The sequence below is a fragment of the Talpa occidentalis genome, unplaced genomic scaffold (assembly GCF_014898055.3).
Source record: "Talpa occidentalis isolate TD23 unplaced genomic scaffold, MPIMG_talOcc4v2.1 talOcc4.2, whole genome shotgun sequence".
Taxonomy (NCBI): Eukaryota; Metazoa; Chordata; class Mammalia; order Eulipotyphla; family Talpidae; genus Talpa; species Talpa occidentalis.
Window position 1 is genome coordinate 57,840,777 of NW_023602073.1, and position 280,776 is coordinate 58,121,552.

The following is a 280,776-nucleotide window of genomic DNA, read 5'->3' on the forward strand; positions in this document are numbered from 1 at the left end:
TGAAGCAATCCGCAGCCTCTGCAGCATGAGTTCGATCCCCGGCTGGCCAGAGAGCTACCCACATGGTGCAGCAGACCTCTCCTGCCTCGCCCGCTGCTCCCCTCAGCAGTGTGTTTCAGTCAGTCTGCCTGTTCTGTTCCCTACTCTGTCTCTGGTGAATCCTTTAACCACCCCCATCTCTGGCCTGTACCCCAGCTATTGTGTGCATAAATAAATAAATCTTTTTTTTTTAAAAAAGAGATGGGTGACCTAATAAAACCTTGATCTATGAGGCAGAAACAGGGCAGTCCTGCTGGCCAGAACCCTGACTTAGTCCCTGCCATGCTGGTCATGCTTTCCCACCCAGTTTCTGGACCTACAACAAAACTTCCTGATGGAATTGAGGTCAGCTCCCCTTGACATAGACCCTGAAAGACCCATAAACACACAATATCAATCTGCTCCAGACTCTCCTCAAAGGGTCATGCAGCCCATTTGCCCTAGGAACTGTGCCCTGAGGAAAAGGACTCTTTGGAGATTACTAGAAACTGACCGAATTGTCATTGGTTCCTGGGAACCAAGAAAGCCAGTCAGGGCTTGTAATGGTTTGGTGATAAGTGGGACAAAGGCCTTCCTGTGGTGAACCCTAGTTTTTTTTTTTTTTTTTAAGTATCAGGAATTTTTAAAAAAATATTTTATTACACATAATTCTTACATCATTTTTCATTTTTGCACAATGTATGCATTCTGAACGAGGACTTGGAGGATGGCAGAACCCTCACTTTGGCTCTAGCAGCCTTTGAATAACGATTGCGTGAAGGACCCAATAATGATATGATGGGCCATAAAGAAGGACCCCAGGACTTCCCTTCTCTATCTGGATAGGCATTCTGGGGTCCTGGGTTTCATTCCCTCCAGCCAAGAAAAGGAACAGAGTTTTGAGGAGAAGGAAAGTAGGTTTACTAATTTGTTGACAAACAAGGAGGGTAACAGACTAGACTCTGAAAGATTCCCAGAGTGTAGGGGTGTTTACCTGTTAGGGGGAAAGGATGTCCTGAGCTAATTCCATGCAGGCTTCATGGACTCCACCCCCACCCCAGACCAAAGCCATCAGGACATTGGGAAAGACAAATCCCGTCACCACCAAAGGGAGGGTGGCTGGGACCTGAGGGTGGGGTTAAGCAGCCAGGTTGGGTATAAAACCAGACACGTAGGCCTTGGGGTCTTTCTCTGGCTCTCGCCTCTTGGCTTCATGGCTCTTAGCTCGCGGCCAGCTCTCCGAGTGCCATTTGGGATCCAGGTCGGCGGATCGGGTAGGACGCATTTAAGACTTTATCTCCCACTTTTCTCCCTGAGCTGTACATTTCCTCATTTGCCCTCCCTTGTGAATAAATCTTTATTAACCTTCTGTGTGTGCCTGCAGAGTATTAAGTCCTGTATTAAGTCCTCCGGAGTATTAAGTCCCTTTGATGCGCGTGGGTGAGGACCCACAGTCAGGCAACCCGTTTTATATCGGGACTGCCCTGTAACAGAACTAGTTACAAGGACATGCAAGAGGGGGGTGGGTTAGGGTCCACACGCCCCATTTGCTACGGCAAGTGTCTGCCCACTTGGTTGATATCGGTTTATTTCGGTCACCACCTGCTGGTCAGCCATTCTGACACTGTCCTTGCAAGATTCTGTCCTTGGCTTTGTTTTTTTTTAATTTTATAGAGGCATGTTTTATTTATTTATTTTATTTGTTTGTTTTGTTTATACATGCACTGGGTACAGTCAGAAGCGCGGGAGGGTGAGAGAATTCACCAGAGCCAGAGCGGGGAGCAGAGCAGGCAGAGGGTCCAAGGTACACTGCTGAGGGGAGCAGCGGCGGCAGGAGAGGTCTGCGCGCCATGTGGGACCCTCCTCCGGTGGCCGGGGAGCAGCTGGGGATCGAACCGGCGCCGCAGAGGCTGCGGGCAGCTTCGCAACCCAGCGCTCAACCGCTGCGCCACCGGGGAGGCCCTGTCCTTGGCTTTGTTTTGAAGTTTCTTTGCAGCAAGGACCTTCGTCCTTGGGATACAAGGGAAAAACAAGATGTTAGTTAAACTTGGAAACCAAGGCCTGTTATATTTACAGGGAAGGGAGCATTTCTCTCCAAGGCAGAGAGGGCTGTGTGTTTCATTGTGTCAACAGTAAACTGAAGGCAGAGCTGCTTGCGTGGGGAGATTGCACGATGCTAGTTCCACCCCAAGTATCTCACTTATCTGGCTGATGCAGAAGGCAGATGTCTTTTAGAGAATTTCTGTAATTCATCATAATCTCAATCAGATAGTGACTCCAATTGCATCTGCAATTCCAGATGAGATGTCTTTACTGGAGCAAATTAGTATACCACCCCCCACCCCCGACACTCCCCATCCCAAACTCGGCCTCCCACCACTGATCTGGCAAATGCTTTTTCCCTTTCTTTCTTTCCCCGCCCCAAATGCTTTTTTCTCTGTAACAATTTGTAAGTATTTCCAAAAGCAAGCGAATATCACTTACTAAACTCCACACCGTACTGGCACAGTCTTGCTCGAGGCTATGTCGGCGTTCCTATTCTTTCATAAGCCTGTCTGCAGAGATTTTAATCATTTTACTATCTCACAGTACATCGTGGCAAGGATGATGTTATTCTAATTGGACCAGATGAGCAGGTCATAGCAAGGACTCTAGATTCTTCACTGAGGCCCATGCAAGCTGGAGGGTGGGAGCTCCAGCCCATAAAAACTGTAGGGGCCCTGTCTACGCTACCCAGAGAAGGGTCCTTTCTGGGTTCCTGTTGCAACTTAAAGGGAAATTTTTTTTTTTTTTGGTGGGACCCTCGCAGGTGGCGGGGGAACGAACCAGCGCTCAACTGCTGCGCCAACAGGGGAGGCCCGAAATTTTTTTTTTTTAAAGATTTATTTATTTATTTATGCAAGCACTGGGTACAGTCAGAAGCACGGGAGGGTGAGAGGATTCACCAGAGACAGAGCGGGGAACAGAACAGGCCGACTGATGAAACACACTGCTGAGGGGAGCAGCGGGCGCAGCAGAAGAGGTCTCCCTGCCATGTGGGACCCTCGCCGGCAGCCGGGGATTGAACCGGCGCTGCAGAGGCTGCAGGCAGCTTCGCAGCCCAGCACTGAACTGCTGCGCCACTGGGGAGGCCCGAAATTTTCACACTATCCAGAGTCCTCGGTGTCCTGCAAATGAAGGTGACGGATGTCCTCAAATTCCTTGCAGCAGGAACCCACTTAGGTGGTACCAACCTTGACTCCCAAATGGAACAGTAGCTCTACCCAAGGAAAGGGGATGGCATCTACCTCATAGATTTGAAAAGAACCTGGGAGAAGCTTCTGCTGGCAGCTCGGGCATTGTTGCCAATGAAACCCAGCTGACGTCAGTGTCACATGCTCCAGTAACACCATCTGCGAGCTGTGCTGAGGTTTGCTGCGGCCATGCTGGCCGCTCCCTTCTGCAACCAGCCAGATCCAGGCTGCTTTTGTGGCTCCTGACCCCAGGGTTGACCGCAACCTCTCACAGCGGCGTCCTGTGTTAACCTGCTGACCCACCACGGCTCTGAGAACAGACGGTCCTGGGCTGTGTAGACACTGTCATCCCCTGCAACAATAAGGGGCTCCCTCAGTGGACCTCAGGTGGATGCAGGCCTGGGAAGCCTGTGCACGTGACTCACCTCCTCCTGTGAACACCTGTGGGACCTCACGCCTGAGCTCTCCTGCTACAGGGATCCTGTAGAAAGGAAGAGCAGGCCACCGCTTCAAAGACTGTGGCCAAGGAGGGTGAATGGATGGCTCCATATCCCCGGTTTACTACTACTCAGCCTGAGGTGGCAGACAGGTCTGAAGGTATTCAAAGCCCCAGTGTCCATCCAGCAGTTCCCTGCTGAAGACTGAGGTGCCCAGTCTGCTGCTGAAGACAGTGCTGCAGCTCTCACGGCTCAGGCTGCTGGGCGGGGAGGAACCACCACTGAGTGGCCTGAGGCTGCTATTCCAGAGACTTGAACAGAAAATGGAAATAAGGCTGGCAGAAAATAAACAGGGTTTTTTTTTTTTTTAATGTAGGACTTTGCTATCTCAGCAACATTTCTGGGGGTCCAGTGTTTTGGGGCAAATTAGGTTATTTTCTCTTTTTCAAAGATTTATTTATTTATGCATAGAAGAATGGGGTACAGGCCAGAGGTATGGGGGGTGAGAGGATTCACCAGAGACAGAGTGGGGAACAGAACAGGCAGAATGACTGAAATACACTGCTGAGGGGAGCAGCGGGCGAGACAGGAGAGGTCTGCTGCGCCATGTGGGTTGCTCCCTGGCCATCTGGGAGATCGAACTCGTGCTGCAGTGGCTATGGGTAGCTTCATAGGTTGCATCTTAACCCCTTGTGCCACCAGGGAGGCCCAAATTGGGTTATTATCTTAAAGGTGAATCTTGTTCTTCCTGTGACTAAGGAGGAGGCCCAATGTTTTATGGGTCTTTTTCCTTTTGTGGGGGAGGGGCTATATGTTCACATTGTTTCCCAAAATGACACATTGGCATCTTTTTAAAAAAGCTTTATTTATTTATGCATTCAAGAATTGGGGTACAGGCCAGAGGTGTGGGGGTGAGAGGATTCACCAAAGACAGAGCGGGGAGCAGAATAGGTAGCTTGACTGAAATGCTCTGCTGAGGGGAACAACGGGTGAGTCAGGAGAGGTCTGCTGTGCCATGTGTCAGCTGATCCCCAGTCAGGGTCAGCTCCCTGACTGGGGATCGAACTGGTGCTGCAGTGACTGTGGATAGCTTCATAGTGCTAAGACTTAACCCCTTGAGCCACCAGGGAGGCCTGGACACATTCACATCTTTACCCCCAGTACTCCGTTCCAAATGAGACCTCAATTAGAAATAGAGTCTTTGCAGAAGTAATCAAGTTGAGAGGAAGTCATTAGAATGCCCTTGTCTAATATGGCTGGTGTCCTTATAGGAGGAGGAAATAATGTCCTGTGAAGACATTGGCAGAAGGCCACGTGCACAGGTTAGAGTGATGTGCCTACCAGCCAGGACACAGCAAGGATTGCTGGGAACTCCCAGAAACCAGGCCCAGGGAATGGAGCCACAACATACTGATTTTAGTCTTCCCATCTCCATAGGAGAAAATTAATTTCTGTTATTTTAAGCCTTCCCTGTATGTGGTCATTTGTGGCAGCCCCGGGAACGGAATCCAGGGGGTGTGTGTACCACGCGGGGGCATGCAGCTCTGACCTGTGTGCTGAGTTTTGGGGGCTGGAGTAGAGGAAGGAGCAGGCTCAGCAGCAGCTTGGGCTGCAGTGCAAGTGGCTGTACCACTTGGGCCTTTCGACCCAAAGATCAAATGAGGGTGGACGTTATTAGTGACAAATGGGTCATGGGGCAGCTGCAATGAAGAGGCAGAGCTCACACATCTAAGCTTTGGAACAATCCCACGCCCTCTGCTGCAGGCAACTACTTTCCTTTTGACTTTGCTAGAAGGCCCAGTAGAGACGGAATGTTTTGCCATGGACATCAAATACTGTGCACCTGAGGCGTCCATATACCGTATGGGGTGCTATCTGCCTCCCCCAGTCATAAGGGAGAGAACGTCTTAAAAGGTTAAGGTTCATCTTACAGGGTGAACCTACAGGTTCTTTGAAGAAGCACCCAGAACATGCAGATTTGGGAATCAAAGGATGGAAATGTTAAGTAGTTCCTCTCTCAATCACACCTAATAATCTATTCAGAGAATTTTTGCTTCCTTTTCCTGTAATGCTCGGCTCTGCTGATGAAGGGCATCGTTCCCAGCAGAAGAGGGCGTCTGCCATGGGGGTTCACGCTGACACGTCAATCTGAATCCTCCACCTGGCGATCAGGGGTCCTCAGGTCAGTGAGCCAAAAGGCAAAGGAAGGGGTTTCTCTAATTTCTGGAATGATCGAACCTGATAATCAAGGAAAAGTAAGACTGCTTATTATACACCGAGTCGAGAACTATGGCTAGAACCTGAGATACTCTCTGAGATGTCTCTTAGGACTTTGACATTCCAAAGGAAAAGCTAATAGAAATGATGGTAACCAACAAAAGAAAGCACCACTGAGAATTCACATTTTTCAAGAATTAAACAAAAAGCTACAGCCCATCAAACAAAGAACTCAGCCAGGTGAGCAGGCGAGGGCCTAGTTGAAGGCGCAGGGAACAGAATAAGGGATGGAAGAAAGACGTTGTTAACATCAACTATGATCTTGTAGTGAGTTACAAAAATAAGAATAGACCCTTATATTTGCTTTCTTGCTCTTTATGTACACACACATGCACACACACGCACACATATGCATACGCGCACACACACACATTCACAATTAGTTTCCTAGGACTGCCATAACAAAGCTAGGTGGCTTTAAACAACAGCAGACATTTATTTTCTTGCAGTTCAGGGCATGGAAGCCTGAAATCAAAGCATCCTCAGAATCATGTTCTCTCCAAAGCCTCTAGGGAAGAATCCTTTCTTGCCTCTCAACTTTTTTTTTTTTTTTAAAGATTTATTTACTTATTTATACAAGCACTGGGTACAGTCAGAAGCGCGGGAGGGTGAGAGAATTCACCAGAGCCAGAGCGGGGAGCAGAACAGGCAGAAGGACCGAAGTACACTGCTGAGGGGAGCAGCGGGCGGCAGGAGGGGTCCGCGTGCCATGTGGGACCCTCGCTGGCGGCCGGGGATCGAATCGGTGTTGCAGAGGCTGCAGGCAGCTTCGCAGCCCAGCCCTCAACCACTGCGCCACCAGGGGAGGCCCTCTTGCCTCTCAACTTCTGTGGGCTCCTGGCAGTCCTTGGCTGCCCGGTGTTCCTTGGCTTATAGACCCATCACACCATCACTTCTTCCACCATGGTGCTCTCCCCGTGTCTTTAGTCACATGAGGCTAAGGGCCCTTCCTAATGTTCTCATATTAACCCTATGACATTTGCAAAGGCCCTGTTCCTAAATGAAGTCAACTTCTCCTTGGTGGGGACACAACTCTACCTATAACACACACACCGCACACATAGAGACACACAGGAATTTCTTCCCCGCCTCCTGTCCTCAATTACTCCTTTTATTTTTTTAAATTTTTTTTTTTACAAGAAGACAATTTATTTTAGCAGAAAATAATTTGAAGAGTCCTGTTCACAGACGGCAACCACAGCGACCCCCCTTCCTGCGGGTGCTATCAGAGGGGATGGGGGTGACATCCTCAATCCTCCCAATTTTCATTCCTGAGCGGGCAAGGGCTCTGAGGGCTGACTGTGCCCCAGGTACAGGAGTCTTTTATTTTTAATCCTTTATATATGTATATATATATATATATATATATATATATTTAAGATTTATTTATACAAGCACTGGGTACAGTCAGAAGTGCGGGAGGGTGAGAGAATTCATCGAGCCAGAGCAGGGAACAGAACAGGCAGACTGATGAAGTACACTGCTGAGGGGAGCAGCGGGCGTGGCAGGAGAGGTCTGTGCGCCATGTGGGACCCTCGCCGGTGGCCGGGGATCGAACTGGTGCTGCAGAGGCTGCGGGCAGCTTCGTAGCCCAGCGCTCAACCGCTGCGCCACCAGGGAGGCCCAACCCAGGAGTCTTGGTCCGGTTTCCTCCTGTAGCCTGGAGTTTGATGTGGAGGGCAGTGATGCCCAGTTCCTTGCACCTCTGGGCCACATCCTGGGCTGCCAACATAGCAGCATATGGCGAGGATTCATCTCGGTCAGCCTTCACCTTCATCCCACCAGTTACACGGCAGATGGTTTCCTCGCCAGAGAGATCAGTGACACAGACGAAAGTGCATTGAAGGATGCAAAGATGTGGCAGACACCAAATGCATTTTCTCCTTCAGCCACCTGCGGTCCGAGGCTGATGACCTGTTCTTGCTTCTTTTCCTTCCCCTTGTGAGGTGCCATTTCTGCGCGTCTTCTCCAGACTCCACCACCGGAAAGAGCGACTCCTTTTATTTTATGGAAGGATTTTTATTGGGGGTCAACATTACAATTTAGTCTCTAGGTTACAGAATATAACTTAGTCTCTAGGTTGTGATTCAGTCAAGTTGTAAGCAACAGCATTTAGAGTTGGCTACAGGGACTTGGAGCTGCCCATTTTAGGGAAAGAAGGGGAATGTTTTCATGCCTGAAGAGCTGTGCCCTGGAATGGAAGTCAAAATGTAGTTAGAGGGTTTGGTGTGAATGTTGGGTAGCTAAAGGGGCAACTGTGCCTGTTCCTGTTTTTCAGTTCCAATATTACATTCTTTTTTTTTAGATTTATTTATTTATTTATACAAGCACTGGGTACAGTCAGATGTGCGGGAGGGTGAGAGGATTCACCAGAGCCAGAGCGGGGAACAGAACAGGCAGACTGACGAAATACACTGCTGAGGGGAGCAGCAGGCATGGCAGGAGAGGTCTGCGCGCCATGGGGGACTCTCGCCAGCGGCCGGGGATCGAACCGGCGCTGCAGAGGCTGCGGGCATCTTCGCAGCCCAGCGCTCAACCGTTGCGCCACCAGGGAGGCCCTACATTCATTTTTAAAAAAATTATTTATTTATGCATACAAGAGCTGGGGAACAGGCCAGAGGTTTGAGGGGTGAGAGGATTCACTGGAGACAGAGTGGGGAACAGAACAGGCAGACTAACGAAACACACTGCTGAGGGGAGCAGCGGGTGAGACAGGAGAGGTCTGCTGCACCAGGTAGGCTGGGGATTAAACTTGTGCTGCAGAGGTTGTGGGCAGCTTTATGGTGCTGTGCTTAACCCCGTACAAGGGGTTAAGGCCCCTAATTCTACATTCTTATATTCTACTCTGAAATGTCAGAGCAGAAATTCTACCACATTTCTCTTCAGTTGGCTCACTGTACTCTTCTGCCAGCAGGGGGCACTAGAGGGAGACTGGAAGGCCTACTTAACTGCGGGGCTGCCTCCCCAGGCCTCCTGTGGCTGTGTGAAACCTAGCAGATCAGCGAATCTTATATGTGCTGTTTTTCCCTATACATACAGACCTAGATAATCAATAACAATCATAAAATAGAACAATTATAGCAATTTACTTTGTTAAAATTTATGTTGATACGGCCTCTCAAAGTATCTTATTGTATGCAATTTTCAAAAAAGATATATCTATTTTTTTTTTAATTTTATAGAGGCATGTTTATTTATTTATTTATTTATTTATTTGTTTGTTTGTTTTGTTTATACATGCACTGGGTACAGTCAGAAGCGCGGGAGGGTGAGAGAATTCACCAGAGCCAGAGCGGGGAGCAGAGCAGGCAGAAGGACCAAAGTACACTGCTGAGGGGAGCAGCGGGCAGCAGGAGAGGTCTGTGCGCCATGTGGGACCCTCCTCTGGTGGCCGGGGAGCAGCCGGGGATCGAACTGGCGCCGCAGAGGTTGCGGGCAGGTTCGCAACCCAGCGCTCAACCGCTGCGCCACCGGGGAGACCCAAAAGATATATCTATTTATGCATAGAAGAACTGGGGTGTAGGCAAGAGGTGCAAGGGGGGAGGTGAGAGGATTCACCAGAGACAGAGTGGGGAGCAGAACAGGTGGATCTACTGAAATACACTGCTGAGGGGAGCAGTGGGCAAGACAGGAGAGGTCTGCTGCACCATGTGGGTAGCTCCCTGGCTGGGGATTGAACTCAGACCACAGCAGTGACAGCTTAATAAGTCTGAGACTTAACACCTGCACCACAAGGGAGACCTGTATGTAATATTTTGGGACCATGGTTGATTGTTGGTTGACTGTGGGTAACTGAAACTTAAGAAAGCAAAAATTCAGGAAGACTGGTGTACTTACCTGACTTACCCCACCCCCACCCCCACCGGCCAGGGAGCAAGCATGACCCCCCGCCCCAGGCAGAACAGTTGGTTCCAGTTTCTGACTAATTTGGGGAGCCCAACTCCAGCCTCTCCACAGCCACATGATGTACTAATATCAGTGACACAGTATCTTCTCAAGGTCCCCTCAAGGCAGGTCTGAGCCCCAATTCTAGCAGGCCACTTCTTGGAGCTATTGGGGTAGTAGCAGTCATTGGACCCCCACAGAAGTCCAATACTCACTCCCAAACCTTTAGGATCTTCCTTTTGTTCCTGCCTCTCCTAGCTCTTCCATGGGAACTGGTTTCTCAAGTAGCACGGATCTCTGTGTTTCCTCAGTGTCCTGTTTTTAGTCCTCCAGGCCCTATTTAACCAATACTCCATCTTACAGTCTCTTTGTTAAAATAACTAGTATGGTATTTACTTTTTTATTTTACATTTTTTTAAAGATTTATTTATTTATGCATACAAGAGCTGGGGTGCAGGCCAGAAGTGTGGGGGTTGAGAGGCTTCACCAGAGACAGAGTGGGGAGCAGAACAGGCAGATTGATTGAAATACACTGCTGAGGGGAGCAGCGGGTGGTAGGAGAGGTCTGCGTGCCATGTGGGACCCTCACCAGGGGCCGGGGATCGAAGTGACACTGCAGAGGCTGCGGGCAGCTTCACAGCCCAGCGCTCAACCGCTGTGCCACCAGGGGAGGCCCGAACAACATGTGATTTTAAGATCTTGCCCTAGAACATTGGAGGGATGTAGCTATTAACCAAGACTGCTTGTCCCCACTGGCAACTGAAAGAGACAAGGAACAGTTTCTTCCCCGAAGCCTCTGGAAGACTGCAGTCCCACAAGCATCTTGATTTCAGACTGGTGATATGATTTTAGAATTCTTTTGTGTGTGGACCTGTAGGGGAGCAAAAAGTACCACCTCAAAATATATCTCTTTGGCATAAGGTTATTTTAGGCTGGTTATTTTTAAGAAGCAGCAGACATAGGAAAAGTTCTGAAAACAGAGTAGAAAGTCTCTTTTGTAAGAAATATTTACATGCATAAAGGGAAATCTTCATTTGTGAGGGTGTCTGGGGGGTATTTAAGTGAGGGCGACCAACTCTCTTTATCTCTTAGCTAAAGAGAAAGCAGCAACTTACATCTGCATAGCAACCATGCCCTTGTTCACAGTGACTTTCCTGGTAACCTCCAGTAATTGATCTGCGACACATCAACGACAGTCTTTGTCTTTAGCTGAAGATGCTATTTAAGGAGCGGGCTTAGGCCTTTTCCGTGTGTTGTTCTGCTATCCTGGGCCTCCTCCATGTATATAGGAGGTAGACATTATTAAACTCTTTCTTTTAAAAAGATTTTGTTATTTATTTATGCATACAAGAACTGGGGTGTAGGCCAGAGGTGCAGGGGGTGAGAGGATTCACCAGAGACAAAGTGGGGAGCAGAACAGGTGGCAGGTGGATCTACTGAAAGACAGGAGAGGTATGCTGCGTCATATGGGTTTGCTCCCAACTTATTCCATAGAGGCTGGCAATAGCTTGATAGCGCTGAGTCTTTAACAGCTGAGCCACCAGGGAGGTTCTAAACTTTTTTTCCCTAATTTGTGTGTTAGCCAATAATCTAGAAGAGCAGAGGGGAAGTTATTTTTCTCCCTTTACAAGTCTTATGTATTTGGGGGGTTTATTTGTTGTGGCTACTGGCTTTTTCTAATTAATACAACATTCTAGGGCAATAGATTCATTATTTAATGGGGATAGAGTGCACTGACGATTTCAGTGGTGCCCCATAAGAGGCTGTGATACTGTGATTTATAAGAAATACAGATTCAGTCTTCCACCCATTTATGGCACAGAGCTCCTTAAAACCCGTGAGATTTCATAAGCAAGAAGCGCGATGGAAGCATCATCTGTTATAATACTTGGTCTTTTGTCCCAGTTCCTGAAACAGCTCCAGAAGCATGAAGGTGACAGCAAGCCCCTTGACCCCACCCAAGTTTATGTTAACTGCGTGACTTTTGGAAAGCTGCCTAGAATGGGGGCTTGTGGCTGGGGAAGGAGGTACCCGATAAATGTTTGGAACTTGCCCCTCCAGGGCAAATCATAAAAGATTTCCCTTTATGCAAGGGGCAGGAAATTTAGTTCAATCACAGATTTGATCGAAGTGGCCACAGAGTTACACTCGATCTAATCAAAAAACAGAGAAGCGATTGGCCACAGAATTAATCGCTTGTACTGACACAATGAAATCTCTATAAAACCCCAAAAGGATGGGGTTTGGAACAAATTCTAGGTTGGTAAACACACGGGCATGCCTGGAGAGTGGCGTGCTTCGGGATCACGGGCGCTCTGGGCCACTGCCACGTACTTCGTCCTAGGTATCTCTTCCATATGGCAGTTCCTGAATTACATCTTTTTCTAATTGATAGTTTATTAGCATATTAGAACCCACACAATGGAGACCACCCCAGTGGCGTGACCCAGCTCACAAATCTAAACATAAGTCAGGCTGCACTGATAGGAAATGTCTCACTGTCAAGGAAAACTGACACACACCAATCATAGTCCTCCAGGTCAGCTTTGGCTAGCTCACCTGACCCTGGAAAATAGGACCGGCCAGACTTACAAGGAAATCCCTGGCCTTCGAGACAATCGTGCATGCTCCATCTTCTTATGCTCTAAGAAAGCCACTCCTGCCCAGCCCCCTCAGGAGAGCGCTCCACGAGGCACTGCACTCCCCCACTTTACCAACTGTTTTCCCTTGAATAAAGAACGTCAAACTCATTTACTAAATTGCGTTATTTTTGTCATTTGACATAATACACTGGTAATGTATTAAGTAAATATTTTGCTGAGTTCTGGGAGCTGCTCTAACTAATTGCATTTGAGGAGAGGTGATCAGAACTTCCAATTTAGCCCATTGTTCAGAAGCACGGGTGACAAGCTGAATTTGCAATTACCATCTGAAATGTGTATGGGGGGGGCAGTTTTGTAGACTGAGCGCTTAACCTGTGTGATTCGACATGACGTCCAGGTAGAAAGTATCAGAATGGAGGTCAACTGTTGGACAGCAGCTGCTATAACAGGATTGCCTGATCTGTGGAGCACACCACACATCTGGCGTCAGAAGTAAAGGCGTGCAGACTCATGTGAGTGTAAAAGGAGACCCAGGAGAGAGAGGATTTTCCCTTTACATGGAGTCAATCTGACGTGGAGTTAGTGAGACAAATGAGAGCCCTGTGCCAGAACTGACCTGCCATCTGCTTTTGTTTCTTTTAAATTAAATTGTATTTCAAAATACATGTAATAAGCACATGGTAGAATGTTCAAAAGCTAAAAATAAATGAACATTGAATGTAATTCCTCTCTTCCCATCCTTCAACTATGCTATTTTCCTCCAAAAGTGCAGCTACTATTACCATGGATTCCTATAATCTCCTAGAGATGTTGAGATTCTGTATATATATGTGTGTTTATTCCCTAATCCAAGGTCACGAAGGCTTACCTCTTGTTTTCGTCTAATAGTTACACAGTTTTTGCTCTCCCATTTAGTTTTTGATGCATTTTGAGTTATTATAGTTTTTGGATATGGAGAGATGTAGGGGCCCCGATTCATTCTTTTTTATTTTCTTCTGATTTATTCTTTTGGATATGGAAATCCACTTGTCCAAATATCTTTTTTTAAAGAGTTATTTATTTATGCATACAAGAACTGGGGTATAGACCAGATGTGCTGAGGGTGAGAGGATGCACCAGAGACAGAGCGGGGAGCAGAACAGGCAGACTGACTGAAACACACTGCTGAGGGGAGCAGCAGGAGAGACAGGAGAGGTCTGCCGTGCCATATGGGTTGCTCCCTGGCCAGCCGGGGGATTGAACTCGTGCTGCAGAGGCTGCGGATTGCTTCATAGTGCAGTGCTTAACCCCTTGTGCCACCAGGGTAGCCCCAAACATCATCTGTTGAAAAGACTTTTTTTCCTTAGTGAATGGTCTTGACACCTGTGTAAATTAATATACAGACTATATTTAATTAAGATCTCAAGTGAAAGGAAGAATTTCCTCTTTGCTCAGCAACAGCTCCATCAGTCAGAGAATGCTGTATACCAAACCATGATCAGCCACCAAAGCTCAAATTCCCAGCTTCCTCAAATGAGCTTTTTGGTTACAGCACTAAAATCTACATAGAGGGTCCTCACTTTGTTTTGACGGAAGGGTAGGCCTGTCGCTCCATGAGTTAGCACTTTCCAAGTTGCCTTCTGTGGTTGTTTCCAAATAAATCCATTTGGTTGGTAAAACAACTGGTTGGTTTTTTTGTCTGCGGTCAACATACTCTCGTCAAAAATCAATTGATCATAGATGCGTGGGTTTATTTCTGGACTCCCAGTTCTATTTGGTCTCCTTGACTATCCTTCTGTTACCACCACATGTCTCGATTACTGTAGCACTGTAGTAAGTTTTGAAAGTAGAAATGTGAATTCTCCAACTTTGTCCATTTTCATGATTGTTTTGACAGCTTAGGGTTCCTTGAATCGCCATTTGAATTTTAGTATCAGCTTGTCCATTTCCACAAAAAAAGGCAGTTGAAATTTTAACAGAAATCGCATTGAGTTATAGACTAATTTGGGGAGTCTTGCCCTCTTGACAATATTATGTCTTCTAGTCCAAACAAAACACAGGATGTCTTCCCATTTATTTAGGTTTTTCAGTGATATTTTCTAGTTTTCTTTTTTTTTCAAAGATTTATTTATTATGCATACAAGAGCTGGGGGTACAGGCCAGAGGTTCAGGGGAGTGAGAGGATTCACCAGAGACAGATGGGGAACAGAATAGGCAGATCTACCAAGGTACACTGCTGAGGGGAGCAGCGGGCGAGTCAGGAGAGGTCTGCTGTGCCATGTGGGTTGCTCCCTGGCCGGCCAGGGATTGAACTCATGCTGCAGAGGCTGTGGATTGCTTCATAGTGCAGTGCTTAACCCCTTGCGCCACCAGGGAGGCCCTATTTTCTAGTTTTCAATGTACAAGTCTTGCCCTCCTTTTGTTAAATTTACTCTTTATTATTATTTTATCCTTGGTGCGTATATGAATGGAATTATTTTGGGATTGTTCAGAGTATAGACCACATTTTCAGCGCCGCATGCACCTTGATGTGGCGAGGATTAAAATCTGGCTCCTCAATATAAATAAAAGTGATGTGTGCACCTCCAAGTTGGTTGGCCTTTCTCCTTTCCTGCTCCCCTTTGATTGCAATGGAGTCAGCCATCTTGACCGTCAGCTGTTTTGCAAGCATTTGCCTTTTGTTTTTGTAGAACAGAGCCACACTTATATATATGGTCTGTGGCTGCTTTCCTGCTGTGATGTCAGTGTTGAGTATTAGTCACTGAGACCCTAATGGACTAAAATATTATCTGGCCCTTTACAGAAAAAGTTTGCTGATCCTGGCTTCGCAGACCTCTCTATAGTAGGATTTTATGATCTTTCTAGATCATAAATATTTGAAGCATTACTGTCTTTGGTTTTGCTTAGAAAATTTCCATCAGGCTGGCAGCTTGCTGCTTCTCTCCAGCAGTGGATTGTCAGGGACGGTCTCATCAAGAAGAACAATCTGAGTTTTATTAGACTGATCTATCTCTCCCTCTTGTAACTTGCCTTCCTCTTCTTAGAAGTTTTTTGCTTCCTCTGCAGCTCAGAGCTTCTGACCTCCTGCCATTCATTCATTTTTTTTTGAAAAGATTTATTTATTCATTAAAGAGCTGGTGTACAAGCCAGAGGTATGGGATGGGGAGGGGTTTGAGAGGACTCACCAGAGACATAGTGGATACCAGAGCAGGTGGAGTGACTGAAATACACTGCTGAGGGGAGCAGCGGGTGAGACAGGAGAGGTCTGCTGTGCCATGTGGGTAGCTCACTGGCTGGGGATTGAACTCATGCTGCAGTAGTTGCAGATAGCTTCATAGGTTGCTTCTTAACCCCTTGCACCAACAGTAAGTCCCATTCATTTTTTTTTTAAAGATTTTATTTATGCATACAAGAGCTGGGGTACAGGCCAGAGGTGTGGGGGGGTGAGAGGATTCGCCAGAGACAGAGTGGGGAACAGAACAGGCAGATTCACCAAAGTACACTGCTGAGGGGAGCAGCGGGCGAGACAGGAGAGGTCTGCTGCGCCATGTGGGTTTCTCCCTGGCCGGCCCGGGATCAAACTCGTGCTGCAGAGGCTGAGGACAGTTTCATAGGTTGTGTCTTAACCCATTGCGCCACCAGGGAGGCCCATTCATTCTTTCTTGATTAGCTGCTTCTGCAGAGCCCCCTTCTCTGCTGATGTGGGAGACGAGGGTCTCTGCTGTGCGGCCGCGTGCATGTGTGCCGGGCCATCACCGTGGTGTACATCGCATCTCTCAGCTGGGATTAGAAGTGGTCTCCTTTTCAAGTTCGATATTCTTTTTAAAAATGTATATAATTTAAAGGTAAGAAGATACTCTGACACTAAGCGTTCAGTTTGATGAATTTTGACAACTGTATGCACCTGTGTAACCACCAGTCAAAACATTGCATCAATCGTTTGAAATCAATTGTAAGAGATCCATCTGTGGCTCTTTCCAGTCAATTACCAATTCTACTCCCCAGAGGCCATCACTGTTCTGGTTTTTGTCACCATAGATTGTTTTTGTCTGTTCACGCACGTCACACTGCTGCAGTCATATAAATGTCCTCTTTTGTCTCTGATTTTTTTTTCACTCAGCAGAGCATAATGTTTTTGAGATTTATTCCTGGTGCTTGTATCTAAGCCCCTTTTTATCCCTGAGTTATGGTACCCTCATGTGTGGATACACCCTTGCTGGGTTTTCCATCCTACTGTTGATGGATATTGTATTTTTCCAGTTCAAGTACAGGATTTTTTAAAAAACACCTTTTTTAAAAAAATTTTATTTTTATTTATTCATGAATACAAGAGCTGGGCTACAGGCCAGAGGTGTGGGGGGTGAGAGGATTCACCAGAGACAGAGTGGGGAATAGAACAGGCGCATCTACTAAAATATTCTACTGAGGGGAACAGCAGACAAGACAGGAGAGGTCTGCTCTGCTATGTGGGTAGCTCCTTGCCTGGGGGCCGACCTTGTGCTGCAGTGGCTGTAGATAGCTTGATAGAGCTGAGACCTTAACCCATGTCACCAGGGAGGTCCCTCAAGTACACACTTTTTAACCATAATTTTGTTTATGGCCTTTTCCAGCTTTAAAATATTCTCTCTCTTGCCAGGTCTTACAACCAATCTAAACAAAATATTATTTCTGGTTTACATTTTATTGTCTAAGAAATATTGAGAAGCTGATACTATCCATGACTTATGAAACTTTTCCTTCCTTCACATTTCCTTTAACATACCCAAACAAGTCTTTTTTTTTCCTTTTATCTTTTGGTTTATATAACACATACTGTGCAAACCAGTCAACACACTGAAATGCCATGCATTTCTTTCTCTTTTCTAATTCTTTTTTTTCTTTTAAGATTTATTTATTTATTTATACAAGCACTAGGTACAGTCAGAAGCGCGGGAGGGTGAGAGAATTCACCAGAGCCAGAGCGGGGAGCAGAGCAGGCAGAAGGACCGAAGTACACTGCTGAGGGGAGCAGCGGGCGGCAGGAGAGGTCTGCGCGCCATGTGGGACCCTCCTCCGGTGGCCAGGGAATGAACTGGGGCTGCAGAGGCTGCGGGCAGCTTCGCAGCCCAGCGCTCAACCACTGCGCCACCAGGGGAGGCCCTCTTTTCTAATTTTTTTTTTTTTTTAATAGAGGCATGTTATTTATTTATTTATTTATTTGTTTGTTTGGTTTTTTGTTTATACATGCACTGGGTACAGTCAGAAGCGCGGGAGGGTGAGAGAATTCACCAGAGCCAGAGCGGGGAGCAGAGCAGGCAGAAGGACCGAAGCACACTGCTGAGGGGAGCAGCGGGTGGCAGGAGGGGTCTGCGCGCCATGTGGGACCCTCCTCCGGTGGCCGGGGAGCAGCCGGGGATCGAACCAGGGCCGCAGAGGCCGCGGGCAGCTTCTCAACCCAGCGCTCAACCGCTGCACCACCGGGGAGGCCCGCTCTTTTCTAATTTTTTAAGAAAAAATATGAAAGACTATTATATAAAAAAATAAAAATATTTTCACTCTGGTTGTTGTCAGCTGCATAATGCAATTATCTAAAACTTGAATTTCTTTTTCTTTTTTTAAGGTCAAGTATTCTGGCTATTGATCCTGACTGACCAGGAAAATCACCTGGGGAACTTTAAAATCCAATGAGTCAAGTGTAGGGTAAAGGGAAGTTAACAGGTTTGTTCCCCCCTCCTGCCACTAGCATCTATGAGGGGCACCTGAGGTCTTGTACGCATGCTTGATGGCGGGCACTTGGGCCATGGTGTGGGCATGCGTAAGTGGGCTCACCTGATCCGAGGAAGTCAGGTATGTAAGGGTGGCAGAGGACAGTGCAGCAGAGGGCAGCAGGCACCTACGGACCTGCCACAAAAGGAGGGGACCATGACAGAATGCCCGAGGCTAATGAGTGCAGCTCTGGAGATGGGTCAGGCTCAAAGCCCCCAGGCCAGCGCAGCGTGTGGCCAGTGGGAGACCTTGGAGGCTCTGAAATGTCTCTCACGCATCTCTCACTTCCTGTCGTAACTACTTTGTGCTCTTCTTAAGTCTGGTAATTTTTCTTATCTTGAATTTGATGCTAGTCAGTCTTTATCTTCTCTCTACTTGGTTTTGCTTCTTTTTAAAAAAAATTATTTATTTATTTATACAAGCACAGAGTACAGTCAGAAGTGTGGGAGGGTGAGAGGATTCACCAGAGCCAGAGCAGGGAACAGAACAGGCAGACTGACGAAATACACTGCTAAGGGGAGCAGCGGGCACAGCAGGAGAGGTCTGCAAGCCATGGGGGACCCTCGCCAGCGGCGGCTGGGGATCGAACTGGCGCTGCAGAGGCTGCAGGCAGCTTCGCAGCCCAGCGCTCAACCACTGCGCCACCAGGGGAGGCCCTGGTTTTGCTTCTTTAAGGGTTTTCTTTTCCTAAAGTTTTATTAAATTTCTGGCTACCAACTTTCCAAAGTTCCTTCACACCCTCTATTCCCTCAGCTCCCAAATAACAAGCAGACTCCCCCCTTGCATTCCATCCAGATCCTCAAGTCTTCTAGAAGATTGAATTTTAAAGTCCAGGCTTCTCTACAGGTAGGTTTTCCTTTTGTTCTTTGGTTTCCTCAAAATATAGATGCTTTGCTCTTTTAATAATAAATTGACATTTTATTTATTTTTAAAAGATTTATTTATTTATGCATACGAGAGCTGGGGTGCAGGCCAGAGGTGCTGGGGGGGGATGAGAGGATCCACCCGAGACAGAGCGGGGAACAGAACAGGCAGACTGACTGAAATACACTGCTGAGGGGAGCAGCAGGCAAGTCAGGAGAGGTCGGCTGGGCCATAGGTTGCTCCCTGGCTGGGGATAGCTTCATAGGTTGCATCTTAACCCCTTGTGCCACCAGGGAGCCCCGTAAATTGACATTTTAAAATAACTTAATATTTCAGGGGCCTCCCCGGTGGCGCAGCAGTTGAGCACTGGGTTGCGAAGCTGCCCGCAGCCTCTGCAGCGCCGGTTCGATCCCCGGCTGCTCCCCGGCCACCGGAGGAGGGTCCCACATGGCGCGCAGACCCCTCCTGCCGCCCGCTGCTCCCCTCAGCAGTGTCCTTCGGTCCTTCTGCCTGCTCTGCTCCCCGCTCTGGCTCTGGTGAATTCTCACCCTCCCGTGCTTCTGACTGTACCCAGTGCATGTATAAACCAACCAACCAACAAACCAAACAAACAAACAAATAAATAAAACATGCCTTTAGAAAAATTAAAAAAAAAAAGACCCATCTTAAAATAACTTAATATTTCAAAAAGGATTTCTGCAGAGCCTGTTGTCCAGTCACATGACATCTTTTCTTCTTTATGGAAAGTCCCCCAGATGAAAGTGGCAACAGTACTGATTCTCATTAAGGCAAAATAATTATAGGCTCCTGAGGTACCCAGTGAAACCCAGGGGATCTGGATTCAAAACAACTGCAGTCTCCTTGGCTGCCAGGTGAGGTAGCTCTTCTGTGTTGTTTCTTGGCAAATTCTGAAGTATTGATGTCCTTCAGCTGACACTGTCACCATTCATATATATATATATGTACAGTTTTTGGGGTTCTCTCAGAACGCAAAGATAACCTACCAAATCATACCAAATAGGTATGGTCTACTTTTGGAGAGCAGGGGGAAACCTGTATTTCCAGCTGTGAGAACTCTCCCACCTCACCTCTCTGCCTCCCAGCTGCCACTCTGGATTCCAGGATCAGATAACTCAGGCTGGAGGCTGAGGAGACTGGGAGATTCCAGTGCTGGATTGGGGCAGGGCTGTGGGCATGTCACTGCTGGCAGTAAGGGGGTGCACATGTGTGCAGATTCTTACTGTGAATTTACCTCATGTAGATTTAGGTTGTTTAACTTGAATATATAATATAGACTGTTGTTCCTGTATAATGAGTTTCCACTTTTACTCTTTTTTTTTTTGTAAAGATTTATTTATGCATGCATGCAAGAACTGGGGTACAGGCCAGAGGTGTGAGGGTGAGAGGATTCACCAGAGACAGAGTGAGAAACAGAACAGGCAGAATGAAATACACTGCTGAGGGGAGCAGCGGGTGAGTCAGGAGAGGTCTGCTGCACCATGTGGGTAGCTCCCTGGCCAGGGATTGAACTCACGCTACAGTGGCTGCAGATAGCGTCATAGGTTGTGTCTTAACCCCTTGCACCACCAGGGAGGTCCCCCACTTTTACTCTTCTGCCTGTGGCTTTCTTAGATCATCACAAGGTTGCTCAATGTAAAACTGATGAGACAGATGGAGAGAATTTAAAAACAATAATAAATCTCATTAGTTCGTCTGCTTTTTATTGTAAAACCCTGCACTGGTAATCCTAAACAATGTCAGCAATTAAATACTCCTATCCACCCCCATAAATCTTTTGTTAAAATTGCTTTGGTCACTGTTGAATTCCACTTTTAAAAAACAAGGCTAACTGCTTGCTTCAAATGAGCATATTTTTCGTATTTACCCTTATGGCCTAACATGGAAGCTAATTTGGAGACTCCCAGTTTATACAGTAGAAACCATCCCCACCCAACACACATAAACTCAACTACATGGGTTCGTTTGGAAAATAGATCCTTAAAAATCCATCAGGCTCACTTCAGGAGTCACTGGGGTCACCAACCCCAGCTGCACAGCAAATTCCTGCATCTAATTAATAGCTATGAAACCCTGAGAAAATGATGAACAAGAACTGGAATCATTTTAATCCTGTCTATATGAACACTTAAAGTTTCCATTTTGTGTTTAAAATTTAAAACAGCATGCAAACCACAAGATAGCTCTATATTTGTCTGCACATTTTAATTCACTCATGAAATATTTTCCTCCCTCATGAAAAATTTTTAAATTTTGAATTTATTCTTTTTCACTAATGGTTTTAAACTAAAGTACATCTCGGGCCTCCCCGGTGGCGCAGCGGTTGAGCGCTGGGTTGCGAAGCTGCCCGCGGCCTCTGCGGCACCGGTTCGATCCCCGGCTGCTCCCCGGCCACTGGAGGAGGATCCCACATGGTGCGCAGACCTCTCCTGCCACCCGCTGCTCCCCTCAGCAGTGTACTTCAGCCCTTCTGCCTGCTCTGCTCCCCGCTCTGGCTCTGGTGAATTCTCTCACCCTCCCGTGCTTCTGACTGTACCCAGTGCATGTATAAACAAAACAAATATAATAAATAAATAAATAAAAAAAAACATGCCTCTATAAAAAAAAAAAAAAAAAAAAAAAAAAAAAAACTAAAAAAAAACTAAACTAAAGTACATCTCAAGAAAATGATTATTACTGATTAGAACATCATTATTAATGAAAATAATTTTGTTTACAGGGAAGGGGGTGTTAAGGTCATCCACCTGGTGTAGCAAATGGGCTAGGTGTGTCCTCAGCACAGATGCGGGCATCCTGAGTTGGGTCATCCCAGGAGATCGCTGAGGCCAGACCGCCTATTGTGACTTTGGATGGCTCTTGGCTGAATCTCACCTTTGGGTATTTTCCTCAGGAAGGGCTCATAAAACAATATACTTTGGGCCTTCCCGGTGGCATAGTGGTTGAGCGCCGCGCTGCCAAGCTGTGCGCAGCCTCTGCAGCGCCGGTTCAATTCCCCGCCAGCCAGGGAGCCACCCACATGGCGCAGCAGACCTCTCCTGACTCGCCCGCTGCTCCCCTCAGCAGTGTATTTCAGTCAGTCTGCCTGTTCTGTTCCCCGCTCTGTCTCTGGTGAATCCTCTCACCCTCCTGCCCTTCTGACCTATACCCCAGCTCTTGTATAAACAAATCAAAAAACCAGAAAACAATAGACCTTGAGTTTTGATATTAAAAAATGTCTAAATAAATGTCTTGTGGTACATTTGCGTCTTTCGGGATACCCTCCTTTCCACCCCCCACCCCCTTGTTCACTCCACTGTCCTGTGACAACGAATCCAGCTGCGTTGTAGGACCACGCGAGCCCAGCCACATCCTGTTCTTTTGAGCTGCTTGCCCGTCTGTTCAAAGGACTCTTTCTGTTTCTGGGAAGTCCGGTGTTGACCACTTGTATCTGCGTTTTCTGGGACCGGCGCTATTGACGTGTCCCGGTGTGTTCTCCTTGCTGGAAGTCACTTCAGAGCTTTTAAATCCGCTTTGATTCTGCTTCCTTAGGGATCCGGTTCACATATATGCATAATGTATATATTGGCTCTCCTGCCCAGTTATTTGCCAAGTACGCCATTTCCTTTGAAGTGTGTTTAACTATTTCCTTTTCATTGGCTCACTCTTCATATTCCAGACCTCTAAGCCCCCCGACTCCGTTTTCTTGGCATCTCTTTCCTCGAGATCCTTTCAATTCAGTGATCCTCTCTTCTATGCGGCTTGGCTTTCTTCCTTTCACACATTTTGCACCCTGTGTTGCTATTCTCACATATCTTTTTTTTTTTTTTTAAAAAGATTTATTTATTTATGCATACAAGAGCTGGGGTACAGACCAGAGGTGTGGGGGATGAGAGGATTCACCAGAGACAGAGTAGGGAACAGAACAGGCAGACTGGCTGAAATACACTGCTGAGGGGAGCAGCGGGCGAGTCAGGAGAGGTCTGCTGCGCCATGTGGGTATCTCCCTGGTCAGGGATCGAACTCATGCTGCAGTGGCTGTGGAGAGATTCATAGGTTGCACCTTAACCCTTGCGCCACCAGGGAGGCCCACTCACATATCTTTTTAGTTTTGTCCTTTGTGCTCTGCCTTCATGGAAGAGTTTTGTTTTTAATTGAAGGTGAAATAGCTGCTCAAAGTATTCACCTCAGTGGCAATCCCTTTTCTGGTAACTGTTTTTCTGGTTCCTGGCTTCTCTGTTGCTGTTTTCTCCGGATCTTCGGTTGGTTCCTCTCTGGACAGAGTGAACTTTACAGGTGGAGTTGGAGCTGGAACTCTTCTCTAGGACAGCAGGAATTTTCTGAATAGTTTGGGGTTATTATAGTCTTTGCTTTTCCCCAGTCAGAGGGAGCAGGCAGCTGCTGGGAATATTAAAAATGCAAAGCCATTGGTATTGGCAAAAACAGCAGAGTAAAGATCTCCAAAAATTCTCTTTCAAAAAAGCAATGACAAAACAGACAAAAATGGTCAGAATCCACTTTCTCCAAACTCTGGAAATTAACCAAAGTCTTGCAGCAATTCAGGAAGTTCTTATGAAAGAAAAACAGCTGAATCTCAGTGTGATCAGTGAGCTTTTTTGTGTTTTTGTCTTTACTGTGGTGAAATACACCTAACATAAAACTTGCCATCTGAAAATGTATAGTTCAGTGGTGTGTGGTACATTCACATTGCTGTGCAAACATCCTCACCTTCCAGCCCCCCAAAGATTTGTATTTTGCAAAACTGAAACTCTATACCTTTTAAACAATAACTCTCCATTCTTCTCTCAGTCCCTAGCAAAACTCATTCTACTCTGTCTTTATGATTTTGATTTCTCTAAATACCTCAGACAAGAGGAATCATATAATATGTTGTCTTTTAGTAACTTGTTTATTGAACTTGGCATCTTGTACCCAATACTCATCCATGTTATTGAAGAATTCCCTTCCTTTTTTTTTTTTTAAAGATTTATTTGCCTAGAAGAACTGGGGTGTAGGGCAGAGGTGGGGGGTGCTGTGAGAGAATTCACCAGAGACAGTGGGGAGCAGAACAGGCATAATTACTGAAATACACTACTAAGTTGAGCAGCGGGTGAGACAGGAGAGGTCTGTGGTGCTATGTGTGTTAGCCCCTGGCTGGGGATTGAACTCAGGCTGCAGCACTGAGAGTTCACCCCTAGGCCACTAGAGAGGCCTAATTCCCTTCCCTTTTACGGCTGAATAATAACCCACTGTAGGTATAGAGCACGTTTTGCTTATTCACAGATAACATTTGGGTTACTTCCACCTTTTGGCGATTGTGATTAATGCTGCCATGAACATAGTTGCACAAGTATTTCTTCACAACGCTGATCTCAATTCTTTGGGGTCCATGCCCAGAAGTAGGATGTCTGGGTCATATGGTATTTGTATTTTTAACTTTCTGAGCAACTGCCATGCTGCTTTTCACAATGACTGGACCATTTTCATTCCTACCATAGCACACAAGGGTTCTAACTTCTCCGCAGCCATGTGGAGACTTTTTTTTTTTAATTTTAAAGATTTATTTATGCATCCAAGAGCTGGGGTACAGGCCAGAGATGCGGGGAGTGAGAGGTTTCACCAGAGACAGAGTGGGGAACAGAACAGGCAGATCTAGTGAAATACACTGCTGAGGGGAACAGCGGGTGAGTCAGGAGAGGTCTGCTGTGCCATGTGGGTAGCTCCCTGGCCGGCCAGAGATTGAACTTGTGCTGCAGAGTCTGCAGATTGCTTTATAGTGTGGTGCTTAACCCCTTGCGCCACCAGAGAGGCCCCAAGACTTCTGTTCTTTTCATAGTAGCCATCCTAATGAGTGTGAGGTGGCATCTCATTGTGGTTTTGATTTGCATTTCCTGAATGATTAGTGTGCTTATTGGCCATTTGTATATCTTCTTTGGAGAAATGTCTATTTAAGTCCTTCATCCATTTTTGAATTGGGCTGTTTGATTTTTTTTTATTAAGTTTTAGAAGTTCTCTATATGTTCTTGGTATTAATCTCATATCAGCTGTATGATTTTCAAACTTTTTCTCCTATTGGGTGAGCTGCCTTTTGCTCTGTGGATAGTCTTCTGATACACAAAATAAGAATTTTCATAAAGTCCAATTTGTTTTTTCTCTTGTTGCCTGTGTCTTTTATAGTATAATTTATTCTGGCACAGAACTCCCAAAACCGCTGCCTTTCCTGGGTGGTAGGAATGTCTTATTCTAAAGAGGTGACTCTGGGTTGGCTCCCAGATGAAGCTGGTCACCAGGAAGACCAAACCATGATTAGAACCCTGGGAGTTTTTAGCCTACTTCCATTGTCTTGGGAAGGGAAAAGGACTAACATTAGATAATGATTGGCTTACGTGATGAAGTCTTCATAAAAATGCCAAGGTGCAGGGTTCAGAGAGTTTTTGGGTTGACAAACGGGGAGTTGGGAAAGACTGGCACACCTGGAGAGGACTGGGAAGGGACACACCCCTTCCTGCATACCTTGCCCTGCTCATATCTTCATCTGGATGCTTATTGTATCCTTGATCATACCCTTTTATTATGAACTAGTAAATGTAAGTAAATGTTTTTGAGTCCTGTGAGCTGCCTTAACAAATTAACCCACTCCGGGGAAGGGTTGTTGGAACCTCTAATCTATCTAGATGGTTGATCAGAAACATAGGTGATAACCTGGGCTTGCAACTGACCCCTGAAATGCGTGTGTGGAGGGGACAGGCTTGTGGGACTGACACGATCTTAACCTGTGGGATCTGACACGATCTCCCTAAAGATAAGTCAGAATTCAGGACACCCACCCAGCTGGAGTTGCAGAGAATTGCTTGGTGTGGGGAAAAAAATCTCCAAACATTTGGTGACCAGAAGTGTTTTGTATGAGTAATAAAGACTCATAGGAAGAAACACATAATAGGGAAGAACTAGCTTTTTCCCTAGACAAGAGAAAAATGTTTTTTTCCATTTTACAGTATCATGTCCAAGAACTCATTGCCAAAGCCAATGTTGTGAAACTTTTGTCCTTTGCTTCCCTCTAAGTTTTTTTTTTAATCTATTGTTTTAGGTTTTACATTTAAGTCCTTAATCCATTCATTTTGTGTTAGGTAAGGGACCAGCTTCATTCTTTTGTATGTGGATATGTTTTCCCAGAATCACTTTTGAAAAGATCACCCTTTCCTATTGAATGATCTTGGCACCTTTGTCAAAAGTCATTTGACCATAGATGTGAAGTTTTATTTCTGGATTCTCTATCCAACTGATATTCCAGTAATTCACTGTTTTGATAACTAGCTTTGTAGTAAGTTTTGAAACCAGGAAGTGTGAGTCCTCCAGTTTTGTTATTTTCCATGATTATTTTGGCTATTTGGGGTCCCTTGTGATTCCACATGAATTTTAGGATTGGCTTTTCAACTACTGCAAAAAAATTCAGTGGGATTTTGGTAAGGAATGCACTGAAACTATCGATCACTTTGGGTAGTATTGACATTTTAGCAATATAAAATCTTCCAATCCATGAGTGTGGGATGTGTTTTTATTTACATCTTTAATTTTCTTCAGCAATATTTTTTAGTTTTCATTGTACTTATTCTTCATCTCTTTGGTTGATTAATATTAGCTATTTTTTTTAAAAGATTTATTTGTTTATGCTTACAAGAACATGTGTACAGGCCAGAGGTGCGGCGGGGGTGGGGTCAGTGGGGTGGTAAGAGGATTCACCAGAGACAGAGTGGGGAATAGAACAGGCAGACTGACTGAAATACACTGCTGAGGGGAGCAGTGGGTGAGACAGGAGAGGTCTGCTGTGCCATGTAGGTAGCTCTCTGGCTGGCTGGGGATTGAACTCATGCTGCAGAGACTGAGGATAGCTTCACAGTGCTGTGCTTAAGCCCCTGTGCCACCAGGGAGGCCTTTTTTTTTTTTTTTAAGATTTAGTTATTTATGCATATATAAGAAATGGGGTACAGGCTAGAGGTGTGGGGGGGGTGAGAGGATTCACCAGAGACAGAGTGGGGAGCAGAACAGGTGGATATGGTGAAATACACTGCTGAGGGGAGAAGCGGGCGAGATAGGAGAGGTCTGTTGCGTCATATGGGCTGTTCCCTGGCCAGCAGGGGATCAAACTCGTGCTGCAGAGGCTGTGGATTGCTTCATAGAGTGGTGCTTAACCCCTTGCACCACCAGGAAGGTCCCAGGGAGGACTTTTGCTATTATTTTTGATGCTATTGTAAATAGAAATGTTTTTGAAAATTCCTTTTCAGATAGTTCATTGTTTGGGTACAGAGTTGCAATTGACTTTTTATTTGTTAACCTGGTATCCTGCTTCTTTGCTAATTCATTTATTAGTTCTAACAGCTTTTATGTTGAGTCTTTTGGGTGTTCTGCACATCAGATAATTTATGTGAGGATTTATTTGTAGATTCTCCATTTCTATTCCTGACATAATTAATTATGGAAATAATTTTTATTTCTTTCTAATTTGGATGCCTCTTATTATTTCTTGTCTAATTGCTCTGACTAAATTTTCAGTACCATGTTGAATAGAAGTGATGAAAGTTAGCATCCTTGCCTTGTTCCTGATCAGGAAAAACTTTTAAACAATTGAGTATGATTTTTGATATGGATTTTGATATATGACTTTTATTTTGTGAAGGCATATTTCCTTCTATTCCTATTTTTCCTAGTATTTTTTTTTTAATCATGAAGGGATATTGATTTTGTGAAATGCTTTTTCTGCATCGATTGAGATGATGAGATTGTTTTCTGTTACTTGGTGATATGGCATATTGTGTTGACTTTTTTTTTATGTCAAGCTACCCTTATATTCCAGGAATAAATCCCAGCTGTCATGATGTATAATTATTTTTAAATGTTGCTCAATTCTGTTTGATATTTTTTGGAGAAATTTTGCATTAGTGGCTGAAAGGAATATTGGAATGTGGTTTTCTCTTGTAGGATCTTTGTCTTTGATATCAGAGTTATGGTGAGCTTGTAGATTAGCTCAGAAGTATTCTATTCTTTTCAATTTTTTAGAAATGTTTGAGAAGGATTAGTGTTAGTTCTTCTAAATATTTGGCGGAATTTACTGGTGACTCTGATAGACTTGGAACTTTTCTTTGTTGGAAGAATTTTTTTTAAAGATTTATTTATTTATGCATATAAGAGCTGGGGTACATAGGCCAGAGGTGTGGGGGGTGAGAGGATTCACCAGAGACAGAGTGGGGAACAGAACAGGCAGACTGACTGAAATACACTGCTGAGGCGAGACAGGAGAGGTCTGCTTTGCCATGTGGGTTGCTCTCTGGCCGGCCGGGGATTGAACTCGTGCTGCAGAGGCTGCAGATTGCTTCATAGTGTAGTGTTTAACCCCTTGTGCCACCAGGGAGGCCCTGGGAGATTTTTTTTTTAAGATTTATTTATTTATGCATACCCTGTGGGGTACTGGCCACAGGGGCCAGGGGGTGAGAGGATCCACCAGAGACAGCGTGGGGAACAAACAGGCAAATATACTGAAATACCCTGCCGAGGGGAGCAGCGGGTGAGTCAGGAGAGGTCTACTGTGCCATGTGGGTAGCTCCCTGCCCAAGGATCCAATTCATGATGCAGTGGCTGTGGATAGCTTCATAGGTTGCATCTCAACTCCTTGTGCCACCAGGGAGGCCCCTATTGGGAGATTGTTGATTGCATATTTAAGCTTTGCTAATTACAGGTGTACTCAGATTCTGTTTCTTCATGATTTAGACTTGGTAGGTGTTGCGTGTCCAGGAATTTGTTGTTTTTGCCTAGGTCATTCATTTTTTGTGGTATAATTGTACATAGCACTTTCTTATATTTTTTTATATTTCTGTAGAATTGGTAGTTATATCCTCAGTTTCACTTTTGAGTTTGGTAATTTGAATATTCTCTTTTTTAGTACATCTAGTTGAAAGTTTGTAAATTTTGTTTTGGGAAGAATCAACCTTTGACTTCATTTATTTTCTGTATTGTTTTCTATCTCTCTTTTTTTTTTTTAAATCTCCACTCTAATCTTTATAGTTTTCTCTAGTCTTTACAAAATTATACAGAAAAATTTATATATAATTTCTTTGGTATAACTCTTTTTTTTTAAGATTTATTTATTTATGCATACAAGAGCTGGGGTACAGGCCAGAAATATGGGGGGGTGAGAGGATTCACCAGAGACAGAGCAGGCAACAGAACAGGCAGATTGACTGAAGTACACTGCTGAGGGGAGCAGCAGGCGAGTCAGAAGAGGTCTGCTCCACCATGTGGGTTGCTCCCTGTCCAGCTGGGGAATTTGTGCTGCAGAGGCTGCGGATTGCTTCACAGTGCGGTGCTTAACCCCTTGAGCCACCAGGGAGGGCCCACGTTGGTATAACTCTTTATAATTTTCTACCTTTGGGTTTAGTTTTCTCTAAGAAACAAAACAAACTAATCTAAATTAAACATTGTTGCAATTTAAGTGATAAACTTTAGTTTTTAATTGTCTGAGAAGCTTGTAATCTCAATTCTGAATGATAATCTTCTAGCCTTTTGAGTATGTCTTGTCACTCTTGCTGGTCTGCAAAGTTTCTGCTAAAAAAATCTGCTGATGGATTTATTTTCCTTTGTACATTATAAACTGTTCTTTCTCTTGCTATTTTTAAGGTCATGCTGCAGTGGTTGTGGATAGCTTCATAGTACTGTGACTTAACCCCTTGAGCCACTAGGGAGGCCCTGATCTCCGTTTCTTTAAGATCTTTTTCATTTGAATGTGTCTTCTGCCTGCCCATTTTGCTTGATTCTGTGTTTGCTTCTATGTATTAGGCAACTCTATTACCTCTCCTAGTCTTGAAGGATTAGCCTTTGCAGGTGATGTCCTATGGAGCCAGGAGTGCAGTACCCCCATCCACCTGCACTAGTCACTCAGGGCACATCGCTGTGTGGGCTGTACATGTCTGTTTGCTATTTTAGGTTGGCACTGTGGACAGGACTCTTAGACCAGTCTGGCTGTGTTGCATTGGTTGGGCACAACTATGACGTATGTGGCTGTGGTATACTCAGTTGATGGTGCTATGGGTTCAGTTCACTGGCCACAGCATACAGCTGCCTGAAGTGGGAGTGTGAGGCTGTCCACCTGACCTGACCTGTGGTGCACAGTGGGTGTATGGCAGGTGTGTGGAGCTGTCAGTCATGATGCACTGCTATGGGCTGGGATTGTGATGCGTGCAGCTACATAGCAGGGGTGAATGGAGTTCTCAGCACGATTCACCCAAAGCCTCTAGTAGGCTGGAGAGAGGGTTCCAATATGGTATCTGCTGGCACTAGCATCAGCAAGGGTTTGTAAGAGTCCCAAAACATTACCTGTCAGTGTTTCTGATCCAGGAATCATCCTGAAACTTTCCTGCTTCTCAGAAAGACGCTGTGAGAATGGCAAGTGAGTCTCTCACCTATGGCCCAGGTGATTTTTATATTGGTGTTACTGTGCTAGGTCCCAAGATGAGTGAATCAGCATGTGGACATGAGTGTGTGTTCTTCATTCCCTATGGTTCTTTGATTTTCATGGGCATATGCCTCATAGGCTCTCAATGCTGGGATCATCTCCCTACTGTGTGGGGTTGAAGGATTGGGAAACCGAGTATAGGGCCTAATCCTCCCCTAACCCCCAGAGAAAATTTCCACACTTTGGAGATTCCTCCTGACTATGAATCACTGGGCTAGAGGTGGGCTCTTCCTTGGTGAGTGTATCTCTCCTACCTGTCTAGGTGCTACCCTTTTATCCTTTGGTGTGAGAACTCTATTCATCCAATTCTCAGCTCTTTTTTCTGAGTAAATCTACATGTGGTTGTATACTTGTTGTGTCTGTGGGAGGAGGTGAGTTCAAGTTCTTCCATACTGCTATTCTTGAATTGGCACTCCATTGTAATTTTTTTGAGGAAACTAAATACTGTTTTGCATAATGGTTGGAGCAAATTTGCATTCCTTAAAACAGTGAACAAGGGTTCACTTTTCTCTGCATCCTGACCAACACTTGTTTCTTGTTTTCTTTTTTGATAGTAGTCATTCTCATAGGAATGAGGTGATACCTCATTGTGGTTTTGGTTTGCATTTCTTGATGATTAGTGTGCAGAAGGATTAGCTGTTGGCCAATTGTGTGTATTCTTTGGAAAAATGTCTATTCAGTTCCTCTCCCATTGTTAATTGGATTTTTTTGTGTATTTGCGTGAGTTCTTTGTATATTTTGCATACTAATCTTTAATCAGATAGAGATTCGTGGATAACTTCTTTCATTCAGTAGTCCCCTTTTTATTTTATCGTTTCATTCTGCAGAGGCTTTTTAATTTGATGTAGTCCTGTTTATTTTTGCTCTTGTTTCTCTTGTCTTTTGGGTCAAGTCCAAAAAAAAAAAAAAAAATCACCAAGACCAATGTCAAGGTGCTTACCACCTAGAAACTTCTTTTAGAAATTTTATGGTTTCAAGTGTTATGTCCAAGAATTTAATCCATTGAGAGTTAATTTTTGTGTGTGGTGCATGACTAGAAACAAAGCCACACATATATAGGTCAACTAATCTATGATAAAGGAACAATGAATATACGCTGAAACAAGGAAAGTCTCTTCAATAAATAAAGGGTCCTGGGAAAACTGGACTGCAACATGCAAAAAACTAGACTGCTCTCTCAAACCATATACACTAATCAACTCAAAATTGATAAAAGATTTGAATGTAAGACATGACCTTGTGAAATATATAGAAGAAAACATAGGCAAAACATTCCATGACAGAAACCTCAGAAATACCTTTGAGGATTCTTCTCCAGAAGCAAGGAAAACAAGGGGGAAGATAAACAGATGGGACTACATCAAACTAAAAATCTCTGTACAGCAAAAGAGACAATAATCAAAACAAAGAGACATGCTACTGAATGGGAGAAAATATTTGCACACCATATAACAGGTAAGGGAATGATATCAAAGATCTATGAAGAAATTCCATGGTTCAACAAAAACAAAGCAAACTACCCAGTCAAAAAATGGGGGCAAAATAACTAAAAGGACACTTCTCCAAAGAAGAAATGCAAATAGCCAGCGGGCATATGAAAAAATGTTCACCATCACTAGTTATCAGGGAAATGCAAATCAAAACCACAATGAGATACCACCTTACCTCAGTGAGAATAGCCCACATTAAAAAAACCGGAAACAATAAATGGTGGCAAGGATGTGGAGACTTACACTTCTGGTGGGAATGTAAACCAATCCAGCCACTATGGAAAGCTGTGTGGAGATTCCTCAGAACACTAAAAATTGATCTACCATATGATCCAGCAATTCCATTCCTAGGAATCTTCCGAAAGGACAAAAAACATTAATTCGTAAAGAAATCTGTACTCCTATGTTTACTGCAGCACTATTTACAATAGGCGAGATATGCAAACAACATAAATGCCCTAAAATAGATGAATGGATCAAAAAGTTGTGGTATGTTTCTACAATAGAATATTACTCAGCGATCAAAAAAGACAAACTCATGCCATTGGCAGCAACATGGATGGAGCTGGAAGGGAATATGCTAGCCAAAAATTAGTTAGGAGGAAAAAGATAAATACTGGATGGTCTCACTTATATGTGGAATATAGAGAAACCAAACAAAAGGTCAAGAAGAAGTCAAAACTAGCAAGCTGACCATAGAACTGAGGCATGCGTATAGCAAAGGAGGGGGAGGGACAGATTGGGGACTAAACAAGGGAAGTGGCCTCCCTGGTGGTGCAAGGGGTGAAGCACCACACTATGAAGCAATCCGCAGCCTCTGCAGCATGAGTTCAATCCCCGGCCAGGGAGCCACACACATGGCACAGCAGACCTCTCCTGACCCGCCCGCTGCTCCCCTTAGCAGTGTATTTCAGTCAGTCTGTCTGTTCTGTTCCCCACTCTGTCTCTGGTGAATCCTCTCACCCCGCCCCCATACCTCTGGCCTGTACCCCAGCTCTTGTATGCATAAATAAATAAGTCTTCAAAAAAAAAAAAAATAAGGGAAGGGTGAACACAAAGGAATATGGTGATGGCTTACAGGTGATACGGTGGTGGGAGAACTATGGGGACTACAACAATGTAAGAAAAATAATAATAATAAAAAGATAGTGGCACATGACTGTCCAGTTTCCCCAACTCACACAACCAGAGAGCTCCCCCTCCTGCTGCAAGCAGTAAAAAGGACTGGATTTTTCTTTGGCGAGCTTCTGCCATACATGCTCTGGACTCATGACCTGGGCAACTTCAGGCCCAGTTGAGGCTGGAGGACAGTAACAGACGGGGATTTAGTGAGGGCTGACAGCAGAGCTATCCCCACTCCGCTCTGAGAACAGGAACAGCTGGGCTGGGCTCCCCAGGCAGGAAATGGAGAAATTCATTTTGGGGTAAACAGGCCAGCTCAAGAGGAAAGAGCCACAGAAACTTCCATTTAGGGGTTCCCAACAATCTTTCCTATGAAAAGATGTTCAACCTCACCTGTAACCGGGAAAACAGATCAAATGAGATACAATGTCCTGCAAGCTTGGCAAAATTAAGATTTGCTAAGACCAGAGATTGGGAAGTATTAAGGGGAACTTGAACTCTTACACACAATGGTAGGTGGGTTAACCAGGTCAACTTCTTGAGAGAAACAGGCTGTCAGTAAGCAAAGCTCCAAATGCTTGTCTCTGCGTCAGCTCTCACAGGTGGCTGGGAGGAGGCAGAGATACAGGAATATGTTCTGTGATGCAGTGGCAGGAAAAGAATGAAAAGATACATAGTTTACGCTATGAGAAAGTATGAGCAGTTGAAATAAATGAGCTACCTCTGCTCCTTTGAATGGAAAAATACAATGTTGAGCGAAGAAAGAGAGCATGGTGCAAAAATATCACTTTCAGTCAGGTTTTTAACTGAAAGCCATAGAAAATGCTTCTGACATAAGCAGAAAAGGGATCCATTGCAAGGCTATCGTATCATTCACAGGGTTATCAGGAGAGATGAAGACGGAGATCCAGGGCGGAAACTGGCAACCCCAAGGGAGGGTGGGCAGCTCAGTGGCCATGGGAATAACAAGCGGCCATATAGTTGTCATTTAGGTGAAACTTGCAAATAGCCAAAGCAATAGGCAAGTTTGTTTACAGATAAAACACAGTAAAAGTACAAAATCAGGGCCTCCCTGGTGGCGCAGGGGTTAAAGTCTCAGCACTATCAAGCTATCCCCAGCCACTGCAGCACGAGTCTGATCCCAGACCTGGGAGCTGACCCACATGGCACAGAGACCTCTCCTTTCTCGCCCGCTGCTCCCCTCAGCAGTGTATTTCAGTCAGTCTGTCTGTTCTGCTCCCCACTCTGTCTCTGGTGACTCCTCTCACACTCCCATGCATCTGGCCTGTACTCCAGTTCTTGTATGCATAAATAAAAATAAATCTTTAAAAAAAAAGTACAAAATCACTCAAAAGAAATGAGATATGCAGACCCCATATATCGTAGGTACCCCTGAGGAGAGGGGGAGAGAAAAATGGGGCTTCAGCTATACCTGCCACATTTTATTTCTTAAAAATGAAAGCTCTGAAGCCAAGGTAGCAAAAAAATGTTCACATCCGTTTATGCTTGGTGGTAGGTACATGGGTATCATTTTCTACTTTATCTGTAGGTGGCAGATATTTCCTAACAAACATAAATCAAAGGTATGTGTCAGGCCGTGCAGGTCTCTGCAGATGTCTCTAAATGCAAACTGATCTTGTACCTGCAGGAGCATTGGAAAGCTCTGTCTGCTGCCCCCACCTACCTTTCTAGTGTTTTCAACACTCATGCACAGTCCTTGTCTCCACGAGTGAAAGTTGGCAGGGGCATTTGGCTGGAATTGTGAGGTTGAGTAATGCTGGGCCTGGTGCTGTTTACTGGGAAGGAGTGACTCATGTCATTATTGAAATTCTAAGTTCTTTCATATGCCTCCCGAGACGTTATCTGGTATGGAAGACCAGAGAGAAAAACTGAAGAGAGGATAAGAATTTCAGGAAAGTGGAAAGGACTTTGTAAAAAAAAAAAAAACAAAAAACCAGAAAAACAAAAACCCTTTTGTTCAATCATTGGCTCTACTATGGGAAATGGAAAAGTATTCTTTAGTCTCTTCCTAAGGAGAGTTTCTTAGCTGAGAAATACTGACAGACAGCAGTGTAAGATGTACAATGAGTTGATTTGATACATTTATCTATTGCACTACGAGTATGTCCATTGCATCAGCTAATGCCTTGACTAGGCCACATCGTTGTCATTTTGGCATATTTCAGAGGTAGTCTCTTAGCAACTTTGAAGTATGTAATACAGAACCATAGACTATAATCACTCTGTTGTGCTCTTTGAAGCTTATTCATCGTCTATTGCGAATTTATGCCCTTTAATAACATCTGCCCCTTCCCACATCCTCAGGGTTTGGTAACCACCAGTCTACTCTTTGTTCCTATAAATCAGCTTTTTCAGAGTCCACATACAAAAAATATAATAGTTGTTTTTGTCTGACTTATCTCAGCATAATGCCCTTAAGGTCCATCTGTGTTGTTGTAAATGGCACGATAACCTTCTCATTGTTGAATAATATTCCATTATAATTCTCATACACACATCCATCATAAAATGGAATATTATGCAGCCATAAAAAGTAAACCATGACATTTGTGACAACAATGAGTTGTCTTAAGGGTATTATGCTATGTAAAATAATTCAAAAGTATGTATATGTCAGCATCTCTGCAGATGTCTCTTTACATAACTGTCAAAATTGATCCTGTACCTACAGGAGGAGTAGAAATACAAATACTGTGTGTTATCACTTTATATGTGGAATTCTAAACAATCACAACTCATGGATACAGAGAACAGATTGGAGGCAGGGTTGGGGGGGTGGGTTCAGTGAATGGGTGAATGGGGGTTAAAGTGTACAAAATCCCAGCTATACAATAAGTCATGGGGCTGTAATGTATAGCATAGAACCATAATGAAAGTTTTTGTATATCTGAAAATTGCTGAGAGTAAATTCTAGAAGTTTTCATCATAAGAAAAATATTTTGGGGCCTCCCTGGTGGGCAGGCAGTTGAGCGCCGTTTTGTGAAGCTGTCCACAGCCTCTGCAGTGTGGGTTTGATCCTGGCTGGCCGGCGAGAATCCCACATGGCGCAGCAGACCTCTCCTGTCTCGCCCACTGCTCCCCTCAGCTGTGTATTTCATCAGTCTGCCTGTTCTGTTCCCCACTCTGTCTCTGGTGAACCCTCTCACCCTCCTCACCTCTGGCCCTTACCCCAGTTCTTGTATAAATAAATAAATCTTTAAAAAAATATTTTTGTAGTTATACTCATATATTAACTAGATTTATTGTGGTGATCATTACATACACACACAGAGAAATATCAAACCATTATATCATACACATGAAATTAATGTCTCAAATGTGCCTAAATTAAAAAAAAGTTACCCACCACGTGAGATATTACCTCACATCCATTTGGATGGTTGCTTACTAGAGTGAAACCAGAAAACAAGAAGTGTTGATAAAGATGTATAGAAACTGGAAACCTGGCTTTCTATTGGAGGGAATGTAAACTGGTATAACCGTCGTGGAAAATAGCATGGCGGTTGCTCAAATTTTAAATAGAATCACCGTATGATGTGCCATCCCATTTCTAGGTATATATATCCAGAGGAATTAAGAGCAGGATCTTGAAGAGATATATGTACACCCATGATCATAACAACATTATTTACTTAGCCAAAAGGCAGAAGAAACCCAAGTGTCCATGGATGGATGAATGGATGGACAAAATATGGTATGTGTGTCAACAATGGAATATTATTCAGCTGAAAAAAGGAAGGAAATTCTGACACATGCTGCTACATGGATGAATCTTGAGAACATTGCAGTCAGTGAAATATCTGTCACAAAAGACAAATACTGTATGAGTATGTGTGGTATCTAGAGTTTTCAAATTTGTAGAAACAAAGTAGAAATGCATTTGCTAGGAACTGGGAGGAGGAGAGAATGTGGAGTCAGCTCATGTGAGGAGTTTGTTTTGCACCACGCAAAAGTTCTGCAGATTGATTGCAATACAGTGTGAGTGTATGTAACAATTTTGAACTGTACACGTAAAACCATTGATGGTAAATTTCATGTCTTTAAAATCAGAATTAAATGTAAATGTTAAATAATATTAGCTATTATTTTACAGGTATGGAAATTGAGGTTCTGAGAGGAAGGGAGTAAACCGACCCAAATCACAGACTCTCAGCTAGGCAGAGTTACACAGAACCCAATGCTTTTGCCACTTGGCCTTGGGGTTCTTGGGTTGATGCAGGCCTGAGAGGACCTTCTGAGGGAGCATCGTTTCAGGAGTCAGGACAATGAAATGTCACGGAGTTGGTAGCACTGTCTGTCTGCAGGAACGGTGGCCTCAGCTCTCAAAACAGCCCACTCAGGTAGCCCGACACGCCTTAATCCTGAGCTCCCGATCGCAGCCTGAAGGTGGCGCTGTGCGTTTACTTACAGTCCTGGTGGCTACGAGCCCTCGCTGTGCGCTCAGGACCACAAGCCTCAGCCAGACACCAGTGGGTGCAGAGAAAGCTTGAAACCCATACAGAAACCATTCCGTGACTGTGTGTGTGTGTGTGTGTGTGTGTGTGACTCGACAACACTCAGAGCAGCTTTCTCTTCAGAGAAGTGTGTTAGCAGCGCAGAGGTGGAGCTCCCCTGAATATCAAGCAATGACACCCCTCTCAGCGATTAATTAAAGCATATGAAAAACACGTCTCCTTGAAACTTAATGCTTCTGATGGCCGTGCAGTAAGCAAAGTTAGGCATGGTTTATCGGTCCAGGAAGCTTCTGGGAGTTTTGTAGTCCAATGGGTGGAAAACTGAAAAATAGAAGGTCAGTTATTTCCCTCGCCCCAAACTTGGGCTCAGAGTTCCTTTTAAGAGGTAGGCACTGCTCCAAGGAAGAGATTAAGAATCTACCACCTGCAAGAACCACCCAGACTAGGTATAGAGCGAGAAAGCTGGTGCAGCCCAGGATGGGACTGGGGCGGCCGTGGGGTGTGTATATTGTACATCAGAGCCCTTTCTGTGGCCCAGATGCCAGGAAAGGAACAAGGAGGATGCCTGGGCGCGGCGGCTGGCCCGGGCAGCACTGCAGAGCGCATGTGCCTTAGACCGGGTCTGGACACCAGCTGTCGGTGGACCCTGGCTGGGCTCCGCCTCCAGCAAGGCTCTGAGAGGAGCTGGAGGGGTAGACTAAACTTGGCTGCTGTGTTCCCCCAGTTTAGTAGGTATCAGTGGCTGATAGTGGATGCCCTGAACATGTAGCCACGTGTGTGCTTTATTTCCCTCTTCTCTGTGAGGTGCCCAAGCACAGGGGCCCTGTGTTGCCCTCAGTATCCCCTGGATGTGTGACAGAACTTGATGGGCCATAAGTAATTGGGAGCTGGTTGGTGGCTGACAAGGGCACCAGGACCAGGAAGGTGCCTAGAATACTTTTAAGGAAAACACTTCATAGTTTTTTTCCTTTTTAAAAGTTGTGTTAAAATATACATAAAAGAAAATATACCATCTTAATCGTTGTTGTGCAGCTTCACCAACATCCACCACCCTCTAAATTTTTCATCCTGTAAATCCAAAACTCACTACTCACTAACCAATAACTCCTCATTCTAACCACTGCCAGTCATTTTCTGTCTATGATTTCACTACTCTTAAGTACCTCATATAAGTGAAATCATACAGTGTTTGTTTTGTCGTTGTATTTAATTTGTGTGATATCCTCAAGATTCATATATGTAGTACAGTAGTATGTACCACAATTTCCTTTTTTAAAAAAGATTTATTTATTTATGCATATGAGAGCTGGGGTACAGGCCAGAGGTGTGGGGGTGAGAGGATTCACCAGAGACAGAGTGGGGAGCAGAACAGGCAGATTGACCTAAGTACACTGCCTAGGGGAGCAGAGGGTGAATCAGGAGAAGTCTGCTGTGCCATGTGGGTTGCTACTTGGCCGGCTGGGGATCGAACTTGTGCTGCAGAGTCTGCGGACAGCTTCATAGGTTGTGTCTTAACCCCATGCACCACCAGGGAGGCCCCCAGAATTTCCTTTTTTAAGGCTGAATAATATTCCATTATATCACACTGTGCTTATTCATTCATAGGTGAATGGATACTTAGTTGATTCCATGTTGTAGCTGTGGTGAATAATTCCATTATGGACTGCACAAATACTTCTTTGAGACCCTGCTTTCAATTCTTTTGTATATATACCTGCACAGTGGAACTACTGGCTCATAGGATAGTTCTAGTTTTAATTTTTTGAGGAACGGCCACACTGTTTCCCACAGTGGATGCACCATTTTACATTCCAACCAGTAGTGTACAAGGGTTCTAATTTATGTCGTCACCAAGATTTTAAAAAAATTTATTTTCATTGCTTTTTTAAATTTATTTTTGTGTAGAAGAACTGGGTATAGGCCACAGGTCTGGGAGGTGAAAGAATTCACCAGAGACAGAGTGGGGAACAGAGTGGGGATCTACTGAAATATACTGCTGAGGGGAGCAGTGGGCCAGACAGGAGAGGTCTGCTGTATCATATGTAGGTTAACTTCCTGGCAGGGGGTTGAACTCAGGCCACATCGGTGATAGTGCTGAGACTTAATCCCTAGGCCACCAGGGAAGCTCAAGACTTTTTTTTATAGTAGCCTTCATAATGGGTGTGAGGTGGTATGTTGTTAGAATCGTGTTTGCTTTTCCCTGATAATTTGTGATGTGGGTCAACCTTTTCATGTACTGCTTAGCCATTCATACATCTTTGGAAAAATTGTTTTTACTATTGATTTGTATGAGTTCTTCCAGTGTTTTGAATATTAACCCCTTATCAGATATATGCTTTGCAAATATTTTCTCCCATTTGACAGGTTGCTATTCATTTTGTTGATGGTTTCCTTTCCCCGTTTTTAGTTTCCTGTAGTCCCACTTGTTCATTTTTGACTTTGTGCTTGTACTGTAGATGTCCAATCTGAACAATCATTGCCACATCAGTGTTGTTTATCCGGTAATGTATTGGTTGACTTTTTTTTCTTTGAGTACTTTGAATATATTGGCCCACAATCTTCTAGCATTAAAAATTTCTGATCAACTATATATATTGACTATATATTCATTCAGATGCCTGTTTTTATGCCAGTGCATAGTGTTTTGATTGCTATATTTTAATAATATAATTTGAAACCAGGAAGTGTGATGGCTCCTGTTTTGTTCTTCTCAGCATTATTTTTGACTGTTTGGACTGTTTTGTGGTTTCATATGAATTTTAGGATTGCTTTTTCTACTTCTATAAAATATACCATTGAGGGCCTCCCTGGTGGTGCAAGGGGTTAAGCAGAGCACTGTGAAGCTATTCACAGCAACTGCAGCACGGATTCGATCCCCAGCCAGGGAGCTACCCACATGGCACAGCAGACCTCTCCTGACTCGCCTGCTGCTCCCCTCAGCAGTGTATTTCAGTCAATCTGCCTGTTCTGTTCCCCGCTCTGTCTCTGGTGAATCCTCTCACCTCCACACCTCTGGCCTGTATCCCAATTCTTGCATGCATAGATAAATATTAAAAAAAAAAAAAAGATAGCCATTTTAAAAAATGCCATTGGAATCTTGATAGGATTGCATTGACTCTATAGATGGCTTCGGGTAGTCAGGACATTTTAGCAATTTAAAATTGATAAGATTTAATTTGTGGTGGAACATATGATCTGCTTTAGAAAATGTCCCAGATGCATGGGAGAAGGATGTGTATGCTGCTATTTTTGGGTAGTGTTGTGTATATGTCTCAGATCTCATTGGTTTATTACATTAAATCTTCTATTTCCTTACCTATCTTTTGTCTGGTTTTTTTCCCATTATTGTTAGTGGGATATTGAAGACTCCATTATTACTAAGAATACATACTTTCATTTTCAACTTGTTTGTGTCTTTAGGTTCCAAGTGATTCTACTGTAGACAGCATGTAGTTAGATCACATTTTCAGCCATTCTACTAATCTGTCTTGATTGGAGACTGTAACCCAGTTTAAAATAAACTAATGAGGGACTTTTCTCTCATTGTGCTACTTGTTTTTTATACGCAGTATAGCTTTTTGTTTCCTCACTTTCTGTATTATTGTCTTTTGTGTTTAGTTGATTTTTGTAGTGAAAATTTTAAATTCCAGATTTCCTTTTTTGTATATTCTGGAGCTATTTTCATTGTGGTTACCATGGGGATAACATTTAACATCCTAAAGTTACTCTAATTTGAATTTATAGCAGTTTAACTTTAATAATATACAAAACTACTCCTCTACAGTTCCACAGCCACTCTTTTTCATTGTCGATGTCACAAAATTATGTTTTTATACCTTGTGTGTCCAAATATATGACAAGTAATTTTTCTAAAAAATGCACTAGTTTCCTAAATTATGCAGAAAAGGAGTTTCAAAGTTACAACAGTACAGACTTTTACATTACTACTTTTTCTCTTACTATATTTGGTCTTAAATAATATGGTAAACAAGCACAGTTACAAAGCATTGTTTCAAAAATACTTTTATTAGAAAAAGAAAAATACCGGATGGTCTCACTCATAGCAGGAATCTAGAAAACTTAAATAAGGGACCAGGAAAATGAATATAAGAAAGTGAAAATCAAAATCAACAAAAAACTATGAACCAGAGACACTTTTTGGGGGGTGGGGGGCGGGAGGGGAAGGATTAGGGTCAGAATGGGGCATTTGCTATTGTATGGGGGAATATAAAAATAAAATTTAATATTTAAAAAAAAATACTTTTATTATTGACTGGGTATTTACCTTTGTTGAGATGTTTATTTCTTTATATAGTTTTTTTAAAGAGATTTATTTATTTATGCATACAAGAACTGGGGAGTAGGCCAGAGGTGCTGGGGGTGACAGGATTCACCAGAGACAGAGTGGGGAGCACAACAGGTGGATTGACTGAAATACACTGCTGAGGGGAGCAGCGGGTGAGACAGGAGAGGTCTGCTGCCATATGGGTCACCTCCCTGGCTGGGGATCGAACTCTTGCCACAGAGGCTGGTGCTAGCTTGATAGCGCTGACACTTTAACCCCTGTGACACCAGGGAGGCCTCCATCCAAAATTTCTGATGAGAAATATGCTCATAATCTTATTGAGGGTCCCTTCTATGCGATTTCCTTCTCTCTTGTTTTCTTTTAAGATTTGTCTTTTGAAAGTTTATGTGTGTCAATGTGGATCTCTTCGGGCTCATCTTAGAGTTCACTGACTTTCTTGGAAATTTATAGTCTTGTCTTTCACCAAATTTAGGAAAATATTCAATGACTATTCCTTCAAATATATTTTCTTCCCCTTTCTCATCTCCTGGGGCTCCCATAATGCATGTCGGCACCTTACAGGTCCTTTAGACTCTGTTCACTTAATTTTTTCCTGTTCTTCAGCCTCAGTAATTTTCATTGTCCTATCTTCAAGTTCACTTGATTTTTTTTTTTTTTGGCATGTTCCATCTGTCTTTGCATCTGTGTAGTGAATTTATTTCAATTACAATTTCCAGCTCCAGAATTGTTTTTTAGGACACAGTTAAAAGTTTGCTTTAAATATTTTTTCGTGGAGTGGACACCACGCTTCTACTTGAATGGGGCCAAACCTGCGTGTTTCTTTGTATGCCCGTAGTTTTTGTTGCTGAAAACTGGACACTTGAACTTAGTAATGTGGTAACTTTGGAAATCAGATTCTCCTGCTCCGTTAGGGCTTGCTGTTTTTTATTTTTTGCAGGCTGTCTCTACGCGGAGGACCAGCTTAGGGTGTAAACTTAGTACCTTTGGATATCATTTCTGAGCCTTCACTCAGGCATTTGCAGTCACACTCTAATTTTACCCATGTACACACTTGTTTTTGAATATCGTCGTGACTGTCTGGCTTCTGAAAAGGGAGCGGTGAAAAATAAAGGAGAAAAAAAGGTACAAGTTATTGAAATCTTCTGTGTCCAGACCCGCGGGATTCGGAGGCACGAAAAGAGAAGGGCTGAGGATTGAAACGAGGGGCTTGACAACTTGACGCTAGCGTTTGCTTCTTTATTTTTCCTTTTCCTTTCCCCTGTCTTTCTACCTTCCCTGGCCTTCTCTCTGCTCCTCTCGCAGCGCTCTCCTCTCTCGTGGTTCTCCTCTTAAATCTCTTTTCTTCTTCCCCTCTCTCTCCCGCGTTCTCCTCTTATACCCCCGTAGCTCCTCCCCCCGTACCTCCCAGTCTCATGTGCTTTACAGGAAAAACCTGTGGTTCTCCGAAGGCGAAACGGTAAAGCGAACTCATGGCACGCATATGCAACACGGCACATACTCCGGACGGCTCCGGACACTTCTGGAAGTCTCTTGAGCTGGAGAGTGAGGGGCTTGCAATAATGGGGGGGAGGGTATAAGTAACAGTGGCTGCCTGTCTCTGCACCTGTTATCAGGAGCAGCAATCAGCAATCAGAGCACTGGTCCCTAATATTTGGCAGACAGAATCCTTGCCCTCCCGAGCTCTCACAAGTTGTGTGCAAGCTGCCTGCAGTGTGGCTGGTTGTGAGGGATGGATGGCTGCTATTAGACTAAGAGATGAAATTGACCTTCCAAGCCTTCCCCTGGAAATTACAAGCTTCAACAGACTCCAGAGATTGCAAAGAATTACATCAGACAGATTCTGCAAGGCAGTTGTTGTCTGGGTGGGGAGACATTCTTGAACTTCCTATTTACTATCTTCCCGGAATCCTTCTCTGCTTCACATTCAATTTGTTTAGGCTGATGAAATGGTGAGCTTTGAGCTATCAGTTGTAAGTGGAAATAGATTTAGGATCACTGTGGTCTGACCCATAGAAACATTTTGCAGTTATGGCCCTCCAAGTCAAGTTGTGACTGGCTCACGAGCTCAAGGATCAAGATACAAAAGCAGGTTGCAGGGACTGCTAGAAATCCATGTAACTCTGGCCTCCCCATGTCAAGAAAAATAACAGGAATGAAGGGCCACTGAGATAGAGATAAGAAGCTGCCTTGTAAGAAAGGACAGAAAATCAGTTTGTTGAGTGTCTACTTTGTACTATGCTGGTGATGGAGCACTCAGTGCTGTCGGTGGTGATGGGCTCCTGGACCCCTCAGTGGGTGTCTTGTGAATTTGCTCACTGTAGGTGCAGGCTGGTGTCATCTTTAGGAAGACTTGGGGATCTACAGAGGATGGGAACATGCGTGTGGCTTTATGTTTTTAGACTCGAAAGTTTGAGTCCTCAGTGTGAAAACCTGACTGTGAGCAGACTTCAAATCACTTAATAGAGGGCCTCCCCTGGCGGTGCAGCGGTTGAGCGCTGTTCTGCGAAGCTGCCTGTAGCCTCTGCAGTGCCAGTTTGATCCCCGGCCGCCGATGAGGGTCCCACATGGCGTGCAGACATCTCCTGGCGCCCGCTGCTCCCCTCAGCAGTGTACTTCATCAGTCTGCCTGTTCTGTTCCCGGCTCTGGCTCTGGTGAATTCTCTCACCCTCTCGCGCTTCGGACTGTACCCAGTGCTTGTATAAATAAATAAATAAATCTTAAAAAAAAAAAATCACTTAATAGAATAACTAGACTTATTGTATCCCAAAACACAAGTCATTAGCTACTTGTTCTTTCTGGCTTATCTCCTTAGCAACTTTTAGGAGGGGAAATTTTTAAAAATTTTTATTATTATTTTTAAAGATTTATTTATTTATGCATACAAGAACTGGGGTACAGGCCAGAGGTGTGTGTAGGGGGTGGTGGTGGTGAGAAGATTCACTAGAGACAGAGTAGGGAACAGAACAGGCAGACTGACTGAAATACACTGCTGAGGGGAGCAGTGGATGAGGCAGGAGAGGTCTGCTGCACTGTGTGGGTAGCTCCCTGCCTGGGGATTGAACTTGTGCTGCAGTGGCTGTGGATAGCTTCATAGGTTGCGTCTTAACCCCTTGCACCACCAGGGAGGCCTGGGGAACTTTTTTGTTTCAATAAAATACCATTGTTTTACATCCTTTAGTATAGGATTGCCCCCCGTAGGTGTAGCCATCATAGCTCTCCTCCCACCAAAGCACCCAGAGTCCTCTGCGTTAGTCCACTGTGCTCTCTCTTCACTACCCTTGTCCACCATTCTATGGGGGAAACTAGGCCAAGTCAAATGCCAACGGCAAGGAGTTATCTAATGAAAATACATTATCCAAAGCAGACCCAGTCCAGAAATGGTTACTATCTGTAGAAAGCCTTAGACACTTGGTGTATTTGTAAAGGTCAATTAAACCAAGTTTGAAATATATATCCCAGAATTCCTTGCCTGCATAGTTCTCGATAAGGACCACACAATCTTTTGATTCAGATGGTGGAAACGAAGCAGTAGCCACATTCTTTTTCTATTTGGAAGGTCAGTGAAGAGAGTTTAAGTGACTGGCATGTAGTAAATGCTTAATAGTTATAACCAGCGGCTGCAGGGTAGTGCTTGCTACGTGCTGATCTTAGCAGCTGGTGTCTACCCTGTCCTGTCAGTGCCTAGCAAGTCACTGAAGATTTTGCTGCTCGCCCTTGAGTATGTTAAAAAAGTGAGGTCAGGGCCTCCCTGGTGGTGCAGGGGTTAAAGACAGCGCTATCAAGCTACTGCCAGCCACTGCAGCATGAATTCGATCCCCGCGCTGGCCAGGGAGCTGACCCACATGGCTCAGCAGACCTCTCCTGTCTTGCCCACTGCTCCCCTCAGCAGTGTATTTCAGTCAGTCTGCCTGTTCTGCTCCCCACTCTCTCTCATGAATCCTCTCACCAACCACAGCTCTGGCTTACCCCCCAGTTCTTGTATGCATAAATAAATCAATCTTTTTTAAAAATGAGGTCATTCTAAGCCTGGCTTTAAGTGTCTTCTCAAAATGAGCAGAGTACAAAGGAAAATCTTGCAATTTTTTTTTTTTTGCCTCTCATTAGATTTCAAAGTAGTGAGTGGTGAGAATCTAACATGGAAAGAAAAGGACCTAAAAAACCTTAATTCAAACATTGAAATTCCTTAAACTCAACTCAGCGTAGCTTTAAGGAAGAGGTGCCTATCCTTTACAGACTGATGAACTGTCTTTGCTCCACAGTAGAATATGAGGCACAGGGCTCTGCTGCTATTTCATTTCTACCAAATGCTTGGGGATTTTAAGGAACTGCTAACACCTCATTTCATATGACCCCTGCACCACCAGGGAGGCCCTGACCTCACTTTTTTAACATACTCAAGGGCGAGCAGCAAAATCTTCAGTGACTTGCTAGGCACTGACAGGACAGGGTAGACACCAGCTGCTAAGATCAGCACGCAGAAGCACTACCCTGCAGCCACTGGTTATAACTTTTTTTTTTAAGTTTTATTTATTTATTTATTTATTTATTTATTTATTTATTTATTTATACATGCACTGGGTACAGTCAGAAGCGCGGGAGAGCGAGAGAATCCACCAGAGCCAGAGCGGGGAGCAGAGCAGGCAGAAGGACCGAAGTACACTGCTGAGGGGAGCAGCGGGCTGCAGGAGAGGTCTGCGCGCCATGCAGGACCCTCACCCGGCAGCCGGGGATTGAACCGGCGCCGCAGAGGCTGCGGGCAGCTTCGCAACCCAGCGCTCAACCGCTGCACCACTGGGAAGGCCCTGGTTATAACTCTTAAGCATTTACTACATGCCAGTTACTTACACTCAGTGTGTAAGGGCATTAGGTGACCAGATGACCACGAGCCATTCTGGGTCCTACTCATTTTTTTTTTTTTTAAGATTTATTTATTCATAAAAGAACTGGGGTATGGGCCAGAGGTGCAGGGGGTAAGAGGGTTCATCAGAGACAGAGTGGGGAACAGAACAGGCAGATTGTGAAATACACTGCTGACAGAAGCAGTAGGTGAGACAGGAGAGGTCTACTGCGCCATGTGAGTAGCTCCCTGGCTGGCTGAGCACCGAACTCGTGCTGCAGAGGCTTCAGACAGCTTCACTGCGCTGTGCTTATTAACGCTTTGTACCACCAGAGAGGCCCACTACCCATTGTTGATTCTTCAAGGATCCAGGGAACCCCTCTGGACCTTGGTCATCTATAAACTGCACTTGAGCTGTGCCATTGATAGGTAGCAGTTAGCTGCAGCAGGATACTCTCAAAGGTTGCCTTGGGAGTTAACATTCAGCGATATTCCTTTATGACATATATATATCATAAAGGACATGCATGCAGATTATATGCCATTATATATCAAGACATAATTAGGCAAATAGAATGCTAAAATTACTGTGGTTTGTGTTTGCCCTTCCCCTGCCACCCAAAGAGATTTGTCAGATATGTCAGCGAGAAAAACAGGAAGGGAAGCACTGAGGGTACCCAGAAACTTTCAAGCCATGAGGAAGTATTCTTATATGGAAAACTTGTCATTCACCACTATTCAATTCTGTAGTACCCAGTTAATGAAAAATATATACAGCTGGGTAGAGTATCTGAGTTTTCAGATTGACTAGCTCAAACTTAACCTATTTCGTCACCCATGTTGGTGACAGTCTCTAGGGTGGCTAGTCTCAGAGAATACCAACTAAGGGGAGTTCAAAATCCTGCTAAAAAGGTTATTAAGTTGGGCCTCCCTGGTGGTACAGCGGTTGAGCGCTGGGTTGCGAAGCTGCCCGCAGCCTCTGCAGCGCCGGTTCGATCCCCGGCTGCTCCCCGGCCACCGGCGCACAGACCTCTCCTGCCACCTGCTGCTCCCCTCAGCAGTGTACTTCGTCAGTCTGCCTGTTCTGTTCCCCACTCTGGCTCTGGTGAATTCTCTCTCTCTCCCGCGCTTCTGACTGTACCCAGTGCTTGCATAAATAAACTTAAAAAAAAAATAAGGTTATTAAGTTTGAATAAAGGGCTTCCCGATACTTCCTGTGCTGTGAAGCATGTGCGGGATGCTTCGAATTACTGCCTCGAATTACTCAGCTCACTTACAGCCAGGAAACTTTCTCTGGCTCATCCTCAAGATCCCTAGTGTAATCATTATTTGCTTAGGAAAACATGCAAAAAAAGGGCATTATTTGATTTCACTCCCAAATAATTTAACAGCAAAGGACAAAGTATAAATGAGAACCAGAGAGGAAGGAATTCAGAGGGAATAAAGGTGGCTGGGGCCTGCATTGACCTGTTTGTACACCACCGCCCGCCCCTCACCCCTTTCTCTTCCAGCGTGAATCAGGATTCAAGGTGTAGTGACGTCAACTCTTTACACCTTCAGAATCTGAAACCATGAATATCGGGTGAGATATGTTACATGAGAAAGAGGAAATGTATACTTAAGACAAACATCACCTGAGATGCTTACTTCTATTTTGCATGTTTATTAAAGGGCACAATTAAATCTCTTCACTTCCCAAATTAGACCCCCCTCACAATCAATTAAAATGGTGGACAGTTCATTGGTTAATGAAAAACAAAATCCTCTTGTTTTTCGGATTATGTGGTTCACTTGAACAAAGGTGGCTTGTCCACTACCTTCAGCCCAATGCTGATTTCTCAGGGTACATGAGTCATGAGTGGATAAAAGTGTCTCTTGCCAATTTTCTGGTGTCTCATTTCTTCAACTTGATCTCCACCATAGTCTTCCAATGAAAATAACCTTAAATAGCCCTGAAGACTATTAAGCAAAGCCAAGAACAATGGAAAATCATGTTTTTGTTTTTTTTTAAATTTATTTAAGGAACACAAGAAAAGTGCATCTGGAATTAAAAAATAAGACTTTGTTTTTAATTCATCATATGCTGCCTCACCACTCGTGCAGTCTCTAAGATGGTTCACAAGACATCTGATTTCTAGACAAATTGTTGAGGAGTACTGAATTTGATGTATGAGCACATGAAGTTTTTTCTTTGAGTGGTGATGGGGACCTCACGATCCTTTGCTCAGAGCCACTCACACATCCTCCCCCTCCACACATTCTTGCCTGTCCCCCCCCACCGTGACCCATAACACACATATGGGACACAGTTTTGGGGATAATCTAATTTTTGGAATAGTTTTGTTTGTTACCTACAAAAAGCTAAGTAGCCTTTTTAGGATCAAATCTCAGTCTTGGTCTCAATGGAATCACGTGCCAGTCAACTGAGCCACAAATACTAAACACTTAAACAAAGACGCAAAATCAGCTTTTGCTTTTCATATCTCTGAGGCAAGATTGGGGCCTTTAGAAATCTCATGAACAAAGACAAAAGTGTAAGTAAGGAAATTAAAAGGAGTTTAGTTATCATAAAAGGAGAAGCATACAACTTAATTCCACTTGTTTCATGGAAGAGAAAACTGCTATAAAAGGAAATGACTATATTTTCAGGTTTTAATGCAGGTCCTAACCTAACAATGAAAGTGTTATGTTAAAACCACCATAAAAATAAAGACTAATCTAAAATATAATTGCCAGTGTTCTTTAGGATTTAAAAAAGTGAGATGTTTCAGGATGAAGCAAATGTTTCCTTGGGCTGCCAAAGGCAGCCCCATGAGTATTTCTTAGGCGGTGGAACTAGAGAGTCAGGCTTAATCTCGTTTACCCGTAAGAAACTAGACTTCAACTAAATCTACGTATTTAAGACTTTCCCGAATTCAATGCCCAAGTACTGGAGATCTTAGGTGAGCTGTACCTGCATGGGAAGATGTTTCAATTCTTTTTTCATAACTCACACCAGAACGAAGAAGCTATGAGTGCAGGGAAAGAAAACTACGGTGTGTCAAACCTGCCAGTGAAACCCTTAAGGTAAATATGAACTACTTATTTTTTTCAACCTCAAAGATTTTGTTTTTTAAAATTAAGCTACCTAGTAGTTAAAAATTCTGCTTTTGTTTTGCATGATAGGAGTGTAAATAAAGTTCCATAAACCACTTTATATGCCATGGGCCAGTACTTTTAAAAAGATGACCAAATTTTTTCAAAAGCTGCATTGATTCTAAATGGATGTGTAAATAAACCCACTCCAGGTTAGAGATAGCCTAACAGGGCTAAGTTCTTATTAGCAAGGGTTAGAGTGGGACATGATACTGACGAGTAGCAGTGCCAGCAGGCAGGACTGTGCTCAACTCATGAGAGGAGAGGAAAAAAGCATAATTCTGACTGCTTTTTTCACATCATTCCAGCATCTCAGAACTTCATCCAGAACAGGGCAAGTTAATCCAGGACCCCCTGCTGCTCATGCTCACCGCTGGAGTGTTTCAGGAATGACAGAATTCCTCCCCCAGGGACAGGCTGGGTGTGAGCAAAACGCACTCAACAAGGAGGCGGCTAAGTCAGCAAGTAAGTGGCCTCTGAGGTTCTGGCTTTCAAGTCTGTGACGCTGCTGTGGCCTGATGGGATACCACACCTCTCTACTGTGGGTTCTGTTGGTTAAAAATGCAATAGGTTGCATTCATAGCACTCCAGGCATTTAAAAAAACACAACATCCCCTTTCCTCAGGCCAAGCGTAAGGAAGGAGAAACTCATTAAGCATTTATTGTTAGGTTTCTATCGTGCTATGCAATCAGGGTTCAATCAAATGTAAAACCCGCACAATGGCCTCAAATTGTTAGGATATCTCAAGGGACCCTGAATTAGTTATCGAGAGTTGACAGGAACTTGAATGAGCAGGACCTACGCTGTTGGTTCAATCTCCCACGTCACAGCCATGTGGGTTCTCTCTCTCTGGAGTGGCCCCATGCCACCCTCTCCGGAGGGCACTGGGCAGCAGCAGGGTGGTGGGGTTTTTTTTTTTTTTGGAAGCTACTCATTTTACCATTTGCTTCCAGAATCACATAGACTATAACAAACTTGACATTAAACACCATTTAGTCCTGAGTTGGGTGAAAGCCCAAGGAGGAGGGGCCGAGTTAGGACTCTTCCCTCCTTGGCGTGGTGTCATACTCGGCCTCCAGCTTTCTCTTCTTCCATTGCTTGACTTCCTGTTTCTTTTTCATTGGCGATCCCTTCTACAGCCTTCTTGCCCATTGCTTTACTGGCCTCTTCCTGAGGAAGAAATGAGAGATCAAGCGGATTAGCGAAAAAAGAAGTGACGTGTTCGATTAGTTCCTGGCGCCTCGAGACGGCTCAGGTCTAAAGCGAGAGTGCGCTGCAAGGGCTGGGTGAGTCAGAACTGTGCTGCCAATAGCTGGAGCGGGAGCTAGCACTTTGGTTAAAATGATGAGCTGGCTACAGGGGAAGGCTGTTTAATCATCAAGTCCATGTGACAAGAGGGTTGGCGTGAAGAAAGCGCTCGGGACCAGAGGAGGCAGACTTCCTTCCAGACAGCTCTCTCCTGCACATTGTGAGGCTGGTTCCTGAATCTCTAAGTAAAGGGCGTGATGGTGGAGCTGCCTCCTTATAGTCCATTTTCTGGGGAAATCAAAGTCTCAGCAGGGACGTATTATCTGAAAAACACCTGGTGTGTTTGTAATTTTCAAAAAAAAAAAAAATGATAAAAGCTTCTGTACACTCACAGGGAATTACCTTCCTTACAACTCTTGCATGGACGTGCTGGGGCCTCCTGAGGATGTGTCTGCATGCATGGAGCAGCCCGGTGCTACCTCTAGAACCAAACCAGCCTCAGGCCAGATAGGAAGTCATTTCCCCTTTCCTCGGGTTTCTCACATTGTCTGCCCGCCCAACATCCCAGGCTTAACCATCTTTGATCAAAAATCAAAGAGGACAGGAGAGTTCTTGATCTGATGCTCGTACCTTTGCATCCTGCTCTGCAAACTTCTTGAACATGTTGGCGTATATCCTGCGGTCCCGCTCATTGTGTTCCTTGGCCTTTTTCTGGCACATGGAGATCTGCAGTCTCGCCGCCTTGTTCTGTGGATTTACTTCCAACACCTTCTCAAAGTCGCCCTTGGCTGACTCAAACTCATTCATGAGCAGCTGGGCTTCTCCCCTCCGGTACAGGCCCTTCTCGTTGGCGCTGTCCAGTCCAAGGGCCTGCAAATAGAGGGTCTATATTTTAAAAAGACAAACACAACCTGTGGGAATTTTAAAGAAATTCAGTCATTTAATTAACTTACTGAAGTTCTCTAGCCTAGGGATTAGGAAAAGGTATACTGAATAGATACGGGGCTTAAGGTAATTACAGGCTACTGATCAAAACACAAATTAATTTCACTATTAATAATTTTCTGAAAAGATCCCAAGGGGATTTGGGAGGGGATTCTTGAGAAGTTCATTTTAAAGTTAAGTAGAAGAAGTAAATGCCCAAGAATGGCTAAGAAAATTAAAAATAACGTGAGGGGACTAGCCTTATCAGAGGGGAAAAAAAAACATTGCAGTTAAAAGTTTGTTTACTATTCTGTGGACAAATAGGTCAGTGAAACAGAACAAGATTCATGTGTATGTATATTATAAGATTTAGCAATAATGAAGGTGATGAGGGAAATAATTAACTTTGTAATAAATGGGGTTGAGATACCGGCTATCCACGTAGCAAATAAGAGTTAAATTCTTACTCATATCAAGCACAAAAATAAACTCCAGCCCACACAAATTTACATGCCAAAAAAAAAAAAAAAAAAAAAAAAACACACCCCAGAATATGAAAAAGTTATTATTATTTTTTAAAAGCAAACCTAGTTGGAGTAAATTTTGTAGGTGCCAAACAGGGTTATTTTTATAATCTTAGAGTGGGAAGAATCTTTCTAATTAGAAAGGAAAAGACAGATTTGGCTATGTAAATATTAATTTTTTTTAACAGAAAAAGATGCTGCGAACAAAATTAAAAGACAAGTGAGACCTGGCTCCCTTGTCAACGTGGAAGCACTGAGAATGCACATCTCAGCCAACAGACCATTAATCTGCTTGGAGGACGTGACCAGGCAATTCACAGAATAAACACAAATGGTAAACAATAAAAATGAAAATAGGGCCTCCCCGGCGGCGCAGCGGTTGAGCGCTGGGTTGAGAAGCTGCCCGCAGCCTCTGCAGCGCCGGTTCGATCCCCGGCCTCCAGGGGAGGGTCCCACCTGGTGTGACAGACCTCTCCTGCCGCCTGCTGCTCCCCTCAGCAGTGTACTTCATCAGTCTGCCTGCTCTGCTCCCCGCTCTGGCTCTGGTGAATTCTCTCACCCTCCCATGCTTCTGACTGTACCCAGTGCTTGTATAAATAAATAAATAAATCTTAAAAAAAAAAAAGAAAATAATTCTTTGTGGCCAATAAAATGAGAGGAAAAAAATCTGGTAATATAAAAATGTGTTAAGATTTAAAACTTTAGGGCCTCCTTGGTGGCACAAGGGATTAAGCGTCAGCACTGTGAAGCTGTCTGTAGCTACTGCAGCATGAGTTCGATCCCTGGGCAGGGAGCTACCCACATGGTGCAGCAGACCTCTCCTGTCTCACTTGCTGCTCCCGTCAGCAGTGTAATTTCAGTCAGTCTGTCTGTTCTGTTCCCTACTCTGTATCTGGTGAATCCTCTCACCCCCTCAGGCACCTTTGGCCTACACCTCAGTTCTTATATGCATAAATAAAATATCTTAAAAAAAAAGATTTAAAACTTTAATGTATTAAAATAGTCCTGTCTTTGACTATTGTATTGACTTAGTATTTATACTTCGGCAAATTTATGTAAAGAGAGATGTCACATGATTTGTAACATCAAAACCCTGAAAGTCTAGCAGAGAGGATCAGTTAAGACGTATGTGATAGCTCCATGAGAATTTCAAAGAGAATGAAGGTGCATTAGATGATGGACTGAAAAGATGCAGAGAGATGTCACTGTTTTATACAACAATTTATCCAAATCTCTACACTCTCATTTAAGAAATAAATACACATGTTACTCTATGTAGAAAAAAGGTGGAAGGAAGCTGTGAAATGTATATCTGTGGTCTTGGGACAGTGGGTCAGAGGGGATTTTATGAATAGACAATGTTTGAATTTTGAATGACTTCATGCTACTTTTATCTTAAAAAAGCACAAAGTTGGGTCTCCCTGGTAGCACAGGGGTTAAGTCTCACTCTATCAAGCTATCACCAGCCACTGTGGCATGAATTTGATCCCCAGCCACGGAGGTAACCTACATGGAGGTGACCCACATGGCGCAGCAGACCTCTCCTGTCTCTCCCGCTGCGCCCCTCAGCAGTGTATTTCAGTCAGTCTGCTTGTTTTGCTCCCCACTGTCTCTGGTGAATCCTGTCACCCCTGGCACACCCCTGGCCTACACCCCAATTCTTATATGCATAAGTGAATAAAAATAAATTTTTAAAAAAGGCACAAAGTTGGGCCTCCCTGTGGCACAGCGGTTTAGTGCTGGGCTGCGAAGCTGCCCACATCCTCTGCAGCGTCAGTTCAATCCCCGGCTGCCAGGCGAGGGCCCCACATGGCGCACAGACCTCTCCTGCTGCCCGCTGCTCCCCTCAGCAGTGTACTTCATCAATCTGCCTGCTCTGCTCTCCGCTCTGTCTCTGGTGAATTCTCTCAACCCTCCCGCACTTCTGACTATACCCAATGCTTGTATAAATAAATAAATAAAAGGCACAAAGTTTTATAAATGCAATTAACAATGCCATCCCTTTCTCAGTTTAGCATAACATGGTCTCACAAGTTTAGCATAACATGGCAGGGAACATACTAATATACATAAATCAATCTTAAAACTCAAATCTTTTCAACAATTTATAAAATAGTTGTTTTTATGTGGTCCCTTTAAGATATATCTAATTATTAGCTTCCCTCTCAAGGTGTAATATACTCTTGTTCACTCTGAGACCAGGTACTTTACATGATAGTTACCTTGGCTTGTGCATGAATATGAGGGTCATACAACCCACTATCACTGAGCACCAGTGTCAGTACCACCCAGCAATAGTACCGACAACACAATGTAAAAAAGGGAGAGGGCGGCTGATAATCTGTGGGTCCTCTAAATTATGTGTATCGTCAATCAGTGAATAAAGATAATTATAAGAAAAATTGACTTTTATATCCCCTCGTGGGCAGCTGTAGTCTGCACCCAGAAAGGTCTAAGTTAAATCTGCTCTTATTAAATTGAGGAATCAGATGTCTAATCTGATATAAAATGGCTTTAAGAAAGGTCATGGATGAAAATTGTTTGATTTTATTAAAACCTTAATTCCTATTGTATTATTATTGATAGTCTAGGCATCAGAAAGTCTGACTGTAATCAAAATCTTACTGAATTTCCCAATTCATACTGAGAAACAACCCCGAACAAGTAAAATAAAGCAACACGAACAACCCTTTCACCATTAGCTGAGAGGAAACGAAAGAAGGCCAAGTATGAGAAGGAGAAAAAACCTAGAATATTGCAAATACTCAAGTTCATCTCACAGGCAGACACTTTACCTTATCACAGCATTCGACAGCTTTGGTGTATTCTCGAAGCTTCAGGTAGCACATGGCCAGGTTCAGGAAGGCAGCGAGCAGAAATGACTCAGAAGCTTTCGATTCCTTTTCTGATAGGCCATATTCCATCTCCAACCAGGATACTATCTTTCCATACTGAATCACTGCCTGCAGGTACTTGCCTCCCTAGGAGAAAGATGATGGTTTAAGTTAGTTGTTGCGTGAGCACCTGCCGTGGGTATAGGAGAAGTATATGTAATCACAGCCGTCCCTTGGAAAACCAAATCCTCAAAATGACCATCCTCTTCACACTAGCCAGGATATTTGATCATTTCTTTCTGTTGTCAGGAGGTGGCTATGCAGGCATCTCACCCATTCTTTCACATCCCAGCGACCTCTGGGCTGGTGCAGGAAGTGCTCTATAGACCATGCTGTTCCCCAGCATTTGCCATCTCATCTCATCCTTTTCAGGGGAGGGCGTCAGGGCTTTTGGGTTACGGGTTACGTTCCATGATGCTAGTATTGATGACTTTCTAAAGGTTGGCGAGTAATTTCGGACCACGCCCCTCGTGTACTTGAAGGGAAATTACTGTTCCCTTGTCTCCTGACTATCACTCATGCACTAGTAGACACCATACTCTGGCAAGCACCAGTTCCAAACACAGCAAATCTTAGTTATCTAAACCAGAGCTTGGCAAACCTTTTCTGTAAAGGGGCAGATAATGAATATTTTAGGCTTCGCAGGCTAAAGCAATACTTGTTGCAAAGTGTCATCGGCAGTGCCAGAACAGCTACAGACAATCTTTAAGTAAACGGATTCTTGGCTATGTCCTAGTAGAACCTCATTTACAAAAATAGCCTGCAGTTTGCTGACCTCTGATCTACAGACAATGGAAACAGACTTAGCTGAATAGCAGCATCCCACATTAACAGCATAAAACACACAGGGGTCAGTCACCTAACTACATGAGACAAATCTGCCTCTTAATCTTATACTTACTCTCTTCCTTGGTTAGAATTCTGCCAATTGTTAATAACAATTGTGTAAGTAATTCACATGAATTAATTATATACATGCTCTATAAAAGAAATTTTGTGACTGAGACAATGTGTTCAGTGCCATTTTAGATTGAATGAAAGAAAAAATCATAATTGATAAATACACAAATAAAAGGGGAGTCCCGGTAAGGAATCTTGTACAGATGGTGAATGTAAGTTGGAAAACAAATGACAGACACATCCTACTACACGCTAGACTTGTAGCCAGACCCATAAGGACATAAATCTAATGTTTGACGAACGACCACGGTTAGATCACGTTACTACACTGACCCATCAGGACAGTGCACACATCTCAATGTTGAGTTTTGCCTCCCACCTACACTCCGACCCTCAACCAATGACTGAGTAAGAAGAAAAAAAAAAATCAGGGCAGGTCTAGGTCTAAGAGAATATTTCTATCAAAGGAGTTCAATGGTTGGCATACAAATGAGCTCCACAATTAGAGATGTAGACTTTTGGTGACCAGGATGGCACAGAGGGCAAAGCTTTATCCTACACCTGCCTGAACATCCCTCTTCACAAGTGACTTGTTTAGGAAAGGGAAGACTTAAAGGTAGTTCGATAGGATTCTGAGGTGTTATGAAGGGAACCAAAGTCAAAGTCTGTTACCCTCTTTGCCTCAGAAATTTGTGATTATCTGAAGGATATGCAAACAGGTATTTGATACTTTTTGATGTGATAGTAAAGGGAATCATTTTCTTGATTTCTTTCTCCTTTAGTTTTTTTTGCATATAGGAATGCAACTGATTTTTTTATAGACTGATTTTGTAAGCTGCCACTTTACTGATTTATTGTTTTATAGTGGAGTCAGTTTCCTACGTATATTATCATGTCTTCTACAAGAAGTAGTCACTTCTTTTCCAATTTGGATTCTTTCACCTATCGTACATGATAGGTGAACCACCTGTACAGTGAAAACTGTAAGACACTGTTAAAATAAATAGGGGACACAAGGGAATGGGAAGATATTCCCTATTCATGGATTGAAAGAATTAGCACTGTCAAAATGTTCATTTTACCCAAAGTAGTGTACAGATTCAATGCAAATCCTGTCCAAGCTTCAATGGCATTGTCAAAGAAACAGAACAAACATTACCAAAATTTATATGGAATCACAAAAGACCCTGAGTTGCCACGGTAATCATTACAAAAACAGGAAGAGTAGAGATGTCACACTCCCAGATGTCAAACTTATAGTAATCCAAACAGAATGATATTGGAATAAAAACAGACACACAGACCAACGGAATAGATTTGAGAGTCCAGAAATAAACTCACAGCTATACGGATAGCTAACGTATGACAAAGGAGCTACGAGTAGACACTCAAGAAAGGAAAGTCTTTTCAGCAGATGGTATGGGGAAAATGGACAGCCACATGCAAAAGAAAAACTAGATCACTATCTCACACTATATACAAAAATGAACTCAAAATGGATTAAAGACCTGGATGTTAAGACCTGAAAGCATAATACATAGAAAACATAGGTAAAACATTCCATGACATGGATCTTGATGTATTTGGGGACTTGACTTGAATGGCAAGAAACAGAAGCAAAGATAAACTGGGACTACATCAAACTAAAAAGTTGCTGCAAAGCAAAAGAAGCTATTATTAAAATAAAAAGACATCCTACTTAATGGAAGAAAATATTTGCACATACCTCTCTGACAAGGGGCTAAAGTTCCAAGATTTAAAAAAAACAAAACAGGGCCTCCCTGGTGGCGCAAGGGGTTAAGCACCATACTATGAAGCAATCCACAGCCTCTGCAGCATGAGTTCGATCCCCGGCCGGCCAGGGAGCAACCCACATGGCGCAGCAGACCTCTCCTGACTCACCCGCTGCTCACCTCAGCAGTGTACTTCAGTCAATCTGCCTGTTCTATTCCCCACTGTCTCTGGTGAATCCTCTCACCCCCTGTATCTCTGGCCTGTACCCCAGCTCTTGTATGCATAAATAAATAAATCTTAAAAAAAATAAAAGCAACTCATACAGTTCAACAAAAAGAAATAACTCAATCAAAAAAATGGGAGAGGACTTAAATACACTTGTCTGAAGACATGGCAGATGGCAGCCTACAGCTACATGAAAAACTGCTTATCACCATTTATCATCAGGGAAATGCAAATCAGACCCATCTTACACCTGTGAGAACAGCCCATATCAAAAACTCCATAAATAACAAGTTAGTAAGGATAAGGATAAAAAAAGAAGCCCTCAACCAATGTTGGCGGGAATGTAGACTGGTCTAGTCTCTATGGAAAACAGTATGGAGATTTCTTAAAATATTTAAAATAGTTCTACCGTATGACCCAGTAATTCCACTCCTAGGCATCTACCTGAAGAATGTAAAAACACTAATTCAAAGGGCTATATGCACTCTTGGACATATATGTTCACTGTAGCCCTGTTAACAATAACCATGTTATGGAAACAACCTAAGTGCCCAAGGACAGATGGGTGGATTAAGAAAATGTGGTATAGATACATAATGGAACACAATACAGCTATTTAAAAAAGGTGAAATCTTCCATTTACAACAAATGGGTAGAACTGGAGGGGATTGTGCTAAGCAAAATAAACGGGACAGAGAAAGACAGCTACTGGTTGGTTTCTGCTCATAGGTGGAATACAGAGAAACAAAACAGGGTCAGACAAAGCCAAATGAAAACAAATCCCTGGAAATCTGACTGTAAAACTGAGGCTATCAATATTACCTTAAATAAAAAAAAATTATGAAAAAATTAACACAATATGAAACCAGCCCCTTTCATAATAAATCCTGAGATTCTTCTTATACTTGCTATGGATTGAACTGTGTCTCCCTTCCTTCCCAACTCCTATGTTGAAACCCTACCTTCAGTGTGATGACAATGGATGGGGCTCTTGGGAGGTGACTAGCTTTAGATGAGCGCTCATAAGACACTGATTCTAGTGTACCTTAAAAGGCACATATTATTTGGTTGAGATAAGAAGGACATTTTCTCTGGTATGTTTAGTTTCTTCTTCCTTTTTCCCCTCCTCCTTCTCCTCCTTAATGTACCTGTTAACCATTATGACTCCTAATACGTTGTCATAGGGAAAGAAAAGAGAGCCAGGGAAGACAAAGATCCAGACTTTATCATTTCGCTAAATTCTGAATAATCAGAATGGTAGAAGACTATGGGTTCTTAAAAAAAAGTCCACAATACAGGCATACCTTGTTTTATTGCATATTGCATATATTGTGGGTTCTTCATTTTGCTTTTTACAAATTGAAGGTTTGCAGCAAGCCTCTCAGCAACATTTCTTCCAACAGCATGTGCTTATTTGTTCTCTCCATGTCAATTTTGCAATATTTAAAACTAACAAATTTTGATTAATTTTGGTAATTCTTGCAATATTTGAAACTTACAAATTATTACTGTGTTATGGTGATCTGTGTTCAGTGGTCTTTGATGTTACTATTGTAGGTGTTTTGGGGTGCCATATATTGCACTCATATAAAATGGCAACTTAATTGATGACTGTTGCATGTGTTCTAACTGCTCCATCAACCCATTTCCCTGTCTCTCTCCACCACCTTGAGCCTCCCTGGTCTCTGAGACACAACAATATTGAAGTCAGGCCAATAAATAACACTACAAATGAAGAGCTGCACTTTTTTCCACTTTAATGTTATAGCTAGAAATGATTACGTTTAGTGTGGAAGGCATGTCAGAAGTTGAGGTATGCTGAAAGCCAGGCTACTTGTGCCAAAGTTGGCCAAGCTGTGAATGCAAAGGAGAAGTTTGTGAAGGAAATTGAAAGTGCTACTCCAGCTAACACATGAATGATAAGAAAAAGAAAGACCTTACTGATAATATGGTGAAAGTTTTAGTGCTCTGGATAGAAGATCAAACCAGCCACAACAGTCCCTCAAGCCAAACGAGAGAGCTGCAGAAGCTGCAGAAGCAAAGTTTGAATGAAACAGTCTCCATAACATGAAAGTGCAAGCTGAAGGAGCAAGTACTGATGTAGAAGCTGCAGCAAGTTATCCAGATCTAGCCAAGAGCACTGATGAAAGAGGCTACCCTACACAGATTTTCAAGGTAGAGAAAACAGCCCTCTATTGAAGAAGATGCCACTGGGATTTTCATAGCTAGAGAGGAGAAGGCAATGCCTGACTTCAAAGCTTCAAGGACAGGCTGACTCTCTAGCTAGGGGCTGATGCAGCTGATGACTTGAAATTGATGCTAAAGCTCATGTGCCATTACAAAAAACTTAGGGCCCTTAAGAATTTGCTAATCCCGGGCCTCCCCGGTGGCACAGCAGTTGAGCGCTGGGTTGCGAAGCTGCCCGCAGTCTCTGCGGCGCCGGTTCGATCCCCGGCTGCTCCCCACCACCGGAGGAGGGTCCCACATGGCGCGCAGACCTCTCCTGCTGCCCGCTGCTCCCCTCAGCAGTGTATTTTGTCGGTCTGCCTGCTCTGCTCCCTGCTCTGGCTCTGGTGAATTCTCTCACCCTCCCGCGCTTCTGACTGTACACAGTGCATGTATAAACAAAACAAACAAACAAATAAATAAATAAAACATGCCTCTATTAAAAAAAAAAGAATTTGCTAATCCCACTCTGCCTGTGCTCCACAAATGTAAGAACAAAGGCTGAATGACAGCACATCTGTTTACAATATGGTTTAGTGAGTATTTTATGCCCACTGCTGAGTGTTGCCTCGCAGGATGGCAGTGTTGGGAGGACAGAGGAAAAACAACTCAAAGTCCAAGTAGTGAGTGAGAGAGAGAGAGACTGACCTAGAGGGGCTCACATGTCTGGAGAGATGCAGCGCCTTCCCCATGGCCAATCTCACATTTATTTGATATCAGATTCATGGAAGGTAGGCAAGTTCATGGAGGAATGTGCGTGGTGGGGGTGTGTACTGTGGGTGCACACTAGCCTGGCACAAGGTAGGGGGGAGTGAATAGGGGCTGTTGCTTGGGGGGCTCCATTGTTGCTGCTGTTCAAAACATCCTATCCTCTAGTCCCTGTTTACACTTGACTTCCTGTCAAGGTGGTCTAGCTGGTTATGCTAATCTGGCCATAATGTCTGCGTGCTGTTTTCAGCAGATATCCTCATACCAAGACTTTTGTCCTGGTGAGAGGCCCCCTGCCTGCCTCTACATTTTAGCTTGACCAACAGAGCAGCAACACTGGGCACCAAGCAAAATCTGGAGAACAAGGGTTGCTGGGGAATCCACAGCTGAGGTCTACTCTGAGAAAAAAAAAAATTCCTTTGAAAGTATTACTGCTCATTGACAATGCACCTGGTCACCCAAGAGCTCTGATGGAGATGTGTGAGGGCATTAAGTTGTTTCCTTACCTGCTATCACAACATCCATCCAGGAGCCCATGGATCAAGGAGTAATTTCCTCTTTCAAGTCTTACTATTTTAGAAATACATTTTGCTATTGGCTGCAATAGGGATTCCTGTGATAGCCTGAGTAAAGTAAATTATAAATCTGGAAAGGATCCAACCTTTTAAATGCCATTAATAATGTGTCACTCATGAGTCAAAATGTCAGTATTAATAGAAATTTGAAAGAAGTTGAGTCTAACCCTCATGAATGACTGAGGGGTTCAAGAATTCAGTGGGGGAGGAAAATGCAAGAGAACTAGATTTAGAGATGGAGCCTCAAGATGTGGCTAATTGCTGCCATTTTGTGATACATCTTGAAGGGATGAGGAGTTTCTTCTTATGTATCGGCAAAGAAAATGGTTTATTGAGATGGAGTCTACTTCTGGTGATGATTCTGTGAATACTGTTGAAATGACAGTAAAAGATTTAGAATAGTACGTAAACTTTAGTTGATAAAGCAGTAGCAGCATTTGAGAAGATCTACTCCAGTTTTGAAAGAAATTCTGCTATGTGTAAAATGCTATCACACCATGTTGCATGATAATAGAGAATCTTTCAAGAAAGGAAGAGTTAATCAACGGAGCATACTTCATTGTCTTATTTTGAAGAAATTGCCAGTCACCCTGACCTTTTGCCACCTCCACCCTGATCAGTCAGACCCTCCGCCAGCAAAATGACTGCAACTTGCTGAAGGCACAGAAAATGACTAGTATTTTTAGCAATATTTTAAAATTAAGGTATATACGTTGTTTTGTTTTCAGATAAAATGGCATTACACACTTACTAGACTGTAGTGTAAATGTAACTTTCATATGCATTGAGAAACCAAAAAATTTGTGTAGCTGCTTTATGTGGTATTTGCTGTATTATGGTGCCCTGGAACTGAATCCATAAAACTCTAAACTGTTCTTAGTTCCTTTACACTGTATTTAAATTTCTTTTTGAAATTTAAATGAACCTGAAAGTTCTTACATAGATATCATATATAACTTTAGATTTTTAAAAAGATTTATTTATTTATGCATACAAGAACTGGGGTGTAGGCCAGAGGTTGGGAGAGTGGTTGTGAGAGGAGTCACCAGAGACAGAGCGGGGAGCAGAACAGGCGGAATGACTGAAATACACTGCTGAGGGGAGCAGTGGGTGAGTCAGGAGAGGTCTGCTGCGCCATGTGGGTCACCTCCCTGGCTGGGGATGGAACTCATGCTGCAGTGGCTGCAAATAGCTTCGTAGTGCTGAGACTTACCCCTTGCACCACCAGGGAGGCCAACTTTATTTAGATTTTAACTTTAATGAACAAAGGTCTTTGTTTTGTGGTGCCCCTCTGCTGATATACTAAAAGGAGTTCTTAATGGTAGGTGGAGGTGGGGGGGTGGGGGTGTGATTTTGCACTCACTACCCTCCTGGGAATACCTGGCAATGTTTAGAGTCATTTTTAGTTGTCATGGCTAGAGGGAATGTATGTGCTACTGGCAGAGGCTAGAGATGTTGCTAAATATACAATACACAGGACAGCCCCCCAGAGCAAACAATTAGACAGCCCCAAATGTCTAAAGTGCCAATACTGAGAAGACCCGTAACTAAAAGGATGAAGGAAGGAGAAAAAAGGCAGAGTGGATTCTTATGAGTTTTTTTTTTTTAACCTAAAATCCTAAAATTACAGGTGATTTGTTTCTAAATCACATCATTTTTTTTTTTGGTTAAACAAGGTGGTCAAAACACAGCAAAGCCTAGTTTGTTGATTCAGCAGTTGAGAGATGTCTCTTAAATAAAAGCCTTAAAAAAGCCTTTTTCATAAGGAGCACAAGGGGGCGCAGGAGCCCCACATCACTGCAGTTCCCCGCAGACTTACCATTCTGTCTCCAAGTCAGAAAAGAAAAACAGTAACCAGGTGTGTGAGTGCTCTTGTTCTGCTGAAAATTTGTGCTTAATAATTATTTATTTTGGGGGGTGGGGTGGAAAAAACAATTATTTTCAGAGTCAAATGAAGAGCCTCTTCTACCTTTCTTCTTTCTAGTATTTAGAAGCTGACATGTGTTTACAGTCTAAATAGCAAAATCATTTCCATTTAAAAGCTGAGCACAGGGTCTCCCTGGTGGCACAAGGGGTTAAGTCTCAGCACTACCAAGCTATGAAGCTATGGGCAACCAGGGAGCAACCCACATGGCACAGCAGACCTCCTCTGTCTTGCCCCTGCTCCCCTCGGCAGTGTATTTCAGTAGATCCGCCTGTTCTGCTCTCCATTCTGTCTCTGGTGACTCCTCTCACCACCACTCCCCCAACCTCTGGCCTGTACCCCAGTTCTTATATGCATAAGGAAATAAATCTCTTAAAAAAACCCAAAAAACCTGAGCACAATTCCACCCTACAAAGGGGATTTACCCGCTTAGATATAAACCAAACCTACAAGTTAATAAAAATGGAGCGCCCGTGTATAGTTGGCACGAGGTGTAGATTTTTATTTCTCCCCATCTCTGCTCTCACCTACACATCTGGACTCTTACGCGCACAATATGCCAAGTCAAACACCTTGAGAAGATGGGGCCCAGGAGGGCAGTGCTGCAGACTGAAACCTTCCCTGAAATCTGAAAAGAAAACGTGTGCAGGAAGCTCTCTACAAAATAGGGAACTATTTTGAAGTCTTATAGCTAAAACTAGGATCACAACTGGGATCTCTTACCTATAATTATGAAGGTGCCTCCAGGGAAGTTTTTAGTAGTACAAAATGTTCAGAGACATTCTGGGAGAAAAGTCTTAGGTCAGTGGTTTTGAACCTTTCATTAATTTTCCCTCAATGGACTAATGTTTTGAAAGATTTTGTCTCTCAAAGTGCATGTTAAAAAAATAATATGTTCCATATGTGCAAATGCTGATTCAGATTTTATCCAAAGATCAGTTAACTTTAAGAGGTTTCCTAATTTATGATACACACAAATCACTGTTGCAGTTGTGATGCTAACAAGCAACAAGGGTAAGTATTTGTACACTTAACACTGCTTTCTGCTACTGAGCACGAATTCTGGTCATCCCTCCTTCTCTCTACATATATATTCGAGACCTGGTCATCTGTACCCCTCTATATAGTCAAGATGCAGCTATAGGACCTGTGGATTTGCGACATTATTTCATTACCAATAATGTTCCCCGAAGTTCTGAGTCATCAGCAACAAATTAAGAGCTTCTGAAAAGCCGGTCTGTTTTCTTCTACTGAGTGGATATAATGTTAGTCAAGTGCCAAAAAGCCTCAACCTCCCCCCAACTATTTAAATTCTATTTAGAAGTTTTAGGGAAATATAAAAAAATACATTTAGAAACTGATGGATCCCCAGAGTAAAGGGAATAGTCTACAGGACCTATGGTCTTACGGTATTTTACGGAAACTTTTTTTTATTCTAGTGTACAAATAACCCAGAACCTACTTAACTGGTTCAGAAGTATTCACCATACTTAAATTAGAATTTAAAAAAGAATCAAACTTAGGCTTGAGAGTTTAGAAACTCACAGAATTTTAGAGCTGGGAAGAAAATTGGAGATTACTAACTCCCTCACACTTTTACATGAAAAATAACCTCTTTGGACCCTTAAATGACTTAAATCATTTGAGCCATAATTTAGTCCAGCCTTTCCAATTCCCAACTCGAAGCTTATTCCACTATACCCCAATGCTTTCTGGTGAACCATAAATTCTTTTAAAAACCATCATAATTATAAAAATATAGATATAGCTATATATTATTTATTTATATTAAAATTTTATTTTATTTATTTATATAAGCACTAGGTACAGTCAGAAACGAGGGAGGGTGAGAGAATTCACCAGAGTCAGAGTGGAGAGCAGAGCAGAACAGGCAGACTGACGAAGTACACTGCTGAGAGGAGCAGCGGGCATGGCAGGAGAGGTCTGTGCGCCATGTGGGACCCTCGCCCGGTGGCCGGGGATTGAACCTGTGTTGCAGAGGCTGCAGGCAGCTTCACAACCCAGCGCTCAACCGCTGCGCCACCGGGGAGGCCCTAGCTATATATTATTTAAATCAATAGATTTCAAATTTGTTTAGCTTTAATCCATGGTAAGAAATCTGATACCCGTTCATATACAACTGAACAAAAGTTATATGAAATGAAATTTATCCTCACTTCATAATGTAATATCCTTCCAATAAATTGATTTCACATCCCAATAATGGGTCTTCTCTCAAAGTTTGAAAAACAATAACCATACATGTTGCCCTCTGGTTGTGATAACTGTATGTTAATTATACAGTCTTATTTAATTCTCCAGTTGTTTTGCATGGGTTAAACATTTCCTCTCCTCCCTCCAGAAAAGATGTCAACACAATAGCATGTCTAACAGCAGATGCACCATAAAGACTTGCCCCATTGCTTTAGACCATAAAACGTCATGTAACTTTAGTTCATGGACTGCAATGGTAAGAAGGAAAAAGGAAAAACAAAATCTTGAGACCTCCCATTCTTTCTTCTTCATTAAGCCTTTTCTGCTTGAGTTGGAGATGGTACACATCAGGCTCAGGGAAACAATGGGTAGAGCATTCTGATTAGAACTGAACAAAATGCTGTTTCTGGGCCTCCCTGGTGGTGCAGCAGTTGAGCGCTGGGTTGCGAAGCTGCCCGCAGCCTCTGCAGTGCCGGTTCGATCCCCGGCTGTTCCCCGGCCACCAGAGGAGGGTCCCACATGGCGCGCAGACCTCTCCTGCCGCCGCTGCTCCCCTCAGCAGTGTACTTCGGTCCTTCTGCCTGCTCTGCTCCCCGCTCTGGCTCTGGTGAATTCTCTCACCCTCCCACGCTTCTGACTGTACCCAGTGCTTATATAAATAAATAAATAAATCTTTAAAAAAAAATGCTGTTTCTTTTTTCTTATATGTGGGGGTTTATGATTTAAGTGAGGGTATAATACATTCCTCCATGTTATAAGAAAGGGCTTTGAGAAGCAATCAATGATAAATTTCATTCAGGAATTTCTGAAGATGCCTCACCAGAGCAAGTGTGTCAGGGATCATCTTGGCCATTAGAAGAAATTAATCCTCTCTTCCTGTCAGTTTCTTTTGAAATCTGTGCGTGTTCCCTTTCCTTCTGTCATGTGCCTTAGTGGCTTCATCAAGACAGTGGAAGGGAAAATGATGTGAAACTAACTCCTATGAATTCTATTACTTGCTAACAATTATTCTATTCATTCTTTGTTTCATTCCGCAAATACTTGTTGAGTGCCAACCATGTACCAAGTAAGATGTTCTAGGCCTTGAGTGATACAGTGGTGGGTGGACAAGCCAGACCTGGTCTGCTGCTGTGGAGGTCTGCAATCCAGAGAAAAGCGTGGAAAGAAAGTATTTGTATTCTTTTGTCATATTAATTCGTTCTTTCTCACCACTTGTTATACCACAAATGACAAACTTGCAAAAATTCTGGCTTTTTCTTACCCAGAGGGTGTTGACAGAAATCAGAATAAGGAATATCAGCATAATTCATTGACACTTGAGTAAATTCTCTGAGACAGAAAGGATTGTACAAGGACTCACACACCTTAAAGTACACAGTTCCCTTCTCTTTGACAATGGCAGCCTGCTCCAATTTTTCTTTGGTATCCATCTCCCAGGATTCTTTGGCCTGCGTACAAATTTGTGACAATGATTAGATAAACAGAGAAGGAAAAAGCATCACCTGATGCCCATAAGAACGACAAAGAGCTACTTCTACCCACACTTCAAATGCATGTGTCACTACCAATTCCCCCACCAGGCTGCCACTCCCTTTCCATGAAACTGACAAAGCTTTGGCTTGACCCCTGTTACCCAAGGAGAAGCAGCAGGCAAAAAACACCATGAGGAACAGAAACCACTGAACTCTGTTCAAGAATGTGCCTTTAGAATTTGAGGTGAGGCCACACAATGAAAGCTAGGGTCCCTTCACACCTTTTGCAAATTTCTCCACTAAACTATTAATATAATTTCAGCAACTTGTTTTTCCTCAAGCCTCGGTTGTTCAACTCTAAAATGGGAACACTACTGTAGTCAAGTCACAGCTGCATGTTCATATAGTACTTTAAAAATTCCAGATCATGTGTTTGTCTCTCCACTCTAAAACAACCAGACAGACTAAAGAAGCCACACTATGTCAACTTGCAGATGTATGCTCGGGTAATTTCCAAGGAAAACATAATTGGGAGGGTAAAGCTGATGCACAAATATCATTTCAGAGCCATCCAGAAAAGACTTTCTGATCATCTGCTAATTTGTATTATGTGTGTCATGGCTCCAGCATTATAGAGAAGATGACAGAGACAACTGTTCTTTCCATGGGAACTGTGGGATTTAGAAGAATCACAGTCAACAGGACAATCAGGGTCCTGCAGGGAAAGTGACAAAAACAGTTGTCAGTGTTATTATTTTCTACCAGGAATTATGAAGCTTAAGTGAGTCACTAGAATTTACTCTATTCACAAAACAATTAGTGGTGCCTTCCTGGTGTCACAGCCCATCCCCCTTCTTTTTTTTAAGTGAAAATGAGGGAGTTACTAGTTTTTCTGGCAATTTTATGCTGATTCCTAACAATTTAGTCCATTACTTCAAAATCTAGTAACAAGGCTTTTTGCTTTTTTGTTTATATTGGATTCAGTCTTTCAGGAATATAAATATATTCTCAACACTGTGGGACAGAGAACTATATCATGTTGCCCCTGACACCACACCCCTTCACGTGGTTTTAGACACACCAAGCAGTATTGCATGGAACACGCTTCTGGACGACAACAGGTGCCTCGTGGCATCCACAGCAGGAATGCTCTTAAATGAGCAATGGCTACTGGTCTGTGGAAGGAAAATGGAAGTAGGGAAGCCAAAGGTGGAGATAACCATATGCTGCAGATTATTTTCTCCTCCTTCACAATAAAAGACACTCTGATTTGCGCACAGAATTGGAGGATCAGTTCTGTACTAACAAGCCTTCAGAAGAAGTTACCTGCCAACAAGCGGTGGTCACGACAAGAGCAAATGTTTGGGGAATGTGAAGCGGGGAGAGTAACAATCAGGAAGGTCACTGTTGGGGGAGAATCCTAAAGCAATCTTTCCCCTCACTTTCTTAGTTCAAAGTTACAGGCCTATGGGACAAGGATTTCCTTCCTGAGTCTAATAAAACAAATGGCCATGTTTCCAGTCCAAAATTAGTGCACAGGACACAGAGACAGCACTGTGGACACAAAAAAGGCATGTGAAATGCAGTCCTGGGGCTGCTCGGGGAAGAGTGGGGTTTTGACGCACAGGAGGCTTGGCTAGACATGGCAGCATACCTAATGAGGCACATGCTTTGTGTTTGTTCAGGGAACCTGCTGCCAGGAGCCTCCAGAGGTGGCCTGGGGTAGAAATATGCTCAAGGAAGCCTGCCGCTTCTGGACCCTAAGACAACTGTCAAACTCTCTTTGTTTTCTACTTGGACAAGTATGAAAAGAAAAGGTCTAGGGTTAGATCTGTCTCTTGTGTCCCTTGTCACAGAGCCTGGTGGCCCACAAAGCCTCATGTTTTGGATAATAACTTGGAACCACAGTACAGGCCTCTTCACTACTCCAGAGAAGGTACAATCCGTTCAGCAAAACTGCGCCCCACGCCCCCAAGGAGCTGCTTGGCAGAATGTGAACTTTTTTGTCTTCAACCCAGGAAAAAAAGTACAAAAAGAACAAGTCTAGGAACAAATAAGGGAACAAGTCTTGGATTCTTCCCAAAAAAAGTTGAAAAAAAAAAAAGCAAGGCTGACACAGAGGAACAAATAAGAACACTGAGCTCCCTCTGGTACATCAGCTGTGCTCTATCAGTGGCCCCGTGCTCCAGAGGCAGTGTCAGAGACGAGAGACAAACTTGGTCATGAAAAGCACAACACACAAGTAAGTGCCCTCCAGCTACACCACCTTATGTAATATAAGGGACGGATTTAGAGGACGCGATGGAGAAGGAATCTACCGTGATTTCAGAGAAGTTGGTATTTTCTCACCTTTTCGAAGCTCTTAAGTGTAACTTCATATATAAGCTCAGCATTAGGTTCAATGCCAAATTTAGGCTTCCCTGCCTCTCCAAAACCATATCTGAAATGGAGAGTAAAAACATAAAGCTTTAAAAGAATTGGTGTATTTCCAGGCACTTTCTTCTGTATTTTGAGGCGTCACAGCAGCATAGGGCCATCATACGCAAACTACACACGTCAGAGACCCTGCACACAAACCAGATGTCAACCAGAAGAGAGAGTGCCAAGGACCACTGCTGTGGGTTTTTAGGAAACCAGGTTAGATTGTTTTCTTTTCTCCTTCACATTCACATGTAAGGCAACACCTGTACTCCTCGAAGAGCCTCCTTAATGTGATTTTAAATGTCACTGCCTTTTTCTCTGCTGGATTTTATAGCTAAGTTCTTTTTATAAAACAGCCATTAGTTGGCTATTAGAACTTCCCCTTAAGCTTTATCAGCAAGACAGAAAAGATGGCACTGTTCACTGAGGATGTTTTAAGAAGCTTTTAGTTTTAAAATGCTGTCATTCCAGGAGAACCGTTTCCAGTCAGATAAATGGGAGGGGAAGGCTCACACACCAGGAAGGAAATACATTCTCACAATATTTCTTCAAGCTTGAAAAAAGTACACTAGGAAACACAAATGATATAGCAAAAATATGATTAAAAAAATAACCTTAGCAAGCCCTAAACCCTTGGCAAGAGAAATGTAGTCAGCTCTATAGTGAGCACACTGTAAAACACTATACCTTTTAGCCAAACTTAGTAGATAAAATAACGATATATATATAAATTTATTTTTACAGATTGTTTAAGATCTTCATCAAATCCAAGACATGTAAGAAGCACACATCTACTAGAAAGGGAGTTCTGGTGGAGCTTTGTCTGTCTGGTTCAATGGCTTTCCCAGTGTATGAAACAATGTCCCAGCATATTAGGAAAGTGTTCACTGGAATATATTCTGATCCTGTTAGGGGGAAAAGGATGTCCTAAAGCTAATTCCATACAGGCTTTGTGGACTTCCCCCCCCCCCCCCCCCCCAGGCCAAAGCCAGAGACACTGGGAACTCCAAATCCCATCACCACCAAAGGGAAGGTTGCTGGGACCTGAGGGTGGGGTTAAGCAGCCAGGTTGGTATAAAGCCAGACACGTGGGCTTTGGAGGGGTCCCCTATTTTGGTTCTCCGCCAGCTCGCAGCATCCTGCCAGCTCTGAGAGTGCTTTTTGGGTTTCCAGGTCGTCGGATCGGGTAGGACGCATTAAAGACTTTATTTCCCTATTTTCTCCCTGAGTTGTACATTTTCCTTATTTCCTTTTCCCTTGTAAATAAACCTTTTATTAAACTTTTGTGTGTGCCTGTAGTGGAGTATTAATAAGTCCCTTTTAAGCGCGCGGGTGAGGACCCACAGCCAGGCAACCCGTTCAATATCGGGGCTTTCCTATAACATTCCTATCTTTTTCAAGCCAAACTATCCTTTAATAAATAAAATGACATTGCACAAATTTATTGAACACAAACATTTAAGTTGTAGGTTGAAAGATGCCAAAACCAGGTCAATGCTGATACCTCCAGTTGTCTCTGGGGTCAAAGAACTAGAGTGGGAACGTGCACATTTTGTTGCTTGCATCACCTTCATTACTCCTTGCCTGAATTTTCCAGGAAGAAAGTGCTTACTCACTCACCTCTACTGTTACACAAGAAAATGGCAGCTGAAGCGAGAGGGAGGCATAGAGATACAATGAGAGTTAGTAGGAATGGGGTGTGGTAGTTTTAATAGCAGGGCAAAGGGTATCTTCAGCAAAGAAATAAAAGAGGACATAATTACCAGTGGCCAATTTTAGGAAGTGGTGACTAGTTTTCTACTTTGAGCTCTATTTTGTTTCTGTCATCTGGTAAGTAAAGAGCATTTCTTAAATGCTGGGAACCAGGTAAGTGAGCCCTGCTACCCATGAATTTGCAGATAGCTTGTTATACTTGGAACCCTAAGCCAACCAAGTACCAGTCCAACAGATGAACAGGCACTTGCCTTAGACCAGGGGTGATTTTAATACAGCAATTCCTTCTCCCCCCACCCCACCGATACGTAGCATTGTTTATAGACTTTGCGTTTGTCATAACTTGAAGAACCTATTGGGATCTAGTGGGCAGAGATCGGGGACACTGCTGAACATTCTACACCATGCACAGCAGAATCCCCACAATGAAGAATCACTCAATCCCAAATGTCACTAATTATTAGTGCTGAGGATGAGAAAAGCAGCCTTAGAGAAACTCACAAACAGGGATCCCATGGTGAAGGGTGTGGGGGTTGGGTGAAGGGAGGCACTGGTATTCATCAATGGAATTACGGAAGACTGAAGGATATTACTTCTACAGCTTCTCCAAGGTTAAAATGAAGAGATGCCGAGAAGATGTACATGAAGGCCATCATCCTGGGAGGCATAACTACACACCTAACTGTTCTGGGAGCATCTAACCTGACCATGTTAGGCAGAAAGTTGGCTGACTTGTGCCAGAGCTGCCTGGCAGTAAGGACAGTCATCCAATTGAAAGATTAGAATATCCCAAAACCTAACCAAATGACAAGCTGGGCTATTAAGAGCTATCTGCAGAGACTGGATATACAAATAATGTCTATTAATGTGCATACATGAAGCACTTATACCTTAAGTTCTTACCAACTGCTCCCTTTTTACAGATAAAGAAACTGAGGCTCAGAGAAAAGTGCTTCCTGAGAATCATACAAAGATGCAGTGGCAGAGCCAGGATTTAAAGTCAGACCCTGTGTGCTCTCAGATTATTTATTTTTGACCCATAACCACCTCTTAATTAGACACTATGGTTCTTGGCGGCCTGTGTTTTTGTTTGGAGTTGTAGGAAAGAAATGTAAGAAAAGGAAGGAAAGAGAGGGTATACCCTGGAAATCTTTTGGAGAATGATACAAAGAGTAAAGCAGAGCTTATATTTGCAACAGTCATAATCACAGCAACACTCAGATGCAATCTACTGTGGTAAATGGGAATCTGTATAAGTCAACTCACTGCCAGCACTCAACACTGTAGGGATTTTTTTTCATACACAAAACATTACACTGTGCGTGCACATGTGGATAGTCTCATCTTGCAGAATATGCACTTTACATAATTCCTATATACACTAACCTACATCCTGAAGAGAAAATATCATGTTCCTTTCTAAATATGCTAAATTATTTCCACAAAACACATGAAAAACTTATACGCAGAAATGCATAAAAACTTGTTGATTACTTTTATGACTAAAACGATCTAAAAACTTTACCATATGTTAAAACAGGATTTCCTTTTTCTTGTGGTATGAGGGCAAAATGGAAGAGAAAGATAGCTATTGCAATGGTGATAACAGCTAATGTACTGAGGGCTTAAATGTATCAGGCACTTTGCAAACTTTTTCATGTGCATTGTCTTATTTAATCCTCCACAACTCTATAACATAGATGCTGTTGTTCCCACTGTACAGAAGGGGAAACTAAGGCATAAGAGAGTTAACTGACTTGCCCAAGTGCACGCAACTGGTAAGCTGCATAGCAGGGTCTATTACACTTTAAACTCGCAAGAAAAAAATTATATTACAAATACACAAGGACAATACCTGTCTCTCTTTGCCATTAAATTTGAGGGACATGCCTTGTCAGCTAGGTTAAAATGCAATGAACTGGGCCTCCCTAGTGGCACAGGGGTTAAAGATTCAGCACTATCAAGCTGTTCCCAGCCACTGCAGCACTAATTCAAACCTGGCTGACCAGGGAGCTGACCCACATAGCACAGCAGACCTCTTCTGTCTTGCCTGCTGTTCCCCTCAGCAGGGTATTTCAGTGGATCTGACTGTTCTGTTCCCCACTCTGTTTCTGGTGAATCCTCTCACCCCCTGCACCTCTGGCTTACATCCCAGTTCTTGTATGCACAAATAAATAAATCTTTTAAAAAATGCAGTGAAATGATTCGTATAGTATTGTATGCTCACAGTGGGTACAGAACTTATCCTCAAGGAGCTGAAATCTGGAAACACAAATTGGACATAAATACCACTCTCTTTATATGTGCTTAAAATAACTATAATTTTATAATGTTGGATTAAGAGTAACTAGATATTATTTGGGTATGGAAGAGACAGACTTATCTATACTTGATTTAAAATAAGTTCCTGATAGAGAGAAATCTGTTCACTTAAGCACAAATTACAAGTATGCAGTACATGTAAATAAAACTTACTGAAGTGGGAATACAGCAGTGGAAAAAAGGAATATGACAGAGAAAAAAAGTAACATGTGCTTCAGTGAAGGTTCTAAAGAGTTCAAGGTGTAGAGCATTCTGGAAGGATTTTCAAGTGGGTAGTGGCATGGCTGAAACATCACTTGAGAAATATGATAATGGCGCAAGTGTCGGGGCAAAGGTAACTATGCCACTGGATCACCACGGAGGCTACACAAAGGCAAATGACTGCACAAAAGGCACGATACTGCCTCCTAGTAAGTGCAGGCCATCAAGTCTCTCAATAACTCAAATCCTGCTGACTGAAACACAAGTTGCCAGAGAGGGAGGAGACACCAGATAAGCAGATGCGCTTTCATGCAAGCAAAATCAAAACACCCCGGTTTCTCTCAAGAGTCCATTTCTCAAGATAGAAGGGTTGGATTCATGGTATAATTTTAGATCTAAAAATAATACCAAACATGTTTTCACAAGAGAGACTGTTAGTGTCTGATAATTCTAAGCTTGGAAGTGCTAATGGATATCCTTATGATGGGAAAAATTTAGGCAAAAATGAGTCATCTCCGCTGCCTTTAGATCCAGGAAGAACACTCTTTTTTCAGGGACTCTGTATAAGAACAGGTGGCACAAATTCAAGTGGGTAATAAATCATCCTAATGCATCCTCCACTCCCAGCCCCCCACGTTTTACTGCCTCCTGCCTGATTTAGAGAAAAGGGAAGAGGGGAGCAAGAGAAGGGCCAATAGCACCCTGTGGCAAGTAAAGCCACTAAACATAAAAGCAAAACTTACCTGTCAGTCCTATCCTTAATGCACATCAATCAAGCAAACAGGTTCACAAACCTTTGTGATATTGTAAGGCCCATTAATTCCCTCCACCCCTAACTGCAGCCTGATTTAATTAATTGTTTCCACTGTTAGCATTGACCTCACTGAAAATACCAAAATGTTGACTGAAAAAGCGAGTCTATTCCTGTTCTCTGGATAGCTTCACTGTATACTCAACTACTATGCTGCTTACCGTGGTCCAAGATATAAAACACAGTGTTCTTCCCGTTGCATTTTTTCCAGGGCTTTGTCAATTCCAATTGGAATGTCATGGTCTTCTCCTTCGCCAACAATGAACACCACATCTCTGCAATCAAACATCTTCCCACCACAGCAGCCTTCCAGGTGGACTGGGGGGCAAGGAGACAGGACATTAACAAAGTGGCTTCTTAGCACTGGCTAAGTTAGGGAGGGAACTTCTCTCTTCTCATTTCATCTAGAGCCGTATGTGGCACGTCCTGTTAAAGCTTAGGTTACTCAGTCTGAAAATGTAAGAGCAATCATATTCTTCCTGTTTGAAGTTTAAATTGACAATTACTGATAGCTGATATAATTACTGATCAAGAAAATAGCTGATATAATTACTGATCAATAAGACAGGTAGGTAAGAAAGTGGAAACACTGATTTGATTCAAGCCTACTATAATGATACTGGTTTCTTCACCTATAACACAGCATCAAAAGATACTCGATTATGTAATAATTATCAAAATTTCAAAAATTAATGTCAAGTATTTACCGATTTAAACAATTATAACTGCATCTTGGCTTCAGATGCTTGGATGAAAAATAACTGGCTATTTCCTTGATATACAAAGATTAACTGAATATTAGAAGCTCTTTTTTTTAAGTCTTAATCCCATTCAGAAATACACTTGAACGAAAACAGAAAATTCAAAAGCAACATCAATAACTAACTTAGCTGTATCCCTTAATGGAGTAATAAACTTAAAGTGAAAAGGACTCAGTAGTCTATAAATTCACAAATCAAATTACTTTAGGCACTTTCTATGAACCGAGGAGGTGAGGAGGTCAGTTTCTTGGGGTTGTTAATTTCCCACTCCACTCAAAGTCACTCAGCTCATTCCCACTGTAATTACACAGCAGACAAGGGACTTTCATGTTTTCTCAAGACAAAATAGGAAAAACCCATACAAATAAATGTATTTTTCTTGATTGGTCAGATGCTCTGGAACTTTCCAACTACTTTTAACACATAACAAATTCTTTCCTTTCTATTTAGCTGTTTGACTCAGTAAGAGAAATGGATGGCTTGCGTGACAGCACAATAGTCATCAAGCAATATAGTAATTTGTCTTTCATAAGAAAACTCTTTACTCCTACTTCTGTAATGGCCGAGATTCAATTATAATGATTTCCTAAAATTGGAAAATTCTTTTCCAAGATGGCTGCTCTACTTTAGATTAATAACTTGCCTTAGAGATTAAAAAATCATTCACAATTATTATCTTCCAATACAAATTCAATTCCAACTTACTTTACTTTTGAACTACATAATCTCAAAGGTCTTTTGAAGATCTGAAACTCTACAAGCCAGTAATACAATTCTTGATATAGGCCAGAAACCAGCTTCAAAGATAATTCCTTTAGTTAATCATTTGATTGGGTTACCTTTGGCCCAGGCCTGAGAAATGAAAGCAGCCCTAAAGAGTAAACAGCCATGATGTAGATATGAGGGGACAAAGTGTCACCTGGATACTTATGTGTTGAACTTCTCTTCCCTTTTCTCATTCACCAGGATTATTACTAGCTGGATTTGTTCCCACTGCAGACATAAGATAGAGTCTAAGAAGCTTGGGTCAAACTAGAGAAGGCCTAACTCTTGAGGCAGACCCTTCAAACAAGGGCAAAGGCTAGGCTGGAGCTGCATATAGGAATTTTGCTATGTCTCATACTATACTCTCTCTTTTTTAAAGAATTTATTTATTTATGCATATAAGAGCTGGGGTATAGGCCAGAGGTGTGGTGCGGGGGGCACAGGCCAGAGACAGAGTGGGGAACAGAACTGGTAGACTGAGTGAAATACACTCCTGAGGGGAGCAGTGGGCGAGTCAGGAGAGGTCTGCTGCACCACGTGGGTAAGCTCCCTGCCCGGGGATCAAACTCATGCTGCAGAGGCTGCGGATAGCTTCATAGGTTGTGTCTTAACCCCTTGCGCCACCAGGGAGGCCCCTGTCCCATACTCTTGAATGCAGCTGATGCTCTCTATTATGCTCTATTACACCCACTTTTGGGTGCTCTCCAAAAAAGGTAATCAACTTTCAGCACATTGAAAATTCTTTTGAATTGGAAGCCATCTTCAAAATAAATTCAACTTCTTTATTTTCAAGTACACACATACTAGAGAGGTCCTAGACGTCTAAAAGCCTTAAGGTATTTTTACTAGAGTCAAAGTCGCTGCTTCTAAAGGAGTTGAGAGTTCTGGAAAGTCTGTGTTTTTAAATATTTTTAAATCTGACTATGAAGTTTAAGACTAATGTGATGACACTTTTCATGAAAAAAGATTTGCTGAGCAAAGTGAATTTCAGCTCCTGCATTGTGGAATAGCTCAAGTATTGAGATTTATTATTCTAGCAGCTCACAACTTAGTTGACAGATCTTTTTGTTTGAGGTTTATTGTTAGAAGTATCATCTTCCTCCCTAAAGGAGAGTACATTTAGTGGGGGAGGAAACTATCAGTACATTCGTTGTGGTTTTTTGGTTGATCAACTTTGAATGTGTTTTCAAAACAGGAAATCCAAAGTCTCTGCAAAGGATTCCTGCCTGTGTGTCAGCTTCCTAAACTTTAGCTTAATGCATGTACTTGACATTAAGCCTCTATGTTTATAATTTTAGATGTGATAACCCATCATTTTAAGAGATTAAAAATTATTGGCCACTAATAAGCAAGTTTGGAAAGGTGAATGTGGCAAGCATGCAAACAAATAAAAGGTCTAAATCAAACTATGAAACTTAATGAAAGCATAACGAAGAAAGCAAAGCAAAAAATTCATTGTTTCTAATCTAAGAGGCAATAAATGATAGAACTAATGTTTGTGACCTTCTAATAGGAGGTCACAAAAACTACCTTATATGTAATCTTTTTTTCCTAAATTAGAACTGAACAAGTCCTGCCACTACAGTACCATAGTACCATAAAGTTTTAAACTGAAATAAAATGACATGTATGCATGTGTGTACGCGTGCACACGTGCGCACACAAACACACATATACACATACACACAGAGTTTATGTGTATTTATAAAACCACCACTTTAATACTGATGTTATCTGGAATGTCAGAGCAAGAAGAGGTACCACAGCCTCAGGCAGTCTACAGCTCATTGATTCTGTACATCTACAAATAGTGAAGGATATAGCTCTGTTAACTGGTTTCCAAACTTGGAATACTGGTGTGACCAGTTCTACAAGGCTTCTGACAAGAACTCGCACACTCCCTTGGAGCCACAGTGCCTGCCCCTTCATGGTGACAGACATATCTACCTCCTATAGATAATGTTTTTAATATGCTGCTTTAACAATTGCTACCAAAGAAAACCATGGCAGCTCTGGCTATGGAAGACCTGTGGCTGCTTTTGACCTTGCATCTCTTAGTACAAATACTCACTTAATAAATATTTAATAATAACCATCATGACTCATTGGGAGCTCGGCCTCTGGGGCTCAGGAGATCTGTTGCTAATTCCACCCAGCATGATTTACGGGAAGTAAATGATCTATGACGTGCCCAAAGAGAATAAAAGTACATACAGGATGCTTCTACTTAGGACTTTTTTTGGTAGAGAAAGAAATGCACAAGCTAAAAAGGGACAACATTTTCTTCTGACTTGAAGTCTATGTAACTTAAAAGGGGGAGGTCCGTCAATCCCCACAAAGTCAAACCAAACCAAATTACCGGAGTTTAGCTGCGCAATCCCAGTGTAACCACATCAAGTAAGCCTGGTCTGCTGCAAAACATCACTTAAACTGGAGCTCTGACTTATTGTTCTCTTACTGCCCTACAGCAATTTTGTTTTGAAGAGCACAGAACACCCTGTTCTGAATGTGGCTGGCACATGAACTCGATGTGCTGACAGCAATTTGTACTCCAATTAAAATGGGGGGAAAAGGAAAGAGAGTGCACTGCAGTAACAAAAACTGGAATGCAAGAACCCAAAAACTGTATAATTTGCATTTTAGGAAGGAAAACTGAGAAAGAGACTCCATAACCTAAAAAAAAACAGGCGCTGTAAATGCTCCAGCCTAACTACGTTAGCTCTGGTAAGTGTTTCTCCCTTTTCTAATTATAGTAGTTGGTATCTGATAGCTTTGCACTCATTCCCAAAACAATTACTGGGTCATGGGGCTCTGAATGGGAATAGTGTAATGGCATTACTACTAGTCAAGACTGGTCATTTGGCAGAGAAAACCAGGTTGTGACAGGTTACTCCCCCTCGGCAAGGGTTTTCTCTGCTGCATAATTCATGCCAAATGAGTTTCTCTCCGCCTGTGTCTCCTGCCTAATAGAGCAGAGCATCCAAGAGACAGTGGGATCTTAATGACCCCCTGAAAAGGCAAATGAGGAAGCAGACATGGATTTCTAAAAGCAGGACAGGCATATTAATCACTGATTAGAAGAAGAGAAACGGTTTCCACCAGGCATGGCGGTTCAATTTCCCTCAAACTGCCTTCTTGCTCTTTACCATTTTGTATTATTCAGGATGAGCAAATAACACTATAAGATTGCTTATGGAACTGAGGCCCAGATGCTGATTGCGAGTAGGCATGGAACTGGCTACTTGAATGTAATAATATTATGTCTTAGTCTAAACAGGAAGGGTATATATAGCAATAAATTCCACACTCACACAAATCCTCACCACTCCTCTTTTCTTTACACCAGTATAGCTCTCTAGTCAGACCTGGATTCCAGTCTGTTCTGCCTACTTAACAGTTGTGTCTTTGGGGGAAGTTGTTTAAATTATCTGAAGTGCAATTTCCTCCCCTATATGATATGTCCCCCTCTAAATAAAACTAGCTAACTCATAATTGACAGAATTAAACTGGATACTGAATTAAAACTTTTAACTTAGTATCTGGCATTCATTCATTTGTTGGAGTGTCTACCATATGAAAACACTTTGTTATGTGGATACACAGAGATGATCTCAACGCATGTTAGCTACAACTGTTTTCCAACAATTAGTAAACTATATCAGCTTAAACATGCTTTAGAACGTGGTTAAAAAAAAGCAACACTACTAAATGGCTCCAACGAGAGCTGTCAAAATATGAATAAAACTCAATAGGCAATGTCTTATTCTGCATTTGTACCTTGCAGTGCCCAATACTCAGTTTAGGGTCAGAAACGAAGTATTTATTTAATGATTAATGTGAAAACAGGGCATTAAGAAATGGTCGTAATTTCACTTATTTATAGGAACTTTCTCTTTTGATTAGTCAGTACTCTTATTTTTAATAAATTATAAGAGCTATTTAAATTCTTTACTGATACAGAATTTTCTTTTTGATAGCATTCCAAAATAAACAACCCATAGGCTAATTATTTAAAAAAAATAAAACTATCTTCTATTAAGTGTTTACGTTACCTGAAGGCATGCAGATACCTTTTTGGAAGGAGCTAGCTAAATCCAAAATATTTGGTTCACTTTAGACCCAGTGCCACACTACACATATACTATATATAATTAAATGGTTTCAAGGATTTGCTTTATCTTCCTGGACTAACTTGCCAGGACATTCATAAATAACTTAGAAAGCATGTGAACCGCATGTGAACCACAAACAAACAAACAAACAAACAAACAAACAAACAAACAAACATCCCTCCCAACAAACTCACAGCTCTATCATATCTCAACATGGGTATACAAGAAATCTTCCCTCCAATTTCAGTTTTTGGTGTTTTATTTATAAAGAGCTAAAATATAGATTTTTGTTTTCATTTTAACCTTCTAAGAATTTTGCCTTATCAAGATGGGAGGGAGTGGCAGAGGGGTAAGAACAAAGAGGGAAGGAAGTACAGTGCTCTATGGTGGCGGAATATGGGTGAGTTGATGATGGCTATACCCTGATGGGGGTATCCTGATATTATCTCATTAAAAACAAATTAATTATATAAAAAAATTTTTGCCTTTAATAGATGACTTTATTGTTGAATTATTGTCTAATAATTAATTGTCAAATTATTAATTTGATGAATTATTGTCTAATTTAAAAACTTACAATTTTGCTAATTATACCTCAGTAAAGCTGGAAAAAAATGAGAAAGTTAATCTCTAGTGCAGTGTATGAGAACTGCTAGGAATTGTACAGCTAAATTCACATATAGTACATTGAGGTACATTAAAGTTACATTCTTTCATATTTGTTTGGTCATTCCCTCCCGCCCATAATATTGTTTTTTTATTTTTCCTTTTGCTTTTACTGGATTGATCAAGTGTTCCTTATTCTTCTACTTCCCCACTCCACACTGAATGGTTTGGAAGTTCAATATGCTATTCTTATTAGTATTTCCATTACATTTAAATAAATTACTTGAAGGTAGGGATACACACATTTTTATCAATGTTAAGAGATAATCAGCATAATGTCCCCTGGGATAAAAATATAATTTTAGACAATTTTGTCTCCCTTTTCCATTTCCCATGCTTACCACATTTTGTTAAAATGACCCAGATCCTAGCTCTATACTATTAAGCTATTATTTTTAACATTATAGTTCTATCATTTCAGAGGTTTTTTCAAGATAAATATATTCAATTTCACTGTTATGTTAATAGAAATTACTTTTTTGTTCACTAATATTTCTTATACTTGAGTCTTCGCTTCTTGACATTATTTTTTGAGTCTGTATATCCCAAAAAGTTAATTTTGTTGTTATACTTAAATGACAGTTTAGAATTCTAAATTCAAAATCCTTATAGGCAATGCTCAAAGCCATTATCTTTTAGCATTTTGTGTCACAAATAGGAAGTGTGTTATTCTGATCGTCATTTCTTTGCATATAGCTTGTTCCTCTCTGAAGAAGTTAGGGAATTAAGAGATTTCATCAGAAATTATCTAGGTGAAAAAGCATTCCTTATTCCTGTATGTCACTATCAATCAGCCCTTTCAATTTCAAGATTCTGTCATTGTCTTTAGGAAATTCTCTTTTACATGTTTGATTACATGCATATTATCTATCCTTGTGTATTGCCTCTACCTTTTAATTTTTCTTTCACTTTTCATCTTTGTTTTTTGGGTTTGGTTTTGTTTTTGTGCTATGTTCTGAGGGTTATGTTTCAGGTCACCAATTGAGAATTCAGGAATGTCTGTTTCTCAACCCTTCCTGAGTTGTATTTTTGAAAATCATATTCTTAATTTTCAAAAACTTTCTTATTCTCCCTTTCATTTTTCAGGGAATTTTTGGAGTTAGGAATTTAATATCCCAATAAATATCTGAAGACAGTAAATTAGTATCTTAAAAGTTTTCTTCTATTTCTCTAGTCCACCTTGGTGCTTCTTTTTCATGGTACTTGCTGATGATTCTTTGTTGTATGGCCATGTTGTCAGGCAAGGATTCAGAATGATCAGATGTGTATAGTTACCTAGCGCAGTTTTTCTCAGCAACAGGAAAAGGCAGGCCTCTTCCTGAAAAAAGTGGGCTGACCATGGGGATCTATGTACTTAGCACGTGCAGAGGAAGACTGAGGACACTGGCTTAGGACACTCTTCCCAACTGGTGATGCATGAAAAAGTTTTATTTGAGGGGGGAAACAATTTATCATATTTACTGTTGTGCAGAGCTAACTCTTCCCTTTTTTGAATTTCAAATCAACTTCATAAGATCCAAGATGTATTATGCTCTCGTTCTCTAGTCCTGGCCCTAACACGTGGCATTTTCCAAGGCAGCCTTATGGCTTTTACCTGGGGAATTTAAAGAAAAGAACTTGTGCTTGGTGCTCTACCCTTTGAGATTTTATTTTTATTTATTTATTTTTTAAAAGATTTATTTATTTATACAAGAACCAGGGTACAGGCCAGATGCATGGGAGGTTGAGAGGATTCACCAGAGACAGAGTGGGGAACAGAATAGGCAGACTGACGAAACATACTGCTGAGGGGAGCAGCGGGAGAGACAGGAGAGGTCTGTTTCACCATGTGGGATTCTTGCCAGCTGGCGGGGATCAAACTTGCACTGCAGAGGCTGTGGACAGCCTCTGCAGTGCGGCGCTCAACCGCCTGCGCCACCAGGGAGGTCCCCTTTAGATTTTAGACCTGATTTAACTGGCTTGGACTGAGGCTGAGGCATCATGATTTTAAAAGTTCCCCAGGGCAAAAAGTTGAGAACTAGTACACTGGAGGTTTACTGGTCCAGCTGTTCCATACTGTTTTATAACCTTGATGATTGCTCCATAGCCTGCTCTGGTTCCCTTGCACCCACTGACTGTGGGATTGGAGTTCTGCCCACTTGTTGAGAAGAATGGTATGTACCTCCGCAGAGGTCTTCTGTTCACCTGTTTTGGGTTGGTTTTCTTGAGTTTTGTTTCCATCAGTCCAATTTTATCTACTTTACATATTTCAGAAATTCTTTGATAAATTGTTTAAGAATAAGAGTAAGTACAAGAATAAGTTCTTGTACTCTCCCTATTTTTCCAAGACTAATCTGAAATTCTTCCTCTCTTTTGAAATCCTCCTCCTCCCTGATCTCATTTTAGTGGGATTTGGAAGATGGAAAGGAGGTAAGAAGGACATGGTAGAGCCCAAATCCAAAAACTTGATCCTGCAGAAATTTTCACATGGAAAAATACTGCCAATTGTCTGCATTCTTTACACTGAAATGTGGTGGAAAGCACTGTGAGGTAAAAGGTTCTGAAAAGAGCATCACACAGCCAGCACTTTGATGTGCCTACTTCCAAGCACTGAATTTAAGAAATCAAAAGATGTAGGAGTTGGGGGAAGAGAAGCCAGTAAGCTACTTAGAACTTTATGTCAATCAGATTGGATTTTCTAAGAAAGCAAAGCTTAAAAGTAACAACGCAGCCAACACTGGCAATTAAACTAAAGCTGGATGACTAAAGTATCAGTCATCATAATAAAGTCAATTAGAGTACCTTAGAACACAGCGACTTTATTTTTTAATGGAAAAAGAACAACTCTGAATAAAAATTACAAAATGGTCATCTTAACTGACACAAGAAAAAGCACCATGGAACAGGGTCTAAAATTTGACTTGTAGAGCATAGGATCTGGACGAGAGTGAGTGAAAAAATCAAAATTTCTTTAAGAAAGAATCCTGGCAAACTAATTAAGTTCTCCTTTCCACAGAGGGACTAACAAAGTATTAAAAAGAAGCAAAAAAAAAAAATGACAATTTGGTAAAAAAGATTTTGATTCAATTCATAATGTTACTCTTTGAAAACAAAAATCCTGGAGAAATTTACTTTAGGTAGGATTACTATTAAGAAGATATATAATTAACTTGAAGACTGTTATTTAAGACAAAGACAAATTAATCATGGATTCCCAGACAACCATTGTAGAGCCAAAAGAATTTGTTGATAGAGTGAAGGTAGAATATAAAAGAAAGATGAGTTAAGGGTTTCTTTCCTTCTATCTATTTAAAGGAAGCAAAACAAGTTATATAATCATAATCTAGAAGGTACAAAAAAGAAATTAATTGTCCATCAGTACTAGGTATCTTTCTAGATTTAACTGTCACAACAACCTGTGGGGGTAAAAGGTTATTGTTCTCACTTTACAGAGAGAGAAGCAGATGCACCAAGCAGTTAAGTAATTTGTCTACAGTCATATATGTAGTGATTCCAAGATTCAGAACTTAGGTCCTCTACTTCCAAAGCCTGTAAGCACTTCTTCCTCAGCTGCTCTACTGTATCTTACACAAAAGTGATAGAAATTTTATAACTCCTGTATATGTATAATGACATCATAGTGGATGATGGTTATCTATGGTTCTCTTTCACAAAAGAACTGGTTTCAGTTCTAAGATTCATAGCTGGTTTTGAAATTGAATCTATGGGTAATGTTACATAGAAAGACAAACCAGTAAAAACTGAGATGGCTTCAAAAAGAACATGGTGATCTTGGTTTCTGACAAGCACCACTTTAAAGTCAATCTTCTGTTCTACACATAGCCAACTTGTTTCAAAGAGGGAAAACCGGACACCTTAACCTTGATAAAGGAAAATACAATACAATAAACTTTTATAAAGTTGATTTGTTTCAGAAAACTGAAAAGGGCTTCTGGGAGAAAAAGTAAGAAACCATTTACAATTTCCCAAGAAGGTACAATATAACGAGATAAATAAAGATTAGTTGCCGATTTTCCTTAACAAATTTGAAAATAGGGGCCTCCCTGGTGGTGCAAGGGATTAACATGCAACCTATGAAACTGTCCACAGCCACTGTAGCACAATTTCAATCCCAGGCCAGGGAGCTACCCACATGGTACAGCAGACCTCTCCTGTCTCGCCCGCTGCTCCCCTCAGCAGTGTATTTCAACCTGCCTGTTCTGTTCCCCGCTCTGTCTCTGGTGAATCCTCTCACCCCCACACCTCTGGCCTGTACCCCAGTTCCTGTATACATAAATAAATAAATATTGAAAAAAATTTTTTACACAAAGGATTATCCAAATATATTCTAAAAATTCCACTCATAGTATGTTATCCTTCATGCAGGATGGGGATATAAAAAATACTATTTCTGCAAAAGATATACAAGAATAGGACCTCCCCAGTGGCGCAGCAGTTGAGTGCTGGGTTGAGAAGCTGCCCGTAGCCTCTGCAGCACCAGTTTGATCCCCGGCCTCCGGGCAAGGGTCCCACAGGCGCGCAGACCTCTTCTGCTGCCTGCTGCTCCCCTCAGCAGTGTACTTCGTCAGTCTGCCTGCTCTGCTCTCCTCTCTGGCTCTGGTGGATTCTCTCACCCTCCTGTGCTTCTGACTACCCAGTGCTTATATAAATAAATAAATAAATCTTAAAAAAAAAAAATCCTGTTGTTGTTTTAAAAAAAAAAAAAGATATACAAGAATAAAGGAGGAACTAATGAGACTGGTTACTTATAGGAAGTAGGAGGGAACAGGTTAATAGGAAATGAGCAAGGAATTACACTTTTTTTTTTTAAGATTTATCTATCCATGCATATAAGAACTGGGGTACAAGCCAAAGGTGCGGAGGGTGAGAGGATTCATCAGAGACACAGTGGGGAGCAGAACAGGCAGACTGACTGAAATACACTTCTGGGGGAGCAGCGGGCGAGACAGGAGAGGTCTGCTGTGCCATGTGGGTAGCTCCCTGACTGGGGATGGAACTCGTGCTGCAGTGGCTGTAGACTGCTTCCCAGGGCAACCTCCTGCGCCACCAGAGAGGCCTGGAATTTCACTTCTGAGTATATCAGTTATGTTTCATATACCTCAAAAAACAAGTAAATAATTAAAATCAAGCAGACTCTAGGGGGAACTCCAAATGGAATTCAAATATAACAAATGAGGGCCTCCCCGGTGGCGCAGCGGTTGAGCGCTGGGTTGCAAAGCTGCCCACGGCCTCTGGGGCGCTGGTTCGATCCCCGGCTGCTCCCTGGCCACCAGAGGAGGGTCCCACATGGCGCGCAGACCTCTCCTGCCACCCGCTGCTCCCCTCAGCAGTGTACTTTGGTCCTTCTGCCTGCTCTGCTCCCCGCTCTGGCTCTGGCGAATTCTCTCACCCTCCCGTGCTTCTGACCGTACCCAGTGCATGTATAAACAAACAAACAAATAAATAAAAACATGCCTCTATTAAAAAAAAAAAACAAAAAAAAACAAATATAACAAATGAACTGAACTGTATTACAAGTGAGTAACAGAACCATACTGAAAGGACTGGAGGAAGCGAGAGCTAACCCAGGCTGGAAAAACGTTTTCAGTGTATGTTATACAGGCCTGGGGCAGGGCAGTTACCAAATGCACTGTTAAAAAGAAAAACTTGGGGCCTCCCCTGGTGATGCAGGCAGTTGAGCGCTGCGCTGTGAAGTTGTCTGCAGCCTCTGCAGCGCTGGTTCAATCCCAGCCAGCCAGCGAGGGTCCCACATGACACTGCAGACCTCTCCTGCTGTGCCCACTGCTCCCCTCAGCAGTGTATTTCGTCAGTCTGCCTGTTTTGTTCCCCACTCTGTCTCTAGTGAATCCTCTTACCTGCCCACACATCAGGCCTGTACCCCGGTTCTTGTATAAATAAATAAATAAATCTTTAAAAAAAAAAAGAGAAACTTGCCCTCTCCTGTCCGAGGTGCTTTGGGTGGTTTAATGATCAAATATGTCTCCTGATATAACATGAGAAAAAAAACAATTCAGATGCACTGGGGGTCCCAAAGATATAAGACCTGAAAAAGTAACCAAAGCATGCAGCTTTTTAAACTCAGATATAAAGAAAAATAGATAAGAAAAAAAGGATTTGGGTTTGTGGGAGTCAAAAGTGACTAAATTTGTTTTCACAGGCTTCTTCAACCTAAATTCCCTGCGTCTGGATAAGGATGCCTTCTATCCTTCTCTTACAAAGAGGGTACTTTTCACACGGGGAATTTATCTCCTTTCAAAGACACAGATTCTTGCATTGGCTGCTTCTTAAATAACTTTTATTCAAAATAATTAATTTGCCAAAAATGACATATTTTGGGGTAGCTTATCCTGTTCTATCAGAATTACATACAAGTTTTTCCTTGTTATTTTTTTTTTTTTTTTTACTTTTCGGAGAAAGTAATTCCAAATAAACAAAGGGAGAAGGCTAGAAGAAACCAGTGGTATTGAACTGGAATGGGAAGTGTTGGTATGTATACATGGTTTTAAACCATACATGCAGTCTACAACTTATACACTGGTGTAGAAACACATAGAGATGTGTGCTCACGCTTCCTGAGGTACATGTAGTTCCTAATTCTGTCTGCTATGAGTTGCTAAAGGCAACAACTTTCCATGACATAAGTACACCTAGTACCTAGATCCTGGTTTCTAAATACCATTTCCCAATAAAAGGAATCAGAGCTCCTTGGCGAAATGGTTGATCCCAGGCCTGCGGCAAGGCAGTTACAAAATGAACTTTAAACAGCTTGTGCTAAAATTAACAGAGTACTTAAAAAACAATGGAAGTATGATAAAAAAAACACAAAAATCAGCTTGCAGTGACCAAATCTGGGGCATTTTGGGTCCACACTCACATAAATGAAGATGTTTATATGGGGAGAACAATTTTCTTTACAGTGAAATTCTAATTAAATGGAAAAATGGAAAAGAAAAATCACCATCAGGCAAAGCCCAGAGTAGTAACTGGTCTAGGTATTTCTTCAACATTACACATCTGAACATGCCTTCATTTATTCTAAAACTGAACATATATGATAATTTAGAATCTAAACACTTCAACTGTACACCATTTATAACTAGTTCCAATTGGAGAAGACGACTAATTTAAGCTAATTTGCAAGATTTGTGGAAATGAAATATGGGTCCAAAATAACATATACAACATTAAAAATGAGGAATAGCTATTCTAGTTTACTGTTTTAAATGAACTCTTTATCTTAAATAGGACGTTCATAACAGATCATGTTATTACTCCTATTTAGTGATCTGATTTTTTTTCTGAATGGGAGTATTTCTGTTTTCTCATAATTCTTTTTTTGAGAGTTACTGAGACTGAGCTGAGTACTTCAGCTCAATTAAGTTGTATCTTTCTAACACTTATCCATGCAGAAAGTCTTTACTGAACACCAAATATTTGTAAGGCACTGTGGGTGAAGCTGGCAGCAAAAAGATGAAGGAAAATTCTGGTGCTCACACACTAACTACATACTGGGGAAATGAACAGCTGCTGACTATAATATAAAGTGAGAGTGGCACATGCACTGTGCTCTAAGATGGAGGAAGAATGTCCAGTTACCCCAGTCTCAGAAGTGTCCTTACTCCTATCTGAGCAAATTAAGAAACAGAGTAGCTTCAGGTCGCTAGGGCAAAGTAGAACTTGAATCCAGGTCTCCCGAACACAACAGAATTAAACAGTATCTAATTTTGATCTAACTAAAATGATCTGTGTTGTTTTGTTTTTTATCTAGGTGCAGCCAGTGAGGTGGGTCTGAGAGCTCTATAGGGGATTACAATCTATTGATCTGTTTAGTAACTCTGTATTATTAGAACATTTATATAATTCTGTTTAGCTCACTTTTTTCACCTGGAGATAACAAATCTTCCCTCAAGTGGTTATTGTGAGAAATAAGTGAATACATATGTAAGGCAATGAATATAGATGTTGGCATACAAAGGAATCCACAGACTAAGACATTTTGATGGATGGAATTACCTTTCATTCATTTTTTGGGTTTGGAGAGACTGATACATTAGTACCTGGCACATATATGTTGAATGAAGATTTATGAGGCTATTAAATAACTGTTGAGTGTGAAACTACTCTTTATATATATATATTCAATATGTTGGTTTCTGTAAACAGATGAAAAATAACAAAACACCCATTTCATCCATATGTGTGGAACCCAACTTTTGAGGGAGGACTAGTTTCCTCTCACAGCAGTACTTACTTTCTACTGTTGCTCCTTCATTTGGGTTTGAGTATCCTTCTCCTTTCTGTTTGATTCTCCGGATAATGCCTCCATCTTCAAATAAATCTTCTCCTTTGAAATCAAGGAGCTCAATCTAGAAGGGAGAAAAGGATTTGGCTGAGGAAAGCCTAAACAAAGCCAATTTAACATACTTAAAAAGGCAAGTGTAACTGATTCTCTCTTCATTTTATAAAATAAAACTCAATTTTATATTTATCTAGGCATCTTAGTTATTGGAAAAGTAAGGAAAAGAGAACACTGCACTTTTCAATACCTGGAAAGAACCTTCATGTAATGATAATGTCTAGGGACTATATCCTGTGGGGCTGCAGTGCAAAGACAGACAGGAAATACTAGGAAAACTGCCTTATGGGCAAAAAGCCAGGGTTACAAAGCGCTGGCACAGAGCTATTTTGTCTGACTCTAGAGACTACCACTTTTCCACTCTAGGTTCATGGAATTTCCTTCTTAAAAATATAAGAATACATCATATAATGAGGCCTAAAGCCAACTAAATGTGTATTTTACTTAGTTGTGATATTTCAGGCATTTTATTTTGCCTGTTAATATTATCACCACTTACTGCTTCTACTGAAGAAATAGATATGACATTTATAAACCTTCAAATATGAAAATACTTCATATTATGTGGTTTAGATAGATTTCAATGTTCATCTCCCACATGTCCACCATTTTCTGGTCAATTATGAGTACTTCATATTCACACCACTGACCACAACTTTTATTTCTAAGCCTGGTGTCTTTTGTTTATTTGAATATGACCTTTTTGTGCCAGAGACACGTTTCTAAGAAAGCATTGGCACACACCCTTTGGGTTTGTGGGAAACAATTCAAGAAGCCAAGCTCCAAAATAAATAAGTTGGATCTGATTCTCAACAGCAAGCTTAGCTCCTTGTTCCACTGCCGGTTGCTTCAGAGCCAGCACTATAGCAGAGCAGATGCTAACAAGGCAACATCACACACATACTTGCCTCAAAAAAGAGAGTTGCATTCGAGGGAATTTTGGGGAGACTGCCAGCTGAGCCATATGCATATTCTGGTGTGCACAGCAAATGGCAGATCTCGCCTTTCTTCATGGTGGCCACCCCGATGTCCCATGCCTTGATAACTTGGCCTACGGAAGAGGAAAAGTGTATCGTTAAAAAACTGTAGGCCATATTTAAGAAAACTTAATTGTCATAAAACCAAAGTTCAAGCAGATTTCCAATTCTTCACACTACATACTCTGCTAGGAAGTAGGGGCGACAAAATGAAAGAATGCAATAAAAGCTACACACTAAGAAATAAATTGATTTCTTTTGGTGGGCCATCAGAGAAGATCATTGCTGAGGAGGATGAAAGTAGTATCCATTTCTAAACTGCTCAAAAATTAAATCTTTGAAGGTGACGGTAATGTCACCTATAAAATGTGGCTGGGCTGTAGTTGTGTCCTAATTTTAATTTCAACTATAATAAGAAGTATATGTTTTCTAGGCAGAGATGAAACAAAAACAGTATAGGAAATGGAATTTTTCCTAAGGAAGCTTGTAACTTAGTTGCATAGAGAAAAACAACAGAGAAACTAAAAAAGTACACATGGCATAAAAGTCCATGAAATGGATTTCTTCTCAAATTTTAGGTTAAGGAAAAGTGGTTTTTAAAGAAAAAAATGGTACATGTTCTTTTCTCAAATCCTAAGAACTGTGGAACTCAGAACATACATATTTTTTGTCTACTTTTGGAAAACTAAAAGTAACTTCATTGTTGAACTGCAGAACTATATTAGCCTATATATTGCAATGACTGCTTATAATAAGCAGCCTCAAATGTGTTGGGGAACAACAGAAAATGTAGGCAATTTAAGGGGATAAAATGCAAAACTGAGGTGCTATGTCAATCAATAACTTACGTATACAAGGTGAAATCAGGTAAATAATGAACCCCAGAGGAAGTAAATTTTGAAGACAACTGTTATCTTGAACATTAGAATAAGGGGAACCCTATACTAAGATATGGAAGTAAGAATGGACAAAACATTTATAATTCCTGACTTTATCCTTAATTAAGTATCACAACTTTTCAAAAATTCAGATATGCTAAGTTAAACTGCGTTTTCATTTAACGTATTTTGATGTTTCTTATCCATTAGAAGGAATGAGGACATGTATTTTAGAGGTTAATAGTGCAGCCTGCTCTAACCTAAGATCGTCTGTATTCAAATAAGGTCTGCCCCTTATTAGTTAAGTGACATTGTACAAGTTATATGACCTCTGTGCCTCAGTTTCCTCAGCTGGAAAATGTGGATGATAATAGTACCTACCTTATAATTGTTGTAAGAATTATTAGATAAAATAAGTCAAATGCATAGTACAGTGCCTGCCATATATTATGCATTTACTGAAAGGACAAACATCATTATCATCATCATTGTAAATACAAAAAATCTACCTCATCCTCAATTGCTGCATAAAATTTCAGTCACTCTTTTAATGAGAAACATTACCAACAATACTCTAATGAGAATACTTGTCCATATATCTTTATGCAAGTATATATGAAGGGCAAAATCCTAGAAATGCAAAGATGACGTGCATTTTCAGTTACATAAATAACTCCCAATTGCCCTTCCAAAATGATTACATAAACTTATATGCCCACATATGTTTCTATTGTAAAAATATTTGAGAATCATTAGAAGAAATGCACAGTTTGCTGCTGATTGGCTGCTTTCCTGTCACTGATGTTCTTCAGGCTGCAATATTTTAGAGTGGGCCACTGGAGAACTTTTTTACTATCCACTACTGATATCTGAAGACAGCAAAGGCACACTACTTCAGAAAAACTTTATATTGTAGGGGTACTTCTGGACATTTATTCAAAACATTTAGCTAATTACTGAGGAGCAAAGGTCTGTCTAGGTGCTAAGAACACAAAGGTGGCCATTCCTGCAGTCCTTCTGAGGAACATGCAGTATAATATGCAAAAGGAAGAGGAAGATACATTCACTATTTTTTTTATTTAAAGATTTATTTATTTATGCATACAAGAACTGGTGTACAGGCCAGATGTGTGGGAGGGAGTGAGAGGATTCACCAGAGACAGAGCGGGGAACAGAACGGGCAGACTGACTGAAATATACTGCTGAGGGGAGCAGTGGGTGAGCCAGGAGAGGTCTGCTGCGCCATGTGGGTTCCTTCCTGGAGGGCCGGAATCAAAGCCGTGCTGCAGAGGCTGTGGACAGCCACACAGTGGGGTGTTCAACCCGCTAAGCCACCGGGGAGGCCCCTCACTATATTTTTTTAACTATGTGTGCAAAGCACTAAAATAAATAGAGTATAGATAAGGGGCATTTGCTTTGGGGTGAAGGTGGGAGCAATCAGCAAAAGCTTAATGCACATACGATACCTCTGCTAGGTCTTAGAAACTGGAAATAACTGCCTGCCAATTAAATCCACAGAAGTCCTAAACTACATAAATAAAACCTGAGTTTTTGCTTTTCTTTACATTTGGGGGCATTAAGTGTTCTCTTACCCTGAATTCAGATACTGAATGAAACACACTGAGCAAAGACCCAGGAACACAGGTATGTTTCTAAAATTGCTAGTCTTGGGATCCTTTTCCAAGGGAAAAGGAAAATATTCTTGGAAAATGCTGAAAAGCATTTCCTTGACTTAAAACAAACACATATTCATTATAGGATACTTGCACAGTATAGAAAAGCATAGAGAATATGTTGAAAAAATGCTCTGAAACCCAGGATCTTGCAATTTCTTGGTTCACTTTTTTCCCATTAGTGTGCTCTTTATATTTCATATAAATATTTTTCTTGTTAAAAGATAGTAACTGAAAATAGGTCTTTCAATGAACTATACACTAATTCACCTTTTAAATATAACATAATTTCATTATTCCAATTAATAAACATTTAGATTGTTCCATTCTTTTTACCATTAATGAACAATTCTGTACCTAAATCTTTTTTTAAAAGATTTATTTATTTATATTTATTCATTCATTCATTCATTTATATTTATTCACTCATTCATTCATTCATTCATTCAAGCACTGGGTATAGTCAGAAGCGCGGATGGGTGAGAGAATTCACCAGAGCCAGAGCGGGGAGCAGAGCAGGCAGAAGGACTGAAGTACACTGCTGAGGGGAGCAGTGGGCGGCAGGAGAGGTCTGCGTGCCATGTGGGACCCTCCTCTGGTGGTGGGGAGCAGCCGGGGATCAAACTGGCGCTGCAGAGGCTGCGGGCAGCCCCGCAACCCAGCGTTCAACCGCTGCGCCACCGGGGAGGCCCTAAATCTTTTTTTTTTTTAAGATTTATTTGTTTATGCATACAAGAACTGGGGTATAGGCCACAAACGCAGGGGAGTGAGAGGATTAACCAGAGACAGAGTGGGGAATAGAACACAGGCACACTGACTGAAATACACTGCTGAGGGGAGCAGCGGGCGAGACAGGAGAGGTCTGCTTCGCCATGTGGGTTTTTCCCCTGGCCAGCTGGGGATCAAACTCATGCTGCAGAGGCTGCAGATTGCTTCACAGTACAGTGCTTAACACCTTGCGCCACCAGGGAGGCTCTGTACCTAAATCTTTACATGACTTATTTTGCATTTAAGAAATGCCTCTGACCTTACATATGCAGGACTATGGCTGGTAGGTTAATTAAAATGAGGCGTTAAGTGAGGGATCATAAAAAAGAACATATGCATACCTCCAATACTTTTTAAACTTAAAATACATCCAAGTATATTAATTCACTAACCTTGTGTAAGAAGGCTAAGGCCTTGTCTTTGAGTGTGACTCCAGTTTTAACAATTCCACATCTTTATTATATATATAAAGCTTAAGATATATCATTTGTGATTTACAATGTGGATATAATTTGCAAGTGGAATAAGTAATACACACACACACACAATGGAATACAGTTCAGCTATAAAAATGAGGAACTCCTGCCATTTGCAACAACAAGGATGGAACTGGAAGGGCTTGTGCTAAGCCAAATAATTCAGAAGGAGAAAGACAAATACTGCTTGGTTTCATTCATGTGGAATATAGAGAAACAAAACAAATGATCAGACAAAGACAAACCAAAAACAAACCCTAGAAATCTGACTGTAAAATCGAGGCTACCACAAAGAATATGCACTGGAGCAAAGAATGTTTGTTTCATAAATGGTGCTGGGAAAACTGGGTCGCTACATGCAAAAGAATGAAGCTTAACTACTACCTCACACCATGCACAAAACCAACTCGAAATGGATTAAAAAACTAGAAATAAGACCTGAAACTATAAAATATATAGAAGGAAATACAGGCAAAACACTACATGACATGCACCTCAAAAAACATCTTTACAGACACATCACCCAAAGCAGTGATAGTGAAGGCAAAGATAAACAGCTGGGACTACATCAAATTAAAGAGCTTTTGCACAGCAAAAGAGACAATAACCAAAACAAAGAGAAACCCCACTGACTGGGAGAGAATTTTTGTCCACAACACTAACTATAAAGGACTGATCACAAAAATCTACAAAAAGCTGATGAGACTCAACAAAAAGAAAGAAAATAATCCAGTCAAAAAATGGGCAGAAGAGCTAAAAAGAAACTTCTCTGAAGAGGAAATGCAAATGGCCAGCAGGCATATGAAAAAATGTTCAACATCACTTGTAATCAGGGAAATGCAAATCAAAACTACCATGAGATACCATTTTACACCAGTGAGAATGGCACATATTAAAAAAACTAGCAACAACAAATGTTGGCAAAGATGTGGAGGAAAAGGAATTCTCCTGCACTGCTGGTGGGAGTGCAAACTGGTCCAACCACTATGGAGAGCTGTCTGGAGGTTCCTCAACCTACTAAAGATAGAGCTTCCATATGATCCAGTAATTCCACTCCTAGGTATTTACCCAAAGGACACAGAAACATTCAAAAGGGCACCTGCACCCCTATGTTTATAGCAACACTATTTACAATAGCTAAGCTATGGAAAAAACCCAAATGCCCCAAAATAGATGACTGGACCGAGAAGATGTGGTACATATACACAATGGAATATTACTCAGCAATCAAAAAAGATAAACTCATGCAATTTGCAGCAACATGGATGGAGCTAGAAGGGATCATGCTCAGCGAAATAAGCCAGAAAGAAAAAGAAAAACACCGGATGGTCTCAGTCATAGCAGAAATTTGGAAAACCTAAATAAGGGACCAGGAAAAAGACTAATTATAATAAAGAAAAAATCAAAATCAACAAGCAGTTATAAACCAGAGACATACTACAGGGAGGGGGGAGGAGATGAGGGATTAGGGTCAAAATAAGGGGGGTGGGAATTGTATGGGGAATACAACCAAAATGAAAATGCATACGTTGTGCAAAAATGAAAAATGATGTAAGAATTATATAAAAAAATAATAAAAAATAATGTTAGAATAAAAAAAAATTGAGGCTACCAGAGGGGAAGAGGATGGTGGGAAGCAATGTGTGCAGGGGACCCAATGGACTATGGTGGAGGACTATGGGTGCCCTGGTGGTGGGTGTGGTAACATACATCTGAAGAGCTGCGATTCTATACCTCTGACTCACCCATAGCATTGTAAACCAAATATTACCTCAATTTAAAAAAAAAGTAAAAAATAAAGTAGAATAAAAAGTATAAATAAGATTGTAAAACAATCGTTATGCAGACTCCTGGTAAAAAAATGCGTTCTGAATAACCTACTTATTTCACCTTTATTTACTCTTAATTCAATAGTCATTTAAAAATGATTTTAAAGTCTTTCCCAAAATGTTCCACCTTAGTTCTCATAGAAATAATCTCTCTTAAAAAAAAAAAAGAAATAATCTCTCTTTCTTTTTACACTAATTTCAATGTTTTATATACTATTCAATGAAATATATAATTACAAAAATGTATAATGGATATAAACATGTTTTAACTGATTCTTTTAAGAGTCTGAGGAAGAAAAAAGCAGTTGCAAAGCTGGAAACTAAAAAAAAAAAAAAAAATAAAGCTGGAAACTGCTTGACACAGCAAGACCTTAGTGATGTTTGAAGCTGACCTGGGGCATACAGCCAGGCCGTGCTATTCTCCAGTTGGACATAAACAATCTCACAAAACATCAACATCAGACAAGAGAGAGTAAGACTAAACAAGAATACGTTAAAATAGTGTCTGAGAGTGGGCAAAAAACAAGGTCACTGTGCAGCCTACAAAATACCAAACACCCCCCTCTCCTGGCTAATTCGAGTGACTGCTGCTTCTCTAGCAGGTAAAGCTTTAATTCTACACAAGTCAGTCCTTGCCTTAGATGCTATCAAGATACTCAAAGAATCACCCCACTTTCTAACAACATCCAATCCAGAGCAGAGCCCCTCTTTCTTAAACCCATGTCCAAATCACCTACTGCAAACTCAAATACTATAATAAGTTCTTTTGAGAATTTAATGAGACACCCCTCAGGTTTTCAGAGTTTGCATTTTCCAGACTTGTTCCACTACAGCTGCTTCCTAGAGATATAAGGCTAGAGGCATCGACAAGGCCCACCCAACTGGCTGAAGTGGGTGTGGAACCAGACCATAGAAATAGAAACCAGCAGTATCACTCAGTATATTTATAAACAGAATAGAAGGCATCAGTTAGTCTGGAGTAAGTTAAGCAAGGGTCTACCACATTTTCCTTAGGCTCAATTCCTAAAAGTGGAATTAGCGGGTCAAAGTGTAAACATTTTAAGATTCTTGATCTTTATGATGTTTTGATCTTTAGGATCTTAATTGTAGGGCTAACATACCAAGAATATATAAATGCAATTTATCATTACATGAACCTAGACTTCCATTTTACTAACTCAAATACAATTTCCTTTATCAGTTTTAGGAATCCTTTTTCATTTGTAACAAAATCTGAAATTAGAATATACATTAGACAAATGCATAATGTAGCTATCTGTAAGTCTGCTTTTTATGCATATTTAACTGTAGTCAGCTGAAAAACTTTAGAAGTATACAAAGCGAAGTATAAAAGCAATACCTTTTCTTTCTTCTGCAGTACAGTGGTATATACTTTTTTCTGATTAAAAAAATAACATTAACACATTCTAAAACACAAAATTTTGCATAAAATATAAGTTCACCAATAGTAACATGTATCAGTGTTGGGGGAGGGATGTTGATGAGTGGCAATGTATATGTGTGGACAGCAAGGATATGGGACCTCTGCACCTTCTACCCAATTTTGCTGTGAATCTAAAACTGCTCTAAAAAATAAAGTCTTTTAAAAAAGCAAATGCCACATTTTAAAATATAGTAACTTAATCACTAAGTATTTTCACTTAACATTTGAGAATACTTTATTAATTTTTAAAATTGTGATAAAATATGTAACAAAGTTTGCCATCTTAACCATATTTAAGTTCAATATTGTTAAGTATATTGGCCTTGATGTGCAACCAATCTGCAGAACATTTTTATCTTGTAAAAATAAAACCCTACCCACTAAACAACTCCCTTCTTCCTCAGATGGGATGATAGGGTAATTCTATTTTTAGTTTTTTGAGAGACTGTCATATAGTTCTCCATAATGGTGACACCATTTTACATTCCCATCAATGATGCACAAGGGTTCCACAACCCTTCTCTACAACCTCAGTAATACTTGCTATTTTGTTTGTTTTTCTGGTAGTAGTCAACCGAAGGGTGTGAGGTGGCATGTCATCTACTCATATGATTGGTGGTCATTTGTATATTGTCTCTGAAGAAATGCCTAAGTCTACTGACCATTTTATAATTCTGTTTTTTTGGTTTTGTTTATTATTATTATTATTATTTTGGTAATTGAGTTATAGGAGTTCTTTGTGTATTCTGGATATTAACTTTCTATCAGGTCTATGATTTGCAAATATTTTCTTCCATTCCACAGGTTATTGCATCTTTGATGCAAAGAAGTTTTTAATTTTGATGTTATTCCATTTATTTGTTTTTTAATTTTTTGCCTAAGCTCTTGGTGTTATAGCCCAGAAATCACTGTCAAATCCAATGTCTTGAAGCTTTTCCTCTCAATTTTCTTCTACGAAAATAAAGTTTTAGGCCTATTCTTCAGGTCTTTGATACAGTTTGAATTAGTTTTTGTACATAAGGTAAAATAAGGGCCCAGCATCATTCTTTACATGTGAATATCCAGTTTTCTAAACATCATTTATTGAAAAAAAAAAACAGTCTTTTCCCACTGAATAGTCTTGGATCTTTGTGAAAATTACTAACTATATAACCTTCCAATGTATGCTTGCATATGAAATATGAGCATACTCAAATGCTATGTATGAAAGCCTCCCTACAGAAAAAAAAATTTTTCCAAACGGGAGTAGAAAATGAAGACAAAAAGATAAAATTTTTAGTTGTGAAAGGCACTCATTTTAAAATAGGAAAACTGACAACCACTTAAATATAGGGTCAATTATTAATAAGTCCCAGGTAATTAAAAATGCATCTGATTCATTCCTGCTTTACTTTCATGAAAGGATTTCCAGGACTTAGTACCAACTTCAGATCTCTATTTTAACTCAGTGTATATTTTGTTAATATTTTATATTTAAAAAAACCCTCATATCATTGATAATATTGATATTGTCTTTCTTCTTTTTTTAAAAGATTTATTTATTTATGCATACAAGAACTGGGGTATAGGTCAGAGTTGTGGGGAGTGAGAGGATTCTCTGGAGACAGAGTGGGGAACAGAACAGACAGATTGACTAAAATACACTGCTAAGGGGAGAAGTGGGCAAGACAGGAGAGGTCTGCTGTACTATGTGGGTAGCTCTCTAGCTGGTGGGGGACCTACTCATGCTGCAGAGGCTGCAGATAGCTTCAGTGTGCTGTGCTTAACCCCTTGCACCACCAGGGAGGCCCCGTCATCTTCTTTCTATACCAGGCAAGGCAAATTAGTTTTTCATGTATATTTTCAATTTAATTATTCTAAAGAATTTTAAATTTAATTTATTTTTTATGTATGCATATAAAAACTGGGGTATAGGCCAGAGATGTGTGGGGTGATAGGATTCACTAGAGACAGAGTGGGGAGCAAAACAGGCAGATGTTCTGAAATACACTGCTGAGGGGAGCAGCAGGTAAGACAGGAGAGATCTGCTGTGCCATGTGGGTTAGCACTCTGGCGGGGGATTGAACTCATGCTGTTGTGGCAATAGTACCGAGACTTTAGGGCCTCCCTGGTGGTGCAAGGGGTTAGGCACTGCACTATGAAGCAATCTACAGCCTCTGCAGCACGACTTCGATCCCCAGCCGGCCAGGGAGCACCCCACATGGTGCAACAGACCTCTCCTGACTCACCCGCTGCTCCCCTCAGCAGTGTACTTCAGTCAATCTGCCTGTTCTGTTCCCCACTCTGTCTCTGGTGAATCTTCTCACCCCCCTGTATCTCTGGCCCGTACCCCAGCTCTTGTATGCATAAATAAATCTTTAAAAAAAAAACACGGTACTGAGACTTAACCCCTGAGCCACCAGGGAGGCCCCTCCTGCATATTTTTAACTCTTCTAAATTGTGTGTGGTCTTATAAAAGCATTCTGATAATTAAAACTACTCCTTACCAAAAGTATCTAATCATGAACTGAATAAATTTATATTTTAAGATTACTTTAAAGTTATTTATGTTATATTCTATTTTCCCAATTGTCTATTTAATTGCTAAGAAAATTGATCACAGGGTGATCTCAACCTACCCTCATGGTTTATAATTTTAAAACTAGTAAGAGAAAATGGACATTATGGTGGCATAGTCTATCCTGGGATAGCCTTTATGACTGACTCTGCCATGCTACATTATTAGATTTTTTTTGTTTGTTTTTACATTTTATAAGGACATGTTTATTAGGAAAAAGAGAGGCACCTGCACAGTCACGGGTGGGCAGCAGAGCTGCACACATTACATACTTGAAGGGAGGAGTTAATTCTTGATTATTTTCTAGTTCCCAAAGAACTATAACATTACAATATTATACTCAATAAATGCTGTAAAATCTAATTAAAATGGAGTTAGAAATCTGCTTAGCTTCCCCCAGTTTACTCTTATCCCTGCCTAAATCAATTTCTTCCTAATGTCCACTCAGCAATAGATATCGGAAGCATTTTCCTCAATTGCAAAGAACCAAATAAAGTCAAACAAAGTAAGTACTTTCTTAAAGTTTGCTTTCTCTTTGGCTTACACTTGGGTAAGATTTTGAAAAAATCAAATCTCTTAGCCTGAAAGCCTTCCTTCCAAATTCTGAATGCTCTTAAACTGTGTGTAAACAACAATACCAAAATACCAGTAAACAGGTGCTAGGAATATATTTAAATGGCAGCAAGAGTATCAATGCAAATTTAAAGGCAGCACAGGGCTGAATCATAAATGCACCAAGTTCACTGCATGGTTATCCATTATATTAAGTATATTTTACCAGTTGTAAAATATCAAGACTGAAAGGTATATGAAAAAAAATTGGTTCAATTAAAAAAAAACTTTTAAAACTGGAATTAGGCCCACATATCAAGCATGTAACAGCAATCATTTGCTTTTGATAAATAAACCTTATTAGCTAATCATTCCTGTTAAATAAAGTCTAAACAGTAAATTCTTTTTTTTTAAATATTTATTTATTTACTTATACAAGCACTGGGTACAGTCAGAAGTGCGGGAGGGTGAGAGAATTCACCAGAGCCAGAGAGGAGAGCAGAACAGGCAGAATGACGAAGTACACTGCTGAGGGGAGCAGCGGGTGGCAGGAGAGGTCTGTGCGCCATGTGGGACCCTCACCTGGCGGCCAGGGATTGAACTGGTGCTGCAGTGGCTGCGGGCAGCTTCGCAACCTAGCGCTCAAGCACTGTACCACCAGGGAGGCCCTAAACAGTAAATTCTGTTGGAATAGGACCTACTTTGTTTCTGTGCCTGGCTGTGCAAGTTTTAAACCTTAGTTCTAACAAGATGTGAGACTGCCTGGAAGAACATATTTGTTTGTCTTATTGAGCCCAATTCAATAAAAAAGACTACTGATCTTTATTTTTTAGTGGGCAAAAAGATGTGCACACTTCATGAAAGAAAATACACAAATGTCCACTAACACAAAAAAGGGTCCTCTCAACATCACTAGACATCAGGGAAATGCAAGTAGAAACCAAAATGAGATACCATTTCACACCCATTAGAATGGCTAGAGTTAAAAATATTGATGTTGTGGCATATATACACAATGGAATATTATTCAGCAATCAAAAAAGATAAACTCATCCCATTCACCTCAATGTGGATGGAACTAGAAGGAATTATGCTCAGTGAAATAAGCCAGAAGGAAAAAGAAAAATATCAGATAGTTTCACTTATAGCAGGAATATAGGGGAACCCAGTAAGACATCAGTGTAAAAAAATAATAACAACATAAAACACAACAAAGCAAAAATGGACAATTGTAAATCCGAGACATCCTGCAGGGGAGGAGGAGGGAGAGGTAGTAGAGGGAGGGAGGGAGGAGCACAGGGGACTGAGGTGATGGTGCACGGGTACATTGGTGAAGGAAACTCTATGGGGACTACACCTGAGGGGGTGGGTGGAAGCAAATATTGTTTAAAAATGAACAATGATGTAAATTTTTTTAAAAAAATTAAAAAAAATACTGACATTAATAAGGGATGGTGAATTAGTAAGAAAAGTGAAAAATCTAAGCTCTTATGCACTTGCTGGTATGAATGCAAAATGATACAGCCACTGTGAAAACCAGTAGGGCAGTATCTTATAAAGTTAAGTAATACATTTACTATATGACTGGGAAGTCCATTCCCAGGTGTTTATTTACCCCAAATAAATGAAAACATAGCTATGTATATGAATGTTTCTAACAATATTATTCACAATAGTCCTAAGTTGGTAACTATGCCAATGACCAATTTTTGAATAAAATGACAAACAGGATATTTCCATACTATGGAATACTACTTGGGAATTCAACATGCATAAATCTCAAAATCATTATGCTAAGTGAAAGAAGTCAAACACTAAAGATGACATATGATTCCATTTATGTGAAATTCTGGAAAAGGCAAAGTTAAGTGAATGCCTGGGACGCAGGGCCTAGGGAGGACCATGACTACAAAAGGATGGAAGAAAACATTTTAGGATAAAGAAACTGTTCAATATTTTGACTGCGGTGGTGGTTTTATATTATCAAAATCCATCAAACTTGTTAAGTCTGAGCCCAAACTGTATGAATTTTATTATATATAAATGATCCAATTTTTAAAAACTCAAATAATCTTAAACATGTTAAGGACTAATTGTCACCTACCTATACTAAGTAAATTGTTCAAAGAATCTACAAAATAATAAAAGGATTGGCATGAGGAGTAAGTGAGAAGATGTACATAAGGCTCTTGGCTTGGCACTGCAGGTACCTATTCAGTAATATTTTCTAAGGGAGTAACCTCATGGTGGCAGAATGAAGACACTCACAACTAAACTGCTGTAACACAAAGCTAAAAAGCGCCTTAGGGAAAAACTGAAGACCAAAGCATAAAATAGGTGCATTGGTCCAGCAGAAAGGGGTAGGAAAAACTTTGAATGAACTTTGTTTAGAATGGTCAATGGGGCAACACAAGCTCCAAGAAGAATCAGTTGCTGCACAGAGACTCCTATGGCTACTGACCAGGGCCCAAGCCAACATCAAGGCTACTAAGCCCCAGCATAGCGCTGCATAGGGAGGTGCACAAGCAGGCACCCAGGAGTGTATTGCTAGAGAGCTGCAGAGGTAGGGCATGGAGTTAGGACTACTGGCTTGAATCTGAGGTTCACAGTAGTAGCCTGAGTTGGATCAGGGCACCTAGACTTCACTACAGAAGAGGCTATTATAAAAATCATATGATAATATCAATAGATGTAGAGAAAGCATTTGAGAAGATTCAGCATCCATTTATGATAAAAACTCTGAAGACAGGAAAAGGAACCTACTATCTCAGTATAATAAAGGCCATGTATCACAAACCGAGAGTCAATACAAACTTAACAGTGAAAAACTTAAAATTTTCCCTATAAGATTTTGCACAGGACAAGGATGTCCACTGTCACCACTTCTGTTTAACTCGGTACTAGATGTTTTAGCCAGAGCTAGTAGACAAACACAGAAAATAAAGGGAATCTAAGTAGGAAAAGAGATGATAAGAGATATACAGTAGATCCTAAAGACTCCATCAAAGAGTTACTAGAAACAGTAAATGGACATAGCAAAGTAGGCTACAAAATCAACATACAAAGCTCCACAGTCTTTTTAGATACAATCAACAAGGAGCAAAAGTAACTAAAGAAAATAACTCTGATTATAACTTCTCCAAAGATAATTAAGTACCTCAGACTCAACATAACACAGGTGCAAGGGTTAAGCACCGCACTATGAAGCAATCTGCAGCCTCTGCAGCACGAGTTTGATCCCCGGCCAGCCAGGGAGCAACCCACATGGCAAGGTAGACCTCTCCTGTCTTGCCCGCTGCTCCCCTCAGCAGCATATTTCGTCAGTCTGTCTGTTCTGTTCCTCACTCTGTCTCTGGTGAATTCTCTCACCCCCGCATCTGTGGCCTGTACCCAGCTCTTGTATGCATAAATAAATAAATCTTTAAAACAAAAAACAAAAAACAGAATATAAAACAGGAGGTAAAAGATTTATACAATGAAAACTGCAAGATGTTATTAAAGGACTTAGTAGCATAAGGAGATGGAAGGGTATCCCATGTTCATTGATGAGGAAAATCAATATAATCAAAATGATTATCCCACTAAAGTGATACACAATTTAACATAAATCTCATCAAAATAGCTACAATATTTCTTAATGGAATCACAAAAGACCTCAAGAAAGAACCCTGAGGAAAAAAGTAAACCGAGGTATCACATTATCTGACTTCAAACTTTACTATAAATCAACAGTATTAAAAGCAATTTGGTATTGGCACAAGAACAGGTACATGAACCAAAAGAACAGAATAAAAAACCCAGAAATAAATCCACAAGTATGCCAGTACTTAATCCAAGACCATAAAATATCCAAGACCATAAAATGGGGAAAAACCATCTCTTCAATAAATGGTTCTGGGAAAATTGGAAATCCACGCAAAAAATAATGAAGTTGGATTACTCATTAACCCCATATTAACTCCATACACAAAAATAAACTCCAACTGGGTTGAAGATTTAGATTAAGACCTAGAACAATAAAGTACATAAAAGAAAACATTGGCAATAAGTTCCATGATATCAACGATAAAGATACTTTTGATGACTCAACCCCTATGGCAAGGGAAGAAAAACAAAAATAAGTAATTGGGATTATCTCATGTTAAAAAGCTTCTACACAACAAAAGAAAATACAAAATACAGACATCTGTAGGGTAAACGGTTTTTCAGGCTTTTCTGCCCTCCCGCCATTAGGATTGCCCTACCTAATGGGGCACCTGCAGTTGTTTCATTGTTGTGTTATTTACTGCTGTGGGCCATGGGAGGAGTATTGAGAGAGTCACCAAGAGAAGCAGAAGCAAGAGAAGAGGCAGGAAAGAGAAGGGGAGAAAGAACGCCAGAGAAGCCCAGAGTAAAGACTTGCTGGGGGCTTGGAGGCCTAGTGGCCTCCTGGCTCCCCAGCACCCGTGGCTGCCATATACCTGGTTGCCACACTACATGTAAAAAGCTCAACAAAAGCCTGAGAAAGCCACTAAGGGCTCCAGGATTCCTCCTTTACCCGTCTGCCGGAGCATATAAACCTGCCCTGTGTCCCTTCCTGCCCCTACAACATCCTACAAAATGTGAGAAAATATCTACACAATATATAACTGATAAGGGATTAATATCCAAGATATATAAAAAGTTCATACAAGTCAACAATAAAAAAGTAATAAATGGTCAGTAAATATGAGTAAAAATTTACCAAAGAGCCTGTCCAGAAGATCAAAAAACATAAGAAAAAATGTTTACAGTCACGTCTAGTAAGAGAGCTGAAGATTAAAACTACAATGAGCTATCACCTCATACCCATGAGATAGCACATATCAACAAAATCTCCAACAAGTGCTAGAAGGGATGCATAGAGAAAGGAACCTTTTTACACTGTTGGTGGGAATGTAGACTAGAGCAACCATTATGAAGCAATCTAGATTTACTTTAAAAAATTAAAAATGGAAATATCATGTGACCCAGCAATCCCGGTCTTGGATGTATATTCACAGAATATGAAACCACTGACACAAAAACCTTTATGTTCCATAATGTTCACAGCAGCATCATTTACAATAGCTGGGACATGGATACAATCCTAAGTGTCCATCGATGGGTGACTAGATCAAGAAGAATTGGTACATCCATAGAATGGAGTGTTTCAACAAAATCTTTTCTGCACTTATTTCAACAAAATGGAGGGAATTTGAGAGAACTGTGTACAGCAAAAGAAATCATGATAAAAACCAATACTGGATATTTACACAGCAGGCAATTTGATAATGTGAAACAACATAAACACTGGATATTAATAACCATCTTGAGGGCTCTGAGGCTAATAGGGAGGGGGTAGAAAAAGGATAAGAGAACAAAAGGAATAGTGGTGGGAAAAAGAAAAAAAAAAGAAAAAATATTATTCGTTATTGAACATATATTTTCCCCTTACTCCAAAACGCTAATGACTGAGTAAATTAACATGTATTTTTACTATTGACCATGGGTCATCATGTGACTAACAGGTTATATTAATGTTAATATAACATAGGATTTTTATCTTCATAATTCCCAGCCATGTTAGTCACATGGCAAGGGTGCCATGAACAACTTCACTGAAGTAGCCTTTCATCAGAAATTATCAGACTGTGGGCCTCCCTGGTGGCGTAGGGGTTAGGACACAACCTATGAAGCAATCTGCAGCCACTGTAGCACAAGTTCGATTCCCAGCTGGCCAGGAAGAAACCCACATGGTGGGACAGACCTCTCCTGTCTTGCCCGCTGTACCCCTCAGCAGTGTACTTCGGTCCGTCTGTCTGCCTGTTCTGTTCCCTGCTCTGTCTCTGATGAATCCTCTCGCCCCCCACATCTCTGGCCTGTACCTGAATTCTTGTATAAAAATAAATAAATCTTTGGAAAAAAAAAAAAAGAAATTATCAGATTGTTAAAGGGGTCCGAGAGAAAGAGATGGTGCTTTAGTACTCTTGGATTTACTGATAAGAACAGGGGTAGAAATAACTCTTCCATCCCTAAATCTATCCCTTCCCAATTTTAGTGATAATATATTTGCTGGAGGGAGGGAGAGGAAAAGAACTCCTATTATGGAAGCATATTTGAAAATCCTAAGTCATTCTTATTTCAACTTCTTTTGAAATGGACACAGTTCTAGGAATTCAGAAGATACAATAAATATTTAGTTAAAGAAACCAATAAGGGAAACCATCATCACTTCATTCTAATTTCTGTGATATATTTTATAACAGTAATCAGTTGTCTAAACTTGAGCCAGATTCTGTCTTTCCATACTTCCTGGGGCTAATAAAAAAGATGGTTAAACAGTTTCAAAAAGTTTATATGCAGGTATAGTAAACAGAGGGAGTTAGCACAATTTTTGCTATTTCATTATAAAGCTAGTTGGGTAATCCTAATATTGTAACAATCACAATAATAAACATGAGCACTTATAAGTGTTAGGCTGAGTGATAATAAATGACCATGCAGTCTCTCATTTAATCCTCAACATAGTAACAGTATAAGTAAACTATTATTATTATATTATTATTTAAAGATTTATTTATATATACATGAGCTGGGATGCTGCAGGCCAGAGGTGTTAGGGGTGGGGAGGGTGAAAGGATTCACCAGAGACAGAATGGCGAGCAGAACAGGCAGACTGACTAAAATACACTGCTGAGGGGAGCAGCGGGCAAGACAGGAGAGGTCTGCTGTGCCATGTGGGTCACTTCCCTGACCGGGGATTGAACTTGTGCTGCAGTAGCAGTGGATAGTTTCATAGTACTGAGACTTAACCCCTTGTGTCACCAGAGAGGCCCCTATGAATTTTAAATATACAAGTCAAAATAGGAACCTCAAGTTAGTGACTTTCCATTGAAATATTTCTATTTATTCCCTTGGGAGAGGTACGAGATAAAGGTACAATATTGATGCTGAAGTCCACGTCTTCATTTTGATGAAGCATCTGTAATACAGCAGTTACTGCTTTAACACAAGTATAAAAAAGTATAAACTGCCTAACAAATGTTTCTTGTTTTATAAATAACTGAACACATATTATAAAAGTTTTACCAGAAATAACATTGTTCTATCCTAGTTTTTCTATCATCTTAAGGGGGTGTCTAAAAGTATCTGTCATTGTGTTGGTTTTAGACTTTTAGTTTTTGTGCCTGTACTCTCCACAGAAGGTACAAGAATGGAACCACAGATACAGGACTATTCTTAACATTTTTCGACAGACTCTTCCTTTTTATAAGAACAGGGAAGGTTAGGAAGCTTGCTTATATTAACAAACCACAGGCAACAGTGCAAACAAGGACCCTGGCTTCCTAACACCCAGCTGGATGCACTCCTTAGAGACCACCACTGTCTCTAGGTAGGTGTGTCATAGGTATTAAGTCAACTAAAAGTTGACTTTCTATTCAAAATTCTAGGAAACATGACAAAACTCATTCACCATGAAGAGTTTTACTGAGAAATCTGGATAAAGGTGGCAGTATAAATTCTCAGCAGTTCTCAAGTCTGCTTGCAAAGATAATTGCTGAAAGAAAATCTGTTATCTTAAAGCTATCAATTTTTTCAAGATACAAACTCAAAAGATATATCAAGAATTGGGAGGGAAAATGGGAATAAAGAGGGGTCTCCCTGGTGGCACAAGGGGTTAAGCACAGCACTATGAAGCAATTCGCAGCCTCAGCAGCATGAGTTCAATCCCCGGTGGGCCAGGGAACAACCCACATGGCATAGCAGACCTCTATGTCTCGCCCGCTGCTCCCCTCAGCAGTGTACTTCGGTCAGTCTGCCTGTTCTGTTCCCACGCTGTCTCTGGTGAATCCTCTCACCCTCCCGCACATCTGGCCTGTACTCCGGTTCTTGTGTAAAATAAATAAATAAATCTTTAAAAAATAATAAAATAAAAAATAAAAAAATGGGAACAAAGAGGTCTGATGAGGCCATTTACTCTAAGGTCACCTAAATTAAATAATGATGCCACAGTCACACTAACTAGTGGCCCTGGAGGTCCTCATCTCTAAAGCAAAAAAAAAAAGAAAGAAAGAAAGAAAGAAATAGAAAAAAGAAAAAAATTCTAATTTGTCATCATTATCTGCTACATCAGAAAAAGGATATGTTTGGTTTGATTACTCTCTTACTAAAACCCAAGACTAATCTCACATGGGCCATTAATCTCACACACTACAGACCTAGCAGAGAAGGGAGCAGCGGCAGAGCCAGCACTAGAGCTTGGAGGGAGTACAGCTGGACAGAAAGCAGGAGTCACAATGACATAACATTGCTTATGGGCACTAGCGAAGGTAGAGTGGCAGAGGCAGAAAGAATTTAACTCCTTAGTTCCTCAGATGCTGTTTCCTTTCCCAGAATCATGCTTAGTTAACAATTCAATAAAGGCGTTGAATCAGAAAACAAATTACAGTCACCACTGAGCCATAGTGGTAGATGGAGGATTATTCCTTTCCTCATACATTTAATCTGAGAACACACTAGAACTGTTCGCTTTATATGTGGCAGATTAAAAAGAAAAGACACTGTAATTTAGTCACTAACTTCCAACAAGCTACACAGTCCACAAAATTCAATTTGATATATGAGGCTATTATTTTTATAAGATTTTAAAAAATTAGACATTAACTGAGGACATTTGAAAGCATTTGAAAAGTAGTCAATAAAAATCACATTTATGACTTGAAATAGTGGCTTTCCACCTTCTTTCCTCAGAACCCTTTTACATCTTAAAAGTTCAAGCCCCAAGGAGCTTCTGTTTGTATGATATATCTGTTGACGTTTATCATATTAAGTTATTTACTAATTCATTTATTTTTTTTTAATTTTATTTATTTATTTATTTATATTTTTAAAAAAGGTTTATTTATTTATTTATTTATTTATACATGCACTGTGTACAGTCAGAAGCGCGGGAGGGTGAGAGAATTCACCAGAGCCAGAGCGGGGAGCAGAGCAGACAGAAGGACCGAAGCACACTGCTAAGGGGAGCAGCGGGTGGCAGGAGAGGTCTGCGCGCCATGTGGGACCCTCCTCCGGTGGCCGGGGAGCAGTTGGGAATGCAACCAGCGCTGCAGAGGCTGCGGGCAGCTTCGCAACCCAGCTCTCAACAGCTGCGCCACCGGGGAGGCCTACTAATTCATTTAAAATAATAACCTCATTATTTGTTAACAGAAAAATTTGTTTTTAAGAAAAAACTATATTTTCCAAAACAGACAAAATTAGAGGAATGGAATTGTTTTATAATATCACAGATATAAAATGGTGTCTGATTTAATAGAAGGACTAGAGTCACATATCTACTTTTTATCATTTGTTGCAATTTTGGCTGAAGTATGTGGGGGAAAAATCCAAATCTACAGAGATAAATAGTTGGAAAAGGTAGAAGTACTTTAATAACCAGTTCAGATTAATGTGAAAATGATTAAATGATTCTGCATCAAAACTGGATAAGTGGTAGTTTCATAAAGGTTAGTTGCAATGTGGAATCTGTCAGCATATCAATGAACTTTTCATATTGTACTACATTAAAATCCAACAGACTAGTCTTGCACATTGAATGAATATTTTATAATGATTGATTCTGTAACATCTTGCATTGGTCATTTGGAAAATATTGATTCATTGAGTTATACATATCTTCTAAGTGTTAACACACTTCATTGTATAGTATTTTAAAAATCACATTCATTAATACTAATTGATCTCATCAGAAGTCAATTTTAAGTTTGAGAAAGCTGTCAAGCTCACAATAGCAGACACAAAATTTCCAAAACTGTGATTTTCACTTAGAAAATTCAATGGCAGCAAATATTGTCAGCTGTTTTCCTTGAAGTGACAGGCTCACTTCATTTTCAGGAAAATATCTGCCAAATACTGAAAAATCACAGTCTGCCCTTTCAAGTAAAAATGGTGTTTCATGAGAAAAAAATTGTGGTTAGTTCAGCTCTCAACTAAAACAAGTGTACAGGGCCTCCCCGGTGGCGCAGCGGTTACACGCTGGGCTGCGAAGCTGCCCGCAGCCTCTGCAGCACCGGTTCGATGCCTGGCTGCTGGGCGAGGGTCCCACATGACTTGTAGACCTCTCCTGCAGCGCCTGCTGCTCCCCCAGCAGTGTACTTCGGTCCTTCTGCCTGTTCTGCTCCCTGCTCTGGCTCTGGTGAATTCTCTCACCCTCACGTGCTTCTGACTGTACTTGTATAAATAAATAAATTAATTAAAAAAAAAATAAAATAAATGTACAAGTCCTTTTCCTTCAGATAACATTGTACTTGGGTATGCAGAAGTGCTTAATGTGAGCTTCCCTTTCTGTCACAAAATGCCAAATCAATGTGAAACTCAAGGATTAGGATTTAATAAAAGTAATACTTTTTACACTTTTATCAAGAGCATTCTTAAGTGAAACATGTAGGACTCTCGCCAGCCAGCCGTGATAGAACCGGCGCTGCAGAGGCTGTGGACAGTTTTACAGCACGGCACTCAACAGCCTGTGCCACCAGGGGAGGCCCAGCCACCAGAGTTTTTACCACTGAAGTTTTTGTACCATCATGCAAATGTCAACATAGTAAAAAGTTAACACCTCTGTATTACTATGAAAGTAAATTTGAAATTACGGGTCCCAAAGGCTCTCAAGGAACCCCTAGGGATCCGTGAACCGTATTTTGAGAACTGCTCTAAAATATCTTTCCTTTAGGCAAGGATAGGCCTTGTAATACAAATAACAATAATCCTAAGCAAAACACAAGTCAAAAATATCCTCTTACCTTTGCCAAGACTAAAGACAAACGGCTCGTTTCTATCATGACTGGAATCAAACTTCTTTCCATTTGACAATTTTCCTTTGTAATGGACATAAACCTTATCTCCAATCATTGGTGATTCATCACTATTCCCCACTCTTTTGACAATCTAGGAAAGACAAATATTAGGAAAAAGAAGGTGAAACATTTTACTTCTATTTAGAAAACAAAGTTCACATAATCCATTCCATGTCATTCAGGCAGAGTTGTAAATAATGATCTGTCCTTTTTAAAGGATCCCCTGCTGTTCTCTCAATAATCCGGTTAGAAAACTATTCTTTACTAATCTAAATCTCTAATGTTTTATTGTTGACTACCCTCAAAATAATTAACCAATAGATCCTGCTTCATTGATTTAATGTCCCATGCTTTGGCATTAAAATCTCTAAGTAACAGAGCAACTTCACAAACTAAGACCAGAAAGATTAGTGGACTTTCCAAAATATTCAATAAGAAGTTTAGAACAAAGTTTCAAAGGTGAGATCTTATTTACTTACTTCCTTTGATAAAAACATTAGCTTTTGACCAGATGCCACTAGACTGGTTTAATTTCAAAAAACCCAATTACTTGGTAACAGGTTACATTTCCTATTATTTGAGAATATTCACTGTGTAAAAAAAAAAGCAGTATTACTGCACAGTTTGATATATTGAATAACTTATTTTCTAGTAAAGGAAATGCCAAAAAAGCTCCAAGCTGAAAAGTATTTAGTTATTGTAAAATCCAATATATTTATTTTGTTCTTGGCAGAGCAAGCCACTAACGTTGTTGGTCAGTTCTGGGAAAAGAAAATCAAAGCCAGGCATGCAATGGCATAATTCATTCTGTCAATCATTTATGCCAAAGAAATGATTTTTACTAGATAGCAGAGATGGTAGCTAATTACCAGTGAAGATCTCTTTGGGGGAAAGGTCTGAATTTTTGTCTAAAGAATTCAATTATTTGCTCCTAAATTCTTTGAAATGTGTTCCCTGCCCCACCCTCACATCACCACTGTGAACTGATATTCTACAACTTTCTTAGTTCAAAAGTCCAGACATTCTTTAAAAGGCTCATTACCGCAACTCCAGCCCAAAACTGTTAAAATAAATAAATGACTTCAGTAAAGTTGCAGGATACAAAATCAACGTACAGATATCAGTTGTGTTTCTATATACTAACAAGGACATATCTGAAAGAATTTTAAAAAATCACATTCACAATAGCATCAAAAACAATTAAATACTTAGGAATAAATTCAGCCAAGGAGGTGAAAGATACACACGCTGGAAACTTTAAGGTTTTGATGAAAGAAACTGAAGGAGACATGAATAAGTGGGACGATATCCTGTGTTCATAGGTCAGAAGGATAGTATTGTTTCAACTACCTAAAGCCATCCGTAGATTGAATGCATTTCATATCAAAATTCCAGAGCCATTTTTCATGTAAATAGAAAATGCAATCCTAAAATTTGTATGGTACTACTGTATAAACAGACACACAAGGTCAATGGAACAGAACTGAAAGCCCAATAACATATGCAGTCAAGTAACATTATAAGCAAGCCAAACGTACTCAATGGGGAAAGGAGAGTCTCTTCAATAATGGTGCTGGGAAAACTGGGTAATCACCAGCAAAATGTACTCCAAAAGTTTTAAATACTTAAATGTAAAACCTGAAACTATAAAACTCCTACAAGAAAACAGGAGAAAAAGCTCCTTGGCACTGGTCTTGGCAACAGTATTTTGGATACAACAGCAAAAGCATACATAACAATAACAAAAACAAGAGTAAGAAATGAAATAAAAAAGCTTCTGCACTGCAAAATAAACAACAAAATGAAGAAAAAAAAAACAGCATAAAGAAAGGAAAAAATACTTGCAACCTATATATCAGATAAGGGGTTAATATCCAAAATATACAAGAAATTCATGTAATTCAATTTAAAAAATATATGTTTAAAAATGGGTAGAGGAAGTAAAGAGATATTTTTCGATAGAAGACATATATAGAGGACTATTATGAAAAAGACAAGAATAATAACAAGCATGGATAAGGATATGGAGAAAAGGGAACATTATACACTGCTGGTGGGAAATTGGAACAGCCAGCATATAAAACACTATGACAGTCTTCAAAAATTAGACACAAAAATTGCCAGCAATCCCACTCCTGGTATATATTCAGAGGAAATGAAATCAAAAGGTTTATTATCATTATCATTATGTAGAAGAGATATCTACACTCCCATGTTCATTGCAGCATTATTCACAACAGTCAAGTTCATGATATAAGCTAAGATGTGATATAGTAGTGTGTGTTTACATACTGAAATGTGTATATATATACACACACACACACACACACAATATGATGTGATACATAATATTTATGTTATATATAGAGATACACACACACAAAGGATCAAGACAGAAGGAAACCATGCCATTTGTGACATGGATGTTATGTTGCTAAGGGCACTGTGCTAAGTAAAACAGGCCAGACAGAGAAGACAAATACTGTATGATACCACTGATAAAGTTATGACAGAGATATGTTCTGTGAAGTGAACTGATAGCCAATTTTGTCATTGCGCAAATGTCACAGAGTGTAATTATATAAACCAAGATGGTATAGATGACTACATACATAGGCTATATGGTATAGTCTATTGGAACCACTGTTGTTGACTAAGACATCATTAAATATAGCTAAATTCACCACCTCTACTTATGGTTAAAAACTCTTAATGTAATGGGCATGGAAGGAACACACCTAGAGATAATAAAACATCCTATGCAATGGGGGAAAAAAATGAAGACTTTTCCTCTATGATGAGGAAAAAGACAAGGATGCCCACTCTTACTGCTATTATTTAACCCTTTGCACTCCGAACCATTTTACGATATTTTGATTTAATTTCTAGTGCCATTTCAAGATAAAACTTCAGGGAAACATGCATGTCTCAAAAAGTTGCGTTGAAATAACCTCAATTCCCTGTAATCACTAATAAATTGCAATGTCCCCTGAGAGGGGACATCCGAGTGATATGCTAGAATTCCAATGTCCCCTGAGAGGGGACAGCGGAGTGCAAAGGGTTAACATAGTATTAGAAGTCCTGGCTAGAGCAATTAGCAAGGAAAAAGAAAAAAGTCAGATTAGAAAGGAACAAATGTTACTGTCACTATATACAGATGCCATTTTATATATAGAAAGCCCTAAAGAATCCACCAAAGAAAAGCTCTTAGAAATATGTAAGTAAAGTTACAGGTTACACTCAGTATACAAAAATCTGATATTTCTATATGCAAACAATGAACTAGCAGAAAGAGAAATGGGAAAACAGTATCATGGAAAACAGTATCATGTATGATTGCAGCAAAAAGAATAAAATACCTAGGAATAAATTTAACCAAGGAAGTAAAGGACCTGTACACTGAAAACTCTGAAGACATTTATGAAAATAACTGAAGAAGACACAAATATGGAAAAATATCCAATGCTCTTGAATTAGAAGAACTGATTTGTTAGAATGTCCAGACTACCCAAGTCAATTGATAGATTCAATGCCTTTCCTATCAATCTGTGGCATTTTTCACAGAAATAGAACAAACAACCCTAAAATTTGTATGACCACAAAAGAATAGCCAAAACAATTCTGAGAAGAGAACAAAAATGCAGGTATCATGCTCCCTAGCTTCAAACTATACTACAAAGGTACAGTAATAAAAACAGTATGGCATTGGAATAAAAACGGGTACACAGATCAATGAAATAGAATTGAAAGCCCAGACATAAAACGATACCTATATGGGAAACCAATTTATGACAAAGGAGCCAAGAACATACAATGGAGAAAGGAATGATCTCTTTAACAAGTGGTGCTGGGAAAACAGGACAGTCATATATAAAAGAATGAAACTAGACCACTATCACACTCCATAGACTAAAATCAGTTCAAAATGGATTAAACAATGAATGTAAGACATGAAACCACTAAATACATAAGTAATAAATTCTTTGACATCAGTCTTAGTGATCTCTTTGTGGATTTATCTCCAATAGTAAGAGAAACAAAAAATACAAATAAATGGAATTACATCAAACTAAAAAGCTTCTGCACGGTGAAAAGGCAAAGAAGATATTTGCAAACCATATATCAGACAATCCAAAATATATGAGCGACTTGTACAACTAAACAACAAAAAAATCTATTATTCACTTAAAAAATAGGCAAAATAGGCATTTTACCAAGAGGACATACAGATGACTAACATACACATGAAAAAATGTTCTATATCACTCAACATTAGTGAAATGTAAATCAAAACCACAATGAGATTTTACCTCACAGCAGAGAGAAAAGTGTTAGTGAGTATGTGGAAAAAGGAATCTTCCCAGCACTGGTAGGAATGTAAACTGGTGCAGCCACTATAGAAAACAGTATGGAATGGGCCTCCCTGATGGCGCAAGGGGTTAAGCATCACACTATGGAGCAATCCGCAGCCTCTGCAGCACAAGTTCAATCCCCAGCCGGCCAGGGAGCTACCCACATGGTGCAGCAGACCTCTCCTATCTGGCCCAGTGCTCCCTTCAGCAGTGTATTTCAGTCAGTCTGCCTGTTCTGTTCCCCACTCTGTTTCTGGTGAATCCTCTCACCTCACCCTACTGCCTCCCCCTGCCCCCCCGCATCTCTGGCCTGTACCCCAGCTCTTATATGCATAAATAAATAAAACTTAAAAAAAAAAAGAAAACAGTATGGAAGCTCCTCAAAAAATTAAAAACAGAATTACCACATGATCTAATAATCCCACATCTGAGTATTTACCAGAAGAATATGAAAACACTAATTCAAAAGCAATATGCACCCTATGTTCACTGCAGCTCTATTCATAATAGTCAAGCTATGGAAACAACCCAAAGACCTAATGACAGATGAATGAATAAATAAGTGGTACAAGTACACAATGAAATACTACTCTGTCAGGGGCCTCCCTGGTAGCCGAGGGGTTAAGTCTCAGCCCTATCAGTGCTGTGGCCTGAGTTTAGTCCTTGTCCAAGGAGCTAACATACATATGGCGCAGCAGACCTCTCCTGAATTGCCAACTGCTCCCCTTAGCAGTATATTTTGGTTAATCCGCCTGCTCTGCTCTCCAAGTTGTCTCTGGTGAATCCTCCCAATCCCTGCACCTCTGATCTACACCCCAGTTCTTATATACAATAAATAAATATTTTTTAAAAATACTACTCAGTCATAAAAATGATCTGCCATTTTTAACACCATGGATGGCCCTTGAGGGAATTAAATGAATCAAAGTAAGTCCGAAGGAAAAAGACAAATACCACATGATTTCACTTATTTGTGGACTATAAAGAACAGAAAAGCAAATGAACAACAACAGAAGAATCCCACAAATCCTAAACTCTGACCATAGAATGGTAGTCACCAGAAAGGAAGGAGAGAGAAGGGAGGGAATAGGTAGATGGGTCCAATTGCTTGGCAATAGATAGTAACTGAATATTTGGTGGTGGATGTGATGGGGTATACTGCTGGAACCTATACAGTGCTGTGAAGTAATATAAAAATAGGGCCCGCCCTGGTGGTGCGGGAAGTTGAACACCGCACTATGAAGTGGTCCACAGCCTCTGCAGCCTGAGTTCGATCCCCGGCCGGCCAGGGAGCAACCCATATGGTGCAGCAGACCTGTCCTGACTTGCCCACAGCATCCCTCAGCAGTGCGCTTTGGTCAGTCTGCCTGTTCTGTTCCCGCTCTGTCTCTGGTGAATCCTCTCACCCCTAGCATCTCTGGCCTGTGCCCCAGCTCTTGTATGCATAAATAAATATTTAAAAAAATAATAAAATTTATACAATCCAAAAATAAATAAATAAATAAATAAAAATAATAATTAAATTAAAAAGGTGAATTCACAGAGAGAAGAATGGCCAGAGCTGGGAAGTGGGGAGGGGAGAAGTTGTCAGTCAAACTGTACAAACTTCCATTAAGAAGATGAGTAAATTCTGGGGATGTAATGTATAGTATGGTCACTAGAGTCAACATTGTAGTATATACTTGAAAACTGCTAAGAGAGTTCTTAAATGTTTATGCCATTTGCATGGTAATTATGTGAGGAAATAGATATTAATAGCCTTATTATGATAATCATTTCGAAACACTGGGGATCAAATCATCATGCTGTACACAACTTAAACTTTTATAATGTTTTATAATGTTCTATGTCAGTTACATTTCAGAGAATCTGGGAACAAATGATTATAGGCATATTTCATTTTACTGTGTTTTGCTTTAGTATAATTTACAGATACTACACTCTTAATAAATTGAAGGCTTGCAATGACCAAATCTGTTGGCACCATTTTCCCAACAGCACGTGCTCACTTTGCGTCTCTGTGACTCACTTAATTAAGGTGTATGTGTGTTGTATTTTAGACATGATATTACTGTGTACTTTATTAATAGAATACACTATGATGCAAAGATCTTTATAAATTGGAAAGTTAGATAACTTGTATGACTTGCTTAATTGTGGTAGTCTTGAGAAGAATCTACAGTATCTCCAAGGCATGTTCATATATAATTAAAAATAAAAAGTTACTTCATAAAAAAAAATTACCACTCTAAGAGTTCAAAAAGGAAAAAAATTCAAAAAATTAAAAGAAACCACACAATATTCTAAATTGTTCATGTTCATGAACTGCCTATAGTCTCATATGGAGGGATACACATTTCCAGGACCATAAAAAAGGAGTCAGGTATGTAGATAAGTAGTGAACAGGGAATCAGACAGCTGTTCACATCTGCAAGAGATACTCTGCTATCACTCAGGTTTCCCCAGCAAGATGACTTTGTGCCTAAATCTGGAGTTGCCTCAGGGACAAAATCTAGTCTCAGGTCATTTTAAAAAAGTATGTAATTTTATCATCTTGTGCTAGTTAATGACTTTCCAGGCATGCCTTGGTCCTTATTTTTTTCCTCTCCTAAACATATAATAGTTATAGAGATTATTATAGGTCATCTACTGTGCTAAATGCTTTATGTAATGCTGAGAACTCTATGAGGTAGGCAGTAACATTTCAATTTTACAAATGAGTTAACTTCATTACGGAGGTAAACTAAATTGCCTGAGGACAATTAGTAGACCTATTTAATCTTAACCAAAAGACCCATGGTGAAACTGGAGCTTCTAGATAGTGATATGTGATATGATTTAAAGGGCTTACTATCTCAAAATATTTTTTATAAGCCTAAAAACCTTATTAGCTTTACTAACTACAATATAGGATCTGAGGCAAATTTGGGACTGTGTTTTGAGTGTGGTTATATGAAAAGATGAAAGTGAACAATTTAAATAGAGGTAGAGAAACACTGAGGACAACCTGCAGAATTTTCAGTCTTTAGAAGCATTCTGAAATTTGGGGCAAGTAGTTTCATTTAGCCACAATGTTGAGAAGTCTTCTGATAGAAGATTATCAGGAGGTAAAATAAGTTCTTAAACTAGTTTCAAGTCTCTAAAATTTGGGCACACAGCAGACTAACAGTAAAATGTGTATATTGCAAAGAGATTCAAGTACAGAAAAAAGCTTTCATAAAAGCAACATCAGAATAAAAGAAACTGAAAAATTCTCATTTCATAATGTTGACACTAGAGATATCAGAACTCAGTGGTAATATTTAGAATGTGTAAAATAATCTTTTAAGCAAAAAAAAAATTAATTCAACTATATAAAACATCTATGTATGTATAACAATTGTGTAAAAGAAGTAACTACAGCCATTTAATCTCTGAGTTTCAATTTATTCACAAATACAATGGAAGAATTAAGAGGTACTCTGTTTTATAAGACCACTGTGAGAAAAATCATGTAAAAATGAATAAAAAGGGGCCTCCCTGCTGGTGCAGGGGGTTAGGTCTCGGTACTGTGGTGCTGTCTGCAGCCACTGCAGTGTGGGTTCCATCTCTGGCCAGGGAGCTAACTCACATGGCTCAGTGAACAACTCTCCTGTCTCTCCTACTGCTCCCCTCAGCAATGCATTTCAGTGGATCTGCCCGTTCTGCTCCCCACTCTGTCTCTGGTGAATCCTCTCCCCACCACCACCTCTGGCTTACACCCCAGTTTTTCTATGCATAAATATATAAAAAATAAATCTTAAAAAAATAAAAATAAAAAAGGTCTTCTGGAAAAAAGCTGTCTGACATGTCATTAGCTTATTGTGATATACTAAACTATTATATTAAAATGAGAACCCATTTGTATACTTTGAGAATAGGGAAACAGAGCCTTCTGATGTCAAACAATGACCTCTGAACTCAAGACCGGTATTTACTAAGATACATCTGCAAGTTAATTTATATAGCTAGGTCTCCTGCTGTATGTTTGCCACTTTTAGTAAGCCTCAGTAAACAATATTTACCTTTACCTCCAGCAAAAAATAAAAAATTAAATTATAATTATAATAAATATATATAATAAATATAAAGATAGCAAATTTTGCTGCATGTCATTCATCCATGTGATCTTACCTTTAATACACCTCTATCTTTTTTAGCGGTAATATCCTCTCCCTGTTCAGCAACAGCTGCTGCTGGGCTTTCTCCATTGTTCTTGGTACCTTCATCAGTAGTCATTTTCTTTTATAGAAACCTGTGAGAAGAAACATATCTTAGCTAAGAAAATTGTCACTTTGTAACACATCCTTAAAAGACTAGGAACTGAGCTTTGCCCAGCCAAAGATTTACTTAGGACCAATAAGATTAGATACTGTCAACAAAACATTTACTATGAGCATATATTGATGTCATGAGGTATGTAAACAAAACATCATCCAACTTTTCAATTTCTTATCCAGCTCTGGTCTCAAATTAAAGATCAATACAAGTCAGTTTTAGTAGTAATTATATTCCTTAATATGACTACCCAGTATGAAATAGTCTTCTCAGAACTTTGAAAAATGTTCTTTTCTATAGAAGCCACATTCATGACAGAGAATTAAGAAGTTAAGAGGTGATGTGATAGGAGAAATGACAAGAATTCAGAGTAGTAAATAGAATATGAAATATTCTAGAAATGGAATGGAAAGAATAGAAATGGAAGCTGATAGACCACAGTCTGAATCCCAGCTCCAGCAGCAACTGTCTGACATTTGCAAACTTAATCTCACTGGCCTCAGTTTCACATCTACAAAATGGACATAGTACATTCTTCATAGGGTGACTGTGAGGTCTCATACTATTAATGAGATAATATATGCTAGGAGACTAACACAGAAATAACTTAAAAATGTAAGCATTTCATCATTATTGGGACTTCTACAGAGTCACATTTTTCTTTTTCTTTTTTTTAAAGGTTTATTTATGCCTACAAGAACTGGGGTACAGGCCAGAGATGTGGGGGGTGAGAGGATTCAGCAGAGACAGAGTGGGGAGCAGAACAGGCAGACTGACTGAAATACACTGCTAAGGGGAGCAGAGGGTGAGTCAGGAGAGGTCTACTGTGCCATGTGGGTTGCTCCCTGGCTGGGGATAGAACTCATGCCGAAGAGGCTGCGGATAGCTTCACAGTGCTGTGCTTAACCCCTTGAATCACAAGGGAGGTGCATATAGGGCCACATTTTTCATTTCCTGCTCAAAATATCTAGGGAAACAGGCTTTTCCCTGGCATGGCATACAAGGCACTTCAATCCCTGATTTTAACCTATTTTCCACTACTTTCTTTCATGCAGCACTAGCGAAACCAGACTAATTCCTCTCCCACAACAAGCCCTATGCTTTCCTATCTCTACATCCTTGGCCATTTTTTTTTCTTCTTCCTAAAACATTGATTGTTTGACCTTGTCTGTAGTTCCTTAGTTTTTTCCTTGATTTGTTATCTGAAATATAGATAAGACACACCTGATTTATTATTTAACTTTTTTTTAAATTGAGATAACACTGGTTTACAACACTGTATATGATTTAGGGGAATAGGTGCACAAGTCTTCAGATGTATGTTACCACACCACCTAAACACTCATAATCTTCCTCTATAGTGCACTGAGCTCCCCATCTCTTTGTTCCCAAACCCACCTCCTTTCCTTAGCATCAAGTCTGCAATCAGGATTTGGTTTATTTTGATTTAGTTTTGGCCTTGTTCCTTTGTTTCTCCATATTCCACATAAGTGAAATCACCTGATATTTGTCTTTCTCCTTCAACTTTGCTTAGCATAATCTCCTCCAGCTAAAGTCACATTATCAAGAATTTGCAAGATTCATCTTTTTTTAATAAATAGCTGAGTAGTATTCCATTGCATACATATATACCACATCTTAATCCACTCATCTGTCACTGGGCCATAGGCTGTTTCCATAACTTGACTATTGTAAATAGTGCTGCAATGAACAAAGGGGGGCATATATCTGTTCAAATAAGAGCTTCTGCATGATTCAGGGAGATACCAGGAGTAGAACTGCTGGATCATATGATAGATCTTTTTTTAATAGTGAGAAACCATACTATTTTCCTTAAGGACCAGACCAGTCTACATTCCTATCAGTAGTAAGGAGGGTTCCTTTTTCTCCACACCTTGCCAACACCTGTTCTTTCTGAACTTTTTTATGTGGGCCATTCTCATGGGTGTGAGATGGTATCTCATTGTGGCTGTGATTTGCATTTCCCTTAACTTAAATGATGATGAGCAGTTTCGATGTGCTTATTAGCCATCTGCACGTCTTCCTTAGGGTATTTGTTTTCTTTTTGTTCAGTTGCATGAATTCTTTGTAACTCTCCTATATTAGCCCTTTGTCAGATATATGATGTGCAAATCTCCCATTCAGCAGGGTATTTGCTTTTCTTCATTTTTATGAGTTTCATTCACTGTGCAGAAGCTTTTGTGTTTAATGTTGTCCCATCTGTTTATTTTTGCTTTCATTTCCCTTAACTGAGAGCAAGGGCTGTGCTTTGGTTCATATTTAGATTCCCTAGAATGTTGCTAACTTTTAGAATTGTTAAAACAAGAAATTTGGAACTCCTTATAGGCTGTTTGATGTTGACTACTTGAACTTGTCTAAGCCTTTTTTTTTCCCTACCTGTGTAATTATAATAAAAATTTCCTGGATAAAATGGCATATGCCTATTTTGAAAGCGTATTACTCAAATATTAGTTCTTATTGCTATTTTAGTCTCCTAGCCAATAGTGTTTTATGCAAGGCAAACCGATGTTACCAATAGGCTAATCAACAGATGAAACAAAACATACTTTGCTGTCTGCTGCCAGGACTAATTTCATACTGCTCTCCTGGTTGAGCAGGTAAAATCAAGAATAATCACTTCCACAGCTATTCAACATTAACCTAATAATGACATATGTCTTCCTAAAGTAAACTGCCAAACTCTCTTGTCAACATAGTAAAAGTTATTTTACACTTGTGAAAAATATTGACACAACAGATAATTTGGTAATTAAAATATATATTGCAATGTTTTAACTCATTCCTAACAGACATAAATTTATTTTAATGTCACCAAAAACACAAATCAAAATTTACTAAGCCCAAAAACCTTCAAAGAGGACACCAAGCCCCCAGGGTTAAGTCCCTTTGCTCTATTTTCTAGTACAGTTTATACCAAACACAAAATACCAAATGCTTGGCTCCGGATAAGGGAAAAGGCCAGAACAAATCATTCTCAAACAAACAAAAACAAAAATTAAGTACCAAGCTGAGCTAGATAATTAGGAAAATTAAATGAACAGGGCTGATTCTCAGGTTCTAGTAAACTATGTTAAAACAGATTTTTCTGTAGAATGCCCCTCAACAATGAGGGAAAGATTTTTTTAAAAAAGATTTTTATTTATTTATGCATACAAGAATTGGGGTACAGGCCAGAGGTGCAGGGTGTGAGAAGATTCACCAGAGACAGAGTGGGGAGCAGAACAGGCAGATCTACTGAAATACACAGCTGAGAGAAGCAGCGGGCGAGACAGGAGAGGTCTGCTGCGCTGCTTGGGTCACAACTCTCTGGCCTGGGATCGAATTTGGACAGCTTTATAGTACTGAGACTTAACCCCTTGTGCCAATAGGGAGGCCCAATGAGGGAAAGATTTTTAAAAAATATTTAGGGGGTCATGGACTGTATTCCTGGAAACACACCCACAAACACACCCACAAACTTCTTGGGTTTCACAGATAACACTGATCAATAGATGCTTGCTTTTAACTCTGGTTTTAAAGCAAGGAGCAAATTAAAACTGCCAGGTAAAAGGTTATTAGGGAACACGACAGCCACATAGTCTCACAGTGTGAACTATTATTCACTATTAGAAAAGGAAAAGAGACTTCCCAGGGATGACAGATACCCCTTAACACCAGTGATTTGTGTCATCACCGAACTCCAATACCAACACCACCACAGACTGACAGTACTGTGCCTCCTGTGGTAACGGGAAGTACATATACCTGTGTGGTATTCCTACCGAAAATGTTTAATCTGAAACCCATCAAAAGCAAGACAAAATTAGGTCGTAGAACATACCACAAGACAACTAACCTAGACTCCTCAAAAATGTTAGCTATAAAAGACAAAAAAAAAAAAGACAGGGGGCCTTTTCTAGATTAGAGGCTAAAGAGACACAACAACCAAATGCAAAGTGTAATCCTTACCTGTATCCTGGATTAGAGGAACCAAAACTTATAAAAGGACATTTTGAGGAAGAAATCAGAAAATCTGGAAAAACAGGCTATACACTAGATTATCATTACTGTATAAAAACTTTCTGGAGTGTGATATAGTATTGTGGTTGTATGTAGAACAATATCATCATTCTTAAGAGACACGTGCTCAGGGGTGAAGTGACCTGATGTCTTCTTCTTTCAAGTCATTTGAGAGTGGGCATTCACATGTGCCCATGTATTCCAAAAAAGTAAAAAAAATTGAGAGTGCATAACTATAACACATTCAAAGGCAATGCCTTTCTTCTAAATGCTCATCAATTGGAGTTCAGCTAATTTTTTAAATGAAAATATTGTTAATAAAAAAATTCTCTTATGGTTCTAACACTCTTTGAAAAACAATAGCTTGGGCCTCCCTGGTGGCGCAGCGGTTGAGTGCTGGGCTGCGAAGCTGCCCACAGCCTTGGCAGTTTCCGGCTGGATCCCCAGCTGCCGGCGAGGGTCCCACATGGCATGCGCCCGCTGCTCCCTTCAGCAGTGTACTTCCTCAGTCTGCCTGGTCTGTTCCCCGCTCTGGTTCTAATGAATCCTCTCACCCTCCCGTGCTTCTGACTGTAGCCAGTGCTTGTATAGCGCAGGAGGGTGAGAGAATTCACCAGAGACAGAGCGGGGAACAGAACAGGCAGACCAACAAAATACACTGCTGAGGGGAGCAGCGGGCACGCCAGGAGAGGTCTGTGCACCACGTGGGCCCCTCGCCGGCAGCCAGGGATCGAACTGGTGCTGCAGAAGCTGCGGGCAGCTTTGCAGCCCAGCGCTCAACCGCTGCGCCACCAGGGGAGGCCTAATAAATAAATCTTTAAAAAAAAAAAAAAAAGAAAAGAAAAACAATAGCTTGCTAAAATCCATGTAATCAGGGTACTAGTTAAAGTGGTGGAGTTGCTAGCTTTATAAATGCCATTTGATAATGGAATATGCTCCTCCTTTTTAGTTATAACGCTTGAAGGATACAATTTTTTTTTAAATCAAAATGATTTATTAGACTATTAACATTTATGTGTCTTTTTTCTTACTGATTGATATCTAATTTAATTGATGAAATCAATGCAGAAAAAAGCTACCTATCACAATTTTTTATTAAATTGTTATCAACTGAGCTTTTTTATTTCTTAATCTTTTACTTTTTAATTATCTTTCCCACATCATCACCTTTTATATGCCCTTGTCCTTTTTCCTCCCTCATTTCTCTTAACCTCAAAACCCTTAGGATGCTTACTGATATCCGCTGATTTTTAAAGTGTTTTACACTATTGAATTGTCTGCTATGTAAAAGTCTTTTATCATTCTGACTTATTTTGCTACACATAATTCTCTCAAGTTCCCTCCATTTTGTTGAAAATGGCTGCATTCCATCCTTTCTTATGGCTACACAGTACTCCATGGTGTAGAAATACCACATTTTCTCAACCCATTCTTCCATCAATAGACTTTTAAGGCTGCTTCCATGTCCCAGCTATTGTAAATAATGCTGCTATGAAGACTGGAACATAAAGGTTTTTGTGTTGATGGTATTATTTTCCTTGGATATGTGCCCAAGAATGGGATTGCTGGATTATACAGTAGATCCAGACTGCTTTCCATAATGGTTGTACCAGTGAGATCATATCTCACTGGGATTTTTTTTAAAATTATTTATTTGCATACAAGAACCAGGGTACAGGCTAGATGCGCAGGAGGGTGAGAGGATTCACCAGAGACAGAGCGGGGAACAGAACAGGCAGACTGACGAAATACACTGCTGAGGGGAGCACCGGGCGAGACAGGAAGGTCTGCTGCGCCATGTGGGATTCTCACCAGCCGGCTGGGATAGAACCCACGCTGAAGAGGCTGCATACAGCTTCACAGTGTGGCGTTCAACTGCCTGCGCCACCAGGGAGGTCCTCTCACTAGGCTTTAATCTACATCTCTTATTAGAAATGATGAACATTTTTTCAAACGTCTTTTGGTCTTCTGAGTATCCTTTTTTTGGGTGAATTTTCTATTCATGTCTAATACCCATTTATAATTTTTTTTAACAGTTGACTTGAATGAGTTTTAAACATATTTTGAATATTAGTCCCTTATCAGTTATATATTATGTGAATATTTTCTCCCATTCAATGAGGTATCTTGTTGATCATCTTGTATCTTCTTTCACTTTATAGAAGCCTTTTAACTTGAGGTAAGCCAATTTTCATTTGTTTGTAATTCCCTGACTGTAGGGCCAAATCATTGAAAGTATCCTTATCAGTGGTATCATGGAATTTATTGCCAATGTTTTCTCTTATGTCTTTTATTATTACAGATTGTGTATCTAAGTCTTTATTTTTGTGTATGGGGTTAGCAAGTGATCCAAATTCATTCTTTCATATGTGGGTTTCCAATTTTCCCACTACCATTTATTAGAGACAGTATTTTCATTTTTCACATTTTATGGTATTGGATGCTTTATCATAGTTTAGGGGCTAGCATGTACATGGATTTATTTCTGAGCTTTCAATTGTATTCCATCGATCCATTCATCTATTTTTGTGCCAATACCATAGTGTTTTTAACATTGTTGCTTCATAGTGAAATTTGAAGTCAAGTAACATGATACCTCCTTTTCTCTCCTTTTTTCTCAGGGTTGTATTTGCAACTTGAGGCCTATTAATTTCAGTATTTTTGTTAAATTTGAAAAATATTACTGGCATTTTGACAGGGACTGTGTTAAATTTATGTATCATTTTAGGGAGGATAGTCATTTAGATTATCATATTAATTCTTCCCATACATGAGTATGGAATAATTTCTTTTGCTTCTTGTTATTTATATTAAAAAAGCTATGGATTTTTTTTTTGAACATTGATTATATCACCTACTTTACTGTATTTAGTTATTGTTTCTAATAACTTTTTGATAGAATCTTTAGGATTTTTCTATATAATGTTACATCATCTGTGAATAGTGTAATTTCCCTTTTCTGACTTGGATTTCCTTTATTTCTTTTGTTTGTAGGATAGCTCTGGCCAAAATCTCTAATACTAAATTACAAAGAAGTGGCTACAATGGACATCCTTGTCTTGTTCCCAATTTTTAGAGGAAAACTTTGTTTTTCACCATTAAAGTATCATTTATGTTGGTTGGTTGGTTGTAATATATGTCTTCATTATATTGAGGTAGCAGTTTCCTTTTATTGCCATTTTGTCTACAGTTTTTAATCATAAATTGGGTGCTGAATCTATTCAATGCTTTTTCTTTATCTATTGACATTATATGATTTTTATCTTTACTTTGGTTGATATGATGTATAACTTGATTTATGTATATTAAACCATCCTTGCATCCTGGGATGAATCCCACCTTCATCATGGTGTATAATTCTTGTGATATACGCTGAATTCAATTTGCTAGAATTTTGTTGATGATTTTTTGCACCAATGTTCATCAAGGATATTGGCTTATAATTTTATTGTTTTGTACTGCCTATGCCTGGTTTTGGTGTTAAGGTAACATTGGCACCTTAAATACATTAAGGAGCATTCCTTATATATTTTTTAAGTGAATTTTTTTTAAAGATTTATTTATTTATGCATACAAGAACTGGGGTACAGGCCAGAGGTGTGGGGGCTAAGATGATTCACCAGAGACAGAGTAGGGAACTGAACAGGCAGAATGACTGAAATACACTGCTGAGGGGAGCAGCAGGCAAGTCAGGAGAGATCTGCTGCACCATGTGGGTAGCTCCCTGGCTAGGGATCGAACTGGTGTTTCAGTGGCTGAGGATAGCTTCATAGATTGAGTCTTAACCCCTTGCCACCAGGGAGGCCCCATTCCTTATATTTTTAAAAATTATTTGAGCAAGATGGGAATTAGTTTTCTTTAAAAGTTTGATAAAACTCATTTGTAAAGCTATCTTGTTTTTCAGAATTTTCTGTTGCTAGTTCAATTTTGGTCCTTGTAATTGGTTTGTTCAATTCCTGTTTCTGCCAGGCCAGTCCTTGTAGATCATACTGATCTAGAACTTTGCCCATTTCTAAAAGGTTATCAAATTTATAGGCAAATAGGTGTTCACAGTAATCGCTTATGATCCCTTTTATTTCTGTGCTTTCTCCTCTTTCACTTGTGATTCTGTTTATTAATGTTTTCTTTCTTCCTTGTTTTATTCACCTAACTAGGGCTTTAATTATTTTATCTTCTCAAAGAAACATCTCTTAGCTTCACTGATTTTTTTGTGTGTGTGCAGTCTTTTAAATCCCTATTTCATGTATTTCTGCTCTAATTTTTTTGTTTCCTTTCCTTCTACTAATTTTGGTCTTGTTTGTTCCTCCTTTTCAAGTTGCTTTAGTTGTGATAGTAGATTGTTTATTTAAGATTTTTTTTTGCATCTTAATGTTGACCTGTATTGCAATTATCTTCCCTCTTCAGATTCTTTTGCTGCATCCCATGGATTCTTGTAGTTTGTAGCATCAATTTTGCTCATCTCCAGGTATTTTAAATTTCTGTTTTGATTTCCTACTTTGTCCAACAGCTATTAAGCAGCTTGTTTAGTCTGCATATATCATGATTCTTCCTGGTTTGTTTTTTTCCCCCTTATACGTCATTTCTAACTTTAAGGCATTATGGTCAAAGTGAATATTAGTTACAATTTCAACCTTTGTAGGTTTGTTGACAATTGACTTGTGTCCCAAGTTATGGTATATCTTAAAAATGTTCCATGTACACGTGAAAAAAATGTGTATTTGGTGGTTTGGATTTGGAGTGTTACGTGGATGTCTAGTAGACCTACTTGGTCCAGCACTACATTTAAGGTTAGTGTTTCCTTACTTATTCTTTGTTTTGTTGACCTGGCTATTGTTGTATGCAGGGTATTAAAGTCCCCTAGTATTGGTGTGCTGTTACCAATATCTCTTTTAACTTCTGTTACTGTCTTTCTGCATCTTGTTGCTCCATCACTTGGTGCATACATATTTATGTGTGATTTCTTTGTGTTGTATTTGACCCTTAATTATAATATAGTGTCTGTCTCTTCTTATTTGGAAGTCTGTTTTATCAGCTATAAGTATAGGTGTTCTTGATTTTTTTTTTTTTTTTTTTTTGGCCATTTGCTTGTTTAACTGTCTTCAGTCTTTAATCTATGCTTGTGTTTGTTGGCAAGATGAATTTCATACAAACAACATAAGGCTGGACTTTGTTTTCAAATCCATTAAAAAAAGAAGGAAGAAATCCATTCAGCCACTCTACAACTTTTGACTGGTCAATTGGGGCCACTTACCTTTACCATGATTACTGAAACATAAGTGTTCAATGCCACTTTGTTATATCTTTGTTGGGGGGGGGGCGCTTTTGTTCTTGTTTGTCTTGTATTTTTTTTATTTTTTGAGGATTTTCTGTTATGGTTTCTTTAAATTCAATTTCAGTTGTCTTATGTATTTTTTGTTTGTGGGTTTTACTTAGGTTAGTATTTCATGGGCTGTGTGATATGCTTGATTGGTCTGGTCTCTGGTTCTGATGGGCCACACAGTTACTCTCCACCTCCCCCTCCTCCATGTTAAATGATTTAGATATCTGTTGCCTCAATATTCATTGTTCTGTTGCTTTACAACAACTCCTTTAAAATTGTTTACATGTGTGGGTTGGTGTTGATAAATTCTGATTAGTAATCTTACAGAGTGACTGAGTAATATGGAGTCCATATGAAAAAGGATAGTATGAATAATTAAAACACAAAGATAAAAACAACAATAAAACAAACCTTTTTTTGAACTTTCAAAGGTAAACATGCCTAGAGAATAAACGGAAAATTTTCAAGTATTTCCTCTTAACTCCTTAATTCCAATTATGCCATTTGAGGGATAGATTTCATAAGCAAATAAAGTAAATGAAAAAAGAGAACTTTCCCCTTGATTTAATATTATATATATTTTTAAAAGGTAGCAAAAACAGACATCCTAAAAACTTGTTAAGACACACTGAGAAAGTTTCACTTTTTTTCCATAAGAGAAGTTTTTGTCCCCGCCTCCCCCCCATTACGTTTATTCACTACGTAGCTATGGATATTAATCTACGATAAAGCTCACTGTTCTGAACTGCCCAAAGGGGAGAAATTGCTATCCAGTACATCACAAAAGGAACACAAAGTTCTGTTACAGACATGACAGATAAGCTTGCAATCTCCAAAGTGCTAGTCAGCAAACACCTGAGACATAACAGAAAAATGAGAATACACTTAAAATTTTATCAACAATGTACTAAAAACTTAACAAACTAAATTGTCAGATCCTCCCAAATTCAAAGTCATTTTAAAGCTTTATCCACTAATTACCCATGTGTAAAACTTACTGTGTTGTTCTCTTTTTTTAAATAAAGATACCTTGTATAAGATCCTCCTCCTGGGTAACAGGAGACTTTTCAGAAAGCAGGAAAAAAAGAATATAGGAACTGCTACTTTTTTACAAGTACAGGAAATCATAGCAGCTTTCTAAGTACCATGTATGTCTAAGGTCATAAAGGTTTTCAGCTTCTTAAAATGAAAGTTTTAAAAAAGGAGGTATACCTACAGCTTGTAACTGAATACAAAATAAACATACCTTAATTTTGAAAATATCTATGTAAAAATAAACTGGAAGGCCCTCATTTACTTTCAACCCCAGTTTTATCAAACAAGTCCAGTAACACAGAAGTGTTAGGAATTATCTGTGTGTAGAAAAGACATACATACAAAAAAAAAAAAAAAAGATAAAATACATGCAGAGAAAATAAGATCAAATGTAGACTATACAGCTCTATAAAACTTCATGCTATATTTATTCACCTACTTTCTCTGAGGAATGGAAAATTCTTTCCTCCATACTGGGTCAGGGGATGGGGTGATGTTGAACAATATTCCTATACCTGTTCATACAGGTATAGGTCATACCTGTTTCTTTAAAAAAAGAAACCCGGGGCTTCCTTGGTGGTACAAGGGGTAAAGTCTCAGCACTATCAAGCTATCTGCAGCCACTGCAGCAAGTTTGATCCCTGGCCAGGGAGCTACCCACATGGTGCAGCAGACCTCTCCAGTCTCACCTACTGCTCCCCTCAGCAGTATATTTCAGTAGATCTGCCTGTTCCCCACTCTGTCTTTGGTGAATCCTCTCACTCCCCCCCAACATCTGGCCTGTACCCCAGTTCTTGTATGAATTTTTTGAAAAGATTTATTTATTTCTACAAGCACTGGGTACAGTCAGAAGCACAGGAGGGTGAGAAAATTCACCAGAGCCAGAGCGGGAAGCAGAACAAGCAGATTGACAAAGTACACTGCTGAGGGGAGCAGCGGGCATGGCAAGAGAGGTCTGTGCGCCATGTGGGACCCTCGCCGGTGACTGCAGATCAAACCAGCGCTGCAGAGGCCGTGGGCAGCTTCTCAGCCCAGCACTCAACCGCTGAGCCACGGGGGAGGCCCTGCATAAATAAATCTTAAAAAAAGAAACCAATGAGAAGATATACAAATGACCAATAAGCACATGAAAAGATACTCAACATCATTTCATAAGGGAAATTAAAATCAAAAGTGCAAAGTGATATCACTACATACTCATGGGATGCTTATTACTAAGAAAGGAAAAATGACAAATGAAAAGGATGTAGAGAAACTGGAACCCTCATACTCTGCAGGTGGGAATGTGGTATTAACAGTTCCTCAACGTAGAATTACCATATGACTCAGCAATATGCAAAAGAAATGAAAGCAGAGACCCAAACAGACTTGTATACCAATGTTCATGGTGGCACTAGTCACAATTGCCAAAATGATTACAGAGTTTCTGTTTGTGAAGACTAAAATGTTCTGGAAAACAGTGATGAAAATTGCACAACAACCTATATATACTTAATGCCACTGCATTAAAAGTGCTAAATTGGTAAATTTCATGTTATGTATATTTCACCACAATTAAAACAAAAAGAAAGGAAGGAAAGGAAAAGGAATGGGGAGGGGAGTGGAGGTGGGTGAAATCCATAGCTACAGCAGATAAAAACTTAACAGCAGACTCAACACTCAACTTCTCTCTACTTAATCCTCCTCCTTTTCCCTTAATTGAAAATTCCTTTAACATTTCCAGTGCACCTGCAAGGTTCTGAGTTGAACCGCCAGTGATGGTTGCTGTATCAATTCAAAGATAAAAGGCTCTGAGATGTCTGTCATGAAGGAACACAGGAGGAAAGAGAATCCTAAAAGAATACCGCTTTATAGCTATTTCCCCCTTTATTATATCTCAGATGCATGCAATGCTTTGGTAAACTCACTTCATTCTCAGTATAAGTAATTACTGAAGAAAGCAAAATTAATAACATTTAAATTGCTTCTGTCAATGACCTGGATGAATTATTGTTCTTAAGTAGGTAGGAGGCAAAGGGTCATATTAGTATTAAAACAACAAAATCTAGAAAATGAGACCATTCAACTGCCAAAGGTTGAAAGCCAGCACTAAGTTACCAACTTTATCCCTCAAAGATGACACTGTTAACACAAAGAAAAAAATCTGTAAAGCTGGAAAATAAGAAAAGGTATTACCACTGAACCAGGTAAAACTGAAGGCAAGAACAAAGACAAATTGTCTTCCAAACATCAACTGTAAGAACAGCTCCTCCAAAGGAAGCCTGGGGCAAGAGTGGGTCAGACACACAACATAGACAGCCACATCTGCAGAAGAGCAGAGGCTTTGTATCAGTTAGGCCAGGTAGGTTTCCCAAGGCCACACTAGGCAGTGGGAAATGTTGAGAAGACAAGAACTACAGAGGAGAGGCAGCATATTCTGTGTAAAAGTGAAACAGAAGGAAATGTGTAAAGATGCAAAAGTGACAAGTAAGAAGTTTGATACCTGCATAAGGCTTATAAATGGAAAAAGTGAGATTCTTTAGGTGAAAGCGGAGTGGAGAACAAAGGCTTAAGAAGAGAAAAGAGGGCCTCCCTGATGGCGCAAGGGGTTAAGACACAACCTATGAAGCTATCTGCAGCCTTTGCAGCATGAGTTCGAGCCCCGGCCAGGGAGCTACCCATAAGGTGCAGCAGATCTCTCCTGCCTCATCCACTGCTCCCCGCAGCAGTATATTTCAGTCAATCTGCCTGTTCTGTTCTCCGCTCTGCCTCTTGGTGAATCCTCTCACCCCCCACACCTCTGGCCTGTACCCCAGTTCTTGTATGCATAAATAAATCTGAAAAAAAAAAAGAAGAGGAGGAAAGAACCAAACAGGGAAAGAAGTAAAGAGAAATGAAAAAGTAACACTTCAAAAGTAAGAAGAACATAAAGAATAGATTTATCTATGAGACATTGAAGCTTTGCTTAATACAGCTAAATTAACTGTCTGGTTAAATAAAAGGATTTCAAAGTTTCTCTTCAAGATCATGGTGCTAGGAATACATAACATTTGGCAAATTCACACTATAAAAATATGCAGTCTTCAAATCATTTAGTTAAAATATTAAAGCATCTAAACAAGTGAACTGAGAAAGGATTTTAGAAACATCCATCCATTAAAAAGATTACCATTATAACAAATGACGTGATAAATAATGAAATAAAAAATGAACAATCAATAAATGTATAGTTATGGCACTGATTGCCCAGTGATGTTTTCCTCTGGGCTGTAAAAAAAAAAATTCAGGATGGCACCATGGGATGACACAGATGACATGGTATATCATCTTTATTTGCAATACCCAACCATGGCTTTATTATCATACCCAATCTACTGTTCATAGATTTTGGTATGTGTAATCATTTGGAGGCCTGGGTTACAGGGATGCAAATATTACAGATTCCATGACAAAAGTCATCACTGTTTTTCCTTAGGGTTAAAACAGCTAATCTCTGGAAATATTAATATGGAACAGGTGAGGCTTTAGCCACTCCACATAAACAATCTACTAATAATCACAATATCCCAGATATACCACTAAGCAAATGGTCAGTTGTAGAGCAATTTGTAATATGACCCCATTTTTAGCAGAAAAATAGTGTGTATGTATGTATGTATTTGCTTACTTATACACAAGACATTTGGAAAGATATGCACTGTTAAAACAGTGCTACCTTTGGAGAATGAAGTTTGGGGAGATAATTAAGAATTTTCACTTCTCAAATTTTACTTTGTATCATTTAAGTAGTTTAACCCTAAGTAGTAATTTTACTTTATATCATTTAAGTAGTTTAATAAACTATTTTTGTTGTTAATTTAGGACAAGATGAAACACTTCATGGTTCCATTTATCAGGACCCTTTATTCTTTCTGTTCAATTTATTTCAAACATGAAGTGTCTTCTAGGGAGAGGAAGAGAATGCTGGTTGAGCAAGGGGTGCTTGTGAGATATCTGGAAGGTAAGTCAGAGACTGGGCCTGAGTGAGCTCAGGAGATAATACTAGGGAGTTATCAGATTCTACATGTTAATTAAGATAAAAATGTAGTTGCATTTACTACTAACTACAATGGAATCTTTGGCCTTCACTCAGTGTCTATATCTATAAAGTTCAGGGTATTGGGCTGGAATTATAATCTAATGTTTATTCCAACTCTAAAACCTTATTTTCAGAAGTTTCAATTAACAAATACATGTTTTGCTTTCAGAAAAATGGGAAAACTTTCCATTGCAATCCTCTGGCAAAATATGATTCATTCTGAACTTTAACCCTCCCCATCCTTAAATACTGCACTAATTTTCTATAGCTCCCATAACAAATTACCAAAATCGCAATAGCTTAGACAATACACATTAAGCATCTTATAATCCTGACGTTTAGAAATCAGAATTGGATCTCACTGGGTTAAAACTGAAGTGTCAGTAGGGTTGCAGTTCCTTCTAGGGATTCTAGGAGAGAAATCTAGTTCTCGGCTCTTTCCAGAATGAGGCTGCCCACATTCCTCGGCTCTGGGTCCCCTTTCTCCATTTTCAAAGGCAGCAATGTTGCACCCCTCTGGTCATTTTTGTGTAATTGTATCTCCCTCTGACTGAAGCCGGAAAGTGTCTCTGCTTTCTTAAATTTCTTAAGAACTGTGTGATTACGCATCATCTGGACAATCCAGGATAATCCCTCATTTCAAAGTCTTTAATTGTAACCACATCTCAAAATTACTTTTGCTCTGTGACATATTAACAAATTCTGTGGATTAGAATGTGGGCATCTTTGAGAAGCCATTATTCAATAGGTTCCATGTTTAATCATCCATGTTTAATCATCCAATCAAGATCCTAAGACTTTCTCCCAAGTCTATAATTCTGGGTTATACTCAGGGTTTTTGAAACATTCCTTCTCTTCTCTCCCTTTATTTATCATCTAGTTGAACAACAATTGTTCTAATTTGACAGTAAAATTCAATCTAACATTTGACATAACTGAAAATTTCTTAAGAATTTTAGACAGTCGGGCCTCCCAGGTGGCGCAAGGGGTTAAGACACAACCTATGACACAATCCACAGCCACTGCAGCAAGAGTTTGATCCCCGGCCAGGGAGCTACACACATGGCGCAGCAGACCTCTCCTGACTCGCCCACTCCTTCTCTCAGCAGTGTAGTTCAGTCAATCTGCCTGTTCTGTTCCCTATTCTGTCTCTGGTGAATCCTCTCACCCCCCACAACTCTGGCCTGTACCCAGTTCTTGTATGCATAAAATAAATAAATCTTTTAAAAAAAGGAATTTTAGAAAGTCCAAAGTGGAAACTTTATTCAGTTTCTTAATTTTGAAATAAGTTAAAATTCTAAGTAACCTGATACATACATACAATGCATGTTTTCCCACTTTATCAAAATTTAGAAATTATTCTGGGGCCCTTATTCTGAATTTTAGTACCATGCTGTAAACATTGAAGAATAGATAAGTACTTTTTTTCCAGATTTAATTAAATTTATTTAACATGCAATAAATTGTACATATCAAAAGAACACAATTTGGTTAGTTATGCTGTGTGTGTATCTATGTATATATACATAAAGTGGATATATATCCATAAACTGGTCACTGCAATCAATATAATGAACATACTGAATATATTGTGAACCACAAAGGTTTTTTGTGTCTCTTTATAATTCATCTCTCTCCAGCTCATGAATCCAGAAAGTCTCTGATCTGCTTTCTGAATAATTTGTTTTTTATAGAATTTCATTTAAATAGAACTGAGTCTCCTTTTCACCAGGCATCTTTCTCTTACTGTAATTATACTGAGAACCACATTGTTGTATCAATAAATTATTCCTTTTTATTGCTGAGTAGTATTCCAGTATATGGAGAGAGAATGTTTTTCAATATACCTGCCAATAATACACATTTGAATTGATTTACTTCTTTAAAAAAAAAAAAAAAGATTTATTTATTTATTTATACAAGAACCGGGGTACAGGCCAGATGCGCGGGAGGGTGAGAGGATTCACCAGAGACAGAGCGGAACAGAACAGGCAGACTGACAGAAATACACTGCTGAAGGGAGCAGCAGGAGCGATAAGAGAGGTCTGTGGGCCATGTGGGACCCACGCTGGCCGGCAGGGACTGAACCTGTGCTGCAGAGGCCTCGGACAGGTTCGCAGTGCTGCACTCAACCGCCTGCACCACCAGGGGAGGCCCTGAATGATTTACTTCTTGAAACATACTTGGATTGTTTTCAATTTTTGTCTACTACAAATAAAGCTGTTTTGTGTACAAATCTTTATGTGGGCATATGCACCCATTTTTCCTGGATAAATGCCCAGATTTGGAATATCAAAGTCACAGCATAGGTATATATTCTATCTTTAAGAAAATGCCAAATTGTTTTCCAGCATGGCTGTACCACTCTGCATTCCCATGAGAAAAGTCTAAAAGTTTCAGTTGCTCCACATTCTCACCAACACTTGGTACTGTCTATGTCTAGCCTTTCTAATTAAAGGATGCAGTGATTAGTTTATAGTGGTTCTCATCTGTATTTCCCTACTAATTATGCTAATCTTTGTGGGGTTTTTTTGGGTGAAGTGTCTGTTCAAATCTTTTGCCTATTTTTAACTAGGTTGTTTTCTTACTGAATTCTGAGCATTCCTTATATATCCTGAATTCAAGTTTTTAATCAGATATGCAATACACAAATATTTTCTACCAGTAAGAGGTTTGTTCTTTTATTCTCCTAAAGGTGACTACCAAACGGATGTTCTTAATATAGTCCTACTTATCATTTTTTTTTATAAAAGTTATGCTTTTGGTGTTGCACCTTAGAAATCTTTACCAAACCCAAAGTCATAAATATTTTCTTCCTAAATATTTTTAAGATCTGGGCCTTAGGGTCTCCCCTGGTGGCGCAGTGGTTGAGCACTGGGCTGCGAGCCGGTTCAATCCCCGGCTGCCAGCGAGGGGTCCCACATGGCATGACAGACCTCTTCTGCCGCACCCACTGCTTCCCTCAGCAGTGTATTTCGTAGGTCTGCCTGTTCTGTTCCCTGCTCTGGCTCTGGTGAATTCTCTCACCTTCCCGCGCTTCTGACTGTACCTAGTGCTTGTATAAATAAATAAATAAATCATTAAAAAAAAAGATCTGGGCTTTACATCTATGTTTATGGTCAATTTTTAGTTAACTTTACATATGATGCAAGGTATAGAAAAGGAATGGATTCAGTTTTTTGCAGATGAATAGCAAACAGTTTCACCACCATTTGTTGAAAAAACTTCCGTTTAATTGCTTTGATATCTTTCTCAAAATACAATTGATCAAATTTTTTCTGGACTCCTGTTCCATGTTGCACCAATACCATTTTTAAAATTATTATTCATAAATCAGCTAGCCTCTCTCTGTTCTAATCAAAATTACTTTGGCTATTCTTGATCCTTTGTATTTCCATAGATAAAAGCCCGCGTGTCTGACTTGAGACTGCAATGAATCTGCATCTTTGAAGAAAATTCACAATATTGTCTTCCAATCTTTGAACATACTCTCTCTCCACTTAGGCGTTCTTTGGTTTCTTTCAGCAATGTTTTAGAGCTTCTAATGTAGAAGTCTTACATATCATTTATGAAATTTATCCTTAGGTATTATTTTTAATTTTCCCTTAAGTGGTATTCTTTTAAAATTTTAACTTCTGACTGTTCATTTGCTAGTGTACAGAAATATGGTTGACTTTCTATATTGATCTTGTATCCTGCAACTCTGATAAAGGCACTTAGTTATTCTAGAAGTATTTCTGTAGATATCATAGGCAATCATATTATTTGTGAATAAAGAGTTTAACTTCTTCCTTTCTGATCTGGATGCCTTTATTTTCCTTTGCACTGGCTAGAACATACATTCAACATTGAATAGAGTTGTGAGAGTGGGCAGCTGGCCTGTTCCTGATCTTAAAAGAAAAGGAGTCAGTATTTCAGCAATGAGTATGACTTCAGCTATTTGTTTTACATAAATGTTCTTTATTAGATTGAGGAATTCCTTTCTATTCCTAGTTTGTTGAAAGGTTTTATCAGCAAAGCATGTTGGATTTTGTTAAAAAATTTTTTTTGAATCTACTGAGTTGATCATATTATTGCTTTGTTTTTTGTTTTTTGTTTTGTTTTTACTTTATCAATGTGGTACATGATGTTGATTTTTCAATTGTTAAACCAACACTACATTCCTGGGAAAATTCCATTTGGTCATTCCACTTTATCCTTTCTATACACTGGATTCAATTTACTAAAATTTTGTTAAGAGTTTTGCAAATGGGGTCTCCTTGGTGGCGCAAGGGTTAAGATGCAACCTATGAAGCTAGCCACAGCTACTGCAGCACAAGTTCGATTCCCGGCCAGCCAGGGAGCAACCCACATGGTGCAGCAGACCTCTCCTGAGTTGCCTGCTGCTCCCCTCAGCAGTGTACTTTGGTCAATCTGCCTGTTCTGTTCCCTACTCTGTCTCTGGTGAATCCTCTCACCCCCCGCATCTTTGGCCTGTACCCCAGCTCCTGTATGCATAAATAATTCTTTAAAAAAAAAAAATTTTGCAACTATGTTCAGAAGGGATATTTGTCTGTAGTATTCTTTTTTTTGCAATTATGATTTTAGTATTAGACTAATACTAGGGTCACAGAATGAGTTAAGAAGTATTCCCTTTCAGCTATTTTATGGAGGAATTTGTATAAAATTATTATGATTTTCTGAGTTGTTTAGCAGAATTCATAGGGGAAATTCTCTGAGCCCAAAGGTTTCTTTGTGGAAATTCTTTAAAAGAGAGGGGATTATTGGGCCTTCCTGGTGGCGCAAGGGGTTAAGCATCAGCATTACGAAGCAATCCACAACTACTGCAAACAGGAGTTTGATTCCCCAGGCAGGGAGGTGACTGACCCACATGGCACAGGAGACCTCTCCTGTCTCGCCCACTGCTCCCCTCAGCAGTGTATTTCAGTCAATCTGCCTGTTCTGCTCCCCACTCTGTCTCTGGTGAATCCTCTCACCCCCCACCCCCCCCACACCTGGCCTACACCCCAGCTTATATGTATAAGTCTTTAAAAAAAAAGAGGATTATTTAGATATCTATTTCCTGAGTTCGCATTGGTATTTCATTTCTTCCAAGGAATTCACATTTCATCTACATATCTATTGGCATAAAATAATTCAGATCATACTCTTATTTATCCTTTTAGTAAATATAGAATATATAGCTATGCCAACTCTCATTTCTTTTTTTTTTTTTTTAAAGATTTATTTATGCATACAAGAGCTGGGGTATAGGCCAGAGATGAGGGGGGTGAGAGGATTCACCAGAGACAGTGGGGAACAGAACAGGCAGACTGACTGAAATACACTGCTGAGGGAGCAGCGGGTGAGACAGGAGAGGTCTGCTGCGCCATGTGGGTTGCTCCCTGGCTGCCCGGGGATCGAACTCATGCTACAGAGGCAGCAGATTGCTTCGTAGTGCGGTGCTTAACCCCTTGCGCCACCAGGGAGGCCCCAACTTTCATCTCTGACATAGGTAATTTGTGTCTATTTCCTGATTTGTCAGACTACAGTTTATTGATTTTATTGGTTTTCTCAATGAGCCAGTTTTTTTATTTCATTGTAGTTCTCTACTGTTTTTGTTTTCTATTTCATTGGTTGTTGGATTTATCTTTAGTTTGTTTTCTCTGCTTACTTTGAGCTTGCTTTTCTCTTTCTATTTTTAAAGATGTAAACGGAAGACACTGATTTACAACTTTATTTCTACTCTCACAGGCATTTAGTGCTATGAATTTTTCTTGGAGAAACTGCATTTCCTACATCCATCAAGTTTTGATTTATTGTTTCAATTTTCATTCAATACAATACTTTCTAAATTCATCTTTGATTTGTTTCCCTTTGACCTATGAATTTCTTTGTTATTTTAATTCCCTTTTGGTTAGATGATGTAAGCAATATTAAATTTATTGACATTGTTTTATGTACCAAAATGTGGTCTGCATTAGTGAATGCTCTTTGTGCAATTAAATAGAATGTGTATTCTGCCTGTGCTGGGTAGAATGCCATTTTAAAGTTAATTGGATCAACTGGTTGATAGTGTTGTTTAAATCTAAATAATTAGGGGCCTCCCTGGTGGCGCAAGGGGTTAAGACGCAACCTATGAAGCTATCTGCAGCCTCTGCAGCAGGAGTTCGATCGGCAGGCCAGGGAGCTACCCATATGGCGTAGCAGACCTTTCCTGACTCGCTTGCTGCTCCCCTCAGCAGTGTACTTTGATCAATCTGCCTGTTCCGTTCCCCACTCTGTCTCTGGTGAATCCTCTCACCCTCTGTGCCTATGGCCTGTACCCCAGCTCTTGTATGCATAAATAAATAAATCTTTTTAAAAAATACAATTTAAAATTAAATAAATCAATCTAAACAATTAGTCTTTTGGCCTACTGGGTCTATCAATTATTGAGATGGAAGGTACCGAAATAACCAACAATAGCTGTGAATTTCTCCCCTTTGGTTTCTGACTTATGTGTTATTTTAAGGTTGGTGTTTATTTTGTTTGGTTTTGTTTTTTACTATTTTTCTTTTTGAGCAAACACTGTGTGTTTATAGCACTGTATATGATTCAGAGGTATAGGTTGACACTTCTGCGTGAACACACTTCTTTGTGTATGTTGCCACACCACATTCATCAGCAAGGCACCCACAGTCCTCCACCATAGTCTCCCAGATCCCCTTACTCCTTGCCCTCCATTATTATCAAATTTATAGTCAGATATCTAAGTTTTGTTTTGGGGTTTTGTCTGACCCATTGTTTCTGTATATTCCATAAACAAGTGAAATCATGTGGCATTTGTCCTTCTCCTTCTGACTTATTTCACTTAGCATAATCCACCCCCATATTGTCGCAGATGCCAAGAGTTCATAATTTTTTTATAGGTGAGTAGTAATTCATTGTGTTTGTGTGTGTGTGTGTGTGTGTGTGTACCACATCTTCATAATCCATTCATCTGGCACTGGGCACAGAGATTGTTTCATAATTTGGTCATTCTAAATGGTGTTGCAATGAACACAGGAGTACAAATATCCCTTCAAATTAGTGCTTTTGCATTTTTCAGGTAGACACCTAGGAGTGGACTTGCTGCATCACATGGTAGATCTACTTCTAATGTTTTGAGAAATCTCCATATTGTTTTCTGTAGGAACTAGACCAGTCTACACTCCTACTAATAGTGTTGATTCATGTATTTTGCAGCTCCATTACTAAGTACATAAGTATTTAGCACTATTAACACCACTTGAACTGATCCCTTCATCATTATGAAATGACTGTTATTTTTCTGGTAATATTCTTTGCTCTAAAACCCAGTTTGTTGGAAATTAATATAGCTATTTCAACATTCTTGATTAGTACATAGAATGTCTTTCTCCAACTTGTAACATTTTTTTTAAGATTTACTTTTTGATGCATGCAAGATCTGGGGTACAGGCCAGAGGTGTGAGATGTGAAAGGATCCACCAGAGACAGACTGGGGAGCAAAACAGGCAGACTGACCCAAATATATTGCTGAAGGGAGCTGCGGGCAAGTCAGGAGAGGTCTGCTGCACCATGTGGGTAGCTCCCTGGCTGGGGATGGATTCATGCTGCAGTGGCCACGGACAGATTCATAGGCTGTGTCCCAACCCCTTGCACCATGAGGGAGGCCCCAACTTCTAACTTTTAGTCTGCTTGTATTTTAACACTTATGAGAGGTTTCTTCTAAGCAACAAAAAGTTGAGTCTTACATTTTACTTGATTTATTAAACTGCCTTTTAAGTTGTTTAGATCATTTATTGTTAATGCAATCATTGATATAGTTTGGGTTGCTATCATCTTGCTATTTGTACATCTGTTATTTGTTCCTTTTTCCTCTTTTTCTTAGATCTCTGGGTTTGCAATTTTTATCAAATTTTATCAAATTTTTGGTCACTGCATTTTCAAACATTTTCTTCCTCTGCTCAAAACTATACTCACATATATATTAAATCACCTGAAGCTATCTCACAGATCACTGATGCTGTAATTCATTGTTTTCCCTGAGTTTTATTTTAGATACTCTGTATTGGTATGACCTCACATTTTCTCAATTTTTTTTCTCGCACTGTCTAATTTGCTATAAATCCCATAGGAGTATTTTTCATCTCACTGATTGTAGTTTTCATCTCAAGAGATGTTCAGTTTTGGTCTTTTAAAATGCATTTTGTGGGCCTCCCCGGTGGCGCAGCGGTTGAGCACTGGGTTGCGAAGCTGCCCACAGCCTCTGCAGCGCCGGTTCAATCCCTGGCTGCTCCCCGGCCACCGGAGGAGGGTCCCGCATGGCACGCAGACCTCTCCTGCCACTGCTCCACTCAGCAATGTACTTCGGTCCTTTTGCCTGCTCTGCTCCCTGCTCTGGCTCTGGTGAATTCTCTCATCCTCCCGTGCTTCTGACTGTACCCAGTGCTTGTATAAATAAGTAAACAAATAAATCTTTAAAATAAATAAATAAAATGCATTTTGTATCTGTATTGACAGTTACAAAACTGTCCAAAATAGCTGTTTTATGTTTCTGTCTACTAATTCTAGCATCTGTGTCATTTTGGGGTCTGTTTCTATTGACTGATTTTCCTTCTCATGTATTTCCTGTCTCATTGCAAGCCTGGTTAACTTTTGACTAGAGGTCAAATGTAAATTGTATGTTGGTGAGTGCTAGGTATTTTTGTATAATTATAAATATCGAGCCTTGTTGTGTGATGCAGTTACATTACTTGGAAACAATTTTATCTACTTGAGGTCCTGCTTTTTTTTTTTTTTTAATTTTCTAGAGGCATGTCTTATTTATTTATTTATTTATTTATTATTTGTTTGTTTGTTTTGGTTTATACATGCACTGGGTACAGTCAGAAGCACGGGAGGGTGAGAGAATTCACCAGAGCCAGAGCGGGGAGCAGAGCAGGCAGAAGGACCGAAGTACACTGCTGAGGGGAGCAGCGGGCAGCAGGAGAGGTCTGCTCGCCATGTGGGACCCTCCTCCGGTGGCCGGGGAGCAGCCGGGGATCGAACCGGCTGCAGAGGCTGCAGGCAGCTTCGCAACCCAGCGCTCAACCGCTGCGCCACCGGGGAGGCCCCCTGCTTTTAAGCTTTGTTACCAGCTATCTTTTAGAGCAACATTTGCCCCAGTGCTGAGATAATACCCTTCTAAGTAGTCTACCCAATGGCCTATGATTTATGTTCTTCCACTGGCTGGCAGGAACACAAACTGTTGTTAACCCTAAGAAAGCAGCAAGGACTGTTCCCTCTAAAACTTTTGGGTGGTTCTTTCTTAACTTTAGGCAGCTTTCAGAGAACACACACACCGATTACAACTCATCTGAAGACTTAAAAAAAGACCATATGCAGGCCTCTTGAGTTCTCTCCCTGTACAGTTCTCTCTCTTCCAAATTCTAGCCATCTTGACCTCACTAGAAGCTTTGTCTCCTCAACTCAATGAGACTACTAGAAAGTTCTACTTGGGTTTTACCTCCTAACACTGCAGCCTGGAAACTCTCCAGGCAGTAAACTAGAATAATGGTAGGGTTCATCTGTTTGTTTTCTTGGGGATCATTGTCCAGTGCTGCCTGTTCAAATTCAGTATTTGAAACTTCATACATTTTTTCGGGGGGGGGGGTTGTTTGTTATGTGATACAGCCAGGGGAGTAAATCCAATCTTTGTTATTCTATCTTGGCCAGAAGCATAAGTACATGATTACATTTTTAAGCCAGAAAAAAATGGGACACACAGTAAAAAGACATAAGTATCATGGAGTTCCAAGTGGGCAAAATGTCTGATAAAATAAACATCACTGAGAACAAATTTTGACAGTGTGAAATTTAAAGAATATAGTTTTTCTAAGATACAACAAAAGTCAAGACCTATAACTGATAATAAATCTCTCTTCTAAAACTTATGTACTTTATTTTAAAGCAATGGTCAAAATTATGATTTTATGCATATTTCTGGAAATCTGGATAATTGCAATATCATTTTTCCCCTTTAATCTGTAAAATAAGTGATTATTTTAAGCCTTATAAGAATTGTGAATTTACATTTTTAAAGCCATTCATAAGAATACCATGATTTTTAAAAATCTGAGTTAAAAACTGCTTTCCTCCTTTAGATTTATGCAACTGAAAAATATACAGTGGAAATCATCTTAATACTACAAAGTCAAAATACGTTAGTGACACAGGCACTAACATTCTTTAGCAGGTCTGTAAAACTTGTTTTTGTTCTGCAAAAAACCTCAAATGGACATCTATCATATGCAAAACCTATAAAGTATTTCAATATACTGATTTTAACACTTCTTAAATTATAAGAAACACACAAACTACAGTAGCGTTTACAAACATATGAATAGCACTGTCACCAAGCCACATGGCTTGCCTCTCTGTGTGCCTATTTAAACTTTACACTAGCCCAAGCACCATCAATATCTCTGTCCTTAAAGAGCATATGATTTCATATGAGAAAGCAGATGCAGAGAAACAGAGAATACAACAGGGTCAGAGAAGACAGTAAAGGACTCTCCTGGGATGACTTCCTTTCCCACTTTCAAAATCATTTTCCATCAAAGTTGCTTCTGAGGCGCAGAGTGCACTGTATGGCTCCCTGCCCTCATGCTACTCAACAGCTATTTATCAATGACAATTATACAAACTAGCCAGGTTCCCAAAATTGTATCTAAAGGATCTGAGGGGTGGACCTCCCTAGTGGCACAAGGGGTTAAGTCTCAGCACTATAAAGCTATTGGCAGCCACTGTAGCACAAATTCAATCCCCAGGAGCTAACCCACATAGTGTGGCTGAACTCTCCTGTCTCACCTGCTGCTCCCCTCAGCAGTGTATTTCAGTCTGCTTGTTCTGTTCCCCACTCTGTCTCTGGTGAATCCTCTCACCCTCCACACCTCTGGCCTGTACCCCAGTTCTTATATGCATAAATAAATAAATAAATAAATAAATCTTCTTTAAAAAATAAAGGTTCTGAGGGAAGTCCCGATAAGCTAGGGTATGAGGAAGGGCTTGTGGTGAAGAGTGAAAAGATGGAGCAGAAACTGACTGGAGAGAGAAAAGAGAATTCATGGAGTTAATGTTAAATGTGAATGGGCTCATAACCATAACCTCATACCCTAGCACTTCATTTCTATACACTTTTCCTGGAAAGTTAGGTAACTCTGCTTTATGTGCAGAGCTAAGAGTTCCCTCTTCATTTGAAAAATCATTCCACTAATCAAAAGTTAGCTAAATGTTTAAAATCATAGATGGAGTTAAATATTACAGAATTTGGGAGATGAAGGGAAAAAGTTAAACATAATCCCAATGTTTTAATTTAAAGATACTTTTTAAAATACTTTATTTTTAGAGCAGTTTTAGGTTCATAGCAAAACTAAGCAAAATGTACTGAGTTTCCATAGACCCCCAACCACTCAATTCACAGCCTCCCCTGCTATCAACATTCCCCAACAGAATGGTATACATTTGTTACAGTGGATGAAGCTCCACTCCACATATCACCCCAAATCCATAGTTTATATTAGGGTTCATTCTTGCTGTTGTGCATTGAGTTTTGACAAATTGAAGATAGGTATCTATCATTAAAGCATTATACAGAAGATTACACTGTGTTCTGCCTATTCTCTTCTCTCCCGCCCCAACCCCTGGCAACCATTGATCTTGTTACTATTTCCAAAGTCTTGCCTTTTCTGTAATGCCATATAGTTGGAATCTCACAGTATGCAGTCAAATAGTATTGACTTATTTCACTTAGTTATATACCATTAAGGTTCCTCCATCTCTTTTCATGGCTTGATAGCTCATTTCTTTTTAGTTCTAAAAACATTTCATTGTATGGATATACCACAGTTGAGTTTACTGAGGGATATCTTAATTGCTTCCAAATTTTGACAATTATGAATAAAGCTGCTATTAACACATGCATATGCAGGTTTTATGTGGACATAAATTTTTGACTTATTTGGATAGACACCATGGAGTGCAAATGTTGGCTTGTATGGCAAAAATAGGTTTAGTTTTATAAGAAACTGACAAAATGTTTTCCAAAGTAGCTTTGCCATTTTCTATTCCCATAGCAATGAATGAGCATTCCCATCGCTTTACAACTCACTGGTGTGGGGGGCCTCCTTTGGTGGCGCAAGGGGTTAAGCACCGCATTATGAAGCAATCCTTAGCCACTGCAGCATGAGTTTGATCCCTGGCCCACCAGGGAGCAACCCACATGGTGCAGCAGACCTCTCCTGACTCACCCACTGCTCCCCTCAGCAGTGTACTTCGGTCAATCTGCCTGTTCTGTTCCCCACTGTCTCTGGTGAATCCTCTCACCACCCACCACCCCCAACCCACCCCGGCATGTCTGGCCTGTACCTCGGATCTTGTATGCATAAATTTTTTTTAAAGATTTATTTATTTATACAAGAACCGGGGTACAGGCCAGATGTGCAGGAGGGTGAGAGGGTCCCACATGGCGTGGCAGACCTCTCCTGTCCCACCCGCTGCTCCCCTCAGCAGTGTATTTCATCAGTCTGCCTGTTCTGTTTCCAGAGACAGAGAGGGAAACAGAACAGGCAGACTGATGAAATACACTGCTGAGGGGAGCAGCGGGTGGGACAGGAGAGGTCTGCCACGCCATGTGGGACCCTTGCCAGCCAGCCAGGATCGAACCCACACTGCAGAGGCTGTGGACAGCTTTACAGCACTGCGCTCAACCACCTGCACCACCAGGGGAGGCCTGCATAAATAAATCTTTAAAAAAAAAAATCACTGGTGTTACCAATGTTTTGAGCTTTGGCAGTTCTAACAGAGGTCAAGTAGTATGTCTTTGTAATTTACAATTCCCTAGTGATATACTATGTTGAACATACTTTTATATGCTTATATGTTATCTCTGTATCTTTGGAGAGGTATCCGTTCAGATCTTTTGCCCATTTTTTTAATTAGTAATTGGGTCGTCTGTTTTCCTTTTTTTTTTTAAAAAAAAAAGATTTATTTTTTAAAGATTTATTTATTTATTTATACAACCACTGGGTACAGTCAGAAGCGCGGGAGGGTGAGAGAATTCACCAGAGCCAGAGCGGGGAGCAGAGCAGGCAGAAGGACCTAAGTACACTGCTGAGGGGAGCAGCGGGCGGCAGGTGAGGTCTGCGCGCTATGTGGGACCCTCCTCTGGTGGCGGGGGAGCAGCCGGGAATCGAACCAGCGCTGCAGAGGCTGCGGGCAGCTTCGCAACCCAGCGCTCAACCACTGCGCCACCGGGGAGGCCTGTCTGTTTTCTTGTTGCGTTTCAAAAGTTCTTTCTACATTGTGGATAATAAACCACTACCAGATAAGTCTTTTGCAAATATCTTCTTATTAAGGGTACATTTTAGCAACCTTTTATCATACACATTTTTCCAAGGAACTGCAATCACAGTGTATATTCTGCTTCTTCCATTTTAGCACAATGCATTTTAAATGTTATTGTCTTCAAAATTATAATTTAAAATAATTATGTAATATTCTATTTAACGTTCTCAAACTGATCAGTTTAATCCCTGTCAAATCTGAGTTGGCTTTGTTGCAGAAATTAACAAATGGGGGTCTCCTGGTGGTGCAAGGGGTTAAGTCTCAGCACTATCAAGCTATTGCCAGCCACTGCAACATGAGTTAGATCCCTGGCCAGGGAGCTAACTCACATGGTGAAGGAGACCTCTTCTTGCCTGCTGCTCCCCTTAGCAGTGCATTTCAATAGATCTGCCTGTTCTGCTCACCATTCTTGTCTCTGGTGAATCTTCTCACCCCCTGTACTTCTGGCCTACACCCCAGTTCTTGTATGCATAAATAAAAATAAATCTTAAAAAAGAAATTAACAAGTGGATTCTAAAATTCATATGGAAATATGAGGGACCCAAAATAGGCAAAACAATCTTGAAAAGAACAAAGTTGGGAGAACTCACATTCACTGTTCAAAAACAGTACTGAGTTACCATAATCAAGACCCTGTGGTACTAGCATGAATACAGACACATAGATCAATGGCATAGAACTGACAAACTCTTACATTTATGGTCAAGACAACTCAATGGAAGAAAAATAGTCTTTTCAATGAACAGCACTGGACCAACTGATTCAAACAGACATGTCTCTAAAGAAAAATACACAAATAACTAATAACCATATGAAAAAATGATCAATATCATTAGTCATTAAGGAAATGCAAATCAAAACCACAATGAGATACTACTTCATACCCACTAGGATGGCCTTTAGCAAAAAAGACAGATAAACAAGTACTGACAAAAATGTGTAGAAAGTGGAACTCTCATATGTTGCCAGTGGGAATATAAAATGGTGCAGCTGCTTTGGAAAACAGACTGACAGTTTCGCTCAAAGATAAACATCATTAACATTTGATCAACAAATCTAAGAAAAATGAAAACATATGTCCACATAAAAACTTGTACATGAATGTTCATAACAGCAGTATTCATAATAGCCAAAGAGCAGAAATAACTCAAATATTCATTAACTAATGAATGGGTAGACAAAATGTGGTGTATCCATACAATGGAATATTATTCTACAATGAAAAACAATGAGGTACTGATAACATGTTATAACATGGAAGAACTTTAAAACATGCTACATGAAAGTTAGATACAGAATGCCATGTATTACATGACTCCACTTATATGAAACATCCAGAATTTGCAAATCCACAGAGAGAAAGTAGATTGGTAGTTGTCAAGGGTAACGGAGACAGTAGGGAGAAACTTCCAAAGGGTATGAGACTTCCTTTTCTGGGTGATAAAATGTTATACAGAATAATGGGAATAGCTGAATAGTTCTCTGAATACACTGAAAACCACTGACTTACACACTTTTTTTTTTTTTTAAAGATTTATTTATTTATTTATACAAGCACTGGGTACAGTCAGAAGCTTGGGAGGGTGAGAATTCACCAGAGCCAGAGCGGGGAGCAGAGCAGGCAGAAGGACCGAAGTACACTGCTGAGGGGAGCAGTGGGCGGCAGGAGAGGTCTGCGTGCCATATGAGACCCTCCTCCGGTGGTGGGGAGCAGCCGGGGATCGAACCAGCACTGCAGAGGCTGTGGGCAGCTTCGCAACCCAGCGCTCAACCGCTGCGCCACCAGGGAGGCCCGACTTACACACTTTAAAAGGGTGAATATCATGCTAAGTGAATTTTATCTTAAGGCTATTATAACTCATGATTATTCAAGATGAACTGAATCATAATCATGATATAAACATCTGGATCATAATTCCTGATACATGTATCTTTCAACTTACCTATACTACATAACACTGCTGTGAACATTTTTGTGCCTAGGCTTTTATCATTTTACACAATTAAGAGTATGGATTTTTTTTTTAAAGATTTATTTATTTTTGTACAAGAACCAGGGTACAGGCCTGATGCGTGGGAGGGTGAGAGGATTCACCAGAGACAGAGTGGGGAATGGAACAGGCAGACTGATGAAGCACACTGCTGAGGGGAGCAGCGGGTGGGACAGGAGAGGTCTGCCTCGCCATGTGGGATTCTCGCCAGCCAGCGGGGATCGAACCCGTGCTGCAGAGGCTGTGACAGCTTCACAGTGTGGCGCTCAACCGACTGTGGCACCAGGGAGGCCCAAGAGTATGAATTTTTGAAAGTCTGCTTCAGTGGGAATCTTAGCAGCCTAGCAGCTTTTTTTTTTTTAAAGATTTATTTATTTATGCATACAAGAACTGGGGTACAGGCCAGAGGTGTGGGGGGTGAGAGGACTCACCAGAGACAGAGTGGGAGGCAGAACAGGCAGACTGACTGAAATACACTGCTGAGGGGAGCAGCGGGCGAGTCAGGAGAGGTCTGCTGCGCCATGTGGTTAGCTCCCTGGCTGGGGATTGAACTTGGGCTTCAGTGGCTGCGGATAGCTTCATAGGTTGCGTCTTAACCCCTTGCGCCACCAGGGAGGCCCAGCCTAACAGCTTCTTTTTGTCTGAATTTCCCAATCTATCATAAAAGCTTATAGTATTCTCACTGGATTCTGAGGATTAAATTAAGTGATGCAAGTAAAAGGCTTGACATGGTGCCTGTGGCATAGTAAACTGCCAACATTAACAGCTGAGGTAATGGTTATTACTGTCATTCTAGCTTGTATTTCTTTCTTAATATGATTTACAGAAGTGGTGTCACTGGTTCAATCAACAACATTTATGTACCTGGATTCATTCTGTCAAGATACATTTCAAAACAGGTGCATTAATTTTTGGTACTAATAGCAAATGCATGAGAAAAACAAAACTCTTAGATTATAAGAACAAAATGGTGGTCGCCAGAAAGCAAGGGGCGGGGGACTGTGGTAAGTAAATTAGACAAAGGAGGTCAATGTTATGATGGTGGACAGGAACTGGATTTTTGATGACAATCACCATGTGGTATTCTAATATAGATGTCAAATTATAATGCTGTATACAGGAAATCTGTATGTTATAAACCAATGCTACTTTGATACAAATTAAAATAGGAAAAAATAACATTAGAGTAAATTTGTTTTACTAATTATAGGCATCTCATTTTAACTGTTTGTTCATTATTGCTGCTGTTGGCCTTTCACTGCTTAAAATCCATTAGTTTTCTAACTATTCAGTGAATCCTCTATACCAGAAATACCTACTGAATGTGAAATCTGTGCAAGACTCTATACTGAGGACTACAACGGAAACTGAGTAAGGATCAGGATTTTGTGTAAGCTAAAGTAAAGAAACATTTTAATTCAAGATAACTATGATTAAGCATTAGAGAGCCTAAAGTACTTACAAGGGTAGGAAAAAGTGGGCAGCTTATAAAAGTCTATACATTTTATAAAGGAGAAAAAAAGATGGCAGTGTTTGCTTCAGCTCTTAAAGGATGGGCATAAAACCAACTGGAAAGGGTGTGACAAGAGCAAGATCAAAACTGACAAAACACAGCACATACCAAAGACGATGTGCCTTGAGTACAAAGTGGTGAGGGGACAGAACGGTGCGAAAATAAGGCAGGACAGGATGCTCTAAGAACACAAAGAGCACCCTCTAAAACAGCCAGAGATCACACAGGCTCCCAACGAGGGTTTCTCACAGGGCAAACAGTGAGCAGAAAGACACCAAGACACAAATCATCACGACCTATCCAGGGAACTGCATGTAATTCAATTTGGCTAATGTGAAGGGTACATGTGGGAAAGAGGCAGATGATGCTAAATAAATAGGCAGACCTGACTGTGAAGGACCTCGTGTGCCAGAATAAAGCACTGAACTTTATTCCAAAGGAAATAGAGAACTGAAAGATTTTTAAGAAAAGAAGTGACAATCAGACTGGCTTAAAAAATTACTCTGGCAGCCTTCCAACAGTTTTCCATCTCACAGAGAATAAAACCCCAAGTTTGTCTTATGGTTAAAACCCTACATGTTGGTCAGTGGCTCTCTCGGAAGTTATTTCTATTGCTCCAGTGGGAATCTTGGAGGAAAAGGCCCCCAAGATGTCAAGACAGCAAGTGGGGGATGGAGTGGGCAGGAGATGGCACGAGATCACCCTTCATCCAGCTTCTGTTACACTGGTCTCGCTGGACCCGCCAATGCACTCCTCCTCCTCGGGGCTTTAGCACTTGCACCTCTCTCTGCCTGGAACTCTTACCCCAGATAGCCAGAGTTGGCTCCCTCACTTCCTTCAGGTGTCTGTTCGAATATTTTCTTACTGAAAAGGCACTCTAATAATTTCTTATTAGAAATTTCTAATTTCTTATTAGAGCAAGAAACGTTAGCTATCTGCCCTAACCATTTTTTCCCTCTACTTACCACCTGGCACATATATTAATTTGTACACTGCCTGTCTCTCCTTACTAATGCAAGTTGCATGATGGATCCTCTCAATAACCCTATGATATAAGAAGAACCGTTATAGGGAAATTAAGGGGCAGATTGCTAGTGAACAGTGGAACCAGGTGAAAGCCCTACCCATTTCAAAAACTGACTCTTGAGTAGTGCCACCAGTGCCGACTTGGATTCTAGGTCATCTCCTGTGAAGTCTCATTCTGACAAGCACTAGGAGAGAAAAAACTCTAAAGACACTTTAGGTCTTTACAAAAAGACACACTCTTATTTGTTATTAGCCAAGTTTCTTGAGTCAGGGAATTTTTTTTTTTTTTTTAAGATTTATTTATACAGGAACCAGGGAACAGGTCAGATGTGCAGGAGGGTGAGAGGATTCACTAGAGACAGAGTAGGCAACAGGACAGGCAGAATGACCAAAATACACTGCTGAGGGGAGCAGTGGGCTAGACAGGAGAGGCCTGCCATGCCATGTGGGTAGTTCCCAGGCTGGCCGGGATTGAACCTGCACTGCAGAGGCTGCAGACAGCTTCACAGCACAGTGCTCAATGGCCTACGCCACCAGGGAGGCCCTCGGGGAATATTTTTAAACAATCCATTAAAATGCACAAAGTATCTGGACTTCTATCTATCCAACAATAATGTGCATTTTTTGTGTTGTTTTAAATCTATGGATACTAAAACTAGACGAAAAGACACCAAAATTACTTTTCTAGGATCTTTTTTCAAGTATATACAACTCCAGGAATAACATTAATTGCATCTTTAAAATAATCAGAATTTTCTGAGGTGTCACTACCAGACATCTACCTGGGAAGGAAACACCAAATAAAGTACATATACAGAGTAAAAGAATGAAAGAGAAATATCAGTAACATTTCTTCTGATTCTTTTCCCACTCTTCAGATTATTAATTTCTGTTTTCCCTGATTATTCTTTAACCCTATCTCCCATTATTGAGAGTATCCCTTTCAAAACATAGTTCTCAATCAACTTTCCCTGTCAACCACTTTATACCAGAAACTACCCAATCTTAATTACAACTACCTACCTCTTATTAAGGTAACTCCCAAATCTAGTTCTAATTTCTCCCTCTTCCCCTCTCCATTTTTTATCTCTTTCTAATTCCTGGCTATAGCTACTTCAGGAATTTTTATATCCCTATATTTTAGAAGAAAATCAACTTTTTCAAAATTGGTCCCCTGGCTCTATTTACTTCATCATCTGTACCACCTGGTTATTGTCCTAGTTTTACAACGTTAATACAATTTTCCTCCATTTAATGAAGACCTGCCAATTTTTAATTGTGCTTACTTTTTCACTTTCCAATTCTATAACTGTCATCGTATTCTGTATTTTCTTCTTGAATTACCGTAGTTCTCCAGTTGAATTGCCTACTTCAAGTCCTTACTCATTCCCATGCATTCTATACATACTGCCAATAAAGCCACTCTCATACAGCATACTTTCCAATTCAAGGACTTTTAAAAAGTTCTTCAGAACAACAAATTGAAACTTCTCAAACTAGTACTCACCCAGGGTCTTCTACCCATCTAGACTGTCACTAGTTAACATTTACCTTAAACATTCTAAGGAGACAAGCTTAGAAAACCAACATCTTAAACTTCCGTCTCTAAATCGGTACAATGTACTCTATAGGTCTGTGAATACAGTCCATCATCTTCCACTTGACTTCAACTAATGAAATCAGGCAATGGTAATATATTACTTAACTGATTATCTTCTGAACATCTCAAATTACCATGAGAAGGACTCATTTTCAAAAGCTGAACCTTTCTAATCTACAAAATGATAGTGTACACAGCTATCGCTATCAGAAAACAGTACCTTATATCTTTAGTGAGAGTATAAAGTGATATAGTATTTTTAAAGGTGAATTTGACAATACTTATAAAAAATTTAAGTGCAAATATCCTTCAGTCTGTTATAGCACTTCCAGGAAAACACCTGTAGATAGTCTCACAAAAGCAGGCATATCGGGTCTCCCTGGTGGCGCAAGGGATTAAGCACCGCACTATGAAGCAATCCGCAGCCTCTGCAGGAGGAGTTCGATCCCCAGCAGGCCAGGGAGCAACCCACATGGCACAGCAGACCTCTCCTGTCTCGCCCGCTGCTCCCCTCAGCAGTGTGTTTCAGTCAGTCTGCCTGTTCTGTTCCCCACTCTGTCTCTGGTGGATCCTCTCACACATACACCCCCACGCCGCATCTCTGGCCTGTACCCCAGCTCTTGTATGCATAAAAAAATCTTTTTAAAAAAAAAATCAGGCATGTGGAAAGGTATTAAACACAACAATGAACAGTTTAAAAATGGGACGCAACTGAAATTTCTTTAATGAACTGTTATTACACATCTCCACAATGGAATATTATGCAGCAATTGAAAAAAAAAGCAGTTTTATATGAACTGATATGGAGAGATATCTAAGAATGGCATGAAATGGGTGTGGGGGATCAAGCTATAGAATAGACTATACATTATTTCTCTATTTGTGTAAAGATAATGCATATACATTTGTAAGTGCAAGAAAACTACCTGTAGCTAATTCTGAAGAATGGAATTCAAAGAAACTAGGGATTTTCACTTTTATGGGGTGTATGTGTATGTGTACATATACATACAGACCTTTAAAACATAATCTGTTTAATAAATTTTCATTAAAAAAAAAAAGAAAAAACCTGAGCACAACAAAGGCTCTAACAGGATAAATATAATAGTAGATCTTAATGATCCCCAGTGCAAAAAACATGAGCTATGCAAAATGTTCAACAAGAAACTCATCCATTCATTCAACAACTGTTTAAGAAACACTGTGTGTCAGGCACTGTGCCTGACTATACTGATAAATGGACCTAGTCCCTGTTCCCAAAGAGTTTACAGAAAAGGCTTTAGGTCTCCATTTTCCCTTTTTACTCCATAAGAAAAACCCTGACTTTCAGGCCTGTGTTTTCATTATCCCCATGGGCTCCATAAAACAGATACAAATTAATAATCACATTGAACAAAAACAGAAAGTTTTTAAAACTTTTTAAATCCCTGCTATTAAATGAAGCATAAGTTGTAGAAAAAACAATTCAATAAGCACTCTTTCAAATAAACAAAACAAACCAAAAGAGAAGTAACCTAGATGTTAAATGAAATATAAGGGAAATTAGCTAAGAAAATACTTTATTTTCAAAGGGAAAATAAATTACAAGAAAGTTTTTTCTTCATTGATTTATGTATGTTTAACAAATTTTCTACAATGAAGCACAACATGATACAAAGTAAAAGTTCTTGGGAAAAAACCCTCTATTGCAATAACAGGTCAGCTACTGAAAAATATCCAAATCCTTACCCCACTATAACAGGCCTTGTTGAGATTCCTTGTTACCCCAGAGTCCATTCCCCCTAGTGCTAGAAAAAGCATTCTGGGATGTTCTACTGGGTAGCCACTGCTCCATTACCTCCTGGGGTGCTTAATCACCAGCCTCTGCCAGTAGCACTTTCTATCACCCTGGCCATCTCAACACAAGAGGGGAACACATGACTCTAACAGATTCAAACCAAAATCAATCATAACAAGAGGCTAATTATAATGAAGCTATTAAAATGATTACAATTACTGACATAAATACAGCTAAAATTACTTTTAAAAAACTTTGTAAACCTGAATTTTCACTTAAATGTGGCCCTTGAATATTTTGTGTGACTATAATTTCAAATCACACTGTTAGAGAAAATCTTATTACCTCTTCTGTTGAAACAGACAACAATGTAACAGCAACAAAAATACAGTATTGGAAAAATTCGTATTTCTAAGAAGCTATTAAAACTTCTTGTTTGTCTCAAAGAATAAGAATGTTGGATCCATATAAATCACATCCTGTTAAAATAGCTAAGTATAGCAACAGTAAGAAAATACAGGTTACCAAGCACACATGTTAATCATGAATCATGTCTCCTCTGACGGAAAATGTTCAAAAAATTTTAAAAATAAAGACTCCTCCAGGTAGTATTTTTGAAGCACCTAAAATGTCACAATACCTAAAAAAATACTTCAGATAACTTAGCTTTTTAAATAATTTTGATCAATTAATCATTTTTTTCAACACTAAGAAAACTATAAAGTATATTCATATATTAAAGGGAAACAGAGCTCAGCCCAATATGAGAAAAAACTTAACCACCAGCTCTTGCTAAGAATAAAATGGGTTATCTTCTAGAACAGGGACCTCTCCCTTCCCTGGAACTAAACTAAAACCAAAACTCTATAATTCCCTGAAAATAAGACAATCCTTGAAGAATTCAACTGATGTGCCAGCTGTTTTATTTCTTGAAAGACTATAGCTGAACACATATAATAATTTGTTGCATTTTTTTCTAGCATTGCACAATTTTCCTGGCCTACAATGCACATACTGTATCTATTATCATATTGAAGCATCTGACAGCATTGTTATAAGAATCCATTATACTCATTCCTAACTAAAAGCATATATAAAATTTTCAGTCTTCAGATGTCCACGAATTGCAGTAGAGTATCATATACATTTTTTCCACAGTCTAAATACAATACATTTCCTGAACTTTTAGCTTTCAGTTTCCTGTTCGTCAATGGCTACAACTCTAGAGGCAATACATAAACACACCCTAGCCATGGTATTTCCACTTTTGACAAAGTGGATGTGAACTTAACATGACCAAGTGTAATTACAGTGTATATAAATGGTACATAGCAGCTAACATAGTGATAGCGGGGATTTAATAATTTATAAAGATATAAATACAAATTATATTCCTTGCATAAGAATTCAATAAAAAACTCTTTATGTAACTTAGAACTCAGAAAGTTTCTCCCTTATGGAAAAAAAAAAAAAGAAAAAAACCTGTCTTTTCAGACAATAACTATGAAACTCATCCTGTTTCTTTTTTCTCTTGCTTGCCAGGAAGCTCAGAGCTATATTTAATATTCAAATACAGAAAGTTTCTTGCCTCAGGTTATTGGTGTAAATATTTCTTCCCACTCCCCCATCTTACTCATTCTTTCTCAAGTAATTTAGTGCTTGTTTTCTGACTTTGTTTTTAGTGGTCCTTGCCTTTTTTGTTCTAATTACAAACTATCAAATTCCTTCCATAGATTAATGAAAATGATAAATTAAAGAAACTTAATTCAAAAGATTATATCTTTACATTATGAATGTGTTCATCCATCTATATAAAGTGTAGATTCTAAACATATATCTTTATTTTCCATTTTTAAAGTTAATTATTTCACATAATCATGATTTACTTTAAAAAAAAGTCATTGGCAAGTTTTTAACATAAAAGAATGGTAAAATTACAGAAGTATCAAAACAATTTACTCTATTAAGAGCACTAGAAGGATTAGTGATTTTAAAATGTTTTTACCTTACTAATAACATTGGTCTGGCAAAACTAGGTAACTGTCACAAAAATTAATTCATAGAAATGATATTAATTCTTTTATATTGTTACCAGCATTCTTAGATTCAAAATATAAACAATGGGTATAAAAATATTTAAATAGTTCATGAATCTCAAAGAGGGAAACCCAGTCAAACTTGTTTAGAAATCACAGACATACACATTCTCACACAAGAAAATGTTCGGTGCATGGTAATACCAAAAATTTGTTAAATGGAGATGAAAGGAGCTGTTAATAAAATGAAAACAATATAAAGATGAAAAGAAACTACAACCCAAATTAACAAATCTATCAAAAAAACTAAACAAAAATGTATCATGAATTAAACAAAGAAAATCTAGAATAGCATCATATCAAAAACAGAAAAGAGAAATGTACACATTTTGAAGAAAACTTTATTGAATTAACATTGGTTTGTAACATTAGTATGTTTCAGGTATACAGCATTATAAATCAACATTTCGAACACATTTTTTAACAAAGACTATAGGCTATAAGAATATATAACATAATATTAAAGATTTCTACTTTTAGGAGACACAAAAAAAATAAGAAAATGATAATAAATGTAACAAGCAAGGAACCAAATAATTTGTATAATAAAAGTGAGAAAAATCAACTGTCCCTTTCTCAAAGTTGAGAATTACAGAATTTATACCTCAGAGTCAAATTACCAAAACTCAATATTCTAAGAATGAAACTAACAGCAAAATTTATTACTATATAAATTTAGAAGAAAAGCTAGCAACCACTCACAATTATATCGCTTAACAGATTTCTAACAAAATAATTAAACAAGGAAAATATTTTTAAAATAGAAACAAAATTCTTATGTATCATATGAAAAAAGGGGTCTAGGAGAAAACACACATACACACACACATTCAGCCCTCAAAAAAAAAAAAATCCAAAATCTAATTTTGAGGCATTTCTCTTTCCTCCTAATAGCAGATATAGAAAAAAAAAATGTTATAAAGAGTAATCTTTCAAACACAAAGCAAGTAGCAGATCATAAGAGAAAAGTAATAGCCCCTTCTCTCTTCAAAAAAATGAAGACAGGAAAAAGAAACCAAGCCATGTGAAATATAAATAAGTGATCTGATACAAGGCATTCAGGGCAAGAGGAAAGAATTTTTTGTTGTTTAGACATTTGTAGATTATACAATGTAACTTCACAATGTTTTTGAAATGATAAAATAAATTTTACTAAATAGTATTCATATACCACACAAATTTTCAAAATTCAACGGAGGGCATCTTGCCAAAGTTAAATAATACATTTCAAAGAGTGGGGGAAAAGTGGTGTGACAGTTATTTGGTGATTAGGAACTGGAATTATTTATATAGAAGAAAAAATTAACCTGCACTGTAAAAAGGGAAGGAAGTACTTACTGACCAACTAGTGACCAACACTAAGCTTAGGGCATTATAGATATTCTGTCACATTATGTCTAGGTTGGAAAACAATGTGGAAGAAAACAATACTTAAATAAGCTTCTCACCATTATATGTGACATATATTAAAATGAAAGGGGCTGAAGAAGCAAACTTAGATACTACTGCAATAGAAGCACAGGGTCAGGAGCTATAAGGTTTAGGTACAATAGTTTCCAACATCTTTTACAGCCACTCAGTAAAATAACCTGAGTTACACCGTGACAAAAACAAAGAGTCCACTTTTTTGGAGAATGTTATTTATGTTTACAGAATTATTGTGTTTATAATTTATAGCTCTAAAAATGAAAGAAACATTTCTCTTTTCAAAGCAGATTTTAGAGTTCTGATTTTAAATATTACTTTAAGAATAATTATGCTAGTTTCAGAAATGTAATCAGGTTTCTTGTTATAAAGAGTACATTATTATCATATTATTTCTGGTAGTAACAGTACTTTTTATCTTGGTGTTTAATAGCTGTAGCAGAAAAATTATTGCTAGTACTACTATGAATCCCACCCAGATGGTTGAGACTCACACTGGGATGAGAGTAAAATTCAGCCCTACTTTCGCTTCGAAAGATGCAGGCCTAATGGTTAATTAGCTGTGGATTTTCAACATTTGATTTTATTTCCTCTGGACCTCACTGTCCTCATCTTTAAGACAAGATGGCTGATCTAGGGGATACTGCCCTCCCTTTCTCTAGTCCTTTTCACTTACAGCTTTGGTGATGTAGGATCTAAATAAAGACAGAGAGGAAAACAGTAGCAGAAACCCACTAAATTTTGGAGGAAAGGAAAAAGGCTACTGTAAACAACTAGAGTAGAGAGAGAAAACAAGAAAGTTAGCCAAAAGCAGTTACAAAATGAAATGGACAAATTAAAGAGGCATGATGGTTTAGATGAGAGAATCATGAGCATCATTGTCAATATTAGTTTGAATAAAACTTAAATAAAATCAGAAAAAGACAGCAATGCTAGAGATACAGACCTGCAATGTTATTGAATGTAACACAAGGATGCTTTACAAGTAAACCAAGAAATCCTCCCACTGTCTCAGTATATATGGAAAATAGGTTAATATCCCCTGACCTAATCCTTCATAATTAAGCCCTAACATAATCACCCACTATTTTCCAAAGATTATTCCCATCAGCCGATTTGACTTCATGGTTTCAAACAAACCTAAGATATTCCTCTTTCGTTATTATTCAATGTTCTCTCTATCTGAAATGTATTCTCCCTTTTCTCAATTTACAATTTATCATGCCTTTGCCATGTTTGAGTCACCATGCTAAATGCTCAATATGTATTCACTCATTTAATTCTCTCAACAATACTAGAAGGAAGGTTAAGACAGTAGCTTAAGGCTATACACTCCTGCAGAGCTAGAATTCCAACACAGGTAGTCTGGTTTCAAGGAGCCAGTACTCTTACCTTGCTAACTTCAAAGCATATGTCAAGTTTTGTAACTTCACCGAAGCTCTCATCTGCTAACCAAATCACCCCTTAAATAAACCACTCATTTGCCACTTATCACGGAATCTAGTTATTTATCTTTTTCGTATACATGTACTTTCTTTTCTGAGAAGAGAATCGTGTCTTATTTATTCTTTAAAAAAAACTTAGGACCTGGGCCTCCCTGGTGGCGCAGACAGTTGAGCGCCACACTGTGAAGCTGTCCGCAGCCTCTGCAGCGCCGGTTCGATCCCTGCCGGCCAGTGAGAATCCCACATGGTGAAGCAGACCTCTCCTGTCTTGCCTGCTGCTCCCCTCAGCAGTGTATTTTGTCAGTCTGCCTGTTCTGCTCTCTGCTCTGACTCTGGTGGATTCTCTCACCCTCTCGTGCTTCTGACTGTACCCAGTTCTTGTATAAATAAATAAATAATTCTTTAAAAAAAAAAAAAAAAGACTCAAAAAAGTTAAAGTAGATTCCATTTGCCCAAGGCTATATAGCTACTGAGTAGAACACTCATCCTCATCTCAGTGTTTATTTCTACCACACTAGGCTTCCTGGAAATTATGTGTTTCTCCTCCATTTTCCTGTCTTAATAATCATTAAATTAATTTCTGCATAAACATCAGAATCCCAGAGGGCCTCCCTGGTGGTTCAAGGGGTTAAGTTACAGCACTATGAAGCTATCAGCAGCCACTGCAGCATGAGTTCGATCCCCAGCCAGGAAGGTGGCCCACTTGGTGCAGCAGACTTCTTTGTCTCGTCCGCTGCTACCCTCAGCAGTGTATTTCAGTAGATGCCTGTTCTGCTCCCCACTCTGTCTCTGGTGAATCCTCTCACCACGCCCCCCGTGCCACCCTGCTGCCTCTGTCCTATACCCCAGTTCTTGTATGCATAAATAAATCTTAAAAAAAAACAAAAAGAAAACATCAGAATGTCCATATTATTTCCAAATTCCACTGAAGAAAATAATCATATATTCTGAATTAGTTAAGACAATACGAAATTTCACCTTCTCATCTCCAAAGTCAATAATCTTAAATTGGATCTTGGTTCCTACTAGGAGAAAATTAAACATTTTCCAGAATAGCAGGAAGAAGAAAGATTTCCATAGGCTGACCAAAAGCAAGCCAAGTTGATAAACAACAATGCATCTGGAAAGGAATCAGGCCCAAGATCCCTGGAGGCTGGATGACTGTTGGTAGGAAATATAACAGATTATCACTTATCTTCCCCTTTAAACTTTATATCCTCCCAACAATCCTCAGGCTCCTGCTTTCTGACAAATGTCAATTCCAGGAGCCTTCAAAAAGAAGAGAAAGTAATGAAGTAAGAGAATCAGGTTGCTTTCAACAAATGTAGCTTTTTGATAGGAACTATCTTGGCCTGGAAAATGGAACAAGGGCTAAGAAAAGAGGTTTTAGGTAAACCCACAGTCCTATACTTTTAGCCAAAAACCACTAGGAAATCCTGGAAACGAATTATATACACTCAGTATTTCCTCCACTGCATAGCACTTGCAATATTCTGGACTGAAAGGCACTCATCCTGGGTCATTTCTGTGGTCTATGAAAGTCTGCTACGTAAACCCCTAGATATAGGGGGGAATGAGGGGTTGCCAGCTACCATTCAGCAGATTATTTAAGTGCTTTGGAAGGCTTCTATTATCACCTTGGTTTAAATGATCGCTTAGGCTAAGGCTGACTGAAGCATTCATTGGAAGGGAAGCTGAAAGAAGTAAAGGAAGAGTCAAAATGACCATTAAGAATAATGGAGTCATTAACAGCTAATGAAGAAAGTCAGGAAGGGAAGCTTTTGGCCAGGGTGGGGGTAAGAGGTGTCGGCTTGCAGCTGTTACAGAGATGATCTTAAAACATGTTTAGTTTCAAAACACAGGTGAAAATATAGGCTTCAAGTTTGAAGGGCCTCAAGTTTAGACAAAAGATACAGATTTGGGGTCTAAAAAGCACAGCAATGATTGAGTTTTCAGAGAGTGAGAAGGTAACAGAAAAACATGTACATAACAGCATTCCTTGGATACTATACTTTGAAAATACTACTATTCTAGAGCTATAGACTAGTAGAACTAATTTATTTTGAATGAAAAACCAAATCAAAAAATTGATCTTTATTTTCCAGACTATGAGTTGACAAAAAGACAGTAAGGATGAAAATAGTTTCATAGTATTTGCCCAAAGTCAAGTCTGAGCTAAAACACACTGCCTTTTACATTTCTCTATTTATAACAAATTTTAGGGGGGAAATGAGAGGAAAATCTGAGGCACCCAAACTATTTTACAACATATGAGAGAACTTAAAAGTTTTTTTTTTTTTTTTTTTTAATTTTTTTTTTTTTTTTTTTATAGAGGCATGTTTTTATTTATTTATTTATTTGTTTGTTTGTTTTGTTTATACATGCACTGGGTACAGTCAGAAGCGCGGGAGGGTGAGAGAATTCACCAGAGCCAGAGCGGGGAGCAGAGCAGGCAGAAGGACCAAAGTACACTGCTGAGGGGAGCAGCGGGCGGCAGGAGAGGTCTGCGCGCCATGTGGGACCCTCCTCCGGTGGCCGGGGAGCAGCCGGGGATCGAACCGGCGCCGCAGAGGTCGCCGGCAGCTTCGCAACCCAGCGCTCAACTGCTGCGCCACCGGGGAGGCCCGAGAACTTAAAAGTTTTAAAAAGCACATTAACCAAAATGTTGATAATAAATCTGGAGAACTGGCACGTGGCAGTTCATTTTACTATTCTCTGCAGTTCAGTGTGTTTGAAACATTCATTTAAAAAGTCATGACTACCTATATATATTATTTTTAAATTCTATACACAGTTAAGACTTGACAACTTGAAACAAATTCTAGCAAAAACTTTTCAAATAATGTTTACTTATTCTTGACACCAATGAAATTTAGCATGTATGAAATGGAAATGGCCCAGTCTGTTATTTTAGAGGAACATGAGTATGTTCATTAAATGGAAAAAGCTAGTCCTTTTATCCATGTTGGTTGATGTTGGATATTTGTCACATTTCAATGAATTTATGTTTTGTAGAAGAAAAACACATAGGCCATAAAAATATATGGTTTTGATTAGTAAAAGCAAAATAAATCTGTATCCCTTGTAACAATGACTAATTTGTTGAACCTACCATCAGTCCTCCTGTTACTTCAAATTATCTTCCAAGTCTAGTAAGTAACAACTTTCTTATACATATGCAAAAAAAAAAAGAAAATGAACCAGTATCCAAAATTACATCTAATACTGTAATGAACACACATTTTAAATTACATAATAAAAGAAGAGAAACCTTAAAATGTTAACAACTGCCAGAGTTTCAGCTATGATTTAAACAGATTTACTCAAAATCACTGTTTAAGATTATGACATCACTCAAACAATGGAGAATAGCGAATTCACCACTTAGATTTACCCTTACCAATAATCAAAAATATTTTATATAGTTCATAATCCCCAATCTTTCCTCACTATTGTGACTAGTACCGCCCAAAAACGACAGTCAGATTACTTTGCTTCCTCTTCTTCATCTGGTAAATCCCAGGACAATAAAGACTGTACGTGTCTGTACAAAACCTCGCACACTGTAGGTGTACAACTCTTTTAACAGGAATAACCACCACCCTCAATTCCCAGAAAACTTTTGCTAGTTATCAGTCTATTCCCTAGGTGACGTGGTCTGCCTTAAATCATTTTCAGAATCTTGTTCCTTCTATCAGAAATACGTTGTCAAAACTTCAGTTACAAGCAGCACAAATACATATAATATGTATAGACAAAAGACAAAATTTCTTTTTCTACATTATTAAAGCATGATTTAATTCTGAATGGAGGTATTTCATTTTTCTCTGGTAAAAGGATCATTTTACACATCTTCAACAAATTTTGTAGATTTTTTTCTCAGCACGGGGTTCAAGGGCCAGGGAGCTACTCACATGGCCCAGCAGACCTCTCCTGTCTTGCCCACTGCTCCCTTCAGCAGTGTATTTCAGTCAGTCTGCCTGTTCTGTTCCCCACTGTCTGGTGAATCCTCTCATCACCACCACCCCACCCCCTGCGCCCTCCCCCCAACCTCTGGCCTCTACCCCAATTCTTGTATGCATAAATAAATAAATCATTTAAAAAATAAAAAAAAGTAAAATTTACTATCATAACATGCATAGATCTTAAATATTCAGTTAGTAAGTCTGAACAACTGGTGAATGTAGAAAGTTCTTATACTAGTCTAGCAACTTTTATGCAAGTTAAAAATTACATGAAAATAAAGTCACCCAAAAAGGGTACACTTGAATTACTACCACCCAAATCGAGCTATAGAACACTTCCATCCCCCTAGAAAGTTCCTTTGTGCCCTGTTCCAGTCACCCACAGCTCTTTCCCAGAAACTACCACTCTGATTTCTATCATGATACCTCAGTTTTGACTGTTCTTGTATTTTTTTTTTAAATGACATCATTCAGTACATACTTGTGTCTGGCTTCCCTTGATCTGAATAATATTTCTGAGATTCATCTATGTTGTTATGTGAATCAGTTCATTTATATTGTCAAGGGGAAAAAAAGCCACTGTGAACATTTTGTACCAGTCTTTTTGAGAACATAAACTATTCCTCTAGTTGCTTCATGGGGGAAAAGAAAAGGGTTTCCCATATAAATAAGTCTGGGAAGTCATACAGTATAGATTGATATCTATTACACATATATAGCAAATATGTTATTATGTGTAAAATGCTAAAAAATGTAGGACATTTATCTATCTGCATGTGCATATGTTTATACATGAGCAGGACTATATTCTGGAAAGCATATCTAAGACCAGCAAAGATACTTTTTTTTTTTTTTAAAGTCTTTTTTTTTTTTTTAATAGAGGCATGTTTTATTTATTTATTTATTTGTTTGTTTGTTTTTTTGTTTATACATGCACTGGGTACAGTCAGAAGCGCGGGAGGGTGAGAGAATTCACCAGAGCGGGGAGCAGCACAGGCAGAAGGACCGAAGTACACTGCTGAGGGGAGCAGCGGGCGGCAGGAGAGGCCTGCGCGCCATGTGGGACCCTCCTCTGGTGGCCGGGGAGCAGCCGGGGATCGAACCGGCACCGCAGAGGCCGCGGGCAGCTTCGCAACCCAGCGCTCAACCGCTGCGCCACCGGGGAGGCCCCAAAGATACTTTTTGAAAACAAGATTCTTGTGGAAATAAATCTAAGATGGAAGATGGGAGAGATGACCATCTTGTTTTTCCTTAAAAATTATGGTTTAACCTTAGAATTCTTCTTTTTTTAAGATTTATTTATTTATGTATACAAGAACTAGGGTAAAGGCCAGAGGTGTGGGGGGTGAGAGGATTCACCAGAGACAGAGGGGGGAACAGAACAGGGAGACTGACTGAAATACACTGCTGAGGGGAGCAGTAGGTGAGACAGGAAAGGTCTGCTGCGCCATGTGGGTTGGTCCCTGGCCGGCCAGGGATTGAACTCATGCTTCAGAGGCTGTGGACAGCTTCATAGGCTGCGTCTTAACCCCTTGATCCACCAGTGAGGCCCTCTTTTCTTTCTTTAAAAAGATTTATTTATTTATGCATACAAGAACTGGGGTGTAAGCCAGAGATGGTGGGGGGGGAAGAGGATTCCCCAGAGAGAGGGGGGAGCAGAACAGGCAGATCTACTGAAATACACTGCTGTGGGGAGCAGTGGTAGAGGCAGGAGATGTCTGCTCCCACCAGGCTAGCTCCCTGGTGGGCCAGTGATCTGCAGTGGCTGGAGATAGCTTGATAGTGCTATCTACTAGGGAGGCCCAGAATTCTTTTGTTTTCAAAAGAAAAACAATATTTCTCTCCATGTAAGTTACCCTGTTAAGCTTCAATGAAACACCTTCTAATAACAAATACTCTTTCCAAATTAAAATTTCAAAACATTAAAAGTTACCATCCACCATGCAATATTTTTTATGCTAGAACAAAACTCAAAATATGTAGATTACAAGATTTTATTTTATTGTCTTGCGTTTTCAGAAGTTAAACATGGAGATAATTCAATGGTTACTACTACTCAGTATCAGTAAAGACCATTTCATCCTCATTCAGAAGATATTCTAAAAAGGACTCAATCCCTAGGACGTTTTCTCCATTCCAACAAGAAACTTAACTGCAGCATTAAATCTGTGACAGAGATATTTTGACTTTCAAATTCCGCTATGTAATTTTCAGCTGACAGTAGACAACGTTCTTTTTAATTTCCAGACGGGAACATTACACACAAACCTGATTTCTGAAGAGATCAATTTGATATTCCCAACCCTGGTCTTGATAATCAGATGATCATTTTCAGGGAGGTAGGAGTGACTCCTCACTTAACATCATTTATAAATTGCCAAAATTGAGGCAAATGCTACAAATGGTTCTAGAAATTTACCGTTACTGCTTTAGGAGAGGTTGCAACTACAAAAAGGAAAAAAACACCCTCTTTTAGTCTTTTTCTTCATCTTCTAGTCCTCCTTCCAAAAAATGAGCAATTTCAAAAACATACAATTCAAATGTACAACATTTTTAATATAAAAAATATTTTCAGCATGAGGATGTTCCCTAACTTTCAAAGATGTGTAACTGTCTACTTAAAAAACACATTTCACCTCAAAAATACATAATTTTTTGTTTTTCCAATAAGTGTATCTTTTACTAAAAGAAACAGTTTTTATTAACTGTTACAGAAATGACAGAATCTGCAAACTGCTACATTCCTAAATGTTCAGTCTCTTCACTGATAGTCTCAGAGGCCTAAAATTTTATTTTTATTTTGAAAATGTTTTTCTTCCAGGCTAAGGGTAGAAAATAGGTGCATCAAATGTGTAGCCCCCATACTCCCTCTGGTGGTCTTTTACTCTCACTAACCAAATGTTTTCCAAAAAACTAGAAGTAAATACTAAATTAAGTATTAAAATCCCATTTAAGGATTATAGCCTTATATGTTTAAGTTTCAGTTGAAGGCAGGTCCAGTCTCACCTTAATGAACTTACAGTGCACAGGGCCTTACCTGTCGTGCAAGGGGTTAATTCTCAGCACTATGAAGCTATCAGCAGCCACTCCCTAGCCAGGGAGCTACCCACATGGCACAGCAGACCTCTCCTGTCTCGCCCACTGCTCCCATCAGCAGTGTATTTCAGTCAATGTGCTCATTCTGCTCCCTACTCTGTCTCTGGTGAATCCTCTCATCTCCTCCTCTGCCCCTGTGGCCTACACCCTAGCTCTTATGTGCATAAATAAAGAAAATAAATCTTTTTTTAAAATAATAAAAAAATAAACTATAGGGTACAAATTATTTTATGTATTGGAATTTTAGTGCTTCAAATACTGCGTAAGCATGTAGCTAAAGATTATTTATAAGGGTACATATGGCTCTACTATAAATTATTATAACCTGTCTCATTTGACAGAATTGTCTTTCACATAATAAACAAACACTGTGTTTGCAAATTAATTCACACTAAGTGGCTACTTTCTTAAACTGTTTTAAAATCAATAGTTACGTGATTCACATAACATCTTACCCAGTCTCTGGATGTGTGTTGATTTAATTTTCTTTACATTTTGGGGAATATAAAGTCAGAAGTTAAAAATACACTATAGAAAAATTCAGAAATATTAAAAAATAAAAAAATTTAGCTACTAATTAGGTAGGTTAGAAAGTTCAGTTTCAAAAATATAAACTGTACATATTTAATTGCTCAGCATTAATTACAGAGTTCAGTATGCCAAAACATGTACTATCTAGATTCTTCTTTAGAACTAGTTATAAGATTACACTAAAGGTCTATAGAGGATGATAATCTTAATGACAGGGACAACATGCAGTTTACAGTCAAATAAAACAGTATGAACTACTAATAGTATAATCTGATTTAACCTCAATTTAGATGTTTTAATGTTTTTGGTTTTTGTTTCTATTCATTCAAAAAAAAATTTCTATCACCAAAAGTCAAAAGCAGCTATACCTGAGAGTAACTGACTCAAAAACAGTCCCAAAGTTTACAAAAATTTAACTTACATTCACTTTTGAAACTGAAGTATGGTCGATAATTTTAGATATGATCTACCACAAGTTAAAGTGGACAAATATCAGTAATTAACATACCCAAAAACTGAATTTGAAAACATGCTTTTAATCAAAAGGCACTTTTAAAATGAAATTTCCTAAAAATATGTTTGTGTAGCTAATTGATGATATGTGGCATGTTTATGCATCATCATAAGATAAAGATTATAAAAATTCTAATTTTGCATAATAGTTAAATTAATATATTCCATACATTTTAAAAAACAATTATATAAGTGATCTAAAACAAGCACCCCAATCTTATAAAGTTTCCTACAACCTTTTATACAGAATAAAACCCACTCTATATGAGGACAAGTCATTATTCAACCCACCTACCCTCACTAAACATTAAAAATCCAACTAGCTTTTAACAGCAATAACTTCTCGTCCGACTACAGAAAGAGGATGTTTGTTCTTTTCTGGGCTGATTTGTTCTCAGTTAAGAAGCCTTTAGGAAAACTAAATTACCCAAAATATGCATTCTTTCCCAAATAAAGAGAAAATAAAAGATTTAGTTGCCCAATCCAGTATTTTTAAGTTTTTCGTGTGGGAACTATTCAATTTTCTTTTGTTTTAAGTTCCCATAACTAAAATAAGGGTATATTCCAAAATTCACTTGTTTTCTTAAATGTTAGAGAAAGACCTCATGATAGATAAGCCTGTTGTTTTAAAGAAATAAAACATTTTCATAAAGACCATGTTTGGTTGTTTTTAAACAACTAGCTAGCCTACCGGTTAAAGAATCTTAAAGTGTTGTGCTGACTAGCTAGCCAATGTGTAAAATTACCACTGAATGAGAATAATAAACTAGCATAATGAACTCAAAATAAAACTTTGTTTTTAAAAAGTTAAACTTATATCTCTTAAGTATAAACTATCTCCAATGCAGTCTCAAGACACATTAGGGAAAAAAAAATGAGTATGCTAAATAAAGTGTCCCTCTCAAATGATGAGTGGTTATCAATAACCCTCAGTTTTAAAAATGTTTCTTCAATATTTTTTTCTATAGATGCCCTAAACTGATGCGGGCCATAATTGCAGTCTGCTCAGCAGAGGTCGGTCAGGACGCATACAGAAAACGTTAAAAAGTCTCACAAATAAAAATTTCCCACAAGAGTGAGACTTTTTTCAAGTCTATCCTCGAATTTTGATTCAAACCCCAAGAGCAAAAGCTGCTCTAAATCTCTAAAGTAAAATCCCTTACTGGGTGGGTGGGTGGGTGGGGCGGGCAGAACTCCCACAGACTATTAAAAATACTTAAAATATGTCTTAACTTTTCCCTTGTCCACAATCTAACAAAATGGGAAGACAATGAAAATAAACACTTCTGTCTACCCTGAGAGAGGCAAAGAAAGTTCCCATTCAAAGCTAGGCTTTATTCCACTGGAAAACATACTCCTGAAAAGTAAATCCAAAACCACAAGCTCCAACTGCTTCATGCAGAATTTACTGAATGGCGGCCAGAGGCTGTACACGCTGTCCCGAACCACACAGAGGGCTATCTAGAGTTCTGCGTTCTCCATTTACAACTTGTACCTCACTACGCTTTGCCACCGCAGCAGAAACCGATTTTTGAAATGAGCCGCAAAGGCTCCTCGGGGCTGGTCCCTCTCCTCGCTGACCACCCCCCTCACCACCCCCCTTTCTTTGTAACTGCCAGGGGTCTGGACTCCTGCAGTCAGCACACCTTTCTGACATCAACTGGGGGGCGGGGGGGGAGCGCCCTAACGTCCCGGGAGGGAGGGAGGGAAGACAGCAGCCCCGAAGCCACTCTGAAGCGCCTTTCCCCCGGCACCTGTTAGCTCGGCGCCGCGGAGGCACCTCCCGCGAGCGGCCGGCGCGGGGATGCTGCTCCCAGGCGCGCGTCCCCGGGCGACAGGTGAAGCCCGCCGGCCCGCCTCCACGCCCACGGCCCGCGGGGCGCAAACCGAAAGCCGGGCGGGCGGCCGCAGGACGCTCCGTTATCCTCACCCTGCACCGGCCCGGCCAGGTGCGCCGGGCTCCATCGCTCCCGCGGCGTCCCGCGCGCGGCGCGCCCCGCTCCACTTCTCCCGCCGCCCGGGCCCCCGGAGGCGAAGTTTCGCTCCCGCCCGTGGCGGCGGCCGCTGCTCACGCGCCGCCCGCGCTGCGAGGGTCCCGCCGCCGGCTCCGGGCGGCCTGGGTCGGCGGCGGCGGGCCTCGGGCGCGTCGGGGGCCGCCGACGGGAGCCGGAGCCGGGACCTGTCACCCAGGGCGGGAAACAAAAGCCGGTGAGGACCCGCCGGGCGGCCGCCCGCGCCGCGGCCGAGGGGAGCGCAGCCCGGCCGGGGAGCGGCTCCCGCGGCCGCCCCGCGCCGCGCCTCCCGGGGCGAGCGCCGGCCCCGCGGCCGGGCGGGGCGCGGGGGGTCCCGCGGGGGGGCCGGGGGCCTCCGGCGCGCTCGCTCCCGGGCTCCCCCCGCCCCGCTCGCCCAGACGCGCCGCTCCCGGGCTGGGGACCCGCGTGAGGGGGCGGGGAGGCGGGCGGACGAGGAAGGAGGGAATCCGGCTCCCGGGGCGCCGCGACCGCCCGCCCCATCCCCGCGGTCCGAGCGCCAGTACCTGTCGCCGCGGGGGCTCGCCGGCTCCGTCCCGCCGCCTCGCGCGCGCACCGCTGGCCCCTCAGCCCGCCCAGCAGGCCGCCCGCGCGCCGGACGCCGCCGCCCGAGACTGGCAGCGCCAGCGAACCGGCCCGAATCCCCCGGGCAGCGCCCGGCGCCGTCCCGCCCCCGTCGGTCGCAGGACCCGCCTTCCATAGGGCCCCGGGGCTGTCAGTCCGCCCCCAAAAGGCGCGCGGGCTGGAGCTCTGCCTGTCCGGATTGGTGGCCGCGCGCCGTCTATGCAAATGAGGCCACGCCCCTGTGCTTTTGCACCTCCGCCTTAGTGTAACCTCCGCCTCTTTACACCAGCCCACGTGTCTAGCCCTTGCCCTTTGTGGGGGGCCGGGGAGAAGCGATGGAGGAAATCGACCCTCACCCCCGCGCACCGTCTCTTACCTGTATGGAAACTAATTCCTAAACAAACTGGTGGGCTTCAAAGCTGAATCGCCTCTTTGAAAGTTCTGCCCTGCCCCAAGGGTGGAGAGCAGCAGACTGAGCTCTTTGTGTCCACTATGCAGGCGAGGTTAGCCCCAGGAAACAATCCCTAGAAGTCAAAGATGCCCTGTCAGGACTGAGGAAAATCCCACCTCTAGGGCCAATTCGGTACTCTGGACACCCAGTACTCTGGACACCCAGTGACTGTGCTGACCTTGCTTTCCCATGGCTTTCTGTCTTTCAAATATGAGATCCCAGCAGAGTCAGACAGAAAGGGGCCTTTAAAAATGTCTGTGTCCTCTGTCCCGATCTCCACCCCCAAAAGGTAGGGGTGCTGAGCAAATTCAGCTTCAAGAAGGGACCAGGCCGCTCCAACTAAATGGCTCCAACTAAATGGCGGCGTTTGAGTCACACCCACAGAGATTCAGGAATTCCACAGTAGGCCTGAGAGAATGGGTAGCTCAGTCCCCTCAACCCCCTCCTTCTGTTTCTGAAGAAACAAAAGTAAGTTCCCATAGCTAGTTAGTTACCTATGAGACTTAATAGTTACTTATGGAAGCCTAATGTCCCATCGCCAGGTTTAGAAGCCAGATCACCTAGCTCCCAGTCTGCATTCTGCACTATGCCATGTATGTTGGTCATTCAGGTACTTAAGGAGATTCTCTTCTACCAATGCCAGTGCTGTGTGCTGGTGCTATTCCCAGCCTTCAAGAGGTGGTACCTGCAAAAAAGACAACTGGAGTCAACGCTAAACCCTCCTTGAGGGCAGGGACTTTTTTTTAACCAGCTGCCAGGGTGAGTTACTGAAACAATTTATCCATCCATTAATTCAACAAGACAATGGTGGTTAAAACTTCATGCTACTGCCAGTTGATTAAGCATCAACTATGCTTGATAACAGTAACTTAAATACTGTGTTATGTGTAGCATATACAGAGGAGAGGTGATACTATCCCAGCTCTGAGGGCTTCAGTCTCGGGGACAGTGCCTTCCACATTGCATGTCAGCGCACGTCAGGTTACAGGGACTGTCACAGATGTCTCTGCATTAGGACACAGTGGAGACCTTCAAGGAGGGAGGACTTGCCTCTTTTGGGGAGAGGCAGGAAAGCTTCATTGAAGAGGTGACACTAGAGCTGAATCTTAGAAGATGAGTTCTTAAAACAATAGTGTTGGCCAGATGGAAGAATGTGGAAGAGGAAGGAGGAGACTCCTGGGCAGAAGGAGGATAGCATGAGTAAAAAAGCACACAGACCTGGAAAAGTCTAGTAATTGAGGGAACATCAAGGAGCAGTGTGGGCAAATCTGCAGGGCTGTGTGGGCATGTCACATGCTCTGGGACCAGATTCTTCCAGGAGGAAGACAGAAAGGCCCGGGAGGCTGCCAGGCTGTGTTGTAACACACCGCAGCAAACAACAACAGGCCCTGTAGATACAGCTGCAGTCTTTTTTTCTAGGCCAGTGTCTGGGGAACAGTCAGTTCCACAGTTTTGAAGGCAGCCTGGCTGGTCCCACCCACTCTCAAAAAACCACTCCGGTCACTACACTTGCCCTCCTCAGAATTTGGAAACACATGTGCTTGCACTTTCCCTAAACATTGCTGCCCTTCAGAATCAAAGGTTATATGGGCCATGACCGGGTGTGAGAAGAGCTACCTTTTCTGATGCTGCCTTTTCTGGCTTCATGGGCATGCGATCTGGACACATAGGCCCCTACACTGAGCGGGGCGCTGTGCTTGGTTTAATGCTCTGCTGTAGCCATCTTGAAATTATTAATAATTTTCCACTGGGGGCCCCAACTTTTCTTTTTGCACTTAAACCTGTAAATTATGTAGCCAATCTCTCAGGTCATTACTAGCTGCCCCTGGGAACACCTGTAATACTGCTCAAACCCTGTCTATTCGCTTTTTCCAAGTTGCCTTTTTTTTTTTTCTTTTTCTGTTCAACATCCTGTTCTGCAGCTTTGTTGGTCTTTTTTGCACAATGTCTAAGACCTGGGCATTGGTGCCAGCCATGGGGAGACACATGGACACCTTGAAATTCTTTATGATGACCTTGGCTTTCTCCTTCTTATAGACATCCTTTATGGGCCTGGCTGCATATCTCACTTTTTAAGTACTTAGCATTCACCAGGTTTGCGCACAGGCATTATATCACTTGATTCTCACTCACAACGGCAATGTGGGGGTATTACTAGTCCCACTTATTAGTCTTGAAAAGTGAAGCTTGGCAACGTTCTCCAGGTGAAAAGGGCAGAGCTCATGTTTGAACTTGGCCCACCCAAGCGCTGTTCCACCTGCCATGGAGCTGCCTCTCTGTCGGTTTCATAATGCTTTCAAAGGCAAATTCGTACATGAAGGGTGCACTGTTTTAAGAGTCAGTACACACAGTGGAGTAGATGTGTCATTTCATGACTGCCTGTCACATTTTGAATAGTTTTGCATCAATTTTGAAAAATTCTCAGCCATTATATGTTCAAATATTGTTTCTGTATTTTTTTCCTTTCTTTCTGAGCCTTCAATTGAAACACACATTAGACCTTCTTACACGTTAGTCCTTTCTTCTGTGTTTCCTATCTTTTGTCCTTCCATGGGTTGTTCTAAAAGTTTCTTCTGACATTTTTCAGTTCATTAATTTCCTTTTAAGCTTTTTTTTTTTAAATCTACCCTTTTACTTTTTTTTTTTTTTAAAGATTTATTTATTTATGCATACAAGAGCTAGGGTATAGGCCAGAGGTGTAGGGCTGGGGGATGGGGGGTGTGAGAGAATTCACCAGAGACAGAGTAGGGAGCAGAAGAGGTGGATCTACTGAAATACACTGCTGTTGATAGCTTCATAGTGCTATGACTTAACCCCTTGTGCCACCAGGGTAGTTCTCTTCTTCAGCTTTTCAAAAATGTTTCTTTTTGGGCCTCCCTGGTGGTGCAAGGGCTTAAGCACTGCAATATGAAGCAATCTGCAGCCTCTGCAGCACAAGTTCGATCCCCTGCCGGCCAGAGAGAAATCCATATGGCGCAGCAGAACTCTCCTGTCTCACCCGCTGCTCCCCTCAGCAGTGTGTTTCAGTCGGTCTGCCTGTTCTGTTCCTCACTCTGTCTCTGGTGAATCCTCTCAACCCATGCATCTCTGGCCTGGACCCCAGCTCTTGTATGCATAAATAAATGAATCTTTAAAAAAAAAAACAAAACAAGAAATGTTTCCTTTAAACCCATCCATTAGGCTCTTAAATTTGGTTATTCTATTTTTTTTCAGTTCTAAGATTTCTATTTGGCTCTTTTTTCAGATCTCTTTTTATATCTCTTAGTGCCTTGCTATAATTTTCTCTCCTTAAACATAGTAAATATGACTACAGGCAACTATCTGCAAGCAAGGAAGGGCACCTATAAAAACCCCACATTAAATAGGATACTATGGAGCCTCTCTGGTGGTGCAAGGGGTTAAGATGCAACCTATGAAGCTATCTACAGCCACTGTAGCACGAGTTCAATTCTGGCCAGGGAGCTACCCACATGGAGCAGCAGACCTCTCCTGACTTGCCTGCTGCTCTCCTCAGCAGTGTATTTCAGTCAATCTGCCCGTTCTGTTCTCCACTCTATCTCTGGTGAATCCTCTCACCCCCTACACCTCTGGCCTATACCCCAGATCTTCTTTGCATAAATAAATAAATCTTTTTAAAAAAAGTTTAAATATGACACTATGACTAGTGTCATACTTAATGGTGAAAGACTGGATACTTTCCCCAGAAAAATAACACAAGAAATAAGACTAAGATATCCACTCTTGTCACTTCTACTTAACATTGTACTGGAGGTTTCAGCCAGGGAAATTAGGCAAGCAATTAAAAGGCATCAAGACTAAAAAGGAAGAGGTAAAATTATCTCTAGTCACAGATGACACGATCTTGTATATAGAAAAGGAATCCTCTAAAGGACTATACACTAAAAAAATCAGCAAAGGGGCCTCCCCGGTGGCGCAGCGGTAGAGCGCTGGGTTGCGAAGCTGCCCGCAGCCTCTGCGGCGCCGGTTCGATTCCCGGCTGCTCCCCGGCCACCGGAGGAGGGTCCCACATGGTGCGCAGACCTCTCCTGCCACCCGCTGCTCCCCTCAGCAGTGTACTTTGGTCCTTCTGCCTGTTCTGCTCCCCGCTCTGGCTCTGGTGAATTCTCTCACCCTCCCGCGCTTCTGACTGTACCCAGTGCATGTATAAACAAAACAAATGAACAAACAAATAAATAAATAAATAAAACATGCCTCTATAAAAAAAAAAAAAAAAAAAAAAAAAAAAAAAAATCAGCAAAGTTGTAAGACACAAGATCAATAAAAATAATCGTATTTCTATGCGTTTCCACTGAATAGTCCAAAACGAAATTAAGGGGGAAAGTTATGCATAATAGTATCAAGAAAATAAAATGCTTCAGAGTAAATGTAACAGGGCCCTCCCTGGTGGCCTAGAGGTTAGGTAATTGCATCGCTATCATGGTGACAGCCTGAGTTCAATCCCTGGCCAGGGAGCTAACCCCCATCTGGCACAGCAGACCTCTCCTGTCTCACCTGCTTCTCCCCTCAGCAATGTATTTCACTAGATCTGCCTGTTCTGCTTCCCACTCTGTCTCTGGTAAATTCTCTTAACCCCCGCACTTCTGGACTACACCCCAGTTCTGCTACACAAAAATTAAAATAAATAAATACTAAAAAAGAATAAATGTAACAAAAGAAACAACTAATTTATACTTTGAAAATTACAAAACATTATTGAGGGCCTCTCTGGTGGCACAAGGGGTTAAGTCTCAGTACTGTGAAGCTATCTGCAGCCACTGCAACATGAGTTCGATTGCCAGTCAGGGAGCTAACCCACATGGCGCAGCATACCTCTCCTGTCTCACCCACTGCTCCCCTCGACAGTGTATTTCAGTCAGTCTACCTGTTCTGCTCCCCACTCTGTCTCTGGTGAATCCTCTTACCCCCTCCCCACCACCTCTGGCCTACACTCCAGATCTTGTATGAATAAATAAATAAAATAAATCTTTAAAAAAAAAGAAAATTACGAAACATTATTGAAGAAGACCTAAATAATTGGAAAAACATCCTATGTTCATATATCAAGAGACTTAACATTGTTAAAATGACAATACTCCCCAAATTGATCTATAAATTCAAAGCACTCTAACAGTCCCAGCTGACTTCTTTGTAGAAATTGACAAGTTGATCTAAACTCTACAGAACTGCAAAAGACCCAAGCAGTCAGAGCAATATTTACTTAAAAAGGAAAACAAAGGAAAAGGACTCAAACTGACTGATTTCAAAACTTACCACAAAGCAACAGTAATCAACACTTGGTATTGGGACAAGGATAGACATGTAGATCAATGAAATAAGATTGAGAGTTTAGAAATAAACCCACATATCTGTTGTCAACTGGGGTTTCAAAAGGGGTACTAAATGTTGGTGAGTATGTGGAGAAACTGGAACCATTGTGCATTGATGGTAGGAATGTAAAATAGAACAGCCTCTGTGGAAAATAGCTTGGCACTTCCTACAATGTCAAACTAAATTATCATATAACTCAGTAATCATACTCCAAGTTTTATGCCTAAAACAATCGAAACCAGGGACTTGTACTGATTCTTGTATACCAATATCTGTATCACCATAATTCATAATAGCCTGGAAAGAAGGAAACAAGCCAAATGTCTATCAAATGATGAATGGATAAACAAAATTCAGTATATATATATATATAATATTCCATACAATGGAATATTAATTGACCTTTAAAAAGAATTAAGTACTGAATTAAGAATTAAGAATCAATGCTGCAACATGGGTGAAACTTGATAGCATTATGCTAAATAAAGAAATGGAAAGACATCCCCTGCTTATGGATTGGAAGAATCAACATCATTAAAACAGCCATCCTCCCAAAAGAAATATACAGATTCAATGCTATTACAATAAAAATCCCAATGACATTCTTCAAAGAAATAGAGCAAATACTGATGAAATTCATAGGGAACCACAAAAAAAACACAAATAGCCAAAGCCCTACTGATGAAAACAAAGGAGAAAGAAGGTATCACACTTCCAAACTTCAAGCTATACTACAAAACCATAATAATTAAAACAGTTTGGTATTGGAACAAAAACAGACACACAGACCAATGGAACTGAATAGATAGCCCAGAAATAAAGCCACACTTATATGAACAACTAATCTGTGACAAAGGAGCAAAGAATATGCAATGGAATACGGACAGCTTGTTCAATAAATGGTGCTGGGAGAACTGGACCTCCACATGCAAAAAAATGAAACTAGGGCCTCCCCTGGTGGCGCAGCAGTTGAGCGCTGGGCTGCGAAGCTGCCCGCAGCCTCTGCAGCGCTGGTTCAATCCCCGGCCACCGGCGAGGGTCCCACATGGAGCGCAGACCTCTCCTGATGCGCCTGCTGTTCCCCTCAGCAGTATATTTCATCAATCTGCCTGTTCTATTCCCCACTCTGGCTCTGGTGAATTCTCTCACCCTCCCGTGCTTCTGACTGTATCCAGTGCTTGTATAACAAACAAACAAACAAATAAATAAATAAATCTTTAAAAAGAAAAAAATGAAACTAGACCACTACCTCTCACCATGCACAAAAATCAACTCAAAATGGATAAAAGAACTGGACATAAGACCTGAAACCATAAAATATATAGAAGAAAATATAGGTAAAACACTCCAAGACATACATCTCAGAAACATCTTTAAAGACTCATTATCCAAAGCAGTGATAGTGAAGGCAAAGATAAACACCTGGGATTACAGCAAACTGGAAAAGCTTCTGTACAGCAAAAGAAACATTAATCAAAACAGAGAGACACCCCACTGACTGGGAAAAAATCTTTGCACTCCATTCAACTGATAAGGGACTGATCACAAAGATATACAAAGAACTCACACGGCTCAACAAAAAACAAAATAAACAATCCAATCAAGAAATGGGCAGAAGAACTCAAAAGACATTTCTCCAAAGAGGAAATGCAAATGGACAACAGGCATATGAAAAAATGTTCAACATCCCTTATAATCAGGGAAATGCAAATCAAAACCACACTGAGATACCACTTTACACCAGTAAGAATGAAACATAAAAAAAAAAAAAACAAGCAACAACAAATGTTGGCAAGGATGCGGTGAAAAGGGAACTCTCCTACATTGCTGGTGGGAGTGCAAACTGGTCCATCCACTATGGAAAGCTGTCTGGAGTTTCCTCAGTCTACTAAAAACGGAGCTACCATAGGATCCGGCAATTCCACTACTAGGGATCTACCCAAAGGACGCAAAAACAATGATTCAAAAGAGCACCTGTACCCCTATGTTTATTGCAGCACTATTTACAATAGGTAAAACCTGGAAACAACCCAAATGCCCAAAAACAGATGACTGGATCAAGAAGATGTGGTGTGCATATGCACAATGGAATATTATTCAGCAATCCAAAAAGATAAACTCATGCCATTCACAGCAATGTGGATGGAGCTAGAAGGAATTATGCTCGGTGAAATAAGCCAGACGGAAAAAGAAAAATATCGGATGATTTCACTTATAACAGGAATATAGGGGAACCAAATAAGACATCAGTGTAAAAAAAAATAATAACAGTACAAAACACAACAAAGCAAAAACAGACAATTATAAACCAGAGACATCTTGCAGGGGAGGAGGAGGGAGAGGGATCAGAGGGAGGCAGGGAGGAGCACAGGGGACTGAGGTGATGGTGCACGGGTGCCTTGGAGAAGGAAATTCTATGGGGACTTAATCTGAGGGGGTGGGGGGAAACAAATATTGTTTAAAAAATTTAAAAAATGATAAATGTTAAAATAAATAAATAATGAAAAATATTATTAATTAAAAAGAAAGAAAGAAAAAAAGTCAAACACCACATTTTTATGTGATTCCATTCATAGGGAATGTCCAGGACAGGGAAGACAGAAAGCAGGAAGTAGATTAGTATTTGCTTAGAACTGAGGGTGGAGGGGAAAGAAACATAGGGAGATGATAGGTAAAGAGTCCAAAGTTTCTTTAAAAAAAAAAAATTATTTATTTATTTACGCATACAAGAACTGGGGTATAGACCAGAGGTGCTGGGGGTGAGAGGATTCACAGAGAGAGTGGGGAGCAGAACAGGCAGATCCACTGAAATACACTGCTGAGGGGAGGGGGCCTCCCTGGTGGAGCAAGGGGTTAAGCACCACACTGTGAAGCAATCCGCAGCCTCTGAAGTGAGTTCTATCCCCAGCTGGCCAGGAAGCTGATCCACATGGCGTAGCAGACCTCTCCTGTCTCACCCGCTGCTCCCCTCAGCAGTGTATTTCAGTCAGTCTGCCTATTCTCTTTCCCCACTCTGCCTTTGGTGAATTCTCTCACCCCCCACACCTCTGGGCTTTACCCCAGCTCTTGTATGCATAAATAAATAAATCTTTAAAAAAATACACTGCTGAGGGGAGCAGCAGGCAAGATAGGAGAGGTCTGCTGCGCCATGTGGGTAGCTCCCTGGCCAGGGATCAAACTCGTGCTGCACTAGGTGGCAATAGCTTGATAGCGCTGTCTTTAACCCCTGCACTACCAGGGAGACCCCCAAAGTTTCTTTCTGATGTGATGAAAATGTTGTAAAGTTGACTATGGTGGTATTTACATGTATCTGTGAATACACGAAAAGCCCCTGAGTTACATACTTTAAGTGTGTGAATTATACAATATGTGAATGAATTGTTCAATTGAGTTGTTTTTTTTTTTAAGATTTATTTATGCGTACAAGAGCTGGGGTACAGGCCAGAGACGCAGAGAGGAGTGAGAAGATTCACCAGGAACAGAACAGGCAGACTGACCGAAACACACCACTGAGGGGAGCAGCAGGCGAGACAGGAGAGGTCTGCCGCGCCATGTGGGCTGCCCTCGGGTGGGCCGGGGATCGAACCCGTGCTGCAGGGACTGCAGACAGCTCCACAGTGCGGTGCTTAACCCCCTGCACCACCAGGGAGGCCCGAGTTGGTTTGTTTTTTTTTTAAGCATCCATCTATGGACCATAGTTTTCTTACTCCTGGCTTAAAACAATAACTTGTATTTATTTCCTCACAACCCTTCAATTTGTACAGGATTCAGCAGAGACATCAGGTCTCTATTCTACGGATATCAGTTGGGACAGCTCGACCAAGGCTGAATGATCTAAGATGGCCTTATTCACATGGAAGGCAAGTGGCACCTCTGCTGGGATGTTGGCTGGGGTCCTCTGTTCTTCTCCATGAGGTTAGGGTGGGTTTCCCAGTGTGACAGTCTCAAGGTAGCTAGATTTCTAAATGTGGTGGCTAGCTTCCTTCAAAAGGCAAATGTAAAAAACATTCAGAACTTCTTAAAGTTCTGCCCTGGAACTGACAGCATCATTTCTAACACATTCTATTGACTAAAGCAGGTCACAGACCAGTCCAGATTCAAGGGGAGAAAGCTAATAATGTCATGAACACTCAAATGCATGGTTCACTGGGGGCCACCAAAGTAACAATCTATTACAGTCAGCCTCTGTCTCCTAATGATTCACTTCCTTCCACATGCAAAAATTAGTCACCACCCCTTAGCATCTAAAATTTCACCCTATTGCTATATTAGGAATGAACTGAAAGTCCGTAATTTCATCATCTGAATCATGTCCAGGTAATGAATGAGATTTTTTAGGATCTGATGACCTTTGAACTAAAGAGGCAAGTTATCTGCTCCCCACAGGAAATAATGAGGCAGAGAAGAGAAAATCTCAATAGATACTCCTATTTGAAAAAAGAAGAAATGGGGCCTCCCTGGTGGTGCAAGGGGTTAAACACTGCACTATGGAACAATCAGCAGCCTCTGCAGCATGAGTTTGATCCCTGACCGGCCAGGGAGCAACCCACAGCAGACCTCTCTTGACTCGCCCGCTGCTCCCCTCAGCAGTGTATTTCTTCAGTCTGCCTGTTCTGCTCCCCACTCTGTCTCTGGTGAATCCTCTCACCCCGCATCTCTGGCCTGTACCCCAGCTTTTATATGCATAAATAAATAAATAAATATTTTAAAAAAGAAAAAGAAGAAATGGAAGCCACAGATCCATAGCAATTCTGAAATCCACCTGGGAACATATCACAATTCCTTGGCTAGCTCCCACTCCTGGCTAACTCTCATCTCTCTGGATTTCTTTCTTTTCATGTATCTTGGTCCAGTAATTCCTAAGTATCTTGTTATATTTTTGATGCCTTTAATATTTAAAAATATTTGGTTTTAGCATATGTATTTGTCCTTTTTTTTTTAATTTTTATTTTGTTTTTGTGCAGAAGAACTGTGGTGCAGGCCAGAGGTGCTGGGGGTGAGAGGATTCACCAGAGACAGAGTGGGGAGCAGAACAGGTGGATCTACTGAAATATACTGTTGAGGGGAGCAGCAGGTGAGACAAGACTACTGAGCCACATGTCGGTTTGCTTCTTGGTTGGGGATCTAACTCTGGCCATAGTGGTGATAGGGCTGAGACTTAACCCCTAGACCACCAGAAAGATCCATATAATTGTCATTGATAGCATGATTGATACCAATTCCAAATGGCTTTTCTATGTTTGGAGGAATTCCCTATTATGAATTTTGTCCCTTAATCAGGAAATCAGAACTAAAATTTCCAGCCTGTCTTGCATAGATGTGTGACCTAACTCCACCAATCCTACATCCAAAGATTTACACTTGGAAGGGCAGGACATGAGGCTTGGTTTGGCATTCCAACATTTTGTTAGACAAGTGGTTCTAAAAAATTCCAACTTTTAAAAATGAGGCAAATCTATATCTATTGTATTAGTCATTTCCCAATATCCTCTCTCCTTTTCCTCATTTTTGATCTGGGTGCCTAGCTATCTGGAATAAAGAGTATGTTTCCAGTTTCCAGTGTAGCAAGGTGTGTCCCTGTTTTCTGGTCAGTATGTATGGAGCAGAATTGCCATAAGAAGTGTCCCTAATGGGGAAGCATGTTCCTTTCCTTCCTTTCCTCTTTGTGCTGACTAGATGCAGATGTAATGGCTGGAACTCAGACTAGGTTATTGAACCATGGGGTAGAACTCTCATGTTAAGGATGAAATAGCAAAAGACGGAGGAATTGGGTCTCTGTTAATTGTGGAGTCCTAGTATTGCCTGGCTACTTGCCTTTGGACATTATTATTGAGAAAGAAATCAATGTTTAATTTTGCAGGTTCCTGATATTTTTAATGTTTCATCACTTGCAATTGAGCCTAATTTAAAGATTTATTTATTTATACAAGAACTGGGGTACAGTCAGAAGCGCGGAAGGGTGAGAGGATTCTCCAGAGACAGAACAGGGAGCACAACCTGCAGAGTGACCAAAGACACTGCTGAGGGGAGCAGCGGGTGAGACAGGAGAGGTCTGCCGCACCATATGGGAATCTCCCTGGCCAGCCAGGAATCGAACCCACGCTGCAGAGACTGCGGACAGCTTCACAGTGCTGTGCTCAACCCCCTGTGCCACCGGGGAGGCCCAGAGCCTAATTTAAACTGATAAACATAATGATATGGAATGATTTCTAAGAGAAATTGTTTTTTTGTTTTTTGATTTTCCTGTTTTTAACCATTTCCATTGATTCTAAGATAAGCTATTAAATGAATAGGGAAAGGGAAATGTATACTGTATGGCACTATTTTTTCAAAAATGCATATATATATATATATATATATATATATATATACACACACACACATATTGTATATAAACAGCATTTTCCAGACAGATATATTGTTTTAATGTCTTCCATGTGCAAATATTACTTATTGAAAAGCTAATTAAAAAAATTAAAATTTGGGGGCCTCCCTTGGCCTAAGGGTTATGTCTCAGTGATGTCACCACTAAGGCCTGAGTTCGATCCCTGGTCAGGGAACGAACCCATATGGCACAGCAGACCTCTCCTGTTTCACCCACTGCTTCTCTTAGCAGTGTATTTCACTAGATCTGTTAGGGGGAAAGGATGTCCAGAGCAAATTCCATACAGGCTTTCTGGATGCCACCACCACTCCATCAAGATACTGGGAACTGCAAATCCCGTGATCCCCAAAGGGAGGTTGCGAGGGCCTAAGGGTGGAGTTAAGCAGCCATTTTCTCAGGCTTGTGTTTATAACCCACCATGTGAGTGGGTCTCACTCTTTTGGCTCCTGCTCTTGGCTAGGCAGCACTTGGTCTCCACGGGTCATTTGGGATTCCAGGTCCACGGAACAGGTAGGACTCATTTTAGGATTTATCTCCCTCTTTTCTCCCTGAGTTTTTCATTTCCTCATTTCCCTTTCCCTTGTAAATAAAACTTTTATTAACCTTTTGTGTGTGCTTGCAGTTTAAGTCCCCATTAAGCGAGGGTAAGGACCGACAGTCAGGTAACCCGTTTGATTTATTTTTTTAAAAGATTTATTTATACATACAAGAACAGGAGTACAGGCCAGAAGTGTGGGCAGTGAGAGGATCCACCAGAGACAGATGGGGAACAGAACAGGCAGATTGACTGAAATACACTGCTAAGGGAACAGCAGGCAAGTTAGGAGAGGTCTGCTGCACCATGTGGGTTACTCCCTGGCTGGCCAGGGGATCGCACTCAAGCTGCAGAGGCTGCGGATTGCTTCATAGGTAGCATCTTAACCCCTTGCGCCACCAGGGAGGCCCAGGCAACCCATTTAATGTAGAGGTTGCCCAGGAACAGATCCACCTGTTCTGCTCCCCCTCTATCTCTGGTGAATCCTCTAACCCCCTGCAACCCTGGCCTACACCCCAGTTCTCCTATGCAAAAGTAAGTATATAAATAAATCTAAAAATAAAATAAAATAAAAATTTGAAACATAATTTAAAATTATTTACACTTTAAAAAAAAAGATTTATTTATTTATGCATACAAGAACTGGGGTACAGGTCAGAGGTATGTGGGGGTGGGAAGAGTCACCAGAGACAGAGTGGGGAACAGAACAGGCAGATTGAAGTACACTGCTGAGGGGAGCAGCAGGCGAGTCAGGAGAGGTCTGCTGCACCGTATGAGATGCTCCCTGGCTGGCCAGGGATCGAACTCGTGCTGCAGTGGCTGCAGATAGCTTCATAGGTTGCATCTTAGCCCCGTGGGCCACCAGGGAGGCCTACTTTTCTATATTTTTAGGTTTCTAAGCATATTTTTGTACAAAATAGAATAGTCCCAGAAAAATAAAAATAATTTTGCTTTAAATATTTGTTTGTATAACCCTCAATTCCCAAAATCTCAAAGACCAGTATATTGAACATTCATTTTGGACCACAAATCCAGTCAATAAATATTGAATGCCTACTATCTCGCCCCTATCTAGGCACTGTTCTAGGTAAACAAAACAGAAAAGATGTCTTTGTTCATGGAGCTGATGTTCTCATGGGGCAGACAGTCAATACCTAGATAAACAAATAAGATTTTTTCAGCTAGGGCTCCTTGCAACAAAGGAACAGCAGGGTAATGTGATAAAAAGTGCTGAGGGGGGGGGGGTCTCTCTGATGACACAAGGGGTTAAGTCACAGCACCATGAAGCTATCCACAGCCACTGTAGCAGGAGTTTGAACCCCAACCAGGGAGCTGACCCACATGGCCTAACAGACCTCTCCTGTCTAGCGCACTGCCCCCCTCAGCAGTGTATCTCAGGAGATCTACCTGTTCTGTTCCCCACTCTGTCTCTGGTAAATCCTCTTACCCTCCACCACCCTCTACTCCCCACCCCCCACCCCATACCTCTGCCTATACCCCATCTTTTGTATGCATAAGTGAATAAATCTTTAAACAAACAAACAAACAAACAAAAAAAACATTGCTAAGGACACCCATAGAGAAGGTGGTGAGGAAAGACCCCTGAGGAGGTGACAGTTGTGCTGAGAACTCAACCAGAGTGATCAAAGAGTCAGTTATGGGAATTTTCAGAGTATGAGAAATCTAGTAAAGTAGCCTGGCGCATGGGAGAAACAGAGTTGACCAGAGAAGCTGGAGAGGAGTGTGTGTGTGAGTGGGGTAGGGGCATGAGGGGGGACATCCAGAAGAGGTTGGAGGGGTAGGTCCCTGTATGTTTCAGTGAGAAATGCTGATATTCCTAATCAAAATTGCAAAAATTAATATTTTTTTTTTTGCGTAGAACTGAGGTGTAGGTCAGAGGTATGGGGGGATGAGAGTGATATGGAATTGTCAGGCCTAGTCTCCCATCCAGGAACAGATCCCAGGCTGCAGGGGCAGCGCTGAGCCCCAGCCACTAGACCACCAGGGGCTGGTGTCTCACGAAGCCGCAGCAGGAACTTCGCAGACTCTCAGGCAAGCAAGCGAGAAGAGGCAGGTTTGTTTAGAGAAAGAAAAAGTTTATTGAGAAGAAAAGGAACAGAAATAAAGTGGGACTCCCAGGCCATGAAACCAGGCCAGGGAGGGGCAAAGAAGACAAAATGGAGTCGTGTCTCAGGGAATATGTAACTTCTTTCCCTCATTATTCTAAAGCTCCACCAGTCTCTCTGTGATTGGTTAGTTCTCCACTGTCTCACTTGATTTCCTACTGAAGGGGAGGTGGGGGCGGGGATCTTTACATTCCTTATCTATTGAAGAAAAACAGACTGGCACCCACCGGTCTCAGTGCTGACCCCTTCTCATCTCCCCTTGCATAAATATCCCTGCACCCTGACAAAGGGAAGGACAGTGGTCTACCAGGCAAGAGTCGGCTGCCCTTCTAATTTGTAAACCACTCTTCATTTCCCCAAACTCCACCTCCCTTTATTACCTGAAGGAAACCAAGGCCAGCGTTAACAGTGTTGTCCTTGGTCCTGGGATGTTTATTATTCCCAGTGGAGTTAGTTACATTCCTCTTGTTGCCCTTATCTCTGAAACCTTCCTTAATTCTCCCGAGGTCCCCACCTGCACTGTCCTTGAGGCTGCCTAATTCTCCCTAATTTGCCCTCGGATTCAAGAGGATTCACCAGAGACAGAGTTGGGAAGCAGGTGGATTCACTGAAATACATGCTGAGGGGAGCAGCAGGTGAGACGGGAGAGGTCTGCTGTGCCATATGTGGGTTAGCTTCCTTGCTGGGGATTCAACTCAGGCCATACCGGTGATAGCAGTCAGACGTAATCCCTAGGCCACCAGGAAGGCCCAAAATTGTTAAAATTAAAAAGACCAACAATACCAAGAGTGAGCAAAGCTGTGGAACAACAGAAACCCTCAACCTTTGCTGGTGGGAACATATAGCCACTTTGGAACACGGTTTGGCAGTTTCTTACAGAGTTAAACACACACTTAACTAAGCAGTGTTGCTCCTAAGAGAAATAAAAATGTGTTCACACAAAAAAATTGTACACGAATGTTCACAGCAACTTTTCATACTAACCTCAAACTATAAACTACATCATCTTCATCAACAGGAAAATGGTTAAAAAGAGTGTGGTCTAACCACATGATGGTATATAATACATCAATGAAAAGGACTAAACTACAGTCATGCATTGCTTAAGGATGGGGTTGCAGGGTCTCCCTAGTGGTGCGAGGAGTTAAGCACAGCACTGCGAAGTTATCTGTAGCCACTGCAGCACAAGTTCATCCCCGGCCAGCCAGGGAGCTACCCACATGGTGCAGTAGACCTCTCCTGTCTCGCCCGCTGCTCCCCTCAGCAGTGTATTTCAGTGAGTCTGCCTGTTATGCTCCCCACTCTGTCTCTGGTGAATCCTTTCACCCTCCCCCCCATACCTCTGGCCTGTAACCCAGTTCTTGTATGCATAAATAAATAAATCTTTAAAAAAAGAAAAAGGATGGGGATACATTGATTGTTGCTTGAATATCATAGAATGTAATGACACAAATCTGCTTGGATAGCCTACTACCCACCAACTTGTATATATAGGGACCACCATTGCATGCATAGTCCATCATTGACCAAAACATACTTATGTGGGATGGCCATACTAATACATGCAGACACACAGGCAGGGCCTCCCTGGTGGCACAGGGGTTAACATCTCAGTGTTATCAAACTATCGCCAGCCACTGGGGCATGAGTTCGATCCCCAGCCAGGGAGCTGATCCACATCTGGCACAGCAGACCTCTCCTGTCTTGTCTGCTGCTCCCCTCAGGAGTGTATTTTAGTAGATCTGCCTGTTCCGCTCCCCATTCTCTCTGGTGAATCCTCTCACCCCCTGCACCTCTGGTCTACACCCCAGTTCTTGTATGCATAAATAAATAAATCTTTAAAAAAGCACACACAGACAAATCTCAAACAGTATGTTGAGCAAAAAGAAGTCAGATTAAAAAAAAAAAAAGCACACATGGTGAGATTCTGTGTATCTAAAATTCCAGGAAATGTCAATCTAATCCAACGTGGCAGGAAGCAAATTAGGGTCTGCTCTCAGGTCAGGGGGGCACTAGTTGCAAAAAGGAACAAGGAAACTTCTGGAGTGAAGGAAATTATCCATATTGTGATATAAATTACACAAGCAAACACACTTGTCAAAATTCATCAAACTATAGACTAAAATGGGTGATATTATGTTGCATGTAAATTAGGTCTCAGTAAAGTTGATCTAAAACACACAATGTTTGTGCTGATTGACTAGGTACACACATTATCTGTCCACTGCTTTCTGGTTTTTCTAGGAATTAGATTGAATCTAATATCATTTCTTAACTGTTCACTTGTTTTTGTTTTTTTTTCTCTTAACTCCTAACCCTACAGTGAACTGAGACTCTCATCTAGAATGTCTAACTTTTGAGGCCGACTAGGTCACCTCAACCCTCACCACAGAAATGTTTATCTCCATCCTACAGTGAACAGACATCCAGAGTGGTTAAGTCAGCAGAAGTGCTTTCCCAGGAGGTCTTGATGAATTGGGGGGACCCCTCAAGTCCTCCAGTTTCTTTCCTTTGCTGGCTAATGTCTGAAATGCATGAGTCCAAGTGTCAGACTTTAGAAGTTGGCAGGGGGGGAGGAGAGGGCGGGGGAGGGGGGGGGCCAGTCTTGTTGACTCAGTGAAGAGTGACCCCTGCAGCCCGGTGTTCTTCCATTCAACAGTCAGGCCCTGGAGACCTGGGCAAACCCAGCCTCTGCCTTTGTTGCACTGGGTCTCAGCCTAGTGACCCTCATTCAATGGGCCTAAGAACCTCCAAGATTCTTATTTGGGTAGGAATGTTACCCACTCCCAGGTGGACTCTGGCAGGACATCTTTGAGAAACAGTGATTGGGACAAAAGGAACACTGAAACCCTTTAAAATATGCAGTGTCTGAAATTGTTTCAAATTTTATGAATGAACCCCAAGTAAGATAAACACAGGGAAATCTCACCAAAACACATCAGAATCAAGTTTAAAACAAACAAACAAACAAACAACAATAAAGGGAAACTCTGGTCTAGGGGATTTAAAAGAAAGCTTTTGCCGGATGGGGGATGTTAGGAGAAAGCCCTGGGTAAGAAGGGCATGATAGGAGGAAGATGAACCCCATACTTCAAAAATGAACCCCATAAATCAATAGTCAAGTCCCTTGCCATTTGCTAAGGAGAAGCCAATTGGTCCTGTCCCTGGAAAAAAAGACCCAAACTCTGTTTTTTTAAGCTAATCCCCTCTCCACCTGTCCCTTCACTGGGAGGAGGGAAATTTGTATCGCATCCCAGCCTACTTCTCAGAAATCTCTGGGCAGTCACGGCAGAGCTGGATCCTGTTCTCACTGTGTTGTCCAAACAACTAGCAGGTATTTCCCAGGCCTGGCTGCAAGGACCATGGAGATCCTGCTGCCCTGGGAGACGAGGAGGCACCAGGGTCTACTCTCCAGGGACTCAGTTCCAATGTCTGGAACCTGGCTGACCCTCCAACTGAAGTTGGCCAAGTGCCCTGTGCACTTCCAGAAAGTATTTACTCAGGTTTCATAGCAGCTTGCTTTCCTGTCCAGGCCCTACGGGCACAAAGCAAAATTATCCCCAAGAAGTCAGTGTATCAAGATAGTGGGCATAAGTGGGCAGGAGCAAAGAGAGGGGGGCTGATTTGGGGCATTTGGTGGGTAAGGAGGATATTGTTCCAATCAACAGGAACCATACCTGTGGGAAGAACCCTGTGACTAGAGAGAGGTGGCAGCAAATGTCAAGTCCTGTGGCCCAGAAAAGGGATAACCCCATGAAATTTTGCACCAGTTCCAAGCCCTCTGGCCACTGCGCTGATATTGACTAACATCTTGCGGCACTTAATGCAAATGGACCGTGTTCTAGGTGCTTTTAAGTGCCTGTATCGTAAGCTTCCAGAGCTGGCTTTCTTTTGTGTAACCCAAGTGCCTGATTTAAGCTTGATGCGGAGGCATCGGTATCAAAAGGGCATCCACTTCAAAGAGGGCTAACTCAAACATCTGCCAGCCGGGGCGACCAGATAAGAGCAGGGCTCCCCTCCCCCTGCACCCAGGCGCCTTTTGTTTTACAGTCCTGCTTGATTTCGATGACTGGCCGGTTAGGACTGACTTGTGTCTTTCCTTTTTCCTTCTTTTGTCTCTCTTCCCGTGCTTTAAATTCCTGTTCTCATCATTTGAATGCACCAATAAGAGCAAGCCTGCAAAATCCTAAAACCCCCACCCTCAATAAAAGCAGAACCCCAGGCCTCTTCCCTCCCTCCTTGTCTCCTCTCCCTTGTCTCTCTCTCTCTCCCTCCCCCCTCCTCTCCATGACCTCATTGCCCAGGTGTGCTGTGTAATTTCCAGGTCTTGTAAGTCATAAACTTCTATGTTTTCAAAGTTTTCTGATGGATGTTACTGATTGTCAAGGGCAGCTTGTAATCTTAAGGATCCTAAGGACTGGTCCAGTTGTAATCTGGATAGTCAGCACTTTAACTAATTTAATCTTCAGCGACATCCTAAGGACCAGAGAGCTTAAGTGACCTGTCAAGCCAGGAATTGGCAGAAGACTCGCTCATCCCAATCACCTTTCCAAAGTGAGCTCAGGGAAACTGAAGCTGTTGGCTGGTTGGGTGGCAGTCAAGAGTGTTAGATTGTAGGCTCCACAAACCCTCCTGCCCTGAGGATTCTCATTTGGGCTTTTCCCCAAGCATATATGTTCAATTGGCAAAGTGAATAGCAGAAACATGTCCAAATATGTAAAGCCACCCTGGGTGGAAGTGAAGATGATCTCAGCTTCTGCCACTCCAGCAGGTGTCTGTTAACTGCCCGGCCTCACCTCCCATCACATCTCTTCTCTCTCTTCTGCCTTCCTGCCGTGTCCTTCCACTACCAAGTCCAGTGTTCCAAACACTCCCTGGACTTCCTTGCTCCTTTCTTTCTGCTCCAATAATCAAAATCTGGGCCTCCCTGGTGGCGTAGGCAGCTGAGTGCCATACCGTGAGGCTGTCCACAGCCTCTGCAGCATGAGTTTGATCCCAGCTGGCCGGTGAGAATCCCACATGGCAAAGCAGACCTCTCCTGTCTCGCCCACTGCTCCCCTCAGCAATGTGTATATTCAGCCTGCCTGTTCTGTTCCCCACTCTGTCTCTGGTGAATCCTCTCACCCTCCCCCGCATCTGGCCTGTACCCCGGTTCTTGTATAAAAAGAAATAAATCTTAAAAAAATAATAATAATCAAAATCTTTCAAGACTTAGCCCAAATCTCAAATCCTCCAGAAAGCCCTCATGGACCTCCCTGGTTGGAACCACTCTGTTCCTGGCAGTGTATCGAGGCAGGATGTCCACATTGGCCATGATTCACCATGTCTTAGTTCATTCCTCAGTGTTTCAATCTTCCTGGTGGTGTGGCCACAAGTATTGCTCAGGATGTAGCTGGTGCCTGCCCATGTCATGGGCAGCACTTCCTCGAGGGCCTTCATTGACATGAAAACCTCAGTCTGGGAGATCTGCAGAAATTCCATCTTAAAAAGCAAGATGAAAATATGATGTATGAGATTTTATTCTTAAATTCTATCTTCTTTAAATTTTATGATGTTCCATAAAAATAAACTTGCTTTGGGCCTCCCTGGTGTGCAAGGGGTTAAGCACTGCACTATGAAGCAATCCACAGCCTCTGCAGCACGAGTTCCATCCCCGGCTGGCCAGGGAGATACCCACATGGTGCAGCAGACCTCTCCTGTCTTACCTGTTGCTTCTCTCAGCAGTGTATTTCAGTCAATCTGCCTGTTCTGTTCCCCAGTCTGTCTCTGGTGAATCTTCTCACCCCCTGCACATCTGGCCTGTACCACAGCTCTTGTATGCATAAATCAATAAGTCTTAAATAAATAAATAAATAAATAAATAAATAAATAAATAAGTAAACTTGCTTTGGCATGACAGTCATCTTACATAAATGAAGATGAGTCCTACTTGTTCATTCTGCCAAACTTTAATGAGTTCATTGATTGATTCATTCATTCATTCATCAGACAGTAACTGATTCTGGTTGCTCAAAGGCTTTATAAGTTGGTACATGCTGATAAAGCGAGTGAAACAGCATAGCGCAGGGGTTAACCGCACAGACTCTTCAACTGAACTGACTGTAAATCCCACTTCACCACTTATTAGGCAAGTCACTGTCAGTACATAACTCATTTAAATTCTCTGTGTATCAGTTTTTCCCTTTATGAAATGGAGATGATAATAGTAACACATCAAGATTACTGTGGGGTTTACAATAGCTAAGCTTTGGAAACAACCCAAATGCCCAAAAGTAGATGACTGGATCAAGAAGATGTGGTACATATATACCATGGAATATTACTCAGCATTCAAAAAAGATAAACACATGCAATTTGCAGCAACATGGATGGCGCTGGAAGGGATCATGCTCAGCGAAATAAGCCAAAAAGAAAAAGAAAAATACCGGATGGTCTCACTCATAGCAGGAATCTAGAAAACTTAAATAAGGGACCAGGAAAATGAATATAAGAAAGTGAAAATCAAAATCAACAAAAAACTATGAACCAGAGACACTTTTTGGGGGTGGGGGGCGGGAGGGGAAGGATTGGGGTCAGAATGGGACGTTTGCAATTGTATGGGGGAATATAAAAATAAAATTTAAGATTAAAAAAAAAAAAGATTACTGTGGGGTTGAATGCACTAATACATAAAAAATATAAAGCAGTCAAGCAGTATGTGCATGATATGCACATGTAGAAATCTTGGCTTTTAAATCACTATTGTCAACACTAATGTAAAATGTGTTCTAACAGAGACCAAAAAGGGCCCCCCCGCCCAGGCTGGAAGTGTGGGGAGGTCCCTGCTAGGTCGAGGAGGGGATGGGCAGTTCAGACAATAGGAGCTGCACTTGTGAGAGCTCAGAAATGTTCACCAGCATGGCCAGCTGGGGGAACCGGGAGACTGGGACATAATACTCAGTTGGGAGCAGGTTTGTGCCAGCTGTGCCATGTCAGGGCATTTGGGTCCTTGTGGGAGATAATGGGGGGTGGCAGTAAAAGATCTGTGCTACAGATTGGCTGAATGTTTGAGTCACATGTTTCTGGCAACTGTGTGGAGTATGGATAAGCCTAAAGGTGGGATGCCCCCCACTATAAGAAAGGTGGTGAATACTTACCTGGCAGGGGAAACAGCATGCTCATGAAGGTAGTTTTCCCAGGGCGAGGCTCCCCTATTGCACTCCCGGAGTGCTGACCCCTACGATTTCCCCAAACATGGGAAACTCGACTGCATAAAATAAAAAAAATATAAAAGAAAGAAAAGGTGGTAAGGCAGCGGTCACGAGCCTTGAAAGGAGAGAGTGGATGGGAGGAGGGGGGACAAGAATAACCCATGGGGTTGGGGACTGATAGGATAGGGTAGGAGAGGCAGAGCTGGCTGGCTCCCAAGTTTTTGCCTGGGTCACCATGTAGCATTAAAAACCAAAACAGGAAATTCAATAGGATTGTCAGGCAGGTGGTAGTGGTTGGGATGCTCTGGGGAGGTGGTGCAGAGGTGACACTTCACTGTGGAGCATGTGGTATTTGAATTCCATTGCCAGGGGTTATCCTGCCTGCGTGGTATTTCCCATGCCCCAACTCCCTCTCTCCTGCTCCTCCTCTTCTCTCTCTCCGCCCCTTACTATGTCTTACTCATTTCTGCACCCCCCACACACACTCCCTGCCACTCCAGCACCACTCCAGACTTGTGTTCTGTGCTCAGTGACTGCAGCTGAATGATTTTAATGGAATCCAAGCTCGCTCCCTGCCCAGTGCTCTAGGTCGAGTGACTGTATCACAAATGTCATCACGCATCTCTCCTGTCTTGCAGTACTGCCTGGGAGGACCCAAGAGAAGCATCCTTCCACTTGAGGAAGCCAGCCTGCCTGGGCCTTGCAACCAGCCCCGCAGCTGCCACGTTAACCTGGGGACTGGGTCTTCCTCAAAGCCTTCCCACCTCCCTATGGGAAGAGAACTTGGGCCTGAGGGGCTGTAGCAATGGGAAGAATAGATGAAATAGAGAAGAGTGTGATGTGATGGTGAAGGGGCAAAGAGAAGACATAGCCTCACGTTGCCTGGTCCCACAAAACAATGGCTCTTTGGAGACATTTGTTCAGGGAAGTGATGGAATCCTTAAATCCCACCCCCCATACCTGTCAGCCACCCAAGCAAAGTATTGCCCTGGAGTGAACCCACAGTTCTTGGGGCTTTCTCTGCCTTCCATAGAGTCACCAACAAGGAAAATTCAGACAAGAGAGAGCAGCTTAAAGTAAATCTAGAGCAGCCAAAAACCAACAACACAGCACCTCCTCATTTCGTGCTCCTGAGCAGCCTCAGCTCACCTGAGAGGTGAGGGTAGAGCGGAGCTCCACATGCCTGAAAAGAGACTACATACATGTGTGCACTTGTGTGTGCTGCATGAGAGAATGTGCATCTGAGGTACAGGTGGACGCAACTCACGCTCATACACATATGTTTGCACCTGTGATAGTATGTATGACCACATACACGTCACCCATGTGAGTCTGTGTATCTCCATGTGTTCCCCATGTGTGGGCTACACCCGCCCTGGGAGCAGCAAGGAAGCAGAGGGAGCAGTGGGTACGTCTCTGCACAGTTGCTAGCCTGTTTGTGGGCAGGTAGACAGGAGTGGGTTTGGGAGTGGTTGTGGGAACAGGAACCGTGTGTTTGTTGTGAAGGTGGATTTCTGCCCAGGTGTTTGTGAATTAGGATGGGACAGGTGAGGAGGGGCCACCATTTTCCATCTGCTGGTCACCTCCCAGGACGATATCTTTTGCCAAAAGTGCTCCAGTCTGATGGCTGGATTGGCCTGGCCTGCCCAACAGGAAGGTCCAACCTTGGAAGCCCTGAGAAAGTGTAAGCTCAGTCTCTGCAGGTTGAAAGGAGTATGTGGGGGATGGAAGCAGGAATTCACCTCAGCTCCTCCAAGGTGACTGACACCACAGATGCCTTCCCTGCAGGGGTGGGGGCCCCTGGTATGATGAAGAGACTGTTCTGGTGGAAGTGTAACAAGGTGGTCCCCAGGAAAGGGGGAGGTTCCAGGTTTTCTGCCCCACCCAAGGAAGGGTGGAGCTGACCATGGAGAGAAGAAGCTGCAGAGGAGACTGAGGAAGGAAGGAAGCAGGATAGAGCCAGAAGGAGACCTGGAGGAGGCGCATGGAGCGGAGAGACACGTGAAGAAACTGCGCTTGCCTTTTGGTCATGGACTGGGTGACACAGATGTGGGGAAAGGCCCGTGGGGAGGTGACAATGGCGGGTTTTTTTCTTGATTTTGATTTTGCTCTTTTCCCTCCAGACTTGTCTGGTTGTTTTCTGATCCTTTTCTGTGGTTCCCCACTGGAAGGTGCTTTAGACTTGTGGCAGGCTTTGGGGCCTTGCTCTGGGCCAATCCCATTTGGGTAGACTTTTACCCACGAGGGGATGGGCAACTTGATTTAGAAACTATATTCTTTGAGTTTCCTGTATTGTTTCCTAATTGCATTAAAGTTCCTTCCCATTAAAGTCTCATATGTTCTGTGATGATGCGGCGGATGGCAGAACCTATTTAGAGCAGGTAGGTTTGCGGGGTCTGGGGTGCCCCTCTCCCTGCCCTGTAACAGAAGGGGCCTAAGTGTGACTACTCAACAGATCCCCGGACTGTGAGGGCCAAAGAGGGCAGCATTTGAATTAGGTCATAATGATTGGGAGAATGGCAGAGGAAGGAAGTGAGAGAGAAGGGGGAACATTCCATGTGGCAGAAACAACCTGAGCAAGGACAGTGAGTCAGGAAAATATAAGGTCAATGGGAGAGACTTCGAGCTGGTTCACTCTGCACGGGAGGCTGCCTTCTTCAGGTGTGTGTGTGGGGGGGAAACCCAGGCGCAGAGAGAGGACGTGTTTCTAAGACCTAGAAGGCAAAATGAGGTCTCTTGACTTCCAGGTCCATGTTCTCTCTGCTACTCCAGAAAGCCATGAGGAAGAAAGTCAGGGAATCAGGCCACTGATGTGCTTCCTTTGCTCTCTTATCCTCAGCTAGGAAGCCCTGAGCCAAGGGCCCTTTTCTTTGCCAGTGGCTAGCTCTGTGGTATGGAACAAGGTAATTTACTTCTCTGAGCTCCTCATTTCCAATCTGAAGGGGATATAAAGCTATCACACCTGGAAATGAGGCCTTTGACTTACCTGGAAATGTGGTCTAGAAGAAGCTACAGCACAATGTAGATGCTCAAATAAATGTTTTTATTATTTTTTTAAGATTTGGTTTATTTATGCATACAAGAGCTGGGGTACAGGCCAGAGATGCGGTAGGGTGAGAGGATTCACCAGAGACAGAGCAGGGAGCAGAATAGGCAGACTGACTGAAATACACTGCTGAGGGGAGCAGCGGACGAGACAGGAGAGGTCTGCTGCGCCATGTGGGTTTCTCTCTGGCCCTCCGGGGATCGAACTCGTGATGCAGAAGGTGCGGATTGCTTCATAGTGCGGTGCCCAACCCTTTGCGCTACCAGGGAGGCCCATGTTTTTATTATTTTTTTAGAGATTTATTTATGCATACAAGAGCTGGGGTACAGGCCAGAGGTGTGGGGGGGGGTGAGAGGATTCACCAGAGACAGAGTGGGGAGCAGAACAGGCAGATCTACTGAAATACACTGCTGAGGGGAGCAGAGGGCGAGACAGGAGAGGTCTGCTGTGCCATGTGGGTCACCTCCCCTGGGCAGGGATCAAACTTGTGCTGCCGTGGCTGTGGATAGCTTCATAGTGCTGCGTCTTAACCCTTTGTGCCACCAGGGAAGCCCTCAAATAAATGTTTTTAAATGAAAGATGGCCTGCAGGCCTCTTCTTCCACCCCTTTATTTTGAGAAACTCACCCTCTTGCTTCCTCAGACAAGGCTAAAGGTGGCCCAGAATCATAAAGACCTTGAAAGGGACAGCAGGAAAGATAAATAACCTAACTGTGCAGAGGCCTTGACTTCACCCTGTCTCTGGGGGGATGCCCTTGAAAGCACCCTTCCTTGCAGCCTTGACCTTGCTGAATACTTCTGTGGGAAGGGGCTGGAGAAGGGGCCGGACCTCCAGCAGACAGGGGCAGCTGGACTGAGGGAGTCCTGGCAGGCCTCTCCTTCACTCCCGCTCTCCCCACACACTGCCTCTCCGCTTCCAGAAGTGTTTCAAACCTTCCTGTCTCAGTACTGAGGGTGTGGGCTGGCTTCCCCACGCTAGTGAGGCCCCCTTTTCACGTTCACGTTTTTATTGCCACCTCTTCTATGATAGCAGCTGTATTTCTTTGAACCTTGGAAAACACACACAAGCACACACAAACGAAACCAATCTGTGGTGATAGAATCAGATCACGATACTTCTGGGGTGGGGACTGGCTGGGAGGGGGCACAAGGGTGCCAAAAATGTTCAAAATCTTGATCTAGGTGATGGTTTATACAAGTATAAACATTTGTCAAAATTCACCCAGTGGTACACTTAACATTTGTGCCTTTTACCGTGGTAGGATACATGCCTCCACAAAGCACTGCTGGCATCCAAAAAAAACGTACCTGCAGAAAAATACATGGAACAGAGGTGCTCACACAAATGAGTGATAAGAGAACCCCTATGAACGCAAATGGGGTGCCCACAGTGCCTGACTGTAAGCAAGCAGTTCCCCTTAGACACCCACTGACAGGGCATCTGGACTCCAGACACCATGTGCCTCTTGCTCCCCAAGTTTATGGGAACACAGAGACCAGGGATGGGGCGGAGCTTCTGGCTTTGGAACCTAGAATTTCCCATCAGTGCAACCCTAAGTTTGACTGCAACGCCTGTTCTGGTGTGCTGAAGGAACAGAAAACACACCCGTTTCCCCTTTCTGGGAGGGGGTTTCCGTCATACTGGCCTCCCCAGGCCAAGTCTTGGCTGGGGAGTGGGGGGTGTCCCCAGTGAAAGTCAAGGAGAAATGTGCCTTCCCTGCATCCCTGCTAAAAATAACCCCAGGCAGCACTGCTACCGCCACAGCCACCGAGTAGCAGGAAGGACAGAGTCATGTTTTGCTTTAAACCTAGAAGCAGCTCAGCAGTTGGGGGTAAAGAAGGGGTGGGAAGGGGTGGCTAGGGCTCTGAGAACCTGACAGTACTCTCCCCACCCCTACCCTACCCCCAGCTGCAGCTGGTCGATTCAGGGGTTCCAGGGAGTGTATGTGTATAAGAGTATGTGTGTGAGAGAGAAGGAGGAAGGGAAGGAGGGAGGGGGAGAGAGAGAGAGAGAGAGAGAGAGAGAGAGAGAGAGAGAATGTGTGTGGTGTCCTCAGGGCCTCCCAGCAGAGCTGGCAGCCTGGAAAGGTTGGGGATGGGTGGGGAGGGGTCTCTGTCCTGCTTACTGGAGCGTGGAGGCTAGAAGAGCAGAAGTCACGTACTCGGAAGGGTCCCCACCTCCTCTGAGAATCTCTCTGTCCTGGCAGCCCACACCAGGCTCCCTCTGTGGCCCCTGGCCTCCTACACGGAGGCTGCCTGTCCCTGGGGGCTCCTGGCACACACAGGGCTGAGGATTGTCACTTCACAGTCCCCCTCTCTGTCTGGTTTCCGCTCTGCCCAAAGAGCTCGGGAGGTCCTCAAGGGTGGGTGCGGTCCAGTGGGGAGGAATTTCCCTGGAAACGGGAAGTACAAGATGTGTCAGTGTGGGATCCCAGCATGAGGAGAGAGCCGCTGAGTAAAGGGAAGAGGCCCTCCTAGCTACCCACCCTTGCTCTCTCTCCTCCCACTGCTCCCCCGCCTGTCTCAAGTACCACAGGCCTCGGAGGCCTCAGAGGCCTCAGGGTGGGGGCAGACCATTCTGCAGTTGACCTGTGTTTTCTAATGAAACAATCAAGTATACTACCATGAATTGACAGTGTGTGCCATGTTCCAGGCTGACTAAGCCTTATTCGGATTATATCATTGAAGCTTCTCAGCAAGCTTGATTGGAATCATTACTCTCCCTACTTACAGATAACCAAACTGAGGCTTATGGTGATGGCACACTCACCTAGGATCCCCTGGGAGTATGTGACAGAGACAGGTCTCCAAGTCATGATTTGGAACACAGAGCATATCTTGGATGACTCTCTAGGGAAAAACGAGGCCATTTTAGAAACAGGAACTTCCTACATAATTTAGGACGCATGGTTGCTGTATTTGATATTTCAGCAGAAAAAAAGAACAGTGGTTTTAAAGCCAAAATTTGTGCTATCAGTTATGAGTTTGGCCAAGCAACTTAATTGTTCTGAGCTTCAGAATGTAGAGTATCCAGCTCTACAAAATGAGTATAACAGTCCTTGCAAAGACTTACTGGAAAGTAAAGACTCTGACGAGTATTTTTTTTCTAAACCTGGAAAACCCCAGGTTCCATCTTGCCTCAGTGTCACTGCATGCGCTGTTTCCTATGCCCAGAACCTAAACCCCCAGGTATTCCCACTGGTTTATTCTTGTTATCTATGTCTCAGTTCAAACTAGCTCTGCTCAGGGCCTTCCTGGTGGCCTAGGGGTTAAGTCTCAGCGCTATGGCGGTGAGATCCCTGGCCAGGGAGCTAACACACATGTCTGTCGTGCAGCAGAACTCTCCCATCTCCTTGCTGCTCCCCTGGCAGTCTATTTCAATAAATCCGCCTGCTCTGCTCCCCACTCTGTCTCAACACCTCCCCCCCCACCTCTGGCCTGCACACCAGTTCTTCTAGGCAAAAATAAATAAATAAATAATTCTTCAAAACAAACAAACCAGGTCTGCTCAAAGCAGCCTTCCCTGACCACCTCCTCCTGCCCCCATCACTCTCAATTACATCGCTGTTTCATTTCCTTTGCACTTAGCGCCATCTGAAATTAGCTGGCTAATTTATCTGTTTTGTTTGTTTGTTTATGACCCACCTCCCTCCTCCAACAGCCAAGGATGTAAGTTTCTTGAAAGCTGGGATTTTCTTGGGGTTCAAGGACAGTTCCCAGTGATCAGAGCAACACCTGGCAAGTATCTCGCTAAACATTTACGAAGGAATGAATGATTATGTTTTGGAAACAGCAGCATATTTAAGTATATGAATCTCCCACAGGTCTCCCTGAGCCAAAGGGCAGTAAATGAAGGTTAATAAAGGTTCAAGAGAGTGCTTTGGATTGGGCCCAGGCCCGGCCCTGAAGCTCCCAAGCCACAGGGAGCAATGAGGCTGCTTGGTCTTCTGGCTATTCTAAGTCAAAGGTCAACACTTGTTCTGGGACAGGAGGTTCTGTCCCTCTGGACCTGCCTGCCTCTAGCCTCATCTCCCTGGGCTGCCCAACCTGTACTCCATGTCCAGGCCAGACCAAACATCTCTGTGCCTGCTGGAGGGCACGGGACTACTTCTTGTCTGTGTGCCTGGAGATACATTGTTCCTTCCACCTGGAGCACCTGCTGCCCTTCCTTGCCTGGTGAGCTCCTTTCAGACTTCGAGTCTTACCTTCTCAATGGAGCCCTCCCTAACCTCTCTGGCTACCCCCAACTCCCCAGGACCTTATAATGATCTGGTTTTGTCTATCTAACCAAGTAGCCCAGAGATTTCCTGAGGGCAATGGCCAGTTTGTATGCTCTCAGTTTTGAAGCACAATCCCTGGCGCACATAGTAGGTGCTTAATAGATGCTCTGGCACAGTTTTTGGCCTTTGGGTCCCCAGGTATTACACAGTCCCTGGGGCACAATGTAGGTGTTCATAAAGTGCCCACCAAGGGAGTGAGGGAACCTGAGCATTCTGACAGTGGCCAGGCCATGACTGGGGTGGGGATAGGTAAGGACGATGCTTCCTGGGAAATAGAGGGTGTCAGAGGGAAGAAGGCAGAGGTGACATCAGGAAATCTCCCAGGATATTAGACATACAAAAAGGAAAATTAAAAAGCAAACACAGATGGATGGAGGCGTATAAACAGGGCTCTCAGAGAGCAAGGAGAAATAAAGAAGGAAGGATAAAAGAGGAAGAAAGAACTGTCCTCAGAGGGGACAAAATGTGCCTGTGAGAGCCGCAGAGGACAGGAAACCAGAGACAAGGACAGGCCGACTAGCTACAGGATGTGTGGTGCCCTTGCTTCAGTCCCTGGGGGTAAATGAGGGTGGCCCAGCAGCTAGGTGCTGTGGCTAGGGTGACAGGGCTGGGGGAAAGCCACGTGTCATCAGAGTTGGAGACTTCTTGGGAAACTCTACCTCTTTTAGCTTAGGAGAGGCCCAGTGTTAGGAAGCAAAGAACCCTAGATAATAACACAGTCACATACTTAGTTTCCTGGCCTTGTGTGAGAAACTTAGCTGCTCTAGCCTCAGTTTTCCCATCAGGAAAGTGGGTACTATTCTCTTTACCTTAGAGGGACATTAAAGATCATATCAGCTAAGACAAGTAAGTGAAATGTAAACAACCTGATACGAATGCCAGTGACTGATATAATGGTGATTTGTCCCAAAGCCCTGCTGTGGATGGGTCGTAGGAAAGACCATGTCTCCTTGTCACAGACACCTGAGGTCAGAGCCCCGGGACTCACACTCGGCCCCTGGTTTTTGAATCCAGTGCCATATCAGGGCAATGAAGCAACATTTCTTTCCAGGCACCAGGGTAAACAGCAGCAAGTGTGCCCATCGGCCAAGAGACAACTGAGGCTGCCCATAGGCAGCAGGCCTGATCGTGGACTGATAATGGATTTCTGGCTTTAAGATTATATACCTGAAGGCATGCATGAATTATCTACCTGAAGGCATGCATGGATTACATACCTGAAGGCGTGCATGGATTATCTACCTGAAGGCGTGCATGGATTACATACCTGAAGGCATGCATGGATTACATACCTGAAGGCTTGCATGGATTATCCACCTGAAGGCACGCATGGATTCCATGGGGCCGAGTTCCTGCAATCATTGGAAGGGAGAAGGGAATAAGACTGTGGTTTGAGAAATGGGAAGATACACGATTTAGGTAGATGATCTAAGCAAACTGGCAGACCATTCAGGGTGCCAGCTTTGGCATCAGATGGACCTCAATGTGAATCCCAGCTCTGTCATTTCTCTGAGCCTCAGTTCCCTTAACTGTCAAAGAGAGCCAATAATAGCAATCACCTCCCAGAGTTCTTATGAAGGAAACATGACCCAAAGTTGGGTCCCAATAGGCAAACTACATTCACTATTATTGTAAGTAATAATATCACATACCCCTAGGGAGGGAAGGCCCGCTCTATCTCTGAATAAGTCACCTTGAGGAAAATAAACTGTTTACAACTCAAAAAATTATTAACCCAGCGAGTATCAAATTTTATTTTGCAGCTTCTATTTGAAACGTGTCATTCCTGGGGTTGGATCCCTCAACCCAGGCCCCCGTCTCTGCCTTGTTATGTTCTGTGACTGATGGTGGAGGCTCATGGATTAGCAGGTCTACCTAGGTTTTAGGGGGGCAACTAACAAAGCCTTCAACACACTTGACTAGCTGGGCTCAAGAGTATTGCTCAAAAGCTAGAGAAAACAAGGGTGACAGGGAATGGAGAATCGACCCCAAAGGTCCAGAGAAACTTTCAATTCCACTTGGAGAGTGCAGGGGCTAGAGACAGTTTCAGGCTTGGGTGATGGGAGAGAGAAAGAAGATGGGGGAGGGGGCTTCACTCCTTCTGAATCCCACTTCTCTCCTCCACTGTCTCTCTGCAACACGCCCTCCACTCCCCCACCTACCTACTCACCCCCACCAAGACTTCAGAACTCAGGGACTGACCCCTGGGGCCCAGGTGGGTGGTGGGCAGATTGAGGGCAGGGGTGACTGACAGCAGGATGCCACGGCTAAAGAAGGAAGTATAAATATAAAGCAGCCAGTGTAGGACTGGACAGAGGCCATATGAAACACACGGTACATTCCGGCCCCAGTGTAACAAACTGTACCAGCCTTTTTGAGAGCTGAGAGCACTGAAGAGGGGAGGGAAGAGAGCAGGGGTTCCTTCGAGGCTGGCCTGGCTGCCTCCTCCCCCACTTCTCCCACAGCTTGGGCACCACAGGGAAAGTCCCGATGTTCCTTTTGCAACCACAGGAAACCTACTATCCCTGCTCACGCTCTGTACCAAGTGTTCTTTTCAGCAGCTCCAGACTGGGAGGTGGCAATGGGGGCTGGGATGGATCGGGCTAAGTGCAGGCAGCCATAGCAGCCCAGGTAATGTGAGGGGAGGTGGCCAGCATCAGTTGGACCCTGACTCAGTATTCAAACCCCTTAAGTACTGCAATGGAGGTACAGATGATAGGTGAGGTGTAAGAGAGGAAGTGCCTTGCCCAAGGTCACACAGCCAGTAGTGCACCAGGGTGGCACCAGAATGTATCCAGAGCTGGGCAGTGCTGGGCAGCTCTCTTGGGTGTAATGTGTAGGAGTGGCAGGCCAGGGAACAGGCAGTGCCCCGGGACTGAGGGTGGGGAGCCCAGATCTAAGGCTGCCTCTCTGCTCTGGTTGGCTCCAGGCAGGTCTGGTTTGGGCACCAACCCCTTTACTCCTCCCAAACCTCGCCCTCCCCCTTAAATATTAGAGATAATGCATGTAAAGTGCCTAGCATGAGGCTGGTCTGTGGTGATGTCAACCAGAATGAGTCACCCCCACTCCTCCTCTCTCCTCCTCCACATACACACAGCTCCAGGCCTAGAACTTCCCAAGACCGTTCTCCCATTTCATCACCTTCTTCCTTTTGAATTCCTATAGCCCTTACACACATTCGGTACTCACTACCTGCTGGTATGGGTTATTATTTAACCTCATGGGACCTGTGTTTGTCTCTGACTGGCCTGCAAACTGCCCAAGGGCAGGAAATCATTTCAATACGCCCAGATTTATCGAACATCAACTCCAGTGCCAAGTTTGGTCTGTGGGGGATGAACTTGAGTGATGGGGGAGGCCTCAAAGAAGCAGACTTTGTTTCTGCTGCAAGGACTTTCTAATCTGCTTAGAAGAACAGGATTAGTAAACAGATCGCTAGAATATGAGACAGGCCACACACTGTGCCCTGAGTAAGGTACAAACTGAGTGAGCTGGGGATTCAGAGGGGAGAGCAATCAAATTTGGCTGGCATTGTTCCAAGCAGCATTTATGAGCTGGATCTTGAAAGATGGGTAGACATGGAGATGGGCACCCCTGGCACAGGAAATGGCATAGCAAACTGCGGAGGTGGAAGGAAGAAGGCAGGGCTTCAGGAACCCCATTTTCAATTTTTTAAAAAAGATTTATTTATTTATGCATACAAGAACTGGGGTACAGGCCAGAGGGGTGTGTGTGTGGGGGTGAGGGGATTCACAGAGACAGAGTGGGGAGCAGAACGGGCTGATTTACTGAAATACACTGCTGAGGGGAGCAGCAGGGGAGGCAGGAGAGGTCTGCTGCATCATGTGGGTCACCTTCCGGGCTGGGGATCAAACTCGCGCTGGAGTGGCTGCAGATAGCTTCACAGTGCTGCGTCTTAACCCCTTGCGCCACCAGGGAGGCTCACATTTTCAATTTTTTAATGACATTCCTAGCAGGACACAACAGAGCCTTCCACGTACTAGGTGCTCAGTTTGTAAGTTTTCTATGTGCTCCTTGGTTTGGAAACATTGGGACTTGAAGGACCAGCACTGGGTGATGTCTTTGTGCAGATGGATCAGGAAAAAAAACTGTGATTCTGAATAAATTCAGATTTGGGGCTGAACAAAGGGAGGGATCAGGGTCCAGTTTAGGGTTGCCTTCTTCCACCCGGCCATCTACTCCTACAGACTGACTAGTGTCTGACTCTTCCTACTCCTGGCATCTTGCCAGGGGTTTCCCAAGCTGTCCAAAAGGGCTGGGCTCGGTTTGCCAGCCCCTGGGAATCCCTGGAGTCTCCAGGCTTGTGCGAAGAAAGGAGCAGGGGGAAGGGGGGCGAGAAAAGGGGAGGTTCCTCCTAGGGAGCGCTTGAATTGGTCCCCTCTACAGGGCTTCCGTTGTCACGTGATTGCATCCCAGGTCTCCCGAGTCTGGGGCCAGTGCGCTCCTAGCTATCCTCTTCCAGGCTCCTGGACCGAGCGCGAGCTGGGCAGGGGAGGCAGCCGGCGAGTCAGCCTGGGCGGCTCCTGCTCGCTGGTGGAACTACCAACACCTGCCTCCCCCGCCACCGTTCGCTCCCCAAACCCCGCCGCCCCGTGCTACTCCGGGTCCCACAAACGCCTGAGGTTCCAAATCTGGACTCAGGAGGGGAGATGGATAGGTCTGGGTGTTCCGAGGCCGGTGATCCGGCCGGGGGCCGCGTCCCGGGGATGCGCACCAGCCCCCGGCCGTCGCTGGTGCCGGCTCCCGGCCTCCGCCCCATGGCGCACACGCTGGGCTGAGGTGACGGGGAGGCTGCGGTGGCTTGGAGGTTGCGCGCCGAGCGCAAGCCGCTAGCACAAACAGGGCGAGGAGGCTGGTGTGAGCGCCTGGGCCCGGTGCCAGCGCGCCGGGGCTGGAACACAATGTCCCGAGCGGGCGGGCGGGCGGGCGAGCGGGGAGCGAGAACAGCCTGACTCAGCAGCTGGGTAAGTGGGTGTGCTCGCTCACCAGATCAACCGCTCTTGCAGCTTGCGGTCAGCTACGACCCGACTCTCGGAGGCTCCCCGGAGCGGGAGGGGCTCGCACACCGCCCGCTGCTCGGCTCCTGCCCTTGCCTGCGCGCGGGACCTCCACGTGGCCGCTTTGAGTATCCCTTCTCTGCCTCTCACCCCTCCTCCAAAGTGTTTCATAGCCCCCCCACTCCTAACTCCCCGCCTGGGCCGAGCAGGCTCTGCCCACCTGGGAGGGGCACTGTCCTCACCCCACCCTACAGGTGTGGCCGGGCATACAGCTGCTGTGTACTTGTTCCATTTCCCCCAAAACCCACTACTCTGAGTGGCCTCTGGAGGTCTTGGTGTGTGTGTGTGTGTTTGTGTGTGTGTGTGTGTTGGGGGGGAAGCGGAGATGGAGCTAACGCTTATTGCAGTCGATGCAGAAATTTGTTCTAGAGCTGGAGAGCAGAGGAAGAGGATGATGGCAGAAATGGGATATAGAGCAAGATCTCCCCATCTCTGTCCTCAGCTGACCCACAGTGAAGTCTCTTCCTGTCCCCTCCCCTAAAAACCACTAGGCCCCTGAAGATTTCCTCAGAGGGAGGGAGAAGCAGGTGGGGAGGTGCTTTGAAGCCTGAGACCCTGCTTTTCTGCCCTATCCACCCTCCCACCCAAAGCCACAACAAAGACCCACGAATCCTGCCATCCAACCACAAAGCTTCTCCTTCCTCCTCTGCTCCTGCTGTCCCCTGTGGTCTGGTGGGGCCATTGTGAGGATGACAGACCCAGGGCAGGAGCTCAGATGGCAGTCCAATGCAGGACTCTTCCTAGGGGGTGGAACTTGTCCCAAGCCCCAGCCTCCTGGGGTGTCTGCAAGGTGCCCAGGGGACAGGCTGTGCCTGGAGTGTGCCAGGGCAGGCAGGGAGGGGCTCCGTCCTCTGCAGAGTTCCAGGAAAGGCCCTGGCAGTCAGCACAGGTCTGGGCTCCAGGGCCTTCAAGGGTGGGGCTGGGGGAGGGACCCCAGGCTGGTGAAGTGCCTCACCTGGGCCTCAGGCCTTGGGCCCATCTGATGGCATCTCTGGCACTCTCTGCAGCCAAAGGTGAGGAGATGGATGCCAACACAGGCCTGGGCCATGGACCACCTTCCCACACATGTAGGAATACTTCCCACACATGGCTCACCCAGCCAGTGCTCACCCAATCCCCAGTCAGGAGGTAGTGTCATTGTCATTGACTCCCACCTTCTTGCTGATGTATGAAATCTGCCCATAATATCTAAGGTCAGTGATTATGCTAACGCTGTCTGCACACCTACAGTAACAGGGTCTCTCCCACAAGGCAGTCCAGTGCCCTTGTGGACTTCTCCTTTCTCTGAATCCAGTCACCTATAGGACAGCTGCTCTCACATGGCCTAGAAGTGACTGAATTCATCCTCATGTCCCTCATGCCAGCTCCTCCGGATTGCCCAACATGACCCTTCCATACCCCAAACTCACCATAAAGGTGGATTCATTTTTAACTATTTCCTCCTTCACCATCCTACATCTGGTCCATTACCAGATTCTCCTTGTTGCTTTACTACAAGATATATTATTGTTTTCCTCATTCATCGTTTCCTCGCCAGCCCCACAGATTGCACCTTTGGCCCAAATTCCCCAGCTGTTGCCACACTGTTCTTTCTGACTCAGGTTTTTCCTTCCTCCTACATATTCCGCTGGAATAACCTTTCTCAAACATCATTTATTGTGTAGGTTATCACTTCACACTCCTCAATCAAGCTCACTGGGTACACTAGCTGCTAACCTGTGTGTTCCACATGAAGGCACCCGGATTAATTCACAGACCGGGACCACAGAGCACGCCTAGGGCTGGGTGCATACCAGGAAGGCAGCACATGTTCCGTAAGTGACAGATGCATTTGGTGGAACTCCTTTCTCTTCCTTCCAGATCTGTCTCCCAACTTGGTCTCATTCCCATCAAGCTTATTGGCTTCCTGAGGCTCACTCAGTGGACTTCTTGTTTTGAGGGGCCACTAGTTTTCATTTCCCAAAATCTCACAGAGGGGTGGAGAAAGGAGAAGCTGACATCCAAGTTAACAGCAGGAGGTTTGTGTCAAATACTAATTGTGAAGTCCTTGAAGGAAGGGTGGAATGAGTACAGCTGCCTCCTGGGAGCCTTTGCCCCAGTAAGAAAACCACTGAGGGGGTAGGAGGCAGAAAGGAGAGTGAGCGCAACCAGTGGCTTTGGAGGTTACAGAGGGATCCACTGGCCATCCAGTCTGCCGAGCTCTGGGTCCTGGTCTGATGCCCTTAGATTGTTCTTTTTCTTGGCACCACATCACACAGACACAGACACACACACCACCGGTGATCCTGGCCCCATCACCACCGCATAATCCAGCTCAGAATCCATCTCCTGCAGGAAGGCTCTGATAATCTCCACCTCACTTTGATCATTTGCCATCGACTTCCTTTTGAGCCTTATGGCCGCCTTCAAAATTTTTTTTTTTCTAAATTGCATTGTCTGGTAGTATTTTCAACTCCTTAGACTGATTATAAACTCCATCTCGGAGGCAGTGGCTTTATTTTCTATTTACAATCATCAGTTTATTTTGAAAAGGAAACGTAAGATAGGGCACTGGGACACTGGAATCCACAGACCTGGGTGTGGACGCCGGTTCCAAGATTTAGCTGTTGGCTCTTGGGGAAGTCTCTTAACCTCTCGAGTCAGTTTCTCCATCGGCAGAAGGCGCTAGTGATACTGTGCAGAGCGCAGGGCAAAGACTCCAGTGCATACAAAGTGCCAAGAACGCGCCTGTTGCACAGTGAGCAGACAATAGCTTGTCTTTCTTCCCGGCGCGGGTGGCGCCTTCCCTGAATTGGGGGGCGGGGGGGGGAAGCACCTCCCATACAGGGGCGCTTTTAAGCAGGAAAAGGGACACTCAGTCATTCACCGGTTCCACACACGTAAGCCGGGACGCGTGGCCACCCTACCACAACTCACAGCGACGGCGAGGGCTGGGCTCGGATCGTGCGCCCGGGCGCACCAGCATCTCAGCACGTCGCGGGGCACGGCCCAAGCTCAGGGAACGATCATTGAATGAACCAACGAACGGAGCGCTCCTTCCCCGGGCTTCCTAGAGCATCTGCGAGAGAGGACGAGCAGATTAAAAAGCCCGCCCCCGCCGCCTCCCCACCCCCACCCGGGTCCCAAAGCCGGCGGCAACCTCCTTTCTCGAAGGTCTCGTCTCCAGCCCGCGCCCCCGCCCCCGGTCGCCGTGGAAACGGTGACGTGCACGCGAGGGGCGTGACCTCTCGCCATCCTCTCGGGGAGTCCCGGGCCCCTGCTCGTCCCTACCCGGCGGGAGGACGAAGTTGGGGTTCTCGGCCCCGCCAGCTCCCTGCCGGGCTCGGCGCCGTCTACGCCCACCCGGGCCCCGCGTGGCTCGCCCGGGCGCGCGCACCCTCCGCGCACCGGTGGGCAGGCGGGGTCGGGAGCGTCTCGCCCTGGAAGCCCGCTTCACCCCTGCGCCCCGGACGGTCGGGCCGGAGGACCCCGAGCGCCCGGCCCAGCGCCCGGCCGGGCCCGCCCCTTCCCCGACGGCGCGCGGGCCGCTCCGCGCCCTGGGGGGTGGGCGGGGAGAGAGGGACCCCGGGGCGCCTGGCGCCCCGGCGCGCGGAACAGAAGGAGTTAAACAAGGTGCCGGCGCCGGGCGCGGCGGGAATGGGGGAGGGGAGCGAAGGGAAAGTGAGAGCGGGGGCGGGGTGGGGGAGCGGGAGCGAAAGAACATCCTGTGCCCGCCGCCGGATGCGCGCGGGGGGGAGGGAGTCCGGGGAGGGCGGGCGGGCGAGATGGGGGGAGGCCCGGGGTGGGGAAAGGCGCGGCCTCCGCCCGCCCCCTCCGCGGCCGCCGGGCTCTCCTCTGGGGGCGCGCTCCCCGGGCCTTCGCCGCGGCGCTTCTGGCCGTCCCCGTGCCTTCGCGGGGTAACGAGCTACGACACGCCCCGCAGTCGCGTCCCGGGGCCGGGGTGGACGCCGCTAGGGAGGAGACGGTCTTGGGGAGTGTGGGGTCTCCGGCGGGACCCCAGGCTTCCACCCCTCGGCGCCTGGCGTTCCGCGGAGGAAGCTCGCACGTGTTGAGCGTCCCCGCCGAGTCCCCACACACACTTTCTCACTCAGTCGCGACCGCGGCTCTTCCCGCCTGTAGGTAGGTATTAAGGGTCGGGTGTCTGGAGAAGGAAACAGACAGGGATTATGGAATTTGCCCCGGCGGGTCGGACTCGTGCGGCTTCTTCCTTTAGGTACAGAGCAGGCTAACGATCCTCTAGCTTCCCCTAAGCGACGCGCGCCGGCCGGGGTCACCCTCGGCAGTGGCCTGTAGGGCCCAGGAGGCCCCCCACGGTGCTTGAGCCTTAGCTCTAACTAGGCTGAAGACTGATTGCTAGAGCTCTGGTAAAGAGAATAGGGGGCGGTCTTAGAATTTCATTAGCTAGAGGATGGTTTTTAGAAACAAAGTACCTCACGAAAATGGGGGAGAGGCCGGGTGGGTAGGGCTCCTGACTGTGGTATTTGTGGGGCCCACAAAGAGGGCTCCCAAGTTGCTCAGGGCAGTCAGATACTTAGAGGAATTGTGATGGATTTGCCTGAAGATGGGGGGGAGGTGTAGAGAGTAAGTGGAAAGGGGGGAGATGAATAATGTGCCTTTCAGGCCTCATTGAGACACTCAACCTGTGTGCTCACCCCCTTCCACATGAGGCATGAGGCCTCCTCTTGGGAAGAAGAGAACCCAACTTTGGAGGCTATCATTTCCACTGCTAGGATGGGGAGGTGAGATCAGATCTTTTCCTTCTCCTCCCTTTTCTTTTTCTCCCAGCAGTATCTCCACACCCCCTGGCCTCACAGAACAGCGGGGCTGGAAGCCCCAAGCCAGGCTCAGCTTCCAAGGCAGCACTGAGAGAAATTGCAGATTTCACCTGACTTTGAGCTCCTGGGCTGCACCAGGGGTTGAAGGAGGTGGGGCAACAGGAAAAGAGCATCCCCTGTCCACTCACAGCCTTCAACCCCAGGTTGAGGGTGTCACTCCTAAGTGGTCCTTCTCTTCCTTTCTTCACTTCCACCTCTCTTCGAGGGCCAGTCCTAATACTCTACTAAGTCCCAAGGTGTGTAACTCCTTGGACCTCCTTCAATGAGGGATGAATAGAAACCCTCAGAAGACTCCCCACTGCTATGGGACCACCCATCATGTCCCATGAATTCTGGGCAGGAAATAGATGTCTTATGGGGACTGTTTTAGGCTCCAAGGCTCCCCCGGTGAATCTGAGGCTGTAATTTTCAGAACAAGATCCGGGCCCTTCTCTGTTTTAGGACTCAGAGCTACGGGCCTTTCCAGCCCCTGGAGTGATTCTGCAATCAATCCTCACATGGTTCTTTAAAGCCCTCCAAAAGAGAGTTCTTTCTTGGCTTTAACCTAACTCCTTCTTGCTACACTTAAATGTCATTTCTTGTTTCCCTCCTCAAATGATTCAGAGGGATTAGAGGCATTCTTCCCCAGTGTGACATTTTCACCAGTCCACAGCACAACGAAAAGGAAAACATTAAGACAGAGGAATGTCTATTGTTGTCCTTTCTCGGGAATGACTGTTTTTGGTTCAGTTGTTCTTGAGAATTAAAACCCACTTGCTTTTATGAAATGATGGCGATAATAGATGATAGATAATAGATAATGGAATGTTCTTAGGGAACATAACTGCAACTCTCCGTGGAAACTTGGCTTTGTTTACTTTTTTCCTGTCAAATTAGACCTGGACCACGGGCTAGAGACAAAGCTGAGATTCTAGACACACAGATGGCCCCGGGTTTCTGTCTGGCCCTCACCAAGACAAAAAGGATACCAGCTGCCCTGTATCTGCTTTCTCCGCTGCGGTTACCAACTTTTTGCCTCGAAGGCTGATGCTCCCATCATGTTAGGTGCGTTTAGTTTAGTGGAGTGAGGCTGTAGCCCGACTGCCAGGTTCAAAATCAGTTCAGTCATAGACTCAGTTCTGTGATCTTTACACCTCATTTTCCTCACCTTTAAAATGGGAATAATACCACCTTGGGGATGCTTGTGAGTATTAAGTGCTCAGAACAGTGCCCAGTACATGGAGCCCCCCGATGCTGACTATAATAGAATTACTACTACAAGCAGGTTTCATCTGGACCAACATGGCTGGGGTGTGGGGGGGTCCTATCATATTTAGGACCCTCATGGTTTAGGGGCACAGACCCACCCAAAATTAATCCTGGAGTTTTAGAATGGTAAATCTGGATCCCCTCTGGTTACAAATGCAGAACTGGAGACCCAGGCAAGGGCAGATCCCTTACTCCACCAGTGACTCACTGTTTAATGGGCCTGGGGCCTTTGTATCCGGATTCTCATTGTTCTGCCCTGGATGAATGACAGAACATGACTTGAGTACCTACTAAGTGCAGGACTTTGTGCTGGATGTTGCAGATGCAAATACACTTGCTCTCAGAACTTTTGGTCAGTCAGGTAAATATCTGTCATAGGGGAACTTGCGTAAGATAATGGATTTACCTCACGACTGCAACACTTTACAAGGAACTTCTCTCCATTTCATTCTCCCATGGAAGGGGAGGCTGAGCGGAAACACCGTAGGCCTAGCAATGGATCTATGGTCAAGAGATCAAGGTTGGGAAGGAAGTGAGGGAACAGAGCTGCCACTGTTCACACCCCAGACACCCTCCCAGGAACCTCTAAAAGGCCCAGTCCCGAAATGTGGCCTCTGCTGCCCTCTAATGGAGAAAGGCAGCCCTGGAGCCCCCACTAACCTGGTATCCCTAAAAGAAAAGGGAGAGAGGGCCTTCCTGCCTGCCCTTTGACTTTGTATTCCCCTAGAATCCTGAGCTTCGTTTCCTGCAGTCTCTGAAGCTGAACCTTCTGTTCTCTGAGGAGCCCTGACTGCCCCAATTCCCGACCACCCCCCTCCATCTACTATTTCCCCAGTTTCCTTTGTTGCCTGGGTTCCGATTCTGGTGCCCGGGTGCCTGGCCCTAACAGGGTTCTGGTTCCGGAAGGCCCCTGCCAGGTGCCTCGGGCCTCGCTCCCACCCAGGCACAAGGTGGCACTGAAGACATGGGCGTGAACGTCCCCCAGTGTGTGAAGCAACTGGACATCCGCAAAACTATAGTGAGCCTGGCCACGGGCGCTGGGGCCATCTATCTACTCTACAAGGCCATCAGGGCTGGTATAAGATGCCAGCCGCCCCTCTGCACCAACTCGCCCATCTGCATCGCCCGTGAGTGTCCGGGCCCTAGGGAGAGGGCTCTGTCCCAGGAGGTACCCGCTTCTGAGTCATCCAGTGTGGGAGGGCCCAAAGGTGATCCTCTTCCTCTTTTCTCTTCTCCGTCTTCCTTAAACCCACCCTGCAAACCCACTCTTCAGTTCCCCAGAGAAGTCGTTGCTGGAGATGTGAGCTCAGGATCCCTGGGTAGTGGATAACACTCAGGTGGATGCTCAGAGCTCATCTGACAGGTCTTCAAATTCTGCATTCACGCTAGCTCCCAGGATGGCACTGCTTGGAAATAGCATTAGTGGTTCCCCCCAAGGGAAAATGGGGGGACATGCATGCCCAGAGCTTTCACTAGTCCATATGGCACATTTATGCAAAGTAGAATATGTTACCCTTGTGCAAAATTTTTATTGCTATCTGTTGGAATCTCATTGCCATAAACCAGTTATGATGAAATATGACATATTACAGTCATATGCCAGAAATATGTTGTAGTAAATGTTTATAGTATGTACAGTACAACATTAGTTGTGGTGTCCTTGTATGGTGCACACTCTGTTCTACTGTATATGGTGGTCCTGCCTACAGCAAGACTTCTCAGAAAAGGCAACTCAGGCTTGTCCCTAGGTCCCTCTCCCCAGTTTCCCAGCCCTATTCTTTTATCACTTCTGAGTCCACATCCTGAGCTTGCCCGGGGTGGTTGTCTAGGCCTGGCGATCGAGCGGGAGCGACATGGGCGGGACTCAGGTGAGATCCGGAGGCTCCTCAACTCTTTGGAGTGCAAACAGGACGAGTTCGCCAAGAGCATGATCCTGCACAGTATCACCCGCTGTGTGTACTTGCTGGAGGCAGAGGTGAGGGAAGGGAAGCAGGAGGTCCTCTCCACCCCCCAGCCAGCTTAGCCTCTAGGGGCTATCCCTGACCTCTGCCCTCTTGCCTGGCCAGACCGTGTCCTGCGACCTGTCTCTCTGGCTGATGGTGGGGAGGGGCCGTCAGGGGCCTTGGTGACGTAGGGGGGCAGTGGACCCTGGACACCCGCTTCTTCTGCCTCTTTCGTCTCTCTTGGCACACTCTAGGCCTCTGCTTGTTCTACTGATGACATCAGGTTGGTGGGCGAAATGCTGGATGACAGGGACAACAGTGTCAAAATCCAAGCTCTGAACACACTTAAAGCTTTCTCTGGCATCCGAAAATTCAGGCTCAAAATCCAGGTGAGCCGAGGGGCACGCGGGTTGTCTGTAGTCCAAGGGTTCTTTAATAGGCTTAGTTGCTCATGTTCCTGAAATTTGCAACCCAGAAATGGTCTTCCTTGGGCGTAAGTGGGCAAATGGTGCCATATTCCCAGTGAGGTCATAAAAGTCTTTAAATTTCAGGCTGAAACTGAAGTAGGGTACTAGGGATAAATCTGATTACTCCTAGAAAGCCCCCTAAGGTTCTTTGACACCAACTAACTCTCTGACAGCAACTGGGTATCCTGCAGTTCAATTAATGCTGAGACTCTCTAACTGGAATTAGCACAGACCCCACAGGAAAAGGACTCAGTCCCACAGGACTGCCCCCCATTTCACATGCCAGTCACAAGTCTCAGTACTTCTGACCAACCAGCTGTAAAGTTCCCACAATGCTCTCCTCAGGTTTGATATTCCCTAAGAACAACTTCCAGAACTCAGGAAAACACTTGTGTTTGCCAGTTTATTATAAAGCATATAACCTAGGAGCAGCCAAATGGAATAAGAGGTGTTTAGGGCAAGGTATGGGAGAAGGTGTGCAGAACCTCCATGCCCTCTCTGGCTTTGTCACCTCCTTGCAACTATAGGTGTTTGCCAACCCACAAGTTCTCCAAACTGTCATTTAGGAGTTTCTGTGGAGGTTTTATTATGTAGACATAATTGATTATTCTTTGACCAATGGTGATTGATTGGAGCTCAATCTCCAGCTCCTCTCTTTTCCCCAGATTTCAAGGGTAGCACGGAAAGATCCATCCCTCTAATCATGATGTGGCCTTTTCTGGTCACCAAGCCTCATCCTGAAGTTATCTGGGGGCTCCATGAGTCACCTTATTAACATAAAGTCAGGAGTGATAATAAGGGTTTTGTTATAAATAACAAGAGACACTCCTGTCAGGAAATTCCAAGGATTTCAGGAGCTCTGTACCTGGAACCAGGGACAACACCAAATATTATGCGATAATATTTATTATCGCATCATACTCCCCATGCTGTGTTGTTATAGCTGGTGAGTGGGCTATTCTTGATTATGAGGAAACAGAAGCCAGCAAATGTCTGTTCTCCCAACTTGCTCCTATTAGGCCCCCAGGCTTACCTGTTTGCATACACATCTTATTTTTTTTTTAATTTAGCATGATATCTTTTTAATTTTTTTAAATTTATATATATTTTACATCTATTTTTTTTTTTTTACAATGTTTGCTTTCTTTTCTCAGGTGTAGTACCCATAGAATTTCTACCACTAATTCACCTGTGCACCATCACCATAGTCCCTTGGGCACTTCCCTCCCTCGTTTTGATCCTTCTCCCTCCTCCTCCCCTGCAGAATTTCTCTGATTTATAGCTGTCTATTTTTGTTTTGTTTTGTTATGTTCTTTATTGTTATTACTTTCCCCCTAATTCCTTATTTGGGTCCCCTATATTCCTCCTGTAAGTGAAACCATCTGCTATTTTTCTTTTTCCTTCTGGCTTATTTCACTGAGCATAATCCCTTCTAGCTCCATCCATGGTTGCTGCAAATGGCATGAGTTTATCTTTTTGATTGCTGAGTAGTATTCCATTGTATATATACACCACATCTTCTTGATCAAATCATCTATTTTTGGGCATTTAGGTTGTTTGCAAGTCTTACCTATTATAAATAGTGCTGCAGTAAACGTAGGGGTATAGATATTCTTTTGAATTAGTGTTTTTGTGTTCTTTGGGTATATCCCTAGGAGTGGAATTGCTGGGTCATATTTTTTAGTGGTCTGAGGATCCTCCATACAGCTTTCCATAGCGGTTGGACCAGTTTTTCACCACATCCTCACCAACATGTACTGTTGCTAGTTTTTTTCATATGTGCCATTCTTAGAGGTGTAAGGTGATACCGCATTGTGGTTTTGATTTGCATTTCCCTGATTATAAGTGATGTTGAACATTTTTTCATGTGCCTGTTGGCCATTTGTGTTTCCTCTTGGAGAACCACACACATCTTGACCTGCTTTCCTGCTGGTACCATGAAAAAAAATGGCTTTCTTCCTGCTTGTGGTTAATGTCAGTCTAAGTCCTGGATCCCATCCCCTTCCTGAGGGCCTCTCTCCTTGACTAGCCTTTCTGTCTAAGATGACCTCCCTATTCAGTACACTCCCCATTCCCTTGTACTTAAAAAGCAAAACAAACAAACAAAAAAATCCTCTTCTTGGACCTCCAATTCTTCCTTTAGCAAATGGTCAATTTATTCCTAATTATAAATAAATATTAAAAATTACAAACATTGTAAATGTGTACAGTAGAATGAACAAATAAACAAAACACCCACAACCAGAATCCAGGTTAAGAAATATTACTCAGCAGTCAAAAAAGATAAACACAGGCAGTTTGCAGCAACATGGATGGAGCTAGAAGGGATCATGCTCAGCGAAGTAAGTCAGAAAGAAAAAGAAAAACACCGGATGGTCTCACTTATAGCAGAAATTTAGAAAACCTAAATAAGAGACCAGGAAAAAGACTAATCAATACAAAGTAAAAATCAAAATCAACAAGCAACTACAAACCAGAGACACACTACGGGATTGGGGGGAAGGGGTGGGGAAAGGAAGGACTAGAGTCAAAATAAGGGGGGGTGCAATTGTATGGGGAATATAACCAAAATGAAAATTCATACATTGTGCAAAGACGAAAAAAGATGTAAGAATTATATAAAATAAAATATTTAGGGCCTCCCCGGTGGCACAGCGGTTGAGCGCTGGGTTGCGAAGCTGCCCGCAGCCTCTGCAGTGCCGGTTCGATCCCCAGCTGCTCCCCAGCCTCCGGAGGAGGGTCCCACATGGCGCGCAGACCTCTCCTGCTCCCAGCTGCTCCCCTCAGCAGTGTACTTCGGTCCTTCTGCCTGCTCTGCTCCCCGCTCTGGCTCTGGTGAATTCTCTCACCCTCCCGCGCTTCTGACTGTACCCAGTGCTTGAATAAATGAATGAATGAATGAATGAATGAATGAATGAATAAATCTTTAAAAAATTAAAAAAAAATTTAAATAAAAAAAGAAATAAAACACGACCAATACCGCCAGAGGCAATCATTTTTCTGCATTTGTTCATCAATGCCTTCATTTTCTTTGCCTGTATCTGTACATGTCTTAACAGGGAAAGAAAGGCCATAAATGAATAGGTAAAATATAGTTTGGAATGTTTGTAGTTTTATGTATGGTATTATGTGGTTACTAGTCAGTTTGCCTTTAACCCTCAACTTCGCCTATAGAATATGGTTAACTCTGTTTCCTCTTTTTCATTAATGTATGGCATTCCAGTTTGTGAATATTATACAATTTTATTTATCCATTTACCCATGGGGAGGCATTTGTACTCTTTCTAGTTCCTATATTGTGCCATGAGCTTTTTGCATACATTTCTCTTGTGGACATGGGAGAGCTTCTCCAGGTTGTGTATGTAGGAATAAAACGTCTTGGTTAACAGGGATGCTTTACTTTTCAAGAAGGGTTGTATCAATTTATAAGCCTCTCACCAAAATAGCGTGCATTTTCCTGTTGCCTTATTACCTCCTCAACACTTTGTGTTTTTCACACTTATATTTTTTTGCATCAAAATTTTCTGGGGGGGCCTCCCTGGTGGCACAAGGGGCTAAGCACCCCACTATGAAGCAATCTACAGCCTCTGCAGCACGAGTTCAATACCCAGCCGGCCAGGGAGCAACCCACATGGCACAGCAGACCTCTCCTGTCGTGTCCACTGCTCCCCTCAGCAGTGTATTTCAGTCAGTCTACCTGTTCTGTTCCCCACTCTGTCTCTGGTGAACCCCCTCGCCGCCCCCCCCTGCACCTCTGGCCTATACCCCAGCTCTTGTAAGCATAAATAAATAAATCTTTAAAAAAAAAAATTCCTAGGGGAGGGCCTCCCTGGTGGCCGAGGGGTTAAGTCTCAGCGCTATCACTCTGAGGCCCACCATGACGGCCTGAGTTCAATCCCTGGCCAGGGAGATACCCACATGGCGCAGCAGACCTCTCCTGTCTTGCCTGCTGCCCCCCTCAGCAGTGTATTTCAGTCGATCTGCCTGTTCTGTTCCCCGCTCTGTCTCTGGTGAATCCTTTCACCCCCCACAATTCTGGCCTGTTCTTGTATGCATAAATAAATAAATCTTTTTAAAAAATAGAGATTTCAGGGCTCTGCACCCACAGTCCAGTTCAGCAGGGGGAATTAGTTTTTCATAGGTCCCCAGGAAATTCCAAAGCAGGTGACATGGGCATCACTGTTCCCTCTTTCCCAATGTCTATATCCTGAGGACCTGACCCTGTTCTCTTATTATATGAAAGCAGTCACTCCCTGACCTGGTTTCCATCTATATGTGCTCTCATGGTCTCCGTCCCTGACCTTAGACTCATGCCCAGCAGTTCCATCTGAACTGTGTAGAGGCTCTCTAACCCAGCATGTGCAAAAAAAATGGAGCTTCCCCCCTTTCCCTAAGTTGGACCACTTTCTCCAGCGGGATCTAGTCCCATCACCCCTCTGTTTGGTTGTCCTCCAGGCTCTAAGCATAAAGTGTATGACCAGTTCCACCTCTTGGCCCAGACCCAGCCATTTACATCCTTTGTGTCATGTTCTCTCATTTCCTGGCCCTTGTACCTGCTGTCCCCTCTGCCTGAAACCTTGCCCCAGACTTGCTAACTCCTAGCTGTTCTTTAGGTCTTAGTAAACAGAGACAAGAGGAGCAGGGTTTAATGGAAATGCTGTTGTACTCACTCCAGGATTCCTGCCTCCTCTTATGTGTCTCAAAAAGCTATAGCTTGTGAGGTTTATCTATCTTTAGTAATATCTCTCTGTCTAAGCATCTTGTGTTCAGAAGCCAAGATCCTTTTAGTCATTAAAAAATGTATATGAGTACCTGCTTTGTGCATGGGAGATAGCAGTGAACAGAACAGGAAAGATCCTTGTCCAAGAGGAATTTATATTCTAACAAGGTGAGGCAGGAAATTTACAAATTAGTAAAATCTTTAGTGTGTGCCATGTGACAAGTGCTATGGAGAAAAATAAGGACGGGTCAAAGAGGGCCTTCCCTGGTGGCACAGGCGGTTGAACACTGTGCTGTGAAGCTGTCTGCAGCCTCAGTAGTGCCGGTTCGATCCCGGCCGGCCGGCGAGAATCCCATGGTGAAGCAGACCTCTCCTGTCTCGCCCACTGCTCCCCTCAGCAGTGTATTTCGTCAATGTGCCTGTTCTGTTCCCTGTTCTGGCTCTGGTGAATTCTCTCACCCTCCCGCGCTTCTGACTATACCCAGTGTTTGTATAAATAAATAAATAAATCTTTTTAAAAAAAATGGTAAATTGGACTCTGAAAATTCAAAACACTTGCTTTGTGAAAACCCCTGTTAAGAGGATGAAAGGCCAGACTGTGAGAAAATATTTGCAAACCTCATATCTGGCAAAGGACTTATGTTGAGATTAAATAAGGAATTCTCAAAGCTCAATGTTTAAAACAATGATCCAATTAGAATATGGGCAAAAGGAATGAAGAAATATTTCACTGAAGGGGACTTACAGATTGCCAACAGCACATGAAAAAGCTGTCTAAACTCACTAGCCATCAGGGAAATGCAAATTAAGACCATAATGAAATGATCTACACTAAATGATCTAAACTAAAATTAACAGTGATACCAAATGCTGGTAAAGATATAGAGAAACTAGATTTCTCATATGTTGCTGATAAGAATGTGAAATGGAAAATAGTTTGGCAGTTTTTAAAAAACTAGCCAGGCCGACCCTGGTGGCTCAAGGGGTTAAGACACAGCACTGCGAAGCTCTCCACAGCAACTGTAGCACAAGTTCGATCCCCTGCCAGGGAGCGACCCACATGGCACAGCAGACCTCTCCTGTCTCGCCCGCTGCTCCCCTCAGCACTTCATTTCAGTCGATCTGCCTGTTCTGTTCCCCACTCTATCTCTGGCGAATCCTCTCACCCCCCACGCCTCTGGTCTGTACTCCAGCTCTTGTATGCATAAATAAATCTTTAAAGAAAAAAACTAGCTATAGGTTTACCATACAAACCAGCAATCACATTCCTGGACATTTGTCCTAGAGAAATGAAAACTTCATCTACATAAGAACCTATACACAATTGCTCATAGCAGCTTTATAATAGCCCAAAACTGGAAACCAAAATGTCTCTCATTAGATGAACATTTAAGTGAACTGTGGTACCCCCCACCATGGAATACTACTCAGTAATAAACAAAGAATGAAATATTGATATGCACAATAATTTTGGATGAATCTCAAGGACACAGACGGTATGGTTCCATTCTCCAAGTGACAAATTCTAGAGCTGGAAAGCATATTAATGGGGGCCAGTAGTTAGGGCTGGTCTTGCTGAAGAGGGGTATGTGTAACTATGAAGGAGTCCATGAGGGAGACGTTTGTAGAATCTACCCTCATGGTAAGATGACACAGAACTATATATACATTGTACCCATATGAGAGATCTAGTTTCTCTATATCTTTACCAGCATTTGGTATCACTGCTAATTTTAGTTTAGATGAGATTATTCTGATGGAATAATCTGTTATAGTAGTGGTGGTTACAGAATCTACCCTCGTGGTAAGATGACACAGAACTATATACACATTGTACCTACCCATATCAGTTTCCTAGTTTTGATTGTTTTTTAAGATTTATTTATTTATTTATACAAGAACTGGGGTACAGGCCAGAGGTGCGGGTGAGTGAGAGGATTCAATAGAGATGGAGTGGGGAGCAGAACAGACAGACGACCAAAAACACTGCTGAGGGGAACAGCAGGCGAGAAAGGAGAGGTCTGCTGCGCCATGTGGGTATCTCCCTGGCCGGCTGGGAATGGAACCCGCGCTGCAGAGGCTGCAGACATCTTCACAGCGCTGAGCTCAACCCCCTACACCACCAGGGAGGCCCTTTTTGTAACCACTGGGTGAATAGCTCACTGCCTCTCTGTACTATTTTTGCAACTTTCTGTGAATTTATAATTATTTAGAATTAAAACTGTTTAAAGTAACAAAATGTGTTCCATATGACAGAGTGATGGAGAAAAATAAAGATGCAGGGTAAAGAAGGCTGGGGTGGGAGTGGTGGTGTAGTCTTAAAGGAGGGTGGTCATGGACGGCCTCACTGAGGCGCCATTAAAGCAGACTTGGAGGTAAGAGAGTGGGCTATGAATATCTGGAGGGAAAGTATTCAAAGCAGAGGGAACAGATCGTAAAAACCCTAAGATAGGTGTGCCCCTAGCAAGTTCAAGAAACAGTTACGAGGCCATTGTGATGAGAACCATGGGAGCAAAGCAGAATAGGTGAAGTCAGAAATAACAAGGGTAGGTGGGTGTAGGGGCAGGAAGGCACAGTCAGGATCTCTATGAACCAATGCAGACGGGTAAAAGAGAGTCCTGGAGCCCTCGGAGGCTTTTTCAGGCTTTTATTGGGATTTTACCAAGTACACATCAGGCAGGGGTGCCGGTGCGGGAGGTGAGTGGGGGGCTTGGAGGAGGGAAGTGGCAGGAGGCTGGCAGGCCTCCCAGCCCCCGGCAAATCTTCACTCTTTCTGGGCTCTCTGGCGTTCTCTCATGGTCTCTGCTGGTTCTGTTCCCATCTCTTGCTTGTTCTCCTTCTGCTCTTTCTGTTCCTCTGGCGTCCTGGCCTTATATGCCCAGTCTCTTGGCTCAGGTGCGCCCACCTATGCATGCCCACACCCTACTCCAAATACCCGCTGTCAGGCATGCATTTGATCTAATGGTGAGAGGGCAGAAAAGCCTGACACTTTTTGCTTACCCTACAGTGGGAAAGCAGATCCATCAGACCTTTTAAGCCACTGTAAGGATTTCAGTCTACCCGAAGTGAACTAGGGACTCTGGAGCAGAGGAGTGACACGTCTGACAATTCATCTGTTCTGCAAATAGGGAACGGGGGCAGGGACATAAACAGGGAGACAGGAGATTACAAAAATCCAGGTGAGAGATGATGGTGGTTTGGAATAGGGTGGTAGAAATTGATAGAAGTAAGGGTGATGAGAAGTGCGTTGATTGTTGATAGATTTTGAAGGCAGGGCCAACAGGGATCAGAAAAAGCATATGTGGGAAAGAAAGTCTCGGAGGACTGCGGATGTTCGGCTTGAGTGACAGGAAGGCTGAAACAGGGAGGGCTGTGGAGTAAGCAGGTTTGGGGAGCAGAGCATGTTAACTCTGAGGGGTCTGTTTGGCCTCCATTTCCACTGTGGAATATGAGACTGGAATATGAGAGTGGAGTTCAGGGAGAGGTCTGGACTGAGACAGACATTGGATAGTCATCAGTATATAGATCTTGTGTTACACTGTGAGTCTAGGCAGTGTCACCAAATAGTGATGAAATTAGAGGAGAGGAGCCTGGGCAAAAGAACAAGGAAAGAAGGGCCTCCCTGGTGGTGCAAGGGGTTAAACACAGCACTATGAAGCTATCTGCATCCTCTGCAGCTCGAGTTCGATCCCCAGCTGGCCAGGGAGCTACCCGCATGGCTCTCCAGACCTCTCCTGTCTCGCCCACTGCTCCCCTCAGCAGTGTATTTGTCAGTCTTCCTGTTCTGTTCCCCACTCCGTCTCTGGTGAATCCTCTCAACCCCCTGCATCTCTGGCCTGTACCCCAGTTCTTGTATGCATAAATAAATAAATCTTTAAAAAAAAAAAGAAAAGAAAAAAGAATTTCAAGGAAGTAGGAGTGGACAACTAGGTCAAATAATGTTTACAGTTCAAATAAGAGGAAATTGCCTTTTGGGTTTGACCAGGTCATCATCATTGCAGAAGCTGGGATTGTGTTGGGGATCACCATATGGAAGCAGATTCTCCTTTTCTCCCCCACCAGGAGCACAGCATCAAGGTGCTGGAACTGGTCTCCACCATCTGGGACTCAGAGCTGCACGTCGCAGGCCTCAGACTCCTCAACAGCCTCCCACTGCCTGATTATGTGCATCCACAGCTGCGGCGGGTGATGCCTGCCTTGATGGAGATCCTGCAGTCAGACTATATCCTGGCGCAGGTGCTATATCCTGGCACAGGGGCCTGAGGACCACGGCCCAGACCCTGCCTCCTGACCAGCCGTGGTGCGGGACTTAGAGGGAGAAGCAGCGACTTGTGTCTTCCCTGCTTGGGCCTAGACTCATCTGCCTTCTTATGTTTTACTCTTTTCTTTATTCAGTGACAAAAGTTAATGTAGGTATTTTAATATTAGGCAAAATTACTTATTATTACTTATTATGCTGTTTTCTTTACTCAGGTGCAAGCTATACGACTGCTGAGCTACCTGGCACAGAAACAGGACCTTCTCTATGATATTCTCAACTGCCAGGTGAGAAAGGGACTGGAAAGGGGCTGATGGATGCCAGCCGGGGAAGAAAGAATCATGAATTCTCCAGACCGACTTAGCCTTAATGATAGCAACTTGTTCCTCTTCCTGATTCTACATGAGATACATTGAAAACCATCTCCTCTTCTGTTCTCTGCTTAGAATGAGGATCTATTTTGTTGGGAGGAGAATCTTTTGAGGGATTTTATGAACTCTGAGAGGAACACAGGTGACAAAAATTAATGTATTTTATTATTAGAGAAAATTACTTATAACAAAACCTATTATTTGAAGTCGATAGGATCACTACATAATAATTACTGGATCAGATAAAGCAACTGTAAACATAGGCACCTACTAGCATAATCTCAAAATATATATGGCAGAACTTGATGGACTTAGAAGGAAAACAATTGTTTTTTCTGTTTTTATTAAGGTATAATTGGCAGATAAACTTGTTAGATATTAAAGTGTGAGATATTAAAATGTACATTGTGGTGATTTGACATACATATACATCTAAAAGGATTTCCATGATCTATTTACTTTACCCATCTGTCACCTCACATACTTACTGTTTTTATGAGAACATTTAAGTTCTACTGTCTTCATAAATTGAAAAAATTTTTGAAAGATTTATTTATGCACACAAGAGCTGGGGTGCAGGCCAGGGGTTGCGGGGGGTGAGAGGATTCACCAGAGACAGAGAGGGGAGCAGAACAGATAAATCCACAGAAATACACTGCTGAGGGGAGCAGCAGGTGAGTGAGGAGAGGTCTGCTGCACCATGTGGGTAGCTCCCTGGCCGGTGATTGAACTTGTGCTGCAGTGGCTGCCAATAACTTCATTGTGCTGAGACTTAACCCCTTGTACCACCAGGCCCGCTTTGTAAATTTTAATTATATAACACATTGTTATCAACTATAGTTCCCATGTTTTACATTACATCTTCAAATTTCACACTGTTCATCTTATAGCTGAACATCTGTATCCTTTTACCAGCTTCTCTATTTGCCCATCCCATACCCCAACCCTGCCAACATTCTGGTGCTCTCTATGAGTTTGACTTTTTTTTTTTTTTTTAAAGATTTTTATTTATTTATTTATACAAGCACTGGGTACAGTCAGAAGCGCTGGAGGGTGAGAGAATTCACCAGAGCCAGAGCGGGGAGCAGAACAGGCAGAAGGACCGAGGTACACTGCTGAGGGGAGCAGTGGGCGGCAGGAGAGGTCTGCGCGCCACGTGGGACCCTCCTCCGGTAGCCGGGGAGCAGCTGGAAATCCAACCGGCGCTGCAGAGGCTGCGGGCAGCTAGCGCTCAACCGCTGTGCCACCGGGGAGGCCCGAGTTTGACTTTTTTTTTAAGAGTCCACATATAACTGATACATACAGTATTTGTCATTCTCTGTCTGTCTTATTTCACTAAGCATAATGCCCTCAAAATCTGTTAATGTGATCACAAATGGCCAGATTTCCTTTTTCTCATGAACGAATAAGGAAAAATCGACATCTATCATCACAGTGGAAAATTTGTAAGATTTTATCTACCCTTTCAGCAATTAATGATAAAAACCTAAAACTTGAAAGGGAATATTAGCTATAAATAACAAATAAACCTGAAACATTAGATATATCTCAAACACTTTACAACTAGTAAATGCACTTTTCTCTCAAGCACACAAAATATTTGTAAAAATCACAAGGCCTCCCTAGTGGCATAGAGGTTAAGGACACAGCACTGTCAAGCTATTGGCAGCCACTACAGCTGGAGTTCGATCCCCAGCCAGCCAGGGAACTAAACCACATGGCGCAGCAGACCTCTCCCGCCTAGCCTGCTGCTCCCCTGAGCAGTGTATTTCAGTGGATTTACCTGTTCTGCTCCCCACTCTATCTGGTTAATCCTCTTGGCCCCTGCACCTCTGGCTTACACCCCCTTCTTGTATGCATAAATAAACAAATCTTTAAAAAAAAATCAGCCACATACTAGCTCTTAAAGTTTGTCTCAATAAACTTCCTAGGATCAATATTGTAATCATATCACTAATGCTTATGATTACAGTTCAGTTGTGTTAGAGAATGATAGTGACAATAAAACTGCACATTTCCTGGACAGTTGGATCTAAAACTTAGATCTATTGGGAAATTGATGCCATTGGAAGATGGAAGAACTTTTAACTTGGATTTCTCCTGCCTTCTCTCCATTCCCATCATAGGTGCATGACAACTTTCTGAACCTGTTCCAGGCTACACAGTCAGGGAGTTTGCTGTTCGAGGCACTGGTGTTTGCTGAGCGGCTGAGTGAGGGCCGGAATTCACCTCATTACCGTGCCGTGAAATGGCATTACAATGAACAGTCTCTGCATGAAGCTCTCTTTGGAGATGAGTCACGACTGGCAGACCGGCTGCTCGCCTTGGTTATCCACCCTGAGGAGGAGGTTCAGATCCAGGCGTGCAAGGTCATAGTCAGCCTGCAGTGTCCTCCAGATGTGGGATGCCGGCCTTCTTCCTGCCAGCCTAGTCATTCCTACTTTAATAATGGGGAATAAAATTAAGGAGAGCCAATAAATGAGTATGGGAGAGAAACTTCAGGGGTAGTGTCTGTCCAAGACTTTCCAAAGCTGAATATAAATGTCATCCAGCATTACCCCTTTCCAGATCATGGCAAAGCATAGGCGTACCACCCCAAATCCACCCCCACTTCCCTGTTTAGGAGACAGACTCGCTTCTCTTGCTGCTTTTCAAGTTTTGATATGTAGCTGATGCTTTCAGAAAGTTTCAAGGAGAAGGCAGATTTATTTATTTATTTATTTATTTATTTATTTATTTATTTATTTTTCTTTTCTTTGTTTTTTTTTTTTTTAATAGAGGCATGTTTTATTTATTTGCTTGTTTGTTTGTTTATACATGCACTGGGTACAGTCAGAAGCGCGGGAGGGTGAGAGAATTCACCAGAGCCAGAGCGGGGAGCAGCAGAGCCAGAGTGGGGAGCAGAACAGACAGAAGGACCAAAGTACACTGCTGAGGGGAGCCGTGGGCGGCAGGAGAAGTCTGCGTGCCATGTGGGACCCTCCTCTGGTGGCCGGGGAGCAGCCAGGGATCGAACCGGCGCCACAGAGGCCGCCGGCAGCTTCGCAACCCAGCGCTCAACCGCTGCGCCACCGGGGAGGCCCTCTTTGTTTTTTTTTTAAGATTTATTTATTTATTTATACAAGCACTGGGTACAGTCAGACGCGCGGGAGGGTGAGAGAATTCACCAGAGCCAGAGCAGGGAGCAGAACAGGCAGAAGAACTGAAGTATACTGCTGAGGGGAGCAGTGGGCACAGCAGGAGAGGTCTGCACGCCATGTGGGACTCTCGCCTGGCCGCCGGGGATCGAACCGGCACTGCAGAGGCTGCGGGCAGCTTCGCAACCCAGCGCTCAACCGCTGTGCCACTGGGGAGGCCCGGCAGATATATTTTTTAAAAGATTTATTTATTTATGTATACAAGAACTGAGGTACAGGCTAGAGGTGTGGGGCGGGGGTGAGAGGATTCACCAGAGACCGAGTGGGGAGCAGAACAGGCAGATTGACTGAAATACACTGCTCAGGAGAGGTCTGCTGCACCATGTGGGTAGCCCCCTGGCTGGGGATTGAACCTGTGCTGCAGCGGCTGCAGACAGCTTCATACGTTTTCTCTTAATCCCTTACACCACCAGGGAGGCCCAAGGAGAAGGCAGATTTGAGGACTGCTGTCAAGGTAATCAACTGGAAAAGTATAACATTGGATTGGCCAGGACAGACTAGGCTATGCCCCAGTAACAGACAACGTCCAAATCTCAGCAGCTTAAAAATGATGATGATTTCTTATTCACACTATATACTCATCTCAGGGGCAGACATCTGTACCACTTTATCTTCTCTCAGGCATCCATGCTGAGGGCTCTTCAGTATGTTTCTACGGCTGCTAGAGAAGGAAAAGGGTACGTGGCAGTGATGATTGGCTCTTAAAAGTTCTACCAGAAACGATGCCTACCACTTTCACTTCATGTCACAGGCCTACATGAGCAGGGAATATGTGTCCAAGAAAAAACTGAAAATATTTGGTGATAGCACTAATGATAGAATGTTCAGGAATGTTAGGGAAGAGTGTGAGTTCTAGAATCAAACTGCTAGGCTCAATCTTGGGAAAGCCATTTACCTTCTTTGAAACTCAGTTCCCTCAGCTGTCAAATGTATAATGGCATTTATTTTATGAAGCTGTTGAGAAGATGATATGGGGATGATAGGAGGTAATGGATTTAAGATATGGTGCTCTGCATGCAGAAGATGTTGGTCAAAGACTGGTTTGGAGGAGCTATGAAGTCATCACTGAGAAAACGAAAGGTCAGCACTGGAAAGGTCTTTGGAAAGTAGTGAGTCCACTGTTTCTCCAGCCTTCAGGTTACAGGCACAGGGGGTCCTGGAGCCCTTGATAAAGGAGCTGAAATGCCACTGGAACTTAGCTTTAGAAACCAGACTGACTGTGTGTGGAATATAAAACCAAAACCTTGAAGTCTCCAGAAACAAGAAGACTGCCAAACCAAATATGGCCATTTACTTTCAGATTTTCCCATTCATTCATTGTGTTATCTGTGCACCCTTGCCATAGCAAGGTAATAGTTGGTGATTTTTTTTTTCTAGTTATGAGAAAGCTAAAATTGGAGTTATTCATAGTCTGCTACTACTTGATTTAGGAAAGAGGCTATGTTGGCCCTGCTATTGAACACCAGTGTTCTTTTCAGAGGTAGGACTTAAATACCATCATCTAGATGAACGCCAATCTTAGCATTTTGCTGAAGGGGAGACAAAAGCAAAGGAAAGGTGACTTGTTCAAGGTCACATGAGCTGCTCTGGGGCAAATATAGGATTAGAACCTCCTAGTGTTGGGAGTTTTGCTCTCATATTCCTTGACCTGAGCCCCATGAGAGTAGATGGTAGAGTCTAAACCAGAATCTGGGGCAGATGAGAAATATTCAAGGGTTCTGGACTAAATCACTTGGGGGATTTTATCCCTACTGAATCTCTCACCCAGGTCCTCGCCATTGGTTGGGGATCTGGTTGCAGGTGTAGGGTTGTCGATGAAGATGGGCTGATCAGAGTGAGTGAACTCCTAAGGGCTTATCTTTGTCACCAAGCTTGACTTGTCATCTCTGATTGCAGAGCCACTACCAGTTCTGAATCATCAACCCTGTCTCTTGATTCTGCTACTTGAGTACACCGCAATCACCCCCAAATTTGTCAAATCCACATCATCCTATTTACTCCTCAACCCAGCCTCATGTTCCTGTGTCATCAGCTAGGTATTGGGCATCATCTTTAACTTCTCCTCCCCATCATATCTGACCAGTTATTTCAAACATCATATATTCACCCTCTTCTCTGATTTCTACTGCTACTACCATTTTAGGAGTTTGGGGTAGACTTTTCACTATTTCTGTCTCCATCCTCTCCAGCCCTACACGCTCCAGGCTAATCTTATAACCCCACATTACATTATCTCAAAAACCTTCAGGGGTTCCCCACTGCCATACTGAAAACATTTTCTAGTCCCAAAGCTGTCAGATGATCTGGCAAGTATAAATGGACTTACAGCAAAAGTAGGTTGAGTTTTGCCCTTAAAGACATGGTCATTGGACTTCCCCTAGCCCCCATGGTTGTACTAAATGAATTATCTTTACATAAGAACCTTCCCAATCTGATTGTCTTACTTCCAGTAGGCTGCCATGTCAAATTTCTTCTCTAGCTAAGCTGAAACGAACTAGTTACCATTGACTAAGCCTACCACATTCGTCTTGCCTCCAAGTTTTTTTTTTTTTTTAAGATTTATTTATTTATGTAAGAACTGGGGTACAGGCCAGAGGCGCAGGATGGTGAGAGGATTCACCAGAAAAATAGCCAGGAGCAGAACGGGCAGACAGACTGAAATACACTGCTGAGGGGAGCAGCAGGCGAGGCAGGAGAGGTCTGCCGCACCATGTGGGCAGCTCCCTGGCTGGCCAGGAATCGAACCCTCGTGGTGGAGGCTACGGACAGCTTCACGGCACAGCGCTCAACCCGCTGTGTCACCAGGGAGTCTCCAAGTTCTTGATATAATGTTCCTCCTGCCCGCTGTGCCGTCTCCTTTGCATTGGGCTATGTCCAATGGTGTCATCAAAGTTGAAATATATCCTTCTGCAACCTACAACTTTCAGTCATACCATGCTTTGATGCTTTCTGCAACCCTTCTCATTTGAACCTCTCATTTGGCATTGGTAAATTAAAGCTTGGATCCTATAAACTCTGTTCTTTTTTGCAGTAGATTATAGCTGGCTGCTTATAAAAGCCTTGAAGGAAGAGCCTACTCTGAGCAGGTACATGATAACAATTGCCTGATAGCATTGAAAGGAGAGTTGACAGTGGGGTGGGCAGAGGAGATGTATTGGTGATTTGTTGCTGTGTAACAAATTATGACAAAACTTAGTATATCAATCTGGGTCCAATCAAGAGGAAAAACCACATTGTAATTTGAACAGAGAAATTTTAATATGCTTAATTGTTGCAGTGTGGATTGGTGTAACACAGAATTGGTTGGTAAGGAGTAGAACTCTAAAGAATACATAAATAGCAAAATTAGGAGCAGCCTCTTAACTGAGGGCTGAGGCTGAGATAGAGTATCCAAGGAAGAGATTCCCACCCACCTTCAAGTCTGAAATCCGTATCTTGTTGAGAAAGCAGTCGTCAGATGTCAAAAAAGTCACTGTGTTTTCATGCCACTGGGACTTGCCAGAAATCTGCCTTCCAGGATGCCAGAGAAAGCTCTTCAATGGAAGAGGTGCCAAACCAAACCAAAGTCACTCCACTGTAGCACCGCCTGCATGTACTGCAGGAGTCTGGTGCTGGACAGCCTGTGAGCACTGCAGGAGGAGAAGCCTGCACAGCAGCTGCCGGTGCAGGAGAAGCTGCAAAGGCTGCAGGAGGCAGAGAAATCTTGCTTAAATTACTGTCCAAGGGCAACAGTGCCAGGAGAAGCTGCTAGCCATGGGGCATTTCTGGCCACTTCAGGAACTGGTTGCTGGTGAGAATATTTGCCCTGCAGGAGCTGCCATGGTGAGCACACTAGAACCAGAAAGCAAAAACCATTTTTTTCTGCAATGTGTCTTCAGCTCTCTCCCTCTTAGCAGGAGAAAACATCAATTAGCATATGTTACCTGATCTCACAGGCTTTCAGGAGCTTCTTGGCTGGTGGTTCTGATTCAGTCAAGTTGTGACTGCTGTCAAGGTTTTGGCCAGGGATGTAAGTATCGATTGGGGCTGGAGGAGCCCCTTCTAAGATGGCTCACTTGTGTGGCTGGAAAGTTTGGTACTGGCTTGGTACGTCTGGGCATCTCCAAAGACATGCTTGAGAGTCCTCATGACACAGCAGGAGCGAATCGTCCCAGAGATGACAGAGCAAAAGCTGCAAAGCCTTTCTAACCTGAGTAAGGAATTCGTTATTACTTCTATCACAGTCTGTTCCTAAATGACTGTGTGGAAACGAATCACTAGGCCCTGTCAACATTCAAGGGAAGGAGAATTAGTCTCCTAATTAGTCTCCTAAGAAGAGTGACAGGGCCTCCCTGGTGGCGCAGGCGGTTGAGCGCTGCATTGTGAGGCTGTCTGCAGCCTCTGCAGCGTGGGTTCAATCCTGGCTGGCCAGCAAAAATCCCACATGGTGAAGCAGACCTCTCCTGTCTCACCCGCTGCTCTCTTCAGCAGTGTATTTCATCAGTCTGTCTGTTCTATTCCCCACTCTGTCTCTGGTGAACCCTCTCACCCTCCCGCACATCTAGACTGTACCCCGGTTCTTGTATAAAAATAAATAAATCTTTTTAAAAAAAAAGAGTGACAAAGAATTTGTGAACATTTAAAAACCATAGTCTTCAATCAACAAGGACAAATACAACACTTACTGTTTGCTCAGCAGCTGGATGCATCTGCCTCCCCTCTAGAGAGGGGCCCTGCCAAGGAGAAGAGAAAGCTCACAACCAAGAGTTGCCACCTTGTCCCTTCCCTTGGTCTCCCTTGGTTAGCTTATTTCTTTAACTGCAGATTTCTTTTACCTTCTGGCAATTATATTTTCCAAGAAAACATCTCTTTCCATCTTCTTAATTGATTCTAAGAAGGCTTAATGGAAAAGGAGGTGCTTGAGTAGGATTTCAGCGAAGAGAGAGAGGAAAGAACTTCCATGGTGACAAATGACTTGGACTTTAGCAAAGGGAAACCAGAGTTTCCCTCTGAGGGGATTAGGTAGGGGGAGGGGTGCCAGTAGATGGTATTTGGCAAGTCAGGCTGCCAATTACTCTTATAACTGATTTCCTGCAGATGTGTGGGTAAACAACACTGAGGGAACTCCAGGTTCCTCCAGCTGGCTTTCAACCAGACCCCAAGACAATGTTCCCAAGCACATGGCGCTGGAGTCCCTGGATTTGTCTTAAGAGCTTCTCTCTAAAGCATCAACTATTCTGAGTTGTTGAAAGCAGTAAGAAATTCCAGAGTTGCTCTTATGAACTAAGAAACAGAAAAGGGCCCTCCCTGGTGGCACGTGGGTTAAAGACATAACACCATCCAGCTATTGCCAGCCGCACCAGCATAAGTTCAAGCCCCAGCCAGGGGGCTACCCACATGGCACAGCAGACCTGTTCTGTCTCACCCACTGCTCCCCTCAGCAGTGTATTTCAGTAGATCCATCTATTCTGTTCCCCACTCTGTCTCTGGTGAGTCCCCTCACCCCCTGCACCTCTGGTCTATACCCCAGTTCTTCTATGCATAAATAAATCTTTTAAAAAAAAGAAAAAAAGAAACAGAAAAGAAAGAGAGTAAAGAGGGACTTACTCTTTATGGAACAGGAATTCTTTGATCATCAACAAACACAACTTTTTTTTTAAATTTATGCATAGAAGAACTGGGGTACAGGCCAGAGGTGTAGGAGGTGAGAGGGTTCACCAGAGACAGAGTGGGGAGCAGAACAGGCAGAGTGACTGAAATACACTGAGAGGTCTGTTGTGCCATGTGGGTAGGTCCCTGGCCAGCCGGGGATCGAACTTGTGCTTCAGAGGCTGCAGACAGCTTCATAGTGCTGTGCTTAACCCCGTGCGCCATCAGGGAGGCCCCACACCTTTTTATATATCTCCAATAATAATAGATGGCTAGTACGGTAAGCAGTCATCTGAAATGACTCTTAAGATTCCCATTTCCGAAATATGTCCGTCCTGTGTAATCTGTCCCATTGAATGTGAGGTAGAGCTAGTGACTTTCCGTTAACTAACAGAGTATTATAAAGTGAAGTAATGTTACTTTTCAAGATTAGATTACAGAAGATCAGGACTTCCAGCTTGCTCTCAGTCTGTCTTACCCTTGCCCTTGCTCTTGCTGATAAGCCAGGTGTTCCGACCTTCCCACAGTCCTACTTGGCAAAGAACTGGGGAGGAGTTAGGCCAACTGCCTGTGAAGAACAGAAACTGCCAGCCCCCTCCTGAGTAAGCTTGAAGTAGATCCACCCCCACTGAAGCCTGAGGATGGCCATAGCCACAGAAGACACCTTGAGTGCAGCCTTGTGAGAGACCCAGAGTCAGAGGACCCTGCTAGGCTGTGACTGGATTCTTTTTTTTTTTTTATGGGACCCTCGCCAGCGGCCGGGGAACGAACCGGTGCTGCAGAGGCTGCGGGCAGCCTTGCAGCCCAGCACTCAACCGCTGTGCTACCAGGGGAGGCCTAGGGAAGTCTGATTTTTTTATTTTAAAATACAATTATGCGTGGAAGAACTGGGGTACAGGTCAGAAGTGTGTGTGTGTGTAGGGGAAGGGTATGACAGGGTTCACCAGAGACACAGTGGGGAGGAGAACAGGCAGATCTACTGAAATATACTGCTGAGGGGAGCAGTGGGCGCGGCAAGAGAGGTCTGCTGCGCCATGTGGGGATCTCCCTGGCCGGCCAGGGATCAAACTTGGGTTGCAGAGGCTGCGGATAGCTTCATAGTGCTGATGCTTAACCCCTTGCACCACTAGGGAGGCCCAGTGACTGGATTCTTGAAACATATAAACTATGAAATGACAAATGATATATTAAACCATTCAGCTTTGGGTAATTCCTTATGTTACAATAGGTGACTAATATAAGTGAGTCTTTTAGAGTCTAGGTCAGGGGCCAAGTTACCCTTTTCTTTTCTTTTTTTTAAAGGTTTATTCATTTATACAAGAACTGGGGTACAGGCCAGATGTGTGGGAGCGTTAGAGGATCCACCAAAGACAGAGCAGGGAACAGAACAGGCAGACTGACTGAAATACACTGCTGAGGGGAGCAGCGGGCAAGCCAGGAGAGGTCTGCTGCGCCATGAGGGTAGCTCCCTGGCTGGTAGGGATCGAACCGGCACTGCAGAGGCTGCGCACAGCTTCACAGTGCTGCGCTCAACTGCCTGCACCACCAGGGAGGTGCCCCAAGTTACCCTTTTCTACTCAAGGATGAGAACAAAGTCCCTACACTCAGGTGTGGGCCCTTTAATGCTTCTAACCCCACCCTCAAGTGACTACAGCCATTCAAATGGAACACAGAACACCATGTTCACGGGAACACCACGGTTTCCTTAGAGAGGAACAAGAAGTGGGAGTAGTGAGAGCTTTCCCTCTCCAGGATACCTGCTCCCGCTGAGTCAAAGGATGAATCAAAACCCCAACCTGGGAGGCTGCCCCCTCTTCTCAACTGTTTTCCTTCCCTCTAAACCCCAGGGCTCTCAGTCATTGCCACCTTAGGACATCTCTTCCTCAAGTTGGGCCAAGGAGTCTCATAGCAGAAACTAAGTGATGCTCGTCTTTCCTTAATTGGGAGGAATAAGTTAATAGACGTTTTCCCCTAAATGTTTGGCACCTGCTACAGCTTATCTTCTGATGAGTAACAGATGGCAAAGTGAATGAGCAAGGAGAAAACAGTAATAGAAAAACATAGAAATGTGGCTTCTGAAAATAGGTGGTGCATTATTGTGTGAGATGCAGTGACTTACATGCATACAACAGAGTGAGAATGAAGCAGGGCCCTTGAAGCTGAGCCCCTAAATTATTAAACCAAAGCTGCTGAAGGGTATCAAGTCCTGTTCGCCTCTGGCCCCGCCGAGGCCATCTTCAGCCATGGTTCCTTTGGAGCCCTCCAGCCCAGGAGCCTGTCCTGCCCTCAATGAGTTCCAGTGCGGGCTCTTCCCTCTGACATCAGGCACCGGAATACTGAAAATGGACTGGGCCTCCCTGGTGGTGCAAGGGGTTGTGATGCAACCTATGAAGCTGTCTGCAGCCACTGCAGCATGAGTTCAATCCCGGCCAGAGAGATACCCACATGGCGCAGCAGACCTCTCCTCACTCACCTGCTGCTCCCCTCAGCAGTGTTTTTCAGTCGATCTGCCTGTTCTGTTCCCCACTCTGTCTCTGATGAATCCTCTCACCCCCACACCTCTGGCCTGTACCCCAGTTCTTGCATGTATAAATAAATCTTTAAAAAAAAAATGGACTTGAGAATGGATGAATCTGATTGGAGCTTGACCAGCACTAGTCAAACAGCCAGGATTGGAGCCTCCTCCCTCTCCCCCGCTCCTTGGTTCCCAGTGTCCAGTTATGAAGTCCAACTGGTGCAGATTCCCCCAGAACTCCCCCCACCCCACACTTTTTGGCAGTTACGCAAATATAGGAGTCTAAGCCTCCCAATCTGATTGGAGCTCCCATGGGTGCCAATCAACTAAAAAGACTGATCAAGTTTGAAAGGGGGGGGGGCGCCCTAGAGAGTTTAAGCCTACTCCAACATGAGGTTTGTGTGGATCTTGGAAAAGGACTGAAGAAGCAGTTGGAGAGGCAATGGGATTCGTCCAGAAGACCTTCACTGAGCTGTAACACTGAGCCCCGTCCTCTGGCACCACGCCTTCACAGACTTGACCTCTGACACTGCATGACTGTAGGGGCTGGAGGGCACAGAGCAGGCTCTCTATGAAGCTATGCAGATGGGTAAAGAGGGAGTCTTGGAGCCCTCAGTGACTTTTCCAGGCTTTTATTGGAATTTTACCAGGTACACGGCAGGCAGGGGTGCCAGGAGGCCAGGAGGCTGGCAGGCCTCCCAGCCCCCAGCAAATCTTCACACTTCCTGGCCTCTCCAGGTGTTCTTTCGTGGTCTCGTTCTCTTCTGCTGGTTTCATTCTGTTCTCTCACTTCTCCTGGCGTCCCCGTGACGCCACCCTTATAAGCCCAGTCTCAGCCCAGGTGTACCCACCTACGAATGACCACACCCTACTCCAGGTGCCCACCATCAGGCATGCATTCAGGACCACAGGGTTCCATCATCAATCCTGATGGCTGGAGGGCAGAAAAGCCTGACAACCATTTACCCTACACTGACATTGCCTGCTGAATGGCCCTGTGTTAGGTTTCCCTAAAGAGCTGGTTGTTGTTGGCTTTATGCCCAGCATCTCAGCTCTGTAGCACTAGTCCCTGCCTCTCACATATCTGGCACCATCCCCTGCTTCTGTTGCCTTTGGTGCTGACCTGTCCAGTGTCCAGTGCTGCCTGGTCTGGCCTTCGGATTGCTGTTGCTGACTGCTGTGGTGCCACCTCTGCTGAGACCTTCAAGACCTATGCGACCTGAAAACTAAGACCTATAGGACCTACAACCTTGAGACCATCAAACCATTTCTACAACCTCTGGCCCTGCTTCTAACACTTTCCTCTGTTCCAACTTCTCTCTCTCCTTTGTAAATAAACCCTGAGACTGAGTCATGCCCTTGAATTGCAGTGGACCCTGGGTGTGAACCCATCAGTCATGACATCTTGGCTCACCCAGGCCTTGCGTGGTTCCATCTTGTTCACCAGAAATGTAACCATACAAGGCCCGGTGAAGCCCAAAATGTCATTGTTGGTGGGTTCTCAGTCGTGCACCTGCAACTGCAGTTGCGGAATATGACTCAGGTTGAGGGTTTAACTACAACAGGGTTTATTTACAAAGGAGAGAAGTTGGGAGAAAAGTAGAGAGAAAGAAAGAGAGGCAGGGCCAGAGGCAGTAGCAATAGTTCGAAGGTCACAAATGTTTCAGGTCATGAAGGTCTCGAAGGTCTCAGTAGAGGTGGCACCACAGCAGTTAGCGGCAGCGATCCCAAGACTGGGCCTGGCAGCACTCGACACTGGACTGGTCAGCACCACAGGCAACAGCACCAGAGGGTGGTGCCAGATATGTCAGCAGGGATCAGTGTTATAGCTCTCAGAAACGCCAGCATAAAGCCAACAGCAACCAGGTCTTTTGGGGACACCCAGCACTGGAACAATATTGTCATTCAGCAGGTGATGTCAGAGGCAGAGGTCAGGTCTGGGAAGGCGTGGTGTCGGAGGACAGGGCTCAGTGTTCTACCTCTATGACCTGTCTGGTGTCCAGTACTGCCTGGTCCTGTCTTCAGATTGCTGGATAATTCCGATTGCCTCATCAAATCCTCTTCTAAGCTTCTGATCTCCACACACACCTCAAGCTGGTTGGAGCCTGGCTTAAATATTCTCTACAGTGCCCGCCTTTAGAACTTGATTGGTCCTTTTAGTTGATTGGCATCCAAAGGAGCTCCAGTTAGATTGGGAGGTTTAGAATCCTATATTTGCATAACTGCCAAAAAGTGGGTCTTGCCGGGGGAGACGGAGAGTTGTGGGGGGAACTGCACCAGTTGGACTTCATAGCTGAACACTGGGAACCAAGGGGTGGGGGCGAGAGAGGAGGCTCCAATCCTATCTGTTTGACTAGTGCTGGCCAAGGTCCCATCAGATCCATCCATTCTCAAGGCATTTTCAATATCCTGGTGCCCGATGCCAAAGGGAAGAGCTCGCGCTGCCCAGCCTGGACCTGCATTGAGGGCAGGGCAGGCTCCTGGACTGGATGACTCCAAGGAACCATGGCTGAAGCTGCCTCGGTGGGGCCAGAGGCAAACAGGACCAGATACCCTTCAGCAGATTTGGATTTAATAATTTAGGGGGCCCAGCTTCAAGGAAAGGGAAGGAAAGCCGAGAAAGAGCTGAGTTCATGAATTCTGATTAACTCTGTTGTCATTTCCTGGTGTTGCTTGGAGAACCCCATAAGGTCCAGGCTGCCAGAGTGAGCGTGAAAACCGTAGCTACTTCCAAGAGAGTAAGCTGATTCCTAAATTCGACCCTTGGCTGGAACCTCAGGGAAAATTCCCCAAGATTGGCAGTGCTCCAGATCTCCTTAGTGGAAAATGAGGAGGAGGCTTCATGTAACCTGAGGCTGGACACTATCAAGGCTAGTTGCCAAACCCTAGTGACATCCTCTGGGCACGGGCTGACTGACAATTTTTCATTGTTTATAAGGGATGTTAATGTGGGCTACTATGTTTGGCTCTACACTGTCAGCCCAGGTTGGCAAGAATGGCCAGGGAAACAAATCCCCACGGTAGGCCTTTGCATCCTCTCATCATCCTGGGCGCTGGCATTCTGAGGGATGCTGGAGTCAAGTGTAAACCCAGGAGAAAGAGAGGGTGTGGAATGGAGATTGCATTGTTAGAGAGATTAGAGACAGGCCTCTTAGGCACAGATGGAAGTGTAATTTTTGGACTTAGAAAGCATAATCCTCACAAATATACCCTCCCCCCGCAACACACACTCACAGCATAGATGGTGGCCTAGGCCTATTTTTTTTAAAGATTTATTTATTTATACAAGAACTGGGGTACAGGGCAGAGGCACAGAAGGGTGAGAACTCACTAGAGACAGAGTGGGGATCAGAAAAGGCAGACTGACCGAAGTACACTGCTGAGGGGAGCAGCAGGTGAGTCAGGAGAGGTCTGCTGCGCCATGTGGGTAGCTCCCTGGCTGGGGATCGAACTCACACTGCAGTGGCTGCAAATAGCTTCATAGGTTGCTTCTTAACCCCTTGCGCCACCAGGGAGGCCCCCCCCTACACCTGATTTTTATCTGGGCACTCATAGCCGGGGCTCCCCATAGCAACCCTCCAAAAGCTGGCTGTCTCCATATCTCAAACTCTTTTAGGCTCCTACTTGGTCATCATTCTTCCCAGATTTACCTGGAATGTTCCTTCAGGAATGAGTTGTGTAGCAGATCATTTTCACTGGGTCCATTTTCTCCAAAAGTTTATTTTGGATTTCACAGACTGACAAAACTTCCGAAAAAATTTGGGGAGTGACAGAATTTGTGTGTGTGTGTGTGTGTGTGTGTGTGTGTGTGTGTGTGTGAATAAATAAAAATAAATAGATATATAAATATATTTTTATATATATTTAATATATTTGCCAAGTAGAAACACAAAAAATTTAACAAAACTACTATTAATTGACATTGTTTCATAAAATCATACTTGAACACACAAAAAAGTAGGAAGGGCAAAATTTCAGAATAAATCACTCTTTTAAGAATCCCTATAGAGTTGCTTAATTATAAATGGTCAAAGTTAATAAAACTGGAAAGATAAATATTTCCTTTAAGTAAAAATTAAATATGGCTGCCTCCAAATAACTAAAATAACACAAAGTTCAGTAGCTATGCTCTCAAATATCAGCAGGACATGTATGCATCCTCAACCTTTTTGTAGAGTGTTTATTTTCCCTAAAAGCATATTACAGAAATCACAAGTTGTCTATTATTTTGATCCTACCTTTACAACCACTATCTCTTAAACATTTCATAGCGTAATGATTGTATTTATTTATTTTTTTGTGTAGAAGAACTGGGGTATTGGCCAGGGTACGGGGGGGGTGAGAAGATTCACCAGAGACAGAGTGGGGAACAGAATAGGCAGACTGACAGAAATACACTGCTAAAGGGAGCAGCGGGTGAGACAGGAGAGGTCTGCTGTGCCATGTGGGTTGCTCCCTGGCTGGGGATCGAACTCAGGCCATAGTAGTGATAGGGTAACAGGGTATGCCCAGGAAAATGGGACGTTCCAGGTTCCCTGCCCCACCTGAAGGAGGGTAGAGTTGAGCAGGGAGGAGAAGAAGCTGAAGAAGAGACTGAGGAAGGAAGCAGGATGGAGCCAGAAGGAGACCTGGAGGAGGCACATGGAGCCTAGAGACATGTGAAGAAACTGTGCTTGCCTTTTGGTCGTGGACTGGGTGACACAGATGTGGGTGAGAGACCCGTGGGGAGATGACAATGGCAGCTTTTATCTTGATTTCGATTTTGATGTTGTGGATGGCAGAATCTATTTAGAGCAGGCAGGTTTGGGGGTTTTGGGGTGCCCCTCTCCTTGCCTTGTAACAATAGTACTGAGACTTAACCCCTAAGCCACCAGGGATGGCTCTCAAAATGATTTTATTTAATTTTATTTATTTATTTTTAAAGATTTATTTATTTATGCATACAAGAGCGGGGATACAGGCCAGAGGTGTGGGGGATTCACCAGAGACAGAGTGGGAGCAGAACAGGTGGGTTGACTGAAGTACACTGCTGAGGGGAGCAGCGGACAACGAGTCAGGAGAGGTCTGCTGCGCCATGTGGGTTGCTCCCTGGCCGGCTGGGGAATCGAACTCATGCTGCAGAGGCTGCGGAGGCTGCGGACAGCTTCATAGGTTGTGTCTTAACTCTTGCGCCACCAGGGAGGCCCCTCATAATGATTTTAAACATCATCATAGACTTTGATCAATGGGGGAAATTTCCATTGTAACTCAATGAAAAATACCTTCTATTTACATGACTTACTCAATAGGTCATCTCCAGACCTCTTGCACGATTTCACCATTTTCTACCAAAGTATATGTGACTCATAGGTTCTCTGAACTTTAATATTAAGTTGTTAATCATGTTGTTTTTCCAAGTTTCATAAGTCCCTTTACATTCGTCATAATAATTTTCATTTTTCAAGTTGAAATCTGATCCAATGTTGAAAAATAACTGTTCTTTTTCCATCTTTCTCTCCAGGAGCCTTTGAATTTTTCCAAATAACTTTCTTTTTTCAGATTCTTCCTTCCATATTCTTTCTCCTTTTTAGAAGGGTTTTAATTTAACTTTAAGAAAGTTTCTGTACATTGTCTAATGGATTTTAGAATCATTAAGTTGGCCTTTTAACAAGAACACTTTTGCGAGGGTCTCTTTTCAAAATTTCTTCATTCAGATTCACACTAAAACAGCTACCTTTTATTTATTTTTTAATTATTAAATTTTTTTCTTACATCACTGTAGTCCCCCATATTTCTCCTGCCACTGTATCACCCCTGAACCATCACCATATTCCCTTGTGTTCATAAAAAAACTACCTTTTATTTTTTGTTTATGCATATAAGAACTGGGGTACAGGCCAGAGGTGCGGAGGGTGAGAGGATTCACCAGAGACAGAGCAGGAAACAGAACAGGCAGACTGATGAAATACACTGATGAGGGGAGCAGAGGGAGAGACAGGAGAGGTCTGCTGCACCATGTGGGTAGCTCCCTGGCCGGGGATAGAACTCATGCTTCAGTGACTGGCAATAGCTTGATAGCACTGAGACTTTAACCCCTGTGCCACCAGGAAGGCCCAAGAAGTTGTAAATTTTGATGTCAGCTGAACACTTCTCAGAAGTAATGCTATTCCATTTTGGACGGTCTCGACAAAGCACCAGAAGTTGCCTGCCCACTTCAGCATTTGCCATCACATCAGGTAGGTCACTCTGTCCTAGTGAGTCGGGGGGCACCCTGAAAGGGATACTCCTAAAGAATCCTTTAAATTAAATACGTTTAACCCAGAAGGCCAACAGGCTTTCATCAAGGAAGTACACATCAAAACCACAATGAGATACCACTTAATACATGTGAGAATGACCCATACTGAAAGACCAGAAACAACAAGTGTGGGCAAAGATGTGGAGAGAAAGGAACTCTCTTGCACTGTTGGTGGGAATGTAGACTTGTCAAGCCCCTACAGAAAACAGTATGGATGTTTCTCAAAAGATTAAAAATCATCTGCCATACAACCCAACAATTTCACTCGTAGGTATAAATCCAAAGACTACAAAAACACTAATTCAAAAGGAAGCCTACAGTCTTTTGTTCGCTGCAGCACTATTTATAATAGTTAAGCCATGAAAACAAATGAAGTCCCCCAAACAGATAAGTGGATCAAGATGTGGTATAGATACACAATGGAATACTACTCAGCAATCAAAAAGGATACAGTCATCATACCATTTGTGACAACATGGTTGAAGCTGGAAGAGATTTCAGTAAGCAAAATAAGGCAGAAAGGGGGCCTCCCCGGTGGTGCAGTGGGTTGAATGCTGCACTGTGAAGCTGTCCACAGCCTCTGCAGCATGGGTTTGATTCCTGGCTGGCCAGGGAGATTCCCACATGGTGGGGCAGACCTCTCCTGCCTCGCCCGCTGCTCCCCTCAGCAGTGTCTTTGGTCCATCTGCCTGCACTGCTCTCCACTCTGTCTCTGGTGGATCCTGTCACCCTCCTGCGCCTCTGGCCTATACTCCAGCTATTATATAAATAAAAATAGGTAAATAAATCTTAAAAAAATAAAGTTTTTAAAAAAATAAGGCAGAAGGAAAAAGACAAATACGGGATGGCAGCACTTATATGTGGAATATAGAGAAACCAACAAAGGGTCAGGTAAAGACAAAAACTATCATTTGAAAGCTGACTACAGAACTGAGGCATTGGGGTGGTGGGGGAGAGGGGAAAGGAGAGAAAAAAGTCAAGAAGGAGAACTGTGAATTATAGTGGTGGACTATGGGTGTTTCGGTGGTGGGGTGTTATGGTAACAACATCTGAAGGTAGGGGAGCCTATAATTTTGAAATACAAACAACAATGTAAACCAATGCTATTGCTATTAAAAAATATATATATTTATTTTTAACAAACACACCATATTGCCCTGATTTTTGTTTCCATTTTGCTGTAGACCAGTGAAAACAGAAAGATGCAGGAAAGAAGAGAGACACTGGGCAACATCAGAGGAGGGAAGGTAAAGGGATAGGGGGTTGGGAATGGGGAAAGATAGGGACAGAGTTCACCCAGGAGGCATTCCCCTGCTCTGAACTGACCCCTCATTCTGCTCTTAAAAGATTGGAGTAGCCAGGTTCCAGAACTGGCCAAAGAGCAGAGTTTTGGCCAAGCTCTTAAAGCAGGTTGCTCAGCGACCACACCCACTGGTGTTGGAGATCTTAACCTGGCTTCACCCAGCCAGCGAGCTACCCATATGGCGCAGCAGACCTCTCCTGTCTCACCTGCTGCTCCCCTCAGCAGTGTATTTCAGTAGATCTGCCTGTTCTGCTCCCCACTCTGTCTCTGGTGACTCCTCTCACACACCCGCCCACCCTGCACCTCTGGCTTAAATCCCAGTTCTTATATGCATAAATAAATAAATCTTAAAAAAAAAAAAAAGATAAGTCGATGAGAGTGGTGTGGTTCCAGAGGGAAATCATGAGGAGGCAGGTTATGGGATTGCTACAGCCCATAACCGTTCTCTTCCTCCTTAGTTTTCCTCTCTCCTCCCCTTCACTTTGCCCCACACCTTGACTTCCATACAACTTACAAATTTTTACACAATTAACTGGCTCCTTAGCACTGGAAGAGGCCTAGGTCTTAGGGCTCATCTTATCTTACCTCCCGATTCTTACAGATGACTAGACTGGGCCCAAGGGGTATGAGAAGGCCCAGAGGTGGGTTAGGTGGTGCAAAAGATAAGGGGCTGGGTGGGGTGGGGGCAATTTGGTGCAGCAAGGGAGGGCACGGAGAGTCAGCACATCCACCAGGAGTCATTTTCATCTCAGCATGCGTTTTGCATGGTTTTTATTTTTTTTAAAGATTTAATTTTCTTTTTTTAAATATATAATCAGAATGGAAGGTTTCTTTCCTTTTTTTTTTTTTTAAAGATTTATTTATTTATTTATACAAGCACTGGGTACAGTCAGAAGCGCGGGAGGGTGAGAGAATTCACCAGAGCCAGAGCGGGGAGCAGAGCAGGCAGAAGGACCGAAGTACACTGCTGAGGGGAGCAGCGGGGGGCAGGAGAGGTCTGCACTCCATGTGGGACCCTCGCCCGGCGGCCGGGGATAGAACCGGTGCTGCAGAGACTGCGGGCAGTTTCGCAGCCCAGCGCCCCAACTGCTGCGCCGCCAGGGAGGCCCTAAAGATTTATTTTTCATTTATACAAGAGCTGGGGTACAGGCTAGTGGTGCGGGAGGGTGAGAGGATTCACCAGAGACAGAGCAGGGAGAAGAACAAGCAGACAGACCGAAAGCACTGCTGAGGGGAGCAGCAGGTGCAACAGGAGAGGTCTGCTGCGCCATGTGGGAATCTCCCTGGCTGGCCGGGAATCAAACCCATGCAGCAGAGGCTGCAGACAGCTTCACAGCGCTGTGCCAACCTGCTGCGCCACCGGGGAGGCCCATACTTTTTATTTTTTGGCTGGAGGCTGCAGTGTACTAATGGCACATGACAAGGCAGGACTCCCTGAGGCCCTCCCCATCTCCAGGTGATAGGTCAGGAGAATCTCAATGTGTTGGATGAGTAAGGGAAGGCCTCCCTGGCAGCTGAGGGCACCTCTTTTCCTCCTGTGTTCTGCGGGGGCTGGTGGTCCTGGGGCCTCTGACTCCTTGGAGGCCGTGTGGCCCAGGAGGTCCACCACCCCCTGTTCTGTAGCCAAATTCATTGCCACACCAGGAAATGAGCTTGACAAAGTGGTCCTCGCGGGCAACGCCAGCCCCAGCACGGAGGGGGAGGTGTGGGTGTCTCTGTTAAAATTGAAGGACACAGCCTGGTCCTCAGTGTCACCCAGAATGCCCTTGAGGGTGCCCTCTGACCCCCGCTTCACCACCTTCTTGGTGTCATCGTACCTGGAGGCTTTCTCCGGCGGCAGGTCAGGTGCACAACCGACACTTTAGGGGGCGGCACGAAGGCGGTGCCAGAGCTTCCCCATCAGCTGAGGGGCGACTTTGCCCACCGCCTTGGCGGCTCCACAGAATCGGGGGCGATGCCCCGGGCAGCCCTCGGCCCGCACCGCAGCTTCCCAGGGGGCCGTGCCCGGTCTTCGGGGGGCAGCGACGGCACAGACCGTGGCCGCGACGCCAGAGCGGCCGCGGATGAGCGTGTCCGGGCGCCAGGCGGCCGGTGCGGGCGGCGCCCTGACATCTCGAGCTGGGGGCTTCCCGCCCCCAAACACGGGCGTCGGCAGAAGGGGCCGAGAGGACGACCCTGGGGCCCCGCCTTCAGGGGAGCCCTGACCTGGAAGTAGCGACGACACCCGTGGCCCCACCACACCTCGGCACCAGCACCCACCAGCCCCCGGGATGCGGCGGGTCTCGCTCCTGGAAGGCGGAGCTGGACCTTCCTGGCCTGGCTGCGGGGGAACTCGGCCCGGGGCGGGGGTGGGGAGGGGTGGCTCCCACTGGGGCGCACAGGCGTAGTTGGGGTCGATGAGGGGGGGTCACTGATGGTAACGGGGTCCGCTCTGCCCAGTTAAAAGCAGCCCCGTGACCAGCGCGCCTCGGCCCGGCCCCCTCACCCCCCTTGTCCCGGGTCCGAGGGCGGCGCTGCGCGGCGGAGGGCAGGCGGCGGAGCAGAGGGCTTCGTCGTTTTTTAAAACAAAGTTTTATTTTACATTTTTAAGCTTTTATTCGTAAGAAATACAGATACAGGCCCCTCAGATCAATAACCCCAGGCAGGAATCTATGTCCAAGGCTGGAATCGGGGTTTCCCAGGGGCGCTGATGCGCGTCTCTCCCCCGCTGGAGGCCTGGGGAGGCTGCAAAGGAGAAAGTTTCCGCCTGTGTGTTTCTTTGTTTTTTGTTTTTCCTTTCCGGCCTCCCTCTGGAGCAGCTTGTGACCATTAACTCCCTCACTCGCCACCCCACCCCCAGCTGTCTCTGAGCCCGTGGTAGAAAAGGGGGGTTATCCTGCCACTCTAGGGCGCGCCGTCAGATCCCTGCTGCATCTGGCCATGGCTACAGCCTGGGTGCGCCTCCTCCTTCTCCTGGGGGTCCTGCTCCCCCGCCGGGGCGAGTTCCTGCTGTTTAAACAGGGGCGTCAGAAGGTGAGCGAAGGAGTGCTGGGACCCTTCCACCGCGGGAGAGGGTGGAGGCCGAGGCCTCAGGGTGTAGCCGGAAGGCGCTGGTTGGGTTCAGAGAGAAATGGAGGCGGGGGTGGGAACCGCGGCACATTGGGAGTTTGTTCCCAGACAGGAAGCTTTGTGTTCCCCAAAGGCCTTCAGAGCCCTGTTTCACCTCCCTGGCGGCCCAGGAGGTGGAGGAAAGTGTACTTAAGACAAGCAAGCCCCACTCTCCCTATGTTGCGCCCCCTTGATGACAGCACTGCCGCCCCGCCTTCCCTACCTGCTCTGGTTCTCCTTCCTAGTGCTGACTCCTCTCTCCCCATTAATGGGTGATCTAGGAGTATTTGCCCCTATCCGCCAGCACAGGTCGCCCTTTGGGGCCCACAGAGATAATGGGGGCAGGACATCCAAAAGGTGAGGCAGAGGCAGAGGGGAAAGTTCTAGCCCGCCACCCTTCCACTCCCCTGCTCCTCTTAGGGCACCTAAGGGTGGGAGTGCAGCGGTGGTGCCACTTGGGGTTGACCATCTCCTGGTTTCTCTTCCTGGATCTCTGGGGCCTTGGCAATGCTGGCACCCTCCCCAACTCTGCTGCATTGCTAGAGACCTGGTGACTCAGGGCTTCTCCCCGCAGCGGGTAGGAGCTGGGTGCTCCCACCACTCTCAGTGCCTCAGTGACTGTTGCCTCGCGAACTTGGACTTCGGTCGTAACTTCTGTGCCCCCAAGACAAGAAAAGCCATGCCATGCTTGCCCCAGGTGAGGCTCTGCGGTGTGGGGAGGAGGGCCCTGTTGGTAAGTAGAATGGGGGAGGTGAAAAAAGGCCACACCTGCTTTCTCACGTCTGCATATAGTCCCCTTCCCCATTCTCCACCTGGCGAACTCCTAATCATCCTGCAATACAAGGCCAGCCACCTCCTCTGGGAAACAACCGCAGGGAATTTGCACAGCCTTGGCTCATACCCTCAGGAGAGCGTGAGTCTCCCTGGATTAGCCAGGCCTGCCATGTGCTAATCTCCTCATTAGCAGCAGCCTGCCGCTTGGAGCCCTCTGCCTGCCAGGATCAGACTGCAGCATATTCATCTGAACCCAGATTAGCACCTGCACTCAGTAGATGCTCAACAAATATCTATTGAATGAATATCTCTTTCCCCTCACATCACCGAGGCGAAGTAGGTGGCAAAAGACCTTCTCCCTAGCAATCCCTACCTCCCAGCCACGATGACCTACCATTTTTGAGAGGAAGCTGGCACAGCAGTGACAAGACCACAGCTTTGGATTCGGGCTTGAATTTAAATCTTGCCTTTTCCACCCTCTGATTTTATGACTGCAGACAGCTCACTTGGGCTCTCTGAGGCTTTGTTTCCTCAGCTATAAAAGGGGTGAAATGGGGCATCCCTGGTGGCCTAGGGATTAAGTCTCAGTGCTACCACAGCAAAGGCCCACCGGGAAACCCAACACGATGGCCTGAGTTCAATCCCCAGCCAGGGAGCGGACCCACATGGCGCAGCAGACCTCTCCTCGCTCACTGCTCCCCTCAGCAGTGTATTTCAATAAAATCTGCCTGTTCTGTTCCCCACTCTGTCTCTGGTGAGCTCTCTCACCCTCCCCCCACCTCTGGCCTACACCCCAGTTCTTCTATGCATAAATAAATCTTAAAAAAAAATAAACCAAACCAAAATGACATTTCTTCACTTTTAAAAAAATGGGGGGCCAAACAACTTACCCTACCACATTGCTGGGAGGGTAGGTGTCCAAGCGAAGACAGTGCTCAGTTGAGGTTGCTTGTTCTTGGCTGGTGGGAGTGCACAGCATTCCTGCTCCTGCTGGTCTTCTCTCACCTGGCCCTTAGCCCAAACTTTCCTAGGGAGGATGGACTTAGCCTCCACGTCTCTGCAAGGGACAGACTGTCAACTGCCAGTGCCTTACTGAGGCCGCCAGGCTCCTGCCGTGGCCTGCTCTAGACTGAAGTGGCTGTAGGGGCTTTTCACTTGGGGCATCTGATCTACTTGATCTCATCTAACCCTCACCCCATGAGATAGGCTACAATTATTATCCCCATTTGAAAACAGAGAAGCTCCTTAACTTGCTTAAGGTCATGGCCTTATAAACTGGAGGGCTGAGAGATCCCAGGTCTCTCTCACTCCGTCTGTTGTGCTCTTGCTCTTGCTCCTGCTCTCCAAGAAGTTTTTTTTTTTAAATATTTATTTATGCATACAAGAGTTGGGGTGCAGGCCAGAGATGAGGGGCCAGGGTGGGGGAAGAAGATTCATCAGAGACAGAGTGGGGAACAGAACATGCAGACTGACTGAAATACACTGCTGAGGGGAGCAGCAAGTGAGACGGGAGGGGTCTGCTGCACCATGTGGGTAGCTCTCTGCCAAGCCGGGGGTTCAAACTCCTGCTGCAGTAGCTGTGGATAGCTTCATAGTGCTGTGTCCTAACTCCTTGTGCCACCAGGGAGGCCCTCCCCAAGAAGTTTAAATGCCTTTCTTCCCTGCACCTTGGTGACCTGCAACTCTCGTACCTATTCCCTACAGACCAAGGGAGCCATCAACATCCTATGTCCCTGCCGAGGGGGTTTGAATTGCATATCCAGGGATGTGAACTGTGCCCGCCGGTGCTACTTGATGTAGAGGATGCAGGCTGTTCACTGCCACTCCTTCCACTCTCCCTTGCAGCCAGAGGCCTTGTGTCCTCATCGTGCTCGAAATCTAGCTCCTGATACATTAAAGTCACTTTCTGACTCTGGCCTCTGTCTGCACTTCTTGGGATAGGGATTATTCCCCCCTGATAGGGATTATTCCCCCCTGATAGGGATTATTCCCCCTCTGCAGAGAGCAGAGTGGGTCAAAAGGGGAGGTTGGAGGCATCACAGAGCTTCCCATGGGGATTGGCCTTATTGTGAAGGCATGGTGAGCTCAGGGAAGAATTGCAAGAAAGGGATATGGGTGAGAGCAAGCAAGGCCCACGTCTTGGGATGGAAGGCTGTGTGGGAGGGGCAAGGATGAGGAATGAGCTTAGAAAGCGGATGTTAGGGTGCTGGTGGATAGGTATGTGGGAGGAGACTGAGAGGAGGTGTTTGCTTTGGGAGGAGAGCAAAAGGGTAGAGGTCATTTGGAGAGTGTTTGTGAGCATGTATGTGAAGTATAAATGCAAAACTGTAACTGTACTGGGAAATGGGCCTGATGCATTGCTATCTCCTATGTGTCGTATATTACCAGTCCCATTTTAGGGATAAAGAAACTGAAGCTTAGGGCCTCCCCTGGTGGCGCAGCAGTTGAGTGCTGGGTTGCAAGGCTGCCTGCAGCCTCTGCAGCGCCAGTTCGATCCCTGGCCACCAGCGAGGATCCAACAAAAAAAAAAAAAAAAAAAAAGAAAGAAAGAAGAAAGAAAAAGAAAAAGAAACTGAAGCTTAGAGAGCTACAAGGTCACATTATGAGGGTAACAGTGAGAATTCTTTGTGTAAAAAAGTATCCCAGGGCCTCCCCAGTGGCGCAGTGGTTGAGTGCTGGGTTGCCAAGCTGCACCAGCCTCTGCAGCGTCAGTTCGATCCCCGCCTTGTGGGCAAGGGTCCCACATGGCACGCAGACCTCTCCTAACTCCCGCTGCTTCCCTCAGCAGTGTATTTCCTCAGTCTGCTTGTCCTGTTCCCTGCTCTGGCTCTGGTGAATCCTCTCACCCTCCAGGACCCAGCGCTTGTATAAATCAATCAATCAATCAATCAATCAATCAATCTTAAAAAAAAAAAAAAGAAAAAACTATCCCAAACTGTTGTAAATAATGAGAGAATTTATTGGTGGTTAGAACTGGAAGTCCAGAAGCAGGGCAGGCCTCAGGTCTGGCTGGATCCAGCAGCCCCGTGAGCCTTAGGCTGAATTCCAAGTTCCAGGTATCGCCTTCTGAAAACAGCTAAGATTTTTGAACATTTGTATATTCCAGGGCAAAATGTTTTTTTTTTTTAAAGATTTATTTATTTATGCATACAAGAACTGGGGTACGGGCCAGAGGTGTGTGTGTGGCGGGTGAGAGGATTCACCAGAGACAGAGTTGGGAACAGAACAGGCAGACTGACCAAAGTACACTGCTGAGGGGAGCAGTGGGCAAGTCAGGAGAGGTCTGTCGCACCATGTGGATTGCTCCCTGGCTGGCTAGGGATCGAACTTGTGCTGCAGAGACTGTGGATAGCTTCATAGGTTGCGTGCGTCTTAACCCCTTGCACCACCAGGGAGGCCCTGTGCTTGTATAAATAAAGGAGAGCAGCAGGCAAGCCAGGAGAGGTCTGCTGCGCCATGTGGGTAGCTCCCTGGGCAGGGATCAAATTCATGCTTCAGAGGCTGCAGATAAGTTCATAGTGCTGTGCTTAACCCCATCTATATTCTTTAGGATACAAGATTATAGCTACATGAATGAAAACCTACTCTCTTGATGGTTTAAGCAAGTAGATGAGTTCTCTCTCACATGATAGTTGGAGGCTGGAAGCAGGCTCTGCTGAGTGAAGTTGTCCATGCCCCCACTGCTTCCTGTTACCTTGCTCAGCCATCTGCTGCTCTGTTTCTTTTTAAAAATTACTTAATAATTTTTTACAACACAGCACACAGAAACATATCTGTATTTGCACCTTGGGGGTAAAAGTAGAAGAGCTTTGGGACCCCAAAGAGGCCTTCCTGAGAGTAGAGGGGATTCCTCCAGATACCAATTGGGAAGCTCTGCCTTAAGATGTTTCTTTTTTTCTTTTTCTTTAAAAGATTTATTTATTTATTTATTTATTTATACAAGCACTGGGTATAGTCAGAAGCGCAGGAGGGTGAGAGAATTCACCAGAGCCAGAGCGGGGAACAGAACAGGCAGACTGACGAAGTACACTGCTGAGGGGAGCAGCAGGTGCGTCAGGAGAGGTCTGCACTCCATGTGGGACCCTCGCAGGCAGCCGGGGATTGAACCAGTGCTGCAGAGGCTGTGGGCAGCTTCGCAGCCCAGCGCTCAACCACTGTGCCACCAGGGGAGGCCCTTAAGATGTTTCTTTACACCATATAGTCATAGATGACTCATCACCATATCTGTTGGGTTTACATTCCAGTTGGAAGAAAGGAGGTAGAGCAATAGCAAATGCTTCACCCTTCCTAAAAGACCAAGCCATGGCCTGATTTTCACTTCCATTCCATTGGGCAAAATTTGTCACATGGCTGCAATTAGCTGCAAGGGAGACTGGGAAATGTAGTTTTCACCTGGGCATCCATGTGGGAAACTACAAAGATTGGGGGTTCTATTATTTAAGGACAAAAGGCAATTGTCTGGTGGGGACAACCCACTGCCCTCAAAACCCTCTATCTGTTAGGCTACTCTTTCTTGACCTACATATTTATTACAGGACTGTGTAATCTTTGGCTTAACTATCGCATTAGCAAGTGGTATTAGGTGGTTGTGATGATATGGTATAAGCAGCCACTATGAAGGCATTCGTCCAGTGACGAAAGAAGACCAAGGCAAATGCCGATCTGCCAGCATCCAAACAAATGCCAGCACTTCCTATCTCTGGACTTCTGCATTCATGAGAAATTTAGACTCCAATATAGACTCCTATTTATTTAAGCCATATTTGCTTTGGATTTTTTTGTTACTTAGAGCTGAATCCAGTCCTAACTCATAAACCTAACGATTATGAAAGGATTTGTTGATCTTGGAACTATAAACTCCCCAGGCTGGGAGAACCATCATAATTTCATTGAGTTCAAGGTCCTCCAAACTTTGTGTGAGCCTCTCTCCAGAATTCCCACCAAGGGATTAGTGAATCTTCACTTGCATATCTCAGTGACAAGGACCTCAGGCTTAAGGTAATCGAGGTTTGAAGGCTCCAGGGGGTATTATATTTCTTATATTAAACCCAAACGAATTCCCTAAAATTCACTTATTTGTCAGTATGGAAATTTGAGTAAGAACAGGGAATGATAGCAAAAGTATGGGGTGAGGTGTCAGCTTTTTCTCATGATGTGACATTTGGGTAAGTTGTTTAACCTCTCTGATTCTTTCATTTATAGAAAATTTTGGGCCTCCCCGGTGGCGCAGCAAGTTGAGCGCAGCCCTGTGAAGCTGCATGCAGCTTCTACAGCGCCTGTTCTGTTCTTCCCACCCAGCCGGCCAGGGAGAAACCCACATGGCATGACAGAACGCTCCTGTCGTGCCTGCTTCTCCCCTCAGCAGTGTATTTCTGTCCTGCCTGTTCTGCTCCCTGTTCTGTCTCTCGTGGATTTTCCCACCCTCCCATGCCTCTGGCCTGTACCCCAGTTCTTGTATAAATAAATAAATCTATAAAAATAATAATATTTATAGAAAATTTTGTAACTTTTTAAAATAAAACAAATACATATAATTTATTGATAAAATAAATTTTCTCCTAGGATCATTTTCTAACACAAAGCAAGTCCATGGCAATTGTTAGTCATCTGACACCTTAACACAGGGGTCATGTCAGCTAGCTGTCAGCTCTGACAGCTCAGAACAGTGTGTGTGCTTGTGTGTTGTGTGCCTATACCCCTGTCTGTCTGAGAACTCCAGGACACAGCTCAGGGAGGTGTGATTACTTCCCAGGAAAAGGAGACATTCCCAGCCAGAGTGTCCTTGCTTTGCAATCTTGTCTCCAGTCTGTCCAGTCTCATCCTGCCTGGTCCCAAACACATCCTTTGAGATGACCGTAAGGAAAACACTGATTTAGCAAGAACACCCAGGAGCCTGGGGAAGGTTTGCAGGATAGGCTTTAATCACCAAGAACCCAATCAGAAAACAGAGGCTCTGGTCAAGGGGGTGAGCAGTCGGGGGCAGTGGAGGAGGAGCGTCCTGCGATGTGCCGGGCTGGGTGCAGGATGGTCTCACTCCCTGGAGCGACGGCCAGCATCAAGGCAGGTACCAAAGTTAGTGTTGGTGATGGAGCCCACAATGGTCTTGTCCACCTCACAGGTCAGGCCCCGCTCACAGGGACACTTGTAGTAAACCCCATAGAGTGTCTGCGGAGACAGGGAACCAGAGCACTCGCAGGCTGTGGGGGCTGCTTGGGCGTCTCTCTCCGGCCTGACCTGACACTCCGCCCGCCCAGCTTGTCTTTTCAGCGGTGCTTCTCCCGACGGCCCCAGCAGGGGGCGCTGTGGGCCAGGCCTGGTCTCCAGTCCTTTGCTCACTTGCACTAACTCGATCTCTGGGAAGCCTCTATTTACCCGCCGTAAAATAGGGATACCACTCCCTGCCTCCATGCATTTCACTGGCCAGGTTAGGACAGTGCTGGGAAACCTGTCGATGTTCCGCTTTTCATCTCTGAGGGTGCAGAGTGAAACTCTCCCTGACCCCAGCTGGAAGCCTCAAGGGAGCGTTCCTTCTGGGCGCTGTCCCTCCCCCACAGCCCCCCGCCCCCCCCCCCCGCCCGCACAACTCCTCCGCACCCACCTTGGCAGAGCACTCGCTGTTCTCGCTGGCCTTGGGTGCGCAGCGGGCCAGGCTCATTCCGGTATCACGATGGCAGCAGCGGCTCTTGCACTGCATGCTGTTCAGGCAGAGCTCTCCCTCGTCCTGCCGGAGCAGCCAGTCAGCCCAGGGCGCTTCTCTCCGCAGACCTCACCCACAGCCCGCCATGCTGACAGCGCCTCCCCTGGTGGTGGCGTGTGTGAAGGACTCCCACCCTGGGCCTAGGGGCCTCTCTGCCCACTCCAGCCCCCCACCCACCTGAGAAGTGGGCAGTGTAGTGCCAGAAAAGCAGTCCTGGAATTGGGGTGGGGGAGGTGGGAGAGGGAGGATACCCTGCCTGGGGGCTGAGGTGACTCCTCCCCTGAAGAAATTCTTACCAGGTTGACAATGATGCCTCGGGGGTCAGGAACAGCATAGGCCACTGCGAGGACAGTGACAAGCAGAAGGACCAGGATCTTCTCCATGATGAGTGTGCACAGCTCGTGTAGGCAGCAGGCAGAAGGTCAGGTGGTGGAAGGCAGAGCCAACTGGGGTGGTGGGGCTATAAAAGAGGCCCTGTCCACGTGTGACCCACCTTCCCTATCTTTAGTGCCTACCGTGAGCAGACGCCAGCTGTGGCCAATCTGCTGGGGGTTGGGGGGGTGCGGGGGGTGAGGAGGGTGTCCTGATAAGGTGGCTGAGCGGCAGCTGGGCACCCAGTACTTTTGTGCATGTATGTTTATATGTGTGTGGGGCAATGTTGCATCATGGTTAAAGAGTGTGGATTCTGGAACAAGTTAATAGCTGGACAATTCATCTGTTCTGAGCCTCTGTATCTGTCATTTGAGGATAATTTCAAGAATTTTGAAGGTTAAGTGAATTAACATTAATATGTTCCATATGTGTGATATATAGGCATGTGCATATAGACACACACATATATATATATTTATTTATATATATGTATCTCACCAGAGGCTCGCGCATGTAAGCAGTATGTAAGCATTAGCTACTGTTGTCTTTTCTGTTGTTATTTACTCCCAGTGCCCAGAGCTTCTTGGCAGTGCTGTGGCTAGGAGGACGAGAGAGGCACCTAGGATGTGAGCATTTGTTAGTCTTGGCTGAGAATGAGGAGTCTTGTGAGGCTTTGGGTGACCTAGGGGCTGGAAGCTGGGAAAGACACAGCTGAGTGTGCTCAGGTGTGGGACCCCAGCAGGTTTCCTGAAGGACTGGTGGCTGTGCCAGGAACTCCATCCGGTCCCGGAGGTGGAAGTGAGGCCCCCTTTGAAGGCCCCAGACTGGGTTGCCTCCAGCATGGCTTTGATCCAGTCAAACTTGGCTTCAAAACTCAGCACTGACTAGCTATCTGACCTTGGACAAGTTATTTAAATTTCGTGAGCTCCACAAGCCTGTTCACTCAGGCACTTCAGACCTAAATAAAACAAGGTATGTGGGAGTGTCTGGCATATTGTAGGTGCTCAGCCAGTGTAAGATCACCCCCTTGCTCTCACCCTTACTCTACTCCACTCTACAGCTGGAGGAGGTTCCAGAAAACTCTCAAAATAAGAGAAACTCACTCAATTCCAAGACAAAGAAATACCATTGATAAATGAACACTATTCTCTCTTATTTTTATGGAATCCAGTGTTTAAAACCACTTTTCTCCATGAGCACATCCTGGCCCCTCCTTTTCTCCTCATTTTCTCCCTCCCACCTCCAATACTCCTGGAAGCTGAACCAAAGGAAGGGTGTGTGTGTGTGTGTGTGTGTGTAAATTCCTTTCCCTTCTTACAAATGAAGATTAGGAGCTGGGAAAGAGTAACGGAAGGAACTGTTTCCATCAGTGAAGACCAGAGTTCAGGCCACATGTCACCACCAAAAGTCAATGAAGTAGGGCCTCCCCGGTGGCGCAGCGGTTGAGCACTGGGTTCCGAAGCTGCCCGCCACCTCCGTGGCGCCGGTTCGATCCCCGGCTGCTCCCTGGCCACGGAGGAGGTCTCACATGGCGCGCAGACCTCTCCTGCCGCCCGCTGCTCCCCTCAGCAGTGTACTTCGGTCCTTCTGGCTGCTCTGCTCCCCGCTCTGGCTCTGGTGAATTCTCTCACCCTCCCGCGCTTCTGACTGTACCCAGTGCTTGTATAAATAAATAAATAAATCTTTAAAAAAAAAAAAAGTCAATGAAGTAGAGACAGAATTGAATCTTTAAAGTGTGCTTTAATCAGACAGCCAGCAATCTGGATGATGAGGGGGTAACAACTAGAAGAAACTGCCTTAACCTTTCATTTTTAGCGGGCTTTTTATAGTGAGTTGAACAAAGACAGTTGTTCAGCAGTGAGCAGGCCTTCACCTTTGCCAGGAGCCCATGATATCCACCCCCACCCCCAGAGCTCCTCATCACTTCTCTAGATACCCTGCCTCAGGTGTGTCCTAGTGTGCAGAGTCTGGTCTTCCCATAGCACTGGCTCCTCACACTCCTGCAGATGTGTCCATTGGCTGGAAAATTAACTCAGAGTAGACAGGCCATAAGCAACGTGTGTGTGCAGGTTTCTCACTGTATCACGCAAGTGTCCTAGCCACTCCCCTCCCCCACCAGCCCTTATCAGAACCATGAAGTGCTTTAGTCCTAGTCACAATCAGCTTCCAGAGAAGAAAGGAGTTTTTCTCTCTTACAAATGAAGAGTATATATAACAAAGAGAATATTGACCATGTAAGTGCTTCCAAAATGTGAGCAAGATTTAAGTACTTTTTGTAACAAAACCTTTGAAGGTTTAATCACACCTTTTCCAGTCTAAAGAGTGTTTTGCTTTGGAGTTCCCCTCTTCAAAACGAGCTGATTTCTGGTTCCCATGTGTAATCATATAAATTAATCTCATAGGCATAATGTTGCCTGAGCAAAGCAAAGAATAGGCTGTGTGATTCCATTCACATGAAGTTCAAGAGGAGGCAAAACAAACCCATGGTGATAAGTCTGTCAGGTTTACCCCTGGGAAAGATACTGATTGGGACAGGGCAGGAGGGAGCCTTCTGGAGTGATGGAATTGTTCTAAATCTTGATGTGGGGTGTTGGTGACATACATAAAAATTCTAGTGCTGTGTTTAATATTTTATCATTTTCTGTATGTAATGTAGGTACTTTACCTCAATTAAAAAACAAATAAAAGGAGTAAAATTCTTCCTGGTTAACTCCTACCACCTGGGATGGTGGGGTTTGGGGTGCTGTCAGGCCTCTTGGTGTATGGGATGCGCACCCAACATGGGCAGGCCCCTGTTGACTGTGATAGCAAATGAGCCCATCTTTGCTCCTGTTAACTGGAAATAAGGTCTTAAGGACAGTTACAAATACCACAAATGCCACAAATGTCACAAATACCACAAGACATAGGGATCACTTCCCCTGCATCCTTCCAGGCATTGCTAGTTACTAATTTTACTGCTTTCCCAGGGACAAAATACTGATTTTGAATTATTATTTTAGAGAATGAGAGGGAGCATCCAAAGCTTTGACTGTGCTCTTCCCGTATTAATGTTTAGCTCGAGGATCAGGGGGCCAAGGTGAAGATTCTACCAGTTCCTGAGGTGATTTGATCGAACCATCCAGGAACATGGCATGGGTGTGAGGTCTTGCAGGTTAATACACCCATACTTCCCAATGTCATCTCAGTGGCCCTATGGCCTGTAGCAACTAGCCTTAACAGATTGTTTGAGCCATATCACAAAAAGGTTTTGAAGTTCATCTTATTCCTTGAATCAGTAAACTAGACATTCAAGATTGTCTGCTTGACATTATTCACTGCTTTTATAAGCAGCCACCCTACTGTGTGTTTCTGATTTATTCATTCATTTTTTTATTTAAAGATTTATTTTTTTTATTTGTACAATAACTGGGGTACAGGCCAGAGGTGTGGGAGGGGTGAGAGGAATCATCAGAGACAGAGCGGGGAGCAGAACAGGCAGACAGACTGAAAGTACTGCTGAGGGGAGCAGCGGGCGAGGCAGGAGCGGTCCGCCAAGCCGTGTAGGAATCTCTCTGGCCGGCCGGAAATCGAACCCATGCCGCAGAGGCTGTGGACAGCTTCACAGTGCTGTGCTCAACCCGCTGCACCACTGGGGAGGCCTCCTGATTTATTCATTCTTTAAAGTCTGTCTATGGCCAAAGTCATTCAGTTCCCCAGAGCTTGACCCTGTTGGGTACATAATCCCAACAGAGGGTACATAATCCCTGTTGTTTGCAGCTGATAATTTGATTAGCTGTTTCTCATCTATGAATGTTGGCCTGCTGTTTCTCCAATTTCAAACGTAAACAAGAATTCCAGAACCTTTTGCCTGATCCTGGGCACCTGAAGCCCCTTTTCTGGAGCCAATATTTGGATCAGTTACGGCTCCTTTATGCTAATAGCCAAAACCTACAATGGCTAATGGAAGCAAAAGGGAAGGTAATGGAGGGATATTGAGTGGGTCACAGAATTGAAGAAGGACTAGGAAGGGCTCTCTTAGGAAGGAGGGGAGACAGGGAAGACGCTAAAGCTCTCAGTAGCAGGACTTCATGCAGTGTTTCCTGAGAGCTGACTAAGCAACACTTTTTTTTCCTGATGTCAATCTACCACCAGGTTAGATTCCCAAGGGAGAGACTGATGGCTGAGTGTAGGTCACCCATGTGGCCCTGTCTCTAGGGTCTGCATGGCCTTTGAAAGTAGGAGAGACTATTCTCAGAGGAGAGGCCTTCTGGGCAGGCTAAGCAAAGGGGGTCAACCATGCCTAAGAGTTTGACTCCAGCCTGTGGCCTTTTCTGAATGGGGGAAGACATCATTGCTCTAGGAAATCATCCAGTCTGATGATGAAATGCAGGCTGTGCTCTTGATGAACTTCCAGTTTGATGGTGAAGCCTGGTCACAAGACCTAAGCGATCTAAGAGAAAGATGAAACATGGGCAATGGCACAAATAAGTTCAGGGCAGAGTTCTTTTTATTTATTTATTGTTTTTATTTATTTATTTTTAAAGATTTATTATTTATGCATACAAGAACTGGGGTACAGGCCAAAGGTGTGGGGGGTGTGGGGGATTTACCAGAGAAAGTGGGGAACAGAACAGGCAGATCAACTGAAATACATTGCTGAGGGGAGCAGTGGGCCAGTCAGGAGAGGTCTGCTGTGCCATGTGGGTCACCTCCCTGGCCTGGGATCGAACTGCAGTGGCTATTGGTAACTTCATAATGCTGTGTCTTAACCCTTCGCGCCCACAGGGTTCGTTTTAATAGAGGAAAACTGGAAACTACCAAAGCATCCTCAAAAAGGAAATGATTCATCAATTATGGTGCACAGGCATGAAAATCATGTTTTTGAAAAAAATAGTAAAATGTGAAAATATTTTCGGGGTAATGCTAAGTGAAAAAACCCTGGATGCTCAATTGCATATATGTTATTATCTAACTGTATAAGACAATGGCATGTGCAAAAGCAGGAAAATGCACTAAAATATTAAAGGAGATAATAATTGTAATACTATTAATAATAGAACATTTTTAGAACTTTTTATGGGAGGCCCTAGGCTAAACATTTTACAGATCCTATTTTCCCTAACCTTTGTGCAATAATGAACTATTATCATCCCCATCTTACAGATAAAGAAACTGAGGCTCAGGAAGATTAAATCCATGATGGTCACTTAGCTAAACTAAGTGACTTGGTAAACTCAAATCCAGATCTGTCTGGAGATGAACTTCATGCTTTTAGGATGATCTTGTCTCTCCCATGGTGGGATTACGAATGATTTTTATTCTTTTCTGTGGCTTTCCTAAATCTTCCGAGTTTTCTACCCTAGTCATGTATTTAACAATACAATTAGAAGAAAGAGATATTTTGAGAAAAAAAGGCAAGGGAAGAAACATTAACAAGAAAAACATAATACAAAAAAGACTAAATAAAAAAAATAATCAAAAGACATTGTGATGAACCAAAAGCATATGTAAGTTCTTGGAAGACTCATAGGAAGGTTCTTTGCTGTACTTTGTGGTTGTTTCTTTTTCTTTTTAAAAAGATTTATTTATTTATACATACAGGAGCTGGGGCACAGGCCAGAGATGTGGGGGGTGTGAGAGGATCCACCAGAGACAGAGTGGGTAGCAGAACAGGCAGACTGACTGAAATACACTGCTGAGGGGAGCAGTGGGCAAGACAGGAGAGGTCTGCTGTGCCATGTGGGTTGCTCCCTGCCCAGGGATCGAGCTCATGCTGCAGAAGCTATGGACAGCTTCATAGTGCGGTGCCTAACCCCTTGCGCCACCAGGGAGGCCCACTTGTGGTTGTTTCTGCAGTTGCTTCTATCAGTCTGCGTGGCAAAAACAAAAACAAGAAACCCATGTACAAAATGCATACACATCCACATAATGTGTGACTAGCTCGCGGTCTTTGCGCTCAGGCACCCTGTTCCTTCCATCTCGGTAATTCTTTTGCCTCGGGAAGGTAGCCTCCAACCTAGCCTCTTAGAAGTCGTTGATGTTACGCCTGAGAAGGGAAACCAGCGGCGGGAAAGACTGCTGGTCTCCAAGGGAAGGCGGTTCCAGGAGGGTGTGCAGGGAGGCAGGCAGGGCAGGGGCGAAGGGCGACCGCGCTCAGCAAGGGGTTTTGCGACGGGAGTGAAGCCAGAGGAAGGAACGTGACCGGCGCAGCCCGCCACCCTCCCATCTCTTGTCCTTTTCACTCAGGAGGGTGAAAATGGGTCTTCTTTGTTCCCCTCGGTGGGGTGCGGGGTGGGCGGTTCGGGAGGCTCGCCGCGCCTCCCCCAGCCGGGGTCGGTGTCTCCGCGCGCTCCGCGGCTGCGGGGCCCCGCCCTCCTCCCGAGCCTCGGGGCGCTGGCCGCGGTGCTGAAGCAGCGGGCGCCTGGCTGGACAACGGAGGGACCCGGCCGCCGCGAAGGGGCCGCAGCTCTCTGGAGCGCTGCGCCCGAAAGGGGGAAGGGCAGGGCGGGCAGGGAAGGGGAAGGGGCCGGCAGGCCTGAGACCCTGGCGGGACTGAGAGGAGGCAGGAGACAGCCCGGTTAGAGCAAACACAGCCACCACCCGGACAAGCTTTCCCTGAAGAAGCCAAGGTCGCCCTCCTTGGCCTGTTAATCCTCTTTCCTTCACCTTGGATGGACCTTCATCTTGTGTCTTGCCTTCAGCCTCCTTTCCAAATACCCCTGACGAGTGACCCTCTTCTGGACTTCGATCTGCAAAGCCACCGACTTCCAGCTGCCAGGCTCCCAGCCCTCAGCCTGGCACTCTCACCATGGTGAAGTTACTCCCTGCCCAGGAGGCAGCCAAGATCTACCATACCAACTATGTGCGGAACTCGAGGGCTGTGGGCGTGATGTGGGGCACGCTCACCATCTGCTTTTCCGTGTTGGTCATGGCCCTCTTCATTCAGCCCTACTGGATTGGTGACAGCGTCAACACGCCCCAGGCAGGCTACTTTGGCCTTTTCTCCTACTGCGTGGGCAATGTGCTGTCCTCCGAGCTCATCTGCAAGGGTGGTCCGCTGGACTTCTCCTCCATTCCTTCCAGAGCCTTCAAGACTGCCATGTTCTTTGTGGCCTTGGCCATGTTCCTCATCATTGGCTCTATCATCTGCTTCAGCCTGTTCTTTATCTGCAACACTGCCACCGTCTACAAGATCTGTGCATGGATGCAGCTGGCTGCTGGTGAGCTGGGTTATTGGGAGGGCAGGCAGGGACCACAGGTGCAGCTGCACCATCCCACCCTCTATGGAGGCTCTGGGTCCCCTACTCAGTTGTCTTCCTTTGGCCCAGCCTTACCCAGTGCTATGTGGAAGTCTCTGAGGAACAGAGAATCTTAGAATGTCTAGAATAAAAGGAGCTTAGAGGTCAAATTGTTCAACCTTTTCATTTTGCAGAAGAGGAGCTGAGATCTAGAAAGGGAAAGTGACTTGCCCAGGAGCACACAGCTAGTTGTTAGAAGAAAGCAGGTGTCCTGACTCCAACACCACCACACCAACAATTGTTGCTAATCAGAAGAAAGAAAAAAGGAAGTTTCCATTGTCAGCCATGTGGGAATAGGACCCAGTCCCGGGGTAAAATAATGATGCCAGTCGAGCACATCTAGATGTTCCCATCTCCCATTTCCAGGTATTTGTTCTTTCTCTCCTTTAAGGTTTGCCACATCCCTGCCCTCGTTCTTTCTCTTCCACACCAAACTGCTCTCAGGGAGATCTAAGGTCAGTCATTTGTTTGAAGTTTTATGCTGAGTATAACCTCTCCCATAGAAATTTGCACGTAAGTCCCATCTTCCATTGTGGAGTGAAAATCTTTGTTCTCAAATTATAGAATTCCACACTGGAGGCAACAAATGAGAATGATATTTTGAGATGGGGCAGATCGGGGTCTTTTAAAACTATGTGGGGTTGGTAGCTACTCGTGGTGCCCAGAAGTAAGGCCTTCCTTGCCTCCCCTGTTTCTGGGCCTTGACTCAGCTGGCCCTGCTCTCGAGAGCTCAAGAAGATGTGGGATAGCATCTTGTCCTGCAGCCCTTGGTCCCTTTCCACCCCAAAGACCACACCTAGATTGTCTGTATTGGGAGATGTTCTGGAGCAGTGCTGGGGACTGCAGACTAGAGGAAACCATCTTGACATGGTGGGTTAGAATGAGAAACAGTGTTGTCCTTAACAGGGAAATGGAATAGAATCCCTGTAATCAAATACATAAGCTCAAGTGTCAGCTCTGTAGCCTCCTCCCCAACTACAGATGAAGAATCTGGGGCTGACTTGTCCATGGCTATAGCGGATCAACTGGTAAACTAAGGACAGAGGAGAATTAAAGCAAGTGGGCCCCAAGAAACTAGATGTATTTCAGACATTTTCATGGAGTCACACATTTACATAACTACAATAATTCATAAAATACCTTTTTTATATCATCTGGAGGAGCCTCATCAGGATCCAGTGTAGATGGACCTTCCCATCTTACAAACAAGGCCCCTCGTGGGAAACTAATATTTGAGCACACAGATAGGGAATGTTTTGATCCCAAAGCTGTACTCAGAATGCTTACATGGCACCAGAGCTCTCACCCCAGTTTCCTCCCTAAGGTCCCTTATCTCCCCTTTTATTTGTAGTCTCTCTATTTGGTGAGGGAGAGGCTGAGGCAAATATTTGTGGGCAGTGAGGAGTAAGGAGGGGGAATGAAGATTTAGCAGTTTTGTGACAGTTGTAGAATGGAACCCAGAATGTTCGCCAGTTGGTCCTCCATATCAGGGTTATGGGGTAGTGGAAATAGAGCTGTCCATTCTCATTCACTGTACCACTCTCCTCCCCCGATCTCCTACAACAGGTGCCATTTGCTAAACAGGCAGTGCTGGGAGTGGCAGGGGGGGTCTGGTGGGGGGAAGGCTCACCAAGCCATCTGCTGGGTCATTGAGCTGGAGAAACTGAAAGCAGGGGTGGCCAGGTTCCATCCCATGAAACATTTAAGTTAGGGGAGAGCAAAGGCAGTGTCATTTTCCATGGAAAATGAGTCAAATGGAGGAGGGCTTTAGGGAGTGTGCTCTGTAGCCAACAGCTGGGAGATATATCCATTTGAAGTGTGTGTGTGTGTGTGTGTGTGTGTGTGTGTGTGTCTGAGTGTGTGTGCTGTAATTTAACAGTTTTTTTTAGATTTATTTATTTATGCATATAAGAACTGGGGTGTAAGCCAGAGGTGCAGGGGGTGGGGTTGAGAGGATTCACAGAGAGAGTGGGGAGCAGAACAGGAGGATCTACTGAAACACACTGCTGAGGGGAGCAACGGGCAAGGCAGGAGAGGTCTGCTGTGCCATGTGGGTTGCTCCCTGACCGGGGATTGAATTCATACCGCAGTGGCTGGCAATAGCTTGATAGCGCTGTCTTTAACACCTGTGCCACCAGGGAGGCCCTGTAATTTAACAATGTTAATTGTTCTTCTGGATGCCAGGTGCTGGCTGAGCTTCTAGAAACACAGGAGGTTGGACAAGTTGCTTGTCTCTCTCTGAGTCTGGGTAACCTCTTTTGTAGGTGTAGTAACAGTACCCCCGATTACAAGTTAGTTTATTGCAAAGATGGAAATGATCTAATGCATGTAAAACAACCTGCACAGTGCGTGTGTGAAAAACACAACTTTCAGACAGTGTGGGTGAGGTGATGTCACAATAATAAACAATACTCAATTTTTAGTGGTTCAAAACAAAGGTTTCTTTCTTGAGGATCTGTTGGCATCAGCTCTCACTGTTTTCTGGAAGCCAGAGTATCAGTTGTCATAGGACTATTGTCATTGCAGAGGAAAAGGGAGTGCTACAAGGTTTCCCACTTACAATTAAATGTTGTGGCTTAGAAGTGTATACATTTCTGCTTATGTTTTACTTGCCAAAGGAAGTCATATGGCCTTGCCTAACTTCAAGGGACAAGGGGCAGGAAGTAAAATCCTACTATGGACCTGGACTATTTATGAATAGCTCTGATGACATCCACATCCACCATCATTATTTTCATCAGACTTCAATGTCAGTAATAATAACAGGCCTCTTCTAGACATGATCACACTTAGACCTCAGTCCTGCTATGAATCAAATATTATTGATTGGAAGTCAGAAAGTGTAAGTAAACTTGGGCCTCCCCTGGTGGTGCAGCGGTTGAGCACTGGGCTGCGAAGCTGCCTGCAGCCTCTGCAGCGCCAGTTCGATCCCCAGCCACCGGCGAGGGTCCCACATGGTACGCAGACCTCTCCTGCCGCACCCGCTGCTCCCCTCAGCTGTGTACCTTGGTTCTTCTGCCTGTTCTGTTCCCTGCTCTGGCTCTGGTGAATTCTCTCACCCTCCCGCGCTTCTGACTGTACCCAGTGCTTGTATAAATAAATAAATAAATCTTAAAAAAAAAAATCCTTTAGAAAGTGTAAGTAAACTTGCTGAGAATACCATGCTCATCTCTATTTAAGCCCTGAGATATCACAAATGGGGTGAATCTCCACTGTTTCCAGGACCATAGGCAGGTGGGGCAGCTCACAGAGGACTGTAGTTAAAATAGTAACAACCTGTTGCCAGCTCAGAGCCCCTATGGGGAGATACTAGGGAAGGGGTAGGTGGCCAAGGGGAGGAGTGATGGAGAGAACAGAAAGTCTAGAAGGGCAGCTCCTTTCCATATTCACCCATGCACACACACCCCCACCCCCCCATTAAACTTAAGGCTATGCCAGGCGCCAAAGAGCTGGTCTCGCACCTAGTAGGGAGGGTCACAGGTTTTATCAAAAATACGTGGGCGGGCCCCCCTTCTCCACCTCTAAGTCTCTTCCTGAAACATTTCTCAGTTATCAGTACGTTTGAAATACTCTTCAGTTCTGGGTATAGAGAGAAGTGACTTTGAAATCCAGAAAGTCAGTTGTGAATTCAGAGCTTGGCTCTGTCATGCCTGGGTCCCTTGGTTTCTTTGTGACTGTAAAATGGGGCTTTAATATGTGACTTATAGAACTTTTGTCAGAACTTTTATAATATGTGACTTATAGCACTCTGATCTTTACCCTTTACTGTGCCTTGTTTGATCTGCTGACTTCTTTGCAAAACAAGCTGAGTCCAGAGTAGGTAACTTTGGGTCTGGTGAATCACTTCTCTGAGGGACTCCTGGGCAGGGTGCAGTTTGGGGACTAAGGAGCCCCCAGGCCTGTGTGAGGAAGTGGCACACAGGAGGGACGGCACCACATGCCTGCATGGTGGTTGTGTTTGGGGTCCCCTTGGTCACGTCCCAGGACTCTCACCTGTCTATGCAGCAGTGGTGGGTGGTGGCATGGTGGGAAGGCATGGGAGAGGTTGGGGGAGTGGGGACAATGGAATTTTTGTCTATAAATATTATTGGTGGAGGCATAGGTGGAATAAGAGTAGTTAACTGTCGGGCCTCCCTGGTAGTGCAAGGGGTTAAGCACAGCACCATGAAGCAATCTGAAGCCTCTGCAGCATGAGTTCAATCCCGGCCGGCCAGGTAGCAACCCACATGTTGCAGCAGACCTCTCCTGACTCGTCCGCTGCTCCCCTCAACAGTGTACTTCAGTCAGTCTGCCTGTTCTGTTCCCCACTCTGGCTCTGGTGAATCCTCTCACCCCCCACATCTCTGGCCTGTGCCCCAGCTCTTGTATGCATAAATAAATAAATCTTTAAAAAAAAAGAGTAGTTAAAAATAGTAATTTTCCAATATTAACTTATTTGAAATGCACCACAACCCCAAATAGGTGAGTGCTATTATTATCCCTGTTTTACAGGTGAGGAAACTAAGGCCTCCCCCCCAAAAAAAAATAACTTAAGTAGCTTGCTTGAGTTACACAGAAGTTAGGGAACAGCTGGACTTGAAACCCAGGCAGTCTGCTCTAATGTTTTCCTTTTTCCCTATTGAAAGAATCACCTGAAAGAGTGCTTTCAAAAACAGGGACTTCTGAGCACAGCTCTGCCCTGGGAGTCAACTTTTTAAACAAATGTTTCAGAGGATTTTAAATTCAGGGAGTGTGGGTAACTGCACTATGCTGTAGTGGGTAAGGGTGCAGAGACCTGTTTGCTTGAATGGAAGGCTCAGGAAGAAAGCAGCCAGGGATGAGGCTGGGGAAATTCCTGCATTCCTCGAATCTAAGACAGAATACCATTGTTTGCTTCAAAGAGGAAACATATTTCTTTTTTTTTAAAAAAAGATTGATTTATGCATACAAGAACTGGGGTACAGGCCAGAGTGTGGAGGGTGAGAGGACTCACCAGACACAAAGTGGGGAACAGAACAGGAATACTGACTGAAATACACTGCTGAGGGGAGCAGCGGGCGAGTCAGGAGAGGTCTGCTGCGCCATGTGGGTAGCTCCCTGGCCGGGGATAGAACTCGTGCTGCAGTGGCTTCATAAACTGCTTCATAAGCTGCGTCTTCACTTCTTGTGCCACCAGAGAGGCCCAGGAAACATATTTCTAATAAGGCTATGGCCTGAAGCTTTCTTGTTGCAGTTTTTCAGAGTTGTTGAACTAGAAATAATTGTCTGACTTAGGACTAATGTGTTCTGTGGGCTGGGATAAGATTTTGGAGGGTTCTTGAAGCCAGGGTGGGCAGTACCTCCCTGAATCCAGTGAGACGCTGGCTGAGGGCCTGGTAGGGCAACCTTGAGGACTAACTTTTCAGCATATAAGTTCCATAGGGCAAGGTCTTCTTGTCATAGGGCAAGGTCTGTCTCACACCCTGTGGACCTCCGGAGGTGGCAGAACCCAACTGAGCTGAGGTATCTGCTCCTGCCCCTGCCCCCTGGCTCCCAGTGGGTAGCTCTTGGCACCTCCATTTCCCACCTTATGTTCTACAAGAAAGATGCTAGGATCCATATGATCCAGCAATTCCACTTCTAGGTATTTACCCAAAGGACACAGAAACATCAATTCCAAAGAGCACCTGCACGCCTATGTTTATAGCAGCACTGTTTACAATAGCTAAGCTATGGAAACAACCCAAATGCCCAAAAATAGATGACTGGATCAAGAAGATGTGGTACATATACACCATGGAATATTACTCAGCATTCAAAAAAGATAAACACATGCAATTTGCAGCAACATGGATGGAGCTGAAGGGATCATGTTCAGCGAAATAAGCCAGAAAGAAAAAGAAAAATACCGGATGGTCTCACTCATAGCAGGAATCTAGAAAACTTAAATAAGGGACCAGGAAAAAGAATAACTATAAGAAAGAAAATATCAAAATCAACAAACAACTATGAACCAGAGACACACTATGGGTGGTGGAGGGCGGGGAAAGGAGGGCTTGGGATAAAAACAAGGGGGGGGGGTGCAATTGTATGGGGAATATAAAAATAAAAAAAATGTAAAAAAAAAAAAGAAAGACGCTAGGAGCTGGCCCTGTGCTTCTCAAGCCATGGACACAAGAAGGTAAGTGACCAGATGACTGTGAGTGCCAGGCAGGGCATAAGGTGCAAGGGGAGCACTGAGCACGCCCAGCCTGACCCACTGTCCCCTTCCACCTCAGCCACAGGTCTGATGATTGGCTGCCTGGTCTATCCGGACGGTTGGGACTCCAGTGAGGTGCGGCGCATGTGCGGGGAGCAGACCGGCAAGTACACGCTGGGTCACTGCACCATCCGCTGGGCTTTCATGCTGGCCATCCTCAGCATCGGGGACGCCCTCATCCTCTCCTTCCTGGCCTTCGTGCTGGGCTACCGACAGGACAAGCTCCTCCCTGATGACTACAAGGCAGATGGCAATGGTAACTCGCGCTCCCTCAGGGAGGCAGGGCCTCCTGAGCAAGGCTCCTGAGGCGTGGCTCTTGGAGAAGGGGTGGGAACAAGCCCAGTAAGACACAGTGCTTGCCCTAGAAGCCAGAGGCCAGGGAGGGTTGTAAGCTAGCTGGCACGAGATGGCACACAGCCCTGTGACAGAAGGCTGGCCCCTGGCTCTGGTGCACCCTCAGGCTCCAGCCCTGATCCAGCTCGGGGTGGGGGCTGGGCATCGCCTCCCCTAGAAGAAGGCAGCAAGGCTGGGTCTTGAAGCAATCCTGGCAGTTTGGGAGGTGGAGAGAGGGACAAGAGAGTGGAGGGGTTGAGTTGTTGGGGCAGAAAGAGAAACTAGGTTAGGGTGCAGGTATGGCAGCTTCAGGATTGTAGATGATAGCGGCGTGTGCGTCCTCTGGTTGGTCTGGGGCTTCCCTGTATGTCCACTCCTGTTTCAATTCCCTCTAGTCCAAATGCTGCCCCCAGTTATAAAAGTCAGTGGTAGCTGGTGCTTGAGAACCAGGGGTTTCTTCAGGAAGCTTCCTTTGATTGCCTCTCATTGAACTCTGCCCCGGGTTAGGATTAGGATTATCCCCTATCTGTCTTGAGGGGCTAAATTTTCAGCATGTAAAGATCTACTTCTAGTCATAGGGCAAGATCCGTCTCACACTCTTATGAATCCAAAAATGACAACTCATGTGGGCCGGGTCCAGCCACTGGTCGCACGGGAACCACGATGCTGCAGATAGAGTCCGATATAAGGAAAGCAGCTTGAATCAGTTGCCAGCAACCTGGGGGTGGCAGGCCAGATGTCCCAAGCAGCCACCTTGCCTTCTCAGACTCAGGAGGTGATTGCGTGGGGAGGCGTGGGGCTCACGTAGGCTGCCATGCCGGCATCTGTGGTTGTTCTCTTAGCAGCGTGGCTTGTCAAGGCCTTTAGACAACACCAGGTTTTTGCAGTTTGCTGTTCCTACCAGTGCCGGAACCAGCTAGTTCCTCCCAGAGGCACTTTGTCATTAAGATACAAGAGCTGAAAAAAAAAAAAAGATACAAGAGCTGAAATACCCAGATGCTGCAGAACACAAAGGGGAGGGCCAAGATAAAGGGGAAATGGAAAACAATCAGCAATAGAAAGGCACTCTGACCCTCATGCCAGGTGGCCTCTGTGAGGGGCCTGTCACACCCTGGAGACTCCTCCAGGCTCCTTTCCCCAGAGCGGTCTTCATTTCCCCCTTCTACTTGAACTAGAAGCAAACCCCCTTTTCCCCAATGACCAAGATCCTTCCCAGATGAGGAACTTGAAGCCTTAAAAGAAGACTCACCTTTCTAGCCACCTGGAAAGATGGTGGCTAATAGGAACCCGGAATTTGGGTCTTTTCTGGCTCAGCCAAAGTGCACTTTTCCCTGGGGAAGTAGTTGGAAACATCTCATCCTTCCTTGGAGATGGAAGAAGAGAGACTCACAGAAGTTTTGTGGCTAAAGATGGAAACCAAATTACAAAATGAGCTGGGTCAAGGAGATAATAGATTTCTTTCCACTGCAGTAGAGTCCTGTAACTCCTGAGTTTTGGGAATGCTTACAGCCTGGGTCCCTTGAGGGCCAGGTAAAGGGGAGGAACATGGGATTGTTAAGGGCAGGGAGAGGGAGACCCCAGAAGCCCCAAACTCCCCTAACCTGCCAGTTCTAAATAGGTTCTGCCGTCTGCCGCATCAAGACAAAACATATAAACATTTAATGGAAAGGAACTTTAATACAATTAGTGTGCAATATAGAAAAGGCAAAGAATATAGTTTCAGAATCAAGCACCTGAAGTTACCCATCCCCTCGTGGGTGAAAATCCACCCAAATGGGATTGGCCCAGAGCAAGTCCCAAAAGTCTGCCATGAGTCTAAAGCACCTTCCCACAGAAACCCATAGAAAAGGGTCAAAAACAGCCAGACAAATCCGGGAGGAAAAGAGCAAAATAAAAATAAGATAAAAGCTGCCACTGTTAACCTCCCCATGGGTTTCTCCCCTCATCTTTGTCAACCAGTCCAGGACCAAGAGGCAAGCGCAGCTTCTTCACGTGTCTCTCTGCTCCATGCGCCTCCTCCAGGTCTCCTTCTGGCTCCATCCTGCTTCCTTCCTTCCTCAGTCTCCTCTGCAGCTTCTTCTCTCCCTGCTCAGCTCCACCCTTCTTTGGGTGGCGCTGGGAACCTGGAACCTCCCCTTTTCCTGGGCACCACCCTGTTACAGAATTCGTGTTTACTAAGACTCCTTCATGGACGGGAGTGGTGTAAAGTTTGTTCATAAGGACCATTTTTATCACATCCTCATTGCAACTCTGTGTGAAAAGGCTGCAGTTAGGAATTCCAGCAGCATTTGCACAACTAGCACTTTCAGCAGTGATGGAAGCTTTTTCAGGAATGACTCAGCAGAGCTTCGGGAGGCATTTTTGCCTGGCTTTTAGCTTCAAGCAGGGCCATCCTTAATCTGCCTGGATATACTTGTGCAGCAATTTTATATTACTCATTTGCATTTTTCTTTTTCAGAAGGGATTTTTTTGTCCAGAAAGAAATTTATTCATATAAATTCTCTTTAAAGTGCTCTTATTTAAATTCTCTTTTAAAGTGTTTTCTAGACACTTTTTTATACTAAAATGTCGATTTACTTTATTCTCCTTCCTTGTTCCTTTCCTTTCATATCCCTCATCCTTGTCTTTTTAGGCATTCATTTTCATATTTTAGTTCCCTCAGTATCATACAGGATTGATTATTTTTGTTAATTGCCTTTTTGGACATATCACATAACCTTGCTGAATACATTTAGATGCTTAATGAAGGCCTCTATTGCTTTTTTTTTTTTTAAGATTTACTTTTATTTATGCATGCATGCAAGAATTGGGGTGTAGGCCAGAGGTGGGGGTGGTGGTGAGAGGATTCAGCAGAGACAGAGTGGGGAGCAGAACAGGCGGATATACCGTGATACACTGCTGAGGGGAGCAGCAGGCGAGACAGGAGAGGTCTGCTGCGCCATGTGGGTTAGCTCCCTGCCAGGGATCGAACTCGTGCCTCAGTGGCTGGTCATAGCTTGATAGCGCTGAGACAACCTTTATGCTACCAATAGTCAGAAGGCCCTGACTATTGCTTTTTTTGAAGCACACAGTTAGATCAGGGAAGCAGAGTTTGAGTCTCAGTTCTTCCAAGTCACTTTACCGCCATTTTCTTTTTTTTTTTTTTTAAAGATGTATTTATTTATTTATACAAGCACTGGGTACAGTCAGAAGCGCGGGAGGGTAAGAGAATTCACCAGAGTCAGAGCGGAGAGCAGAGCAGGCAGACTGACGAATTACACTACTGAGGGGAGCAGCGGGCAGCAGGAGAGGTCTGCGCGCCATGTGGGACCCTCACCTGATGGCTGGGGATTGAACCAGTGCTGCAGAGGCCACGGGCAGCTTTGCAACCCAGCGTTCAACCGCTGTGCCATCGGGGAGGCCCTTTACCTCCATTTTCTTTCCAGTAAAAATGTGGACCCTGCTCTGCCACTTCCATTATTTTTTTAAAAAGATTTATTTATTTTGGGCCTCCCCGGTGGCGCAGCGGTTGAGCGCTGGGTTGCGAAGCTACTGCGAAGCTACCTGCGGCCTCTGCGGCGCCGGTTCGATCCCCGGCTGCTCCCGGCCACCGGAGGAGGGTCCCACATGGCGCGCAGACCTCTCCTGCCGCCCGCTGCTCCCCTCAGCAGTGTACTTCGGTCCTTCTGCCTGCTCTGCTCCCCGCTCTGGCTCTGGTGAATTCTCTCACCCTCCCGCGCTTCTGACTGTACCCAGTGCATGTATAAGCAAACAAACAAATAAATAAATAAATAAAACATGCCTCTATTAAAAAAAAAGGTTTAAAAAAAAGATTTATTTATTTTTATACAAGAACTGGGGTACAGGACAGAGGCACGGGAGTGTGAAAGGATTCACCAGAGACAGAGTGGGGAGCAGAACAGACAGGCAGACTGAAAACACTGCTCGGGGGAGCAGTGGGCAGGACAGGAGAGGTCTGCTGTGCCATGTGGTTTTCTCCCTGCCGGCTGGGAATCGAACCTGTGCTGCAGAGGCTGAGGACAGCTTCACTGGGCTGTGCTCAACCCACTGTGCCACTGGGGAGGCCCACGGCCACTTCCATTATTGTGTGACATGGTTGAAACATTGAAAGCAGAAACAAAGACTTGTACAAGTATATTGTTGCTGATCCCTGGCCGGCAGAGGATCGAACTCATGCTTCAGAGGCTGTGGATAGCTTCACAGTGCTATGCTTAACCCCTTGCACATGGCCAGGGACAACCCACATGGTGCAACATGCTGCAGTGGCTCATGATAGCTTGATAGTGCTGTCTTTGTCCCTGCGCCATCAAGGAGGCCCAGGAATGAAGTATTGACAGATGCTACTATGTGGATGAACCTTGAAAACTTGTGTTGTGTGAAAGAAGCCAGACAAAAAAGACCACATATTGTGTGATCCTGTTACAGGGCAGGGAAGCGGGGGACTCCAGACCCGGCAAACCTGCCTGCTTTAAATTGGTTCTGCCATCCGCCCCATCAACACAAAACATGAGACTTTAATGAAAAGTAAGTTTAATATAATTAGTAAACAATACAGGAAAGGCAAAGAATATAGTTTCTAAATCAAGCACCCAAAGTTTCCCGTCCCCTCATGGGTAAAAGTCCACCCAAGCAGGACTGGCCCAGAACAAGGCCCCAAAGCCTGCCACAAGTCTAAAGTACCTTCTGGAAAGGACCTGCAGAAAAGGATCAGAAACAACCAGACAAGTCTGGGAGGAAAAGAGCAACATCAAAACCAGGATAAAAGCTGCCATTGTCACCTCCCCATGGGTCTCTCACTCACATCTGTGTCAACCAGTCCACGACCAAAAGGCAAGCGCAGTTTCTTCACGTGTCTTTCTGCTCCATGCGCCTCCTCCAGGTCTCCTTCTGGCTCCATCCTGCTTCCTTCCTTTCCAGTCTCCTCCGCAGCTGCTTCTCTCCCTGCTCAGCTCCACCCTCCTTTTGGGTGGGGCAGGAAACCTGGAACCTCCCGCTTTCATGGGGACCACCCTGTTACAATCCCACTTACATAAAATATTCAGAATAGCAAATCCATAGAGACAGAAATCAGACTTTAGTAGATGTCTGGAGCTGTGAAGAGGGGGAAACAGAGTGATTGCTAAGGGCACAGGGTTTCTTTTTGGGGAGATGCAAATGTTCTAGAATTAAATAACAGTGTTGGTTGGGCAACATAGTAAATATACCAAAAAAACACCAAATTGTACACTTTCAATGAGTAAGTTTTGTTAGTAATTCCATCTTAACAAAAAAATATGATGCTGAGAATGACTACAATCACATTATAGGTGATTAACAGGTAGTAGTTCTCTCCTCCTGTCTTTCCAGTAGTCCCACTTTTCACTTCATCCACCTGTCCAGCCAACAGCAGTTCCCGTGCTCCAGCTGCCCTCTGGCACCTCCGGGCAGTGGGGGTACAGGGGTGAGTGAAGGAGTCTAAACTGGACCTTATAGTCTGGCAAGGGAGCCAGCCAGGCAATATGAAATTACAAGCCAACAAATGTTATGAAAAAAACATGCAGGCTTTTGAGTAAGAGGAATTTGATCTAGTTTGGAGAGGGAGCAGTGCAGGGAATCAAATGGAAAACAAGGCTTGATTGTAAACAAATACTGTTTTCTCTCTTTCCTTGCAGAGGAAGTCTGAGCAGCTGAAGGGTCGGTAAGTAATTCCACCGGAGGGTGGGCTGCGTGCCTCCGCAGGGCTGTGGCGGCGCGAGGGACCTGGCTGTGGGAGGCTGCCACGCGGCCTGCCCTGAGGGAGTGGAGCAACAGGGGTGGGGGGTGGGGGGTGGGGGTGGGGGTGGGGTGGGGGGTGGGGGAGGGAAGGAGCTGGCCGGGAGACTTCGCTCGGGGACAAACAGAGCCTGTCGGTTTTACTTGTTTCTTGAGAAGTGGAAAAAGAACAGAGAAGACATAATTAAAAACAGGCAGGTGGTTTCATAATCTCATCTTTCTATGGAGTCTGGCAAACAAGAACAGATTGTGTTTAGGAGTCATTTCTGTAATCTGGACCCTTCTCTTATGTAAAATAATCATCGAAGAAACACTTTAAAAGAGTAACATAGAAAAGCAAAATGGGACCACGTGGCTGACTAATAGGTTATTAAGTTATAAATAAGAATTATACATAGGGCCTCCCCGGTGGCGCAGCGGTTGAGCGCTGGGTTGAGAAGCTGCCCGCAGCCTCTGCAGCGCCGGTTCGATCCCCGGCTGCTCCCCGGCCACCAGAGGAGGGTCCCACATGGCGCGCAGACCTCTCCTGCCGCCCGCTGCTCCCCTCAGCAGTGTACTTCGGTCCTTCTGCCTGCTCTGCTCCCCGCTCTGGCTCTGGTGAATTCTCTCACCCTCCCGCGCTTCTGACTGTACCCACTGCTTGTATAAACAAACAAACAAATAAAATAAATAAATAAATACAGCATGCCTCTATTAAAAAAAAAAAGAATTATACATAGACAGCAGCATAATAGCAATAATAATGATAAAGCATCCAGTATACTACAGATACTGCTTTGAAAATGTCAGGCACATTAACTCATTTATTTATTTATTTAATATTTTATTTTATATAATTCTTACATCATTTTTCATCTTTGCACAATGTATGCATTTTCATTTTGGTTATACTCCCCATACAATTGCATCCTTCCCTTATTTTGACTCTTGTCCTTCCTCTCCCCCAAGTGTGTCTCTGGTTTATAGTTGCTTGTTGATTTTGACTTTTACTTTGTATTGATTAGTCTTTTTCCTGGTCCCTTATTTAGGTTTCCTAAATTCCTGCCATGAGTGAGACCATCTGGTATTTTTCTTTTTCTTTCTGGCTTATTTCGCTGAGCTCCATCCATGTTGTTGCAAACTGCATGTGTTTATCTTTTTTGATTGCTGAGTAATATTCCATTGTGTATATGTACCACATCTTCTTGATCCAGTCATCTATTTTTGGGCATTTGGGTTGTTTCCATAGCTTAGCTATTGTAAACAGTGCTGCTATAAACATAGGCATGCAGGTGCCCTTTGGAATTAACTCATTTAGACCCTTACCTTCAGAAAAATCTTAAGTGATTTGTAAGAAACATACTGGAAAGCCTTAATACAACAGAACGTGAAGGTCATAAAGAAGAAAACAATCCAGAAAGCTAGGCAAGTAGAGTTACTGTACTGAGCATTAAATTTAGCCCTGTGCTTCCAGATAGCCAAGGCAAAAAGAAAAACACACAAGTGAACCAGTTTTAGTGTCTGCTTCAAAAGGAAGCACAGAATAGTAATTTCTTTGTTGTCTTGTTAGGTTTCCAAAAGGTGATTTAACAAGAATGTTAGGGAACATTTTTTAGAGGAAAAACTGCACAACTGCACCACCTCCCTAATAGGGACTACTTATAGGGATCAGTCACTTTATGTGGGCAGGAGGGATTTAAACTATTTAAACTATTTAACTCCATTTAAACTATTTTGTGTGGGGCCTCCCCAGTGGTGCAGTGGGTTGAGGCCAGCACTGTGAGGCTGTCCGCAGTCTCTGTAGCGTGGGTTTGATTCCTGGCCGGCCAGGGGATACCCACATGGCATGGCAGACCTCTTCTGTCTCTCCCGCTGCTCCCCTCAGCAGTGTTTTCGGTCTGTCTGCCTGTTCTGCACCCTCCTTTGTCTCTGATGCATTATCTCACCCTCCCGTGTCTCTAGCCTGTACCCCAGTTCTTGTATAAATAAAAATAAAGTTAAAAAAAAGCTATTTTGTGTGGAGTACCTTTCAATATTGGACCACATAGACACACTTTTGAATAATCATAATTTAGCATTACTCTCCCCCCACACACTTGCTAAATAATTCTCAAACTTTAATGCACATCCAGTCCCCTGGGGATCTTGCTAGAATGTGGATTCTGATTCAGTTGGTGGAGTACAGCCACATTGCTAACTGGTCTCTGCGAAAAGGGAGCACCATTTGAGTAGCTAACTGTTAGAGTGTAAACACTTTCTCATGTTTTTACAATGGTTATTATCGAAGTTTTTAAAAGCCACAAACTCCATGGCACTGATGTATCCTGTAATTATATAACAGACCTTGGTTATTTGCCATTTAGAATTGCCATCATAGAACAACTTTTTGCTTCTGTTGATAAATTCTGGAGTGGAACCACTGACTCAAAGGTAACTAATTACACCTCTATGTCTTTTTTTTTTTTTTTGGCCTTACAATTTAAAAGACATTTATGAGGTTTTTTTTTATTTTTATTTTTTTAAGATTTATTTTTTATTTATACAAGAACTGGGGTACAGGCCAGATGCGCGGGAGGGTGAGAGGATTCACCAGAGACTGATTGGGGAACAGAACAGACAGACTGACGAAATACACTGCTGAGGGGAGCAGCAGGTGAGACAGGTGAGGTCTGCACACCATGTGGGTGGCTCCAAGGCTGGTGGGGATCGCAATGGCACTGCAGAAGCTGCGGACAGCTTCACAGCGCTGCGCTCAACCACCTGCGCCACCGGGGATGGTGGTGAGTGTTTTGTTCTATGTTTCGGGAGGCCCAAAAGACATTTATGAGTTATTCTTTGAGGGACATGGAAGACTTTTATATACTGAGGGAGTGTGCATGTCTGAGTAGAACTGAATCAAAATGGAAGCTAAAACTAGGGTGTTGTGTTTTTTTGGTTTGTTTAAAAAAATGCCAAATTTTATAATCTTGTAATTTTTTTTTTTTTTTTGATACCACAGGTTATCTATTTCCTGGCCATGGAAAATTAGGGCATTGGATTCTTCAGAGAGAAGAGATCCTTCCTCCCAAGCTGGCTTGTGCAGACCTGAAGCCCTGAAGACTTTCATTTAGGATTAGACCCTGGCAGTTTCCTGAGACAAGGCTTTTTCCACTGTATACAGAAAACTCTTTCAGGGGAAGCAGAATGAAAGCGACCCACATCAAAGATATTCAGAGAGGCCTGGGGACTGCTCTCCTGATCACTGAGGGCCACATTCTCTTCTGATTTCTTCAAACCAGAGAACCACCTTAGCCTCTGGAGGGCTGTCTTTAAGATGAGAGGGCTGGATGTATCCCTCCCTAGGGCCTCCCAGGTCTGAGTCTCTGATGGTCCAATTTATTGAGGACACGTCAGGACTGCCACCCAGTTTCAACAGAAGACAGGAAGAGAGGTGGCTATTAAGGTGATGGATCAGTTCAGAGGGTGCCTTGCGTCTCACGTCTCACATTTTCTTTTTTTATTGTTGCTCAGAGTTGGGTAAGGAATGGAGAAGCCATCAGAAAACATGATTCCATCAGGAAGTCTTACAGGATGTAAACACTTGAGATTAACTTGACTTTTTCCCCTTAAACCACATTTCCTCAGTGTCCACAGTGACCCAATTAGAAATGGGTCCAACTGGATCTAATCTTTATATTCTAATAGTTTCTGAAGTTGCTAGTTTCAGAAATGTGTTGATTGTATCTAAGTTATTTGTTAGAGTAAAAGGTGACATTTCTGGTCACAATCTTTTTATAAAAAAAAATTGTTTAAAAGAAAAAACAGAACAAAACTCTCACCACCATCCATTATACCCATTTCATTTTTTCTGCCACCTCCTACTCTCTTCACTCTGGTTACCTCGGTTTGGTCACCAATGTCCACTGTTTTTATTTTGACTTGTCAGTTCTGCTTTGTTTTCCTTATAATGCACATATAGGTGAAACCATTCAATATTTGTCTTTATCCTTCTGTCTTTATCCTTTCAGTTTGCATAATCCTCTTGAGTTCCTTCCATTTTGCTGCACATGGCAAATTTTTATCTTTCCTTATGGATTCCATTGTGTGTACATGCTATGTCTTTATCCAGTCAGTGGGTACTTAGGGTTTTTCTATATCTTAGCTTGTTGTAATAATGCTGCAATAAATATTGTGTTGCATATAACTCAAGTTGATGATTTTATATTTTTCAAATAGTTACCCAGAGTGGGATTATGGATCATATGGTAGTTTTCTTTTTAAGTTAATTAATTTTCTTACATCACAATTCATTTTTGTACAGAATTTGATTTCTGCTGTTAGGTGTAGTCCCCCTAGTTCTCCCATCACCATATCCCTTGTGCTTTTTCCTCCTTTGTTTTGATCCCCCTCCCCAGCTGTATGCCTTAGATCTATGGTCAGCTTGCAGGTTTTGTGTTTTTTCCTGACCCTTTTTTTGGTTTCTTTATATTCTGCATATAAGTAAAACTATCTGATATTTGTTTTTCTCCTCCTGACTTATTTTGCTTAGCATAATCCCTTCTAGCTCCATCCCTGTTGCTGCAAATGGCATGAGTTTGTCTTTTTTGATGGCTGAGTAGTATTCCATTATGTATCTATATCACATCTTCTTCATTCATTCATCTGTTTGGGGGCATTTAGGTTGTTTCCATGTCTCGGCTATTGTAAATAGTCCTGCAATAAACATAGGAGTGCAGGTTTCCTTTCAAATTAGTGTTCTCTGGGTAGTTTCCTAGCAGTGGAATCATTGGATTATATGGCAGATCCATTTCTTAATGTTTTAAGGACTCCCCACACATTTTTCCATAGTGGCTAGGCTAGTTTACATTCCCACCAGCAGAATAAGAGAGTTTTTTTTACCGTTATCTTCACCAGCATTTGTTGTCTCTTTTTTTGAAACATGGACCTTTCTCACTGTGTGTGAGGTGGTATCCCATTGTGACTTTGATTTCCATTTCCCTGATAACAAGTGATGTTGACCATTTTTTCATATGCTCATTGGTCATTTGCATTTCTTCTTTGGAGAAGTGTCTTTTTAGCTCTTCTGCCTTTTTTTTTTTTTTTTTTTGATTGGGTTGTTCTCTCTTCGTTGAGTTCTGTAAGCTCTTTGTTTATCTTTGATATCAGTCCCTTGTCAGGTATATGGGGTACAAATATTTTCTCCCATTCAGTAGGATGTCTCTATGTTTTGGTTGCTGTCTCTTTTGCTGTACAGAAGTTTTTTAGTTTGATGTAGTCCCAGCTGTTTATTGTCTCCTTTATTTTCCTTGCTTCTGGAGATAGGTCCTCAAAGATGTTTCTGAGGTTTATGTTATCGAGTGTTTTGCCTATGTTTTCTTCTATATATTTTATGGTTTGAGGTCTTACATCCAAGTGTTTTATCTATTTTGAGTTGATTTTTGTATATGGTGTGAGGTAGAAGTCTAGTTTCATTCTTTTGCATGTGGCAGTCCAGTTTTCCCAGCACCATTTATTGAAGAGGTTTTCCTTGTTCCAGTGTATGTATTTTGCTCCTTTGTCATAGATTAGCTGACCGTTTATGTGTGGTTTTATTTCTGGGCTTTCAATTCGATTCTATTGGTCAGTGTATCTGTTTTTGTTCCAATAACATGCTGTTTTTATTATTATGGATTTGTAGTATAGTTTGAAGTCTGGGATTATGCTAAGCAAACTATACTACTTGATACCTCTGTTCTTCCCATTTTTATTTAGGAAAGCTTTGGCTATTTGGGTTTTTTTTTTTTGTGATTCCATATGAATTTCAGCAATATTTATTCCATTTCTTTGAAGAATGCCATTGAGGTATTTATTGGGATTGCATTGAATCTGTAAATAATTTTTCATAGTATGGCCATTTTGATAATGTTGATTCTTCAGATCCATGAGCAGGGAATGTCTTTTTATTTCTTTGTGTCTTCTATTTCTTTGGTTTTTTTTTTTTTAAAGTTATTTATTGCTACTCAGTTGTAATTTTTTTTTTTTAAGATATATTTATCTATCTATTTATTTATTTATTTATTCATACAAGCACTGGGTACAGTCAGAAGCGTGGGAGGGTGAGAGAATTCACCAGAGCCAGAGCGGGGAGCAGAGCAGGCAGAAGGACCGAAGCACACTGCTGAGGGGAGCAGTGGGCGGCAGGAGAGGTCTGCGCGCCATGTGGGACCCTCCTCTGGTGGCCGGGGAGCAGCCAGGGATGGAACCAGCGCTGCAGAGGCTGCGGGCAGCTTTGCAACCCAGCGCTCAACCGCTGCGCCACCGGGGAGGCCCTGTGTCTTCTATTTCTTTTAACAATGTTTTCTAGTTTTCCTTGTGTAGGTCTTTCACCTCCTTTATTAGGCTTATTCCCAGGTATTTATTTTTTGGGGAATACACTTGTAAATGGGATTTTTCAGTAGTAGATTTTTCTTCTTTCCCAATTTGGATTCTTTTTATGTTTTTTGTTCCCTAATTGCTTTAACTAGGACTTCCAGTACTATATTGAAAAGCAGTGGTGAGAGTGGACATCCTTGTCTTGTTCCTGATCTTAATGGAAAGGATTTCAACTTTTCACTATTAAGAATGATGTTGGCTATGGGTTTGTCATAGATGGCTTTTATTATGTTAAGATATTTTCTTTTATCCCAAGTTTTTCAAGGGTCTTCATCTTAAATGGATGTTGAACTTTATCAAATGCTTTCATGGTGTCTATTGATATGACACATTGTTTTCATTTTCTTTTTGTTGATGTATTGGATTACATTAATTTATTTTCAGATGTTGGACCATTCTTGTGTTCCTGGAATAAATCTCACTTGGTCATGGTGGAAAATCCTTTTGATGCATTGTTGGATTTGGTTTGCTAAGATTTTACTGAAGATTTTAGCATCCATGTTCATTAGGGAGATTGGTCTGTAGTTTTCTTTTTTTATGTTGTCTTTGTTTGGTTTTAGTATTAGTGTGATGTTGGCTTCATAAAATGTATTTGGTAGTGTTCCTTATTTGTCAATTTTTTGAAAGCATTTTTTCAGGATAGGCATTAGTTCATCTCTGAGTTCTTTGGTAGAACTCACTTGTGAAAGCATCTGGTCCTGGGCTTTTGTTTTTCCGGAGGGTTTTGATTACTGTTTTAATTTCATTGCTTGTAATTGGATTATTCAAGTTTTCCATTTCTTTCTTATTCAGCTGTGGGTGATTGTATAATTATAAGAATTTGTCCATTTCATCTAGATTTTTGCATATAAATGTTCATAGTAATCTCTAATTATCCTCTGAATTTCTGCTGTGTGTGTTGTAATTTCTCCTCTTTCCTTTATGATCCTATTTTTTCTTCATTTTTTTAGTTTGCTCTCTCTTTTTCTTTGTGAGCCTAACTAGAGGTTTGTTTATTTTGCTTATTTTTTCAAAGAATCAACTTCTGATTGTATTGGTCTTTTGGACTGTCTACTCTATTTCATTTCTATCTACTCTAATTATTATAT

At 43.1% G+C, this 280,776-nt stretch overlaps 5 protein-coding genes, 1 long non-coding RNA gene and 2 pseudogenes across 8 annotated transcripts; 4 read left to right on the forward strand and 4 right to left on the reverse strand.

Moving 5' to 3' along the window:
* Positions 1 to 48,377: 48,377 nt before the first annotated feature.
* Positions 48,378 to 171,702, reverse strand: FKBP5 (FKBP prolyl isomerase 5). 2 transcript variants are annotated; one of them, XM_037519578.2, is made up of 11 exons: positions 171,571 to 171,702; positions 120,113 to 120,233; positions 111,555 to 111,699; positions 90,510 to 90,652; positions 89,497 to 89,611; positions 75,103 to 75,259; positions 69,823 to 69,913; positions 67,366 to 67,449; positions 55,397 to 55,582; positions 51,784 to 52,023; positions 48,378 to 51,075 (listed from the first exon to the last, which is right to left on the reverse strand). In XM_037519578.2, exons 2-11 carry the CDS (start codon positions 120,215 to 120,217, stop codon positions 50,968 to 50,970), a joined length of 1,374 nt encoding a protein of 457 aa, XP_037375475.1. In that variant the 5' UTR covers positions 120,218 to 120,233; positions 171,571 to 171,702; the 3' UTR covers positions 48,378 to 50,967. The 2 variants fall into 2 exon arrangements, with proteins under 2 accessions (XP_037375475.1, XP_054554721.1); XM_054698746.1 differs by lacking the exon at positions 171,571 to 171,702 and adding an exon at positions 170,965 to 170,989.
* Positions 171,703 to 193,581: 21,879 nt separating this feature from the next.
* LOC119253646 (U1 spliceosomal RNA) lies at positions 193,582 to 193,710 on the forward strand (annotated as a pseudogene).
* A 13,424-nt stretch (positions 193,711 to 207,134) lies between these two features.
* Positions 207,135 to 212,944, reverse strand: LOC119252382 (uncharacterized). Its single transcript, XR_008553203.1, has 4 exons — positions 212,790 to 212,944; positions 212,536 to 212,630; positions 208,963 to 209,104; positions 207,135 to 208,773 (listed from the first exon to the last, which is right to left on the reverse strand). It is a non-coding gene; the product is annotated as an uncharacterized LOC119252382 (long non-coding RNA).
* ARMC12 (armadillo repeat containing 12) lies at positions 210,177 to 226,385 on the forward strand. Of its 2 annotated transcripts, none has more exons than XM_037519579.2 (6): positions 210,177 to 213,337; positions 213,959 to 214,104; positions 214,327 to 214,461; positions 223,322 to 223,495; positions 223,733 to 223,804; positions 226,015 to 226,385. In XM_037519579.2, the coding sequence occupies exons 1-6, from the start codon at positions 213,094 to 213,096 to the stop codon at positions 226,345 to 226,347; spliced, it is 1,104 nt and encodes a 367-aa protein (XP_037375476.1). In that variant the 5' UTR covers positions 210,177 to 213,093; the 3' UTR covers positions 226,348 to 226,385. The 2 variants fall into 2 exon arrangements, with proteins under 2 accessions (XP_037375476.1, XP_037375477.1); XM_037519580.2 differs by having other exon boundaries at positions 210,179 to 213,256.
* Positions 226,386 to 244,186: 17,801 nt separating this feature from the next.
* LOC119251404 (glyceraldehyde-3-phosphate dehydrogenase-like) lies at positions 244,187 to 244,920 on the reverse strand (annotated as a pseudogene).
* Positions 244,921 to 245,578: 658 nt separating this feature from the next.
* Positions 245,579 to 248,501, forward strand: CLPSL2 (colipase like 2). The gene is made up of 3 exons (XM_037520874.2): positions 245,579 to 245,820; positions 246,470 to 246,592; positions 248,374 to 248,501. Exons 1-3 carry the CDS (start codon positions 245,728 to 245,730, stop codon positions 248,467 to 248,469), a joined length of 312 nt encoding a protein of 103 aa, XP_037376771.1. The 5' UTR covers positions 245,579 to 245,727; the 3' UTR covers positions 248,470 to 248,501.
* A 4,072-nt stretch (positions 248,502 to 252,573) lies between these two features.
* Positions 252,574 to 253,908, reverse strand: CLPS (colipase). Its single transcript, XM_037520875.2, has 3 exons — positions 253,663 to 253,908; positions 253,268 to 253,390; positions 252,574 to 252,834 (listed from the first exon to the last, which is right to left on the reverse strand). The coding sequence occupies exons 1-3, from the start codon at positions 253,747 to 253,749 to the stop codon at positions 252,700 to 252,702; spliced, it is 345 nt and encodes a 114-aa protein (XP_037376772.1). The 5' UTR covers positions 253,750 to 253,908; the 3' UTR covers positions 252,574 to 252,699.
* Positions 253,909 to 260,528: 6,620 nt separating this feature from the next.
* Positions 260,529 to 267,541, forward strand: LHFPL5 (LHFPL tetraspan subfamily member 5). Its single transcript, XM_037520876.2, has 2 exons — positions 260,529 to 260,940; positions 267,255 to 267,541. The coding sequence occupies exons 1-2, from the start codon at positions 260,529 to 260,531 to the stop codon at positions 267,539 to 267,541; spliced, it is 699 nt and encodes a 232-aa protein (XP_037376773.2).
* The last annotated feature ends 13,235 nt before the right edge of the window (positions 267,542 to 280,776 follow it).

Excerpts from the sequence above, each read along its gene's own strand:
- FKBP5 (XM_037519578.2), bottom strand. The coding sequence starts at position 120,217 with ATGACTACTGATGAAGGTACCAAGAACAATGGAGAAAGCCCAGCAGCA. Across the intron at positions 67,450-69,822 it reads CACTTAAGAGCTTCGAAAAG|GCCAAAGAATCCTGGGAGAT; the intron begins GTGAGAAAATAC and ends ATTTGTACGCAG. Across the intron at positions 51,076-51,783 it reads TTGCAGAGCAGGATGCAAAG|GAAGAGGCCAGTAAAGCAAT; the intron begins GTACGAGCATCA and ends TTTCTTCCTCAG.
- ARMC12 (XM_037519579.2), top strand. The coding sequence starts at position 213,094 with ATGGGCGTGAACGTCCCCCAGTGTGTGAAGCAACTGGACATCCGCAAA. Across the intron at positions 214,105-214,326 it reads TGTACTTGCTGGAGGCAGAG|GCCTCTGCTTGTTCTACTGA; the intron begins GTGAGGGAAGGG and ends GGCACACTCTAG. Across the intron at positions 214,462-223,321 it reads AATTCAGGCTCAAAATCCAG|GAGCACAGCATCAAGGTGCT; the intron begins GTGAGCCGAGGG and ends CTCCCCCACCAG.
- CLPSL2 (XM_037520874.2), top strand. The coding sequence starts at position 245,728 with ATGGCTACAGCCTGGGTGCGCCTCCTCCTTCTCCTGGGGGTCCTGCTC. Across the intron at positions 245,821-246,469 it reads TTAAACAGGGGCGTCAGAAG|CGGGTAGGAGCTGGGTGCTC; the intron begins GTGAGCGAAGGA and ends TTCTCCCCGCAG. Across the intron at positions 246,593-248,373 it reads CCATGCCATGCTTGCCCCAG|ACCAAGGGAGCCATCAACAT; the intron begins GTGAGGCTCTGC and ends TATTCCCTACAG.
- CLPS (XM_037520875.2), bottom strand. The coding sequence starts at position 253,749 with ATGGAGAAGATCCTGGTCCTTCTGCTTGTCACTGTCCTCGCAGTGGCC. Across the intron at positions 253,391-253,662 it reads GAGGCATCATTGTCAACCTG|GACGAGGGAGAGCTCTGCCT; the intron begins GTAAGAATTTCT and ends CTGCTCCGGCAG. Across the intron at positions 252,835-253,267 it reads ACAGCGAGTGCTCTGCCAAG|ACACTCTATGGGGTTTACTA; the intron begins GTGGGTGCGGAG and ends CTGTCTCCGCAG.
- LHFPL5 (XM_037520876.2), top strand. The coding sequence starts at position 260,529 with ATGGTGAAGTTACTCCCTGCCCAGGAGGCAGCCAAGATCTACCATACC. Across the intron at positions 260,941-267,254 it reads ATGGATGCAGCTGGCTGCTG|CCACAGGTCTGATGATTGGC; the intron begins GTGAGCTGGGTT and ends CTTCCACCTCAG.